Source organism: Lagenorhynchus albirostris, chromosome 19, assembly GCF_949774975.1.
Source record: "Lagenorhynchus albirostris chromosome 19, mLagAlb1.1, whole genome shotgun sequence".
Lineage (NCBI taxonomy): Eukaryota > Metazoa > Chordata > Mammalia > Artiodactyla > Delphinidae > Lagenorhynchus > Lagenorhynchus albirostris.
The window spans coordinates 12626483-12845510 of record NC_083113.1 but is presented as its reverse complement, the minus strand read 5'-3'; the positions used below and the strand labels follow the sequence as shown (position 1 = coordinate 12845510).

The window sequence follows — 219028 nt, the reverse complement described above, 5'->3', positions numbered from 1 at the left end:
ATCACTTAATCCCTCTATGCCTCAATTTCTACATCTGTAATGGATAATTTTTTTTTTAATCCTATGGAATAGGGTTGTTATGAAGATGTAATGAGTTAAGATGTGCAAAGCATTTAGGTCTGTGTCTCTAGCAGGGTAAATCCTCAAAAATGTTAACTATTGCTGTGATTATTATTATTCAGAAGGAGCTTATCACTGCCTGAAGAGTCTATGCTGTCACAACCTTACTGGTAACCTGTCCGTATAGTTTGTATGTGTTGTAGTGGTGCTGGTGGTGGTGCTTTTTGAAAGGATTCCAGGGTTCAGCATATCTGTGGGGCATTTATCAATCCATCAGGAAGCATTATGGTCTACTGCTTGATGTCCCAGCTGTAACAGTTTTTAGCTGTGTAGCCTTGGGCCTGTACCCTCTCTCATTCTCACTCTCCTCATCTGAAAAATGGGGATCATTAGAATATCTATCTCATAAAGTTGAGGTGAGGATGAAATGAGATGCTGAATCTAGGGCCTTGCGTATAGTAAGTGCTCAATAAATGGGAGCGATGATTTTTATATGCCCTATCCTGCACTGGACTCTGGGAAATCCCTGCCATTCAAGAAGTCACCATTTCTTGGCCTTTATTTGGGGCCTAGTGTCGATGATGGGTTACACCACCCTTCAGGGAGTCATACTATCCTAATACGTGTGTGTGTTGAAGGGGAGTTGGGTAACTTTTTATTGGAGAGTTAAGACTTTCCGGGTTGGGGGGGATTAGTATAATTGTATGAAAATTACAAAAGCCCAGAGGGTTTTGTTTTTTTTTTAATGTTAACAGTCTTTCAACTTTAGTGAATTTTTTTATAACTATTATCAGTTAGATTTCATTGCAGACAAAAGTAACAGAAATCCAAACAACAGTGGCTTAAATAAAATAGAGATGTATTTTTCTCTTACCTCTGAAGAGATTGAATCACCTTCTGGTCTTTTCAGTCATACTTAGCTCCTCTGCCTCAGTAGCTGCTGGAGCTCTTGCCACCCACTCCAAGTTCCAAGCAGCGATATGGGATATAAGGGTTTGACACTTTGAATCTTTTACCTTTTGGAAGCTTCTGTGGAAGCCCCACTCAATCCGTACTTCTTACATCTTATTTGCCAGGTGTGTTATTTGGCCACCTCTGTTTGAGCCCAGAGGGTTTAAATGGAACAGGGAATTTCTTCCTGTCTACGGGAAAGGGCTACGTTATCCATGACTTAATAAAACTGACAGTGACATTGGGGTTTATTACACCCATTGGTTGAGTCTACACTATTCACAGAGTGGTCCACCCGGGCAGGTGGCACTGTCCACGCGGGGGCACAATGTCCTGCATGAGGTCATGCTGACTACGGGGCTACATTATTCCCATGAAGGCTCACACTGCTTACTGAGGTAATCCTGTTTATATGCACTATATGTAATCCTGTTCACATGCACTACACTATGCATGTGAGGTTTACCCGGTTGTGGGAATTGACCCTACTGCTAGAGGAATTCACACAACACAACGTTAAACAACTTATGCCGCCTCTGTGGTAGCGCACACTAAGGAGGGGACAAGGGCTTCCCTGGTGGTGCAGTGGTTAAGAATCCGCCTGCCAATGCAGGGGACACAGAGCCCTGGTCTGGGAAGATCCCACATGCTGCGGAGCAACTAAGCCCGTGCACCACCAACTACTGAGCCTGTGCTCTAGAGCCCGTGAGCCACAACTACTGAGCCCGTGAGCCACAACTACTGAAGCCTGCGCGCCTAGAGCCCGTGCTCCGCAACAAGAGAAGCCACCGCAATGAGAAACCCATGCACGGAAACGAAGAGTAGCCCCTGCTTGCCACGACTAGAGAAAGACTGCGTGCAGCAACGAAGACCCAATGCAGCCAAAAATAAAAAAATTTATTTTAAAAAAAGGAGGGGGGGTGCTTCCCTGGTGGCACAATGGTTGAGAGTCCTCCTGCCGATGCAGGGGACTGGTTCGTGTCCCGGTCCGGGAAGATCCCACGTACCGCGGAGTGGCTGGGCCCGTGAGCCATGGCCGCTGAGCCTGCGCGTCCGGAGCCTGTGCTCCGCAACGGGAGAGACCATAGCAGTGAGAGGCCCGCGCACCGCAAAAAAAAAAAAAAAAAAAAAAAGAGGAGACAAGCCATTTGTATGGGGGGGTGCACGTTGTTCATTTGCTTTCTCACCATCTATATGAGGCTCACACTGTTTTTGAGGGTTACACTGCCTATGTGGGGTTTACACCGTTTATGTGGGTTGCCCTGTCATATGGGTCCACACAGTTTATGAAGTACTTTTGGATGAGGCCCAGATCATTTATGAGAGCTAGCCTATCTGGACAAGGTTTATGAGGGTCATGCTGCCTATATTTGGGTTCACACTGTTTTTAAGCATTACACTGTCTATTGGGGGTTTACACTGTCCATGTGAGAGTCACACTGTATATGGCGTTTACATCAGTATGGACACTGTCTCTATGGGATCTGGTTGTGGGGTTATACCAGCTGTATGCAGACTCAGTTCACTTCAGCAAATACATATCACCAGCCTACTCTATGACAGACCCTGGTCTAGGCACTGGTGATAAAGCAATGAAGAATGTGAAGAATACGGATCAAGTCCCTGTCTTTGTGGAGCTGACATTGAGTAGGACAAGTTCACCTTGTATAGAGGTTTCCCTGTTTATGAGATTCACGTCGGGATTCACACTCTTTAGGGGGTTGCACTGGCATCGACTGTCCAGGAGGGTTTCTCTGTGTGTATGGAGCTGCATTTTATTGGTATTACATTGGGCATAAGGGAGTTCACTGTCCAAAGATGAGCTTATCCATTCATTATTGATTGCCATGCTCTGGGGATACTACAGGCAACAAAACAGACACAAATCCGTGCCCTCTTAGAGCTGATATTATGGAGGAGGGATTCAAATGACAAGCAAATACATTATGGAAATATATGTCAGATGATGCTAAGTGCTATGGAGAAAAATAGTGCATAGAAGGGACACAGGGATCTAGGAAGGGGGCTCCAATTTAAAATATAGTGGTCAGAGACTTCCATGGTGGTCCAGTGGTTGAGACTCCACGTTTCCACTGCAGGGGGCAGGGGTTTGATCCCTTGTCAGGGAACTGAGATTCCCGCATGCCACATGGTGTGGCAAAAAAAAAAAAAATATATATATATATATATATATGTATGTATATGTATATATAGTGGTCAGACATAGTCGTATTGGGAAGGAGGTTTGTTTATTTTTTAATTTTTGGCCACACACTGCGTGGCTTGCAGGATCACAGTTCCCCAACGTGTCCTCAGCAGTGAAAGCACGGAGTCCTAACCACTGGATCACTAGGGAATTCCCGGGAAGGTGATTTTTAAGTAAAAACCTGAAAGAGTTGAGGGACAGAGCTATGCAGACCTCTGGGGGAAAAGTCTTCAAGGCAGATGGAATAGCATGGGCAAAATCCCCGAGGGAGGAATATGCCTGGCATATTCTAGAAACAGCAAAGAGGCTGGAGCGTATTTGGAAAAGAAATGAAGGGGAAAGGTGGGAAGTGAGATCAGGAAGGAAGGGCCTTGCAGGCAAGGAGCTGTAAAAGCTGGCTTTTACTCCCAGCGAGCAGAGGGGCTATTGGAGGGTTTGGGGCAGCAAAGGGATGTCATGTAGTTGACTAAAACCAGTCTGGCTGCCGATAGAGCACAGGATGGTGGTGGCAGGGGAGGGTGGCTGATTCTGAAACAGCTGAAGGAAGAGCTAGCCGATGGGAGTTCCCTTCAGATTGGATGTAGGATGAGAGAAAGGAATTAAGGATGATTCCAAGCTATTCAGCCTGAGCAACCAGCAAAATGGAGTTGCATTTTCCTGAGATGGGGAAGACTGGAGGTGGGGGGACAGTTTGGGGGAGATCCAGAAGACCATTATGACTTGGAAAACTCGAGAAATCCAAATGGAAACACCGATGAGGCAGTTCAACATGTGAGATTGGAGCTCAGGGTAGAGTCCTGAGATGGAGATAGAAATTTGGGTGTAATCAGCATAGAGATGGTATATGAAACCGTGGTCCTGGTGGAGATTGTCAAAGGAAGGGGTGTAGATGGAGAAGAGAAGAGGACCTGGGACTGAGCTCTGGGACCCTTCAGCTTTTCAAGTCAGGGAGATGAGGAAGCGTGATACTATAAAGGGGTTACATTTTCTGTTTGGCAATGGTTACACTGCTTAGGTGGCTCTGCTCTCTAAACAGTGTGGGTGGGTCCTACTATTTCTAAGGGAATGACAATAGAGTAGTAGTGGTTCATTATTGCTTATATGGGTAATGTGTGGGTTGCCATTATGATTTTTATCGTCCACACAGTTTCCTTTCTAGGTGTGAAGTCTGTGAAGGGTTGTGACTTCTGTGGGGATAGGTTCTGTCCATGCCTTTGCCTGACAACAATAGGATAAAAGTTATCTGTGTCAGGACGGTAAACTGGAACAAGAACTACTAGGTCCATGGGAGTTGGAGTGTCCTTACTGCGCAGATAGACTTGTTTTCTCCATGGCGTGTTACACTATTCATCCCAGGCACATCCTAGGTCTGTGAGAGGCTGTGCTTTTTACCAGCCCCAGGGGCATTTGTGGAGGCTTTCCATAGTGAACTGAGGAAAGGGGGGGGTGATCCTTGCTCATTGGAGTTCACATGGCCTTGGTTGGATGGTATATCTTCAAGGAATGACCAGTGGTGATGGACAGTTTCCATCACAAGTTCACAACATCTAGGTGTTTCACATAGGAATGGTGGGGTTCACCATCCCTGGGGGTGGTTTTCAGTGTTCACAAGACAACTGAAGTATCCAAGACAGTCCACACTTCTATGGTGGAGTCACACAGACCCCTGAGGGGTTATAATATCTGTGGACACGCCATTTTCACCAGGCACTCCCATTCTCTGTGGATGGCTGAGAGTCTCCCATGAGGTGTACCCACCATCTATGATTGTGTTTCACAGAAACTGTGGGACTGAGTTATCCAGCTGGGTCAGGGTAGGATTATGCTATTAACAGGAAATTTCACTATCAATGCTGTGTGTTTATTGCCAACAGTTGGAGTCTGTAGGGTGAGGGGTGCTTACCTCATCCACAGAGGTAACTCTAATAATTATTACCAGTATTTATTGTGTACTTACCTCAAATCTCTGATTTCTCACAACAACCTAATCATGTAGGGCCTATTAATATCTCCATTTTACAGATGAGGAAGCTGAGGCTCAAAGAGATAAATTCACTTGCTCTATGTCGCGTACAGGAAATAGCAGAGTTTGGGCTGCCACCCCAGTCTCTGTCTTGCTGGTGGGAGTATGGAAGTCACTGAGGCTGTTATAGACCTATTATCTTTTAAACTTTGCATCGTCTTTTTCTGAGGGGGGGGCAGTAAAACAGGTAGTAAAATATAGTGGTTAAGGGTGGTGATTTTGAATTGGATAGGCTGGGTTTGAATCCTGGCTCCAACACTTCCTGAGCCTCATTTTCTTAATCTGTAAATGGGGCGAACAATAGTAATTCCCTTCTTTGGGGTTTTGTGAGGATTGAATGAGAAGATGTCCCGACAATGCTTGGCCCAGTGCCTGGCACATCTTGAGCGTTAGCAATTCGGGAGGGAGCTGTTATAATAACAGTGATGATGATTATCATTGCTGGACCACACTGCTCCCAGAGGGTTACAATATCTGTGGGGGAGCTGCACTGTCCCTAGGCAAGGTTACATTAATTCCCCAGGGGGGTGATGCTTCCCGGGAGGACTTGGTTTCCCTGTGGAAGAGGCCTGAGACTTCTGAGGCACTGGTGAGGATCTGCTCTAACGCCAGTAGGAACCCAGCAACAGAGGCTGGGCTTGAAGCCCTAAGCACCCAGAGCCTGACCCTTCAGGCCTTCCCTCTCTGTGGCCTGTTCGCCTCTGTCTTCTTGATTTCACTCTCTCTGAGCATCTCCCCCCGCCCTCCCCGCTTCGTTTCCTTTGGTACCTCAGAGTCTTTTCTGAGACTCTGTGACTATAGCTTCGATTTGCCCTCTACTGTTGGCCATCGGATCATTGCTGATTTCCTGTTTCCCAAAGCCTCAGGCTTCATCCATTCCTCCCAGCTGCAGAGAACAGACTTAACACTGCCCTACGCGCTGGCCTTCATCCTTAAGCCCTGCCTTCCTCTCTCCTGGCGACCCCCCAGTGCCCCTTGGGAGCACATTTGTTCCGACTTTGCTCACCCCCTCGCATCCTGACCCCATCCCCGGAACCCCCTGCCCTGAAGGTGGAGGTGGGGGTACCTCCGGCGCCAGCAGTGTCCCCAGGACAGCTGCAGTCTGGGGATGGGGGGGCGGGCTCCCGCGTGCATTCTCTCTGGTCACTTCCTCCCCAGTTGGGACTGGGGCTATCTGGAAGGCCAAGACCCCATCCCTGAAGGAATGGAGGGCACAGCCGCCTCCCTATTTCCGATGCTGGGAAATGCTTCCCACCCATTCCACCCCACCCCTGGACAGCTGCCCCCATTCAGGCTCAGGATCGTTGGTGGGGGGACATGGTGAGCCCAGCCTGGGAAATGCTGTGGTCTGGATCATCCTCCAAGGTCCTGACCCGGCCCCCCTGCAGAGAAAATTCTGCCTCCTCCCAAAAGGTCCATACTCCTCCTCACAAAAGTTTCTGACACTCATCAGAAGGTACCCCCCAACGCCTCTTACAGGCTTCCAAAGAAAATCTGGACCCCGCAGTGGGCAGGAGAGGAGGAGGGGCGGCAGGTCGCGAGTCCTGAGGACTTAAGTTATCTTCAGACTTGGAGCCTCAGAGAAGGGTCATGACCCCCCGGACCCCATCCCACCCCAACCCCCTCCTTCCCTCCTCCCCCGTCGCGCGGCCCCTTTAAGCCTAGAGCCGGCCGGTCCTCAGTGGCTGCGCGCCGACGAGTGTGTGTGTGTGTGCGCGTGTGTGTGTGTGTGTGTGTGCGTGCGCGTGCGTGTGTGTGTGAGTGCGCGGGGAGGGGGCGGGCGCAGTGTCTCCATGGCGACGCGGCGGTGACGTCGCCGGCCGGGGGGCGTGGGCGTCCCGGCCCCGGAGTGCGATATTAACCCGGGAGGCGGCGGCGGGGAGGGGAGAGGCTCTGAGAGGCGAGGCCGGGTGAATCGGCGAGGGCGGCCCGACGGGCTCGGGACGGGACGGGGCAGCGCGGGCGCCGGGAGCTGCGGCCCGGAGTCGGGGCGCCTCGCCCCGGGCCCCCCAGCATGAAGACCCCGGCGGACACAGGTGGGGGCGGGGGCAGCACGTGTGGGGGAGACTTGTTGCCCCGGGAAACCAGGCGGAGAAACTTTGGGGGGGCTGAAGGGTTCTGGGGGAGCCCGAGTGATCCCCAGTTCCGGGGGACCCCCAAGCACTCCAGACCTGTTGCTTCTTGCGGCGCGAGCGGGGGTGTGCACCGGACCCCCAATTCCTGGCTGTGGGCGCAGTGGTATGGGTGCTGCGAGTCCTGGTTCTCTCCTTGCTTGGACCCCGAAAGCTCGGCTCTCCCTCACTCCCGGGATCACGGGGGTGGCTGGGTTCCTCCCCGCCGCTCTGTCACGTTGCACTCTGGGGGCCGGGACGTGTGCGGGGTGTGTGTGTGCGGGGGGGCTGTCCACAGGGCCCGCTATCCCAGGTTCCGCGCTGCGCGGTCCGGCCCGTGACCTTCACCGCGATGCGTGCCCCGCACCGGCTTAGAGGGGGATACAGGATGGCCTCTAGGAGGAGGGCGTGAGTGGGGAGCCCGGGACTCGGGGACCGGGCTGCACCGCCCCTCCCCCGCCCGTCTCCGCCGGCTCCTCTCTCTCCCCCGCCCGCGCCGAGTCGCAAAGTTCCAAAGCGCAGCCCGAACGTTCGAAAAAGGAACTTTTTGTTTCCGACCTTAGAACGCGCGGCTTTAAGGTCGCTCGGGAGAGACCTGGGAACCCTCCTCCCTCGCCTCCGGGGACCCGGGGTTGGGGAGGGTGGGGAAGGTGGGGGTGGACGCGGAGGCTCCCCCCCTCGACCCCCTCCCTCATCCAGCTCTTCTCTTTCAACCGGCCGTCTTTTCCTTCCGCCCCCCTCTTCCCCGCCAACTTGCTCCTCCTTAAGGGGCCAAGGTTCCCCTCCCCCCCGGTCGGCGGGCGGGGGGCAGCAGGATTAACCCCCCCCCCGGACTTTCCCCCTTCCCCTCCCCCGCCGCCCCCGGGCTCTCGCTGGCTGGACTTTGCGCCCGAGCGCGCTGGGGGAGGGGTCCCAGCCGCCCCCTGCCCGTCTACCCCGTCGGAATCCGGCCCGGGGCGGGGACGGGGGAGGGGGAAGGGGGCCAGGCGCCGCTGTTCAAACTTGTTTCCTTCCCCCGGCGGCGGCCGCGGCTAGGGCTCCTATGTGAGGGTGTGTGCCCCGACCGGCCCACCCACCCCGCCCCCCCGTCGCTCGGCGGGTGGGGGCGGCTCTTAAAGGGCTCCGAGCCGGGCTCCGGCGCCTGGGGATTGGGACCGAGGAGGGGGCTGGGCGTGGGGCAGGGGTTCGGAGTGCTGTAGGGTCAGTCACGTGCGTCCCACATACTCTCTGGGTCCCAAAGGCTCCAGGGCCGCTGGGCCATGGGGGCAGCAGGAGCCTCCCCTCGCCGGAGGAGGGGGCCGAGGCACCCAGACAACCCCGCCTCGTCTTCCCTCCCTGCTACGGGCCTTCGCCTGGTGGGACCGGCTGGGCAGCTCCCCCAACCCAGTCTTGGGGCCGCGCCGTGTGGGTTCTCTGGCTGGGGGAAGGGGCGGGGGCCCGTACTGGTCTCCCAGTCGGTCCATGGGTCCATCTGCCTCCTGGCTGGCCGCTGCGCGCCCCTCCATCCGATCCTCCATCCCGGCCCCTCTCTCCTCTGCCGCGGCTGTTTCCCACTTCCTGTTTTCTTCCCGGCTCTGGCGCCACCGAAGGCTGCCTGGACTGGGGGAGGTGGCGGGGCCCCCCAGGAGGCCGGCGTGTTCTTCCTCTACCACTACCCCTCCCTTCCGACCCCAGAGTCCTTTTAAAAAAAGTTTGGGCAGTTATGTGAATTTGAGGGGCGCCCAAGAATTCTGCAGACCCCGCTCCCAGGTTTCCACAGTCTGTCTGGGAGATTCCCTACCCCGCCTCCGTGGGACCCAGGTGTGCCTTCTGGGACCCCGCCATCCCAGCCCTTCCTGTCTGCTGCCTCTTCTCCACCCTGTCTGGCAATGTCCTCAGCTCTTCTCTCAGTGTCAGCTGCTCTGTCTCTGCTTCGCTGTCCTCCCATGCTCCAGAGGTCCTGCACCCCCAAGCTTTCTTGGTGCGGGCCGGGTGGTTCCCTGTTTTAAGCACGTGGACCCATACACAACACACACTCACACATGCTCCCCTTGCCCGTGCCTGGCTCCTGGCTCCAAAGCCTGGGGAACAGAGCCCCATTGAGACACCCTGACGTCACCCCTCATCTTCTTTCTCCCCCCAAAGCTGGGAACAGGCCCTCATGTATGCCATGTCCGATGAGGAAAGCTGGCTTTGGGGTGGGCCTGGGAATAGGGAGGGCCCTTGCCACGAGTGGGAGCCAGGGTTCTGGCCCGGGAGAACCCTGTTCAGGGAGGGGGTTAACTAGGGGGCCTGGGTCAGTCCCCGGAATGCAGCTTGAGGCCTTTCCAGAGTCCCCCACCTCCCTTCCCTTTGTGTTGCATGTAGTCTCTCTCACTCCTTCTCTTCTGCAAAGTTTATTTTTAGCCTCCTGCTCCCCCGCTCCCAGGACTGTCGCTGCACACACGTTGCCTGGTTACCGGGACAAGGAGGCTGGGGCGGGTGGGCTGGGAAGGGTGGCTTTAATTTTGGGGGGAGGGTGGAAATCAGTACACACCCCAGCTCTAGACTGATGTCTCAGGGGCTTCGGCCCCCACCCCGAGTCGGAGAGCCAGATTGGGGTTTAGGTGGGGGGGAGCGCGAAGCTTGGTGCCCTGAAGAGAGACAGGAGTTTGGAGGAGGTTGGAGGGTATGTGGAGTGGGCGGACTCTTGGGTTGCCAAGGACCTCTGGGCCCTGAACAAGACCCTCGGACCTGGGTTCTCTAGCAGGGTGAGCGTGAGCAAGGGGTGAACACCTGGATTCCCGAGAGAGGGATGGGTCTGTGGATGCCAGGGTCCATGGAAGGTGTTGTCAGGGGCTGTCACTTCTGAATGGAGCAGGGGCTGCTGGTACATACAGTACCCTGGGTCTGCGACCAGCTGGAGGTCATATGGTCATATCCCTGGAGCCCCGAGGGGCTGGTTTGAGGCTGGAATTTCTGAATGAGGCAGGGACCAGGTGGGGAATGCTGGCCATCCCAGTCTACCCAAGGCCAGGGGTCAGGGAGCTGGGTCCCAGTAGAGGTTAGAGTCGGCTCTGATTTAGAGGGAGTGACCCCTGTGGGAATAGGAGCTGCTGATCCCCTGTGTCCCCATGGGGAAGGATCCCCTGTTGGATTCCAGACTTGGGTGGAGTCTTTGGGGGAGGTTCCATGTTGCCCCGGGCCTGGTTGGTACCTGCTTGAGCTGTGGTGTGAGCCAGGGCCAGGGGAGGGAGGCTGACCCTTGCAGCCTGATTGGGACTTGGGACCCCGCCCATCCTTAGCTCTCCACCTTGGTCTTCTCCCTCTAGTGGCACCAGGGCTTCTGTCTTGCCTCCCCCCTTCTCTTCCTCCCTTTCCCTCCTCCCGCCCCTCCATTACCGGCTGCCTAGTGCTGAATTATTGATGACCCCTGATTACCCGGGGGTTTGGGAAATGACAACAACCGCAGCCCCCCCAACTCTCCCCCCCAGGCTGCCCATCACCTCTAGGGACCAGCCAGCCCACCACCAACCTCTACCCAAGGTTAATGCTGGGGGTGGGTAGGTAGGTGGGCAGGGAAGAAGCTGAGGATGAGAAGGCAGAAGGGGGAGCAGGCTACAGCTAGCGGTGACTGTTCAGTCTTGAGGCCCTCCAGCCAGGTTGGGTCCGTGCGCCCGGGTCTGGGTAGGGCAGTGCAGCACAGAGGGTCCAGGGCTTGATGGGGGGGCGGGGGGGGCGCTCTCTCAGACAGTCTGGGTTTCACTCTCCAGGGAAGACAGAAGCCTCTGTGTGTGCAAGCGCTGACCTCATCGTCAAGCAGCCACCCCACCCCTCCTGGTCCTTTTAAGAAAAAAAAAAAATCCTCCTTTCGGGGCCTAGGGTGGGAGTAAGGGCTCCGGTAGGTCTTGGGAGGGAGACAGTGTACCTTCCTAGGAGGGGAACAGAGACGGTCGTGTGGCGGGGGCGGGGGGCCGGCGTGGTAGTGACTGACCCTGAACGGGAGTGCGGGTGGGCTGGGGGGGGCTCGCCCCAACCCGTCTGGCCACGTGTGCCCCTTCCTGCCCCTCCCCCACTGGCAGCCTTGCCCGCCGGCCTGGCTTGGTGCCTGGCCCCCTGGCACTGGCCCCGGGACCCGCCGCCGACGGTTTCCTGTTTCTCCCGGTGTCGCTGGAGCAGGCTCCAGCTTCCCCTCCCCCCAGCTCCTGTCTAGCCCCCCTCACACACAGACAGACACACACTGTCTCCCTCTAACCAGGTCCTGGCTTGGCAGGGGGAGACGGATTTCCCCACGTTAAGGGCGGGGTAGGGGGTGGACCCTGGGATGGGCCCCAGGGCCCCAGACTTGGCGCCCTGACCCGGGGCCGCACCCCTGCCTCCTGTCCCCAGGGTTTGCCTTCCCGGATTGGGCCTACAAGCCGGAGTCGTCCCCCGGCTCGAGGCAGATCCAGCTGTGGCACTTTATCCTGGAGCTGCTGCGGAAGGAGGAGTACCAGGGTGTCATCGCCTGGCAGGGGGACTACGGGGAATTCGTCATCAAGGACCCCGACGAGGTGGCTCGGCTCTGGGGTGTCCGCAAGTGCAAGCCCCAGATGAACTATGACAAGCTGAGCCGGGCCCTGCGGTGAGGAGGGCAGAGGTCCCTGGGCAGATGTGGACAGCGCCCCACTGGTTGGGAGCCCCTGGCCCATGGGAATAGGCTTTGGGTTTGCCCTCTGGGTCCAAATCACAGCTGCGTGACCTTGGGCAAGTCCCAGCCCCTCTCTGAGACCATTTGTCACACCGAGGTGTCCTGAGGAGAGAATACAACCAGGGACGTGGCCTCTAGTCTGGCCCCAGAACTGAGGGGAGAGCTGGTCTCCACCCTCTGGACCTTGATTTCTCTCAGGTGGCCCGTGTTTCTCGGTCACCCTTTGCGAGCAGCACTCACACGTGTCAAGGTTCGGGGTCTGGACTTGGGTCCCGCGTGACTGACCGTCCGATGGTGTTTCTACATCCACAGCTATTATTACAACAAACGTATTCTGCATAAGACTAAGGGGAAACGGTTCACCTACAAGTTCAACTTCAACAAACTGGTGCTGGTTAATTACCCTTTCATCGATGTGGGGTTGGCTGGTGAGTACAAGGGCTGGTAAGCATGGCCTCAGAGGGATGGCAGGGTCTGTCTGAATGTCCAGGCGAGGCTGGGGGCCTTGACATCGTGTCTCCCCTCTCCCGCCAGGGGGTGCGGTGCCCCAGAGCGCCCCGCCAGTGCCGACAGGCGGCAGCCACTTCCGCTTCCCTCCCTCAACGCCCTCCGAGGTGCTGTCTCCCACCGAGGACCCCCGCTCTCCACCGGCCTGCTCTTCGTCCTCATCCTCCCTCTTCTCGGCTGTGGTGGCCCGACGCCTGGGCCGAGGCTCTGTCAGTGACTGTAGCGATGGCACGTCAGAGCTGGAAGAGCCACTGGGAGAGGACCCCCGGGCCCGACCGCCTGGCCCCCCGGAGCTGGGTGCCTTCCGCGGGCCCCCGCTGGCCCGCCTGCCCCATGACCCTGGTGTCTTCCGTGTCTACCCCCGGCCCCGGGGTGGCCCTGAGCCCCTCAGCCCTTTCCCTGTGTCGCCTCTAGCCGGGCCTGGCTCCCTGCTGCCCCCTCAGCTCTCACCGGCTCTGCCCATGACACCCACGCACCTGGCCTACACTCCCTCACCCACGCTGAGCCCTATGTACCCCAGTGGTGGCGGGGGCCCCAGCGGCTCGGGGGGAGGCTCCCACTTCTCCTTCAGCCCTGAGGACATGAAACGGTACCTGCAGGCCCACACCCAAAGCGTCTACAACTACCACCTCAGCCCCCGCGCCTTCCTGCACTACCCCGGGCTGGTGGTGCCGCAGCCCCAGCGCGCTGACAAGTGCCCGCTGCCGCCCATGGCACCCGAGACCCCACCAGTCCCCTCCTCAGCTTCGTCCTCCTCTTCTTCCTCCTCCTCTCCATTCAAGTTTAAGCTCCAGCCGCCCCCACTGGGACGCCGGCAGCGGGCGGCTGGGGACAAGGCTCTGGTGGGCGCTGACAAGGGCAGTGGCGGTGCCCTCGGTGGTGGTGGCAGCGCAGGCGGGCTGGCCGAGGGGGCCGGGGTGCTGGGCCCCCCCGCCCCCCCGCCCCCCCCACCCCAGATCAAGGTGGAGCCTATCTCGGAAGGCGAGTCAGAGGAGGTGGAGGTGACTGACATCAGCGACGAGGATGAGGAAGACGGGGAAGTGTTCAAGACGCCTCGTGCCCCCCCTGCACCCCCGAAGCCCGACCCCGGCGAGGCACCCGGGGCAGCCCAATGCATGCCCCTCAAGTTGCGCTTTAAACGGCGCTGGAGTGAAGACTGTCGCCTGGAGGGGGGTGGGGGCCCCGCTGGGGGCCTCGAGGATGAGGGAGAGGACAAGAAGGTGCGTGGGGAGGGGCCTGGGGAGGCAGGGGGCCCCCTCACCCCAAGGCGGGTGAGTTCTGACCTCCAGCACGCTACAGCCCAGCTCTCTCTGGAGCATCGAGATTCCTGAGGGCTGTGGGCAGGGGACCCCCGTTCCCTCCACCCCCCCATGCCTCTTTTGCTGCCTTAACCCCCCCCCATTCCCTGGAGGTGAGGGCAGCTTTCTCGTTTCTTCCCTGCCTCCTCCCTTTCCCCTCCCCCACGTTTTGTATAAAACTTTTAATTTCTTTTTTTTTTTTAACTGTGAGGGTGGGTGGGTGCCCAGGGCTGGGGGCTGTCCCCTGTCTCTGTGGGTTTCTAAGCTCCGGGCAGAGTGGTAGGGGGGAGGGGGGAGTTAAGGGGGCCACCTCCATTCTGGGGAATTTATATTTGAACTGAGGCTCTGGCCTCAAAGCCCAGGAACTTTTTTATTACAATCGCTTAGGAAGTAAAGCCTTGTCTCCCTCCCTGTTCTCTGCCTCCTGTACCTCTCTCCCTTTCCACCCCCGGCCATCCTCAGCCCCGATCCTGCCTTCCCTGCCCCTCCAGGGGCCATGAGTGCCTGGGTTTCTCATACCCCCCCACAGGGTTGCAGCAGAGGAGGGAGGAACATTTTATGATGAACCAAAAATTCTGTGGGGGGGGGGTTGGGGGTGGAGGAGGGTGAGGGGTGCCACCCATAGGCCACAAATCTCTACAAGTGCCTGCTATCCCTCTCCTACTCCCCACCCCAGCGCCAGTCCAACCCCTTCACCCCCAGCTGCTCCTAGGACTAGCCCATAGGCAGGCAGGTGGGAAGGGGGTGCCCTGAAACCAAACTGGAAGCCCCCTCTGCCTCCCAGCTGGGGCCCCTGGGCTGGGGGTCTGTGGTCAAGCCTTATTCTGTATTGGGGACGGAGGGTTGGGGGGAGGGAAGTTGGGGGCTGCTGGAGAATGTATTCAAAATAATAAAACTTTGGACCTTTGGATGCAGTGATCTGTCCTGGGTGCTGGGTGCAGCCACTGCAGGGCAACAGCCTTTGCTTGGTTCTTAAGGACAGGGACCTAGACTGGACCCCCAAATGGACCTATGGCCAGAGGGCCTAACCCCATCTGAATGGGGCAAATCCAGGTCTGGGAAATGAACTCCTGACCTGGGGCGGCACTTAACCCCTGGGCCTGATGGTGAAGGTCTCAGGCATGCTCTGGCCCTCTGTCTGCTCCCCTCTTCCATGGGGGATCTGCTCATCCTTGGGAGCCCCTTAGGCTCTTCAACACCACGCCATGGCCCTTGCTCTCCTGCCTACAATGCCTTTCCTCTCTGTGAATTCCTAGTCGTGCCTCCTTGGAGCTCCTTTTGCGCTACGTCTGGTGTTCTCCCACACATCACTCTCCTTAGAGGCGCTTATGAATTAATCTGGGAGTCCTTTGGCAACAGGCTTGCAGGGTCTCTTGAAATGTAGACCTTGCAAGGTACCTTAGTGATCTTCTCATCAAACCATGGAAACACTCTCTGCCAGCAAGTTAAGAAGGGACTGGCTAGGGCTTCCCTGGTGGCGCAGTGGTTAAGAGTCCGCCTGCCGATGCAGGGGACACGTGTCCGTGCCCCGGTCCGGGAAGATCCCACATGCCGCGGAGCGGCTGGGCCTGTGAGCCATGGCCGCTGAGCCTGCGCGTCTGGAGCCTGTGCTCCACAACGGGAGAGGCCACAACGGTGAGAGGCCCGCGTACCGCAAAAAAAAAAAAATAATAAGAAGGGACTGGCTTCATCATAGTTGCTATTGATTGACCTACGGTGTGCCAGGTACCTAGTTGGGAGCTGCAGCGCTTTATCTCCAACATCCAGCAAGGTAGGGGCAAGCGGCTCACTTAAATCACTTGCCCAAGACCTTAAGCCCAGCTAGGAATTTAAATGAAGTCTGTCTCTGAACCCCATGTTCTTTCAACAACTGCGTTCTCCTAAAGCCAGGATCGTTGGATCTAGACCAGGATCTCAAGATCATAGGATCTGAGAGGTGAGCTTATAAGGCTAGAAGCCCAAGTTGGAGAGCTTGAATCAGAGATGAAAGAATCAAGAGGAGGAATCCAAGCTAGAGGTGCCCTTAGAGACAGCGCAACCCGTTCAGTGCAGGTGAGGTGCTGGAAGCCCAGAGAGGGGAAGGAGTTCCCCAAGGCTACACAGCTGCTAAGAGATGGAGTGAGAATTGAGGGCTCAGGGCCTGTCATGGACTGGCTTCACCGTGAAACATCACCCTGTGTAACTCTGAGGGGAAAGGAACTGGAAACTCCTACCCACTCTCCTTTCATCCTCATTTCATGCCAGCCCAGGGTGGGTGGTCCCAAATGATGCCCGTTGGCAGTGAAGAGACGATCCAGGGTTGGGGTACTGGCAGGAAACTGAGGCTCCCGTGGCGGCCTATGGGCAACTGCTCCCTCTCCTGGGTGATGTAAGTCATTCCCTTAGGGTGGGGGCCGCTGGGCTATTTCTGGAAGTTGGGATGAGGCCTGTCTCCTGGCAACATAGATGCAGCTGAGTTGGTGGTGGTGGTGGTGTGATGGAGAAAGAGGGATGTCATCATTGGAGGGAGGAGGGAGGACCCTGACTAGTAGTCTCAGCACCTGATTCTAGTGCCTTCAAAGCACCTCTAAACCGGGTCTATCGTGGATTTAAAAGCACTCAGCTTCAGAACTGCTCTCCAGGTTATTCCACAGCCCCAGCAGACTTCCTGCCCCCAATTCTGGCTGCGTGGGATGTCACAGGTGGCATCCGGTCTTGAAAATTCCAGCGGCTCCTCTAATCTTTAATGACCCACCTAAATTTATTCACGGTTTCTGCAAGACCATACCCCTGCTCCCTTCTACATCCTCCGGGATCTCTGATAACCAAGTATAAAGCCCTTTATAGATCTCAAGACACTTCATCAATTAATTCATCCCATGAGAGACCCTCTTCTTACCGATAATCTCAGTACTCCCACAGTCCCCCAAAGGTCCTTCCTTATGCTTCTCAACCATCCCTCAGAGATCCCCTCAGTCACCAGTAGTTTCTCACAGTTTCCCACAGACCTTTTACAGACACCCCAAGTCCTCTCTGACTTCACTGGTCTCCAGGAAGACCAGTTCACCTCTTCAAAGACTCCCCTGAGCACCTCCAGACACCCATAGGCCCCTCATAACCACTTACAACCCGCTCTAGCACCCCTCAACAAACGTTCTCAGCTCGTACAGACATTCGGGTAAGATTCCCTCAGACTGACGCCCTCTGACTCCGACGGACCCCAATCCCCTCTGGCGGTTGCCCACGCGCGGCCCACTGCGCATGTCCCACGGGTTCTGGCCCTTAAGTAACCGCTGCTATTCCGCCCTGCTCTTCTGCCCTTGCAGACCTTCTTGGTCCAGTTTAGCATTCCCCAGGTTTTGGAGCTTGACTCGGATTTTTGCTTGTGGACTCCGAGCCGCCGCCAGAGGGCAGCAGACACTGTTTGACTGAGAAACTACTACAATTCCCAGAAGCGCCCGCTCTGGGCTGTGCGTGATGCAGCCTCGTTCATTGAGAAGAGAGCGGAAGTGTGACTGCGCTTTGCCTTCTGGTTAATGCAGTTTGAAAAGGCTTTAGCGCTACCGTCTGTCCTACCCCAGTCGTCTGTGTCCGCTGGGAATTGCGGTCAGCTACAGACCGAGTGGACGAGACTTTCTTCAGGCTTCAGAAAGGAGAGGACAATTAGTGTGATCACAGGATCTGATTAAAGTGAAGTCTAGAGACTCCATTTCCCATCATTCCACAAGGCAGGAGGGACGGAGGGTGATTTCATTCTAGTTCCAAGTACTTCCGGGACACACACACACACACACACACACACACACACACACACACACACACACACACACACACACACACACACACACACACACACACACACACACACACACACACACACACACACACACACACACACACACACACACACACACACACACACACACACACACACACACACACGAACTCTCTTTCCCAGCGCGCTTTGGGGCTACTGTCCTTCCGGGTATGAATCGATAAGTGGGGCGATATAATGCGTGCACAAAACCCAAGGCCACTCCTAGCAGCCGGCTTCCTTCTTTTGGGCCTTTCAGGATCCTGTGATTTAGGAAGCGTGAGGATGCAATATGCTTAATGGGGGTTCAAGAAAAATTCTATTTTCATTTCTTTCAAACTTCGGCTCAGCCTGCTGGTGCAACCTACATTGCTAGAAAAAGCTAGACAGTATCCGAAGACTGTATTGTCCTGAGAAACCACCGGAAACTTTGTTTCCTAAATCGTTTGTGGGGAGGGTTTTCCTTCCGGATTTGTGGAAACTTGGAACTTGGAGTGTTTGCACTCCATTTTCCAGCAGCCCCTGATAGACTTCGGCTGTTTCTTGGGACCTGGCGGCGGGGCAGGAGGCGTTGAAACTTTCTTCAGTCTCCCCTGGGCGACTGCTGTCTTTCACCTTTCGCTCACGCTCTCCCGAAGGTACCTATTAGACTACACTTCCCGGCAAGCCTCTGCAGTCTCGTCTCACAAAGGGTCGGGATCCGGTCTGGACTATTCCCCAGCATGCTTCAGGATCATGGTAGATCCCTCCCCTTCAGTCAGTGGGAAGGCTGCCTTGAACTCCATTTCCCAGAAGACACAAAGGCTCGCTGTAGCAACTGCTCTGAAGCCTCGGTGTTGACTACATTTTCCAGCGGGGACTGCGGCCTAGCGAAAGAGGGAGGAGGAATGCTATTCCATTTCCTAGCCTATCTCCGGAACTGCAGTATCCACTTGGGGCTTAGGGAATCACATGGGACTCCATTTCCCGACGTGCTTTGGGAGTAGCTTCACACCTGCAATGCGGTGAGGGCGTGGCGATGACTCCATTTCCCGGCTTGCCTCACGGCCCGATTGCGGCGGGTCCGCGGCCTCCGACTCAATTTCCCAGAGGGCACCTGGCGCTGGTCGGCATACAGCCAATATACTAAGTGAGTGACTGGACTCCGTTTCCCGGATTGCATCACGTCTACACAGCTCATTGATGGAGTACTACATTTCTGAGCCACACCTAGGGACGCGCGGTTGCCGCAATGGAGTGAGTGTGCGACTCTGATCCTACTTCCGAAAGTGCTTCAGGGTCCGCTGTGGGCACAGTCGGCCAACTTATTGACCAGGACTGTGTTTCCCGAGGTGCAGAGCGACCTATCAACCCCGCGGTCCACTCTGAGGTCTTTGCGGACTCCATTTCCCGGCGTGCCGCGCGGCTCTCTGTGAGGGCCGACAGCGGCGACGGCGGCGCGCAGAGCCGGCGGACTGCATCTCCCGGCGTGCCGCGCGGCGGGCGCTGGGCCGGAGCCGGAGCCGGAGCCCGAGCGGCGCGGCCTGGAAGAGGCCGGATCCCGGGGGAGGCGGCAGCAGCGGCAGCGGCGGGGGCAACCCGGGCAGCCCGAGCCCCGCGGCCTGGGCCTGCGCTCGGCGCCATGAGCGGTGGCGCGCCTTCGGGGGGCGGCCCTGGGGGCTCGGGCCGGGCGCGGACCAGCTCATTCGCGGAGCCAGGCGGCGGCGGCGGCGGCGGCGGTGGCGGCCCCGGGGGTTCGGCCTCTGGCCCAGGCGGCAGCGGCGGCGGGAAGACGTCAGTCGGAGCCATGGGCGGGGGCGTGGGGGCCTCGAGCTCCGGGGGTGGTCCCAGCGGCAGCGGCGGAGGAGGCAGCGGCGGCCCCGGCGCGGGCACCAGCTTCCCGCCGCCCGGAGTGAAGCTGGGCCGTGAGTACTAGCGTCGCCCGTGGCGGGTGGATATCGGATCCCTGAAGTCACTTAGACGTCGATCAGGTTTTTCTTTATGCTTAGAGAGGAGCTCGAGGTCACTGTGCCTCCCCAAACTGGGATCTGAGCTCTCCCCCATCCCAAAGAAAGGGATTTGGGGGGGTTACCATCACTTGGAGTTTAGAATTAGATTTAGTAATCCTCTAAGAGACAGGGGTCACAGGTTCCTGTTCTTCCAGTACCGAAGTCTTGGGTCCGTGAGCCTTAAAAACAGGGATCCGATGTTGCCAATCATTCGAGAACGGGATCAGGGGTTATTGTCGCTTGCAAATGGGGCTCAAGGGTTATTGTTTCCTAAGAGAAGAAGAATAATATCATCACCATCCAGAAGGAGCGATCTGAATGTGCTCCCCTTCAGAGCATGGGGATTTGGAGTGAATATCACTTAGAAGCAGCGATTTGGGTTTGCTGTGTCCCCAAAGAACAGGGCCAGGGCTTTCCAAACCTGGTATATAGTCACCTTCTGTTTTAAAAGACGACGTCTACTATCATTATCTGTCCGTAATATGTAGAATTGTACCCCCAATGGTAGAAATTAATGATTGCTGCTTCTTGAGGATAGATTGGAAGTCAGCATACTTTTAAGACCAAGTCCATAGTGTTATTCAAAAAAGATGAGTCAGTGGGTCTCCTTTCACAGAAATGGAATGAGGGCAGGGGAGGGTCCCAGTTCCACCCCATTAGAATAGGGATGTGAAGTTATACCTATTTCATTATTCTGAGAAATGATGTCACTGGCTCTGGAAAAATAGCTATGTAGGATCATCTCCCTCCAAAAGATGGTGTCACTGGCCCCTCAGAATGGATTTGATTCATCATTGACCCCTTTTCTTTGGGGAACCTTTCATCAGTTACCCAAAGAAGAGGGATCACTATCCCCCAAGAATGCCGCCAAATTTTGTTGCCATTTACAGAATGGAGTTGGGAATTATAGCTTTCCTTGAAAGCACTGAGGCTGGGATAGCCCCCTGGTGATAGAGATCAGGTTCACCATTCTCACTATTAAGTGCTTGTTCATTAGGGACCAGTTACACACAGGATGGGGTCTGGGGCTCTGGACCTCACAGATGAGGTCAGACCAGTGCTTTTTTCTAGCCCCAAAGTATTTGGGTAAGAGCTAATTGTCCCCCTATCGTGAGAATTAGGGTACTAGCACTTACTGGAGGAGTCATTCATTTCTGTCACCAGAAACCAGTGGTGAAGTTACCAGTACCACTTAGGGAGGACTTAAGAGATCACTATACCCTGAGCTGTGAGAAAGGTTAGGGCTTTCCTAGAGTAGCATTACCTCAGGGTTACCGCTCTCAAGCAGAAGAGGTTAGGTCAGGCTTTCCCCCAGTGAGGAGTGGCCACAAGGCAGTTAGCTCTTAGTGGATGGATTCAACATCTGGCAGTGCTGGTGCCTCCTCAGATCAGGAGGGACCATTCATTTGCTGCTTACTAGAAGTGGAAATTAGGGGTCACCAACCCTTGAACAGCAAAAGGTTTTATGTGTCAGTATCCTCCCCTATGGGAGGAGTCAGGATTTGGGGTTCCATGAAGGGTAGAGGGGAAAGGGCACTGGGAGGCATCCAGTAGCCATCTTTGAAGATTGGGGAAGGGACAAAGAACCCCCCCAATGAGCTTCCTGTAGTGACTCCCCTCCCTCTCACAGCCCCACGATGGGGTGGTGGCCAGAGGGGAAAGGTCAGTAGATCTTGTGTTCCCTTTGCTCCCCAGGTGACAGTGGGAAGGTGACCACAGTGGTAGCCACTCTAGGCCAAGGCCCAGAGCGCTCCCAGGAGGTGGCTTACACAGACATCAAAGTGATTGGCAGTGGCTCATTTGGGGTCGTGTACCAGGCACGGCTGGCAGACACGAGGGAATTGGTGGCCATCAAGAAGGTTCTCCAGGACAAGAGGTTCAAGGTAGCTTGGGGGGAACGGGGACAAGGAGGTTTGATTGCACATGACTGGTGAGAGAACTCCAGCAAGAGTGCTGGACTTGGGCTTCCGCGGGGGACCTGAGCATGGGCCAGAGGAGAAGGGAGTGAGTTGTGTGGAAGATGGGAATGTGGATTCCAGGAGAGTCCAGAGCTGACTTTATTGGGCTTTTGCTGTAAGTGCTTTATAGGTGAGTTTAACTTATGGAAAGATTCTCTGAGGGTAGGTACTGTTGTTATTCCCATTCTAAGTAAGCAGAAACTGGAAACTGAGACTCAGATGAGAGAATTGCCCAAGGTCAAGATTAGAATCTGATTCCCAAGCCCTTCACCTTAACCACTAAGTTACACCCCTGTCCAGAGAAGAAAGGAAGCTGGTGGGGCTAATGAGTATGTTTGCGAAGGTCAAGCTCTGCCCTAAGGGTTTGACAGGTGCAGGGAGACGTCCTGCCTGTGTTGCACATGCCTTGGTTTGGGGCTCTGTCCTGTCTGAGGAAGGAGTACCCTTTCTTCATTCATACAGAGGTGCCCTGTGAGCTAGAGGCCCCTTGGATCCTAGGCTACTCTGGATGTAGGAGAACTGAGCCTAGACTGAAGGGAACCAGGTCAGAGCCTAGGTCTCGGGCAGTGAGGACTCTCAGGGGAGCTCCAGGGTGCTGCTCAGAATTTGATTATAGTTGAGTCCCAGAAGTGAGAGGGATCTGAGGATAGGGAGCTCTGAGGCCCTGAGGGGAACAGAGAATAGAGAAGAATGCTGAGACTGGGTCTCCTGGGAAGAGGTTGAGGCTGGATCCCCACTGGGAAGATGAGGATTGGAAGCTTGGAGTCTGGGACTCTGGAACCAAGCCGGGGTCCAAGGGCTCAGATGCCTCTAGTGAAAGCAGTGGGGAAGAGTGGGGACCAGGGTGAACTGGATGGCCACTTCCTGTCTGTTGTTGCTTGCGCCAGGCAGGGAGGTGGGCCTCATGTGGCCACATCGTCTGAGTTTTAAAGAGAAGCTAGAAAATTTAGATGATATGTGAAGTCATTTAATTGGTAAATCTCAGCAAAAAATCAAGCATCTTTAAAAAGTAGGCTGCAGAAAGCACATAGAAGTGGTCTGAGTTTAGCCCACAGCTTGTGTGTGAGGGGAGTGGGCTGGGGGTGAGGAATTAGGGGCTGCGCCATGGGGCCTTGGAGCTGGGACACAGGGAGCAGCTGCTTGGCTCTGTTGGCAGGAGTCGGGGAGTAGAGCTGTGGTGAGGGGTGCTAGGGAGGGGAGGCAGGAAGAGCTGGTGGTTTTCTGAGGCTGCCTTCCTTTGCCCCCAAGAACCGAGAGCTGCAGATTATGCGTAAGCTGGACCACTGCAATATCGTGAGGCTGAGATACTTTTTCTACTCCAGTGGGGAGAAGGTGAGACCTCAGTGTGTGGAGGAGTCCTCCACTTTGACTCCACCCGTTTGCCTGCCTGCCTTCCTCATGACTGCTGGTCTCTTCCCCCGTTATTCCCCACAAACCTTCCCTCCCCCCGTTCCTTGCTCTTTTCTCACAATGCCCCACACCTCTTCTTTGCTCTCTGCAGAAAGACGAGCTTTATCTAAATCTGGTGCTGGAATATGTGCCCGAGACGGTGTACCGGGTGGCCCGCCATTTTACCAAGGCCAAGTTGACCATCCCTATCATCTATGTCAAGGTAGGCAGGCAGGCAGGCTGCTGGGGCCCAGGCCCACAAAGCCAGGAGCTCCAGACAGACAATCCTGCCTCTGTGGGTTCCCTCATCTCCAAGTTTACACTGGTCTCTGGAGGCCTCACGTTGTCCCTATACCCCCAGAGATGGAGCGCGCCAAAGGCAGGGCAGCCCCACCCAAGGCCTGACTCAATCAGGGAGGCAGCTGACCAGGCTGGGGAGGCTGCTTGGGTCCATACTGGGAGCCTGTTGGTACCAGTTAGTGTTGGTGGAGTTAGCTCAGAATCGAGGTGGGGAACTAGAATGCAGAGGGGAGACGATGAGCTCAGAGTCTTGGCCTTTGGAGCCTTGGCAGAGGGGTGACGGGAAGGAGGCAGGGTTGCGGAAAGGTTAGTGCCCACAGAGCCAGGAACGCATGAGTCTTAATTCATCACCTGTGCAGGCTTATTCCCCAGTGCTGGGTGCTGTGCCCTGTATGATACTATCCGTAAGGAGGTGTTTGAACGAATGGATGAGTGTATGGGCTAGGGATGCTGTAGAGAACAAGGCTGGAGCAGCCAGCTGCATTGGGAGGCGGAGGTTGGGTGCGAGTTTGTTGGAGGTTGCATGGGGCCCCATTTTTCCTCCCGCTGGCTTTAAGTACCCCAGGCCTAGGTGAGCCCTGGGGCTCTACCAGTGGTGGGAGCTGTGGGACTTCGCTTCCTGGGAGGCAGTGGTGTGGTTTGTTGAATGTGTCCTGTGGCTGCCTGTGTTCCGGGGCCAGCACTGAGCAGTTCTAGAGGCCCAGTTGACTGAGACCCAGGCCTTGCTCCTGCAGAGCTCTCAGTTTAACAGGGTAGAGAGGTGTCATCACAGAGAACTATAAAACTACTAGCAACTGCCGTACTGGAAGGAGCACAGGGGATTCTGGAAACAGAGGCCCTGCTTGCTTTGGGAGTGAGAAGGATCAAGGAAGTCTCCTGGGAGGAGACCAGGCACAGGGCAAGAAAGTGGCATCTCTGGCCGAGGGCACTGGGAACAGAGGAGGAGGGGGCCCAAGAAGCATCCCTGAGCAGATATTATGTGCCAGGCACTGGTCTAGGCCCTGGGGGATGCAGCAGTGATGGAACCACAAAGATCCCTGCTCTTTTGGCACTTAACATCCTCGTCAGTAGGGAAGAGGGTGGCAGGAAAATCCAGCTGGAGAGGGGCTGGCTCGTGGGTGGTTGTGACTGGTGGGCAGAGGAGGCTGAGCCTTTCCTATAGCCGGTGGATTTGGTGAGGCTCCCCGGCCTGCTTTAAAAGAAGGCCTTCCTGATGTATCTGTCTTACTCATCAGGCTTCTGCTGAAGTGTGTGCTTGAAGCAATGGTTTCCAAAGTATGGACCAGCACCAGCACTAGGGGCTTGTTGCAAATGCCTCATCCTGAACGACTGAATCAGAAACTCTGAGAGTGGGGCCCAGCAGTCCGCAGTCCCTGTTTTAACAAGGCCGCCAAGTGATTCTGGTGCTCGCTAAAGTTTGAGAACCAAGGGGCAGCAAACTGTTTTCAAGTCAGGGAGAGTGGGTGGAAGGGCTCTTCAGGCCAAGATGGTGGAGCAGGGGTGTGCTCTGCGGGGAGAGCTGGGCTGGAGTTCTGCTGTCCCCTGCCTGCCCCAGGTGTACATGTACCAGCTCTTCCGGAGCTTGGCCTACATCCACTCCCAGGGTGTGTGTCACCGCGACATCAAGCCCCAGAACCTGCTGGTGGACCCCGACACCGCTGTCCTCAAGCTCTGCGATTTTGGCAGGTGGGCCTGACCCGGGGTGTGCTGGGTGGCTGAAGGGGCGAGGAGGGATCCCGGCCCTTGGCTTGTGTTGACTCCCGCCTACGCATATCTTCCCACAGTGCAAAGCAGCTGGTCCGAGGAGAGCCCAACGTCTCCTACATCTGTTCTCGCTACTACCGGGCCCCAGAGCTGATCTTCGGAGCCACTGATTACACCTCGTCCATCGGTCAGATTTGAGGGAGGGTGGGGGTGGGAATAGCAGTCATGGCAGGTTTTGAGTTCTTTCTGTGTGTCTGCCAGGCTCAGTGATAAAAGCTTAACATCTGTTCTTTTAGCCAGTCCTCAAATTCAGGAAGGTGATGCTGTCATACGTACATTTTACAGTTGAGCAGTCTGAAGCTTAGAGTGGTGAGGCCACCTGCCCGCAGTCACACTGCTGGGACTGGGCAGGGCCGGGCTTTGAAAGCTGACCTGACTCCAGAGTCCATACCAGCTCTGGAACCTCCCAGTCAGTCCTCTCTTCTCAGGCAGGGGGAGGGGCTGACGGTGACCTTGGGGGAATCGGGAGGTAAGGCTTTGCCATCATGAGGGTGTGACCTGCTCACAGGGCCTCCATGTCCTTCCCTGTTGCTCTGGATGACAGCGCCAACTTCCAGGCATTAGGAGAGGGTGTGAAAGTGTTTGGAAGAGAAGTCATCAGCAGTGTGAGGAAACTTCATGGTCCCTAGATGTGAACTTGTGCTGTGGCGGTCAAGGTTCAGACCAGGGAGGGTGACTACCGGCCTATAGCTATTCCCAAGGGCAGGATAGAGGCCAGAAGTGAGTAAGGCAGCCCACTTAATGCTTTACCTTCCTGAGGCCCAAAGAACACAGGTACCTGTTCTTGGCCTTTTGATCTGTCCTCTGAAGCTAGAGGCAGAGAAAAGGCTTATTGGGGTCACAGAGTGGAGAGAGACAATGGAAACATCTAGGTTGGAGAGTACAGTGCAGTCAGGTAGACTTGGAGGTTCAAAGTCAGGCTCCTGTGTTCCTAAGCTGTGTGTGACCTTGAGCAAGGCACTTCCTCTCTGAGCTGAGAAAATGGGGCTCCCGGGCATCTCTCAGGATGACCATGAAGGATAGAAATGTATGCCAGGGGATGGGCATGGTAGCTCTGACCCTGCCCCATTCCTCTTCAGATGTGTGGTCAGCTGGCTGCGTACTGGCCGAGCTCCTCCTGGGCCAGCCCATCTTCCCTGGGGACAGTGGGGTAGACCAGCTGGTGGAGATCATCAAGGTGAGGGCAGGGCCAGGGTGGGCAGGGATTGGGCTAAGCACTAAGGGCCTTGGCTCAGACCCCTCCCTTTCCCTACAGGTGCTGGGAACACCAACCCGGGAACAGATTCGAGAGATGAACCCCAACTACACGGAGTTCAAGTTCCCCCAGATTAAAGCTCACCCCTGGACAAAGGTGGGGCAGGGCTAGGGGCTCAGGCAGCATGGCTGAGGTCCCCATTGGAGGCCAACCGGTCTGGGGACCTGGCTAGAGTCATGGCTCAGTAGTGGGTCAGTAAATTTCATCACATTTCAAAGTTTATGGAATGTCCCATACTCTAAAAGTCGAGGACCCACAGTAAATGCAAGAGTCCTGTTTTTCTGGTGGGGAAACACGCTCACGGCAGGGCCCATACAGTCATGGGACCTGAGTGGGGTGCTCATCTGATACAAACTGACCTCCCCTCAGAGGCCGGGCCTCAGTTGCCTCATGTGGAAAGTGGGCTTCTGGGAGGTGGGCAGGAGTATACCAGGGCCCAGGGCGTCTCACCCTTGTCACCTCTGCCCCCTCCACCCCCCAAGGTGTTCAAATCCCGAACGCCACCTGAGGCCATCGCGCTCTGCTCTAGCCTGCTGGAGTACACACCGTCCTCAAGGCTCTCCCCGCTGGAAGCCTGTGCCCACAGCTTCTTTGATGAACTGCGATGTCCTGGAACCCAGCTCCCCAACAACCGCCCGCTTCCCCCTCTCTTCAATTTCAGTCCTGGCGGTGAGGGCACAGCCTGGGATCTGGGTTGTTGGAGGGGCAGCCAAAGATTGTGAAGAGCTTGGTGTCGAAGACAGGAGTGGGGAGGTGGGCTGCAAGGCAGTCCTGGGGCTCAGGAAATACCCCCGATTCTGGGAGACCCAAACCGACTTCATCTGCACTCTGCAATCCTCCTGTGTTAGGCTCTTGCCAGTTTTTCATTTAAAGTGTTCAGTGGCTACGTGTGTCCCAGGCAACTGGCCTTGCCCAGAGCTGGGCCCCTATTTGGTGCCCCTTTCTAACCCCAACTGGGTCTCCAGGTGCCCTGTCCCCTGACTAGGCATGTCCATTCCTGTCTCTAGAACTCACCATCCAACCATCTCTCAACGCCATTCTCATCCCTCCTCACTTGAGATCCCCGGCGGGCACTGCCTCCCTTACCCCATCCTCACAAGGTAAGTTGGGGGCCATCTTCTGAGCATTAAAGCTGCATTTCTCTGCCAGGGGTGGGGATGGGTCTGTTCTCTGTTCTCACAACCACTGCGTTTCCTGCAAAATTGTAGGCATTCTGACAGAAAGTGTATTTTACATGTGAATGGCCACCTTTGTGAGGCATTATTGCCTGTATTTGTGTTTAAATGCAAACTGGAAAACCAAAGACATAAGTTTAGCCTGAACAAACAAAAAGTTAAATTTGTTGCTCACAGTAAAAAACAGGGGCCATTTTATGTACAAATCCAGATTTCCTGTTTCTCTTGGGGAAGAAAATAAGACTGGGCAGCAGTGGGCCTGCCTCTGCTCAGGGCAGTATTACCAGCTGGAGCTGAGTTCCAGCTGCCCCTGTTCTGTGGGGCCTGGCTTTCTGGTGAGTCACTCAATGACCAACCTGGCCCTTTGGCATTTGAGTTTGCAACCCTAGACCTAAAGTGACAGCTTTCCATTTCTAATGTAGCATCTCACACCAGTTTCCTACTCTTGGGGGGGGTGGGCGGTGGCTAAAAGGCAAAGGCTAACTGTCTGCTCCTTCCTTCCCCCTCAGCTTTAAGTGAGGCTCAGACCGGCCCAGACTGGCAGTCGACCGATGCCACAGCTCCCCTCACTAACTCTTCCTGAGGGCGCCACCAACTACCCTTCCATCTGGGAGCCCCCAGTGGGGCTGGGAAGGGGGGCCATAGCCTGTCAAGCTCCTGCCCTGACTGGGCCCCTAGACTAGAGGGCAGAGGTAAATGAGTCCCTATCCCCACCTCCAGTCCCTCCCTCACCGGCCTCACCCCTGTGGTGGGCTTTTTAAGAGGATTTTAACTGGTTGTGGGGAGGGAAGAGAAGGAAGGACCGGGGATTTGGGGGGGGGTGGCATGAGGACCTCCTACCCCCTCAGCTCCCTCCCCTCCCCCCAGGTCTCCACCTCCTCCAACCCCCCTCCCCTCCTGTATCCCTTGTAAATAGAACCAGACCAGCCCTTCTCCTCCTCTTCCCTTCCCTGGCCCCCGGGTGTAAATAGATTGTTATAATTTTTTTCTTAAAGAAAATGTCGATTCGCACCGTCCAAACTGGCCCTTTCCCCTCCAACAGCTGTGTCCCCCCGTCCTGTCCTCTGCCCCTAAGGCCTCCTCCCTCCTCTCCCCATCCTGGAGGGCAGGGGCAGTGGGGGAGCCCCTGATGTCTTAGTTTCCACAGTAAGGTTTGCCTGTGTACAGACCTCCGTTCAATAAATTATTGGCATGAAAACCTGCTTGCTGTCTGGACACCTGTTTTCACAGAGGTGAGGGAGGTGCCTGGGGGGCTCTCCTGGGACAGGAGTGGGCTGCATCTCAGGCAGGGGAACAGGGTGGGATGAACCCAGGCTGGCCCTGGCTCAGGTGCCCAAGCTTCCTGTGCTCCAGCCCTCCTCTGCACATGTGATAAGCTAGCTCTGGCTTATCCACTGCAGCACAAATCATCTGCTTCCACTGAGGGAGGGAAGCGCTGTCATTCCCAGGTGACTGGTGAGAGAACTGGCCATCAGATAGGTCAAGGCCACAGAGTATAGGTGGCAAAGTCAATGTTTGGACAAAGGGCTCCCTATCTTATAGCCTGAGCTACCTGCCACTTCAGGGGGACACAGGATGATGGGGGGTGGGTCACTCAGGCCAAGACAACCTTGGTATGGACTCTTAGTGGGCATGGATGGGGGCAGAGGAGCTGTCCCCAAACCCTAGCAATTCCCCAAGCCTTCATTTCCGTCTTAAACGAGGCCCCACCTGGCCCACCTCTTTAGGGATGCTGGGAAGTGACAACCCTGGGGAGGCTGTCGCAGAGAGTATGGTTTTTTCTCTTGCTTTGAAAACATGCTGGGGCCAGGTGGTAGGGCCATGGGCAGAGGAAAACGGCATCTCCTCCACATGGTGCCAATGGTAGGCGAGGGCAGGAGGCCCTAGAAGTAAAAGGGAGCCTGGACAGGAGCAACTGACGTGTCCTCCACTGGATTCCATTTGTGAAGAAAAAGGGAGAAGAGTTTTGAACATATCCCAGAGGGTGTTCGGGGACTGTTCTGTAGCATCTGGGCTCCGCTGTCTGCGTAGGCAAGCCCCAGGGGCATCTGTATACTGCCCAGAGCAAACCCTGGCCCGCCCTGCTCAACGCCATCCGGATGTCACCTTGTTTGTAGGATGAACACATAGAGCAAGTGGACTGGGTAAGAGAAGGAGGGCTGGTCTGGACAAGGGGCTAACCTCGGGCTCCTGGGGACCCCTTCCGGCTGCTCACACCCAGTGGGCCATGAGGTCGCTGAGGGTGTCCGACACCCTCCTCCCACCCCCATGGCCTCTGCCCAGGTCTGGCCCCATCCTCTACTCCCTGGACCATCTCCAGTTTCCCCTGCCCGACCCTGATGCCAGGGAGCCCTAACCCCACCTATGACCCTCACCCCATCCCATCCCCCACACTGCCCCAACTTCTTAGCCTGGCTTTCAAGGCCTTCCCAGGTCTAGGCTTCCCTCCTTCCCTGCCTTGTCGCCCCGCCTCTGCCCAGCCTCCTTCCCAGACAGCTCAGCTGCAGCCACGTCCTGCTGCACCTGAGTACCCTGGTCTGCAGAGGCCTGAGACAAGCCTTCCCAATGGACCTGCCATAAATCACCTAATTTCATTTGGAGAGGGAAGGATTGTCAGCCCAGGTAACCTTTGAAAAGGTTGGGGATTCCTTCCTGTTGCCAAGACGTTTTATCTTTTGAGGCCCCTTAAACCCCAATTGCTCTGTGACAATGGCTCACTTTTCCTCCAGTTACCATGACTCCTCCTCTGAGCCCCCGCCCCCTGCAGTGGTTTCAGGTCACAGTTCACAGCTGTATCAGTTACAGATATGGGCTAAAAGGACCCCATGGATTCAAATCTTGGCCAATGTCTCTGCCCAGCTATGAGATCTTGGGTGAGTCTCTGTCCCCGTTTTCTCACTTGGGATAATACTGAGATCACCTCACAGGCCTGCTGAGATCATTATACATGTATAGTGCTAACTGCAGTGCCTGCCACGGCCGGGCAGTCAAATGTTTGCTGTTACTGTAGCTGTCAATAACTGGACGACCTCCAAGTATAGCAAGAACTCACCCTCCTTGCGGTGCTGCCTGCCTGGAATATTTTCTTCGTCTTCCACTAGCAGATTTCTACTTTTTCTTCAAAGATTAACTCCTTTAGGAAGTCTCTGACTCCTGATCTACCATGGAGGTTTGTTCCCTGCTCTGGGATCCTACTGTCCCTGCACATCCCCGCTGCAGCTCTGAGGGTCCTGGGGCTGAGATCCATCTGCCCCCACTTGGGCAGGGCAGAGGCCTGATTCGTCTCTGGCCCCCAGCACACGGGAGGGAGGCCTTAGAACACCCAGGCTGAATAAATCAACAAGACATTCAGAGAGCAAGGCCATCTGTATTTGTGGGTGTTCCTCCTACCACACTGCGTGGCTCCTGGGGCAGAGCCCACGTCTGACTCATTCCTGGGTTTCCAACATCACCCACCTGCAGCTGAATACCGGGGTACCTACAGATTGCCCTCCACGTTGTCAAAAGTGAGATCAAGGAAGCCCAGAGAAGTCAAGTGCCTTCTTCCACCAGGCAGAGCCAAGTCCTGGGAGCCCAGAGTCCAGAGAAGGCTAGGGCTGGGGGGACAAGCAGAGGATGTGAAGAGGTATGTGACGGCCCAGCAGAGCTGGCACATGGTTGGGGCTCAGGAAAGGTTACCTGATGTTGCTGGGCACCAGGGTGATGCAAAGAGCCTTGGAGAACCCCGCTTTGCAACGCAGTGGGGTGACCGGGACACATCATATCGTGTCTCAGAGCTTCAGCGTCCCCTCAGGCAGAGAAAGGTGACGCCTGGTGGGGCCATTCTGAGGAGTGAGTGGGTAAGAGGCCAGGGTGGGTGAATGCTGGCACCCGGTGGGCGCCAGAGTGGCTTGCCAGGGCGTGGCCCCCTTTCTCCCCAGAGGTGCCCACACTTGATTCTGCAACCAAACTCTTTTATTGTTGCTCTTCAGCTGTGTCACACAAAGGCCGTGTCCAATTGTAACAGCCCGCTCGCTTCAGTGGCCCCCAGTGCCGCCTGGCACAGCTGCAGCGTGTCCACAAGTGCCAGTGGCTGGGATGTCTCGATGATGGCAATGGTCTCCCCGAGCTCGGTGCACATGATAGTCTGCTGAGGCTCGGGGGGCGGGGGCGGGGCAGGAGGGGGTGATCTGGGAGGCTGCAGTGTCATCGTCCGAGCTTGGGCGTGGACCCGCTGATGCAGTCGCAGGCCCGCCATGGCACGGAACCAGCGGCCGCAGGTCCCGCAGTAGTAGGGGCTCTTGTTGTAGAGACCGGTGATGGGGAGGCGGGGCGCACGGGCAAAGGCGACTGGCCGCAGGTGCAGCCTCCGGTGCTGCTGCAGGTTAGAGCTCTGTGTGAAGCGCTTGCCACAGTCCAGGCACTGGTAGGGACGCACACCCGTGTGGGTCAGCTGGTGGCGGCTGAGGTTGGCCAGAGAAGCAAAAGTCTTGCCACAGGAATGGCACTGGAAGGGCCTCTCGCCCGTGTGCGTCCGCAGATGGTTGCGCACATGGACCAGCTTCTTGAAGCCCTTGCCGCAGACACCACAGCGGTGTCGCCGCTCAGGGGGCCCATGGACCGCACGCCGGTGCCGGGAGAGCCGGGAGGCGGAGGCAAAGGACTTGGTGCACTGCGGGCAGGGCAGCTGGGCAGGTGGGGCAGGGGGCAGTGCGGGGGGCGTGGGCTCGGCAGGAGCCGGGGAGGCGGCCGCCGCCGCCGCCGCCATGGGAGGTGCCCCACTCTTGCCGGCGTGAGTGCGCCGGTGGTAGAGGAACTTGGTCATGTTGCTGAATGTTTTGCCGCAGCGGCAGCGGTGCAGTGGGTTGGCGGTGTGGGCCCGCCGGTGGGCCACCAACGTGAGTTCTGTGCTGAAGCCACGGCCGCAGTCCACGCAGAGGTAGCGGGCTTCGCCGCGGTGCAGCCGCAGGTGCTGCTCCAGTGAGGCTGCTTTCTTGAAGACCTTAGAGCAGGTCGTACATTCGTGTGTGCCACCAACATGGGCCCGCCCGTGAGCCAGAAGCCGGTTTGCCGAGCTGAAGCTGCGCTGGCACTGGCTGCAGTGGAAGGGGTGAGCCGCTGACGCTGGGCCACGGGACGCCCGCCGGTGGCGCCGGCGTGCCCCTGCTGAGGTGCAGCGTTGAGGACAATCCCCACAGCCCTGGGCCTCGCTGGCTGTGGACTTGTCAGCTCCCTTAGCATCATCACCAACCTCTGCTGCTGCCTCTTCCTCGTCCTCTGTCTCTTCGTCGTCATCTTCTTCATCCTCACCCTCCTCCTCCTCCTCTAGCCCGTTGCGCTCTTCTTTCTCTAGGGAGTCAAAGTGAGTGCCCTGGTGCTCCAAGAACTCCTCAGGGGTGGTACACAGGGCAGAGCACTCAGGACACTCATAGGGCTCCATCTTGACTTCGGGTGGAGCAGGGGGTGGAGGTGGGGAGGGGAGGGGAGGCAGAGGAGGCGGCACCGGAGGTTTAGCTGCTGCAGCAGCAGAAAGGTGCCGGGCCTTCCGATGAGCCACCCACAGCTCAGGCGAGGGAAACAGCTCCTGGCAGTCTCCACACTGGTACTGGATCTGGCTTGCAGACTCCCGCAGGTGGGCATCCTGGTGGGCCAGGAGCTCGCTGGGGGAGAGGATGAGCTGGCTGCACTCACCGCACTGGAAAGGCCCATCCTCAGTGCCTGGCACCAGCTCCGGCTCCAGGCCAGTGTCCTGGGTGGTCAGCGCCTCCTCCTCTGTGACAGTGGGCACATGCTGCTCCTGGTGTGACAGGACTTCTTCCAGTGTGTTGTAGAGGCTGCCACATTCAGAGCACATGAACTGGAAGAAGAGGGATGAGGCAAGGGCCTCCCCAGGTGTCATCTCAGTCACCTCCGTTAACATCTCCATTTTCTCCCCTAACGTCGGTGTTGACATCTCCACTGCCCCTGGTGACATCTGTGTTGGCATCTCAGCCACTTCAGCTGCCTCAGCCACCACCTCTGCCATTGTGCAAAAGGCAGTACCTGGAGAAAGAAGGGAGTGCCTAGTGAGACCAGGAACTCAAGGGGAGGGGGGATGTCTCAGGAGTTCCCTTGCCCATCCCATCACTCACCAGCCTCTAACAATCAGCAAGTCTGGATCCAATATTTATATCTCAGTCTTCAGTGAGCCTGTGACCCTGTAGCTGAACTGCACCCCATGGCAGCCAGGTATCTGCAGAAGAGAGACAGCCCTTCTCAGTCGGCCTCTGATGCCACCCTCCTTACCCAGAGGGCTGGTCACACCCTTTCCAAGAACAGAATGTGTCTTTTGGGGTCTCTTGGCCTTGGCCTGTGCAGTTTCCTCTCTGTGCAGCATCTTTCCTCTATCTACTTGTACACAGAGAGATGCAGCAAGGTGTTTAAGAGTATAGGCTCTGGACAAGACTGCCCTTGGGTTGAATCTGAGCTCCACCACTTACTTCATCTCTCAGAGACTGCATTCTCATCTGTGAAATGGACTAAAAGTAGTACTAACCACAAAGTCCCTGGTACTTTGTAAAGCTTAGATAGAACCATTACTTGTAATTCTCCAGAAATGTTGTTTTTGAACCCTAAGTCTTTGATGCTGCTATTCCTTCTGCCAACGAAGTTCTCTCTTCTTTTCTAGCAGACTCTACATCCACAGGGTGGTGGCCACTCCCTCCTCCTTGGGGTTCTTACAGTATACCGTGCCACCTCCATCACAGCAAATATCATGAACTTGGGATAGAGTCTGTGCTCCTCTCACCAGACTGAGCCTGCCGGCAGGGCAGGTCTGATTTATTGTAGGGGCTGCTGTCACCAACAAAGCCACTGACCAAGGACAGGGATTTTAACTTTTGAACTTCCCTCTACGTGCCCCATCCCTCCCTCTACAGGTGTGGGCTCAACCTAACGCAGGCCCCTTCACACAACAGGGGCTCAGAGTCCCTACAGCAAATGACTGCCGCCCATGCAGGCCTAAGCAGTAATGTTCCAGATATAATCCCCACCACCTCCATCTCTTCTTCAACTCGTCTGTTAGTGCCAGAGGGCAGGTGGCATTCAGCTTCCAGCTCTGCACACAAAAGTTGCTCATGTGTAGCTAGCTCCCAGAGGTCTCACCATAATAAGCACTGAGAAGATCTGGTGAATGAATTATGCTCCCTCCAGGAAGTGTGGCCCCGAGAGTTTAACTGTCCTTGTGCACATTCCACTTTTCCCACCAGACCAGCCCTCCTATTAGACTGTGAATTCCCACAAGAACAAGGCCCAGCACAGGGCCCTGCTATCAGCTGCTTTCCAGTAAATGCTCCTTAAGCAAATGATTCACAGAAAGGCCAAGAGCTAAACTTTCCAACTCCCTCACTAATTTTTGAGTTGCTCAGGCCCTGGCACACAAAAGCCATTCAGTAACGGACCTTCCTGGAAACAGTCAACCAGGGGCCTGACAGTTCAGCTTTGCATCGTTCACAGCACCACTCCCCACAGAGAACTCCCCTCCAGCGAGGCCCCGTGCCTGGCGCAAGGCTTACACAAAACAGGCACCCAGTAAACGTCTAGAAGATGGCCCGAAGGACCTGATATTTGGACTTTCCTAGTCTGCATTCCCCATTTCCCAATCCTGGACTGTGAATTATTGGGGGAACGGATGGGTTTTTGTTATACAGTAAACCAATAAAAGTCCTTCCAGGAAAGAACCCACCAGGGCCCTGGAAGTTCAACTTTCCTGAGACACATCCCTTTTCTCTGACCAGACTTATCAACTACGCAACCTGAGAGTTCCCTGCAAACGGTGGGGGCCGGGCGAGCTCGAGCGTAGGGTCCGGAACACCTCAGGCGCTCTATCAACGGTCCAGGGCACAGAGGAAGCAGCACTCTCTTTCCACGCCGCGTCGCTCCCGCCCTAGCGCAGGCCCCAAAGCTCCTCGACCCCCGGAGTCCCCCTCGTTCTCCCTCCGCCCTCTCCGTAAGCCCAGCGCTCTCTTCCCCGGCCCGCCCCGCGGCGCCCTCACCCGTCTCTCTCGCCTCCTGCAGCCCCGCCGCTCTTGACACAGACCCTCAGCTCCAGGCGTGTGGGACCCCCTCACTATCCACGCCTCCCATTGGACGCTGCCCTTACCCGCGGCGGCCAATCAGAGCCGAAAGCGGAGGGCACGCGCTCCTGCGCCTGCGTATGGACGATTAGGCGGGGCTCGGCGAGTTTCTCCACGCACACAACTGTGCCCTGTGGGCGGGGCTCCGGGCTCGGAGAAGCGCCTGCGCAGTTCTCCCGGGCCGCTCCTCCGCCAAGTCTGAAAGTTAAGTGGAGATAAGTGAACATCACTGGAAAGCAAGGATCATGGAGTGGACTGGGTGGCGGGAGACCTTGACAGAACTGTCATTTCATAGCTAAAGACACAGAGCATCTCTGAGAGCACAGCTTTGGAGTCAAGCATACTTGGGGTACTACCCCTCGCTGGGCCTCACTTTTACTCCTATGTAAAAGGGCTTGAATCACGTCCACCTCAAAGGCTGTTGAGGGGATTGGATGAAATCAAACAGGTAAAAGCAGTCAGCACAGGGCCTGATACACCGTAGATGCTCACTTTAACTTATCTAACATGGACATAGATAGTCCTTCCCTGTTTGTAAAATTGCTTTCCCTTCCCTCACCCTCTTTGGTTGATTTAATGATATTCACTTACTGGGCGCCTACTGTGTGTCCGGCCCAGGATTGGGTTTCAATAGGTGACAACTGCCATCAGGGAGAGGGGACGGGACTCTTCGGAGGTCACTGCCTCAGCCCAAGCAGAGCTAGTGCTGAGCCAGTGCCAGGCACGACCCAGGCCTTCCGCCTCCCAAGGGGTGATAATTCCGGGGGTGGGAAAAGGTTCGGGGAGGGGCCTTGTCTCAAGGCACGAGCGGGCCCTGACCTTGAGTCATGTAAGTGGGGGGCAGGGTGGCGGTGCTCAGACATGCAGCCTTGATGCCAAATCTCCTGATAGAGACCTGCTCTTGCCAGAGTAAAACTGGCAGGTGCAGCTTAAAGAGGGGCTATTGGGAGTCCCCGTGACCTTGGAGGGCAGAGATTGGAAGGGGTTATGGGGGGGCGTTAAGAGTTCCTTGAGGGGGGAGTCTGAGTGTAATGCGGGAGTCCTGATGGACGCCATCAGGAGGTGCACAGTGGAGATGGAGGGGCCTATTGTAATCAGGAAGGAGGTATTGATTCCTAAGACGAGATGAGGGAGTCTTGGTCTTGATTGGGGAAGGAACTTATAGATGGGGGATTTCTGTTGGATGAGGAGGGATTGCAGTCGAGATCATGAGATGGCACAGATGGGATGTAGGTCTCCAAAAGAAGTAAGGGGCAGTCTAACGGAGGGGAGTCCAAGTCCGGATCATAAGGGACCTGGGTGCTACTCGGAGCCAGTACGGTCGTGATTGTGGTCCTTTGCCATGGGTAGCTGGGAGCAGTGGTTAATGTGGGCGTCTAGGTCGTGATAAGGAGGGGGCTGTAGTCCGTGACATAAGTAGTTTCAACAGGTCGTGAAGGCACTAAGGACCCTGTAGCTTATGTCACCGGCAGAAGCTATCCGGCAAAATGGTACCAGATGCAGCCCAGACGCGGAACCGCTCTCGCTCTGCGCAGGCGCAGTACAGGGCGGCCGGACGTTACGGTTGGGGGCGGGCCCGGAAGGAGGGGCTTGGAAGCCTCTCTCTGCGCTTGCGCCTAAGGGGCGTGGCGGTCGCACCTGCGCGAGATGGGGGAAGGAGGAGGAGCGAGGTGACGCAGGCGTAATAATAGAGAAGGTGCCAGAAAGATACAAAACAAGTGGCCGCGGCCGTCGCCCAGGAGTCGTGAGGCGCCGGAATTCGGTGAGGATGTGGAGAGGCCTACAAGCTACTGGTGGCGGGTAGACCGGACCACCTGGGTGCTGAGGAGAGGGCGGTACCACCCTTACAGGGCGAGGGGGTCGGATTCGTACAGCGCCACCTGTGTGGAGCGAAGGGCTGCTTTGGTCGGTCCCATTGTAGGGGGCAGAGGGTCACTTTCGGACTGTACCACTTAGGTGGAGCTGTGGGGCTGATCGGACAGTACCTCTGGACGCAGCCAAGGAACATGTCTGGACAGTAGTACCCATAGTCAAAGGGCAATTGGCGGGGTGCCCCGCGTTGGGCCCCTAGGCTTGTTCGGACCGAGTCACTTAGTCGGGTGGGAGGCTTGTTCGGAACATACCACCTGGGGAGGGGCATTCGGGCTGGGCCTGCCCGACTGGTCGGAGGACAAGAGGGGTCTGGCGTCTGGACCTGTTACTAGGGGACCTCGGGCGATACCATTCTCTTGCGGGAGAAGGGGGAGGCTAAAACGGCTGGGATGTGAGGGTGGCCCTGCCCGGCGGCACTCGGAAGGGGAGACGCACTGGCGGGGGTGAGGTCCGGGCCTCCGCGTCGCTGACCACTGCCCCCTCCCCGCTGTGTGTGTTCTAGGCCCTGGTTCTGAGCTTATTCCGCCCCCCTCCCCCGGGTATGGCGCTGTCCGGGTCGACCCCGGCCCCGAGCTGGGAGGAGGATGAGTGCCTGGACTACTACGGGATGCTGTCGCTTCACCGTATGTTCGAGGTGGTGGGCGGGCAACTGACCGAGTGCGAGTTGGAGCTGCTAACCTTCCTGCTGGACGAGGTTCCCGGCGCCGCCGGCGGCCTGGCCCGCGCCCGCAGCGGCCTGGAGCTGCTGCTGGAGCTGGAGCGCCGCGGGCAGTGCGACGAGAGCAACTTGCGGCTGCTGGGGCAACTCCTGCGCGTGCTGTCCCGTCACGACTTGCTGCCACACCTGGCGCGCAAGAGGCGCTGGCCAGGTATTGTGGAATGGGAGGGTGACAGACTTCCGGTGGGGAGAGGGCCTTGCTTTCGCTGGGCCTCCACGGTGTCTGATATGGAGAGTGCCATCTCAGTACGTGTCCCATCGCACCCATCAATGAGAAACACAAGAGGGGGGAGGCATGACATTGGGAGGGGTGAGCCTGTGGGATTTGGCTACATCAATAGTGATGTTTGTAGCGTCTGTTTACAGAGGGCTTACTTCTTGCCGGGCACAGCAGTAAGCCCTTCTTCATATGTACTATCATCCTATATCCTCCCGGTAATCCTAAGAGGAAGTCCTGTCACCGTCCCCACTGTACAGGGAAAGCAGTAGGTTGGAGAATTTAGGCAGATTGCCCACATATAACAGCTGAATCCTGTGTGCCCGGGGAATAGGGAACAGGAGATACAGCTTGACGGGACTGACAAAGTGTTCCATGAGGAACAAACATTTGGGAGGAGTATCAAGACTGTAAGACAGGTGAACGATTTACTTTTTTTTATTCTGTATATGAAGATGACTTTATTTGAACGATTTACTTTTAGATGTGGTTATGGAAGGACTGAAACAGAGTAATGGAGCAGAGAGAGGAGGTAGGGAGTGGAATGCTTCAGAGTGAAAGGAGGCCCCCTTAAGATTCCATAACCAGGGCTTCCCTGGTGGTGCAGTGGTTGGGAGTGCGCCTGCCGATGCAGGGGATGCGGGTTCGTGCCCCGGTCCGGGAGGGTCCCGCATGCCGCGGGGCGGCTGGGCCTGTGCGTCCGGAAAGATTCCATAACCAGTCAAGACCTTTCTGAGAAGTTGGCGTTTGAACTGAGGCTGCACTGCCACCCTGGTGCATAGATCTCAGAGTAGGAAATTCCAGGCAGAGGGAAAGACAAGCTTTTAAGTCCTGAGGTAGGACCGAGTTTGGCATTATCAGAGGCCAGTGTGGCAGGAGCAGAGATCAAAGTAAGGGCACAGAGGTAGGTAAGAAGCCATGCCACATAGGAGCTTGCAGATAACACAGCTAGAAAGTGGGAGCTAGGATTTAAACCTTGCTGCTTTGTCTCCAGAGTTGGTGCCCTTAATCCTTGTAAGGAGAGTGCTCCTATAGGACAGCAGTCCTGAGAAGGTGAAGAGCCCCTTGTGTGCATTGGCTTTGAGCTTTTGAGCCCTTGGCGGGATTACTAGAGGTGCTGTGGCTAGTTTAGGGAGGGGTTTTGTGAGCTTTCCTGCCCAGGGTAAGCCCATGGGATTTGGGTAACCAGGAAAAAGGCATGCCTTGTGCAGAACTGACAGCATTTTTGGAAAAATATGTCTGGAGGTCAGGCTCTGGAAGAGAAGATTTGGGGACCCTGCAGAGGCCTGCTTACTCTTCGGGGCCTCAGGGAGAGCCAGGGGCAGTTGACGGATGGGGGCAGCCAGCATGGCAGGAATCCTGACCATAACTCAGCTTACAGGATAACTGACAGTTGGAGCTGTGTACACGTGGATTGGGTGGCCCCAGAAGGTGATGAGTCTTTTACCCCGGGAGGCACCGAACAATTACTGGGCTGCAGGTGTTTGAGAGGGAGTGGGTATCTGGGCTTTGAGTTCTGGGGAACTCAGGCACCCTGTGGGGCAGGGTTTCTTCTGGGGTGGGGGTGAGGGGGTGGGAGTTGGAGGCTGGGCCTGGGAGAAGTCGCAGGCTTTGAATACTTCATTCCATTCTTCTCTCCCCACAGTGTCTCCAGAACGCTCCAGCTATGGCACATCCAGCTCTTCTTCAAAGAGGACGGAGGGCGGCTGCCGTCGCAGTCAGCAGTCAAGGAGTTCTTCAAATGTTGAGCAGGGTCAGTGGGAGACAGGTGAGCCCAGCCCTGTGGGCGCGCCAGCAGTCTCTCTCTCTCCCTTCTGAAGCCTGTTGAACCTACCCCATCCTGACCCATCAAGGAAGGAGCCCGTGGGGGTGATTCTGTCTCATTTTTGCTTTGTGTTTGTGTGTGTGTTTGTTGTTGCAAAAGCACATGTCTAGAAACAACTTACGGAATTGTTTCTTGTGGTTTTATATGTCATTTAAATGGCACCACGTCATGGGTATCATTCTTCACATGGCTGTCTTTGTTGGACATGTTTCTGAGATTTATTCATGTTGGGTTTCTAATTGGTTTTGTTTAATTGCCATGGCAATTAATTTATCCACTCTCCTCCCCTCCCCCAAGTTTTTAATCATTCAAACGTATTTCAAATATACCGAGAAGTGGAAAGATGAGTGCAGTGAATGTGTTTGTATCTTCCACGTAGACTCAGTAATTTTAACATTTTGCCAGGTTTGCTTTATGTGCATGTATATGTAATTCTGTTTTTTTTTTTTTTTAATATTTGTTCGTTTGTTTTTGGCTGCGTCGGGTCTTAGTTTCGGCACTTGGGATTTTTCGTTGCAGTGTGCAGGCTTCTCTCTAGTTGAGGCACTTGCGGGCTCAATTGCCCCGTGGCATGTGAGATTTTAGTTCCCCGACCAGGGATCAGACCTGCGTCCCCTGCATTGGAAGGTGGATTCTCAACCACTGGACCACCAAGGAAGTCCCTAATTCTGTTTTCTTTTTGCTGAACTCTTTGAAAGTAAATTATAGGCATCAGGACACTTTACCCCGAAATTGGCAGACATCTCCTGAGAATCAGAAGATTGTCTGAAACCACTTCAAGACTACTGTCATATCTAAGAAAGGACAGAAGTACTTATTCTCTGATATCCTAATGGTCCATTTTCAGATCTTCTCAATATTGTCTGCACTTTCAGGATCCACTCATAGTTGTGTTGCTGTACATTCAGTTATTAGTCTCCTTAATCTCTTACTATGGAACCCCCCCCCCCCCGCTACCCCATACCTTTTTCTTTTTTCCCCCCATGACATTGACCAGGCCACTTGTTTTGTACAATGTCCTGATTGTTTCTGGACATGCCTGATAATTTCCTGATGGTATCATTTAACTTATCCGTCTGTCCCCTGTAGTTTGGGAATCGGGTTTGGAGAGTTGGTTAAATTCAGGTTACGTGTTTTTGGCCGGAATGCTCCTTGGTTGATGCCGTGGTCTTCACATCAGGAGGCCTGGTTTTCCTGTTGTGAGTGAGCAAGTTCGATCACTTGGTTAAGGTGGTGTCTGCTGTATTTGTCCTTTGTACAGAGATATTTTTTCCCCTTGTGGTTAGTAAATCTATGAGATGACACTTTGGCACGTCGTGTTCACCAACAGCATCCCCAGTGGGTTTAGCAGCCATTGGTGATCTCTGCCTGAACCAGTTACTATATTGGTGTTCATGAAATGGTGGTTTTCTAATTCTTTCCTATGTCTATTAGCTGGCATTTTCTCAAGAGGAGTTTTACTTTTTTCTTTCCCTCCATTCCTCCCTCTCTTTACTTAGTGAGGGGTGTCACCATAGACTCATATATTCTTATTTATTTACTGTTATAATCAATTAGTTATTCTTCCTGATGTTCAAATTGGCTACATCCTGTGTCCTTTTGATGTGTCTCCATCATTCTTTGGGTGCTTCCTGCTTTGTAGGACTGCAAGATGGACTGCAAGATGTCCAGGATTCACTTGTATTTTCCCTTCCCCAGCCCTGGAATCAGCTGTTTCCAGAAGCCTGGTTTCTCTCAGAGGCAGCGGTATTTGGAGACCAAGATCTGGGTGCCGAGTATGCGCATTGTTTTTAGGCGCTTACAGTGAACAGAACTAGAAATTGCTTTTCGTAAAAGTTCATATTAGGGGCTTCCCTGGTGGCGCAGTGGTTGAGAGTCCGCCTGCCGATGCAGGGGACACGGGTTCGTGCCCCGGTCCGGGAGGATCCCACATGCCGCGGAGCGGCTGGGCCCGTGAGCCATGGCTGCTGAGCCTGCGCGTCCGTAGCCTGTGCTCCACAACGGGAGAGGCCACAACAGTGAGAGGCCCGCGTACCACACACACACAAAAAAGTTCACATTAGCATTTTCAATTCAAACATAACATTATAAGGATTTTTGTTTTTTTTTTGGCTGCGCTGCTTGCGGGGATGTTAGTTTCCTGACCAGGGATTGAACCTGCGCCCTCAGCAGTGAAACTGTGAGGTTGTAACCACTGTACCACCAGGGAATTCCCTACAAGGACTTTTTTTTAAATTAATTTATTTTTGGCTGCATTGGGTCTTTGTTGCTGCGCGTGGGCTTTCTCTAGTTGTGGCTAGCGGGGGCTATTCTTCGTTGTGGTACGCGGGCTTCTCGTTGCGGCGGCTTCTCTTTGTTGCAGAGCCTGTCTTTAGGGTGCGTGGGCTTCAGTAGTTGCGGCACACGGGCTCAGTAGTCCTACGAGGACCTTTTTGTCTTACACTGAAAATCTTGGTTCTTGGTAACATTAAGACATGGATTTATTTTGCTTTATTTTACAACAATAATGAAATAGCTTCAAATTTATAACGTCAGTACCACTGCTGTGTCTACTGAATGAAACATAAGATATTTTTGTGGTTCTAATTGTTTTCAGAGTATATCCTACTGAGAGTTTACAGTCAGAATGTTCCTCTTAGTTACTTAAGGTCCTTCTTTTTTTCTGCTTCTTGTTACTGATTTTATATATATTAGATTCATTTGTTTCTGTTTAATTTTATGGTTTGTTTCTTTTGTTTCTTGTTAAATTTTTGAGTATGTTGTAAAACAGTTACGTGATTCCAAAGTCAAAACTAAAGTATGTAAAAAAGGTGTTCTTAGAAGTATCATTTTCATTGGTATCTTTCTCCCTCTCAGTAGATAATCAATTTCATTCATTTCTAACATAGCCTTACAGTGTTTCATCTTGCAAAAATAGCAAATAATGTACATATTCTTGTTTCCCCTCCTTTTTTATACAAAACATAGCAAACTGTAGATATTTGTTTTTCACTTGCTTTAGTTCACTAAGCAGTCTATTGTGGAAATTACTCCGTGTACTTTTTGCCAGACATTTACATTGTCTTCAGGTTTATGTGGTTAGGAACTATAAACAGAGCTCCAGCTACTGGCATCCTGCCTGTTTCCTGGGGTGAGTAGGCAGGGTTTCTCTGGGGTCACACCTGAGAATGGGACTGCCAGGTGGTGGGGTGTGCTCGTCTGTCCTTCCAGATGATGCTAACTTGTACTTATTCGCCATCTTATGGCCCAGGAAGCAGAGGGGCTCACCCAGGGTCTGATAGCGTGGAGTCCAGCCTTGAGCGCTTCCTTGGGCACCCACCTTGGTGCTCCACCCATCATCTGGTCTTCAACCTACACCATCTTTCTCTCCTCAGGTTCTCCCCCAACTAAACGGCAGCGGCGGAGTCGGGGCCGTCCCAGTGGTGGCGCCAGACGGCGGCAGAGAGGAGGTCCAGCCACCCCCCAGCAGCAGCAGGAGCCAGCCGGACCTACCTCAGAAGGCAAAGTGACCTGTGGTAGGTGTCTGTGCGTGCCTTGGGAGTGCATGTGCAGTGCCCGTTGCAGCCAGTAGAGCTGAAGGGTGGGAGAATGGGCCCTCATCTGGGGTGTGACACCCAGTGGGTGGGCAGCAGCTCCATGCATCTGTACAGCACAGTGGAATCCCTGTCTTTTCTGTTGCCTACTCGCTTGTCTACATCCTGCCCATAGTTGAAGGATTGTGTTGTGTGCTGCCTCCTCCAGGAAGCCTTTCCTGACAGTCCCCTGCCCTCAATGTCATTTTTTGTTGGAGGAGCCAGGCAGGGGCTGAGCAGCTGGGCCTGGCAGGCCTCAGAGCAGATGGGAGTTAGATTTTATTCTATGAGTCAAGGGCTTTCCAAGGGTTTTTAGCAGGGGAGTGAAGTGATCTGATACCAGTTTTTAAAGGAACTCCGATTTCATCTGGAAAATCAGTTAATAAATGAGTTACAATTTGCAAAGTGCTTAGAACAGTGCTGGACATGTAGCACATGCTCTGTAGGTGCACATGAAATAAATCCAACAAAGTGGAAGCAGGGAAACGAGTGGAGGGGCTTCACAGTCCAACAGGGGTGAGGCAGAGGTCTGGCCTGGGGTAGTGGCGTTGGAGAGGGTGAGAAGGAGGTGGACTTAAGGAAATAAACATTTTGGATATAGGGTTGACTGTACCTGCAGACAGGTGGGTTGGATGGGTTAGGGGACTCTGCTATGCAGACTCATGCAGACCTTGCCCTTAAGAAATTTCTCACTGGTCCTGAGGGGAGGACACAGGCACGGGTAGGGCGCACACTCTCTCACACACTCCCACACGCCCCTCTGGTACCCCCTTCTCTGAGTTGGGCAAGGCTCTGGTCACAGAGGGTATCAGCTGGTGAGAGGCTCAGGCTGGGTGGGTGGGGGTGGAATTACAGGAGGGAAGGTTGAGGGGCAGGTGGCAGCAGCTCTGCATCCCCCAGGAGACCTTGGCCTCAGGGCGCTTCCTCCTGCCATCTGCAGAGCCTCCAGCCCCCAGAGTGCATGAGCCTGCCTCCTCCCGGTGCCCATTGCGGTCCCCCAGACCCTGGTGGTCCTAGCCGCTCCCTAGATGAGGCTGTAGACACCTGTGCTGGCTGCTTTCAGGAGGAACAGGCCAGTGGAGCCAGCCTGAGTCCTCAGACAGCCCGCACTTGAGGGGGTGGCTGTTTGGTCGTGACTCTCCCCAGAGTCAGGAGTTAATTACCAGAGCCACCCGCTGGCTGGGTGGCCTAGAGAGTCACTGCCTCCCTAGGGAGCAGGCCAGGCTGAGGCCGTGAGGGGTCTTGCTGCTGGAGGCCTCCGTCTCTTCTCTGAGGGTGGGGAGGTTGTGACCCTGGGTGTGGCTGTCTCTTGCTGTGGGGCGTGGCTGCGCAGGTCTGACTGCTGACTCACCAGGCAGGGTGGGGCTGGAGTGAGGCTTTCCCCAGTAGGGCCCTGAAAATGGAGATGGCCTAGTCCCAGGGGTGGAAGGAGGTCCCTCCAGACCTGAGTGAGGAACGGGTCTGCCATTCTTGCCTCCTCCTCACCTGTGATAGCTGTGGGGGTTGAGCCACTATCCACTGAGGGATAGAACCAGACTGAACTCCGGAGGCCCCAAGAGTGTGAGGAAGGGGCCATGGGGGATCCTGGGCTCAGACACAGGACCTCTGAGTCTCCACATCCCTCTCAGGGCCGTCCACTGCGCCCTGCGCTGAGCGTGCTCCTCACCTGACCTTGAATTCTCAAGACGGCCCTTGAGGTAGGGATGCCGTCCCCCATTGTGCGGAGGGGCAGGGCTGGGCCGAAGCTCGGGTTTGCTCATTTGGTTGTTCCACGTGTGTTTATAGAGCATTGACTACCTGCTTACATCCCACAGAAGGGACTGGAGGCCCCTGCCCTCATGGAGCTTGTGTTCTGGTGGGAGGAGAAGGCTAAGGGAAGGAAGAGAAACTTCAGATGTCAGCTGTGAAGAGAAACAAGCCAGGGGGAGGGGGTAGAGAATGATGGAAAATGCAGTTCTAGGTGGATTTTCAAGGTAGGGTGGTCTAGGAAGGCCTCTCAGAAGACAGGAGGAGAGGTAGGAGTGTGTGGACGGCTGAGGCAGGGTGTTTCAGATTGAAGGGACAGCAGGAGCAGAGGCCTGTGTGGGGACATGGCAGTGGTGGTGCTGGGACCGAGAGGAAGCTGGCCGGGCTGGAGCAGAGGGAGTGCGGGGAGGCTGCCAGGAGGTGAGGGCAGGAGAGGTGACCAGGGGCCCATCCTGCAGAGCCTGGGAGCCACGGGCCAGGCTTTGCGTTTGTTTAAATGATGGAAAGCAGTGGGAGGACTTGAATGACAGGCTGCGCTTTGCTTTTTTTTCCTTCAGTGTTTCCTATGGAGAAGAAATAGAAGCAGACAGATTAGCATAACGAATCCTGGCTCCCCGGCCCCCAACCTCAGCAGTTGTCAGGTCATGGCTCATCTTGTTTCATTAGCCACGTTGTTTTGGAGTCAGTTCCAGGTGTCCTTTTATTTCACTGGTAGATTTTTCACTGTGTATTTCTAGAAGATAAGAATTGGGGAGTTCCCTGACGGTCCAGTGGTTAGGACTTGGACTTGGCGCTTTCACTGCTGTGGCCTGGGTTCAGTCCCTGGTCGGGAAACTAAGATCCTGCAACCTGTGCAGCCAAAAAAAAAAAAACAAAGAGTAAGAATTCTTAAAAAAAAAATCACACCAAAAAAATAACAATAACTTCTTACTCTCATGTGTTTGCTCAGTGTTTTAATTTCTAATTCTTATAAATATTGGTTCTCTTAAGTCTCTTCTATTTATAGGATTCCTCCATCACCTCTGATTTCTCCCCCACCACCCTTATATCTGTTGAAAGTAGTTGTCCCGTAGTGTTTCCCGAAGACTGGCTTTTGCAGATTGCTCTGTGGTAGGACTGACTGAACATGCTCCCCTGTCGTAGTTCCTGAAAGTTGTCCCGTAGTGTTTCCCGAAGACTGGCTTCTGCAGACTGCTCTGTGGCAGGACTGACTGAACATGCTCCCCTGTCGTAGTTCCTGAAAGTTGGTAGTTGGGCCTGGAGAGCCTTGATCAGATTCTGGTTTGATGGTTTTGTTTTTTTATTATTTTGGCCACGCTGTGCGGCTTGCAGGATCTTAGTTTCCTGACCAGGGATTGAACCCCCGCCCTTGGCAATGAAAGTGCTGCATCCTAACCCCTGGACCGCCAGGAAATGCCCTTTTTCTAAAAAAAAAAAATAATTTTAATTAATTAATTAATTAATTTTGGGGGCTGCATTGGGTCTTCGTTGCTGCGCGTGGGCTTCTCGTTGCGGTGGCTTCTCTTGTTGCAGAGCATGGGTGCTAGGTGCACGGGCTTCAGTAGCTGTGGCACGCGGGCTCAGTAGTTGTAGCTCGAGGGCTCTAGAGCGCAGGCTCAGTAGTTGTGGTGCACAGGCTTAGTTGCTCCGTGGCATGTGGGATCTTCCCGGACCAGGGATCGAACCTGTGTCCCCTGCACTGGCAGGTGGATTCTTAACCACTGTGCCACCAGGGAAGCCCCCCTTCTGTTTTTTTTCAAGCTCACCTCCTAGGTGGTATTGTGCTCTTCCTTTAGGAAGCAGGCAGAGGCTGCTTGTCTCTTAACTGCCCTTGGTGGCAGCACCTGCTCACTGCCTCCATCCATTAGTTCAGGAAAGGTTGAAGAACTTCACAGTGACACCGTGACTCTGGCTGTGCCTTGGGGAAAAGACTGGAGCAGGAGAGGGAGCCGGCTTTTGTCCAGAGGAGGTGCTGGTATTGGTGTGGCATTGGAGGGTGGAGTCTGTCCCTTAGAGCTTACTGGCTGATTCTCTCTCCTGGGCACAGGTCCTCTGTGTCCCCAGCCTTTCCCGGAGGGAAGACCTGAGTGAGAGTCATCCCTGGCCTCCGGCACAGGGTCTGGCACAGAACGCTGCTCACCTGCTCGCCTGGGCCTGTCCCTCATACCTTTCCTGATCTCCCACTGGAAAGCCCCTCCCATTTCCCTCTGCGGCCCATTCTGTCCCAGAAGAGAGACTGATGAGGTGTCGGGTAGAGGAACAAGAGAGTGTTGGGGGGCTTCCCTGGTGGCGCAGTGGTTAAGAATCCGCCCTGGTCCAGGAAGATTCCACATGCTTCGAGTAACTAAGCCTGGGCACCACAACTACTGAGGCTGTGCTCTGGAGCCCACGAGCCACAGCTGCTGAGCCCACATGCCACAACTACTGAAGCCCGCACGTGCCTAGAGCCTGTGCTCTGCAACAAGAGAAGCCACCGCAATGAGAAGCCCGCGCACCACAATGAAGAGTAGCCCCCGCTCTCCACAACTAGAGAAAGCCCGTGTGCAGCAACGAGGACCTAATGCAGCCAAAAATAAATAAATAGATTTATTATTTTTTTTTAAAAAGTGTGGGGGCCCACCTGAGTGCAGGAAGCGGGAGCAGCTCTCCTCTGGAGGAAGACAGGGCCCCACCCTCCGTCCTGGGGGCAGGGAGCATCTCCCTACCATTGGCGAGGGACTGTTGACAAATGCTGTTGACCAAGCATTTGGTGTGTTCCTGGCCGGAGGAAACTATTCAGCCACCTTCAGCCTTCCCTGAGTGCTGCCCTGGCTCCTTTTCTGACCGCCCTGCTGCTTCTGCAGAGCAGCTGGAGTTGTCTTGGTATCCTGAGGCCACTTCCTTCCTGCTGCATCCAGCCTTGTAATCCTCACAGTGGCCCCATGAGAATGCGTACTGGGGTGAGGTTGTCTTATGGAGGAGGCCACCGGGGTGCAGAGAGGTGTGGTCAGCTCAGGAGGCCCCAGACTCCCTGCCCCAGCCTGCCAGGGCGTGGTCAGCCCTGCGCCTCCAGTTGTCCCCTTGTACCCTTTTCTACCATGCTGGCCCCCAGCCTGTGAATGCCCCAAGTTCATTTTTTGCCTCTGGACTTTAACACACACCGATCTCTTCTGGGAAAGTCGCTCTTCTCTTTTCACTGCTTTCCTGCTCGACTTACTTGTCCTCTTTCACATTTTACTTCCAGTGTCATTTCCTGGAGAGGTCCTCTCTGATTGTTTCGATCTAAATCGTTCTCTATAATTTCCTCTCCTGACCCTTGGAATGTCTTTTAATTATGGACTTCTGTGTATGTTTGTATGAGAGGCAGCAAACAGGATAGGGATAGTTAAAAGAGCTTGGGCTCTGGAGCCAGGCATCTCGGTTGGAACTCCAGCTCTGCCATTTCCTGCCTGTGTGGCCTTGGGCAGGTGACTCACCCTCTGTGCCTTAGTTTCCTCATCTACAAAAAGGGGACAATAGCACTGCCTCATAAGGTTGCAGGCATGATCAAAAAGGTCAATAGGGCTTCCCTGGTGGCGCAGTGGTTGAGAGTCCGCCTGCCGATGCAGGGGACACAGGTTTGTGCCCAGGTCCGGGAAGATCCCACATGCCGTGGAGCAGCTGGGCCCATGAGCCATGGCTGCTGAGCCTGCGCGTCCGGAGCCTGTGCTCCGCAACGGGAGAGGCCACAACAGTGAGAGGCCCGTGTACCGCAAAAAAAAAAAAAAAAAAGGCCAATAGATGTGAAATGTGTGACGGTAGTGCAGTAAGTACTATATAAGTGTCACCTACGGTTAAATTATTTTGGCGAGGAATAAAGAGAGAGTGTGCGTGATGCCCATGATTCAGGGCCGGGGTGGAGTGGTGGCTCAGATAATACACATCTCTCCTTTTCTCCAGTGGAGTTTCCCTGTCCTCCCCTTCTGTGTACTGTCCTCTTGTGTTTCAGACCAGAGGTTGGGCCATGTCTTCACCTGTATTTGGGATAATGAAAGTGCTGTGAGGACTCAGGGGTTAAGACAGGGAAAGCACCTGGGTAGGGTCTGGCCTATACAAAGTGCTCCTTGACTGGGGCTTACATGTCTTCCAGTCCCACCTGTGGCTCGTGTCTCCCCACCATCCCTGGCACTTAGTAAATGTCTGTTGAATGGAAGGATGAATGGGACACATGAGGGTCCCCCCTCATCCTGTCCTCCTTCCACCCCCACCATGCCCGGTGGGCTCTGGGTGAATAGACAGTTTCCACCGCAGGTCTAGTAGCAGTCTGTGCTGAGGATAAAGGCCATCTGGGAGGGGATTCACCTGGGCGGGCCACAGGTCCCGTGAGCCGGGCCTTGGTGGGTGATGGGCATTCTGGTCAGAAGAGGTGGACAGGTCATTTTGTGAGTAAGGCTTGTACTGGGACCACTTCCCTTGTGACTGGAGGGCAGGGTATGGGAGGATGTAGCTGGGATTGAAGGAGGAGGGGAGGGGAGGAGGTTGGCTCAGGGGCCCAGGTGAGAGAGGGCGAGGCCTAGGCAGGGGCTGTGGTGGTAGAGAGGTGAGTGTTGAAATTACAGTTCCTGTTTTGGGGTGCCTTCGGCATCTAGGCCCTGGGTCACATGCTTCATGAGTTGCCTAATGTAATCCTCATGACCCCATCGTGCAGCAGGGACCTCTTGTTTGTTTGTTTTTCAGATGGGGAAACTGAGGCTCAGAGAGGTGAGGTCACATGCCCAAGGCCCCACAGCTAGACAGTGGCGGAGCCAGGACTCGCCTCAAGGTCTGTCGTTCTCCGCCACCAGGCTCTGTGCCTCTGCCACTGAGCAGCCCGTGTGGCCTTGGACAGGTGCTGCTCCTCCAGCCCCCTGCCTCCCAGCCCACGCTACGGAGGCGTGGTTAGACACTCGGGAGTCCAGGATGTGGGCCCAGAGGTCTTATCTGATACTTAGCATGGAGGGAGCCAGGTCTGAGTGTTGTGGGAAGTCCTGGGGGCTAAGGCCAGGTAGGTTTTCCTGGGCCTCAAGCAGAGAGGGTGAGCTTCCCCTCAAGGCAGAAAAAGGAAGCATTTGGGGTTTGGGGTGGGAGGAGGAAGTGGGTGGTGCTGAGAAGTCGCCTAGGGAAGCAGGGACTTGCCTTCTACTTTCTGCTCTGTGGTGACACAGTCTTTGAAAGGTGAAAGGAGTCAGGGGTATGACACTTCCCCTCCCAGAGCTTCAGTTACCTCATCTGTCAAATGGGTTCATTGTGGCCCCTGCCCCACAGGGCTGATCAGGCTGAATCTCCAAGGGCAAAGCGTTTGGCACATCAGAGCTGCTGGTGGCTGCCATTTTTTAGCACCCATTGGTGGACCGTCATCTGAACAGGCTTTCCAGTAGGGGTTGTCCCCAGGTTTAGGCAGGAACCTGGGCTCAGAGAGGTGGTGACTTGTCCCAGGTCACATAGCTAGCGCCTGAAGGCTCCTGGATTAGAATCAGCTCCACTGACCTGAGGCTGCTCTGTGGGGTGTGGGAGAGTCAGTGCCCTCTGTCATGCCTTGCTACTCCCTGGCCGTGCGACCTTGGGCAAATCATTTCTCTTTGCCTCCATTTCCTCATCTGTAAGTTGGGGTGACAATAGGGCCTGCCTCACAGGGTCGTTTGTGAATTAAATGAGTTCTTGTGATTCTGCTGCTTGTCATTTCCAGCTTATAGCAGATCCTCAGGATAGCCTGTGTTGTGAGTGCAGAGGAAGTTCTGTTAGTAGCCCGATTCACAGGTGGGAATTCAGTAATCCCACAGGGAGGTGATATGCCTGATATCACATTTACAGGGATAGCCTTGGAAGTTCCGTGTCCTATCCCCTGCACAGAACTGCCACCACATTTGGGTGGATGTAGGCAGGGTTATAAGTGACAAACACAACTCAGACTGGCTTAAGCAAAAAGGAACTTGGTTATTGCTGAAGATCCAGGTGCTCCACGCACACGTGATGAACCTCAGGAGTCTTTTCCTCTCTGTCCTTGGCCTTGTGTAGGTTTCATTCTCTCCCCTTCTGGTGGCAAAACGGCCCCCAGCAGCTATGGGCTTAACAGCCCACCTTCTTGGCAGCCTCTGTGGAAAGAGAGCTCCTGCTTGCAGTAGAGCCAGCCCAGTTCCAGCCTTGAGTCTCCTGGGCCTGGTGCTTGCTTGGTGGTTGTGGGGCTGAGGATATGACTGGCCCCACATGAATGTCCCTGTTCGAGGACGCAAGAGGGGTAAAGCTGCTTACCTAAAAGCAAGTCCATTCATTCGTGCGTTGGTTCTTTCACAAATGTGTATTGAGTACCTACTGTATGTCACGGGGCTACACTAATGAACAAGACAGACAAAAATCCCTTCCTTCAGGGAGCTCACATTGCGGGGGAGACAGGTGATAAGCATGACGGTAAGGGAGAGCTTAGGGTAGGTTAGAAGGTGATAAGTGCCTTGGGAAGAAATGGAGCAAGGAAAGGGGAACTGGGAATCCCGGGGCCGGGTGGTGGTGGTAAACAGGGTGGTCGAGGTAGGCTCACTGGGGAGGTGGCCTCTGAGCAAAGGCCTGTAGGAAGTGAGGGAGTAAGTCCCGTGGGCGCTGGGGAGAGAACACCCCGGGCTGAAGGAGAGGCAGGGCCGGGCGGAACCTGCCTGCTGGTGGGGGGGGTGGGGCAGCGAGGAGGTGGTGAGGCTGGAGTGGGGCACATGAGGGGAAGAGCAAGGCCACCAGGTCAGGAGGTAACAGGTCAGACCACAAGAGAGAAGCCAAGTGAGGATGTCATCCATACTTGGGTGTGGTTACCAGAAGGGGGAAGGTTGTGGGGCTGGTGCAGTGCAGCCCACAGTGAGGGGCAGCAGGAGGAGGCTGGAGGGAGCGAGGGAGGGTGGCGGTTCCCCTCTTCCCCCTGGCCCCGCTGCGCCGTGTGTCGGCCCCTCCCTGACCAGTCCCTCCTTCTCCGCAGACATCCGGCTCAGGGTGCGAGCAGAGTACTGCGAGCATGGGCCGGCCTTGGAGCAGGGCGTGGCATCCCGGAGGCCCCAGGCCCTGGCACGGCAGCTGGACGTGTTTGGGCAGGCCACGGCGGTGCTGCGCTCTCGGGACCTGGGCTCTGTGGTCTGTGACATCAAGTTCTCAGAGCTCTCCTATCTGGACGCCTTCTGGGGTGACTACCTGAGTGGTGCCCTGCTGCAGGCCCTGCGGGGCGTGTTCCTGACTGAGGCTCTGCGTGAAGCCGTGGGCCGGGAGGCTGTCCGCCTGCTGGTCAGTGTGGACGAGGCTGATTACGAGGCTGGCCGGCGCCGCCTGCTGCTGATGGAGGAGGAGGGGGGAAGGCCCGCCTGAGGCCTCCTGATCCTGGATCTGGCAGGACTGACCCCACCTCCTAGCCTCTGGGCCACCTTCTCCCCTGGAGGATGTCGACCATCTCTACTCCTAGAGGACTGTCACTCTACTAGCTCTGAGGACTGTGACAGCCAGGCCCCTTGATAGACCCTCCCACAGGATGTGGGCTTTGAGGCCTAAACCACTTCCAGCTGAGTTTCCTTTCCAACCGCCCCCCACCCCGCGCCCCTTACCACCACCCCCCCCCACCCCGCCCATTAGGTGCGTTCCCTCAGCTTCAGGAGGCCAGGGGCTCAGGCCTGCAGATCCGAAAGGAAGGGAGGCATAGCCACACACCAAAGGCCCCTTGCACATCGTATTCCTGACCCTGGGCTGTGTGCGTGCACACACGCTGCCCCCTCTGAAATCTCTCCTGGGCTCCTGCCCTGGCCTGTTCCACTTACTGCTTTGGCCTAAGGGCTTCTCTCTCAGGATCTCTGATTATACCGCCCCCCAACCCTGAGCTTCAGCCACACCAGTGAGCACTGGAGCTGGGGTGCATCTGGGGCCTGCTCACCTTGCCCGCACATCTCTACAGCCAGCCGGGCTCTGCCCAGCTTCCACACACAGACCTGGCTCTCCCCCTTCTCCTGCTCCCCGAAGCTGGACACAGATTTGCACATGGATCTGCACCGAGTGTCACACATGTGTTGCAGCGGCATCAGACCAACTGTGCTGTTTCCCAGGAGGCCAGGACCAGGAACCAACTTCTTTCTCAGAAAGGGAAGGCAAAGGCTTGGGGCTGATGGGAAAGGCCTTTTACGAGTGACACCAATAAAACTGCCCTGGAGAGGGCATAGGTGGGCATCACGGCTGTACTCTTTCCTTTATGGGCTGGAGGAAGGAGCTGATTAGAGCCTGGGCCCAGTACCAATCCCGGAGTTCCTCGCCTGGTATCTGGCTGGAGGATGTGCAGGATGCTGGACCATCATGTGCCGGCTGCTGCCACGGTCTTGCCCTCCTTTTGGCTTCAGTTTCCTCATCTGTTGAAGGAGGACATACTGCCTTGGAGTCATAGACTCTCTCAACCTCATTCACACATGCTTCGCTCCTGTATGTCCTTGGGAGTGCTGGTATTTTTTAACTAGTTCGGTGAGGTGGGCTAACTGTCTATCTCCAAGGCCGACAGAGCCCAAGGGTTTGGAAACCAAATGGGTCGGCAGCCAGTGCTCTCTGCCTAGAGCCCCTCTCCAGGTGGCTCTTCACCCCTCACAGCTTCTGGACAGTTACTAACCTTAAATCTGGATCTCTGTTGTTTCTCCTCCTGAGGCCAAACACTACTTCCTGCTGCCCCGTGGCTGCAGCTGAGGTTGTGGCCTCTTGCTGTTTCCCTACTCCTTGTTTTAAGAGTGTAGGAACTCAAGTTCCGTACACAATACTGGGAGCTTTCCTTCCTGGGCGAGAAGGGGACCTGGGCTGGGAGTTGGGGAGGGGGAGGGCAGGGATTCCCAACTGCCGGCTTTTCTTGGGGGAAAGGATGCAGCTATCCACGCCTGGGAACCTGTCCTGGACCCCTGACCTGTGTTGATATACAGGGATACAGCGGCAAGTCTAGGAGTTGAATCCTGTCCAGGAGTCAAGACCTGATCCATCTAGTTGCTGTGTGATCCCAGACTGTCTCCATTTACCTTCTCTGGGAGGGAGGTAATGTCTGCTGGGCATCTAGATAAGATCTGTTTAATACTTAGCCAGCTGTGTGAAGTAGGGATTTTGGAAGTGACTTGCCTCAGGAGTAGAGAAGCACTGAGATGGAAAACAGCTCTCCACTGGGGGATGCCGTCAGGTTGGGAAGGCAGGTGGGGGCTTCCAGGTGCTTTCTCCTTCCCTCAACTAGGGGAGTCTCCTTGGCTGGTGTGGGACACAGGCTTTCTTTTCACGACCTGTCAACATTTGGGGTCTTCCTCTACCTGGGGCTTCCCGTGCTTGGGGGGTGGGGGCTGCTGCTTGACCTACCCTGAGCTAAACTTCAGCGTCCGCCTCTCCCTCAGGCCCTGGGGCGTCTCCCCACCAACCTCCAGGTTGCCAGCGTTGGGCCCAGCCTCTTCAGCGGACAAGATTCAGGCCCTGGCCCTTACCCACCTCCACTCCCATCACCAGTTCAGTTCCTTGCTGAAGCCCCCGCCCCCTGCTTCAGCCCCGCCCTATTCCTGAGGCCCTCACTCCTACAAGCCCCGCCCCATGCCTTAGGCCCCGCCCGCTCCACCCTTTTCAGCCGGGGTCGGGGGTGGGGAGCGGGGTGTGCGTCTTTCGTGGCAAATGCATGCCGGAAGTAAGGGAGCCTAGCCTTGAGGCCGCGGGAGCCGGAGGCCGCGGGAGCCTGCGCAGGCGCAGTGTGTGCCAAGAGTCCGCGGTGGCAGGAACCTCGAGGCAGTGTCTTGCGCTTCCAGAACCTGCCTGCGCGCATGCGCTAGGGAGCTCGCCTGGGCGCGCTAGGGAGCTCGCCTGGGCTTGCCAGAGCCCGTGTTGGGTGTTTGACAGAGTCCTGAGGAGGCTTATTAAGTGGGTCAGACCCAGGCTAAGAGGACAACCCAGGGAGGTCAGAGAGCTTCAGAAGTCGAGAAAGATTCTATGGGGCAGGACATGGACAGGCTGCAGCCAAGGGAAATAGGGGCTTGTGGGAGCTCAGAGGAAGGCGGGCCATGGTTTCACAGAGGAGAGGAACCTGGAGCTGGCTCTTGAAGGATGAGTAGGAGTTCAGCAGAATGACAGAGAGGGGCCATTCCAGGCAGAGAACATTCCTCGAGGAGGCCTTAGGGAACATTCCTGAATGGGATGTAGAGAGACAGATGGACTGAGTCAAAGGTAAGTGGCAATGCAGAGTCAGCCACGCCCTCGTTCGGTCAGCAATCATCTCCTGCCACATTGCTAGCAGACACACAGGGGCCCTGACAATGACAACGTCAGGTGGTAGGTGAGGCATGCCCAGTGTACCTGCACAGCAGCACATGTTCCGAGAGGGCTCCTGGTTGCCCAGCCCTGGGCTGGCTGGCCTCTGCTGGGGATCCTGAGAGGACTCTAGCCTGGGTGCTGGCTCTGGACAGCTCCTGTTCTGGTGGGTGAGCCAGACTGGGACACTGGGGGTCACAGCCCAGAGTGGTCAGTGACTGAACAAGCAGCAGAGGCTGGGGGTGCTCAGATGACCCTGGATGGAGGGACCCAGGAAATCTTCATGGATTGGGAAGCTCCCTGTTCATTTTATTAAAAATTATCACCACCACCGCCGCCACCAAGATACTTTTTTTTTTTTTGGCCATGCGGCATGAGGGTTCTTAGTTCCCCGACCAGGGATCGAACCCACGCCACCTGCAGTGGAAGCGCGGAGTCATAACCACTGGACCGCCAGGGAAGTCCCGCCAAGATACTTTTGTGAAATATAACAAATACCACAATATAACATATAATTGTGAAATATAACATTCAGAAAAGTGCATAAAACATAAATTGTACAGTTAATAAGCTGTTGTGAAACACCCATGCCTCCCATGATAAGACATACATTAGCAACACCCCAGAATTCCCCCCACCCCCTTTCTGTCATGTGCACCCTCCTGATCACAACTCCTCTTCCCCTAGCTAGGAACACTATTCTTTCTTTTACAGTAATAATTCCTTGCTTTTCTTTAACTTTCTAGTTTTATGTCACTCAATGAAATAGTTTTATCTCTTTTTGAATTTGATATAAATGGAATCATACAATATGTTTTCTGTTGCGTCTGGTTTCTTTTGTTCAACCTTGTGTCTGTGAGATTCTTCCACGTTCTGTTTATTTGTAGTTGACTCATTTTTATTGCTGCATAGTATTCATTGTATGACCATCCCACAGGTAGTTAGTTCATGCATTGCACTGTTGATGGACATTGGGTTGTTAGCAGTTTGGAGCTGTACTGTATAATGCTGTGAACATTCTTACGTGTGTGTGTGTGTGTGTGTGTGTGTGTGTGTGTGGTGTGTGTGTGTGTGAACAAATGCTTTTTTTTTTTAAATTTATTTTTGGTTGCGTTGGGTCTTTGTGCGTGGGCTTTCTCTAGTTGCGGCGAGCAGGGGCTTCTCTTCATTGCAGTGTGCGGGCTTCTCATTGCGGGGGCTTCTCTTGTTGCGGAGCACGGGCTCTAGGCACGCAGGCTTCAGTAGTTGTGGCTCCTGGGCTCTGGAGCGTAGGCTCAGTAGTTGTGGTGCACGGGCTTAGTTGCTCCATGGCATGTGGGATCTTCCCAGACCAGGGATCGAACATGTGTACCCTGCATTGGCAGGCAGATCCTTGTCCACTGCGCCACCAGGGAAGCCCAATGCTTACATTTCTGTTGGGATATACCTGGAAGGAGAATTGGAGAATTCCTGGACATGGGCAAGAGTATGTTCAGGTTTGGTCAATACTGCCTAATTAGTTTCCTATGAATGCTGTAACAAATTACCACAAACCTAGTGGATTAACACAGCATAAATGTATTCTCTCACAGTTCTGGAGTCCAGAAGTCTAAAATTAGTTTCACTGGGCTGAAGTCAAGGTGTTGGCAGGCCCGTACTCCCCTTGGAGGCTCCACGTGAGAATTTGTTCCTTGCCTACTCTGGCTTCTGGTGGCTGCCAGTATCCCTTGGTCTGTGACTGCATTACTCCAATTTCTGCCTCTGTAGTTACATTGCCTCCTCTCTGTCAGTGTCAAATCTCCCTTTGCCTCTCTTACAAGGATCCTTGTGATTGCACTTAGGGCTCACTCGAATAATCCAGAATAGTCTCCTCATCTCAAAATCTGTAATCACATCTGCAAAGTTCTTTTTGTCACATAAAATAACATTCACAGATTCCAGACGTTAAGCCACGGACTTTTTTTTTTTTTTTTTTGGCTGTGCTGCATGGCTTGCAAGATCTTAGTTCCCTGACCATGGATTGAACCCGTGCCCCCTGCAGTGAAAGGGCAAAGTCCTAACCACTGCCGGGGAATTTCCTTGGGGGACGTTTTTCAGCCTACTACACTGGCAAATTTCTTTTCTAAATCGTTTATACCGATTTACTGTCCCACCAGCACTGAGTGAGAGTTCTCTTTGCCTCACATCCTTGCCAACACCTGGTATTGTCAGACACTTTTAATTTTGTGGTAGGATACCATTGTGGTTTATCTTCCTTCTCCCTCATGATTAATTTCTGCTCACTCTTGAATGAGGAGTAGGAGATCTTCGGGTGGATAGAATGGGCAAGGGTATTCCAGACAGGTGGAATACCATGTATGAAAGGTCTCAGGAAACATTTGTTTAAACTGAGTAAGAGGTTGCTTTTTTTTTTTTAAGCATTACGTTATTAAAAGTAAAGAGTATGCAGAGAGAGAAATGGAACAAAGTCAAGGGTAAATAAGATGGTCCAATATGAGGCTCTGGTTGGGCAGGGAAGGGAGAGGAGCCAGGAAGGGGTCTGGCCAAACTGGCAGAAAACAGAAGGCTGAAGGGAGTGGAGCTCTCTCTATGAGCTGATGCCACAGGTGTGATGGCAGCGGAGGCCTGCCAGCCCTGGAAGTCAGGTTCCGGGGTCAGAGTGCAGGATACTGGATTTTGAACATGGAAGACAGTACTGGGTTGTGGTTTAAACCAGGGATTTTAAAATTTTATTTATTTTTTTAATTGAAGTACAGTTGATTTACAATGTTGTGTTAATTTCTGCTGTACGGCAAAGTGATTCAGTTATACATATACATTCTTTTTTATATTCTTTTCCACTATAGTTTATCACAGGATATTGAATGTAGTTCCGTGTTCCATACAGTAGGGCCTTGTTGTTTATCCATTCTATACATAATACTTTTATCTGCTAACCCCAAACTCCCAATCCTCCCCTCTCCCACCGACCCCCCCTTGGCAACCACAAGTCTGTTCTCTATGTCTATGAGTCTGTTCTGTAAAACCAGGGATTTTTAATTTGGGACCCAGAGAGCCCCGTGTTACAATCCTGGCTCTGCCCCTTTACTGAATGTTACCCATGACTTTTCTCCTTCCCTCACCCCCAAATCATTCAACAATCATTTACCAGGGTATACTTCTAGCTACTAGAGGATGGGTCAGCTCCAATCCCTCTCTTGCCATGCTCTGGCTTTGTGGGGGATGTGATCACTGAGGGATGTGATCACTGTGGGAACTCAGATGAGGCAGACACCAACTCTAATCTGGCTTCACAGAACCCAGGCTTCCTTGAGCCTTAGGTCCCCGGGTTCTATCACCCTCTGTTCCACTTCCTCATTGACATCTGTTGACTCCTTGCCTTCTCCCCCTCATTCCTGAAGACTGTAGCACATCCTCACAGACTTCCTGTCCACCCCAGCCCCCGCCGTTCTGCTGGGATACTTAACCTCCGTGTGGTGACCCATCCTTCTAGTTATCGAGCGTCTTAGTCTCTTTCCACCTCATCCTTGGTGACCTTCCTCCCACACCAGCCGTCCACTCCCATGACCACACTTAGTCATGACCCGGAAGGGCAGTGCACACAGTGAACATTTACTGAGCACTTATACCACATGCCAGGCACTGTGCCAAACTGTTTACATGTTTACCCGTCCCCAAAACCTGTAGGGTTGGTATTTAAAGATGAGGATACATACTCAGGAAGGTGAAGTCACTTCCCTGGGTGACACATTTAGTAAAGTGGCAAAGCCAAGATTGTAACAGAGCACTCTCTGGGTCCCAAATTAAAAATCCCTGGTTTTAACCACAACCCAGTACTATCTTCCATGTTCAAAATCCAGTATCTTCTGCTCTGATCCCAGCACCTTCCTTCCAGGCCTGGTGGGCCTCCGCTGCCATCACACCTGTAGCATCAACTCATAGAGAGAGCTCCACTCCCTTGACCCCTCTGTTTTCTGCCAGTTGACCAGACCCCTCCTGGCTCCTCTCCCTTCCCTGCCCAGCCAGAGCCTCACATTGGACCATCTGATCTCTCTGGCTAGCTCTCTAATAGTCAGGGTCCCAGCGGGAAACAGAGGGCACCACAGCTGGGATTTCAAAGATCATTTAATGAAGGGACTTTTTGCAGAGAGTGTGGGTCAGGTTGAGAGAATCAACAAGGGAGGTGAAGACAGCGGGAAGTTGGGACCACTCTGAGGTCTGCAGGGGTCAGGAGAGGAAATGATATTACTGAACCCCGGTGAGACCGTGGAACATACCTGAGCAGCGTCAGCGTTGTGGAGGGTGCAGCCACTCTCAGAACTACGGTACTCTGACTTCCCTGGCGGTCCAGTGGTTAAGACTCCGCGCGTCCAATGCAGGGAGCGCAGGTTTTGTCCCTGGTCAGGGAACTAAGATCCGCGTGCCACGTGGCTCCCCCCCACCCCCCCGCCAAAAAAGAAAAGGGACAAAAAACCATGGTAGTGGGAATTCCTTGGTGGTCCAGTGGTTAGGATTCCGTGCTTCCACTGCCAGGGGCCCAGGTTTGATCCCTAGTTGGGGAACTAAGATCCTGCAAGCCACGTGGCATGGCCAAGAAACAAACAAACAAACCACGGTACTGATCCAGAGCTGGGAGTAGGAGGTGACATATCCAGAATGACCCAGTTAGAAGTCAGAGGGCAAGGCAGCCTGGATGATGCTGTTCATACGGGCAGAGAAGGGTGGAGGTGGGCCTGGAGGGCAAATGGAAAATGGGCAGCGCGCTCTGGGTTCCTGTACACCCTGGCCTCTGCCTCATCTATCAGCACATCCCTAACCCTGGTTCAGGTGGCTGAGATTGGCTCAGAGAAGAATGGTGGCAAAGTGGTACATATAGGTGCCACTCCGACTTCTTGGTCAACCCCCTGTCAGTCACCACGCTCCCATGAACATCCCCCAACCCTACCCTTTCATTCTCAACAAATAAAACTAAGGCTAATCAGTCATTCATTTCTTTCAGCTTCCTATACACACCTATAGGAATTCACACCCACCTTTACTTCCCTTCTCCAGGCTCTTTTCTAGTCCAGCCTCTCCACCCATGCATCGCCTATCATTATGACTCCCAGAATATTACTCCTTCATTCTTCCCTTCTCTGTTTCAACAGTGCTTCCTTCTCACTCCTTCTTCTTAGCCTATAAATATATGCAAATTTCTACCACTTTAACAACTAACAAGGACTTTGCTGGTGGTCCAGTGGGTAAGGCTCTGGGCTCCCAATACAGGAGCAGTTCCCCTGGTCGGGGGACTAGATCCCACACGCTGCAACTAAAGATCCCGCGTGCTGCAACTAAGACCCGGTGCAGCCTAAATAAAAAAACAAAAACAAGAACAAAAAACCTCTACCTCCCTTTACTCTGTGCCCCCTCTAGTGCCTGCCCTTTGTCTTTCTCCTCATCCCACCCAAAATTTCTTGAAAATAAGTATGAATTAGGGTTCTTTGGCTGCAAGCAACAGAGACTGACTTGCTAACTTAAGCAAGCAAGGAATTTATTAGAAGGAAATAAAGGTGGCACACACAGTGGAAGGAAAGACCGAAGAACCCGGCTTCAGAAAAGACTGGAGCCAGGGCAGGGGCGGGAATCGAGAGAGCAGGAAGGAATGGCGGTTTCCTCAGGGCCCTGACTGCTGCATGAATCAGCTCCAACCAGGTTCAGGCGTCCTGTCACGTAAGCTCACAATTCAAATTCCAGGGAGAGCTTCTGATTGGTGCAGTTTGAGTCATGTGACCTCCCTTTGGCCTGTGGACAGCTGGGCACCCTGGCGGACAGAGTCTCATGGAATCGTACGTATCTGGTAGGCCATGGGTGGTTACTCAGAGAAAAATCAGGGAGCTGTCATAGACGGTGGGGAAATGGCTTCTGGGCAGGCAGAAACAATAGATGTCCGTGCACTCCTGCTCGTCAGTCAGCCCCAGCCTTCATCTCCCATCTGAGTCCTCAACTCACCGAAACCATTTGCACCGAGCTTGTTAATGACCTTCTCTTGCCAAATCCAAGGACATTTTTCAGTCTTTATCTGCAGTTTTTAACTCCATTGACCAGTGCCTCTCTTTTGAAAATCTTTCCTCCCTTGGCTTCTGCATGACAAATCAACCCAAGACTTAACATCTTAAAATAACAAACATTTATTATCTTATAGTTTCTGCAGGTCAGAAATCCATGAGCAGCCTAGCTGAGGGGTTGTGGTCTCTTCTGAAGGCTTGGGTTGTGTGTGTGTGTGGATGGATAGCATGACCTAGTTTCCCCCAGGGTGAGTGATCCAGTAGAGGGGGAGAGAGAGAGAGAGAGAGAGAGAGAGAGAGAGAGAGAGAGACAGAGGGAGGGAGGGAGAGAGAGAGGGAGGAAGGAGAGAGGCAGGAGAGTTGGGGAAAAAGAAAGACATGCACTACACAGGCAAGGAAGCTGTGGTGTTTTTTGTTTTGGTTTTTTTTGGCTTGCAGTATCTTACTTCCCCAACCAGGGATTGAACCCTGGGCCCTCGGCAGTGAGAGCATGGAGTCCTAACCACTGGATTGCCAGGGAATTCCCGGTGTGGTCCTTTTTATAACCTACTCTTGGAAGTGACATCCCATCACTTCTGCCATATTCTATTTATTAGAAGTGAGTCACTAGGTCCAGCCCACAATGGGGAAGGGATCACACAAGCACACGAGTATCAGGAGGCAGGGTCACCGGGGGCCTCGTAGGGGCTGCCTACCTCGGCTTCCATAACACAGCACATTCATGGTTCTCCTTCCTCCCTGGCAGCTTCTCTGGTCCTTGTAGGGGCTCCTCTTACTCTGCCCTGCCTTTGAAATGTGGCTCTTCCCCTGTGCTCCTTCCTTGGCCCATAGCTCTCTCATTCTTCATATTCTTCCTGAGAGATGTCCTCCACCCTCATGATTTTAGCTATCACCTGTATGCTGATGATGCCCAAATCTTCACTGCAGACCTGTCTCCATGATACTGCACGTAAATACGTCCAAATATTGACTGCAGAGCCAATATAAACTCTTGGACCCAGGGCATGTCCCATGAGCACTGCAGACATAAGAAGTTCCATAAAGGGACTTGCCTGGTGGCGCAGTGGTTAAGAATCCGCCTGCCAAAGCAGGGGACACGGGTTTGAGCCCTGGTCTGGGAAGATCCCACACGCCGTGGAGCAACTAAGCCTGCGTGCCACAACTACTGAGCCTGCGCTGTAGAGCCCGTGAGCCACAACTACTGAGCCCGCGTGCCACAACTACTGAAGCCCACGCCCATAGAGCCCGTGCTCTGCAACGAGAAGCCACTGCAATGAGAAGCCTGCGCTCCGCAATGAAGAATAGCCCCTGCTCGCTGCAACTAGAGAAAGCCCACGTGCAGCAACAAAGACCCAACGCAGCCAAAAATAGATAAATAAATTTATATTAAAAAGAAAAGTTCCGTAAAAACTTCACTGGGGAATTCCCTGGCAGTCCAGTGATTAGGACTCTTTGCTTTCACTGCTGAGGGCCCAGGTTCAGTCCCTGGTTGGGGAACTAGGATCCCGCAAGCCTCATAGCGCAGCCAAAAACAAACACAACAACAACAAAAGAACTTCATTGAATAAGTTCTGTGCCGCCTCCTATTTTCTCCCAGCTCAGCAAACGGGACCTCCACCTACTCTGGCATCCAGCTGAGGAGCGTGCCCTTGACACCACTCTCTCCCTTACCCTCATATCCAAATGTAAAGCCTTGCTGACTGGATTTTCCTCAAGGTTTTTCCAGCCTGGGCCCTCCTCTGTGTCCCTGATACCAACATCGTAATACTAGCTTTTAGTACCTCTTGCCTAGGCTATTGCAACAGCTTCCTGATTTCTCTGGCCCCCACTCAAAAATGCAAAACTGCCCTTGATGAAACCCCCATGGCCTCTGAGATCAAAAGATGCTTAATGACTGGGCCCCATCCAGCCTCTCCAGCAGCATCTTCCTCTCACAGCTTGTGCTCTAGCAACCCGCCCGCCTGTCTGCACACACCCTGCTCTTCCTCATGTGTCCGTTTTTTTCTGTTCATACTGTCCTCTCTGAGTTTAATGCCCCCTGCAATTTCGGGAGAATGATTTCCCCTTGAAAATTCAAGAGAATTTGAGCTCTTGACAGCAGGAGTTATATCCTCTCCTGCTTTGATCCCCAGCACCTTCCATGGAAGTCACACTTATATAGGTACCTCAGCTTGTGTATGGAATGGATGAATGTATAAACTGGAGATTTACAGTAGCATAGGGTATGGGAGCTGGTTCTTTTTTTTTTTTTTTCACTCAGTCAAGTTTATTGAGAATCTACCACGTGCTCAGCACTGTCCTTGGCAGTGACGTGAGAAAAATTACAAAACAAGATATCAAGAAGGGAAAAATACACTTTGCACTCTGTTAATTTGCAATCTTTTCCACGTTGCTTTTCAAAAGTGTTCTCGGGTTGTTTTGGGATGTGATCTCCCTGCTTTTTCCATGTCCCCCTAAGGTTTCCAGCACTCTCAAGTTATGTGCCACTATGGCCATCCCCTAAAGAACAGGAGATGGGACAGGAAGAACAGCTTCCTGCTGATGGGGTAGTCAGGGCTGGGGTCCTATAGCGGGGTAGATACTTTCAGCGGGAACCCGTCAACCCCGAGGGCTCAGGGCACTCACAGTGAATCATGAAAAGGCCAGACTTGGGGAAGCCCCAGACAGGGCCCTGGGGCCCTTGCTCACCCCCTCCCCGGAAGACGTGCTTAAAGTGCTAACACTGTAAGAAAAGAAGGCATAGCTACATGCAGGCCTGGACGCACCAGACTTCTCACCTCCCATTCTTCCCCTTTCTTGTGCTAACACCAGGCGCTGGCACCACCAGGGCCCAGGCCAGAGGGGAAGTCTAGTGCCAAGTGGAGAAGGTCCAATGTATAACCTGTGATGCCCAAGGGGGGCTGGGGCAGAGAGGTATGCAGCAAAGGGTACTGGTTTGTGCTTGGCCGGCGCTGCTGGGCCAGAGGTGAGTTCCTGTGCAAAGGGCAGGCTGGTTCTCTACAGCTAGCAGGGTCCTAAATTTTCCCTGAGGGAGCAAAGCTGCATAGCATGGGAAGGAGATCCAGGACGTGCAGGGCCCTCCCAACCAGGCATGCCCCCGGTGCTGAGGAGTACCGGTGTGGGGCACAGAGCTGCCCCAAGCCGACAGGCCATGCCACGCTTAGATGCTGGATGACCGCCAGGCACACCTGGACAGAGCGCCCCATCCGCCTGGGCACAGGCAATCATGCAGGCCCTCAACCAGAGTTGGAACAAGGGCTTAGGTCCAGCTGGCAGCCTTGCCAAGGATACCAGTGACCCAGAGGACAAGCAAAAGTGGCAGTGGCGTGGCCTCTTCCTGTTGGCAATGTGGCCAGGCCTTGGAGGAGGACCGGGAGGGTGCCCAGGGGCCAAGAAGGAACCCTCTGTCTTGGCCTCAGCTCAGAGTCAGATCTCATCACTGCTCACACTGGACACCCGATAAATGTAGCCCAGCATTGGGAGACGGATGAAACCTCGGCTGCTGAGGAGGCCGCCGGGCTCCGGATCCAGAAACTCTGGCTGGCTGTTGTCCTGAGCCATCTGCTGGTCTGCTGGTTTCCCTCTGGAGTCTGGAGTGAGGTCACTGAGCTGCAGGTGGGGTGGGAGGGACATGTTCTCCCGCGGCAGGCGCACGTTGTTGAATTTCAGGTTGTTGGAGTCACTAGGGATCAGGGATGGGCGCCGGGAGGGGCCTGCGGCCGGAAGCGAGGCGCTGGTGACACCCACATCGTTGGTGGCCACCAAGGAGAGATTGTGTGTCAGGCTGCGGAGCTGCAGCTGCACGGTGTGTTTGGTGAGCCACGGGTAGTTCTGGGCAGCCAGCACCAGGAGGTCAGAGGCATTGACAGTCACCGGCCCATCCTGGTCGATCCAGGTCACGTTTGCAGGCGGGTTTGCACGCGCCAGGGCTAAAAGGACGACCAGGAGGCCCGGGCCTTGAGCTTCCTGGTACTTGGCCCCAACCTGGGCAAGCTCCAGCTTAACTGTACACCTTGCAGGCACAGAACTGAGCACTGACTCCACGGGACAAACAGGCACACGCTCGCAGGTACACAGAGCCAGCCAGCAAACGTGCAGCCTGCACCAGGCCCAGACACACACAAACACACACACACACACACGCATAAACACTCGGGTACACATGCCCCTCCCCCAAAGGGACCGTCCTTCTCCCAACCCCGGCTCTCTCCTGCCTGCTTTCCTCACCCCATCTACGCCCCTTTTCCTCTCCTCTGGATTTGGGCTGAAGAGGAGGGGATCAGGGAGGCGGGGGTCACAAAACATGCCCGCCCCTGCCTCTGGGAGCTGGTTCTTGAAGTCTAATAGGTTAGCCAGGGGGAGAAGAGTGGGAAGGACATTCTAGTTATAGGGAACTGCATGTACCAAGGCCAGGAGGTAAGAGGAGGCAGATGCAAGGAAGTAGTGGTGGTCCGGTGTGGTCGGAGGATAAGATGCATGGTGGGCAGGGACTGGAGGGGGAGGGGAGCCAGATATTGCAAAGGGCCTGAAAAGCTGGCTAAGGGGTTTGGCTTTTGTCCTGTTGGCAGCAGGGAGCCCTGAAAGAGTTTGAAGCAGGGACTTCATCAGAGGCATGTTGTGGAGCGATCACCCCAGTGGCCAGACTGGAAACTGGGAGGCGAGGTAGGAAGCAGGTGCATCGGGCCAAGCAGGAGGTGTGGAGGCCTGAACCAGGACACTGGGGGCAGGGAAGAGAAGAGGAGATGCATTTGAGAAATATTAAGTCGAATTCTTTGAAACTGCTCTTTTGTAAAAAAAAAAAAAAAAGCTGATTGACGATTGGTAATTTTCATATGGTTCATCTTTTTAAAAAAATAATTTTATTGTTGTTTTCAGTTGGTTTCTACATTTTATTTATTTACTTTTAAATTTTTATTTTATGTTGGAGTAGAGTTGATTAATAATGTTGTGTTAGTTTCAGGTGTACAGCACAGTGATTCAGCTATACATATACATGTATCTATTCTTTTTCAAATTCTTTTCCCATTCAGGTTATTACAGAATACTGAGCAGGGTTCCCTGTGCTATACAGTAGGTCCTTGTTGGTTATCTATTTTAAATATAGCAGTGTGTACATGTCAGTCTCAAACTCCCAATCTATCCCTCCCCACCGTTTCATCTTAATATTAAGGCGGGAAATGAACTGAATTCGATTGCAAGCCTGATTTGGATATGAACGTGAGGAAGAGGCTGTCAGGCTGGGGGCCATTTTTCTTGACTTCATTGCTAGATCAGATGGAGCTGCTACTATGGGGGGAGGGATCTCAAGTGTGTGTGTGTGTGTGTGTTGGGGGGGTACGATGGGGAAGAGGCATTTCAGGTTAGACTTGTTGATTCTGAGGTGCCTTTGGGACCTCCAGGAAGTGGCTGGATATCTGGTCTGAAGCTTAGGAGAGAGGGATAAGCTGGAGACAAATTTGGGGTTACGAGCAGAGAGAAGACAGTTTGGGGTAGGGATGATTCACTCTGGGAGAGCAGCCGAGACAGCAGGAGAACCAGAGGGGTGAACTTTCTTAGATGTAAAGAGGGTTTTTAAAAGATGGTTGTGACCGTGTGCTGCAGAGAAGGCAAGTCCCATAGGACTGAAAAGTGCCTATTGGATGTAGCAAGGAGGAGGCCATCTGCAAGGGGGAACATTGATGGGGGTGGTCTGGACTGGGCTCTGGTGGGGCAGAGACTAGGCCCTGGCCTTGACAGTGTCCCTTCATCCTCAGTAATGCATGGCTCCAGCCACCAGGGGGCAGTGGCCACATGGAATCCAGGCCGGAGGGATCCACTGGGGCCAGCAAGCTTACAGATAGATGTGGGCAGTGGGCAGGGACTGGGGGGGCGGGGGGATGGCCCACTCAGAGGCTGTTGCCTGGTGGGGAGGGACGTTCCCACGTGAAGGGAGCAGGAATGAAGTTCCGGAAGGACAGGGGAAGGAACCCCTGTCTGTGGGGCGGCCGAGGGCAGATGAGCAATTCCCAGTCCTGTCTTGCTTGCAGTTTCCCTCTTGTGGGCCTTTGCAGGTGCAGGTGGGGTTTATTCAACCCAGTACTCCCAATGGTCATGAGGTTTGTATTTTGGACCTTGATTTTCTCTGCTCTCATTACTTGATAGCCCTACTTTGCATTCTGTGTTTGAGGCATACTGAACTTTTTTCAGTCCTCACCTGCTACCATGTGAGAGTCCTTCTTCCATGGAAACGCCTTGCCCTCCACCTCCATCCTTAAGGTCTTATCTCAGGCATCACCTCCTCCTGGAAGCCCTCCCTCACTGCCCCCTCCACCTCCTCTTGGTTCCTACTGAGCACAGTTTTCCCTATCTTGAGCCTTAACGTTCTGGCGCATAATTTTTTGTTTATTTATGTATTTTTGCTCAGCTTTATTGCAGTATAATTTAAATACAGTCATTCACCAACTGTAAGTGTACAGTGTGATGGGTCTTCACACACACAGGGTCATGTAACTGCCCCCAGTCATAATGCAAAACATCTCCGTTACCCCCCAAAGTTCCCTCCTGTCCCTTTGCTACAGTCCCTCCTCCCAATCCCAGCTCCTTTCCACCACTGAGCTACTTTTCTGTCACTAGAGTTTCGCTCTATCTAGAATTTCGTGTAAATGGAATCCTATCGTATATAGTCTCCTGTGACAAGCCTTGTTCACTTTGCTTTTCGGGTTCATCTGCGTTGCTGAGTGTGTCAGTAACTGCGTATTTCTTGTCTTTTTCCTCCCCACAACAGGATCTCTGTGAGGGTCACCTTTGTGTTTTCAGCTCATAGCACGGTCCTAGCGCAGACTAGCACTCAGTGAATGTTTCTTAAATGGGACTGAATCATATGCTCTGGGAGAGACCACCTAGAAGAGCTTCTTGATCCTTGGAAGTGCATAACGCTAGGCCCATCTGCAAGATGTCCGGTGGCCTTCACGTCGCTCTCCAGCCGCTCTTCCATTTGCCCTGGCCATTTCTAGCCAGCAGGCTCTCGCTCCTCTGCTCCTTTCTAAGCTTCTTCCTCTACCTGGTCCTTGCTTCTCCACTCCTACCCGCCCATCTGGCCTTTGGAAACCTCTGTACCACGGAGCCCTCACCTCCTTGAGTCTGCCAGCTCCTCCTACCACCGCCTCCTGGACCCTCCCCCTGCCGCTGCCTCCACACCTCGGGCTGGCTCTGGGTACCATTCTCTGCCCCAGGAGCCCTTCTCTCTGAGCTCCTTTTGGGATGCTGGAGGCAGCTCTCTGCCCCATCCCGGGATGCTGAGTTATGATTTCTCTTCCCTCCTCTCTTCTGCTTCCTGCCATCCCCCTTCATGCCCCACTCAAACACCTTCCCATGGGAGGACCTTGGGGGAATCTCTAAATTTTGTACTGGCCAGAAAAACCTCTATCTCTCTGATTTCTTTCCGTCTCCTCCTTCCCTCCATCTCTCATCTCTTTTCTCCTCTCCCCAGTCTGGGTTCCTCTTCTTGACACCCTTAGCCCACTCTCTTCTTGCTGGTCTCCTGTCTGCCCCACTTACCTCCTTTCTCCTCCAGTCTCCCCTCCGTTCTCTCCATCCATTTACCTGCTGTCCCTGTGCTCCGCCCTTTCTCATCCACTGTCTCCTGTCTGCCTCTGTCCCCACGGCCTCCTTCCTTCCTTCCCGAGGTCCCATTCCACTTCTACTTCTCTTTTTCCCCCCCTTCTTCTTGTACCACTTCTTTCCTCCTTCTCTCAGTTTCCTTCCCCCACCCCGTGTGCCTCCGTTTCCCATATCTTACCCCCTTTACCCTCAGGGGTGTAAGGGAGACCCAAGACTTGTGAGCCAGACACAAAGACACACACACACACACACACACACACACACACACACGGCCACAGATGCGTGAACAGACACGTTGCATTAGCGAGCATGTGTCTCTATCCAGAGGTGCGTTCAGATATGCAGACACAATTATAAGTATCCATAGCTTACAACATACTGCATTTATAGCACCAGGTACCGTTATTTTTACACAAGTTTCTGAAATGTGAATGGGCCGAACGAGGAAGGGTGAGAGCTAAGCACACAAGTTCACTCACAGGGGAAGAACTGCGTGCATGCATATCTGTACCCAGACACGGATCTCGCTCAGACCCACACACACACACACACACACTCTTCAGATGAATCCACACTTCTGGAATCAGGGCTCTTTCAGAAGCAGGGAGAGCATGCACGTTTTCCCAGCATTGTGTGCCGTGTCCCGCATACATCTTCGAACGTGCCTGGTGGCTGCCTCAACCCTCCCAGGGTTATGACTCAGGGCTGGGTGGAGCCCTCGAGAGCGTTTAGGACAACCTGCCCCCAGGGCTGTCCTCCTGCATCTGCTTCTGGTACATGAGGAATGTCAGCTCCTGCTTGATACAGATATTCTGGATAATTAGGGGATACCTATCACATGTGGGCCACTCAGCATCCTGTCTAGGAAGCGTCTGAAATGGATGGACTTCCCACGTAGCAAATCAATATTTTGGGGTCCTTAACACTGGTACTAGTGTCCTTAGTGTGTATTCATCATACACATAATTATTACATACTTGGTCATTCTTAGAAGGGATGAGCCCTCACCGCATGCCGTCCTTTTAGGTGCTGGGGGGCGAGGCAGAGCACAGCCCATCCTTGTCCTTTGCCCCAGCCCTGGCCTGGAACCTCCCTTCTGGCAGTCATCCTCTGTCTGTTGTGCACACACACACCGGGGTCTGTTGGGTAGTTCATTGCAGGGTCCGCGTTCCTCCTTGCTCCTTCCAGGGTGGGCCATTCCTGTGTTGTCATTACACACACACCTTTTTTGGGGGGTTTCCTTCTTACTAGCGGGACCCATGTGCCTTTGTCTGCAAACGGAGTGGGAGTTTCTTATAGTAACTTGTGTTATACTCATGTTGTGGGTCTCCAGGATCTGCTCATGGGCCTCTCTCACGTTGACACCAGGGAGGCCCATTAGGTCGTGCGCCTGCTTTATGGGCACAGGCCATACAGTACTCCCTGCGTTCATCTGCGCTGTGCATACACAGTGTGGATTCTGGCAAGCTGCTTGGTATGTGGTTCCTCCATCCATGCCCTGTAGTTCTTGTGTGCCTGGTTTGTGCGCAGGTGGGGCAGGCATTTCCTGTATTTATCCGTGTCCTGCACAGTCAGGGTGGGTGGGGCCTGAGGGCCTGTGATGTGTAGGATGTATTAAGTGGTTCCACGTCTCTTGTGCACGGCTGCGAAAGTCCCTGTACCTACTTTGTATGCACATGGGGTGAGTATTTCTTGCATTTATTTGTTTTGTGCACACACTGTGGGTCCCAAGAGGCTGCTGCGCACACGGGGTAGTAGGTACTTCCGTGTCTGTTAAGAACGCTGCACGGTCCCGTGTACTTACTTTGTACGCCCGCGGGGTAGGTGTTTCCTGTATTTATTTCTGTTACGCACTTGCATTGTAGGTCCCGGGAGCCCTCTCGGTACGGTACACGTGGGCAGTTGGTGATTCTCACGTTTCTCTCACGCACCCAACGCGACGATCCTGTGTGCCCATTCAGTCGGCACGGGGCAGCCGGATGACGGGTAACAAAGCGACAGGCAGTTGCTGAGCCCAGACCGAGCGGCGCGCCCGCGCCCTCCTCCCCCAAACCCCTTCCTGGTCTGGGTACCACTCGCAGCCCCATCCTCTGCCCTGCACCGCAGCGCCCCCACCGGCCGGGGCCGGCGGCCATGTGTCCTCCTCAGACTCGGAGCCGACTTTGCCCGGGGCCCAGGGTCCCTTCCCCTTCAGCCTCCCTTTCCTTGCTCTCCCTCCCCAGCCTTACTGTGTCGGGCACAGGGGAGGTGTTCAGTGACCGTGTCCTGCCCTCCTTGCTTCCCTCCCCTCCCTGCTATTTTTGTCTCCCCCAACCTGCCCTCCTGTTCTCTCCCCCTCCGCTCCCCTAGACCCCCTTGTTCCTCTCCTGGTCTCTGCTCTCACCCCAGCCTGCACCTAGCTTTCCCTAGGCTCTGCCTCTTTGTCCCCCACCCTGCCACACACACCTTTTCCAGTCTCATTCTGTATTTCGGACTCTCCATTTATCTCTTGGTGTCTCTGTCTTGTACCTCCCTAAGGATTTCTGTCCACCAGGGCGCCTCTTCCAGTGTCTGTCTGTCTCCATCGACCATATCTCTCTCTGTCTCTTTAGATGTCTCCTCTGTCTCTTGCAGTCTCTGTCCAGGTCTCTGTATCTCTGTGTTTCTCTGCGTCATCACTTTGCCTCTGTAAATCTCTGTCTTTGCTTTCTGTCTCTCACTGTCTGTATTTCTTCTTGTCTCTTTTTCCGTCTTGGCCTCTGTGTCTCTCTTTGCACATTTCTTGCTTTCTGTCTCTTAGGTTCCCTCTCGGAATCCCTATGTTTCTCTATGTTTCTGTCTACATCTCACGAGTCATCTATCTCCTTGCCTCTGCCCCTCTCTCTCTGTGCCTCTCTCTCTTTCTCTATCTCAGTCTCTGTATCTTTTGGTCTCTGTCAGTGTCTTTCTGGCTTTGCCTCTCTTGGGCTCTTTCTTCATATCTCTCTGACTCTGCATGTCTCTCTTATCTCCGTGTCTATCTCTCTGTGCCTGTCTCTGTCTCTGTGTCTTCCTATCTCTCTATCTCTCCAGCTCTGTCTTGCCTCTTCCTCCCTCTTTCTCTGAGTGTGGCTCTTTCTCCTATCTCTGGTTCTTGCATGTCTCTCTCTCTTATCTGTGTCTCTGTCTCTCTCTCTCTGTGACTATTCACATCTGCTGTCTGTCTGCTTCTTTGTGGCTGTTTTTTGGCTCTTCATCTCTCTCTCTGCATGGATCTCTTCTCCTTATCTCTTTGTCTCTGAGTGTCTCTGGTTCTTAGTGCCTCTCTCTGCTTTCATGTCCCCATCTGCTCTCCCCACCTCTCTCCTCACCACCCGCCCATGCCTGTGTCTACATGTTTCTGTGTCTCTGGCATCTCTCTGCCTCTGTTAGTCTCTCCCTGCCTCCGTATCCCCTGTACTCCCACCCTCTCCTCTCTCCCTTTCCTTCCTATATTCTGTGTCTCTGGTGTCTCTTTGAGTCTCTGGGTCTTAGGACATCTCCCTGCCTTTGAGTCCCCCTCTGTTCCCCACCCCTCTCGCTCTGTCTCTGTGTTCATATGTTTCTGTGTGTCTCTGTGTCTCTCTGACTCTATGTCTCTGTCTCTGGGCATCTCTTTGTCTCTATGAGTCTTTCCCTGCCTCTGAGTCCTCTGTGCTCCCTGCCTATTCCCTCTCCCTTTTTCCCCTTGTCTCTGTCTCTGGATGTCTCTGTGTCTCTGTGAGTCTCCTGGCCTCAGGGCACCTCCCTGCTTTTGAGTCCCCCTCTGCTTCCTGCCCCTCCCTTTCCCCTCTGTCTCCTTCTGTGTGTCTCTGTGTATCTCTGTGTGTCTCTGTAGGTCTCTGTGCTTTTCCTTGTCTCTGTGTCCCCCTCTATTCCCCACCCCTCTCCCCTCTCTCTGTTACTGCATCTCTATCTGTTTCAGCCTCTGTCTGTTTCAGCCTATCTCTGCGTGTCTCTGCGTGTCTCTGTCTCTGTGAATCTCTGTGTCTCTGTGAGTCTGGGGCCTCTCCCTGCCTCCGTGTCCCCTGCGCTCCCCGCCCTCTCCCTCTCCCTCTCTCCCCCCTCGCTCTCTCGCTCGCGCTCTCTCTCTGAGCATCCTTGGGCCCGGGGTTGCCATGGGGACAAGGTGGGAGCCGGGGATGGCGCGCGCCTGGGCTCGCGCCGGCAGCTCAGGCGAGGAGCAGCGGCCAGAGCAGCGCCAGCAGCAGGCAGCGAGCGGGCGCGGGAGCGGGAGCGGGAGCGGGGGTAGCGTTGGCGGCGGCGGCTCCTCCTCGGCCATCCCCTCGGAGCTGTGCAGCTGACGCGCATGGCGAAGACAGCGGCGCCTACCGATGGGAGCAGCGGTAAGGCAAGGCGGCGCGGCGCAGCCGGGCGGGCGGGCGGGCGGGCGGCGGGCAGCCTCCTCCTCTCCCCAGCTCGCCTGCGCGCCGCCCGCCCGCCCTCCCTTCCTCCCTCTCCCCTCGCAGCCCCTGCCTGCCCGCCCGCGCCGCGCTCGCCCTTCCATTTAAAAATCTTTAAAACTTTGCATATTAATATCTGCGCTTTGCATAATCTGACCCGCGCTTTATTGATTGCAAGAAGCTTAATGCAGCCGGCTCGGCCTATTGCAGAGAGCTCTCCGGGCGGGAGCCGGGCGGGCGCCGCTCGCTCCGCACCGCGCTCGGGCTGCCCGCCGCCGCTGCGGCCCCGGCCCTCTCGCCTCCCTCCCGGCGCCCGGCGTCGGGGCTTTGCCCCCTGGCTGGGTATTTTTATTATTTGGGGGCGAGGTGTGTGTGGGGGGTCGGCTTACTGTTGGTGGCAGCGAGGGAACCAAAGGAGAGATGTGCGTGGTTGTGGGGGGGAGGGATGGGAAGAAATGGGGACGCAGAGGAGGTGAAGAGGGAGAGAAAAAGGGGAGAAGGGGCAAGAAGGAAGGGGAAAGGAGAGGCGTAGAGGAGGAGGCAGTAGAGAGAGGAGAGAGCAGAGAGCAGTCGACTGGGGACGGAACTGAAAGGACGGAGGAGCAGAGCGGAGACAGAGAAGAGAAAGGAGGGAGGCCCAGGAGCGCAGACTAGAGAAAGAGCGGCCGGCCGGGAGCTGGCGGAGGAGGCGGGCGGTGGGCGCTTTCATCGCTGCCGCCCCCAGGCCAAAAAAAATAAAGGAAAAGAGGAAAAAAATAACACCAGTAAAAAGACGAAAATAAACCACATCGCGGCTGGGGCCATCATATACAAAAAGGAGCGAGCGCAGAGAGGAGAGACAAGGTGGCATCTGCGCCCGACTGGCTTCGTTCGGCGCTTTGGAGAGGCTCCCCGGGCTGGGCGGGATCCCCATTTTGGACCCTGTATTTGGGGAGCGGGCGACTGTGGAGAAAATGAGGCGAGAGGGGGTCAGGGCCGGTGGCGGTGCCGCCTGTTGTTTGTTTGTTTGTTTCCTCCCTTTCCTGGGGGTGTGGGGGCCGGTGTAGTGTGATGATGGTGAGGTTATTGGTTGGTGATGCTGTCTGAAGCTCGGAAGCAAGCAGGGTGCATGGGGGGGGAGAGGTAAGAGGGCACGGGCAATGAGCAAGGGCTGGGGGTGGGAATGAGGGGCAAGAGAAAGAAACGGGGTGCCTCGGACTGCCAGAAGGGTGGAAGCCGGGATCGGGGCTCCAAGAGGCATCGGTATCTCTGGCCGGAGAGGTGGGCAGCAGAGCTCCAGGGCCCCGGAGCGATGTTGGGGAGCCAGGGTGCGCCCCTCAGTTCTCTGGGCAAAGTCTGTAACTTGGGGAACCCCCTTGGCCGCCTCCTCCTGCCTCTTGTCTCCCTTCTCTTTTCTTCCTCTCATGTCCTACCTCGGGCTCCTTTTTCTCCATCTCCTTTGCTGGTGTCTCTTTCTCTCTGTTTTCCAGTTTCTCTGTCTCTTCCTCCTCTCCACAAAAACTACCCCCCACCCCCTCAGGTTTTCTTTTTTTGCCATCTTCCTTTTCTCCACCCTCCCTTTCTTTTTCTCTCTTTTCCCCCTTCCCCCTGTCTCCCTCCCTGCCACTCGTTTTCCCTGTCGCCCCGTCCTTTCTACCCCCTCCCTCAGCTTCATTTATTCATCACTTTTGTAGCATTCGGCTTGAACAGCGTGCCGGGGAGAGGGGCTCTGTGCAAAGACAGGACTGCCCCAAGTTCCCACCAGAGCCTAAGCCTTATTCCGCAGACCCATGTGTTTCCACTCTCTTTCATCCCTGCTGGGGGCGTGGGTCTGCCCCGGGTGGGGGGGCTCTAGCGCCATCCCCCGCTTTCCTCTGGCCTCCTGGAGAAGTCCTACTGGATGCTTACTGGGGCCATGGCAGGGGGAGGGGAGGACTTTCAGTGAGGGCTCATGGTTCTGGACTCAGCCCCGCCGAGAGAGAAGGGTGTGGACGGAAAAGAAAATGACACGGATGGCTAGTGGGAAGTGAAAAGGGGAGGCCGTGTGTGCGGGGGTCCATCTGAGAGGGTCCTCAGAGCTTTTATGCCCCAGGTAAAAAATCCAAAGAGAAAGCCTCTGGCCTGCTGACCACTCCCCGCTCTCTCCCTCCATCCTGAGGCCTGCAGAGTTAGGGAGCAGGTCCTGGATTTAGGGAAAGACCCAATGAGACTCTTAACTCAGTAGTTTTTAGCCTCTTACCATCCTGCCAGGTGAATTTGCCCCCTCCCCCAGGGCGGGAAGGGAGAGTATGGTGTCAGTGAGCAGTGAAGGGCTGGAGAGCACAGTCAGACCATGGCGGCCGTGTGCATGTGTACATGGCCTGCGGGCATTGAGAGAGGCGTGCAGGACGGACTGACTGTGTGCAGGGCTTGGGAGCCTTGGCAGAGTGAAGAGAAAAGGTGTAGAATCATGACATGTGTGTCCAGCGGGGGTGGGGCCGGTACTCGGGGTTTCCATTGTGGGTGATGCGCGTGCAGGGGGGAGTTGGCGCGAGTATTTATCCTGGGAGTTCCTTTCCTCGCCTCGATGTCCGTGGAGCCCTCGCTGCGTGTGCACTCGGGAGGCACTCTGGCTCTGCGCGTGGCGGCCGTTGGCGCGTGTGCAGGTTTGTGTGCCAAGTCTGGCATCGGCGGTGAGTACGTCAGTCTGTACGTGCAGCGTGGTTGGCCTACAGGCTCTGCGTGCAAGCACTAGGTCTGACTGTGGTGTGTGCCCCAGGAGTACACGTGAAATAAAGTCACCTGTGTGAACGCATAATACCATTTCGACATGCAGCTATTATTACTGTTGTTGTTGTTATTCTTGTTAGGTGTCTCTGGGTCTCTGTGCGTCCTGGGTCAGAGGGAGGGTGGGTTTGTGAAGCAGGGTCCCGGTTTAGTGATTAGAAATGTGAACAGAGGTCGTGGGCGTAGGGGTGGGCTTAATAGCATGCTTGCACAGCAACCTTGAAGCTGGGTTCAAGAAGACACAACAAGCAAAGATCCCCCCTCCCCGAAGTCTGCCAGCCCACAGAAACCTTCCCTGGCTCCTCCGTAGTAACAAAGCGTCCTGTGGCAGGGGGTGGCAGGCAGGCCAGGAGGGAATCGCACCAAGGCCACCGGCAGCATCTCCAGTTGCTGGTAATGGGATTCCGCATCTACTTCCTGATTTCTGGTTAAGGCTGGACAGAGGCCCATCCAGGTCCATTGGAAAGGTCCAGGTCCCCATTTCCCGTAGGCCGCTGGCCAGCCCTCCGGCCGGTCGCAGTGCCGTCCTTGGGGGCCTTGGTTGCCCTCACTTCCCTCTGTCAGTCTTTGCAGGGAAAATGGAGGGTGTCTGTCTCACGGACCGTGGTATGGAAAGAACTCAGCCACGGTGTGTGTGTCTGTGTGTGTGTGTGCGCCCACACCCATGCTGTGTGTGTGATGGAGGTCAGCCCGTACATCCTAAACAGCATGCTAGCCAGATTTTTTTCCAGTAGACCCATCAGTGGTCACCCCAGGCCCCCTGCATTCTGCTTCATACACATTCGCTCCTTGCATGCAGGGGCCATAGGCCAGAATCCTTTCCCCCACCGATGTGACAGCCAAGCTAGGGCCCCCAACCTCAGCACCCCCCTGGGTAGAGCTTGTCAGAGCTCTGATGTGTGTTCGTAGTGTGTTGGGGCATGACCCTGGATGGGGGGACAGATGGCTATGCCAGTGGGTACTTGGACTTAGATGGGGGCAAGGAAGCAGTTTCCCTGTCTGGCATGTGGTGGTTAATTTCCAGTATTTTTTTCAGGATTGAAATGGTTGAGAAACCTGAGTGTGGGGAATTGTTGGAGGAGAGAGTGGACGTGGGGGTCTCCTCAGACCGGGGTCTGTTCTTTCTTCTAAATATATATCACTCATTGTTTTTCCCTTGGGCCTAACAACTCCTAATCTAATAATAATAATAATAATAACGATGACGACGCCTCTTACAACCGCCTACCTCTTACGGCAGCCCTGATGGTGCCCCTTTCACAGATGAGGGCTTGATTCTGTCAGCCTATGAGCACCCAAGCGGTGCTAGGACTGAGGTCTTGGACTCCTGGTATCACGCCTGGCCTATCTTTGGAGGTCTGCCCCTCTCCTCTTATCTCTCCCAGCACCATTTCCTTTCCCTGGCTCGGCACCTTCCCCCACTTCCTCCCTGCCCGCTGAGACGTCCATCCACAGGCCGTCTCCCGGGACCTGTCAGGTGGATGGATGCCTTACGTGCCTCAACAAGGGCTTTGAGGACCTGGGTTTCGCTTTGTATCTTGAAGGGAAAGCCAGCAAAGGAGTGAGGTTGAGAGCCTACTCTGTGGGTGACAGTTTGGGGCTGGCCCTCTTCAATGACAGGGTTACCGATGAGCTTAGGTTCCCCCCCTCTCCAGCCCCTGCTGGCGAGCCCCGTGCTGCACAGCCACCTTCCCAGATGCAGGTGGTGGCCTTGAGAGGCAGGTGCCCCTTCCCTCACTCATCCACAGCCCCACCTTCTTTAGATCCTCGGGGCAGGCAGCTTTCCCAGCTCTGACACACTCGGAAGGAGGCTGGAGGTGGTGACCCCACTTCCTAGGTCCCCGAATTCAATAGGTATCTACTGAGTGGTGTGAGTCACCCAGCTAATGAAGTACAGTTAGTTCCCTGAGGTAGTCAGGCCATGGCAGCATGATCACTCCTTACCTGAAAACGATTGTTAGGGACCAACCATGGGCTCTGAAGTGGACCCAGCCTTAGACGAGATTCTGGGTGCCTGGAGCACAAAGGGAGCTCCTGGGTCATCGGGAATCTGGAGGAGGGAGGTGTGTGTTTGAACAGGGAAGTGGGTCTTGAGAACGCTCAGGCACTGAGGAAGGGGGCAAGCGGGGAGGGCGGAAAGATGACTGAGGGAAGTGGGGAGCAGGGAGGAAGCGGCCCAGGTTGGGGGCATGGCCCTAAGAGCTGAGGCTGGCATGTTGTCGCAGGGCCTATCTCTGGAGGTTCTGAGAAGTTTGGACTTGATATCTCTGGCCCTGGGGAGCTATCACGTGTGTGATCTTGAGCGCACATGTGCATCTTACGACAGCGTGCCTTGGACAACACGGACTAGTGTGTGAGCGTGAGTGAGCGCCTGTGCACACACACACACAGCCCTTCACCCCGGCGTCCATTCGGACGCGCTCTCCTTCAGAGAAACTGGCAAGGGGGTACTTCAGCCGTCATCCCCAAGACCCTATACCGTTCAGGGCTGTGGCCCGCACACGTGAGTGTAAGAGCAGGCTGGGGACCCTCCCCCACCGGGGTTCGGACTCATGTGGCATTCACAGACTTAATCCCCCGCAGTGAGGCCAGGGAGGCAGCATCTGTCACTTTCACAAACACAGGCAGCAGAGTCTGGGAGAGACACACTCCGCTTGCTCACAACTGCTTGAAAAGCAGACGCCTGTACCGCGCTAATCCCCATGCCCGAGGCAGAAACAGCCCCTCACAGCCCCCGGCACCAAGGCCAGACCCGTACACCTAGTCACTCCCTGCATTCCAGCACGCACACACGTGCACATGCACGCACACACGTGTGAAGCACGCCCCGACATCCTAACTCCCCATATGCACAACCACACGCTCAGATACTCCTTGACTTTAAGCACACCTGGTGGTATCCTAAGCCTTATTCACACACACACACACAGACACACTCACGCACGCACATACACACTCAAACACACAGCCTCGAGATCCACCAGAACCACCGTGGGCAGCGGTCATTGAAGAATGACCGCCTGAGCGGTGCGCCGAGGGGAGGGGGTCGCCCTGAGGCCTGGGCTGAGGGTCATACGACAGGGGACCTCAGAATCCCTTGGGGAAGGGGTCAGGCAGACCCTGAAAGGGCTCCGTTGGTCTGGACGGTTCTGCCAGGTAAGGGAGACTCAACAAACACGGGCCAGAGGCGGGAGCCGACTAATGGCCAGGCCGCTGACGGCCGAGATGGCCGGTCAGCGAGGAGGGAGGCTCGACAGTGATGTGACTCGGGGCTGGACAAACGATGGCGCCTTTGGCTGGAGCCGGCTGGGGGGCCACAGACCAGAGAACCGGTGGCCCTTCTCGCCTCAGTGGATGGCGCCTTTGGCTGGAGCCGGCTGTGTTGCGACGGGGTGGGTTTCCCAGCCTGGTCCTGCCGGCATCCTGCCTGGTGTGCGTGTCTTGGGGTCTTTGTATGGGTGGGTGTGCATGTGTGCGTGTGTGTGTGTACGTACATCAGCGTGCACCTGCCTCCGTAGAACTTTGTGTCCTGGGCGCTCTGGTGGTGGGGCATCCGTGTGCATCTTTGTGTGTGCATTTGTGTGTGTGTGTACATACCCACCCACAAGGTGTTCAGGGACCCTTCTGGAAGCACCTCGTGTACCTTTGTGCTCCTACGTGCATGTGTGCAGTGAGTGTGCAAGGACCTTTCTTTTCATGAGATGCTGTGCACTCTTGTGCGCTTGTATTTTTTTCGGTGTTGGGTGAAGGTTGGGGTGAGGGAGAAGGAGTGGCCCGGACTCCAGCTGTCCATGCACCTGGTGGCCCACAAGGCCGCCTTTGTGCGTCCGTCAGAGCCTCTGTCTGGGCATCAGCGGGTGTGGGCTTGTGTGCTTGCCTGCTCCAGCGTCTGAATATCTGTGTGTCCACACAGCATCTCCCTCTGAGCATAGCTGTGGGTGGGGTGGGCTAGACCAGACGAGGGGGACATCTTCCTGAATCTATGCATCATCCCTCTGGAGGGGGTCACACAACCCAGGCTGGGCCTGGCTGGGACCCAGCAGCACCGCACAGTGCAGACCGCCCCTCCTCCTTCTTTTCCCCGCGTGACCTTTGAGCACAGCAGCCCCAAATACATATTTATCAGAGGGGCTGTGGGGACCAGCCCCTCCCCACCCCTCCCCTCAGGGCCCAGCCTGCCTGGCTGCGGAGAAATTAACCTTGTGACACAGGAGCTCGCTGACACCCCGGCCCCCTCCCCATCTGCGCGGCACATATGAGCATGGGTGGGTGTGCGTGAGAGAGAGGCAGAGAAGAGGTACTCATCCAGGCTGGAAAGGGGAAGAGGGACACACAACTGTACCCACGTCCGTGTCATTCTTGACACACACACATACACACACACAGAGACACACGCACACACACCCTCCAAACTACAAAGTATAGTCAGAGACTTTGAAATTTTGAAATGGATACACATGCAGACACATGCAGTGGTTCTAAAATAGACACACGCACACACATTCTCGAATACATGACAGATCTGTGCACCCGTGGGTCCTGAGACCCAGGTACCTGTACCCTTGGCCAGAGATTTTCTTTAGAAAACACGTAGATAGAAAAGCCTACAAATCCACACGGATGCTTGTGCACACGTCTCCAGAGATGTTGAAACGGACATACCAGATATAAAAACAAGGATAAGCACGCACTCACACACAGGTATGAAAGCCCAGACATCTATGCGTGCTCGTAGGTACCGAAACATCACACGGCAAGACAGATACTAAAACACCAGGGTGCTCCTCACGTGGAGAGTCTTTTCAACAGGAAAGGTACAAACACAGATACTAAATATGGCGGCATCTCAGCCCACATGCCCATGGGTGCACACAGGCCACGTTCAGAAGTCCCACAGGGAAGCCACTCACAGTGACCCGAAGGGACGTGTTCTGAGTTATAGCACACAGACACTCCCCACTTTAGACTTGTTCCCTTAGAGCAAAATGAAAATGGGTAGATGCTCAGGTCTAAAAACGTTCACGGAAGGAATTCATTCATCACACATTCACGGAATGAATTCATTCATCACACAGGAACTGGGCCCTACGTGAGCCAGGCCCTATCTTAGAAGCTGGGGAACAGTGATTTACAAGACAGACCCGGGCCTTGCTCTCCAAGAGCTTGGAGCCAACAGGATGGGTACTGATTGGACCTCAGTGTGTAGTTGGTTATGAACAGCGATAACATCTGGGAAGGAAAGGAACAAGGGGCCGGGGGAAGGGATCGTGGGAGAACTTGGTTGAGATCGGTGGGTCAGGTGTAACACCTCTGTGGACATGACATTTAAGCTGAGCGTTAGACACAACATACTGATTCTAAACGTGCACACACATCCCTCCCAAAACTTACTGAGGCCGCACAGGCATAAATAATGCAGGACGCAGATGCCCCCACCCCCAGTCCTCTGTACCTCAGTGACCCTTTAGAAAACTCCTCTGGTGGAACATGGGGTCCCCCTGGCTGGGGTCCAGCTGTCTGGGCTCTGACAGAGATGCACAGAGTGTGCCAGGGCTGTGCTGCCTGGGAGGGTCCAGGGGGCTTCACTGAGGAGGTGACATGGAGAATTGTGGGCAAGGTCCAGAGGAAAAGGGGAGGCAGAGGGCTGTCCAAATAGAGGCACTCCCGGGAATTCCCTGGCGGTCCAGTGGTTAGCACATCGCAATTCCACTGCAGGGGCTGTGGCTTCGATCCCTGGTCGGGAACTAAGATCCCGCAAGCCTCGCCGTGCAGCCCAAAATAAAAAATAATAAAAAGAAATAGAGGCAGTCCCTGTGCACAGGCACGGAGGTGTGAGCAAATGTACACGTCACTGGACTTGCAGGTGTGTTCAGGTAGGGGCGAGAAATGAAGCTTGACATCACTGGGAAGGGCTGTGAGGCTCGGATTTCTTTCAGGCGCACCGCGTAGACAGAAGGGCTTTGAGGAGGGGCTTGACAGGATGTGAGCCACGTACTGAGTCAGGGATCTCAGAGTCTGGTGAGGAGGAGGGACGGGAGGAGGCCTCCTGCCCTGCCCATCCACCCTGGGAACCCTGGACAAGGCCTGGCCAGGGCGGTGACACAGCTGCCTTCCCCCTGCTCCAGCCCCTTCTCTCTGCCACTGGGCAGAGTTGAACAAGCTACAACTTGCTCCCACAGGGAGATTTGCTGGGAGGTGGAGGTCAAGGGTTACAATCCCTTTTAGTGACCATTGACACTCTGCTGTTTTCTGAGGCCTCCTGTGGCCAGGCCTTAGCTGGGTGCCAAGGTGCACGGATGAGCCAGTCCCTTCCCTGCCCCAGTGGAGTCCCCAGGATGGGAGGGTCGACCCTGAAGGAGCCTTGTCTGGGACTCCAAGGGTTTATTGAAGGCGTCTGGAGCTTGTTCTTAGAGAATGAATGGGTCAGAAAGCCCCACGTGGTATATGGGGAAGCAGTGAGGATGGAGCTTGGTTTTTGAAGGTGAGACCAACTTTCATCTGCCATCGTGAGTCCCCCAACACGCTTAGAACATCTTCTTTAGCCCGGAAGCCCTGCATGAACTGGTACCCGCTTGCCTGTTCACCTTCCGCACCTTTCCTCCTGCCTCCAGAAGCTCAGGCCACTCTGGCCTTCTTGCTCTTCTGCAAACACATCAACCTTGGTCCTGCTTCAGGGCCTTTGCACCTGCTGTTCCTTTGGCCAGGAAAGCTCTTACCCCCAGCACTACTCAAAGCCCACCTTCCCCAACAGGCCTTTCCTGACCTCTCAGTCTAAAGTAACATCATCTTGTAACCTACCCCCTCACCTGCTTTATTTTCCTTCTTAGCTCTTAGGTGTATATTCTTATCTGCTGTATCTCCTCCTCCACTAGAACGTCAGCACTGTGAGGGCAGGGACTTTGTCTTGTTCACGGCTGTATCCCCACTGCCTAGAACGATGCTCAGCACACAGTGAGCGCACAGTGGACGTTTGTCAGATGAACAGGAGCTGGGTCCCTTGCCATCCAGCTGTCCAGTAGAACAGTAGAGCTGGGCGTTGGCGGTGCTGAACACGAGTGGAGGGAGCTCACCTCCCGGGGCAGAAGGGGGCCTGCACCTGCCAGTGTGGTAGGGGCATCGGCCAGTCAGGCCACCTCCTGCCTGAGGAAGGAAGCCAGCTGGCCGAAGCAGCTAGATTCCACACCCATCCTCCCGGGCCTGTGCACTCCACTCCATCTTCCTGACAATGCTCCCCTCACCCCAGCCGACGCACCCTTGCCCCCGCATCATCACGTCCGCTTACCCCCCAACTGTTGCCCTTCCCCCGCTCCCTGACCCTGACAACCCACCCCACGACAGGAAAAGGCAGACCCCAGACTGCAGGGTCGCACACACCCTGCTTTGAGTCCCAGCCACGGCTGTGGGCAAATCACATCACTCCTTTTAAAACCTCAATTTTTCTCGTCGGCAAAATAAGGTTTTTGTAGGGATCAAGAGTGATCTGGTGTGTGATGATGATGCTAATAATAGCTGCTATTTATTGAGGCCCTGCCAGGTGTTGGGCATTGTGCTAGGCACTTTGAACATTTTTTTTTTCATTAAAAAAAAAAAAAAAACACAGAGGAAAAAAAAAATCGAGCACGGCGTGTCCCCAGAGTGTCAGGCCTGGTGTGCGGGGCTGTGAATCACAAAGGTGAACACAGCCCGTCTGCACAGACCTTACTATTCCTACGTGTGCTCGCACACCCACCTGAAGTACCACACCAGGCAGGCGGTGGGGGCTTGCGCTCCTGCTAGGCCCCTTTCAGCAGAAGCCTCAAAGGGTGGTTTGGAGGCCACTGAGGCAAGCAACTCTCACAGATGAGAGAGCAGCCCAGCCATCCCCAATCCCTCTTTACTAACTCAGCGGGAACTCCCATTGTTCATATGTGGATTGCAGGGCTTGACACAGGGTCTGACCTAGAATTGGCCTCAGGAAGTGCTTATTGGATGAATGAATGGATGAATGAATGAACAAGTGAACAAAGGAACATATAAATATATATTTTTGGCTGTGCCACGCGGCATGTGGGATCTTTAGTTCCCTGACCAGGGATCGAACCTGTGCCCCCTGCAGTGGAAACTCAGAGTCTTAACCACTGGGCCGCCACGGAAGTCCCTAAAGGAACATATTGAGCCTGGTGTCTTCATTGCATTTGTTCACCCCAAGACAGAGTACCAGCACACGCCTTCCTCCTGCCCCCTCGCACTGCATTCCCTTCTGCACCCTGCACATCCTACTCACATACATCATTTGTGGGCTGATCATCCTAATATCATTTCCACCACTTACTTGCCCCTTTCTGTGTCAGTCCCTCTCCTAAGTTGGTTGTAAGCATGGTCTTGTTGACTTCTCACACCACCACTGTGAGGCAGGTGTTATCCCCGTTTTATGTTTCAGCAAACTGAGGCTCAGAGAGATGAAGTGACTTGCCCAGGGTCACACAGCTTTTTGACCACCATGCTCTTCTGCTCCATAGAATCTCACGCCCTCTCACTAGTCCTCTGGCCCACGTGCATACTTGATCTTTCAGGTTTTTCTCCTCTCGGCAGTGGGATGGCACAACCCAGGAGCCGGCTTTGGTCCCAGCTCTGTTACAACCAGCTGTGTGATGCTGGGAAAATCCATTCCTTCCCTCTGGGCCTCGGCTTCCCCTCCAGCTGTCCCTCCTGCCCATAAGCCCTCAGCCAGTTTCCTGAAGCGGGGACAGGGCACAGAATTCGGCTAGGTCCTACCCTGTCCTCTCTAATAGAGGAGAAACCAGAGGAGCTTCTCCACTCAGCAGATTTCAGATTCATTCACGTTCTTGGGGGCTCTGGGCTCGGCTGGGCTTGGAGGCAGGGGGAACATGAGACGAGCCTGTCTGGGAAAGGGAAAGGGGTCAGAGAAACGCCGCTCATCGTGTGTCTGCCGAGCGCCTTGCCGCAGTCCTGCCGATGGAGGACTCATGAGCCCCGCCTTTTGCAATTACAAACAGGTGTTAACTCATGTGACACATGTTCATTGTAGAAAAAGTAGAAAATGCAGATATGCAATGGGATAAAAAATCCCACCATGATCATCTAATTAAATGAAAAAAAAAAAAATTAACTTCTTGGGCTTCCCTGGTGGTGCAGTGGTTGAGAGTCCGCCTGCCGATGCAGGGGACGTGGGTTCGTGCCCCGGTCCGGGAAGATCCCACATGCCGCGGAGTGGCTGGGCCCGTGAGCCATGGCCGCTGGGCCTGCGCGTCTGGAGCCTGTGCTCCGTGACGGGAGAGACCGCAGCAGTGAGAGGCCCGCGTACCGCAAAAAAAAAAAAAAAAAAAAAAAAAATTAATTTCTTGATGCCTATCTTTCTAGATAGCTTTTTCTCAAATGGGAGTATGCCTACGAGTTTACCCAAAGAATGTATTAAAAGTCAGATGCCTGGGACCAAACTCTGAATTCTGACTTCTGGGACTTCCCTGGCGGTCCAGTGGTTAGAACTCTGCTTTCACTGCTGGGGCCCAGGGATTGGGCACGGGTTCAATCCCTGGTCGGGGAACTAAGATCCCCCAAGCTGCGCGGTGCAGCCAAAAAAAAAAAAAAAAAACTTAAAAAAAAAAAGGAGTTCTGATTTCTGCTCTAAACCTTTCTCTTCAGGAAAACAAAAAAAAAGTGTGTGTGTATGTGCGTGCGTTTCATAAAGATGGAACCATAAACTACATACCAGTTTATAACCTGCCTTTTTTTCCTTCCTAACAATGGATTACGAATGTAGCTTCCTTGTCAATGAATTTATTTCAAGCATATTTTCTACAACTCTGCAGCCCTCCATTATGCGGCTGCCGCACCATCATGAACTGTACCAGTCCCCAGTCACAGGGCATCTAGGTTGTTTCCTGACATTTCCTATTGTAATTATCCCCAGTTTACAGAAAAGGACATTGAGGCACAGAGAAGTCCCTCATATGTGTGAGAAGCTAAGGCACGATCCAAGGAGAGCTGGGAATGGCTTGGGTGCTGGGGACGGTTCCCAGCCTCACTCAGGGTGGGGCTGAGGGGCCCTGACCAGCGGGAGAGGCTTGGGTAGAAGCCCCACGCAGAAGACACATGACCATGGGGTTTCCCTGGTGGTCCACTCCCAATGCAGGGGACGCGGGTTCGATCCCTGGTCGGGGAACTAAGATCCCACATGCTGTGCGCACGGGCAAAAAAAAAAAAAAAGAAGAAGACACATGACCTATCAGAGGGGAGGTGGGTGGGGGCACTTGAGGAGGAAACTGCCCATCCTCTCCCAGGCCCCCAGACCCAGGCACACTGTGGGCCTGAGCACTGCCCATCAGGCTGCCCCCCAGCCCTCTCGCTGCCGTCCTTCCTGAGCCCTCGCCGCCTGCTCCATCCTTGCCAGCTTATCAATAGGTTAAGTGGTCAGGTCAGCGATATTGACCATTTGATTAGGACCTTGTCAGATCAATCCCTGGCTCATCTCACGGACCTCCTCCCCTGCCCGCACATGCTCCCTGCCTCCGCGCCAGGGAGCAGGTGGCTGGGGAAGCCTCCACCCTCCCCACGCAGCACCCCAGGACCCTTCGGGGCTCTTCGGAGCCCTCCAGCAATTTCAGAGAAGGTGAGAGCCAGCCTCGGCCTCACCATCTCCCATCCTCGTCCTGCCAGGTCAGGAGCTTCGAGGGCTGTCTCCAGTTTTGCCCCGCCCCTTGCTTGCCCCACCCCTGCCTCAGGGGCCTCTGTGGGCCCCTCCTGGACCTCTGCCTAGGTGCCGGGTTCCTGCACCCCCTCCTTGCATCCACTCTCTTGCTTGCGGTCATTAGACCTTGTTCACTGTGTCCCGTTTCCCTCGGAGTCTGGTCAGACTGAGCTGCCCCCTCTTGGATGTGTGACCTTGGGCAAGTGACTTCACCTCTCTGAGCCTCCATTTCCTCATCTGTACCGTGAGAATGATCCTCACCAAAGGGTTGTAAGGATTCTTCAAGATCATGCCCGCAGAGCAACGAACCACACCTGGCACGCAGCTAGCACCCCGGAAACCCCGGCTGCTGTCACTATGGGCTACTCTGCTGAATTTAGCTGAGCTGATGTGTCTGTGGGAGATGGTTGCTCTGTCCGTCTGCTCCTCAGTGGAAGTGTATGTGGGCAGTGTGTGTGGGGGGCCGATGGGCGCTGTCATCCTCATGCCTGTCCCAAGCTCCAGCTCAGGGCTATACCCTGTACTGGGTGGTGTAGGGACCCCCAGTGGAGCCAGGCTCCAGCCTATACTCCAGAAGCAGTTCTAGTGGCTTCAAGGAGAGCTGAGGGGCCAGGACCTTCTTTCCTTCCCCAGAAAACATTGGAATCTTCCCCTTCTGTGTGGCGCAGCTGCGGGGAACAGGGACTCCGGAGTCAGAGAAGTCAGGGTTCCAGTTCTGCTTCCGTGCCAGGTCACCACGGGCCATCTGCTTTTGCCCTCTGTTCCCCAGAGTTCCCATCTGTGAAATGCGGAGAAGGCACCTTCTAAATAGCTCCCATTCCCATCTTCCAGTCTCAAGGTCCTGCTGGGAATACGGCTCCCAGCTCCCACAGGGCTTGCCTGTCCCGTGGGGAGATGTTAGCTACTTGGGAGAGGGATTTGTCAGGGGAATACGGGGGTTCTGGGACCTGGGAGATGGCACGAGGAGGAGAATTGGAGGCCGACGGGCCAGGGGTGGTCCTGCCTGTGGGCATCGCAGATGAGGGTGGCAGAGGGCAGAGACCAGGGCAGGAGGGGGGCGCTGTCTGCAGGGAGGACCCCAGCCTGAAGGCACTGTCTGACTCCGGGCCCCTAAGAGGCCCGGGGATTCCCCTGCCCGCCCCGCCATCACTTACACCAATATTGACGGTTAATGCCGTGTCGCCACCGTGTTCAACACTCAGCGCGGCTAATTGTTTTGACTGGGAATCGGCAAGGCGATTAAACGCCATCGATTTTGCCCTGCGCGCTGCATCGATTTTTAAATTTCCTATTGATCCGAGCCCTAAATCTCCTTAACCAAGACCTCACCGTGGAGATGACAGCCGCTGATTAGCTCCGGGGGCGGGGGGGCGGGTGGCGGGCAGCCTTCGAGTGGGGAAGAAACCCCAGCTCCTCCCTCCCCACGGGCACCAGGGGTCCGGGTCCCCTTGACCCCTGAAGATGGAGGCCCAGGTAGAGAGAGGGGGAGGGGGCGGGGGGAGGGGGAGGAGTTGGGCGGACCCCTTGTTACTTTTACACCCCTTCTTTACTTTCCCATTTGGGCTTCTCTCTGGTCTCTGCTTGCGCTCCCTCCACTCCTCCTGTCTGTCTGTCTGTGTCTCCCCATCTCTCTTCTCTTTCCTTTCTTCCTATCTATCTATCTATCTGTCTATCTGTCTATCATCACTCTCCCCACTGTCTCAGTCCATCTCTTTCTCTTTCTCTTTTCTCTTCCTGGACTCCAGTCCCGCCTCCACCAATTCCTTGTGTCCTTGGCTGGTCCCGGGCCTCAGTTTCCCCATCTGTGCCGGCACATTTGCCGTGAGATAGAAAAGTAGCCTGCCAAACGTTAAGGTCCACGCCGTCCTGCCCACCCCCCTGAGGTCTCCCGTCTGGGGAGTGCACCCACAGGGACACACAGATGTCAGGCAGCTGTGAGCTTCCTGGCTTGGTGAGCCCACCCACAGGGCTCTCCCTCTCTGAGCCACTGCTTCTGATGTCGCCCACCGTCCACTCATCAGGACCCGCCTGGTGGGAAGTGTCTCCCTCTCCTCCAGTCCCTGCTCCTTCTCTGAATGCCCACAGCAAGGGTGGTCTTTGTGTGGCTTCAAGCAGCTTTTCCAAGAAGACCACGTTCCCAGAGGGCAGGAAACAGGGTTTCAGTAGGAGGCACGAAGGCCTGAGCTTTCTAACCAGCTCCACCCCTCACCGAGCTGTACGGGATTCTGGGGAAGTCAGTCTCCTCATAGCCTCGCCTGCTGCATCTGTAAAGTGGGGATGACACCAGCCGTCACTCTGCCTTCCTGCAGGGCTGCAGAGAGGCTCAGCAAACACTCTTGGGAGAGGGTCTCCCCACTTCCTGTAGACCTCTCCGTCCTCCCCATCTTCTACATAGCATGCAGTGGGACCTTTCTGAAGACAAACTGCATCATCTCCCTCCTCCGCAGCTGCTTGGACCAGGCCCTGCTGGGTGCAGCCCCTGCCATCTCCGCAACCTCATCTTTCCCATGTCTCTCGCTGAGCCCTGCGTGACCAAAGGCCTGACATTCTCTTTCCTCCCATGCGGCCCCTCCACCTGGCTAAAGTGGATTCGTCCGCCAGGCTTGGCTCGGGGGTTGCATCCTCCCTGGGTCTCCCCTGACCTCCCCTGGGGTTCCCACTGCATCCTCTGCTTACCCCAGTGTGTGGACATCAGTTCTTTATTCAGTCGCCCCAGCTTGCCTTCGAGCTCCCGGTAGACAGGGCAGAGACCTTGTCTAATCCATCTCCGTACCTCCCACGCTTGGTCCGGAGCCCAGCTCAGATGAGCCTCAGTATTTGCTGGTTAACCAAATGAATAAATGAGTGAACAAATATACCAGTTAGAAACATCATCATGACTTTTGTGTCCGTCTCCCCACAGCACACAGGCACCTAATAATGAAGAACCCTTTCACACTTCTTTCTCATTTGACCCTCCCTGCAGTCCTTTGAGATACATAGTTTGTCAATTCATTAATCCCTCCATCCATCCATCCATTCACTCAATCATCCATCATGTACTTAATGGGCGCCCCACGTTTGCCAGGCCCTCTGTCAAAGGCTAAAGGTGTAAGACGCAGTCCCTGCCCTTTAAGGAGCTTCCAGTCTGCTGGGAAAAACAGATGTTCTACAAGAGAAGGCATCCGTTATCCCCATTCATAAGATGGCGACACTGAGACTTAGAGCCCAGAAATGAAGGTAACCAGTGGCTGTCAGGACCTGAGTTTACCTTCACCAACCTGTGGATCCTGGTGGTGTGCAGGGTCCCTTGGCCCCAGGAGTGCCTCGTTCTGCCCGAGGTGGAGACGTTTCACGATTTCCTCAGGATGCTCAATCGCTTCTCCTCTCTCTCCAGGTTCTCTACTGGACCGGGTTGGTGGCTTGAATGTATTAGCTTCGCTGCTTCTGCCCAAGAGGTAAGGGCCACGGTCCCAGAGCTCTGCTTATTGCTGTGCTCCGGCTCCAGTCTCCTCTCGGAAGCCCCTGCTTTCCCATCCTCACCTCCGGCCCCACCCCGGGGATGCTGCCCTTCCTCGTTCTGCCTCTGTCCTCCACGAGGTTACTCTGACTGATCTGTGTTTTCATCCTCTGTGTGTCCTGCGGCTTTCTGGCCAAACCCGTGGTTCTGGTTGTTGGTGACCGTGGGGATTTCTGCCAATGAGTGGTAGGTAGGCTCAGTAGGAGAGAGATGGGGGTAACTTGATGGCTCAGATCACAGCTTGGGGTCAGGCCCTCCCGTGTCAGGATCTCTTTTCTGTCCCTTCCTAACTGCGAGTGACTTGGGACAGTCAGAGCCTCCATTTCCTCGTCTATAAAAGGGCATAATAACAGAACCCACTTTACTCGCTGTCCCGAGGACGGAAGCCTAGCGAGGCTCTTCAGGTTCCAGCTCGGGAGCCAGGCAGCACCCGCTCTGCCTGCTGCCAGCTGTGCGATCCTCAGTTTCCCCATCTGTCAAAGGAGGGTAATAACAGCACCCCTGCACGCACGCACACACACACACACACACACACACACACACACACAGGATGTGAGGATGAACGAAGTTACTCCATGAAAGCATGTAGCCTCGGAAGTCAGGAGCCTGAAATGCAGCTGGAAGCTCCCCTGAGCAAGTGAGGATTTGTGAGGCCCCTCCCTGGAGCCCGCTGAGCCTCTCAGACAGAAGCAGGAGTCCTCTAGCCGCTCAGCTCTGCAGGAAGCAGAGGCTCTGGGCATCTGCTCCGGGGTTGGCTCCACTCAGCTTGGTGAGGCCCTGGCAGTGAGCATCTGGGGAGGGGTAGGGACAGGGCCTCTGGGGTGGGACCCTGCCTCGTGCTGCCCCAACCAGAGCGGTTTAACCCACAGGCCTCAGGACCCCAGGGAGGCCTCTGCTTGCCCTCATAGCCTCGTGGCTCTGGGGTTGGGGGTGGGCGGGGCGTGTCACAGCCTTACTTTAAGAAGCAGATGAAAGCTGTAGGCTAGGGTTTGCGATCTGGTGTGGTAGGGACTGCGGTGGACTGGAAAATGCATTGGCAGGGGTGGGGGAGCTGCCCTTCAGCTCCACTGACTGTCCCCAAGCAGAGACGTACCTGCCACTTGCCAGATTTTCCGATTTTTCAAGAGAAGCCAGGAGTCCAGACTTTAATGTGAAATCTCTCGGTTTTTCAATATTGGCAACTACCCCCACATTTCATAAAGCCCCTTGTGGTCCAAACCACATGTTTCAGGCAAACTTTGGCCCATGGATTTCCAGTTTTACAATATTTAGTGTAGACTTTCTCCCAGGAAAACGCATCCCTATGTCTACCCAATTGTGCTCCAACCTCAGGATGTTCACAGACCCCCCGAAGCTCATCCATGGGCCCTATTCTAGCCGGTAAGGAACGTAGGCGTCTGAACTACACGACGTGTGCTTTCTCCAGGGAACCAGAAGTGTAGCTTTCCCAGGAACCATCATATCCGCTGATGCTCTTGACGTTGAAAAGAAGGTCAAGGAGCTTCCAGGCTGCAGAATTCATTTGGGGGCTAGAGGCTGGCCTTTGAGAAATGCCTGAAAGTTGGGCTAAAGTGACAGAGGTGTTTAAAAGGAATTATGTGTCCGAGTTGGTGGAGGTTGCAGTCAGGGCTGTGATTTTAGCTCTTTGGGTTCAGATAGATGTTTGTTAAGTATCCAAGTTTTCACGGACATACGCACGACAGATTGGGTAACACGTGCCAGAGAGCTGTTCTATCCTAATAAGGAAACTGAGGTTTGGTAGGGGCCACCTCTGTGCCAGGGCCTGTTCCGGGCACTCCCTCCCACCCTGTGAAGTAGCTGTGAGTCACTGTTGCAAGAGAAGGAAACTGAGCCACAGAGAAGGAAGGCGCAGCTGGCCTAAGGTTACCTAAGGTTACCATGGTAACCTTAATGCTAGAGTCAGAATTTGGACTCAGGTCTGTCTGAACTTCAAGCTCTCATTCTTCCATTTCACCAAAATCCACTCCAGGTTTGGAATCTCCTCCGTGTGGCCAATCTTTGTGCTTTGGGAATGATTTTGATTTGTGGGGTGGGGTGGAGAAGGGAACACCTGAAGTCTTATTTGGAGCCAACCCTGATACATTTAGCAGCGCTAATATTAATCACAGATCATACTGGGGCTACTCGTTGGTGTTTTGATAGAAACTAGAGACAATTATACAATAGAGATGTTTTGTTGATGGAGTCCGTAAACTAAAACTGGCCTTGAAAGCTGTGGCCAAAACATCTGAGTGCTTCCAGGGAAAGTTCAGCCTCCCAGGGACACATGTTTGAAGGGAGCCACACCCTTTTAGGTATTTAATTTTGTTGCAAAACAATTACAACGAACATTGCCCCCACCCCCCATTGTCTTTGCTTTATAACCATACTGGGAAGGTGAGTGCTTCCCCAAAACGTGTCCAGAGGCCTCCTCAATGCCCTGGAGGGAGCTGGAGCATGGAGCCCGGGGTGAGCGAGACCCCCTCCAGCCCTGGAGGCGCTGGTCTGCCTCTGGCGCCCAAGCGGCTCCCCTCCTTCACTCCCTCTGGCCCTTCCTCTGGCTTTCTTCCCACCCCTGCCAGGGCCTTCTCTCCACTCCTGGTTGGGCTCACCCTTCCACCTCTCTCAGATCTCCATCTAGGGCTCCCCAACCCCCCTGGCCTGCACTGGCCCCCCTACCCTGTCCTTCCGTCTTGCCATTGTCGCGGTATCTGATCGTATATTCTCCGGGTAGTGTTTCCGTGCCCTAAGCTTCATGGCTGAGGCAGGGAGAGACGTCTCTATTTGTCTAACACGTCGACACCCAGTCCCTGGCACAGTGTAAATGCTCAATTAAGTATTTGCTGAATGGGGACTTCCCTGGCAGCCCAGTGGTTAGGACTCCGAGCTTCCACTGCAGGGGTCACGGGTTCGATCCCAGTCGGGGAGCTAAGATCCCGCATGCCACATGGCATGGCCAAAAAAAAAAAAGTGTTTGTTGAATGAATAAGTAAGTGAACACATAGACACATAAACCCACATCTATCCATTTATTCCTTCAGCCACCATTTCCGGGGGGTTCTTTTGTGCTGAGCCTTGTGCCGCTAGATCCCGAGAGAAGGATGTAATTCACCTGCCTGGGGGGCCTCAGGGAGTCTTTGGGAGGAGGGGTGGGAAGGCGTCTCCTGAGGGTTAGGAGAAGCCAAGGAGGAAGTTCTGGCTCGGGCTGGGGGGTTCACTCCTGGGGGCCATGGATGCTGGCCTGGTCTGAGTCCCCATGGCCACCTGAGGCAGGAGCAGGGCTGTGTCCCTACCTTGTCTCCCTCCCTTCTGTCCTTTCATCCTTCCACAAAAAGACACAGTGGCCTTCGGTGTGGACCAGGCCCTGGGGTCCCAGGGGTGACTGTGGCATGAGTGCCGGGGCCTGCCTGGAGTGCCCGCACACCCCGAGGGGGCCTGGAATACCTCGGAAGCAGGAGCTTGGCTGTGGGTGAGACCCGGCTTCCATTGCCGGGTCTGGGGAGGTGACTTGCACAGCACCCAGGGCTGTGTAAGAAAGAAGACGTTGAGCTGCAAGGTGGGCACGTCCTCTCTGGAGGGTGCAGGTGTGGCCCTGGGATGCTCCGGGAAGTGCAGGCCTGCGTGGCAGCACAGGCGTTCTGCAGACAAGAACCAAGAAGCCAGCAGGTCCCCCTAGGGTCCTGGGGTTTTCTCTGATCCCCCAGGCCCATTTAGCCACCTCTCTGTTGTGCCCGGGGTGAGGGCTTTGGCTCCAGGAATAGGATGTGTGCGGTTGCAGGCGTGGCCTTGGGGTGTGGGGCAGCTGCAGCCTCGGTGCGGCGTGGGGCGGCCCCTTGAGGCTGCTGCTGGGCAGGCCCCAGGGCTTGGTCCATGCGCCACGGCTGTGTGAGGCTGAGGGCCGGGCTGTGCTGCTGCAGCAGGCTGGCCGGGCGCAGGCAGGCGGTGGCGCTCCTCGCTGGGTGTGGAGTTGGGATGGGAGGGGCTGTTTGTCGTTGTGGGGTGCCGGGAAGCCGCTGGAGATCCCTTTGGTTGCCTTTGCTGTCCCTGGCTGGGTGGAGCCAGCTGCCACCCACCCAGGACTGGGAGTGGCTGTCAGCCATGGGGTGGGGCATTACAGATGCAGAGGGGGTGAAAGTGGCTGGCAACTCTTACAGCTTCTGGGACCCATGAGTCCCTGGCATCCCAGACAGTCCTAGAGCAAACGAAGGCCAGAGCGCCTACCGTCCCGGCTAGCATGGAGCCCCAGGGGCTGAGGGCAGGCACTTGACCCCGACTTCACACAGAGGACACTGGTGAGGGCTTGGTGGCAGCGGACAGGTCACAGAGTCTGACCCTAGATGTTCAGCAGTGAGCGCGCGACCCCCGCCCCTGGCATTGTCCAGCTCACGTTGCCCGCGGTCTCTGCAGGTCTCTGGTTTCTCTCTTCTCGTCTTCCTCTCCCTGGGGCTCCACCTCCATCGCCCTCTTCTTTTTTCCTTGTCTTGGTCTTCGTCCATGTCTGGCCTCTTCCTCCCATCCTGATTGCCTCCTCTTCCTCTGAGCCTGGATCTGTTTGCAGTCTTGCGTGCAGGGTGTATATGGGTCCGTGTCTAGCTTTCTGTCTCCAGAGAGAGCCATGGGGAGATGTGGACCTGCCGCGGGTGGGGAGAGGGGGCGAGGAAGAGAGAAGGAAAAAAGGCACTTGAAGGAAAAGCAAGAAAGGAGGTGCCCCACCCCCCGACTCCAGGACAGCTTCTGAGGCCCCTGCACAGCCATCGGCCGTCCTCCTCTTGGGGCGCGAGGGGACAGGAGGGCCAGAGGGGTCATCTGAGAAAGGGGGGATCCAGGAATACGCCAGAGAGGAGTAGAGTGGGAGAGAGAGACTCGGGGAGACCCAGAGTGCGTCCCACGACAGAGAAATGCCTGGACAGAGGATGCAACGGAGAAAAGCAGGTAAAGAGCCACGGAGACAGCACGAAAGTCAGCCGGGGAGCAGAGTCAGGCTCCGGGAAAGGGAAGCCGAGAGCAGAGCGTGCGAGCGTGCGCGCGTGAGAGCCCGCGTGCTGTTGAGACCACCGGGCTTGGGGGATGGGGCTATAAGAGAGCCGGGGCTGAGGGCAGCCGGGAAGGTGCGCAGGGCTGTGGGCCAGGAGGGGCTGGCTTCGTGCCTGCTCTCTGGGGGCCCCAGCCCCTGGCCAGCCTGCTGTGCCTGGCGGAGTGTAAGGAACGGCCAAGGCCCTTGGTATGCGTGTCCGTGTGTGTGGCAGGGGGAGACGGTGACAGGGAGTCTCCCTCCTGCCCTTGTGATCCTGAGCCCAGTCCGCTCTGTCCCCTCCCTGCTGCTGCCCTGACCCTCCCTGTCCATCCTTCCTGTCCCCTCCTGCGCGGTTCCATCCCTGGGTTTTCGGTTCTGTTTTGCTGTGGCTCACAGGAGCCCAGAGGGCCGTGGGGAGCACTTGGGCAGCCCTGACTACTGGCCTGGGGGAGGGGGGAAGCCGTGTGTGTGTGTGTGTGTGTGTGTGTGTGTGTGTGTGTGTGTGAGAGAGAGAGAGAGAGAGAGAGAGAGAGAGAGAGAGAGAGAGAGAGGGAGAAAGAGAGAGAGAGAAAGCGCTCGAGGTCACTCTGGACTTGGTCTCCCTTCAGCCCCGCTCCAGCTTTGCTGTCTGTCTCTCCTGCATTATCAACTCCCCTCTAGCTGCCTGTCTCTCTGGGTCCCTCTCACCAGCTGTCTCTCACTTTCTCTGTCTCCTCTGCCTGTCCCTCTCTGTCTTTTATCTCTCTATCTCTCAACCTCATCTCGTTCTCTCACTGTCTTTCTGTTCCTCTGTGTATCGCTCCCATTCTCTCTCTCTCTCTCCCCCCCTCTGTTTTCTAGCTCTCCCTGTCTCTGGCCCCGTCCTCTCTTTATCTGCACCTCTTGTCCATGCAGCTCCATCCCTGGGTTTTTGGTTCTGCTGTGTTCTGGCGCTCTCTGTTTCTCTCTCTCCGGTCTCTGTTTCTGTGTGTCTCTCCATCGGGTCCTCCCGTTTGCCCTTTCTCTGCTCTTTTTCTCTGCCTTTGCCTCCTGTGTCTGTCTATGTCTCTTCTGGTCTCTTTCATCTTCTGTCTCTCCCCGTCTGTTCTCTCACACTCTCTGTGTGTCTCTCTTGTCCCTTGTCTCTGCGGGTCTCTGGCTGTCCATCCCTGCCTCTGTGTGTGTGTGTGTGTGTGTGTGTGTGTGTGTGTGTGTGTGTGTGTGTGTCGCTCCCCCCTCCCTTCCCCCCTTTTTTTTCTGTTTCTAACACCCACACTCACATCCTACCTCAGGAGTAATTGCTTTTGTCTGGGTTGGACTGGACTTGTGGTGGGGGGAGGGTGGGGGGAGCCGGTGGTGCTGGGGGGGTTGGGAGGGACGGAGGTCGCTTGGTGGAGTTGAGGTGGCCTCCTCCAGCGCAGGGGGTGCTGAGGAGCAGAGGTCCGGCCACCCAAGGTGGTTGGGGAAGGGGGCCCTGGGCCCAGCCTGGCAGGGGTCTGGGGCCTCTGGCAGGGAAGGAAGGAAGGCAGACAGGCCCTCACGTTCGGATTTGGAGACGATGTAGTGATAAAACGGGCTAGCCAGCATCGCAGTGGCGGTCTCGGCCTTGAACCTTCCCCCATTCAGATACCCCCCCCCCAAACCCGAAACCCCATCATATGCACCAAGTCACCATGACACACACGGGGACACGGCCAGAGCCTCCGACCCACTCACGGAAACACACTCGGGTATCGGCACACAGGGACGCCGGAAGCCACACAGATGCATGGGGTGCACACGAGATCTCTGACACTCTCGGAAAGAAAGAGCCTCCAATACACCAGAGACAAGCACACCTACAGCCACCCACCGACACAGGCACAGAATCCATACACACGGACACCTGGGGACTCGTGTCATGGTTCCCAGACACTCACAGAGCCATCCATGCTCGGATACACGCGGATGGGGGCTCGCGCACACACAGCAGAGGTCCTGGGACACAGGAACACGTAGCCGCCACACTGCCTGGGCACCGGGGTCACTGAGATGCTCCCGGGGACACACCCACACTCCCTCGAGGGACAGGCAGATCTGCCTACACATATTTAGACATCATTTGGGGACGTCCAGGTACAGGAGACACTCATGGAAGGACACACACACACACACAGAGCCCCCGAGTCCCCTGGGACACACCCACAGACTCCTGATCACACAGAGGTGACTCAGTAGCTGAGACACTCGGGGACATACAGTCCCGGAGTCCCACACAGAGCTGAAGGACTCAAAGTCATGGCCACCCAGGCACACCGGGGACACACCCTACACATATGGCAACTCAGACACCACAGCCCTCCCCTGGAATCTCCTGTCCGATGCCTCACAAGCCCTCCCCGCCTGCCCCCCCGACAGTGCAGTCCAGGCCCTGGGGCGAGGCCAACTTGGAGCTGCCCACAGAGACCCAAGGAGGGGGAGCCAGGGTTCTGGGGGTGGGCAACAGGCTGCCTGGGGGTTGCCCCACTGTTCTTGGCATCCACTCACCCAAGCTTAATCCAGCACCCCAGGCCTTCCCCCACCCCCATGGGCTCAGGACAATGTCTCCCCAGCCCCCAGGTACCCCCTGCCCACCTCCCAGAGGTCCATCTGTCTCATACCTTCAAAGGGCCCCATCTCCCTGCGCTGCTTCCAACTGAGGGGATGCCTGCTTTCTCCCAGGGCGTGTGTCCCTCAGTTTCTCCCAGCCCCTTTACCTGCCAGCATGACCCCCATCCCCATCTGCTTCCCTCCCCACTCTCATACTCACCCCCTCTCCTGGCTGTTCAACCTCTCAGCCTCCCTAAGCTCTCCTGCTGTAGGGGGGTGGTGCTGGGGGGCCCTGGCCCCTCAGAGGCATGGGTAAGGGGTACACGGGGGTGGGGGGGTGGGGCCTGGGTGCGGCTCCGGGAAAGGGAAGCAAGGCAAGCGGGGGAGAGAGAGAGAGAGAGAGAGGCAGAGGCAGGCAGCCAGCCAGCCGGCTTTATATCCCTGCCGTATTGATCTACCATGTCACAGACCCGGTCGATAGCCAGCCCAGAAAGAGAGGGAGAGAAGGGAGGGGAGGTTTGGGGGAGAGCAGTGGGACCCCCTATAGTCCTTGGCCCATCTGGGGCCCTCTTGGCAGGCCATGGGGGCCTGTTCCAGCCGCCCCCCCCCAAAAGAGGCCCGTTGTATCTTCCTCCTCTTCCTCTTGGCTGTGGCCCTCTCCCTGAGAGCCACCTTGGCAGAAGAATCTAAGTGCAGAAGCTGTGCACATTTCTTTCTCTCTCTAGAGGCTCTTCATCTGTCCCGTGGGCATGGGGAGTGGGGGGCTCACAGCTATCCACTGCCTCAGCTCCCCTTGGCCCTCAGTCGGGGTGGGCAGGTGGGAGGCCCAGAGGCAGTGTCCGGTTAGGTCAAGGACGGACGGGCGCACATCTTCCTTCTTTGCTGTGTGACCTTGGGCGTGCCAGAGAACCTCTCTGAACGCCCTCTTCCAAAGCCATCGCTAGCGCTGGAGGGCTCTGTCCACGTTGGTTTTCTGCCCTTTTTGACTTGAAGTTTCACCTCGAAACTGCACCAGGCCAGTGCTAGAGACAGACCACATTTAGAATTTCTTTCTCCTGGTCCGCCCACCCCAGCGGCCTCTCCCTCTCCTCAGCCTCCTCTGCCGTCTCTGAAGAACATTCTACCCCTGCCTACCCCCCACCCCACCCCACCATCTAGGGCTCCTCTGACTGGGCAGGAAGGGAGGGGTGTCTCCCTAGGCAGGAAGGGGAAACGAAGGTGAGGTTCCTCCGGGACAGTGCTGAGAACCCTGGGGCTGTGCCTCTATCCTGGATCCAACCCTGCCTCTGTCTCCTCTCTGGGCCTCAGTTTCCCTCCCACCCCCAAGCTCCAACCCTCCCCAAGCTTCGGTATGGCTCTGGGATCCACAGGGATTGGTACGGAGGGGAGGCAAGGCCAGCCGGAGGGTGAGACCAAGGCCAGAGGGGTGTCTGCTGCCCCTCCCTCAGCCAGGACTGCCTGGGTCCCAGGTGCGTCCCCCGCAGCATCCAACTCCCCAGGGCCCCGGCTCTTTGTCTGTCCAGGTCCTCCTCCCCTGCCAGCCCAGCCTCCGAGAGAGGTTGAGGAATCACCTTAGCCTTGACCCGAGGGGGAGGGCAGAGGAGGGGCAGGCAGGCCCCAGCCCCGCCTCCTGCCCACGGCCATCCCCACAACCTCTTTCCTCCCGGCTTCCCCCAGTACCAGGCCACCCCCCACCCCCCCCCCCCAGTGTCAGGCCGCTGCTCCCTTTGTTAGGAAGGGGGAGGGGAAAGAGCTGAGCTGAGGGGACGTGGCCTGACCCTCGACCTCTCCCCTTCCCTCCTCCCATCTGGGTCCCCAGGGGCTCAGAGCCCCCTTGACGGACAGTTCTGACCATCAGTCAAATGGCTCTGGGAGTGTGCGGGGGGGCCAGGTAGGGGGAGGGGAGGAAGGCCTAGCCAGGGCCCTGAGCCCACCAGAGGGGGGTGTCATTTCATGGGTGGGCGAAGGCCCTTAGGATGAGGGGCAGGGGAAGATAGGCACCCGTATCCTGGGGGGAGCCTGATTGGACGGGGGCGGGGGGTGGGTGTGTGGAAGCAAAGTGGGGCTCGGCCCCGGAGCCGGCAGCTCTGGACGCCCTATGGGTTGGGGCCCGGCCTCGGTAGAGGCCTCCACCCTACCCCCACCCGGCCTGCGGCGTTGGGAGTGCAGCGAGTTTTTTAAAAAATTAAAAGAAAAAAAAAAATAACAGGAGCAGGAGAAGCTGGGGGAAAAAATATATAAGAAAAAATATAATAAGAACTAAGCGGTGGCTGCAGGAGAGAGAAAGGGCAGGAGGCAAGGAGGGGGGCGCAGGGGGGAGGGCGGCTCGGGCCCTGGTCGCTGCGGAGGCCCGGCCGCCGGTCTCTGCGCTGAGCCCTCCGCGTCCCCCCTGCCGGCCCCCTCCAGCCCCGATCGATCCAGTTTCTTGGCAATAAAGCATTTTTATTGTCAGCTGCCCTGAATGCCAAATGTGAGCCTGGTCCTGCGCCCCCCCTCAACCCGCGTCTTCACCACCCCTCCCCCAGCCCTCCTCCACCCCGTCTCCTGCCGGCCCCCCCCACCACACCGCAGAATCAGCCTCGTCCATCACCACGACCCCCTCCTCTCCCGCCTGGTCCACGTCAGCCGCAGTCCTGTACATCCTCGATAATCCACCAGCCCCCTCCCTAGCTAGGCCGCTGGGCACCCTTCCCTAACCCCAAACCCGCAGGCGAGCAGAGAGGTGGTCTCTGGATGCGTGGTGTGGGGGGCGCAGGGGTGGACAGGAGGGTGTCAGGGTGGGCAGGCAGGGAGGTGACGGCCACAGGTTGAGGGAGGCGTGGGCGGAAGTCAGGGGAGCAGAAGGCAGGGGACAAGAACGGGTGGGGGACCCCCGGGGCGCCCCATCGAGGTCCTCCAGGGTCTGCCCTACCCCTTGCACACGGAACTTGGGCCCCTGCCTCGGTGAGGCAGCTGGGGGCAGGGGAAAGAGATAGGCTGGGGTTGGACACCGCTCCCACGTACCCGCCTCAGCCCCTTCAGGTCTGGGGACCGCGCCACACACCCCGCAGGAGTGCGGGTGTGAGGGCCAGATGAGAGGGTGTCGGGGAAACAATTTACAGAAGGTCCTGGTGGCCCCACCCCGCCAGTTCTTCCTCCTCCCACTTTCTGTTCTCTCTTTTTCTCTTTGTCTCTCTTTCCACTTTACCCGTCTCTGTTTCTCTTTCTTTGCATCTTTCCGTCTCTGTCTCTCCCTGTGTGACTCTCCTGTATTGCTGCCTCTCCCTCCAGGGATTTAAGCATCTCCACATCCCTCTCTGTTCTACCTGCACAGTCCTGGTCATTCCTCCCCTGCACCCCTCTTTCTCTGCCTGGCTGCATGCTTTTCCCTCGAACTTTCTTGTCCTGCCTGTCCCCCCACGTGCCCCTCTCACTGCAGTCTCTCTTGGGCTACCTCCCCTCCCAGAGCTGGGGAAATAAACAGAGGCCCAGGTCCTGGGAGAGGCAGCAGAAGGCACAGAGAACAGAGCTCAGCGACTCTTCTCTCTTTCTCTTGGGGGTGCCAGTGTCGGGAGGAGGGCGGCCGGGTCTACACCTGCAGAGATGCAGCTGGAGAACTGGGGCTGGGTCCTGTCTGTCTGCCACAGACTTGCTGTGTGGCTCTGCTCCAGTCACGTGCCTGCTCTGAACGTTGGTTTGCCCCTGAAAAGTGCGCTGCTCAGAGGGCATTTCTGGCCCCTCCTGCGGAAAACCTGTGCCTTGAAGGCCCAGAGTTCTCTGGGGAGGGAGTGGGGGACAGGATCCTTCTGCCGGGGAGCATGGTCACCCCTCCACCCGGGTGCCCCTACCAAGGCATCTCAAGGCTGCAAGCCTGCCCTCTCCCCTTCTCCTGGCAGCTGGGGAAGGTGAAGCCGGAGAGAGCCTAGGGTGCCAAGCTTTTCCCTCTCTGGGTAGGGGAGTGGCCCCACCAGAGTGGTGCTTTAGGGAGCGGCGCAGGGCATGGACTCAAGACCCCAGGGCCACCTCCACTGTCAGCTCTGGAAGGCAGGGCCTGCTTCACTTGTCCCCAGCTCAGTGTCTGCCACGTGGATGGTGTTCAGGAGATATGTGTGGAACCAGTGAGGAAGTGAGGAAGGACCCGGGCAACATACAGGTTGGAGAGGAGACAGAGAGAGAGAGAGGGAGATGGCCGGGAGATGGGGCAGAGTTGGGGACAGGGGTGCAGAGATGGGGCAGAGCGGGTGGCGGGGGAAAGAGCAGAGGGATTCAGACACCTGTGGGTTGAATCCATGGGAAGTTGGGGGACACTGCAGAGGAGGAGGATTCTGAGATGACCCCAGGTCTCCTTGCCAAGCCGCCACCCTTCCCCGAGGACTCAGCGACCCACCCGTCAACGAATCCCTGCATTCGCGCTGCACCCGCGTCCCCCCACCCCTCGGGTCTCACAGCAGCCCCTTTGCCAAGGGGGTAAAGAGCTCGGTGTTGGATCCCGCTGGGACGTGGGAAGGGGCAGTTTGTTTAAAAGATGATGTATGTACACATGTACCTACTCACATGTCACGTGCTTGCTTATGCCTAAAACAGTTCTCACTTTTCACCTTTATGAGTTATTTGGTATTATCTTCAGATTATCGTTTTCCAACTAACAGAAGAGAGAAGGGTCCCTGTGGGCTGTGTAGGGAAGACCGGGCCCCGCTGAGCTGGAGCCAGCCTGGGCCCTGGGACGGAGACGAGGTTAGCCGGTGACTGAGGTGTAAGGGATTCTGGCCAAGGCCTAGGAAACCTGGAAGGAAGGAAGGGTTCTGGTAGAGTAGAGAGGGGAAGGAGACCAGGAGACCCCTCCACAGCTTCCCTCTTCCCTCCTCAACAGCCAGGTGCAGACTTGGGAGGCCCTTTCTGTCTGGTTCCAGACGCCCCTCATTTGAGAGGTCCTTTCTGGTGACCCTCTCTCCACCAGCTTCTCATCATCTCCCTGATGTGCCCCGAACCTTTGCTCACGCTGTTCCCGCACATGGAAGATTAACAAGGTCGCAGCTGCTCACGGACCGCTCACTGCACGCTAAGCGCTCGACCTTTGGGCTCTTGCCGAATCCCCCGGCCACCCTAAGGGGTAGGCGTGATCATTATTTCCATTTCGCAGACGGGGACACTGAGGCTTGGGGAAGGGAAGTGGCTCACCCAAGATCACCAGGCAGTGACTGGCAGAGCCAGGACTGCCATTCAGGCCCTCTTCGTTGGTCCAACCCACAAATGGTTGTCAAGAACCAAGAGAACTTCCCTGGTGGTCCAGCGGTTAGGACTCCACGCTTCCGCTGCAGGGGCACGGGTTCGATCCCTGGTTGGGGAACTAAGATCTCGCATGCCACTAGGCATGGAAAAAAAAAACAAAACAAAACACTGCAAGGGGTCAAGTTTTGTTGGAGGTGAATGGGAAATGTGACTGCCTCGCTGTGAGGGGTTCAAATCCCAGCTCTGCCACGGACTTGCTGTGACACTGTGGGAAGGTGGTTCTCCTCTCTGAACTTTGATTTCCTCCTCTGGGTCAGTGCCGCCATCTCATAGGAGACAGTGAACAAGGAGATGTAAAATGTCTGGCAGATAAAGTTACTTGAAAAATGGCCATGCCCTCCTCTCTTGTTCTTCTCTGATTCTGGCCCATCCTTGAGGTTCCAGCTCTTGCGAGCTTTTATATTTGAAGAGCATTTTCCCCAAAGCACCGTCAATATTCATCGTCTCTTGGGATCCTCACCACCTCACTACCTGTAAAGAAGGCATTATTATCTTTTTTTCTTTAATATTTATTTATTTACTTATTTGGTTGCACTGGGTGTCAGTTGCAGCAGGCGGGCTCCTTAGTTGTGGCACATGGGCTCCTTAGCCGTGGCATGCGAACTCTTAGTTGCGGCATGCATGTGGGATCTAGGTCCCTGACCAGGGATCGAACCCAGGCCCCCCGCACTGGGAGCGCGGAGTCTTATCCACTGCGCCACCAGGGAAGTCCTGAGGCATTATTATCTTGATTTGACAGAAGTGGAAACTGAGGCCCAGAAGACTCAAGTCCTCTGCCTCGGGTCCTTGTCCCCATAAACAATTCATTTGTCTGAGCACTTGCTGTGTGCCGGCCCCTGTATTGGGCACTGGAGATAAAGAAGTGAACAAAACTGGCGCAGCTGTTGTCCACGGAGCCGACAAACTAAGAGGAGATGCAGATCTTTAAGTGTAAATATCGATTAAATGCAAAATGAGAAATTGCGATCAAGTCCCCTAAAGGAGAGACAAGAATAGGGAGCCAACACAGAGATGGAAAGACATTTAAGCTGAGCCTTGAAAGATGAGTAGGATTTAACCAGGCAGGGAGCATTCGAGGCAGAGGGACCGGCACCTGCAAAGGGCCTAGGGTAGGAAAGAACTTGGTCTGAGGAGGCGGCGAGGCTCAGAGCAGGGTAGGTGAAGGGGTGGGGGGGGAGAGAGGAGACCTGTCAGCAGAGGCCAGATCACACAGGGCTCTGTAGGCTGGATTAAGGGGTTTGTTTTTGTTTTTTTGGCTGCTGTGCAGCTTGCGGGATCCTAGTTCCCTTACCAGGGATTGAACCCGAGCCCTCGGCAGTGAAAGCGCGGAGTCCTAACCACTGGACCGCCAGGGAGTTCCCGGACTAAGGGGTTTGGGTTTTATTCCCCAAAGCAGGGAGGCCCCTGAAAAGTCTGAAGCAAGGGAGCGACACGGCCTGATTGTTTCAGAAAGACCCTCTCTGGGTGTGGGGAGCAGACGAGACTATCAGGGTCAGGTGTGGAAGCACAAAGACCTGCAGGGAGGAGGCTGCTGATGTCACTGGGGCCAGAGATGGTGGTGGCCTGGGGAGTGGAGGAATCGGGGAGAACCTTTGGAATTGTGCCGACATCAAGGCTCAGAGAAGTGAGGTTGCCAATCCAAGGTCGTGCAGCTGGTCAGGCAGAGGGAGGGTCTGACCCTGCACACACCTGGGGTTTCCCCTCACCGGACAGGTGCTGCTTTGCCTCTGGGGAAATCTCTGGGAGGCAGAGCCCTGGGTTCTATCTATTTGGTGTTCTCCACACAAACCTCAAAGTGCCTGGTGTTTTTGGCACTGAGAAGAAGTCCATTGTCAGAAAGAGGTCATGCGTGAAGGTAAGGGAGAGGCCTTTCCTGGAGAGGCTCCACGAAGGAGGTGAGCAGGGAATGAGCGGGTCTGAAGGTATGTGAGCTTGGAGAAGTGACCAGGGCCCCGGGGACACCGTTCAGCGTGCAGCCCAGACTTGCTGTGACTCAGGGTGGGCCAGCAATGTGAAAGCTTTTAGGGAACGGCTCACGTTGGCAGGAGGCCGTTATGGGTCAGGGATGGGAGGCACATGGATGTCTCAGGCGGCAAGCCCAGGTCCAAGTCCCGTGTTTCCTGCTGAGCCAAAGGGAAGAGGCCCACAGGGGTCTGGGGTTGAAGTGGAGTCCACTTGCCTGGATGCTAATCCTGGTTCCATCTGTGGGGTCCCAGGCAAATGATTCAACCTTGCAGCGCATCAGTTCTTTCATCTGTAAAATGGGCATGGTGACAATCGTTCTCTTGTCGAGTGTGGAAGACATTCAATGAAAAGATGCATGCAAAGTGTTTCTAACCGTAGTTCAGGGTTTCTCTTTTAACTGTCTAAAGCAGCACTAGATTCCCTGTCCCTGAGCTCTTCCAGGAGCTTGTCGCCATCTCAGTAAATGTTTATCACACCAAAAACCTACCCTTCTCCCGAGAGCCCTCACTTTCTTTCAAGTGTCCAGAGCTCAGAGTTTGCTTCCATGATGGCAGGGACTATGTCTCATATGGTCTGAGTCAACCTGATTCCGTCAAGTTAAACTCCTCTGAATAAATGTTTGGGGGAACAGGGCCCTCTGGGGATGTTGCCCAGAGACCGCGCAATTCCGGAAGAGGCACAGAGAGGTTGAGTGGCTTGCTTGAGGTCACACAGCAAGGGCTCGGCAGGCTCCACAGAGGCTGAGAGGGGCCAGGCCACTTCTCATGTGTGAGCCTCCCAGTATGCTCAGAATGAAAGAAGGCCAAAATGGAGTTACAGGCTGTGCTCTAAGCAACGACAACAAAATGCCGCACTGACTAATATTTACAAGGTCATTGCAGGATTCATTAAAACAAAATTCAGAGCGTCCTACAGGTGATATGGTCTGGCAGTGGCACCCAACTGTGAAATCAAAAATGCACATCTCATTTAACGAGGCCCTTCATGAATAGAATACCTGGGCCACATGACACCCCTGCCCACCCACTCCCATGCCTCCCTGAGCCCTGCAGCTGGGACCTAACCACCTGTTATGTGACTTCAAAGGTGACACCTTTTCCATCATCCTCAGTTGCTTTTGCAGAGATGCAGGCGGCCCAGGACCGCTCCTATTTTCGAGGGGACGCCTACGATCAGTGTAACACGGGCAGTGTGCCTGGTGGTAAGGAGAGCTGGGCTCTGCAATTGGCCTGCTGGCTCTGACCCACCTCAGGGTGCTCCTCTGAAAAGCTAGGAGATAATAACAGCACCTGCTTAATTGGATCGTTGGGAAGATGCCAAGACATGATGCACGGAGCACGTGGCTACACAGAGCAGGTGCCGGCTAGCTGCTCTTATAACTTATGATAATCGTGGGACCATCAAGGAGCCGGGGAGCGGGGAAGGAGGAGTGCATAGAGGTTTGAGAATCCTCGAGGGCGTGGCCAAGGCTGATGTGCCCGGCGTCCCCACGTCTTGGCACAGGGTTCGGCACAGCGGGCCATCTGTGCAGGTGTAGGATTGAATCATCTTGAAGAGGCTCTGGCCAGGCTGAGCAGGGGGTGGGAACACCGGGGAGGACAGGGGAGCTCAGCGGAGGGCCTGGCCTTTGATTTCTTCTCCACCTGCTTGTGAGGCCAGGTGGGCGCTCCCGTGATCTTTCTTTTGCATGGTGCCCCTTAACTTCTCCTTTAGCAAACAGATCCTCCTAGGTGTCGAGTACAGGGGACACAGCGGTGCACACGTCAGGCACGAATCAGTGTGACTATTGTCACAGTTCTAATCTGAATGTCGAGTGGTGGCTTCACATGAACACATTATTAAAAATAAATAAAATAAATAAGCAAATAAATAATGGAAGAGGGCTCTTCCCAGGCCAGTGATGGGAGTATGACGGGAACCGGGGATTATGATTAATGCAATTTTGTGCACCTGCGGCCCTTTTAAAAAGGAGGATAAAACCGAACAGGACAGACACGCTCTCTGTCCTCCCAGCGTGAACATTCAAGTGGGGGAAGATGGATGATAAACAAGCACATTAACACATGGAAACGCGAATGTTAGTGACAGGTGCTGGAAGAAAATTCTACCTGGTAAAAGGATGAAGAGCGATGAGGAGGGGAAAGACCGTGTGAGGTGGGATGATCAAAAGACTCCTGTGTGGAGAGGACGTGTCAGCGGGCGTCTGGAATAAGTGAGGGCACGCACCACGGGCATATCTGGGGAAAGATGGTACCAGGCCAGCGGCAAGAGCAAAGGTCCTGAGTCACATCAGAGCTTGGGCTGCAGGAACAGAAAGCCAGTCTGGAGGAAGTGAGGGAGCGGTGAGGAGTGTTGGGAGGTGACACGTTAGAGGCGGGCAGTGGCCGATTAGGATAAGGCGCCTTGAAGCTGTCCTATTTGGCTGGTCTCCCTGAGGCTTCCCAGGCTTTGGCCGTTAGTACCCTGGACAGCGGCCTCGGCCCCCTCAGAGCTCTTGCAACCGGGGCGCACCCTAACATCGGCTTCTGGGCGTGAATTGGGGGTGGGGAGCAGATGATACTGCAACGCGTGCGAATTGGCCTCTGCCTGCAGGAAGCACAGTTGTAAAGGAAAGAGTCATAAATGTACATTTTAATCAGTCTTTACCAAGTGAACATCCGTGCGAGCCAGAGCCCAGGAACCCCCCACCCCTGTGACCCTTTTCAAACCTTCCCTATCCCCACCCCCCTGCTGGAGGTAACCTCTGTCCTCACTTTGGGGGATAATCGTTCCTTTTCTTTTCTTTGTAGTTAGCTACCTGTAACTCACTTAATATATTCTAATTTTATTTAAAAACGGAATATAGGGAACTTCCCTGGTGGCGCAGTGGTGAAGAATCCGCCTGCCAATGCAGGGGACGCGGGTTCGATCCCTGGTCCGGGAAGATCCCATATGCCGCGGAGCAACTAAGCCCGTGTGCCACAACTACTGAGCCCGTGTGCCACAACTACTGAGCCCGTGCGCCACAACTACTGAAGCTCACGCACTCTAGGGCCCGCGTGCTGCAACTACTGAAGCCTGCGCGCCTAAAGCCCAGCTCTGCGACAAGACAAGCCACCGCAATGAGAAGCCCGCGCACCGCAACGAAGAGTAGCCCCCGCTCTCCGCAACTAGAGAAAGCCCATGTGCAGCACCGAAGACCCAACGTAGACCAAAAAAAACAAACAAAAAAACCTGAATACAATCTCATCCTGAAAACCAAAAGCGTAACAGAAAATGTTAAAATCCCATTTGAGTCCCTTCTGCTTTCCCAGTCCTGGTCCCCTCACCAAAGGTAGCTGTCATTAATTAGTTACCCCCCGGACCTTTTCCTCTGCATTTGTCAATACCTGGGCACCCATAGAAAATACATAGTGGTTTTGGTATGTGTTTTACATAAGTGATATTAAGTTGTATGAATCATTCTACAACTTGCCTTTTCATGCAGCAGTGTCTTGGAGAACTTTCCATGTCCTTTATCCACAGATCAGTTCCATTATCTTTCATGATCCCATCCCATTCCTGAGTATGACTATGCTACAGTTTATCTAGCCACTGTCCTATTGGTGGCATCTGATTTTCTCTACCTCAAACCCTGATGTGATAAACACTTTGTGAACTTTTTGAACTTGTGCAGGGTGGTCAGTATTATATTTAAGATTAATGAAAATAAGGTCCTACAGTATAGCACAGGGAACTATTTTTTTAAAAAGATGAATGAAGTTCCTATCAGCCCATGTTACTGCCCCCATTTCACAGATGAGGAGCATGAGGCTCAGAGAGGTGAAGTCACTTGCCCAGGGTCACACAGCAAGTGAATGGACGAACCAGTTTCCAAACTCTCAGATGTTTGACTCCCAGATCAGTGCTTATATACACCCATACAGATATCACTGTCTGCGGGGGCAGATGTCCTCATTCAAGTGGGCCTATATGCAGACCAGTGCTGTGCTCCACTCCACAAAAATGAATCAAACCCCACCTTGCCCTCCAGCCCTGCCCTGTGGGGGCAGCCTCACTGGGAAGGAATTTCAATGCAGTATGATTAGTGCTAATCCCAGGATGCTGCCTGAGCTGTGGGAAGACTGAGGCCATTACTGTTAATTGGGCCTCCGGTGGAGCCAGAAAAGGCTTCCAGAGAGGGGAGATTTGAGCAGAGGCAGTAGTGGTGAGTACAGTAGAGGTGGCAAACACAGGAAGCATGGAGGATGGGCACGTAGGGGAACCCAAGTTGTTGAACAGAGGAAGAAGGTGAGCTCTGGGGACAATATGCCTGTGGAGGTTGGCAGAGGCCCACATCCACTTGAGCCTGGAAAGCCAGCCTTGGATTTCATTCTGTGGGCTGTGGGAGCCTGGAAGGATCTATTCATTCAACAAATAGGATTTGGAAATTCCCTGGTGGTCCAGTGGTTAGGGCTTTGCGCTTCCACTGCAGGGGGCCTGGGTTCAATCCCTGGCCAGGGAACTGAGATCCTGCATGCTGTGAAGCCAAAAGTAAATCAATAAATACACAGTTTTTAAAAACACACAAATAGGATTCAAGCACCTAGTCTGTGCCAGGCATTATTTCAGAAGGGAATACCACAGGAAACAAGACAAGAAAGGACTGCTTTCAGAGGGCTTGCAGTTCAGAGTGGGACACAGACAGTAAAGCAAGTCGACAGTAGCCGAGTTCCAGAGAGAGCGACGAAGAAAGTAAAACTGGCTGTTGGCGTGGAGAGTGGCTCAGGGAGGGCCTCTCAGAGGACGCAGCCTTTGAACTAAGTCCTGACGGATCGGAGGAAAGGGACGAGCTAGGGAACAGTGTTCTAGGGCAGGAGTCAGCAAGGTCAAGGGCCCGGGGATGGGGGCAGCCTTGGCCTTCTCCAGTGTGGCTGGCGCGCAGTGCTCTGGTAGGGAGAGGTGACGTCCTGCAGGGGCCTGGAGGCCGTGGTGAGGGGGCTGGGCTTTCCTGGAGGCTGCAGGGAAGTTACCGGAGGGCTTCTGGACCACGGTGAGGGCTCTTGAATTTCAGCCTTTGGACAGCTCCTTGCGCTGGGAGGACAGAAGTGGCTGTGAGCCTGCAGAGGCGGTGCTGGGCGAGTGGAAGATCTGGGCTGGAGTCGAGGGTGCAGCCTGGGGGTGGGTGGCGGCTCCTGCGCCGAGGGGCAGAGCCTCATCAGGGGAGTCCCAGGGCCAGCCACCTTCTTCTTTGGCTTCTTCGGATGCCCTGGTGGGTTTGTGGTGATGAGGCCAAAGACCCTGTTCTCCGACAGCCTGCGGTCTGAGACGCGTCCAGGCCAAGGTGGGGAGCACAGGCTTTGGGGTCAGGGAGACGCTGGGTCTGCCTCCGTCTAGCTGTGTGGCCGTGGCCTTTAGTGGATCCAGCAGTCTGTCCTGTGTTCGTTTCTTTCAAGCCCCAGAATGTTAGCGCTGGAGGAGTCTTCAAGTTCTCCTCCAAGCCCACCTCCCACTTTCAGATACGGAAACTGAGACCCAGACAGTGCAGAGGGCTGGCCCTAGGTCACCAAGTGGCCTGTTTCTGTGTGGGGACTGGTTGGTCTTCTCACTTTTACCTTCTTTGAGCCGTACCGTGCTGCTTCTTGATTTCTTCTCGCTTGAGGTGAATTCCTGCGATCGCTGGTGGGTCTGGGAAACTGGTGGTGGGCAGGAGATGCGTGAGGAGTGTTTCTGTCAATGTGAATTTATTCAGATCTGCTAGCTTCCTGGTCCACAGACCCTGCTGATCTCCGCCCCACCCCCACCCCGGCACTGACCTAACTATCTTCCCTTACTCTGCTCCTGTGTTCCTGCTGTCCAACAGTGATGGCCTGAGCGCCCACCAAGACACCTCACTCAGCTGCCCACCTGCAGATTCACTAAAGTCCTCTAGACTCTCCCTTGAATTTGTACGCTCATCTGCATCCTCATGGCCCCATTCTCTCTTGTTTTCTGGACCACTGTCCCAGCCTCCCCTCTGGCCCTCCTGCCTCCAACTTCTTCCCACCAGCCTGGTCTCACACCAGTCCCCGGTGGATCTCCCTTACACGGACTGTCTGCTGAAAATCCTTCCACCTACAACATCAAATCCAGCCTCAAGTCGGATGGATAGCACCCTTCCTGGATCTTTCTCACCCAAGCTTGAGCCCTCCCAATCTGTCTATGGCAGGAAAGGCCCTTCTGTGTCTTGGGCTTCACCTTTGACTAGAGTTTTTCGGATGTTTACTGAGCCAGTGATGGAATCTCAGAAAACTTTCATCAACTCCAGTCTTCCCCTCGGACTGTAAGCTCCTTGAGGGCAGGTGTGTGTCAGATCCAGCTCATCTCTAGGTCCTCAGCCCCCAGCCCACGGCTTGGCAATAAGGGACACGTAGGAAATGTTTGAATTGAAAGAAATAGGGAAGCGTTGGCCCACCTTCAGCCAGGAGCTGGTGGATCAGGGGTCCAGCACATTGCTGAATACGAAGAACAGGCTGAAGGGCTGTGGGGGTTGGGCTGTGGGCAGATTCCAGAGTCCCCGAGTGAGCAGGGAGTGGCTGCCAGCTGACCACTGGAGGATGCGGCGCACGCAAAGCTCTAAGCAGGCCCGTGGCAGCGTGGAGAACGAGCGAGCTGTGGGGAGGACAGGGCGGGGTTTGAATCCTGACTGCACCACTCACGTGGGGCAAGTGACTTCAACTCTTTGAGCTCTAATTTTTTTTTTTTTTTTTGCGGTACGCGGGCCTCTCACTGTTGTGGCCTCTCCTGTTGCGGAGCACAGGCTCCGGACGCGCAGGCTCAGCGGCCATGGCTCACGGGCCCAGCCGCTCCGCGGCATGTGGGATCCTCCCGGACCGGGGCACGAACCCGTGTCCCCCGCATTGGCAGGTGGACTCTCAACCACTGCGCCACCAGGGAGGCCCTGAGCTCTAATTTGTCAGTGGAAGGGGAATAATAACAGCCCGTACTTCCTCGGGTCGTCGTGAGGATTAGATATAATGTAGTGGCCCAACTAGCACAGAATAGATAGTTATGCTGCTGCTTTTGATGATGACGGTGACGATGGAGAAGAAGAAACATTTTAAGTCCCTGGATGCTGGGTGCTCCTAAGCAGAACATCGGGTGGTTATAGCTTGGTCTTGACTTAGGGCCACTGGAGAAGCAGTTCTGAGGGCAGGGCTGAGGATGAAGCAGGGGTGTAAACAGGAAATGAAGGCTCAAGCCCAGAAATGAGGAAGAGGCGGACAGGCAGTGCCAGGGCAGGCCAGGCCGGGTTTGATTCCATAGTATCAGAGGCCTGTTGGAGGGTTGCATGGCCCTGCTGTAGGGCCAACCAGATATATTTTCATCTGTGTGTCTGTCTGCCACCCCTCATCCTGCTTTCCTATGTGTTTGGGTCCCTAAGCCTTTCCCCGACCCCCCTACTCCCTAGAGGCTGCCCTCACCTGAGCTCTGCCGAAGGCCGAATGCTAAGATGCAAAGGGAGGTTGATGTCGATGAATTTTAGGTTCAAGTTCATCTTCTGGCCCAGTTGGCGACTCACAGGCAACCCAGTCTCCTTACCTCCTGCCAAGCTGGGGGTCTGAGGGGCCTCTCTGAGCTCCCACGTGTTACAGCCCTGCAGATGAGGCAGCACTTTGGGGAAACGCTTCTTGTGTCCCCACGCAGAGTGAGGATGCAGCCGGGGGCTGAGTGGAGAGGCCGCCAGACACCGCCGGATGCAGAAAGAGGCTGGGGAACCAAGCCACAGAGAGGGTCCCCAGGGGCGGCCGAGAGGAAGAGGCCATGGCTGGGGGCCCTGAGGGGTGAAGAATCCAACTCTGCTGTCCCCGGTGGGCTGGCTGCTCCCCCCCCCCAACTCCCCGCCGGGCCCCCAGGGGACCTCGCTCTAATAATGTATTTGATCGACTCGCTGGCCGCGTACAAGCGATTATTGTCTTGTCGGGAGTCAAACGTATCGATCCGGTGAGAAATATGAGCGGAGCAATGGGGCCCGTGTGTCAGTTACCAGCCCCGCTGGCCCTGGGGAGCCCCCTGCGTCTCCTTTAATTACCGCCCAGCCCTGAGCCCAGCCTGGCCTCCCCTATGCTGCCTCCCTCCCAGGCTCCCTGCACCCCTAGTGGCCCCCGCTACTCCCCAGCTCCCAGGCCCTACCTGCCTTGCTCAGCATGGCCTGAGGCTTCTTCTCCAGCTGAGAGGCCACCATCTCTCCTGCCCAGGCCTCCCCGTTCCTGGCTGCCAGGCCCTGCCCACCCAGTGTGGCCCAGACTCTGCCCCTCTGTCCTCTCTTGGGCAGGTGGAAGTCTCAGGCCCATCCTTCTTCAAGATGCCCTGACTCCAGCTCAGGGACTCAGTTCTGGTCTGCCACAGGCGATAATAGTGGAGCCAGCATGGGAGGCAAGAGGGGTGGGGTGATTTCACCCCACGGGGAAGCGTGTAAGGCTCTCGCCAGCTCGGCCACTCAGCTGCAGACCTGGGAGGACGGCACTGGAAATGGGTGGTGCTTCTCTCCCTGCTTTGGGTTATGTCCCAGAGCTCGCTCCTGATGAGGATGATGTTGACCATGTCTAGGGTGGAGCATGGGGGTGTTTTGGTGGGGTTTTGTTCCACCCACACCCCGCTATAATGTCCTTATTACCCTCATTTCCAAGTCCCCCAAAACATAAATCCTAAGTCAAAACTGAGCTTACTGGGCAATGCAACTTCAAGACAAGGCCCCCAGTACCACTGCCACCAGACTACTTCCAAGGAGACCCTCCGGTATAAAAACCCTGCATCTGAGAGAGAGAGAGAGAGAGAGTGGGAAAGAGGTGGACCAGGAGGCAGGAGGTCTGAGTTGCAGCCCAGCTGATGCTGTATGGTCTCTGGATCTCCTCAGTGAAATGGCCTTTACAGTATGGAATCTTGTGGAGTGTAGCTAGAGGGGGAACTGCCCCCTCTGTGTGCAGATGTGAGGACCGCAGTCATTCCCCCCGTGGAGTGGGTCTGCCTGCCTGGGCATCTCTGGGTGCACAGGGCCCGTGTACAGGCAGAAAGGCACTCACGAAGGTCTGCCTGTGTGTTATATCGTGCGTGAGTGTGCGTGGGTGTGAATGTGGGCACACATGGCCAGGAGGTATGCCTGGGCATACTTGGGAAGATGTGTCCTTGTGCCCGTGTGTCCGCGTGACGGAGCACAGGAGGGGGATCTGTACACGGGAGCGTTGGTGTTAGGGCCTGTGCGCAGAGGAGTGTTTCCGTGTGTGTGGATGTGCACACGTGTGTGTGAAGTGCAGGGGTCCATGTGTAGAAATACTTGAGCGTGTGTATGAGAGTCCAGGCGTCCGTGCGCGCGCGCGTGGTTTGGGGGGTCCCTCAGCGTGGGGCGCAGCGAGTCCTGCAGGGCCCGCAGCGGGCAGGTGGGTTGTTTGGAGGCTCCAGGCGGCCCTGCAGCCTCGGACCGGGCGCGGGGAGGAGGAAGAGGGCAGCGGGCTCGGCCGCGCCTTTGTCTGCGCCGTCGTGGGCCGGGAGTCCGGCGCCTTTGTGTGACCCTCGCAGGTGTGCGCGCGGGGGCGGGGAAGGGGACTGGGAGCGGCAGGAGGGGCTCCCTCCTCCGCAACCGGCCCCGCCCTCTGGCCCATTGGCTGGGCGCTGCCGCCCTCTGGCGGGCGCGGAGGGAACAGCTGGTCCGGGAGCGCCGCAGCGCGAAGGGCCAGCCAGCAGCCCCGGGACCGCGTACTTCCCTCCGCCCCAGCCACCTACGGCGCCCGCATTTGCCCCCTGGCAAACCTCTTGCTGCTCCAGGGCAAGGCCAGGACCTGCCGCCGGTCCTACCACTGTCCACGGGTACCGATTCTCCCAGTGGTGGCCCCGGACGCCTCACCTGCGGGCAGATGCACGGTTGGGTTCCCGACTCCCCACAGCCTGCGGAAACCTATCGCGAACGCCTCCTGCTGCCCTGCTTCTTGGCTTCAGCGTTTCTTGGCTCTGGGCCCTTGGGGAGGCCACCTCACTTCTCTGGTCCTCAGTCTTTTTGTCTGTAAAATGGGGCAAATAGCGCCTCCAGAGATGATGCTTGTTAAATGCGAGGTGCAGGGGGCCTAGCATTGGGAAAGCCCCCCTCCCCCCACCCAAAACTCCTAGCCAGTGTTTTAGTGGTGTTGTTATGGATCCATCTTCTCTCCCAGACCCACATGCCCTGTTCCAGATGTGCTGGCAAGGTGGAGGCGGCAAAGGGCTAGGGGCACCTTCTGGGGGCACCGCTGTAGGAGTCAGCTCTTCCAGCCTGCTTGCACTCTACGCCACTACCCGCACTTCCCCAACACACACGCATGATTTGGGGTCCGCTGCCTGCTGGGGTGGGCCTTCGGGCACGGGTATTTTCCCTTCCGAAGGGGGCGGGCCCTGTGGTTTCCTCCCTGGGTGACTTCCGGCGGAGAGGGCTTGGCCCCCAGAGAGGGCGGGGAGATGGCACAGTCGTACCCCCAGCCCTGCGGGGCAGGCAGCATGGTTCACTCCAGCATGGGGGCTCCAGGTAAGGGGCCCCAGCACTGGCAGCACCGTGGGGCTCGTCCTGCCGGCCGGTTGCGGGCCCGCCCTGCCCCTCCTCTTCAGCTGTCTCCTTTGCCCTTTGACTCTGTACCTCAGCAGCTGCCCCCTCTTCCCATCCTGGGTTCCCACCTCCAGCTTCTCTTTCCCCTCCCCTTTCACATCAGCACGGGGCGGGGCGGGTGGGGGGGCGCCGGGGGGCTTCCGACCTCTTCTCGCCTTCTCTGCTGCCCTGTTCTGAGGGGTCTGGGGGAGGGGATGGAGCCAGGTGTTGGTAGCAAGCTCCTATACAGAGGGCCGGTGGGTGGGCGACATGAGTGATCCTGGGGAGGGGACTGCACAGGGGCTGGAAGGCTGAGTTGCTGGACCTTTGAGTGTGTGCGTCTGTATCTGTGCGTGTGCGCGGTAGTTCCGAGTCTTCTGTGTGCGACTGTCAGGTGTCCCGTGTGTGAGGGGCTCTTGTGTGTGGCATTATGGGGGTAGCCTTGGCAATGCTCCCTTGGTTCACTTCCTCACTTCGTTCGCCTGAGATGTCCCCTCCTCGGGGTGGCCTTCCCTGCCTGCCCCGTCTAAACTGGCAACCAATCCCGCCATTCTGAGTCCCTGCACCCTGCTTTATCTTTTCTTCATGGCACTCATCACTGCCTGAAAATTTATTACATGTTTGTGCGCTCATGAACTGCTTCATCCACCAAACGTCAGTCGACTGAGTGAACACCGTGCGCCGAGCACCATACAAAGCGATTTGTATTTGTTGGCTCATTTGACATAATGTGTCCATCTCTGTGTGATGATAGTTATTTCTCCGCGGTGCTGATGAGAGAGTTAAGTGAGGTAATAGGTAAATGCTTACCACGGGGCCTGGGACTGGGCAAGCGTCCATACTTCAGGGTGGTTTTGTGTGCGGCCCTCTAGGTCTGACTGTGGGGATGTGTGGGATGTGTCCCATTTGTGGGTGTCTGTGGGGATGCTTGGTTCGGTGCTTGTCTGTGTGCGTCCGTGTATGCGGGCATCCCTGTGATCTGTCATCGACATGTACTTATTGAGCAGTTCTGTGCTGGATGTTGAAAATAGAGCTGAAAAAAGCAGCTTCAGGTGTGTCCTCCTGGAGTCCCCAGTCCAGGGGAGGGAGACAGACCTGTCACCAGACAGGGAAGGAGGCACGGCTGGGACAGGGGAGGCACAGGGGACTGGGGGAGCCCAGGAGACTTGCCCAGTTCAGCCGATAGGCTATCAGGGAGGGCTTCCTGGGAGAGGGCATGTGTGGTCTGAGATTTGAAGGATGAGTGGGTATGAGTGAGGCAAGGGAGGCAAGGAGGGCTGTGAGATGGAAGGAAGGCCACTTGCCAGATGCTGTGTGATTATTTACTGAGGTGATATGTGTAGCTGTGGATGTGTGTGTGTGTGTGTGCGTGCGTGTGCATGTACAGTGTAGACACAGGGACCCAGGGCGTCTGTACACGCATGCCGTCTCTTCCCTGTCTGGGGTTGAATGGGGGCTTTGTACGTGTTGGGCGCTGGGTTAAACCCTTTACTTGGGATTTCTCACAGAATTGCCCTGCCTGTGAGGCCTGCCCTGGGTTCCCTGGCATGGACATGAATGAATACATGTGTGACCTTGAGCAGATCACTGCTTGGTCTTGGGCTCTACATCTGTGACCTGAGTTCAGGGGTCCACCTTGGCCATCTCCCAGGAGGAGGTGACTCTGGGAGTGTGAGTACATGCATGTCTGTGTGTGTGTCTATCTGAGTTACCTGTGTGTGTGTGTGTGTGTGTGCGCGCGCGTGCGTGTGTATGCACATCTCTATCTGTCTCTATGTCTGAGTGACTCTGTGTGTGTGTGTGTGTGTGTGTGTGTATGTGCACGTGCGTACACATCTGTGTCTATCTGTATGTCTGGGTATGTGTGTGTGTGTGTGTGTGTGTGTGTGAGAGTGTGCGTGTACATCTTGCGTGTGTCTATCTGAGTGACCTGGGTGTCTGTGTGTGTATGCACATCTGTGTCTATCTGTGTGTCTGGGGGTGACTTGGTGTGTGAGTGTGTGTAAGTGCAGGTGTGCCCACACACGTCTGGGTGTGTGTTTTGCATATCTGCCTGTGTCGTTGTGTCTGGGCTTGTGTCTTCATCTGCAAACATTCCTGTCTGGGATCTGCGCACACCTGTCCCCGTGTGCGTTCGCGTGGTCTCCGTCCGTGTCCGGGGCCCTGCCTGGCTGTGGCTTCAGTGTCTGTGGCGGCTTTTGTCAGCGCAGCTGTAGGGCCACCTCTCTTGTTGTGTCTGCTGCCTGTATCTCCATCCGTCCCCCTTGACACTCAGAAGTGTTCAATCCCTGGAGGCCCCCCGGGGACAGCTGCGGGGTGTGGGGGTGTGAAATGCGACTCCTGGGGAGGCTGGGCTGGGCCAGTGGGCGAGCAGAGGTTCCCAGCAGTGCAGACCCTGCCCACAGGGGCTCCCAGGCCACAGCCTTGATTAAAGCAGTCTTTGTAGACAGGGGACCCAGGGGACAGGCCAAGCAGGGCCAGGAGGGGTGAGGGGAAGCCCTTGGGCCCTCTATATTTAGCCCCATTTTCGGTAAGTGCTAACGAGAAGCTGGCCCAAGTCTGCTAAAACCGGCTGGGGGAAATGCAGAGGAGAAGTGAAAGTCCGGGGAGGGAGGGGCGAGGAAGGGCGGAGGGGACCCAGCGTCCCAGGCCTGGGGCAGTCGGGCAAGTGAGTGTGAGCCCGGGGCGTGGCCGCCCCTGGTGGGTCTGACCCAAGGATGGTGGGTTTTGAGGGGCCCGGTCGGGCTCTGCATTGCTTTTGCTTGCCTGTTCCTCCAAAAAGTGGCACGCTGCCTGCGATGGGAGAAGGGAGGGGTGACCCGAAGCAACCAGCCAAACTTTCCTTGCGAGTGAACGAGGCTTTGAGGGGGGTCTTCCGAAGGCGCCAGGGGGCTGTAGCAAATTAGAATCACCTGGAAGGGGGCTTAAAAGTTTCTGACGCCTACGTCTCTGTCCCAATGAAATCAGAGTGTCGGGGGAGGGATTAGGCATCAGTGTTTCTCTAGAGTCAAAAGAGAGAGAGAGAGATTGAGAGAGAGAGAGGGAGAGAACCCTGCCTGGGCCAAGGCTGAGACAGCCTCAGCAGGCCCCTTGCCAGGGTCGCCGTGCCCTCGAGAGTCCCCATTAAGACCTCACTTAGCTTTGGGTCGCGGTGGAAATGGAGTTCCCTCTTCATTGCTGGTGGGGATGATTTTATGAGACCCTTTTCTTGGGTTGGGCTCTGATGGAGGAGGAGAGGGCAGCAAAAGAGGCCTGGGCGAAGGACAGCTCTCGCCATGCTGTTGGCCCAGCTGAGCGCTGCAGGGGTGCGCGGGCTGTGTGGGAGCTGGGACTAGTGTGGGGCAGGATCCATGAGAATAAGGGAAATGGAGTGGTGGAAATTTCCCCTCAAACCACTTTTTCCTCTGCAGCCAGTATCCCTGCAGAGGGGATGTTACCTTAAAAGTTTAGGTTGGAACTGCTTGGGTACGAGGCTGAGGGTCGAAGTGTCAGGTGACAGCAAGGAGAGGAGACTCTTTCATGCTTTTGTTCGTTCCAAAGACACAGTCCCAGACTGTGCAGCCTGGGCCCTAAGGAGACCACAGTCTGGGGTGGGGGTCACTGTCCAGGCTGTCAGTGTGTGTTAGGGGACAGGGTGACCCCAGACGAGAGAGGCACTGACCGCCTGGGCAGTCAGGGAGGACATCACAGAGGAGGTGACGTGGAGCTGGCGCCTTAAAGAGGAGCAGGAATTTGCTAATCGAGAAGGAGAGGGTTGCCCCAGGTGGAAGAAGAGCAGAGGCGAAGGCTTGGAGGAGGGAGAGCAGGGCCACCCTTGTTCATTCAACCCACATGTCCCGTTGGGGACCCCAGATGAGTCAGAGCTGCCCCTGAGGGGTTTCTAGCCTGAAGGAGGAGACATTCTGGGGCCCAGGGATGCAGGTGACCACAGCCCTGCGGGCTCGGGGCTAGGACGGCGAGAAGGCACGACCAAGGGAGGCTGCATTAGTTTGCTAGGGCTGCCATAACAAAGTACCCCAGACTGGATGGCTTAAACAACAGAAATTTATTTTCTCAAAATTCTGGAAGCTAGAAGTCCAAGGTCAAGGCGTCAGCAGGGTTGGTTTCTTCTGAGACCTCTCTCCTTGGCTTGAGATGGCCGTCAGCTCCCTGTGTCTTCACACGGTCTTCCCTTTGGGCATGTCCCTGTCTCAATCTCGTCTCAATCTCCTCTTCTTATAAGGACCCCAGTCATATTGGATCAGAGCCCACCCTAAGGGCCCTAAGGGTCTCATTTTAAGTTCATTACCTCTTTAAAGATCCTATCTCCAAAGACAGTCACATTCTGAGGTACTGAGGGTTAGGACTTCAACATAGGAATGTTGGGGGACACAGCTCAGCACATAAGAGAGGCTGAGAATGAGCATGGACTCTCTGGGGTGGAGGTGAGGTCAGAGGCCACCCTGGTCTGTGATCAGGAGGGACATTCGCTAGCTAGGTGGGGAGTAAAGAACCTGAAGGTCTGGACTCCCCGTCAAGCAGAGGGAGATACCTGGCATGGCTGAAGAGAAAGTTGCGTAAGTGGCAAGAGATGGGCAGCAGAGGGTGACAAGGGTCACACCCTAAAGGCCAGGATGAGGAGCCTGGGCTTTTCTTAGGAGATGGGGAGCCATGATAGGGTTCAGGGCCAGGTGGGGAGCTCCCGTGGCAATGTGGACACTGGCTGGAGAGGGGGGCCGGGGAGGGGGCTGGGGCCCGGCTTTCAGGGATGCTGGGAGGGGTGGGATTTAGGGCCACGTCAGGATTTGTGGTTGCCTGGAGCAGGGCCAAGGTCTGGGAGATGTAGAACCAGGATCAGGCAGGACTCCCACGTCTGATGCACCAGAGTCAGGAGGGGGCCTCATCCCCTGGCTCTCTCAGCATCCTTAGCCACTTGCTGCCCCCTTCCCAGTGCCCAGAAACAGGGCCTGAGCTCCTGTAGCATCTGGGCACCTGCACCCCAACCCTCATAAGCTCATGCCTTAATAGGACTATATGCTGGCTTACTATTTTTATTGTTATTAGCTTAAAATTGTATTTATTTATTTGGTTGCACCGGGTCTTAGTTGCGGCAGGCAGGCTCCTTAGTTGAGGCTGGCTGGCTCCTTAGTTGTAGCATGTGGGCTCCTTTAGTTGCAGCTCAAGGGCTCCTTAGCTGCGGCTTGCCGGCTCCTTAGTTGAAGCACATGGGTTCCTTTAGTTGCAGCTCAAGGGCTCCATAGTTGTGGCTCGCAGGCTCCTTAGTTGTGGTTCACAGGCTCCTTAGTTGTGGCATGAGTGTGGGATCTAGTACCCTGGCCAGGGATCGAACTCGGGCCCCCTGCATTGGGAACGTGGAGTCTTAACCACTGCGCCACCAGGGAAGTCCGAACTCAAACTTTTTTTCTTTTTTTGTGAAAACATACCATACATAAAGTGCTCAAATTTTAAGCGTACAGCTTGATGAATTTTTACATATGGGCAGACCCACATAACCACCAAACAGAACATTTCCAACCCCTTGCAGGCTTTCTCACACCCTCTCCCAGTTAGCACCCCCCAAAAGGTGCCCACTAATCTGACCTTAATCATCTGATGTCATCCTGCCTGTTTCTGAGTTTCACATAATTGGAGTCCTCCTGTCTGTCCACTTTTGTGTCTCATGTCTTTACCCCGGCATCATGTTTGCGAGATTCAGTGTGTGTGATGCAGGAGCTGGTTCTTTTCCCCGGCTGTGGAGTACTTCGTTGTATGGATGTACCGGTGTTGTTGACCCATTCCCGTTAATGGGCCCTTGAGCTATTTCCGGGGCGGTGGGGAGCGGTTATGAAAGCGCTGCTGGGAACACGTGTGCCGGGGGTGGTGATGGTGGGCAGGACGCTCCTTTCTCTTGGATGGGTGCCCGGGAGTGGATGCGCCGGGCCACAGGGATGGGGCACCGCTCGGCTTTCCTGAATCGTGCTGGTATTGATTTACGCTCCCACCAGCAGTGTGTGACCTGGCTTTTTAATCAGGAATTTTAAATCCGAGTGGCGTTCCGTGTCGAGTAATTGCAAAATTTCTGGACTTTTTTTTTTCAGTTGGTGACGCTGTCCCAGCTCTCTCTCTAGCTGGCCTTCTTTGAATATCTTGGATGTAGAGCACACTGGAGTTGGATAGCTCCTTTGATGGGGTGGGGTCTTGGTGGGGATTTGGAGAGAGCTGTAGGGGAGACTTCAGGGTCAGAGTCAGGGTCAGGAGTAAGGTCTGAGGCCGAGTTGGGAGTTGAGGTCAGATGAAGGACTCGGGTCGTCTGGACAGGAGTTGGGAATCAGGGTGGGCAAAGAGGATTCAGAACGGGTCGGGCAGAAACCCAGATTTGTGCGGGGGTCTAAGACCAGGAAGGGCTGGGTTCAAGTCGGAGTCAGGGTAAGCTTGGGTTGGGGTGACCGTGAGAGATGAGGTGGTGAACGTCATGACGGGCCCATCAGAGACCGCAGCGATACTGATCAGAAGTGGGAGCCCCGGGGCCTCCCCGGTGGCGCAGTGGTTGAGAGTCCATCTGCCGATGCAGGGGACGTGGGTTCGTGTCCCGGTCCGGGAGGATCCCACATGCCGCGGAGCGGCTGGGCCCGTGAGCCATGGCCGCTGAGCCTGCGCGTCCGGAGCCTGTGCTCCGCAACAGGAGAGGCCACAACAGTGAGAGGCCCGCGTACCGCAAAAAAAAAAAAAAAAAGAAGTGGGAGCCCTGGAGTCACAAAGACCCAGGTCCGATCAGGGTGCCTCTGCTGCCTCACTGTGTTCTTGGGGAGGTGCCATTCCCCCTGGAGCGTCAGTTTCCTCCTCTGTAAAATGGGGGTAATCTTAGCACCAACTGCCGGCACGAGCTCTGAATCATACTTGGCGCTGTGCTTGGCCCTGGTAACACTCACCTTCCCGTGACCAGCATCAGGGAGCTGTGAGGACGGGGGTTTGTCTCCATTGCTTTGTGTCCCCTGCTTGCCACTCCCCTCGGCCACCTTCTTTCATTTCCTCTGCCCGCGGAACTATAAGGTGGGATTGCGTCTGTAGGGGAAGGGACTGTAGGTTGGATTGGGGTGTGCAGCTGCAATTCAAGACTGAAGTCCCAGGTAAGGTCTAAGATTAGGTTTGAGGACAAGGTCGGGGCAGAAGCGGATGGGGTCGGGGTCACAAAGATCAGAGTGGGGCCGCCTGTGTGCTGAGTACCTGAAGGGGAGGCCGGTGGGAGTGGGATATGGACAGGAAAGTGGTGGGCCAGGGAGGGGGCCAGAGGGCGGCTGAATCACAGCCGGAGATCTGACAACTCGTTCCTTTGGGGATGCTGCAGTCCCCTCACACCTCCCAGGCCCTACTCAGAGTGGAAAACATGCCTCACCGAAACCTGGTGAGGCAGGATGGGCGCCTGGGCGGCAGCCTGAGAGGAAGCCTAGGGCTGACTCGCTGCTCTGGAGCGTACCAGCCTCCCCCTGGGCGGCCAGAGCCTCGTCAGGACCAACGCCAACCTCTACCCTCCCACCCTGCCCCAGGGTCTCACGGGGGCTCGGGGGCTGACCCTCCCTGTGCCACCTCCTGGAGGGGTGAAGGGGATCCCCAGGGCCCGAAGGTCCCTCACCTGTCCTACTGGAGGAGAGCAGAGGCTCAGAGCAGAGGGCATGTCTCCCGGAAAGAGACACTTGCAAGGCAGCAGGGGGTGTGGGAGTATTTGGGGAGAGGCTGGGGTGGTGCCGGAGGAGGGGCCCCAGAGCTCTTCAGGCTTCTGCACCCTCACCCCACTTGCATCCCTCCTCTGTCCCCAGAAATAAGAATGTCTAAGCCCCTGGAGGCCGAGAAGCAAGGTCTGGACTCCCCGTCAGAGCACACAGGTGAGTGGGGAAGGGGGCAGGGAGGGCAGAGGTCACCACGGGCGGAGGGCAGGTGCGCCGGGGGAGTTTTGGGGGTGGCTCGTGACAACTCACTCTGTCCCTCTCCTTGCAGACACGGAAAGAAATGGACCAGACACTAACCATCAGGTCAGGAGGGATGGATGTGCAGGAGGGTGGGGAGGGGGAGGGGGAGGGGGAGGGGGGGAGAAGGGAGCAGAGGGGTGCTCTGTGGGGGAGGGCAGGGTGTCAGAAGCTGCTTCATCTCACTGTTCCCATCTCCCACCCCAACTCACTCTTTGCAGAACCCCCAGAATAAGACCTCCCCGTTCTCTGTGTCCCCGACTGGCCCCAGCACCAAGGTAAGCACCTGTCAGGGCAGCCAGGGCAGGGGGAGAGGTGTCCTGTGATGGGCCGGGTTTGGCATTTGGGAGAGGGTCCCAGATGCCTGCCGAGGGCCCAGGGCCTGGTACCTCGGTGACGGGACTCCTCCCGCCGCCCCTTCTCACCCTCGGGCTCCCGCCCCAGGCCTGTGACTCACCAGGGCTCCTTCCCCTTCCCTGGGGGAGTGGGGGTGGCCAGGGAAATCCCCCCCAGAGCCCCAGGGCGATGAACAACAGGAAGCTGAGGGCCCCGCCCCCATCCCAACGTCCCTGACCGAACAGGGGCCGGCCCCGCCCCCCATCCCCCCCAGTACACACTCAGCGGCCAGGCCAGCGGAGGACTGGGGAGTGGGGAGGGGAGGGCAGGCCCAGTGAGGATGCTGGAGGAGAGGACGATGGGGAGGCCGGAAGTGACCACGTAGAGCAAATGCCAGATCCAGATGGGGCCCTGCTCCTGGGCACTGCTGGGCTGCCTGGGGTGTCTGGGGCCCAGGTCTCCACCCTCCAGTCTGGCGGGGGCAGCCGGCAGGTCCAGAGGCCTGAAGATGGCGCAGAGGGCAGGGACAGAGGAGGGGGCATGGGCAGGACTCCTGACCCTGACCAAAGGTGGCAGAAGGATGGGGCGGGGGCACCAGGAACTGCTCTGTGACCATGGGAGAATCACTCCCCCACTCTGGGCTTCTCGGTTTCCTCTTCTCTAACATGGGAAATGGGGGTGGGGGTGGAGAGGGGAGTCTCTGAGGTCCCTTCCGTGGCTGGTGTGCCTTGATCTACTTGGTGGGCAGGTGTCTTGTTCTGAGGGCGCTGGACGGGACCCGGGGAGAAGGGCTCTGACGCTGACCGTCTTCCCTCTGATCTCAGGCTGGGCTCTGGCCATAGCCCTTGGCGCCAAGGGCATCCATCACCCACACCCCCAGCACCAGCCCTCCCTCAGCTGAATCTTTGCAGCCTCTCCTTGCTCCACAGCAGCCCTGCTTCTCCCCTAGGAGACTAGTGGGGCCCAAGGAAGAAAGGGTTCTCGCTCCCCTTCCCCAGCCTGGGCCTGCTTCCCGGGGAAAGCCTGAGGCAGAGAGCGCGGCAGCGGCCTCTGACTCTGGGTCTCCATCCACAGCTGGTCACCACTCTTGGCCTTTGCTGTTCCACCTCACTGCATCTCTTCTGTGTCAGTCTTTCCCTAATTGCAGTGATTCATGTGCTTCCATCATGATTTCAGACAAATGCACACACCACCGTGTTCAATTATTTACATCATAGTTTTGTTAAATTGGCTCAATTAAAAAAAAACATTTTATTATAGAAAGTGTGAAGCAGATACAAAAGTAGAAGGAAGACCATAGCGAAAACAAACCTCCAGGTACCTGTCAATCGGCCTCAACAATTATCAACTCATGAGCTGTCTTGCTTTTTCAGCAGCTGAAATAAAACGTTTTTTTAAATGGAAATTTCATGAATGGAAAACCAGAATCACTTGCCATGGAAATAAATACAATGATTATTAAAATGTACCCAGAGACTCTTGCCTACTGTCGGGTATAAGCCTGAGACCGGTTCTCTGTTTGTTAAAAGGGGTGATTAGCCAGGGCTGGAAGGTGTTAGAGACGTCCTAGAACCTAATGGAGGCTTAAAAGAGAGAGAAGGAAAGAGCCATGAGAGGGATAGTGTTCTCACCATGGCACGCAATGTTGTTTTTTTTGTTTTGTTTTGTTTTTTGCGGTACGCGGGCCTCTCACTGTTGTGGCCTCTCCCGTTGCGGAGCACAGGCTCCGGATGCGCAGGCTCAGCGGCCATGGCTCACGGGCCCAGCCGCTCCGCGGCATGTGGGATCCTCCCGGACCGGGGCACGAACCCGCGTCCCCTGCATTGGCAGGCGGACTCTCAACCACTGCGCCACCAGGGAAGCCCACAATGTTGGTTTTTTAAAAACTTTTAATTAAAATATGACATACACTTAGATCCTCAGTGTCCAGCTCTGTGGATTTTCACAAATTGGACACCTGTGTCACCAGCACCAGATCAAGAAACATAACACGATCAGACTTCCAGAAAGCCCTTCATTTCCCCTCCAGGGCAGCCACTGCTCTGACTTCTAGTATCTACTGTTGTTTCACGCTGCATCCCTGTACGCCTTAGACTTTCTGACACTTGTATCCCGTCCCTTGGGGCATGCCACTCACCCTCTGTTATTTGGCCCTTTCCCAGGCCTCTGTCTGTCTGTCTCAGTCTGTATGGCAAACGCCACGCTCGCTTCTGCCAAGTCACTGTGTTGCCTTACACAAGATGCTTTCCCTCTCTGGATCTCCTTTTGCAAAACACTGTTGGGACACTGGGCTGAAGGATGATCCCTCATGTCCCCTCTGGGCCTGAGAGTGTGCGACTCATCAAGCCACACCTCCCACCCCATGTGTCTTTCACCAGCAGACCTCTCAGGCATAGGCCACCATTGTCTGGCATTTTCAGGTAGGAGAGGAAGAAGGCTGGGACCCCTCTAAGCTGGTCTGTCCTACGTGGTGGACGCGAGATGCATCTGTATCCTCCACAGAGAGAGGAGGAGGGGCTCAGCGGACTCTGGGGTGGAGGCTGAGAGCTGGCAGCACCTGGGCCACATCTGGCCTGCAGACATCCTTTGCTGTCCTGCAGCATTTTTGCTTTGGTTTTTTTGCCGGCAGAAGCAGGGTGGGGCTGGGCAGGCCTCCCCTTCCGGCAGGCGGGCGTACTCTTTTCAGCCCACTCCGTCCACACTTGCCCAAATCACCCATTCGTGCTGTCTGCCTGCTCCTTAGGCTTTGAATTCATGACCCATATTCTAAGGCGGTGATTTTTATTTCATACCCTAATCCTCTTTCTTCCAATAAAGTCTTACTCCACGGGACAGATAAGAGGTGCACCTCTGGCTGAAGCAGATGAGGGGTGTGGCACACAGGACCCCCTTCTTTGATGTCCTGGGACCCCTACTGGCATCCTTTCCCATTTTAAAAGATGGCGAACTGACCCCCAGGAGGGTACAAGCGCTCTCCAAGGGTGACCCCCTCCTGTCGGGAGTTCGGGTGCAGAGGGTGTGTTAGCCTTTTCTGACTGGTGCGGAAACTGAGGCCAGAAAGGTGGCCCGAGGTCCCCGCGGGCCACTGCAGGCCCGGCCTCCGCACCCCAGTCTTCTCCCTTGGCGGCGCGGGGCTGCCGTTGCCACACACGTGCCCTCTCTTTGGTTCACAGGTGGGCATTCTCTCTGGCCTCCACTTAACATTCTGGGGTCCCGGACCCTGCCTCTCTCCCCCCCAGATCAAGGCTGAAGACCCCAGCAGTGACTCAGCCCCAGCGGCACCCCTGCCCCCCCAGCCGGTTCAGCCGCATCTGCCCCAGGCCCAACTCATGTTGACGGGCAGCCAGCTAGCCGGGGTAAGTACCTGGGGTGCACGGGGGCAGGGACAGGCCAGCCCCCTCCCGTCTGTTACAGGACTGGTGGCCACGGCCACGGCCACTCTCTCAACGCCTGCCTCTCGCCCTCCTCTGTCCTCCTGGAAGACCTGCCCCCTAACCCGCTTGGCTCAGGCGCTAACCCCTGTCTGCTTTCTCTGCTCCCCCCACGCCCCTCCTCCGGCCCCTGCCGCCCCGCCCCCGCCCCGCCCCGCCCACAGCTCACGGCGCTGATGCCAGCCCAGCAGCAGCTCCTCCTGCAGCAAGCGCAGGCCCAGCTCCTGGCCGCCGCGGCCGCCGCCGCCTCCTCCTCCTCCTCCTCCTCTTCCTCCTCCTCCTCGACCTCGCAGCCCCCAGCCTCCTCCGGGGGAGGCGACCTGCCGCCACCACAGCCTGCCAGCCAGCCCCCCGGGACCCCACAGCTCACCCTGTCCCAACCCATCCAGCTCACAGCACAGGTAAGGGCAGCCCCGGGGAGCACACGCCCTCCAGCGGAGGCCCCGCGGAAGCCGAGCCGGTGCAGGGGGCTGGCCGGTCCACGCGGACCGTTCTGACCACAGCGCTGGGCCAGGCGGTCCCCAGCAACCCCGGGAAGCCTCGGGAGATGCTGCCACCCATCTCTCAGAGGGGTAAAGCGAGGCTCAGGGGGAGGACACCCTCCACGCGATGGGCGCGCCTGACTCTCTGCTTTCTGTGCATCTCGCTGAGGGTCCGCAGCCACCTGGGAGGCTGACACATTATCCTCAGTTTACAGCAGAGGAAACCAGGGGTCACCTCCATGCACAGGACCTGTGTGGCTACAAAAGAAAGGCTGAGAATCAGAATCGGTGCCCCACATCGAGTGCCCTGGCTCATCCAGTGAGACGCTCTTTCAGAAAGGGGCCTGTGGTCTGTGAGTTAGGAAACACTGCATTCTCTCTCCCCATTCTGGAGACTTCTGGTCTACGTGGAATCATGCATGAGTGGCTGTATTAACTTCCAGGGCTGCCATAACAAAGTATCACAAACTGGGTGGCTTCAAACAACACAAATGTATCATCTCAGACCAGAAGTCCAAAATCAAGGTGTCAGCAGAGCTGGGGTCTCTCTCAAGGCTCTACGGGAGAATCTCTCTTTGCCTCTTCTCGCTTCTGGTGGTGCAGGAAACCGTTGGCTTTCTCGTAGATGGATGACTCCCGTCTCTGCCTCTGCTGTCATGTGGCCATCTTTTCTCTGAGTGTGTCTGTCTCTGTGTCCAAATTTCCCCTTCTTATCAGGACACCAGTCATTGGATTAGGGTCCACCCTAATGACCTCCTTTTAACTTGATTACATCTGCAAAGACCTCGTTTCCAAACAAGGTCATATTTATAGGCACCAGGGGTTAGAACTCCTACCATTTCTTTCTTTCTTTTTTTTTTTTTAATGGCCGCACCTTGCGGCATGTGGGATCTTAGCTCCCCGACAAGAGATCGAACCCGTGCCCCCTGCAGTGGAAGCATGGAGTCTTAGCCGCTGGACCACCAGGGAAGTCCCCTACCATATCTTTTTAGGGGACACAATTCAACCATGATATTGGCCAACAGACTTCCCATAAGGATGGTTGGCGGGAGCAGAGCAGAGGCTGGGCAGGCCTCCTCTTCCGACAGGCCGCTTTTTCCAGCCCACCCCTTCCTTCCACCCCTGCCATGTCACCCATTTGTGCTGTTAACCTGATTTCCATAGAGCGTTTGAGTCTGTGGCCGTGTTCCAGCGCAGTGAAGGGCCTGGCAAGTCCTAGAGCGAGGGATTGGCCTATGCCGTCTACACCAGGGAGCTGTCCAGCACCCGCGAGGCTCTTCCCTTGGCGGCGGTCGGCCTTCGATGGGCCCGTTCCACTGCTGACCAGCACTCCCATTTGGGGCTGTCCTTAACACTGAGTGCGTCTCTGTCTCCTTAGAGCTTCCTGCCGCTGGGCCTGGCTCTGCAGAAACGCAGAGCAATCTGGCCTCGCTGCTTTGCAGCGACTCTTCCAAACAGATCCTCCCAATGCCTGGCTTGCCACCGTTGCCATAGGTAGTCTGTCGGGTGCTGCCTTTGTACCACGCACTATGCTAACGTGACCTCCCTGAATCCACAAATCCTCGTCCTGGCCAGGGCGCCGGTGGGGGGTGGGGGGAGGAGCGGGCGTGCCGGGGAGGCAAAGTGACTTGCCTGCCCCAGGTCACACCGTGAGCTCAAGTGGCAGAGCCAGCCTGGAAGCCAGGCCTGGGAGTCCAGGGCTCTAACCACGTGATCTGGGGCTGCTGCCTCTAACTGGCACCCCTCCCACCCCGGCCACCAGAGACCCCAGCAGCCGGTGATCTGTTTGCTTTGTAGCACACACGGCGCTTCACTGAGCAAGGTGGAGGCTCAGGGCTCCTCCAGTCTTGGTGTTCCTGCGCCTGTTCTCCTTTCTACCTGGAAGTCAGCCCCCTCCCTTTACCTGGAGAGCTCCTCTCCATCCTTTAAGCACCAGCTTGGGAGCCTGCACCTACAGGAAGTCTTCCATGACTTCCCTCCCTCCAGCTGCTTTGATTTCCTGCCTCCTGTCTCCTCTGGGGGCCCCCAGCCCATTGCCTCTCCTTCTGCCACAGCCCTGATCACCCAGGGAGGGAGGAGGGACGGGGCAGCCTAGCGCAGACCCAGCCAGGCCCTCAGCCCCTGTGACCAGCAGGCACTCCTGTTCATACACCCCCCAGAACCACCTCTTCCGGACCCCCTACGGCCACCAGCAGCAGCAGGCCGACCCTCTGCCACCTGTAACCTGCCCACGCCCTGATTCTCAAGGTCCCCTCGAATCCCTCCTGCCCAGCCCTTTCCTCTCTCTCCTCCTGCCCCAGCTTCCCTCAGCTCTGATCTCCATCTGTCTCCTGCAAGTGCAAAGCTGGGCTGAAGTTGTTTTCTGGGAGTTCTGTCACCCTGTGATCTCACTTCCCCAACAGACCAATGTTTATCCCGTACAGCCCATGAGCCGGGCACCATACCGTGCCCAAGCCGGGGTGGGGACCACCGTCCTTCTGCCCTCGCTGCCCGCTGCAGACACAGCCGGCCTCGGCCCTGGGCTTGACCCTCTCCCCAGCCTGTGTCGCGTGCCTGCCAGTGCAACTGCCTGTGCCTGCCCAGCTCTGTCCTGCCCTCGTTTCGCAGACACTTCCCGCCTCCTGGGTCAGGCCCTGGTGGGAAGCAGGCATGACTCAGACCCAGCCTTGTCCCCAGAGGGGCTCCCTGTCTTGTAGGGAAACAGACACACCAGTGAGCCACTAAGAAATGCTTTACTTGAAAAATAATACGAAAGTCAAAAAGCATCCATAACCCTATCACTTTAAAATTATATAAAGTACGAAGGGAAAGTCCCCCTTCTGTCCTTCTATTGCCAACTTCCAAAGGAATGCCGGTCAGTTTGGCAGGAACCTTCCCTGCATTTCCCTAGCCTGTACAGAAGGGACAGTTATAATACAATTTTACCACTGACTTTTTTTTTTTTTTTTTGGCTGCGCCTCTTGCCTTGTGGGATCGTAGTTCCCTGACCAGGGATCGAACCCGGGCCCTCGGCAGTGAAAGCACAGAGTCCTAACCACTGGACCACCAGGGAAGTCCCTATAATACAGGTTTACAATTTGTGTGTCCAGCACTCAACTCAGCATGATGCTTTCTACCGAGGGGGCCACACAGACGTTTACTGAAGCAATGAGGGATGTTTTGCTGCAGCTTTTCAATCAAGGGTAGGGAAGACATCTCTCCAGGGGAGTAAATTCAGAATGCCTGGGGTAGGGTAGGCATTGACTGAACATTTACATTAACTGTTAAAACATCATTTTGTATTTGGAGAGCGGCGGCGGTGGGGGCGGGGAGGAACGTCCCTATTTTCGTAATAAGACCACGGCAAATAAAGCTTGAGAAGAGCTTTCAGGGGGTAGGACCTAGTGAAGAAGGGTTTCGCAGAGAAACCTGCTGGATGTAGTGGGGGATGCGGGAAAAGAAAGGGGTCTGTGTCTGAGGGAGTCAGGGAAGGCTTCCTGGAGGAGGTGGTATCTGAACCGAGGCGGGAAACAAGTAGGAGTTTACCAGGTGGATGAGCTGGGGAAAGGGTTCCAGGCGTGGGACTGGTGAAGGCAAAGCGAGAGAGCAGGGCAGGCTTGGGGAGGTGAGGGGTGGGAGGCAGCAAAGGATGAGCCAGGAGCGGGTGTCAGTGGGGCCACAGCCACACTCTAGGCAGCTGAAGAGGAAAAGGGACTGTTTGGCTCAAATCACAGAAAAGGCCCAGCCTGGAACATCAGGCCTGGCCCCAGGGATCTGTCTCCCTTTTCATTCTGGGTCGGGCATAATGGGTACCAGCACTTCAAGACTTGCAGCCACCCCACCCAGAGAGAAGAAACACACCCAGTGGCCAGGTTTGAGTCGTTGCTCCCAGCTCCCGGGAGGGTGGGGTCAGCCCCACCTGGACTGCGTGACTTGAGAGTGGGGGAGGGCAGGTCCCCAAGAGGACGAGATGGGTCCTGCTGCTGGAGCAGGGGCGGGGGATGCCAGGTCAGCTCAGCCGCCCACCTGGCACCACAGGCCCCAGAGTCCAGGAGCTGGGCCGGTCCAGAGGCATGCCAGTCACTCCAGGACTCCTGGGTTGGGATCTGCTGTTGCTCATCTGTCCTGGAATTTTAGCATGAGGTAGCATGGAATGTAATGTGCAATTGGCAGGTAGGTGTTTTCTTCTCCCTGTTGAATGGTTCTCTGCTCCACGGTGTTCTGCCCTAGTCGCCAGGACCTCGTGGGCTCCATGTGGCAGGGCCAACCGCTGGGGGACGGGGGTACGTAGCAGACCCGACGCTAGAGACAGGCTACCTCTGTCCACCCCCCACCTCCAACCTTTAGAGCTTCCCCTGGTGGAGGGACTGGAATAATCATAGTCATTTATTCATTCAACTAATACTTATCGAGCACCTTGTGTATGCCAGGTGCTCATTCATGGCCCTGAGGGGACAGCTGTGAATGAGGCAGAGGTGGCTGTCCTTGAGGACATTATGTTCTAGTGGCGAGACAGTAAACAAGTAAACATATCAGCAAAACAAGACGGTTTTAGCATAAGGGTAATGAAGAAAATGACACAGGGCGCTGTCCTAGACCGAGGAAGCCACATTTTTTTTTTTTCTTGCCTTGCTGCACGGCATAAGGGATGGAACCTGTGCCCCCTGCAGTGGAAGTGCAGTGCCTTAACCACTGGACTGCCAGGGAAGTCCCAAGGGAGGAAGCCACTTTTAATGGGGTGGTCAGGAAAAGTTTCACTGAGAAGGTGGCCTTTGAGAACCGAGACCTGAATGAGTCAGGCATGAAGAAGGCAGCGGGAGAGATTAGGAAAGGGCAACAGCAGGTGCAAAGGTCCTGAGGTGGAAACCAGCTTGACTTGTTCGGGGTACAGGGGAAAGTGGAATGGCTGGGACAGAGTGAGCGGGAGACAAATAACTGGTGAGGTGGGGAGGCAGGCAGGACTGGCTTTTGCAGGGCCTCACGGGCAAGATCAAGGAGTTTGGAATGTGTGCTGGGTATGATGGGAGGTTGTTGGCGGTTCTAAGCTGGCGAGGGTCCCAACTGACCCTTTACGAAGCTCCCTCCGGCTGCTGTGGGGAGAATGGGCTAGAAGTAAGGAGTGGGAAGTCCTTGCAGGCATCGAGGTGGCGATGAGGGTGAAGGTGGGGTCCGGGATGCTATTTCGTGTGGATCCGATAGGTCAAGGGTGATTCCTGGGATTTGGGCTTCAGAGATTGGTGGCGGTGAGGTGGTTTCCTGCGCTGGGGGAGGCAGGGGAGGAACAGGGTGTTTTGGAGGGTGGGGCTGGGGAACCAGGAGTTTCACTTCGGACGTGGTAGTGTTCAAAGAGTCTATTAATCACCCAAGTGGGAGACATCAAATAGGCAGATGGATATTTGGGGCTGAAGCTCAGTGGAGGGTCTGGGCGGGAGCTGGAAGTTGTAAGTTTTCAGGAAGAGGATGGACTGGTGGGGCTGCCGCCCTCGAGAGCTCATGGGGTGACATGAGGCGGCTGATGTGAGGGTGCAGTGCTAGCAAATGCTGGAGTTGGAGGAGTAGGTTGTGATTTCCAAAATGCTTTGAGAATAATCATATTCCTCAGGCCTCAAAACAACCCAGTGAAGAGTTAGACATTATTACTCCCATTTTATAGATGATAAAACTGAGCCCTGAGAGAAATGACTCGGTTAAAAAGGACTGCCATTTACGGAGGACCACTTCAGTGAACCAGGGATCAGACTAAACGTTCTACACCTGTTGTCTCATTTAATCCTTTAACAGCTCCATGAGGTAAGAATTATTGAGGTGTCACCTGAGGAGGTTGAGGCTTAAAGAGGGTAAGGAACGGCCCATGGTCTCACGGTGTGTAAGGGACAGAGTCAGATGTCTGGCCATCTCCAGAGCCCAGGGGGTTCCAGGACACCGTGCATTGTCACCCTATATAGTAAGGCCCAGAGAGACAGCTGGCTTCCTCCAAGTCACACAGCAAGAAGCAGGCACGGGAATTCCCTGGCGGTCCAGTCGTTAAGGCTACGCACTTTCACTGCCAAGGGCCCGGGTTCAATCCCTGGTGGGGAAGTAAGATCCCCAAAGATCCCACAAAACAAAAACAAACAAAGAAAAAAAAAAAGCAGGCACGATGGCCAGGACTCTAGCCCTCACGGTTCTCAGCTGGAAGGGATCCTTGCACACCGAGGTGGCTTCCCACCCAGTGTGGGAACTCCCTCTGCACCATTCTGGGGGTGCAGTTTCACCCAGCTGACCCCCAGGACGGTGCTCACTGCCTTCCTCCCTAGGCGGTCCCTTCTACAATCAATTGCAAGTAACTTACAGGGTCCCCAGACCCCATCCCTTCCCCACTCTGGACGTCACTCTAGGCTGTCCACGTCTTCGCAGCACACAGTGTCCAGAACTGGTCAAAATTTGCCATATCAGAGACGGCAAGTGAGTGTCGACGTGCATGTCAACACCGTCCCCACTGGGGCTGCGGGAGTGTAGCATGTGAGGCCAGTCATGGGGGAGAGGGGAGTCGGCCCTGCGCGCTGGAGTGAGGCAGCGCACCTGCACGGCTCTGGGGCCCCAGCGGCCTCTAGTTCCTGCTCAAGACTGCGTTCTCCCCACCAGGTGGAACCAAGCCCAGTGGGTGATTACACTGCAGTTCACCCATATGAACCCATATGTGTCATATGAACCGTGTGTCTCAGTCTTTCTGCCCCCAGTCCGTGGCCAAGATCCCACCTGTGGCAAAGCACAGCCAGTCTGCCCCCAAACACCACCAGTCCTAAGGGTTACCTTATTCATTCACTGAAAATTCATGGATTGCCCGTTCTATGCCTGCACTGGGGCAGGGGAGTGGAGAGAATATAGCGATGAGCAAGAATTTCTCTCCCTGCTTCTCGGTTTTAATGGGCTGTGCTAGCTCTTCTCACGGGTTAGGGACAGAGCAGACGATCCACTACGGGGCGGGGTGGGGAGGGGTGGGCCTGCGGAGCGCTGGCATCCCTCCGCCTACTCCAATTTCTCCACCCTGTCTCCGTCCTAACACGCCCCCAAGTGGCTTCAGCTGGTGTGCCGATTCAGATGGCTCTAGGTTGTGGAGAAATGGCGCCTTCTACTGGCTAACCCCAGTCTTTTTTTTTTTTTTGGCTGCTTTGGGTCTTCGTTGCTGCGCGCGGGCTTTCTCTAGTTGTGGCGATAGGGGACTACTCTTTGTTGCGGTGCGCGGGCTTCTCATTGCGGTGGCTTCTTTTGTTGCGGAGCTCGGGCTGTAGGCGCGCGGGCTTCAGTAGTTGCGGCATGCGGGCTCAGTACTTCTGACTCATGGGCTTAGTTGCTCCGCGGCATGTGGGATCTTCCCCGACCAGGGCTCGAACCCGTTTTCCTGCATTGGCAGGCAGAGTCTTATCCACTGCGCCACCAGGGAAGTCCCTAACCCCAGTCTTGAGTCAGCTCACTGTTCACCCAGAATCTTCTCTCTTTCTCTCCTTCTTGAATTCCTTTGGTCAACCAGCGTTTGGGGATCATCCACCACACCCAGGCACCTTTCTGCATGAGGGTTACAGTGAGGAATTAGGCAAACAAATCTGTGCCCTCGTGGAGCTGGCACCAACCCTTCTTGAGGAGACAGACAGGAAGCTGATATTGCTATGAGGGAAGGAAAAGAACATATTGTAAGAGAGCGACTAGGGGGGAAAATCTCCGTGTCAGAGCAGGTGGCCAGAGGAAGCCTCTCTGAGGAAGGAGCATTTGATAACGGCTTAAATGATGATGAGGGGCCAGTCATGTGCAGATCAAGAGCGGCGGCGGTGGGGGGGGGAATAGCACGTGCAAAGGCCCTGAGGTGGGGATTTTTTCTGGGTTCAGTGGCGGGAGGGAGACCAGTGTGGCTGGATGAGTTAGGGGGTGAGAGAGTCGTGGGAGGTGAGGAAGGCCAGGTCATGCAGGGCCATGGCAAGGAGCTGGGTGTACAATCGATATTACAAATTTGATGAAAAGGGACTTCCCTGGCGGTCCAGTGGTTAGGACTCCACGCTTTCACTGCCAGGGGCCAGGTTCAATCCCTGGTTGGGGAGCTGAGATCCTGCAAGCCACCTCACAGCCAGAAAAAGAAGAAGAAGAAGACAAAATTATAAAACAAGATTAGGTAGGGGGGTCTTGGAAGGGTCCACCGTAAATGGCAGGCCTTAAAGCCCCGGCTTCACTCACCGCCCAGGGTCAATCCAAGTGTGGAAGAGAAATAGCCAGGGAGGCCTTCTTGGGTGGGTGGGGAGGGTCTCAAAAGGGAAGGCAGAGTGGATACAGTTTCAAAGGATATAGAGTAGGATGTCAAACTCCTTAAACTGTATTCTTAGATGATTGGCAGCTAGAGTGAGAAAGCTGAGAGATCAGGGAGCATCTGGGGACTCTGTCCACTTGCTAAAGCACATGGAGAAAGCAGAGGCCTTTGCAGGTGGACAGGGAACAGCCTGGAACTCTTGCAAGACGAGTGGTTGGAAAAGTAGGGATGCTGGGCATAAGTGACTGCTCAACCGGGCGAGTGGGGGTGGGACACCTGGGTATTTATTCCTTTATTTGGACAAGGTAAATGTTCAAAATTCAAGAGGTACAGAAGGGTTTATAGCGTTGCCAGTTTCTGGTATCGTTTTTTAAGTATAATCTATGCATACCCAAGCAGGTACCAGGGTATAATTTTTTTTTTTAACACAAACAGTAGCACATCATACCCACTGTTTTTCCTCTTGAGCTCTCCATTCCACAGGACATCTTGAAGATTGTTCCATATCAGGACAAAGAGTGTCCTCGATCTTTTTGATGAACACATAATATTCTGTCATGAAGATCTACCCTAATTCATTCACCCATCCCCCGCTGCTACACATTCAGCTTGTTTCCACTCTTTTGCTAAAACACTGCTTGCTACTGGGAGTATCCTTCTAGTGAGGACATTCTGCACAAGTGCAAGTATATCCCTAAGATAAATTCCTAGAAGTGGAGTGGCTGAGTCAAAGGATATGTGTACTGGTAATTTAATAGACGTTGCCGGATTACCCTCTCACCAGCGATGTGCAAGAATTTTTGTTTCCCCTCACGCCCCAACATAGTGTGTCATGCACTGTCATGAGGTAAAAATAGTATCTCAGTGCAGCTGTAGTGCGTCTGTCTCCAAATTTCCCCGTATTATATGGACACTAGTCGTACCGGATTAGGTTCCACCCCAATATGACCTCATTTTAACGTGATCATATGCAAAGACTCTATCACCAAATGACGTCACACTCTGGGGTTCTGGGGGATGGTTATGATTCCAACATATCTTTTTTTTTTGGTGGTGGGTGGGGCGGAACACAATTCAACTCATAGGAGTGCCAGAGAGTTTTCCAAAGTCTCTGTACCGATTTAATCAGCCGCTAGGGGCTGGAGTATTTTAGAGCTATTCCCAGACATGATGTAATTTGCCTTGGGAGTGTTTTAAAAGGAAGACTTGGTCTGATTTACATTTTTAAACGATCCTATTTGTTCTGTGGGAATATAGGACAAGGCAAATATTTCATCAAGAAAGAAAAGGTAAATAAAGAGCGAGCCCTCCTGTGATGACCCATGTAGGGTGCTCCGGCCTCCCGGATGCCCTTAGCTCAGGGCTGCACCCAGTGACCCATGCTCCATCCCTCTATGCCTTATGCCAGCCTGCCCTGCGGCGCACCCCTCGGGGCTCGGGCGATGCAGAGGGAAGAGCGGGGCCAGGACTCAGGCTGTCGTTCTGTCCACCCCCCTCCCTGTCAGGACATCCAGCAGCTCCTCCAGCTGCAGCAGCTGGTGCTTGTGCCGGGTCACCACCTCCAGCCACCTGCTCAGTTCCTGCTGCCGCAGGCCCAGCAGAGTCAGCCAGGTAAGACCCTCACCCCGGATGGCCTCCCCAACGCCTCCACAGATCTCTCTCTGCCCCCCTCACCCTGTGCGATCCCTCTTGTCCCCCCAGGCCTGCTACCGACGCCAAATCTATTCCAGCTACCTCAGCAAACCCAGGGAGCTCTTCTGACCTCCCAGCCCCGGACAGGGCTGCCCACACAGGTGAGTGGTCCACTGAGTGCGTCAGGCTGTGGCCAGATGGCGTGGAGTGGTGGTCAGTGAGGGTCTCCTCTCCATTTGCTCCCCCCCCCCACCAGCCACAGGGGCCAAGATAGGAGTCAGGAGCCTTGGGGCCCAGCGCTGCTCTGCTACTAATTTGCTGTGGGACCCCAGGCAAGCCACTTTCCCTGTCTGAGTCAGCTTCCTCCTCCACGGAATGAGGGGAGTCAGCCAGACCAGTGGCTCTTAACCCTTGCAGGCACATGGACTCCTTTGAGAATCTGATGGATTATTTGAATCCGACCCCCACTGCCCCCAAATGCACGTGTGCACAAACACAAAACTTCAGGGGGTTCACAGGCCTTTAGGGCATGAATGCCTCAGATCTCTTCCAGCACTCCAAATGGGGGGCGTTCCCTGAGGCTCTGTTGGGTACTAGTTCGTGTCCCTTTCCCAGACCAGAGACTGCAAACAAGGGCCCACACTCATTTAAAAATCGAGTTAGTTGTCAACAAAATTCCCGGAAAACACCAGATTCCCAGCTTCTTTTGACAAGCCAGAAGCTCTGGGAAGGCTGGATCTGCGTACACATGGCGTGAGCTCAGGCCCCCTCCTGGAAGGCGTGAGTTCTTCAGGCTGCCTTGGTGTCCTCCTGCCTGGTCCCCATGGCCTTTCTTGAAGTTTGCTGCCTGGGTTCTAAACTTTTTTTTTTTTTCTTTTTTCCTGGCCGCGCCTTGGGGCTTGAGGGATCTTAGTTCCCCAACCAGGGATCAAACTCACGCCCCCTGCAGTAGAAGTGTGGAGTCCTAACCCCGGACCACCAGGGAATTCCCACTGGGTCCTAAACTTTAATAATAATTTTTCATGATTATGGATTTTAAAGTTCCCTCCTACCTATTTTTTAAAACAGCCCTTTTAAAAAATATATGGGGGGCTTCCCTGGTGGCGCAGTGGTTGAGAGTCCGCCTGCCGAGGCAGGGGACACGGGTTCGTGCCCCGGTCCGGGAAGATCCCACATGCCGCGGAGCGGCTGGGCCCGTGAGCCATGGCCGCTGAGCCTGCGCGTCTGGAGCCTGTGCTCCACAACGGGAGAGGCCACAACAGTGAGAGGCCCGCGTACCGCAAAAAAATAAAATAAAATTTAAAAAATATATGAACTGTTTCAAAAAAACCAAAAAGTTAATTAATTAATTAATTTATTTATTTTTGGCTGCATTGGGTCTTCCAAGGCTACTCTTAGTTGAGGTGCGCGGGCTTCTCATTGCGGTGGCTTCTCTTGTTGCGGAGCATGGGCTCTAGGCGCGCGGGCTTCAGTAGTCGTGGCACGCGGGCTCAGTAGTTGTGACTCACGGGCTTAGTTGCTCCACGGCGTGTGGGATCTTCCCGGACCAGGGCTCGAACCCAAGTCCCCTGCATTGGCAGGCGGATTCTTAACCACTGTGCCACTAGGGAAGTCTGCAAAACCTGTCTTGGCCTGATGCCAGGCGGCGTGTGACTTTTCTTTATCCCTCTTGTGTGGTACTTGTGCTTTGCTGACAGCTGTTGATATGTCCGAATATGGGGTGATGCCTTGACCCTAATGGTGGAGGTTCACATTATCTATGATACATGCCCCATGTAGGCTTTCTAAAATCTGAAAAAATTCTGAATTCCAAAACACATCTGGTCCCAGGGTTTTGGATAACGGATCAAGGACTTGTGCGTCCAACATCCCTGTACCCACCACCTACTTAGATGTTTTATTTTTAGGGAAATGAAGCATTCCAGAGAGAACTGTTGCTTCCTTGTAAATTCCCCAGTCACCCTCCTTGTCTATTTTTAAAAATACTTTTACTTTATTTGCAGCCTACTAACTTTTAACCCGATTCTCCCAACAACCCCATGGAGTAGGTAGAGTAGCCATGATTGTTCCCATTCTGCAGAGGGGGAAACTGAGGCCCAGGGAGATTAAGAAACTTGCCTGAGTTACCCAGCAATTCGGTAGCAGAGCTGATCCTCGATTCCCTGCCTGAGAGGAGGCTAAAACCACCAGCCCCTCCCCCAGCTTCAGGGAAAGAGCCTTTGGTGAAAGGAGATGGCTGCTCCTTATGAAGCCTGCAGACTGGGAGGAATGTGCAGAGTTTCAGGCAGTGAGCGGGCCCTTGTGGGGCAGCAGAATGTCACCTTGATTGGCAATGAGTGTGGAGGGGCCACCTGGGGGTGGGTGGAGGGGAGTCTGCAGGAAGAGGCTGGACGGCAGGGCGGGAGGGAGGGGGGACTGCGCAGCCAATGCTGAGCCCCGTCCTGGTCCTCGGTCCTGCATCCCACCCACCTGCCCACCCCACCAGGCCGTGACCCGCCCCACGCTGCCCGACCCGCACCTCTCGCACCCGCAGCCCCCCAAATGCTTGGAGCCACCATCCCATCCCGAGGAGCCCAGTGACCTGGAGGAGCTGGAGCAGTTCGCTCGCACCTTCAAGCAACGCCGCATCAAGCTGGGCTTCACGCAGGTCTGGGGCCACCCGGCAGGACAGGCGGTGGGCGTGGGGTGACAGGGCGGTGTGACCAGCTGGTGGCCGAGGTGTTGGGCCCTAGTCATCTAGTGGGCGGGGTAGAGAGCGTAGCCATATGGTAGGCGGGGTGAGGGGCGTGACCGGCAGGTGGGCAGGGGGAGGGAGCGTAGCTGCCTAGTGGGCGGGGTGAAGGGGGGCATAGTCACCTGGTGGGCGGGGTGGGGTGTGGCCAGATGGTGGGCGGGGCTGAGCCCTTTGCCCGGCTCTGAACGCAGCCCCATCCCTGCCCCACTGGCCCAGGGTGACGTGGGTCTGGCCATGGGCAAGCTCTACGGCAACGACTTCAGCCAGACGACCATCTCCCGCTTCGAGGCCCTCAACCTGAGCTTCAAGAACATGTGCAAACTCAAGCCTCTCCTGGAGAAGTGGCTCAACGACGCAGGTGGGACTTGGGCTGGGGGCTCCCGGGCGGGCTGCGAGCGGCGGGCCGGGGGAAGCGCCCTCTCATCACCCCGTCTCCTCCCGGACACAGAGACTATGTCTGTGGACTCAAGCCTGCCCAGTCCCAACCAGCTGAGCAGTCCCAGCCTGGGTTTCGACGGGCTCCCCGGCCGGAGACGCAAGAAGAGGACCAGCATCGAGACAAACGTCCGCTTCGCCTTAGAGAAGAGTTTTCTAGCGGTGAGGCCCCACCCTCCCGGGCGGCCCTGAGGGCTGGCGGGAGGAGGGGCCCCGGGCTAACGAGCCCTCTGCCCGCAGAACCAGAAGCCTACCTCAGAGGAGATCCTGCTGATCGCAGAGCAGCTGCACATGGAGAAGGAGGTGATCCGCGTCTGGTTCTGCAACCGGCGCCAGAAGGAAAAACGCATCAACCCCTGCAGCGCGGCCCCCATGCTGCCCAGCCCGGGCAAGCCAGCCAGCTACAGCCCCCATCTGGTACCAAGAGCCCCTCGAGGGGTGGGGCCACAAAGCTCTCGCCCCCTGGCAGGCGCCTCGTGTGAAGCACAACCTACCCGGTTGGCCACAGTTCCTAGAACAGAGGCAGGGAGAGTCACCCTTGGGAACAGGCTGTCACAGCGGTGGGGCACAGTCACACAGAGAAACACCGTTTCCAGGGAACTGTGGTCTTACATGGGGGATACAAGCACCCACCGACACACACGTAGCCAAACACAGAGTTATCACAGGATGTAGCCACACGGGGATGGATACTAGGTAAAGGATACAGGCATCCCCCCTCACACAGGTTCACGACCACACAGACGCTGGCAGGGAGATCATTACACCCCTGGGTATGCACTCAGGTCCACAGCCTGCTCGAGATCAGACACACTGGGACATCCCTTTATCCCATCTAGTGTGGAAAGGGTTGTGACACTACAGAGAGCAGCAAGGGGCCCAGAGGAGCCTCCTTCCCCAATGACGTAAAGGGAGGGATCATCTAAGCTGAGTCATAAGGACAAGAGTTAGTCACGTGAAGGACAGGCAAAGGGATCTACGTGCATGAAGATCTAGAAGCCAGAGTGCCGAGCCCAATTTGAGGAACTCCAGTGCGGTTTAGAGCTGGAATGATTATTTATGAATGAGTATGGGGGTAGGGTGGGGGATGGGCAGGGGCCAGACACCAAGTCAAATGCTGAAGGAGCTTGAACTTGAACCGTAGGCAGTGAGGCGCTAAGGATGAGTTTTGAACCCGGGAGGGACTGGGTCACACTTAGAGTGAGGCTTCTGGGGTTGATGGAGGATGAGACTGGAGGCAGGGAGGCTAAGAAGGAGGCTGGTGGGTGGTCCCAGAAAATCAAGCAGTATAACATATCAACACTGTGATGCAGAGACACACCTTATCCTCATAACCCACCCCACCCCCTAGCCTCACGAGCACGTGTGCTTGCGCGCTCTCACATATACACACACACATACTTCAGACCTGCAACTGGACAGTGTCAGAGGAGAGGCAGGGAACGACTGCCTCCTGTCTGTGCCCCGGGATCACCTAGGGTAAACGTGACGAAAGCTGATGGAAAGCGCTTGGCGTGATACAAACAGCCTTGCAGCCAGAGCCCCCTTTCTCCGTCTTGGAGGCAGAGGTGCGGGGGTTGTAACCACAGCGAGCACCATGGGAGCTGCTGGAAGACAGTGGCCTAACCATGCCTTCTTTCCTCTCTCCCCAGGTCACGCCCCAAGGGGGCGCCGGGACCCTGCCGTTGTCCCAAGCTTCCAGCAGTCTGAGCACAACAGGTCAGGGAGGGCAGAGGATGGTGAGGGGGATTGGGAGAACACAGCGCGGGCCCGAGCGCAAGGTTCTCAAGAGGTTCAGGGCACCCCTAGGCCTCAAGGCTGAGCCTGGAGGTCGGGGGGCGGGGCAGGAAAGGGGAGAGGGCAGCCTCACCCCTCCCTGCCAGAGCAGCTCAGGCTTCATCTGCTCCACGATTTCATGTGAGAAAAGCACGGGGTTGATAAAGGTGATGTATTTGGGTTCTCTTTCTGGCATTTATGAACTGTGTGAACTCCAGAAGTGACCTTACTTCTCTGAGCCTCAGTTATAAAATTATTGTGAATATAACATACATACAGAAGCTATATCCATGAATATATACACAGAAGAGTGTGTACGTGTGTGTGTGTGTGTACAAACACACACACACACACACACACACTTTTGTACCCAAAGCCCTCCTTTGCCCCTTCCTGGGGTAGGGCATGTATAACACCATATGTAAGAATAATATAAAAACAGACGCCATATTTCCCCTCCCCAGGTTAAGAACTAATAAGTGGAAGTTTATAAAGTAATAAGGGTGTGCCTGGCACTGGTCTAAACTCTTTATAAAGAATATTGACCCACTTAATCTTCACACCCATTTTATAAGATAGGTTCCATTATCTGCCCCATTTTCCAGATGAGGGAACTGAAGGTCAGAGAGATGAAGGTGCTCACCTGAAGGCACAGCTGGGACGTCCCAGGGCCGGGAATTGCTGTCCTGGGTGTCTGGTCTCAGTCTGGGCTCAGAGCCCTCTCAGCCTCAGTGTGCGCGGCCACACGCCCGTGCCTGGCCTCTAGAGGGAGCCATAGGGCTCTGTCTTCTGGGAACCCTTGGTTCTTTGTACAGAGGGGCCCAGAGGTGAGATTCCGGGCTGGATAAGCAGGGTGTGAGCACGCTCCTGGCATAGGGCACAGGCTCGGTGGGAGGCAGCTGCTCTACTGCGATTACTGTCACCGTGGCAGAGGCACAAAGAAATGGCTGTGAGAAGAACGGGCAGGAGGCCTAAGTGTGTTCTGACTGAGGAGATGCCGCGGGACGGGGCAGGGAAGACAGCAGGCGTCGACCTCAGTGGAGGACGAGTGGAAGCTGAAGTCTCCATCTCTCTGTCTCTCTCTGGCAGTTACTACCTTATCCTCAGCTGTGGGGACCCTCCACCCCAGCCGGACAGCTGGAGGGGGTGGGGCCGGGGGCGGGGCCGCGCCCCCCCTCAATTCCATCCCCTCTGTCACTCCCCCACCCCCGGCCACCACCAACAGCACAAATCCCAGCCCTCAAGGCAGCCACTCGGCTATCGGCTTGTCGGGCCTGAACCCCAGCACGGGGTAAGTGGGCAGCTGCAGGTAGGAGGCTGTGGGGAGAAGCAGGGCCGCTGCTGCTTTCGGGGTGGGGAGCTGCGCCCCCAGTTCTGTGGGAGGGTCTCTGCCCGCGCTAATGCCTCTGCTTTGCCTCTTGCAGAAGCACAATGGTGGGGTTGAGCTCCGGGCTGAGTCCAGCCCTCATGAGCAACAACCCTTTGGCCACTATCCAAGGTGCGTGCTCCCGCATGTCACTCCCCTCGCCGCCAGCCCTGTTCCCCAGGGCCTCGATCCCCCATCCCATTCCTGCTCCAGCCATGCCATCCTGCCCCTGCACACTGCATCGCTCGCCTCTTCATACCCATCTCACCTTTGGGGAAGGTGTGAGGGGTGCTGATGGGGGTCCGTGGGTCAGACGGGAAGACGGGGCACTGCGGGTGGGACGCCGGAAGGTGCCCCCAGCCCAGCCTCTCTCTCTCCCCGCCAGCCCTGGCCTCTGGTGGAACCCTGCCCCTTACCAGCCTTGACAGCAGCGGGAACCTGGTGCTGGGGGCGGCTGGCGCGGCCCCAGGGAGTCCGGGCCTGGTGACCTCGTCACTCTTCTTGAACCACGCCGGGCTGCCCCTGCTCAGCGCCCCGCCTGGTGTGGGCCTGGTCTCGGCAGCCGCGGCGGCCGTGGCGGCCTCCATCTCCAGCAAGTCTCCTGGCCTCTCCTCGTCCTCGTCCTCGTCCTCGTCGTCCTCCTCCACTTGCAGTGAGGCGGCAGCACAGACCCCTGGAGGCCCAGGGGGGCCCGAGGTAGGGTCCAAGCCTGAGTGAGGGCCCGCCACGCCTCCCCTCCTCCTCCTCTGACCCCCGCCTCCGTCCCCCACCTGGGAAGAGGGCGAGGAGGCCATTGGTGGGGATGCAGAGGGTCCTCAGAGCAGGAGTGACGAGGGAGGAAAGACCAAAAAACAAGAAACAAAAAAACAACCAACCAAAAAGAAAGAAAGAAAGAAAGAAAGAAAGAAAAGAAACCAACAGAAAAAAGAAAACCAAAAATAATCACAAAGAAACCAGCTGCCCCAAAGGAACAAGAGGTGAAAAACAAACATTAAAAAAAAAAAAAAGAAAACCAAAAACAAACAAAAAATCCCTCACCAAACCGAACAAACCAAAAACCAGTCTCGAGCCAGACCTTAGTGTGCTCACCCTCACTGCTACGACACCAAATAAGAACCCCAGCCAGGGGCGGAGAAGCCTCGGCAGGGCGGACACGCGGGCCCCTGGCTGCGGGGCGAAGCCTCCCGCTGCGTGTGGCGTGGGCAGAGAAGGAAAAAGAGAATGTACCAGCCTCCCAGCCGCAGCCCTCAGTCCTGGGCCAGCCAAGGCAGGGAGGGCACAGCCTGGGGCTGATGGGGTGGGCTCAGAACCACCCGCCAAATATTCCTTTCCAGAAGGTGAAAGAGAAAGGGCCTGAACAACTTTACACCAAATATTCAGTAGCTTCATCCAAAGGATGTACAGAATTTTTAGCGTTGTGCTCAACAGAATGTGTCCCTGTCATGTGTCCCCCCTCTCGCCTGGCCCCCAGCTCTCCCTGCCCGGGCAGGGGGGTCTCGCTTTAACCTCCTCCCTCCCCCAGCCAGGGGAGAGTTCAGGGGAAGGCCTGGGCTGACTTTTCACCCCTTGTACCTCCCCCTTTTTCCCTTTGAAGGGTGGGCTAGGCCGTTTTGCCAAGTTCTAGCTCTCACATGTCCCCCCTCAACCCTGTCACCCTCCTCTGCTCTGGAATCTCCCCCCCATCCCTAGTCCGAGGGAAGGTGGAAGCTTCAGGCAAGAGAGGATGAGGTGAGGGCTTTCAAGCTGTCTTTTTTTCCATCCTCGTCTGTCAGTTTCCCTGAAAAAAAAAAAAATTCATATTCCAGTGCCTATCCGTGGGATCCTTCACGTTCTTTGACATTGACCAGAAACCAAAAAGAGAACTCACCTCGCTCTTCCCACCCTGTGCCCCTCCGATGCTGGCAGATGCCTCTTCCTCTCCCCTCACACACATGCACACACGCACGCACCCCAGTGGTGGGGTTCCTCGAGATGGCGTCCCCATCAGGGTCCGTGTGGCAGGGACAGTGCCGTGACCTGTGGCCCCCATCCGAGAGGGCGCTGTGGTGGCCACCACTCCCACAAGACCTCCCTCAAGTCTTGGCTGGACCCTGTGTTTGCCCAGCCCTGGACACATCTCGACGGACAGAGGAGAGACGCTGCTGGGAGCCACGTTGCCCTCCTGCTGTTGTGGAGGCCAACAAAGTTCTGAACCAAAAAAACAAAAACAAAAAACCAAACAATAAATTAAAACTAGAAAAAAAAAGAATTTATAGATATATATATATTTAAGGGAAAGAAGACGAGGACTCTTCAAAGGATACGAAGGAGCCGCGAGGGGGAGCCAAGCCCCTGCACCAGTGGTCCAGGCCCTTGGTCCCCGAGGCGGATGGAAGGACGGATGCTTCTTTCTCTTCACAAATACCTCATGGACGTCGTCTTCGGGAAAGCCGGACGGGGGCGGCTGGGGCAGGGCCTGTCCCTCAGCCAGGGCGGATGGAAGCGGGTGGGCAGGGCTGAGAGAGGGTGTCAGGGACAGGGGTGAAGAGCCCCGAGCTCCCCGCCCCCCCAATCAACTGAAAAAGCTTTAAAAAAAAAACAGGAAAAAAAGGAATAAGAAAGCAAAAAAGAATGGACGAAGGAAAACTAACAAACTTTCGGGTGGTTTGATTCCTCCTTTGAGTTCTTCTTCTGTTCTCTGCAGTCTGTCCTCTTCCCTCTGTCTCCTTTCTCTTGGTCTGTCTCTCCCTCTTCCTTCTCTCCGCTTTCACCTCTCTTAATCTCCTTCTTTCTGTGTCTCTCCTCAAACCAAAGTGTTGCTGTGAAGGACGCGAGCCATTGAAATCAGAGTGGCCCCCGCCCCTCGCCGGGCAGGAGCAGAGGGAGGGGAGAGCCCTGGGAGATGGGCAGTGCCGCCGGACACTTCCGAGGAGAGGCAGACAGAGCCTCAGACACCACCCCGGGCCCCGAGGCCTCAGCGTTCTCTCTCTTTCTTGCCTCCCTTCTCCCACTCGGGAAATGAAACTGTTGAGCTGGGACATGGAGGCAGCAGAGGCTCAGCTGTTTCAGGGGTCTCGGGGTGCCTTGTCTGGGCAGTGGTGGAGTGGCTGCCCCTCCCACCCTGGCACCCATGGGGCCTGGCCTGCCGTCGACCCATCCTCGCCAGAATGTAAGCATCTCCGCTGAACCGACTCCCTGCCCTTACCCTACCTCTGAGTTTGTCCATTTTTATTTCCTGAAGAGAAGGGACTGGCTAGAGGGCCTGGGCCCCAGCCCAAGGGTGGAGAGGGGGCCAAGGGCTCCTGAACAGATAGGAAGGACATTTGAGCAGAGCCAAGTGAAAGGAATTACAACCAAAAACCCCTCTGAGAAGACAGGCAGCATGGAAGGCATGGTGGAGATGACTCAAACAGAAACTATGATTCTAGACCAAAAAAAAGGAAAAAAAGAAAAAAAAAAAAAAAGCAAGAAAAAAAGAAAAAAAAAAAAAGAAAAAAGAAAAAAAAAAAAAAGGAAAGAAAATCCAGGACTCACCACCACCCACTTCATCCTGCTTCCTCTCCATCAAGTCCTGCCACCTGGGACCTTCCTCCACCCCAGTGTGGGAGGAGCGGGGCAGAGGGGAGAGGAGGAAGCAGGGGGCAGGGATGGGGCTGATGCCCTGACATTGGTGGAGGGACCCCTGTGCAGCCGGGGTGGTGGGGACCCTCCCCGTCCGACCCCCATAACTGGGAAAAGAAAAACAAGAAAAAAAGAAAATTCCTGGAAGGGGGAAAAATAACCAAATCCCAAGCTTTAACTACAGCTGTGAAACCAAATATTGGGAAGGGGGTGGGAGGGAGGGAGGGGCAAGTGCGCCCCAGGTCTCCCCCCTGGGCCCCCTCCCCCGAGGACTCGAGATAAGGCACCAAATACCTCATAGAACTTTAATGTTAAAAAATGGAAACCAAATATCGTTGGCTGGGGGCCAGCCAGGGCAAGGGGCCGGGGGCCTGGGGAGCCAGGGTTGGGAAGGTGATGGGGGAGTTCATGCCCCCCAACCCCCTCTGCCCCTTTCACTCCAGTCCCCCACCCCGTCTCGACTCCGGGAAACAAAACTATCTCATCGTTTTTATTTTGTGGTCTGTACAGAGCCTGTGTCCGTGTGTCTGTGTGCGAGCGAGAGAGTTGGGGGGCTGGGGAACTTTACGTGGGGTTGGGGAAGGAGACCCCAGGCTGGGTTCTGGGCTAGGTGAGATGTCTGAGGTGGGGGGCCAGGGGCCTGGGCTAGAAAGGATGATGAATGGGTTGGAGAAAGTGGAAGCCCTCTGAGTTTCTCCTCCCCAACCCTGACCTCCTACTGGAGGGAGGGACAGAGACTGGGTCTACCTAATGGTGGGCCTTTTAATTGTGCCAAAAAAAAAAAAAAAATGCCAGTAACTAAAACACCTCTCTCTGTTCTCTTCTGGGAGGGTGGGGGTGGAAGTGGGAGGGAGGGCTGGGGGAGGGTAAGTAGGGGTCAGTGGAGATGAGGAACCCAAGCCTCTGTATGGATTGGGGCTAAGATCAGAAGGGGTAGTAAGGCTGTGAGTTTCCCGCACATCTCCTCCCTGGGGAAGGCCAAGAGAGGGTCTCCAAGCCCTGCACCCTGGGAAGATGGGGTAAGGGACTAGCCACGTAGTGGGGGACCTCTTGAACTGGCTAGATTTCCCCCCCTACCCAAATCCCAGGGTGCCTCTCTCTCCCTTTAGCCCAGGGTAGGGGGAACTGAGTGAGAGAGAGAGTGAGACAGACTGAGCAAGATTGAGACACGCGGGCCCCCACTGGCCTCTGAGTGGGAAAGGCAAGTGCGAGAGATAAAGGCCTCCAAGAGAAAAAAGAAACAAACCAAAGATTTAACCATTAAAAAAAAAAAAAAACCCACAGACAACTCCGCTACCTTTTTATATGTTGGAAAAAAAAGTGAAAAAAATTTAAAAATAAAAATTTAAAAAAATACACAAAAACTCCAAGCCGCAGTTCCTTCATGCGGTTTGAACTTTGACCTCAGCAGTCTCCAAAGCAAGATGACGATGAGAAAGGTGAACAAAAAAAAGAAAAAATAATGTATATTTTTAAGTATTTGTCCTTGAGATGTTAACTCCTTGTTAAACAAACACAAAAAAGGAGAGAAAAATCCAGAGAGAATTGTTGCTGGGACGGAGACAACTATTTACTATGTCTGTGACCCCTCCCCTCTGCCTCACCCTCCTTTCCTCTTCCCTTTCCTCTATCCCTGCTGCCCCTCCCCCAGCCTGTCCCCCAAGCCCAGGGGCTCAGTATTTATTTATTTATATAATTGCAGGGTGACTGGGGTCCTCTCTCGACAACTTGTAGAGAGGTCCTTTGAATCATGGTAGGGTGGGGAAGGGGCAAGGAGTCTTTGGGGAAAAGCAGGGGCCTGATCTTTGGTCAGTTCCTCTCTGCTAGCTCCTTTCTGGCTTCTTATCCCACTGCTGCCACCATCTCCTCCCAAATCCAAGGCTCCACTGGGGCAAGGTGACGATCCCACCTTGTAAAGATCCGATTGGCTTGGCCCTTTTTGGGGTGGGTGTCTCTCACCTACTCATTTGAAAGACCAAGTTGGAATGGGGATGGGAAGAGGTGGCAAGTGGTGAGTAAGGGAGACCAAGAAGTGGCATCTGGAAATTGAGTAGGCCCTGGAGGAGACCTGCCTCTCCTCCATTCTCAACAAGTTAGCCCCCCTTTCAGTTCTGTTTGACCCCTGTGTTGGTAGCCCCTCCCTTCCCATCCTGTACCCCCTCCCTGTCTCTTCTCGTGGTAGCGGGTTAGCGTTTCAGTGTTCTTAACTCCAATCTGCTTGTTCATTGTACAATGTGCTTCTTTTAAGGCCCCATTTTTGTAACTTGAGTGTGTCATTCATCTGAACAACATCAAAAAATAAAAAATTAAAAACTGTACAGAGAGAAATACAGCCTCTTCTCCCTTGGTCTCCTCTCTGTCTTGGGAAAGGTGGCGGGGAAATCAGGGTATGGGGTGTGTGTGTGCGTGCTGTGGAGGGGAAGGCTTTACTTCTGTTCAGGGAATGTTCAGAAGTAAGACCTGAGCAATTTTGTTTTCACCAATTAAAAAAACAAGCCTCGGGGCTTCCCTGGTGGTGCAGTGGTTAAGAATCCGCCTGCCAATGCAGGGGACACAGGTTCGAGCCCTGGTCTGGGAAGACCCCACATGCCGCGGAGAAACTAAGCCCATGCGCCACAACTACTGAGCCTCCGCTCTAGAGCCCGTGAGCCACAACTACTGAGCCTGTGCTCTAGAGCCCATGCTCTGCAACAAGAGAAGCCACCACAATGAGAAGCCTGCGCACCACAACGAAGAGTAGCCCCTGCTCTCCGCAACTAGAGAAAGCCTGCACACAGCAATGAAGACCCAATGCAGCCAAAAAAAAGAAAGAAAGAAAAGAAAAAAACAAGCCTTGGAACTTAGAATGAATTCAAATTCCTGAATTTAAATCTCAGTTCTGCCATTTTATATGACCTTCAACATGTGAACTTGTGTCCACATCTGTAACACAGAGACAATATGTAGCCTGTGGGGTTGTAAGAATTAAATGAGATGGCGTAGGTGCTTAGGACAGATCTCCAGCACGCTGGCTTCGATAAATGAGAACTATGAGAAATGCAGGAAACAAGTGAGTAGTTCCCTACCTCCATCCACAGAGGACTAACAAGACCCTTTACAAAGAGTTGACTTTGAAGTTGTCTGGTGGTACAAGATACACACCTGACTTCTTTTTCAGAACGACATTAGGTCTCTCATTCACTCAAATTTTTGTGTTCATCTCGACTAAGTCATTTGGCAGGAACAACCGTTCCACAGGCCAGACCACGGGCTGATCCCCAGGACCTCACTGCTGAAAATCTGAAATGGTGTCAATAACTGTGTTTCCTCACTGCCGTCAGGTCTTCTTGCCACTGTTCCATGCTCTAACGTATGCCTGGCACACAGGTGCTGGGATTCTGCAAATTCAATAGTGAGGGATAGGGGAACAGGAGAAAGGAAACGAGTAGGAGAGGGTTTGATCATTTCGAAAGAGAAAATATATTAGTACTGCACTGTTTTGGCAAGAGAGAAAAAGTACTTCTCCAACTCTCAAGCCAAGTCAGTAGGGATGGGGCAGTGGGATGTTGGGCTGGAGGTTCAGAGTAGTACCCGGAGGAAGGTCATTTGTTCCAGCCCCCTGACTGTAGGGGGTGCAGTCAGAACTATACAGACCCAAAAGGTCTTTGGCACCCAGGCCAGCCTGTGACAAGCACAGATGCCACACCTGAGAGCACTCTGGGGCTGAACTAGGCATCCACCTGTAGCCTCATAAACGTGCTCAGCTGCTCTACAGGGTCTCCCCTGTACAGTCATACTTGGGCCTCATATCATCAAGAACATATTGTCACTAGAGGACCACTGTTCTGTCCCCCTGACAGTTCTGCTTAAGCAGCTTCCACATCCAACTAAAACCAAGCAATGCAAGGTTCTTTTTAGTGGGGTCTGCAAGTCACCTGCATCCGAATTGGTGTGTTCAAAACACAGATGCCTAGGTCTCACCAAGACGTGCTTGCTGGATCCAAATCTCTGGGGAAATTGCCTAACACACATGAAAGTTCAAGAACCTTTGCCTGTCCAATGCAAATCCCAGCATCCAAGAAGGGTCTGATTAGTGCGATCTTTTTTAGGAGAGTGGTCCAACTGAGGACCACGGAAGTTTCAGTAGGGTGACGGTGAACAATGGCTTGTTCATAAACATGTTTGCACACATAAACTTTTCTCAGGGTGGGAGTCTAAAGTTTTCATTAGAGGCTCTAAAAAGGAACCACAATAGAGGAAGGGTGATCCCCTCCACTGTCACCCAGCTGCTTCTCTGCTGAAAGCATCTTTATCTTGGGGTCAACCAGGGTTGACCCTCAGGGTTTTTTCCTCCATTCCTGTCCCTTGATTCAGCCTGATTTTTATCTGGTTTTGCAAAGATAAATCCTCCAATTGTTCTAAGCATTTATTTGATATGACTTTCTGGATGTTACAGCTCTTCCTGAAAGGAGGCAGTCTGAGAATGAATCTTCACCTGTGGATTAAGGGGCTCTGGCATGCTGGGCTAAGATGGCTCGAGTCCTTTCTGCAGGGTATGAGGTTACTGAAAGATGGTGCCCACGATCAAAACACTCTGGTCGAAAACAACTGCTTAACATATTAAGCGCTCTACTTCATTAGGAGCTGTCGAGATATCAAAAGGCTGAGTGGTTTACCTTTTAAAAATGAAGAGAAGCATAAGCTCCAGTGCCCACAGAGGGCTACAGGATTGCTGAAGGGAGTCGAGAGTAATGGAGAGGCTGAGTGGGCTGCTCTCAGGCCTCCCTTTCCCCTCGTTTCAATGCAAACAGCTTCCCTTTACCTCTCATTTACTAGGGTTCCGATAAGAATTCTAACAAAAAGACTACAGTAACCTTGGGCGGGGGGTTATTTTTCTTGGAGTGTGGCTCTTAAGAGAAAAGACTAGCATAGGAGCCGAGCATTTCCACCAGTCACACATTCACCATATCCTCTCTCCACTGCCCTCCCCCAAGTATGGAGAAGGCAGAAGAGTGTAGAGGAATGCGTCCAGGTGATTAAACCAAATCAAACTACACTGAAATTCAAGCTCTGCCCTATCTGGTTTGAATGACCTTGGGCAAGTCACTTCACTGCTTTTGACTTCAGACTCCTTTCCTACAAAACATTCTCTTCACGGGATCAGTGTGAAGATCATTCCCAAAAATGTAGGAAAATACTTGAGACAAATTGGGCATTCAAACATCAGTCAGCTACCCCAACCACCCCTCTCCCCACAACCAACATCCGTGGGCTGAGCCAGAGGCCAACTCCAGGTGGGTGTCAGAGCACCTCCCCTTGTGAGGCTTCCTACCCCCAGAGACTGTTACTCAGAATCTTTTCCAATCCCACAGCTGGATCGTGTCCCAGAAGCCACCTCCTCTACTGCCCCGGAGATTGTGCCCTTCCGAGACCTGCGTTCGCCTTCAGGGATGCATAGTGAGAAAATCAGATGGCCTTGGAGGAGAAGGCTCACGTCAGGCCAGAGAGAAGGGGACAGGGGTGGTGAGAACCTGAAGATTTTCCTAAATGTTCCTGCCACCAGCAGAAACAGCTTCAGGCTTTTCTATGGGGCGGTGGGGACCTCTAGTGGCAAGAGAACCATGCTGGCCCCATCTACTACCACAGTGAAGTCCCGGCTCCCTGAAAGCCATGCCCATGGACTCTAGGTCCTCCTTAGTTTCCGTTTACTGAGCTCCACTACTTGCCAGGCCCTGTTCTAGGCACTGGGAATGCAGCCATGAAAAGTCAGACCCAAGAACCTGGGGCTCACAGCTCCCAAATTCCACCACCCCACACGGCCAGGCCAGACAAAAGCACATAAATGTCCAACTCAGTCTTTATTGACCATTTCACCTTGGGGCCAACAGGTGTGTGTGTGGGCGGGGGCACCTTTATGCACGTCAAGGACCCTAGAGCACCCCCCTCAGAAGAAAGAATAAATCCAGTTACAGAACTTACATGGCAGTTGAGAGGGGTGGAAAAGGGGCACAGTATGTACAGAGACTTAAGGGGATGGTAGAGAAAGCTCTTCACCAAGAGGGCATGGTGGTGCTGAAGAGGGACACGAGGCAGGGTCAGCCACTGATCTGGACGCCCTCAGCCTCAGCCAGAGGGTAGATCTCAATGGCCTCCACCAGGGGCAGGGCTTCCACTGCAGTCTCCATCACAGCCAGGCCGACGGCAGCCTCTGCCTCTGCCAGCTGCTGCCGCACAGCTGCCTGATGCTGCTGCTGGTGGGTCTTGCGGTGCTTCCATAGGTTGGAGAAGGAGCGGTAGCTCTTGCCACAATCGGGGCAGGAGTAGGGCCGCTCGCCCGTGTGAATGCGGCGATGTTCTGCCAGGCGCATGGAGATGGCAAAGGCTTTACCACACACTTCACAGGCGAACGGCCGCTCCCCTGTGTGCAGGCGGCGGTGGTCCTTCAGGTGGGTACTCTGACGGAAGGCCTTGCCACAGTCTGGACACGGGTATGGCCGCTCGCCTGTGTGGATGCGCCGGTGTACCTGCAGTGACGTCTCCGTGCTGAACAGCTTCTTGCACTCGCTGCACTCCAGGCCACGGCGTCGGGCAGGGGCCGCAGGGGCCGCAGGTGCCATGCCTCCAAGGGTCGTTGGGGAGGCCACTGGTGTGCGAGCAGCCCGTGGGGCCCGAGGGGCCGGAGGCTCCTTAGCCAGGACCTCCCCAGGCCCAGCAGCTGCGTGGGCTGCCTCGTGGGCCTGCAGCCGAGCAGCTGAGCCCACTTTCTTGCCACAGGTGCCACACTCGAAGCGCCGCGGGGCCTGGGCAGCGGCAGCTGCACAGCGGTGCTCATGCAGCCGCAGCGAGGAAGGGAAGGCAGCACCACAGGACGAGCAGCGGTGGGGCTGGCGCCCGGCATGGGCCACAAGCTGGTGAACCTCCAGCAGCCGTCGCAACAAGAAGGAGCGGGGGCACTCGCGACACTTGTAGGGGTACTCGCCCGTGTGGTGGTAGCGGTGCATGAGCAGGCGGTAGGGGCGGTGAAAACGCACTCCGCACTCCTGGCAGCGGTAGGGGAAGTGCTGGGCATGCACCAGGCGGTGCTGTCTCAGGGTGGAGCTCTGTGTGAAAGCCTTGCCGCAGTCCCCACACCGGTAGGGTCGCTCCCCTGTGTGTGTGAGCCGGTGGCGGGCCAGGTTGGCGGGTGAGTTGAAAGGCTTGGAGCAGTCTGGGCAGGGGAAGGGCCGTTCACCTGTGTGTGTGCGCAGGTGGTTACGCACGTGAGACTTCTTCTTGAACATCTTGCCGCAGATGCTACACTTATGGCGCCGTTCCAGCCGGTGCACAAAACGCTGGTGCCGTGTCAGTTGCAATGCCTTGCCAAATTCACGGCTGCACAGGAGGCAGCGGTAGGTGCCTGGGGCAGCAGGCCCTGCTGGGCTCTCCTCAGCAGCTGGGGGCTCCGGGGCCTCTGGCTCTCCAGTCTCTGCTGGGGCTGGCTCAGGGAAGCCAATGACAGGCTCCTCCGGTGGGACTGGTGTTGTGGGCAGAGGGACACCCCCAACCCCATGGGTACGCCGGTGATAAAGGAACTTGGTGAGGTTGACAAAGGTCTTTCCACATGGACACGAATGCAGAGGATTTGGGGTGTGGGCTCGCCGGTGGGCCAGGAGGAGGGCCTCTGTGCCAAAGGCCAGGCCACAGTCCACACACAGGAAATGAGACTCGCTGCTGTGGTCTCCGAGGTGCTGGTCCAGACTGGAAGGGCTGGGGAAGACACGACTGCACAGGGGGCACTTAAAGACACCCTCCCGGTGACTCCGCAGGTGCTGCTGCAGCTGGTGAGGTGAGAGAAAGAGCTGGTCACAGGCTGAGCAGAAGAGCTCCTGGGTGGCTGCCCCGCCTGGCTCTCCACTGTTGTTCCTCCGTGCCCTGCGCCCCCGGCGATCGCGTCCAATGGCTTCACCGTTGCGCAGCTCATAACTGTGGTCAGAGGATGGCAGGGGGTCAGGCTGAGACACAGGCACCTCTGCAGGTGATGGGGTCAGAGTCTCCTGCTGCAAGGCAGGCTCCTCAGACTCTGGGGCGGGAGCCGGGAAGTGGGTGGCCTGATGCTCCAGGAAGTCGCCTGGCAGCTGGAAGAGCTGCGAGCACTCAGAACACTTGTAGAGGAGCAGCTCCACCTCAGTCACCACCTCGGTGGTGGCAGCGGCAGAGGGGACAGCTGCCCCTTCCCCACCCTCTTCTGCCTTGCGGTATGAGTGCTCCACAGCCACGCGGGCCTGGCCCACGGGGGACCCCAGGACAACTGGGGACCCCAGGACAACTGGAGCCGGAGGCTTGGTGGGAGTGGCCCTGAGGTGCGTCTGCCGGTGGTTCAGCCAGAGCTCCTGGCTGGCGAAGAGAGCCTTGCAATCCACACACTCATAGTGGATGGTACTGGCGCTCAGGGGGGGCGCCTTGGGTGGTGGCTCAGCTGGCGCTGCCTCCTGGGGCGCCATCATCTTCAGGTGCAGCTCCTGGTGTTCCAGGAGCTGGCTGGGTGACATCAGCAGCTGCCCACACTCCAGGCACTGGTACTGGCTCTCCTGCACTAGGGTCTGATAGAGGCCCGTGCCAGAAGCTGCCTCTGTGGCCACAGTGACTCCAGGGTCAGCCACACCCACCAGCTCAAAGTGCTGCTGGGGCACGTGGGAGTTCTGATGCATGAGCACCTCCTCCAGGGATCCATACAGCTGGTTGCACTCAGAGCAGACATAGCGGTGCTCAATGTATAGGACTGTCTCCTCTGACTCCTCAGTCATGACGGCGGCAAGACCCTGGGCTGGGAGAAGTGGGGACAAATTGTATCTAAGCCACTGCTTCCTCAGTCCTTCCCAGGGAAAATTCTTTCCCTTTATCATTTCCCTACCAAAATCCTACATCAATTTCCCCATCTAACTTCTTGCTTCCATATTTCCACTCCCTAACAATCCTTCCTCTCTTGAACACACAAGAGCACCAAGCACAAAACCTTCCCCGCAGTCCGTTCCCAGTGAATCTGCCCAAATCTCACCTCTGCATCAACTAGCATTAAACTCCACCTACCAGATCCTTGCAACCTGTCCAATCTCTCATTCTCATGCCTCACAGCTGGCCCAAAGCCCCAACCCATCACACAGGACCCTCTTCCTTCCACTGACTCTTCTTACCAACATACTACCCCATCCCTACCCCCAACTGCCGGGGAGAGTCCTCACACAGGCCCAAACCACCCACTGTTCAGAGCTTCACTCCTCCTCTGCTCCCACCCCCAGGTTCTCTATCTGTTTTTACACCCTGACCACTCAAACTGCCCCAGGGCCCTGCCACTTTCGGCACCCTCTCATGGTGCAACCCTCCTCCTTTGTACACAGCTTGTCACCCGCTAACTTTCTCCCTTTGATGCCCAGGTTCCTCACATCAATAAACTTTTCTCACATTGGCCTAACCCATCTCCACACGCAGACCTTTTCCAAACCTTAACCACTTCCCCGTGATCCCCAGATCCCCCTCTTCAAATTATTTAACTCCCTCTACAAATCAAGGCCCTCTCCCACAACCCTAAGGGCCTATCCAGGACACCCAAACCCATCTTCACAAAAGCCTAATCCTTTCTTCACATTCAGACCCTTCCCACCACCCTAACTCATGTTTCCAGGGCACCCAGACACCCTTCACATTAATCACCTACCTCTTCTGTCCACTGAGACATCATCTACAATTCTCTCTGGGGTACCCAGACCCCCTCTTCATACTGATTTAAACCCTCCTTCTTTATGGACAACCACCCTAGACCATTCAGGGATTCCCAGAACCTCTCTTCACATATTCTTCTTTGCAAAAAAGACCCCTCCCACCCTAACCCATTCTTGGGATACCCAGACCCCTCTTCTTTACAAAAAGACCCACCCTCACCCTAACCCATTCTAGGGACAGACTCCCGCCACCTCACATTATTAGCCTAACCTTTTCTTCTTTGCAAAAAGACCCCCTTCCTCCCCACCCCAACCCATTCTAGGGATGCCCAGACAACATTCTTCGTATCAACCTAAACCCCTCTTATTTGCAAAAAGACCCAACCCCACCCTAACCCATTCCAGGGATGCTCAGACCCCCTCTTCATATCAAAATTCCTCTTTTCCACAAAAAGATCCCACACATACTCTATTACAATCCAAGGATATACGGACTATACTTCATAATGGCTTAAACTCCTTTCCCACATACCCCTCCCACTGTCCAAATCTCATTAAGAATACCGTGAAACCCCCTCTTAGGCAAAACCCCTCCTACCACCACCCTAACCCTGATAGATAGCCAGATCCCTCTTCCTCACACCCAGGGCCCTCTGACCATCCTACTACCCTGCGGCTACCCAGACCTCCCCAGCTTAACACACAGATCTCTCTCACCACCCTAACCCCCTCCAGGGATCCCCAATTCCTACTCTTCACCTTGACCTAATTCCTAGTACTTTTCAGAAAGACCATTTCTCCTCAAGTTATTCTAGGGATACCCAGACGCCAGTTTCACTTAACATAAAACATAACCCTTCTTTGCACAGAGACCCCTCTCAACCCATTCCAAGGGTACCCAACGCGCCCCCCCCCACTGTGGTTTAACTCTTCACATTAATGTAACCCCATTCTTCACACCGGGACCTCTCCCTCAGCTCTAACTCTCCCCTCTAGGCACATCCATTTCCTGATATCTTTTCACACCAAGACCCCTCTCATTGGCCTAACTCTCCAGGAATAACTAGAGTTTCTCTTTACGGTAACTTAACCACCTCTGTTCTCACGGCCTAAACCCCTCCCTGGGCACCCTACTGCCCTCTAACCATCCACCCTCCTTCGGTCCTGGACTGTCCCAGCGCCCAGCCCTTTGCCGCGTACTCCCAGGAGCCTTGGAGACCCTCCCGGGGGCAGCTCTAACGCCTCCCTTACCACCCAGGTCCCTGCCAGCCCCCAGCCCAAGCCCCGTCCCTCCTCGCCCTTCCCAGGACTCTGGCCCCTTTCCCACCCGCCACCCCGGCCCGGGCCCCGCCCAGCTTCCCGCGCGCCCCGCGGGCCGTTGGTACCGCTCCGCCCTCATCTCCCGGCGCGCGCCCCCCTCCGGCCCTCAGTGCGCAGGCGACGTGACGAGTGGAGACCGCGGGGGGAGGGTGGGGAGCCCGGCCGGCCTTCACACGCCCGCCCGCACTTACCCGCCTCAGCCGTCTCGCACCCCCCGGGCCCCGGCCCGGGCCGCAGCTCCCCTCGCGCGGCCACCCTAGCGCTACGCCCTCTCTAGCTCCCGCCGTCTCCTCTCGCCTGCTCCGCAGCCTCGCTCTCGCCCCCAATCACCCTCAGGAACGCCCCTCCCACCTTCCTCGTCGGCCGCCGCGCCGATGGCGAATGAGCCCAATCATCGCCCGTCTGGCCCCTGCCGTTCTGCCAATCGACGCTCACGTCTCCGAGCCCTGGGCCAATAATATGTGACGTTTGGATCCCCCGCAGCGCCCAACCAATCCTCCAGCGACGTTCTCTCACCGGCCGGCCCCCGGGTTGATAGTGCCCGCCCCCTTACGCCCCCTGAAGGATGTTCCTCCTCCACCTCCTCAGCGATTCCGTTTGAAGGCTCTAGAGGGGAGGACAGCGCGGTGACGTCAGACGGCGGAGCGCTGCTTCGGGCGCCATGTTGGGGTTGCCGGTCGGGAGGTGACTCGGGGTCGAGGGGTAAAGTGGGGGAAATTGAGGTACCCGACACTCGGAGGGCGGAGGCGGGGGACTCGAGGCGCAGGAATCCCAGAGGAAAGAAAGGAGAGAGTGAAGCACAGTCAGCGCGAAGGGGAGACGGGAAACTATAGCACCAGTTGCAGGGAGAGAAAAAGGGGAAATCAAGGCTCCAGACTCACTTCATTAGAAAGAAGGGAATAGGGACTTCCCTGGTGGCGCAGTGGTTAAGAATCTGCCGGCCAATGCAGGGGACACAGGTACGAGCCCTGGACGGGGAACGTCCCACGTTGCCGCCGAGCAACTAAACCCATGCGCCACAACTACCGAGCCTGCGCTCTAGAGCCCGTGAGCCACAACTACTGAAGCCCGGGCGCCTAGAGCCTGTGCTCTACAACAAGGGAAGCCACTGCAATGAGAAGCCCGGGCACCGCAACGAAGAGTAGACCCCGCTCTCTGCAACTAGAGAAAGCCCGGGAGCGGCAACAACAACAAAAAAAACCAACATAGCCAAAAATAAGTTAATTAATTTTTTAAAAAAGAGGAATAAAGGCAGCAAGAAGGAAGGGAAGAAAAACCGAGGGACTCTTGAGGGAGGGGGAGAAGAAATGTCGGAGGAAAAACAAGGAGAGAAGGAATCTGAGGGAACAATGAAAACCTGAAGCATAAGGGAGGAAATGTGAAATGGAGGAGAAAACATAAAATCGGGGACGGGCAGTTTCATTTGTTTTGTTTTCTATTCGTGATTATTTAATAACCGGCTACGATATGCCAGGTCAAGGTTAATCTTTGTAGGGATAGAGAAGGAACAAGAAAAGTCTGTGCCCTCGTGGAGTTTACATTTTAGTGAGGGTAGAAAATACCAGGTACAAAAATAAATGGAGACAGCCAGTGACAGTGTTGTAAAGAAAATACAGCAGGTAGGCAGAGGGTGTGGAATGAACTTGGGTGGGCCTCTCTCGGAGGTCACTGAGGAATGACAGGAAGGAGCTAGCCAGTAAACTACTGATGGAAAGTATCCAGATGGATCATCATTTTTCCCCAAGCTCCCCTCAACCCAGGCCCTGGTCCAAGAGAATCTCAAAGGAAACCAAGTCCAGGACAGTGTCTCTTTATTATCAAGGCTTTCAGAGCCAGGACAGACAGGACAGAGGAAGTTGCAATGGGGATCTCGAGGGACCCTTCTTTCCCTGCCATGGTACCCACAGGCTTCCTCTAGCCAAGGGCAGAGGTCTGAATCCCTGCCTATTGGGAAACCTAGTCCCTGACCCACCTCCCTTACTCAAGTGTCACTAAGGTCTCAGGCCAATCCCGACCCCAGGGCTGAGCCAGTGGGTGTGACAGTGCCCAGTCCTCAGACAGCTCAGGCAGTTTCATTTGAAGAAACAGGAAATGTAGGGGGTAGATGACCTGAAGGACAACCAGGGTGAGAACCTGAAGAAAGTGACCCTGTAATGTCTGGATTATATTCTCCTTTCTTCTAGGGTGCCCCCCTTCCAGGCTGATGCCCCCAAAGCTCAGGGAAGCTGGAGTACCTATATGTTCAAGGAGCTCTGGCCATTCCTACTCAACGTCCCCTTCTGGCCCTCAGAGCCTTGGGAGCAAGTTGCCCCAGCACTGTTATGTATCCAGTGCTACTTCCCAAGGACAGGAGCTGCAAGAGATTCACTTGTTCTAACCGCCCCCCCGCATTTCTCAGATGAGTAAACTGAGTCTAGAGGAATTGGTCATTTACTTTCCTAAGGCCAAAAAGCTCCTAGGGGACCCCAAACACTGAGTCAGACCTAGGTCTGACTCTTCAGCCACTCTTGCTATGTCCTTCGATTGGATTCTAACTGGGTATCCTAACTTTCTATTAGATTAAACTCTAACTCCAGATCCATGTAATCAAACCAGGCTGCCTGGATTGGAATCCTGGCCCTGCCACTTCTTAGCTGTTGTCTTGGGCAAGTCAGCTCCTCTGTGCCTCAGTTTCCTCACTTGCAGGATAATAGCTCCTGTCTTGTGTGGTTGTGAGGCACAGAGTAAAAGCTATGTAAGAGTTAAGTGCTGGAGGGGTTGCGGAGAAAAGGGAACCCTCCTACACTGTTGGTGGGAATGTAAATTGGTGTAGCCACTATGGAAAACAGTATGGAGGTTCCTCAAAAAACTAAAAATAGAGTTGCTTTATGATCCAGCAATCCCACTCCTGGGCATATATCCAGACAGAACTATAATTTGGAAATATACACGCACCCCTATGTTCATAGCAACACTATGTACAGTAGCCAAGACATGGGAGCAACCTAAATGTCCATCAACAGATGAATGAATAAAGAAGATGTGGTATATATACAATAGAATAGTACTCAGCCACGAAGAAGAATTAAATAATGCCATGTGCAGCAACACGGATGGACCTTGAGATTATCGTACTACGTGAAGTAAGTCAGAAAGAGAAAGCCAAATACCATAATGATATCACTTATATGTGGAATCTAAACTACAACACAAATGAAGATACCTACGAAACAAACAGACTCACTGGTATAGACAACAGACTTGTGGTTGCCAAGGAGGTGAGGTGGGGGAGGGAAGGATTGAGAGTTTGGGATTAGCAGATGAAAACTATTATATGTATGATGGATTAAACAACAAAGTGCAAAACAACAACAAAGTGCTACCATATAGCACAGGGAACTATACTCAATATCCCGTGATAAACCATAATGAAAAAGAATATATATGTATAACTGAATCACTTTGCTGTACAACAGAAATTAACACGTAAATCAACTATACTAAAGTAAGATTTTTTTAATTAAAAAAACTTTTAAATCTATGTAAGAGGTTTTTTGGGTTTTTTTTTGTGGCCTCTCACGTTGCAGAGCACAGTCTTCGGACGCACAGGCTCAGCGGCCGTGGCTCACGGGCCCAGCCGCTCCGCGGCATGTGGGATCTTCCCGGATCGGGGCACGAACCCGTGTCCCCTGCATCGGCGGGCGGACTCTCAACCACTGTGCCACCAGGGAAACCCAAGAGTTATTTTTATTAGGATCTCAAGGAGCCTAGTAATAATAGCTAATGTGTCTTGAGTGTGTTATGACTTGCTAAGTATTATGCTCAGTGCTTTCCATGCATCATACAGTTTAATCCTCTCAATAACCCTCGGAGGGAGGAACTATTGCTCTCACTTTGCAAAGAAACTGAGGCTCAGAGAAATTAAATAACTTGCCCATCATTAGGAAGAGACAGAGCCAGGATTGTAACCCAGGAGTTGACTCCAAGGTCTATACTCTTGGCTCCCAGGCTCTACTGCCTGACAGGTGGGACGTCCAGAGTGGCATGCTAAATGGATGAATGCAAGAAGTAAAGGAAAGAAGTTGGTGGTAACCAGTGAGCTCTAAGGCTAGTAATCTGGATTTGCCCTCACGATGAAATCACCAGGGGCAGGAACCAGATAACCTGGAAGCTAGACTCAGCCTTTGACAGGCTCCATGCCCTGGGGCAGAGTCTCACTCCTGTCCACTTGAAAATGGAAGGGTCAGGCTTGATTTATCAGGCCCCTTTCTGCTGCGACCTTCTGCTTGTATTTCCCAATTTATCTGGATTGACTAGGTCCCTTCACTTCAGATGATACAGGAGTAACCTGAGGCCTGCGTCAGTTTTTCTGGAGATGGTGGCACAGGACTAGGACTTCTGGGACAGGTTCAATCCAGGATAGGCATTCTACGCTGGGGTCCCTGCATAAGCAAAGGCCTAGAGGCCAGGGCGAGTCTGCGCTTTCAGAGCGAGCTGGAGCTGAGGGTGGGTGTTGGGGGCCCCTTAAGTAGGGCGAGGAGGTATATGTAAAGTCGGTGGGCCTTCAGGGTCAGATGTATATGTCAGAAGCATGTGGGGGATGCAGGGGGCCTCCCATGCCAGGCCGATGTGAGAGTTGCCACGTGCAGAGTGTATGCGCGCGAGGCATGCGGTCACGTGTGCTGGGGGCTGCACGTGAGTGTCTCAGTGTCTCCTCCCCATCACGAGCATTGGGGGTGGTGGTGAGTCATGGACTCAGCCTTCAGCGCCAACTGTCATGTTCCTTCCCCCAAAATTTCACCCCCCACCCAGCCATGCACCACCCACCCCCACTCCAAGATCTGTATCTCTGCTTCTCTCTTCCATCCCCCTGCCCTGCTCAGCTCTCTCCAAGAGGGAGGGAGTCTTCCACTTCTGCTGGCTCTGCCCTCCAGCTCCCTGCCCTTTCCCACTGACTATGCTTGGGTGAATCTTCTCCCACCCACTCAGGTCCCCAGGATTTCTTTCTGCATGATGGAGAATTCTCATACTCACCACCCATCCCTTCACCTCCATGGGGACTATTTCTATTTCTGGGGGCTTCTCCCTTTTCTCCATGGGCCGGCTGCTCCTGCCTCAGTGGGCCTTTTGTGTCCACATTCTGCCTTTGTGGGTTTTCTGGTGTCTGTGGGCCTCCCTCCATTTCCGTGACCCTCTCCCACTTTTCTTGGCCCTCCTCCTTGTCTCTGTAATATGCATCCTTGTTCCAGTGTCTGTGGTCCTCTCCTCCTGTCCATGGTCTTCTCCTGTCACTATGGACCACTCTCCATGCCTGAGGAGTGCTTTCTGTTCCTGTGGGCCTCTCTCCATCTTCCTGGGGGCTCTCTGAGTCCATGAGCTGCCCCCTGTCCCCATCTTCATGGGGGGCTCTCTGAGTCCACGAGCTGCCCTTGTCTCTGAGGTCCTTAGCTTGTCTCTGTGGTCTGCTCCCTGGTCTAGATGACCCTTTCTTTGCTCTGGGCTTTTCCCTGTCCTTGTCCTTGTGGGGTTTGCGGACCTTGGTCCACCTCTGTGGCTCTTGATGGCTGTCTTGCTGTTTCTCTGCATTTTTCTTCATCTCTGTAGCCCTCTCCCCCAGCTCCATGGCCTTCTCCCCAGGTCTCCCTGCCTCTCAGCTGTGTCTCTGTGGACTCCTGTGCCCAAGGGCTGCCTGGGCAGGGCGGTGGCATGGTGTGGTGGAGGAGGTGGCGACGGGTGGGCCCTCTGTCCAATGCAGCGCCTTCCCCTCATCAGCATTCTCCTCTCCGGGGGCCCCCCAGCTCGGACCAATACGGGCTCCCCCTCCCCTGACTCCCATCGCTCCATCTCTCTCTCTCTCTCTCTCTCTCTCTGACTGCCTGCCTCCCTCCTGCCCACCCTCCTCCCCGTCTCCCTCCCTCCCTCTTTCCTTCCCTCCCTCCCTCATCTCTCTCCCCCCCGCCCCCCTGCGCTCCAGGACCCAGCGCGGGCGGCAGGCGGGCAGGCAGGCGGCAGCCTCGGAGGGGAGAAGGAGAAGTGGTGGTGGTGGCCGCGGCTGCGGTGGCAACCAGCAGCAGGAAGGCAGGCCCAGCTGGGGACCCGGAGCCGGCGGCTGCTTCTCACAGGGAACCAGGGGTCCATGGCCAGGCCCTCCTGCTGAGGCCCTGCGCTGGGTGCCCCCGGGACACCCCCCCCTCCTCCTTCTCCCTCTCCCACCTGCTTCTCTCCATCCTCCCCTCCCTCCTCCTCTCCCTCCTCCCTATCTCTCCACCTCTCCAGCCCTCTCATCACTCTTTGGGTCTCCCAGCACCCCATCCTCCCCAGGCCCTCCACTCCTCTGCCTCTCCCCGCCCCCAGCATGCTTTCCCGTGGGGGCTGAGGGCTTGAGGTCCACAGGCCCTAGCCTCTTCCAGGGCAGGGCCGGGGCTCCAGGGGGGAGGGGGGAAGGGGTGGCCCCCTCCCCCCCACCAAGCCCTCCCCTCCCCCACTTCTCCCGATGGCCAGCTTCCTTGTCTCCACCCAGTCCTCGCCCCCCGTGGCCCCCCCAGGCCGGCCTGGCTAGGGGAGGGGGCGGGGGCCCTTGCCTGGGCCGGCTTCCCCCTCCCCCGGCTCTGCCTGTGCCCCCTCCCTTTCGTTTTCACCTTCCTCCCTCCTTCCCCTCCATTTGCTCCTTCCCCCTCTCCTCTCTCCCCTTCCCTCCTCCATTTTCTCCTTTCCCCTTCCTCCCCTCCCCGGCCCGCCCTCTCCTCTTCCACCTGTCCTTCCTCCCTGCGCCCCGGGAGCACCCCCATTTTGGGTTAGTTGGGGGCCACTGCCGGAGGTGGGGGAGGGGGCCCTCTGGACTGCCCTCTCCCCCCGCCCCAGCCACACCGCCCAGCGTCAGAGCATCTCCTCCTTGTCGTTCCTCGGGCCTCGAGGGAGCCCAGCCCTCCGTCCCACCAGGATCCGTGAGTGTCTGCAGGATGGGGGTTGGGCTGGGGCCGGGCCTGGGTCCTGGAAGGCTGGGCTCACTGCGGCCTGGTGGGGGGCCCCGCATTCCCCTGCTCCCCGGAACGGCAGATACCCTCCCCCACCAAGGGCCTGCCCTGCGCCCTCCATCTCCCAGCCTTCCTTCCCCTTGGCCTTTCCTCACCCCTTCTTCTGGGTACAGAGCTCATCTTGCCTCCCAGCCCCCAGCTGCTGGGCTCCTGAGGGGCTGGCTGGCTCTTACTTGCGGTCTCACTCCCTCTCCGGGACTCCTGGCTGGTCTCCGCCCCTGCTTGCTCCAGCCTCGGCCCCGCGGTGACCGGCTCTGCTCTCTCACACTGTTTCAGTCTCTCTTCTTTCCTCTGAGCCTCATCCTCTCTGCCTGCCATGCGTCCCATCCCAGCCGGTCTGTATCTCCTGGAAATGTCTTTCCGTTTTGGAATCTCCATTTCATGTGTCTCTTGGGCCTCGCTCTAGCTCTGTCCAACTTGTTTCTCCTTACTGCTAGCCCAGCCCTTTCTTGGTGTGTCTCTGCTGATCTCTGTCTCCGTCTCCCTCTCCTCCCTCTGTCTCTCGAAACTCCCCTGTCTCTCCTCTCTCTCTTTTGGGAGGATCCCATGCCCCGTCTAGCCCTCTCTGCACTGCCCTCTGTCCCCTGTTTGCTTTGCCTTTGCCTCTGCTCCCCTGTCTGCCTCTCTAACTCTGGGCTCGGAGGCTGTCTTCCTCCTCTTACTTTTCTGCTTTCTTCCCCAGATCCACTCCTCGTCCTGTCTCCTCCATCCCTCACTCCTTTAGCAACTGCCCCCCTCCATGGTCCACTTTGTTTTTTCTATGGTGATCTCCCCCCCACCCCCATTCTCTCTTCCCACTTCTCCATTCCTTTGGTTCCCATTCCTTCCCTCCCTTTGGGGCTTGCAGGCTCTGGGAATGACCGCCCCTTCCAAGGTGCTCTGAGTGATGCACCTCTGTGTGGACCTGCCCCCCTTAGGTGGGTGCTTGTCCTGTCTCCTGCCTGTGCCCCTCCAGGTCACTCACTCTTCCTCCCTCAGTTTCCCTCCCTGACTCTCACTTCTCATCTCTCCTTGTTTGGGACTCTGTCTATCTTGTGTCTGTCCCACTTGCCCCTTCCTCTTCTCGAGAGAAACTGTGTGGCTCACATACCTTTTCTCTCTGTCTCTTTCCGACTAGCCCTCCTTCTTTTCAGAGTTTTGCAATTTCTCTTCTCCCCACGGTTCCTGTACCTGTTAGTTGTTTTGCCTCACCTCATTTGCCCTCTCCCCTTTGTGATATCTCTCACTTGCCCACTTGTCTGTCTTCCTACCCTGGCAGGGCCCTTTCCGCTCACTCAGCTGCTGTGTTTCCATCTTTATCTGGCTTTGCCTAAGTACCTGGGCCTATGAGACTCGGGCCTGATTCCCTGCCCCTCCTCTCTCACGCTCTCTGTCTTGTCTCTGTCCCCTTTGGTGTCTCACTTGTAGGTGATGTGTGTGTGTCCTTCTCTCTCATTTAGCCCCAGTTACTTACTTTTGGTCTGTCTGTTTTTCTGTCTGTGCCTTCCTGTACCTCTGTGTCCATCTGCTGCCCCCAGCCCTGTCCCTGGACTGTGTCTTTCGGCTTCCACCCGTGTCTGCCACCTGTGGGTCCCTGCCCTTCTGGCTCCTGTCTCATTCTCGGTCTTTCTATCTATCCTCTAGTCTCTGCTCCCTGATTTGCCCCCAGAAGCCCCTGGTGTCTCAGGATGACCCCTTCACTCCAGCCTCTCTCCTAGCCCCGCCCTCCACATCCCTCCCCCTGTGAATTCTCCTTCCAGCTTCTCCCTGCTTCCCTTGCTCCTCCACCCTTGACAGGCCTTCACCTTAGATGCCGATTACAGTCCACAGGCCCCAGGCTGTGCAGCAGGCCCTCCCATCCCCAGCCTGTCTTTCCCAGAGGTCCCGAGAGAGAGGGGGATCTGCTTGAGGTCACCTGGGAGTCGGTGGCAGAGCAGGGGCTGAGGGCGGGGTCTCTTGTGGCCCTGGCCTAGGTTTTCTGGCTTCAAGGGATGATCTGAACTTTGCATTGTGCCTCTGTCTCCATTAGCAAGTTTCATTCTACCATCTTACCAGCTTGAGCCCTCCTTCTGTGGGCATGAGTGGGGTGCGGGGAGCCCCCCCAGGCTCACCTCACAGCATTCTAGGCCTCTCAGTAACCCCCTCCCATGGAAACCCAAGTGTCCCTTCCCTTGGGGGCATGGCCGTTGGCCAGGGGGCACCATGCATCTGGCCAAACTCATCCCTGCCCAGTGGTCACCCTGCGGAAGCCCAGGGCACCTGGAGCAGTTGTGGGGAGCAGAGACTCACTGTCTGCCCCTAGTCTTCAGCTCCCTGGTGCTGGGTGCGGGGGCACAGTTTGGGACCCGCTTCTGCAGACAGTGCACCCCTTGCCTTACTCAGTCTTCCCATCCGGGTCTCTGGTGGCATCTCTGGTGGGTTTGTGTCCTCTCCATTCTGTCTTCCTGTTCTATTCTGTGTCCCTCCTGTGTCTTGACTTCCCTCTCTTCTGCCTGCCTGCTCTCTTCCTCTCCCTGCCCTGCCCTTTCTCTCTCCATCTCCGTGTCTCACTGTCTTCCTATCTCTTCCCTCTTTCTCTTTCCTAGTCCTGTCCTCATCTTCCTGTAACTCTCCTCTGTTTCTCTCCATTGCTATCCCCATTCTCTTGTCTTCATATCAGCTTTCTGTTCCCTTATATTTTGGCCTATTTTCCCTTTCTCCTTTCCTGAGTCTCTTGGTATCCCTCCCACCTCTGGCCTCTCTTCCTCTTTCTGTCTCTCGGCTTCCCCCCCTTCCCTCTCTTTACCCTTCTTTTTTCCTTTTTTCTTTTTTAGTCCCTTAGGTGCCTCGGGTCTGACCATCTGACTCCATCTGTGTGCCTCCATGTGTCTTTCTCTTCCCAAGTTTCCTAACTCCTGGATACTCTCCCCTCCAGACCCCGGATGTCCAGGCCTCTCTCCCTGTGGGATTGTGGGAACCAGGGACGTCAGGAAGGTGGCAAGTGAGGCCTGGGATGGGGTTGCCTAGCAACCACTGCATCCTCTCCAGCCGGTTTCTGTTGCCTAGTAACAGCTGCCTGCCCAGAGACAGGGGCGGAATTGGGTGGGGGGGTGGCACTTCCTGGTCTCCTCCTGGGGTGGAGATGGTTCCTGGAATTCGCTCTTACCTGAGATCCTTTTCATGCCTGCCTCCCATTTTGGTGGCTCTAGCAGTGTTTCTCCCACTCAGTGCCTGCGTGCTGTGGGCTTCTCCCTGCTAGCGCTCCTCTGATTCTCAGCTCCCCCTACAGCGATGCCTTCAGTCTCGTCAGCTCTAATGAGGGCAGGGCCCTTCAGAGCTCAGCAACAGTGTCCCAGGCTCTGTGGTCACCACCCCATCCAGCAGTCCCCAGAGGGGCTCAGAGGCCCCCATATCAGCAATCTCCCCGTGGGCTGGGGGTCTCCCTGCAGGTGGCGAGTGGGGGCCGCGGCAGCTGCGTCCCCATGAGGAAGGAGGAAGATGCCGGCTGAGCTGCTGCTGCTGCTGATTGTCGCCTTTGCCAGCCCCAGCTGCCAGGTGCTCTCATCACTGCGCATGGGTGAGGCCCTACAGCGCCCCCGCTGGCCCCTGCCTCCTCACAGACCCTCCCGGAGCCCTCCCTGGGGTTCTTTTCTGGGCCTGCCAGCCCCTCAGGACCCAGGGATCTGGGCCTCGGCCCAGCAGCCCCCGGCTCCTTCCTCCCCTGGACCTAGGAGTCCAGATCCCGACTCTCTCCAGCCTCAGATCAGGGAGTCTGGAGCCCTGACCCCACCTCCAGCCTCCCTCAGAGCCAAGGAATCCAGGAGCCCAGCCCTTCCTCCCTCAGGACCCAGGAGTATGGTCCCCAACTCCTGTGTCCCCTCAGCTGCCATCCTGGACGACCAGACAGTGTGTGGCCGCGGTGAACGTCTGGCCCTGGCCCTGGCCCGGGAGCAGATCAACGGGATCATCGAGGTCCCAGCCAAGGCCCGCGTGGAAGTAGACATCTTTGAGCTGCAGCGGGACAGCCAGTACGAGACCACGGACACCAGTGAGCAGGGCCACAGGGGCCGTGGGGTGAGGCAGGGCAGGCTGGTGGCCCTCCGTCTGTTCCTCGGCCCTGGCCACCTCAGCTTGCCGTGTTCTCTTCTAGTTCCATCTGCCCCTTCCTTCCTGTCTGCACTGCCCTCTCCTTCCCAGAGATGGTGCTGCTGGGCCTGGGGCGGTGGGGAGAGCATCAGCCCCCGTGCTGCCCTGGAGGAGCTGAGGGCCTCGTTTGAAAGAGAAGCTTCACAGCTGGCTGGGGACACTTAGCCCCCAGAGCTAAGTAATGAGGGGCCCAGGCAGCGAGGCCAGGGTGCCTCAGGGGCAGGGACAGCGAAGGTGTTCTGGAGAAGACTAAACTGAAGCTGAGCTCTGAAAGATGAGCAGGGTATAGAGGGAGAGGTGTTGCTCAAGGTATGCCCCGTGGAACACAACCAGCCCTATAGCAGGGGTGCATGAGTCTGTTGAATACTCACAGACTGAGCAAATGTCCCTTGAACAGACGTGCTGGGGACATTAGACCTTCGGGAGATGCTGCCTTCAAAGGTGTTTTAGACAGGTTCTTTCCTGCAGGCCTTTATCGGAGCCTTTGTTATGTTCATGTGTGTTTCAGATCACTGAGAGGGAGAATGGGATCCAATGTTTCCTGGACTTTTTTGACTGGTATAGCACAGAACACAATGAGAGACCGGGTTGGAGGGTATGGAGGGAGATGGTATTCCAGGCATGTGCCTGTAGTCTGGAGCTGGGGCAGAGGGGAGGGCTGAGTATTTGGAGCCAAGCAACTCGATGTGGGGTTGCGCCCATCCTGAACACCTGGACTCAGGACGTGTTTGGGGGGATGGTGAGAGACTTCTGGACTGGAGTGGGACTCGGCAGTGGGAGGTGAGGCTGGGCAGATTGACAGGCCAGCTCGAGGAGGTCTACAGGTCAGGTTGAAAGACGCTACCTTCACCTACAGGCAGTGGGGAGTCGTTGATGGGTTTGGAACAGGGAGCTGGTGAAAGTGGAGTCTGGAAGCTAGATTTGGGTAGCTGGCGAGGAGACTGGTGCGTGCCTGAGTTGACAGCCCTAAAGTAGGACAGGGGAGGAGGGGTCGAAGAGAAGCAGACAGATATAAGAAAATTTGGGGACAAAAAAGAGACAGGATTTGGTGACTAATTGGCCATTAGGAGGAAGATTGAAGGCAAGGACCATTTCCAGGTATTTGGTGTGTGTAAATGGTGGGACCCTCACCAACATGGAAGACACAGAAGGAATAAGTTTGGAGGAAGATGAGACGTTTAGTTACGGTGCTCTTAGTTGGATGGCAGAAACCCAACTCAGGCTGCCTTAAGGGAAAAAGAACTTATCAGCTCATGTCACTAAAAGGCCTAAAGATTAATTTCAGGCTTGGTTGAATCCAGGTACCCAAATGATATCCCAGGATTGTTTCAGGCAAGGCTTAATACAGGCACTCAAATGATGTTCCAGGAACCTCTGTGTCTTCATCTCTGGGTCCTACTTTCCTCTAAATTGGCTTCATTTTCAGGAAGGCCCTCCCCAGCTGGTGGCAAGATGGCCTCAACTGCTCAAAACTTTGCATCTCACCAGTTTAGCAAACCCAGTGATAATTTTAGCAGAGGACCTGGGGAAGGCTCTCAGTGGCCTAGTTTGAGCCTGTCCCCATCTCTGAACCGATCCCTGTGGCCAGCACAATGTGGTTCTTTGATCCTGGGTCAGGTACCAATCAATTCTGGGAACCATGTGATTCCCTCAGGAAAAGTTAGGGTTCTGCCATGGGGATGGGCACTGGACAGGTAAAAACCAAGGCTTCCGTCCACCTCCCAGTCTTGAGATGCACACATGTTTAAGGAGAAAGAAAATGGAAGAAAGAGGAGCGAGGAAATGCAGCAGAGGAATGGTGTTTGGGGTGTAGAGTGTAGAGGGGACCTTGGCTGTGGGTTCAGGGTAGAGGGGGTGTTGGGTGCACCTTAGGTTGTGCGTGGTTCAAAAGCTTAAGAGAGACAAAGGCTGAGAAACCAGGCACTGGATTTGCAGCCAGAAGGAGGTCCTTGGTGTATCCTCTTCATTTCTTCCTTTGTCTCTCTCTTGGTCTGAGCCGGCCCTCTGTTGCCATGTCTCCCTGCCTCCCTCTGTCTCGTGCCCCCTCCTTTTGTCTCCTGTGGTGGGCTGGGTCAGGGACTGGGCTTCTGGGTCCCCAGGTGGTGGAGGAGGGTCAGGCAGCTCCATGTGGAGTGTCGGGTTCTCTCCTGGGCCAAGGCAGTTCCCTGAGGGCGGGGACAGAGAGGAGGAAGAGGGTCCCTGAATCTGCGGTCTCTTCCCACCCCTCACAGTGTGTCAGATCCTGCCCAAGGGGGTCGTGTCTGTCCTGGGGCCCTCCTCCAGCCCTGCGTCGGCCTCCACCGTGAGCCATATCTGTGGGGAGAAGGAGGTGAGGTGGGAACGCGGGGTTGGCGGGGGGGCGGTCCCTGGAGGCGAGGGCTGGGGAGGGGGGAGCAGGATGGAAGCAAAGGTCCTTCTCTGTTCAGATCCCCCACGTCAAGGTGGGTCCCGAGGAGATGCCCCGCCTTCAGTACCTTCGCTTCGCGTCTGTCAGCCTGTACCCCAGTAACGAGGACGTCAGCCTGGCGGTCTCCCGGATCCTCAAGTCCTTCAACTACCCTTCGGCCAGCCTCATCTGCGCCAAGGCCGAGTGTGAGGGAGGAGAACTGTTTTTTATTTTATTTTATTTTTTTGGACGCGCCGCCCGGCCTGTGGGATCCTAGTTTCCCCGACCGGGGATTGAACCCAGGCCCTTGGCAGTGAGAGTGCAGAGTCCTAACCACCGGACTGCCAGGGAAGTCTCACGAGGGAGGAGAACTGGATGCCTTGTTTTCTATTTCCCCAAACTCCCCTTCCCAAGACATCTAGTCTCCCACAGTCATGAATGCCCCCTGATTTTAAGGCCCGGGGGATCCAGACACAGGCTCTCCTAGTCTCCACCATCCCTTCCCCTTTAGGAACCCAGACCTCTGGTTCCACAGGCCACCCCCTCCCCACCCACTCCTGCCCCTAAAGAGACTCTTTAGTCCGCAGATAGTGACTGAGCACGTGCTCGGAGCAGGGCCCCTGCTAGGTCCCAGTGATTTAGCAGTGAACAACGCTAGGCGTGGTCCCCGGCTTCCCGGAGCTCCGGGGCCACTGGGGGACGCCGTGGTCGAGCAGTTGTGATGCGGAGTGTTGCGAGCTCTCAGGAGTTAAGCGGGGGTGATCCAACCCTAGTCTAGGAGGTTCAGAGCCTGCCTCCCAGAGAAAGGGACCTCTAAGATGGACCTGAAAGGTAGGGAGGAGGTGAGGTGGGAGAGAAGAGAGGGAGTATGTACAAAGCAGAGGGCAGGGCAGGGCAGAGGCGAGGCCCTGGGAGGCTCAGAGATGCTCCCAGCATGGGAGCAATGAAGTAGGACCCGGGAACGGGGCATGATCACTGAGGGCCTTTTGTTTTTTCCTGAAGACGATGGGGGCCATGGAAAGTACCCATACCAGGCAGGGACGAGTGTGTTGCAGGAAGAGCTCTTTGGGCTCTTTGGCTGCAACACAGAGAGCAGACTTGGAGATTCCATGACACGAGATGTGGCATGGAGAGCAGCTAGAGGCGGGGAGGGATGGTCCTGGTTAGGGCTCAGGTGGTGGCATGGGGACGGAGGGGCCAGAATGGATTTGAGGAGAGTTGTGAGGGAAGGGAGATTGTGGGGTCACGGACGGTGACCAGGTCCTGCCCGAGGAGGAGGGGATAGTCAGTTCAGGGGCACACACTGTGTTTGAGGTGTCTTTGAGACATTCAAGTGGAGACGTCTGGGAGGCTGACGGGCTTGTGGGTGCCGCTGGAGAGAGAGAGGACTGTGCTCAGTCACCTCCAGGAGGGATTCCTCTTTCAAAAGGTATTCACTGCACACCTGCCGTGGTCCAGACATTATTTTTATTTTTTACTTTTTACTTATTTATTTAATTTATTTATTTTTGGCTGTGTTGGGTGTTCGTTGCTGCACGCAGGCTTTCTCTAGTTGCGGCCAACGGGGGTCACTCGTTGCAGTGTGCAGGCTTCTCACTGCAGTGACTTCTCTTGTTGTGGAGCACGGGCTCTAGGCGCGCGGGCTTCGGTAGTTGTGGCTCGCAGGCTGTAGAGCGCAGGCTCAGTAGTTGTGGCGCACGGGCTTAGTTGCTCTGAGACGTGTGAGATCTTCCTGGACCAGGGCTCGAACCCCTGTCCCCTGCATTGGCAGGTGGATTCTTAACCACTGATCCACCAGCGAAGTCCCCAGACATTGTTCTTGGTATTAGGGATGTGGCAGTGCATGAACCAGGCCCTTGTCAAACCTAATGAGAAGAGCCAGGCAGTGGACATAGAGAAGACGTGGTCTGGTCAGGAGTAGTGAGTCCTGTGGACAAATAGAGGAGGATGATGGGAATTGGGAGAGCTGGAGTAAGGGGGTGCAATTTGAAATAGAATGGTTGGCGTGGACCTCACTGAGGAGGTGATATCTGAGTAAAGATCTGGAGTGTGGGGGTCTGGAGAGGAGCGTTCCAGGCAGAGGGAACAGCCAGCGCAGAGGCCATGGGGCACGTGTGTGTGTGTGTGTGTGTGACAACAAGGAGGCCGGCGTGGCTGGAGCCAAGCGAGTGGGAGAGGAGGAGATGAGGTCAGGGACATAATGAAGTGAGTCGGCAGATGGAGTAGGGCCTTGCAGACTGTGAGGACTTTGGCCTTCACTCTGAATCAGCGAGAAGCCGTTGGAGGGTTTGGAACAGAGGAGGACACATCTGCGTTACAGCAGCAGTTCTGGCTGCTGTGTAGGGAACAGACTCTCCGGGGGCAGGCGTGGCCGATGTCACAGGCGGGAGATGGCAGTGGCTCGGGCCAGGGCCGTGACGGGGATGCGGTGCCATGGGGTGTGTTTTGAAAGTAGAGCCTGGGTGGATTGGCCGTGGGTGTGAGAGACAGACAGGGGCCAGGCTGCCGTCAAAGGTTCTGGCCTGAGCGCCTGGCCGGCTGGAGTCTGTTCACCACTGTGGTGGTTTGGCGAGGAGAGCAGATTGCGACTATGCACACGTGAAGCGTGCGACGTTTGTCATGCAGCCCGGTGGGGGCAGAAAGGTGGCAGGAGACAGCGATCTGGAGGTCGGGGGAGGTCTCGGTTGAGACTTCAATTTGAGAGGACCTGAGCATCAGGCACCTGGGCCCAGCACCCCAAGAGAGCCAGCTGCACTCCAAACAGCCACCCCACATCCTGGGTGAGCCCTGGTCCTCTCCCAGCTACCCCGTGCCAGAGAGGAGGGAGCGGCTGCCCCAACTCCAGGCACACGGAGGGGCTCTAACCCAGGGCCCCACCCCTCCCTCAGGCCTGCTGCGATTGGAGGAACTGGTGCGCGGCTTCCTCATCTCCAAGGAGACGCTGTCAGTGAGAATGCTGGACGACAGCCGGGACCCCACGCCGCTGCTCAAGGAGATCCGAGATGACAAAGTGTCCACCATCATCATCGACGCCAACGCATCCATTTCCCACCTCATTCTCCGTAAGGTGGGTCCCCACCTGATTTCCCCTCTCTGGTGGGTCCCGTCTCTGATTTCCCTACAGGATCAGGAGCAGAAACATGGGGTGACAGAACAAGTCAACCAAGGCACATGGGCCTCAGTTATCACGTGGTGGTCCGGAGCCCCGCTTCCTACGTGCAAACGCTAAATAGGAAGTTTTGTCTCTCAGCTCAGCTGCTTGCCGGCTGCACCCTTGGTTGGACCCTGGACAGTCGCCTTCCCTCTCTGTGCATACCTGCTACCTCAGTGGGGTGCCGTGAGGGTTAATGAGTGAAAGGTGGGGAAGCACTGGGACAGGCCCTGGCCCAGAATAAACGCGGGCGTAGTGGGAGCGCCCTGTCATCTTTACTGAGTGCCTCTCCTACTCTGTGTCGAGGTGTTTGCGTGCCTTCTTTAATTTGGCTCTCGGGACTTCCCTGGTGGTCCAGTGGTTAGGGCTCTGCGCTTCCACTGCAGGGGGCCCTGGTCCTCTCCCTGGTCGGAGAACTAGGAGCCCACAATTCGTTCAGTGTGGCCCCCAAAAAACAAAAAAAAACAAGGTAATTTGGCTTTCACTCCAACCTGCAGGGCAGGGCAGGTATGATACCATTTTTTGGATGAAGAAGCAGGGGTTCTGGCGGGGGCGGGGAATGGACTCTCTCAAGGGCACCACCCAGGAAGGGCCAGCACAGGACATTTCCCCATGGGCCCTCCGCATGCCATCCAATGGTGACCCACATTCATTAATCATTCATTGTTCCCTGCTCTTAATTTTTCCTCATAATCGAATGTGTATTATTTATTTTTCTCCAGTTTTTAAAAAATTAAAACCATATATCGTTGCCTATCGTAGCTAACAGGAAGAAGTGTGGACAGAATCCACAGGGCTCTTGAGGCTTAGAGAAAAGATTTTGGGTTCTGGAGGCAGACAATGCAGGCCTGGGCCGGGGTCCCAGCCCCTCCTGTGCAAGCCAAGTGACCGGTGGTCACTTTCCTCTCAAGCCTGCATTTTTCTGTCCTGGAATGGGCTGTAACCCATGTGATAACAGCTCCTGCCACACAGGCAATGCAGTCTGGTGCCATTTCATGTTCTAATGATGGTAGCAGGACAGAACTGGGCACTCCTAGCATGGAGACGTCTTCTAACTTTGTTTTCCTTGAGGACTGTGAGAAAGGGGGCTCACAACATGAATCTTGAGATTTATTTATTTTTATTTATTTTTTATTTTTTTTATTTTTTTGGCTGTGCTGCACGGCTTGCGGGATCTTAGTTCCCTGACCAGGGATCAAACCTGTGCCCCCTGCAGTGGAAGCGTGGAGTCCCAACCACTGGACCGCCAGGGAATTCCCGAATCTTGAGATTTAAATTGGCTGCCTTTCATTGCAAAGTGCTTTTTTTTTTTTTTTTTTTTTTTTTTTGCGGTATGCGGGCGTTTCACTGTTGTGGCCTCTCCCAGGCTCCGGATGCGCAGGCTCAGCGGCCATGGCTCACGGGCCCAGCTGCTCCGCGGCATGTGGGATCTTCCCAGACTGGGGCACGAACCCGCGTCCCCTGCATCGGCAGGTGGACTCTCAACCACCGCGCCACCAGGGAAGCCCTGCAAAGTGCTTTTAAAGATTGCAGGGGGTAGTTTTTCTGACCTGTGACCAGGCTGAGCCTTACAAATTAGCAGCCCAAATTTGGCTTTGGGGCAACCTGGGGGTTAAGGTTAAGGTTAAGGTTGCCCTCCCTCACCCTGTTTCTGAGGTGTCCCTTTGCCTGTCTCCAGAAGGCAGTCTTCTATGTGACCTAAAGAGGGAGGCGGGCACTTGAGGGTGTCATTCTCTCCTCCAACAAAATCTTCTTCCCACCTGGGCCCTAGTCACCCTGCGGGACATGAGCAACCAAGGTCTCCCTCTGCCCCCACTTGTCTCCTTTCCCCTGTCTCTCTCTGTCTCTGGGTGTCTCTTACTGTTCCTTATGGGGTGTCTCCTTACAAGGCCTGTCTCTAAATCTCTCTTGCTCTCTCGACTTCTCCCCATGCCTGCCTCCTGTGTTCTCCAGGCCTCGGAGCTGGGAATGACCTCAGCGTTTTACAAGTACATCCTCACCACCATGGTGCGTACCCTCTGCAGCCCCCGAAGCCCCCATCTCCCCGTGCAGCATCTGCCCTGACGTGGGCCCAGCCCCTCCCTCACCCCCTCTTCTCGGTCCCAGGACTTCCCCATCCTGCACCTGGACGGGATCGTGGAGGACTCCTCCAACATCCTGGGCTTCTCCATGTTCAACACCTCTCACCCCTTCTATCCTGAGTTTGTGCGCAGCCTCAACATGTCCTGGAGGGAGAACTGTGAAGCCAGCACCTACCCCGGCCCCGCGGTGAGCTCACACCCTTGCCCCCGGCACATGGGCATCCTGCACACAGACACTTCCGGGGCCCCTTCAGGCCTTGGCCGGTTGTGCTCAGAACCCTCCGGTGCCCCACTCGCTTTCTGAGAACATCCACGAGGCCTCACAGCGTGGCCCTGAGCTAAGTCTGAGCCCTTTCTTCCTTTCCACCTCCCAAGCCGCTCCAGCCACATGGGTCTCCTCCAGGTGCCTCTGCTGCCCCAGCACATGCGCACCTCAGGGCCTTTGCACTTGCTCTTCCTGCTGCTTTGCGTGCACTTCCCCAGGGAACTAGCAATTTGCTCCCTCCTCTCCAAGTTACTGCTCAAATGTCCCCCTGTTTACAAAATGGCAAACTACCCACTATTTAGCCACCTTCCCTGCCAGATTTTTCTCCATAGCATCTATCTTTGCTTATCTAATCACCATGTGGCTTGCTCTATGTTTTGCTTAGAGGTATGTACAGATATTTAGCTTGTAAGTTCCATGAGGGCGGGCATTTCTGTTTTGTTCACTATGGTATAACCAGCATCTAAAACCACCTGCTCAGAGTAGTATCTGATAATATATGTTGAATAAATGCAAACATACAAAAGATGCATATTTATGTGTATTTGTTCACAAACATCTAGCCATACACCAAGGTACCAAGACACTCCTACGTGCACAAAAACTCACACAGACACTGAGCCTTGCAGTCAGACATGTGCATGCAGGGCCATCGCACACATACACGGACAGGGGAGCGTCCATCCGCACCCCACACCTACCTACCCAACAGGGATATTCAGACCTTTACCCCACCCAGCCAAGACATGCTCTCCCAGACACACATCCCATGTTGGCCGTCACTGCTCAGTGGCCAGTTTGTGTCGAGCCCTCACTGTGTGCCAGGCGCTATTTTGAGCACTTTGCATGCATTGTCTCGCTTGAGCCCCACATAAGCACTTGGAGGCAGAGATAACTATCACCCTTCCTTTACAAGGGAGGAAACTGAGATTCTGAGAGAGGTGTGGACTTGGTTCTCTACAGGAAGTAGTAGGGCCGGGCCTCCAGCTCAGAGCCTCCCAAGCCCTGGACTCATAACCGTTACGTTCTCCTGCTTCCTGCACATCAGGCCCACCCTGTATATAGACAAATAAGCATGTTTTTCCAGCCCCACCCACATAAATGTGTCCCCAGACACACTCAGACAGGGGCTGTGGCTGTCTCCCCCCACCCTCCATGACCCTACATCAGCCACAAAGACACACAGATTCCTGCACCCACCAACATCCCCCTTGAGGGTGACAGCTGGCCGTCTAGGCAAACCCTGTCAGACGTGCCCTTCCCCAAACAGACACAGGCCGCACGCAGTCAGGAAGAGCTGCCCCCATGGCGGCGTGGACAGCATGCACGTCTTTCCCACTGTCATCTCCGCTCCCCTAGAAGACCGTCCTCGCTCCTGACCTGCGTGGTTTTATGTTCCTGGAGAGAGGAGAGTTGTCTCAGGGCTTGGGGGTGGTACACGGGGCTTTGGGGCTCCCCTGGCTGAACTGCATCTTTCCCATCCCTCCCCATCTCTGCCCCCCCCACACCCCACACCCCAGCTGTCAGCTGCCCTGATGTTCGACGCCGTGCACGTGGTGGTGAGTGCCGTCCGGGAGCTGAACCGCAGCCAGGAGATCGGTGTGAAGCCGCTGGCCTGTACGTCGGCCAACATTTGGCCCCATGGGACCAGCCTCATGAACTACCTGCGCATGGTGAGCCGGGAGTGGGGAGGGCCGAGGTGGCGTGGCAGCCTGCCTCCTGGGGCGGTGCTCACTGTGTCCACCCCGCGGCACCCCCTCTGCCCTGTCCCCCCACCTCCGACCCCGGCCCCACCTCCTGCTCTCCCTGGGCCTCACTCTCCCGTCTGTCTCTCCTCTCCCGGCCTTCCTCTGCCTGTCTGCGCTGCCCTTGCCCTGCTTCTTTGTTCCATCTCCTCTCGTTTGCTGACATGTTGTCTTACTCGTTTAACTGTGGTCCTTCCTGGTCCCTCTCCCTCTCTCTCGTCTCCTCCATCTCTGTCTCTTCCCCTCTGGGCCCCTGCCACCCTTCCCTCTGCCCTCCTCCCCTCTGCCCTCCTCCCGCCCTGCTAGGTAGAGTATGACGGGCTGACTGGGCGTGTCGAGTTCAACAGCAAAGGTCAGAGGACCAACTACACCCTGCGCATCCTGGAGAAGTCTCGGCAGGGCCACCGTGAGGTGAGCATCCCCAGGACAATGCCAGAGCCTGGATGGAGCTGGGGGCTGGGGCAGGGCGGGGCGGGGCCCAGAGGGCTGAGGCATCCTCAGGCAGGGCCTGTGCTGACAGTGCCCTCTCTGCCTCAGATCGGGGTGTGGTACTCCAACCGGACCCTGGCGATGAACGCCACCACCCTGGACATCAACCTGTCGCAGACACTGGCCAATAAGACGCTGGTGGTTACGACCATCCTGGTGAGTGGCCCTTGTGGGGACAGGCGGTAGATGAAGGTGCCTTTCCTGAGCGGTGCCCCAGGCCAGTCCTAGTGAGGAGGAGGGATGCCTGGGCTGGCACGGCACACGGACCAGTGGGGACGTGACCCAGGCACCCAACAACTCCTGACTGTGGCCGTGACGTCACCAGCCTAATTGCTGCTGGAGCAGCGGTGGGCACAGACTCTGCCATCAGAGCCAGGTCCAGCCCTGGGTGCTGCCAGCCTGCCGATGCACGGCAGAGATGGGAACGACTGGCATCATGAGGATTCCACGAGGCGGTACAGGCGGGGCGCCTCTCGCAGCGCCTGGCCCAGGGTAGGCCCCTGTAAATCGCCATTGCTAGAGCAGTCATTTTGTCACATTTGCCCACCGAGTGTGTTGACACATGCCAACTTATTTAATATCCATCTTGAAGAGGCTCAGAGAGGTAAAGCGACTTGCCCAGGTCACACAGCAAGTATAAGGCATAGCCAGGACGAATGCCATGTCTCTTATAAGGCATAGCCAGGATGGATGCCGCGTCTCTGAGTCTCCAGAGCCCGAGTCTTAACCACTGTGCTCTGAATGTCCAGTCCTCTCCTTCCTGAGCACCAGCCGTGGAGATGGTCCTGTAGCCCCTGGAGTGTCACTCCTGCATTTTACCAGACCAGAGACCGAGGTGCCTTTGTGGGTCCGTGAGGATATATGGAGCACCTGTTCTGCAGCAGGCACGGTGCTAGGCCCTTGCAGGTGTCACTCATTAAACCTCTCAGCTAGTCGGTGAGGTTTGTCCTATCTTCCTCCTTTTGAAGGTAAGGAAACAGGTCACAGGGCGAGTCCCTGCTGGAGCTGAGTGACATGCCCGGAGCCCCTGCCCTCTGCCCTGCACCCTGCTGTTTCCTGCCAGGAGGCCAGGGAGGGGAGACGCACAGGACCTGGGGAGCAGGAAGCTGCCTCGAGCAGCTGGGTCCCTGGCCCGCTGGCATCCGTTGTCTGAGCGAAGCCCCTCGGTCACCGTGAGGCGGGCCGGCTGATAGCTGTGGATGCTGAGGTTGAGAGGATTACACAGGCTCCACAGGACGTCGGAGGCCCCCTAAAGCAGCGCGTCACAGAGCTATTTCCTCTGTCCCTAGGGAGCTCCTGACCTAATGTGGACCTCCTCCGGGGGAGGGCCAGATGGCTTACAGACGGGAAACCAAACACTTCGTAACAGCCTCACTCAGGGGCCCTGAGGACCAGGCCAGGCTGGCTGGGAGACGGAGCGCCTCTGCACGTGTGGGAGTGGAGCCAACCCCAGAGGCTTCCTGGGGTTCTCGGTGGGGAGCAGGGGCGGAGGTCAGGGAGGGGGTATCAGGAGAGCAGGGCTGTGACCCCGGGGGGCTTCCAGTCTTTTCCCACACTTGTCTCCAGTTCTCCCCAGGGCCCCTGAGCCAGTGTTGCCCTCTTCCTGACCTTCATTTTTCTCTTGATGGAGTCATTCATTTTCTCATTCATTCCACAAATATTTACTGAAGCTGCCCTGCGCCAGACCTCACACATATTCTGGAGGTGGAGGAATGAGTCCCAGGTGGTCCCGTGGTCTCCCTATCCTTGAGTGACCCTGCAGGGGGAATCCCAGTCTGATGGAGACAGACCTGGACACAATCATTTCCACACAGGGTAATAAGGGACCCCCACAGAAAGGAGGGGCTGCCTCAGCCTTCAAAGGCTTGAAGAAGGCTTCACAGAGGAGGTGGTGCTAGACAGGGCTTTAGAAGCTGTGTAGGAGTTGGGTGCACAGAGAAGGAGGGACCTGGCCTTCCAGGCAGCGGGAACCACAGGAGCAGGGGCCTCAGGAGGTGTTTGCCAGATCGGATGTGGAGGCAGTGGCCTCAGTGTGCACAGCCGGACCTGCCCATTCGTTCACTAACATTTTCAGACTTGTGTTTCTGGGCTGGGCCTGCTCCAGGCACTTGGGGATTCAGACGTGAGTCAACCTGGGCGCTGGGGACAGGAAGCTTTCAGGGCTTGTCTTATTCCCTGCTCTGTCCCTTGGGCCTGGGGTGGTGCCTGGCACCTAACAAACATGGAGGGGTGGTGAGTGCTATGACAGAGGTGGGGAAGGATCTCTGGAGAACTTAGTTATGCTTATCCTGGTCGTTAGAGACCGTTAAGCAGGAAGGGGCAGGGCCAGATCTGGGTGTCAGAAAAGCGGGGCCCTGAGGGAGGCTGCAGGAGAGAGAGACGCCCCAGGTTGGGGAGGATGAGGCCTGAGCTGTCTAGGGCTGTGGGGAGGGAGGGGATCTGATGTGGGATGTTGATGGGCTGGGCAGGGGGAGGGAGCAGGTGGGATGGAGGCTGGGGCTGTCCCTGGGTGGTGCCCACACATCTGGAGTTGAGCGAGGGCGGGCTGGTGCCAAGACCGAGAGAGGTCCCTCAGGGAAGCTGGGGGTGCAGGAGAGGTGCCCCAGGGGATGAGGCTTTGCAGGGCCCTTCCCCAAGCCCCAGGCCCTGCCCCCTCCCAGAGAGGTTCTCCCTTCATCAGACTGGGACATGTCGTCCTGCTCTTTGGTGCCTCTGGGGTCAGACAGACCTCACTTGCATTCCTGGCTTTGCCTGGACCTCAGATCATCCAACTCTCGAGGCTCCATATGTTCATCCGTAAAATGGGTCTAATAGTCCCACCTTGAAGGGCTGTGGGAGGATGGCATGAGATCAGCAGGCCCCCCTGGCAGTGTCCTGCCAGGAAGATGTGCTGAGCACATGTGAATCCCTTTTCTCTCCCCATCTGGCATCATCAGTAAGAATAGCAGTCGGGAATTCCCTGGCTGTCCAGTGGTTAGGACTCTGCGCTTTCACTGCTGAGGGCCGGGGTTCAATCCCCAGTCGGGGAACTAGGATCCCACAAGCCGAGTAGTTGGGCCAAAAAAAGTAAAGAATAGCCACCATCGTGGCCAGAGTCTTTGAGCTGTATGCTGAGCTCTTCGCTGGAGTTACTTGGCGTTCATGGCAGCCCTGAGGCAGGTACCGTTGTGAGCGCCGATTTTCAGACAAAACTAAGGTGCAGGAGGGTTAGGTGACGCGAATCGCGCAACTAGAGGATGGCAGAGCCCACGTGCTTCTACGTTGCGCCACACCACGTCGATTTCTGCTTCTTTCCAAGCCCTCGCTTCTGCGTTCTAGGCCTGGCCCTGCCGTCCGTACACTTTGTGACCTGGGTGGGTCTCTTCTCTCTGTCCTCAGCTTCCTCCTATAAAATGAGGGAACTAAAATATTCATAATAAACTGAAGGGGGTAAACTAGATCGGGGTCCTTTAAACTGCCCTCCAGGAAGTCTTGGATATGGAATTGGGTCCTGGCTTCACAAAAAAGGTCCAGGCAAGCAGCTTGTGAGGAATGTTCTAGACCCACCCTACTTTAACATTTCTTAGTTTCAAGGGATTTTTATAGAAGTGTAACATGCATACAGAAATTTGCACAAATCGTTAAGTGTACCACTCACTGAATTTGCAATTACTGAACACACCTGTGGGACCAGTTCTCCCACCCCCAGCTCTCCATATGCCCCTTCTGGTCTCTAACCGCCCCCCAGGTTAGCTTTGCCTGCTTTGAACTTCACATAAATGGCATCGTATTCTATGTTCTCTCTCTGGTCTGCCTTCTTGTGCACAACACGTGTTTGTGAGATTCACCCACGTTGCTGCAAATAGTTTAGTCTCGTTATATGTCCTGTTATATGAACGAACCGCGATTTACTTACCCACCAAATTGATGCGCATTGAAGTTGTTTCTAGTTCTTTTGCTATTGTGAATAGTCCTGCTGTGAACACCCTACCACACGCCTTTCGGTGAACATGCATAGGCATTTCTGTCGAATGTATTTGCAGGAGTGGAATTGCTGGAGTTTTCCAGCCTCGGTAGATACTGCCAAAGCATTTTCCAAAGTGGCGGTACCATTCCCCATTCCCACTGGCAGTGTGTGAAGGAGAATTCCAGTCGCTCCTCAGTTTAGCCGGTGCTGAGTATAGGAAGGTGCCAACCCTATTGTAGTTTTAACTTACATTTCCTTAACGACCGTGGAAGGTGACCACTTTTTCATTTATTGCCTGTTCGGAACCTTCTTTTGGGAAGTCCCTGCTCAGATCTTTCTCTATTTTTAGAAAATTGGAATATCTGACCTTTTTATTGATTTGTAATCTATTTATATGTTCTGGATATAAGTTCTTTGTTGGAATATACATTGCAGAGAACTTCTCCCACTCTGAGGCTTGCCTTTTCACTCTTGGTGGTATTTTTTTTGGCTGTGCCGTGCAGCTTGTGGGATCTTAGTTCCCCGACCAGGGATTGAACCTGGGCCCTTGGCAGTGAAAGTGAGGAGTCTTAACCAGTGGACAGCCAGAGAATTCCCCTCAATGGTATCTTTTTTTTTTTTCAATATTTATTTATTTATTTGGCCGTGCCAGGTCTTAGCTGCGGCATGCGGGATCTTCGTTGCTGAGTGCAGGATCTTTGTTGCGGCGTGCGGGATCTTTAGTTGCAGCTTATGAACTCTTGTTTGCAGCATGCGGGATCTAGTTCCCTGACCAGGGATTGAATCCGGGCCCCCTGCATTGGGAGCACAGAGTCTTAGTCACTGGACCACCAGGGAAGTCCTCCCAGTGGTATCTTTTGATGAAAAGATTTTTAATTTTCCTAAAGTCCATTTTATCCTTTTCTCCCTGCTTTACGGTTAATGCTTTTATTTATTTATTTATTTACGTACGTACTTATTTATTTATTTTTGGCTGCATTGGGTCTTCGTTGCTGCGCGCGGGCTTCCTCTAGTTGTGGCGAGCGGGGGCTACTCTTCATTGCGGTGCGCGGGCATCTCATTGTGGTGGCTTCTCTTGTTGCAGAGCACGAGCCCTAGAGCGTGTGGGCTTCAGTAGTTGTGGTGAGTAGGCTCAGTAGTTGTGGTGCACGGGCTTAGCTGCTCCACAACATATGGGATCTTCCCAGACCAGGGCTGGAACCCGTGTCCCCTGCATTGGCAGGTGGATTCTTAACCACTGCACCACCAGGGGAGTCCAGTTAATGCTTTTAGAATTTAAGAATTCTTGGGATTTCCCTGGCAGTCCTGTGGTTAAGACCCCGCGTTTCCATGGCAGAGGGCATGGGTTTGATCTGTGGTCGGGGAACTAAGATCCAACATGCCACACAGCACGGCCAAAAAAAAAAGAGTTCTCTGCCTACCCCAGGTTCATAAAGCTAGTCTCCTATATGTTTCTTGAAAATGTAATAATTTTGCCTTTTACATTTAGATCTACAATCCACCTAGAATTGGTTTTTGTGTGTTATGTGAGGTAGGGGGGTCAGAGAACATTTTTTCCATATAGATGTTCTATTGAATGGCACCATTTATTAAAATGTTCATTCTTTCCCCCTTCAGCACAGTCTTACCCTTGTCATAAATCAAGTATCCATTTATGTGTGGGTTTCCAAACTCTCCATTCACTTGTCTGTTTGTCTGTCTTTGCTCTAATACCACATTGTCTTAAATACCATAGTTTTATTTTATTTATTTTATTTATTTATTTATTTTTAACATCTTTACTGTAGTATAATTGCTTTACAATTGTGTGTTAGTTTCTGCTTTATAACAAAGTGAATCAGTTATACATATGTTCCCATATCTCTTCCCTCTTGTGTCTCCCTCCCTCCCACCCTCCCTATCCCACCCCTCTAGGTGGTCACAAAGCACCAAGCTATCTCCCTGTGCTATGCGGCTGCTTCCCACCAGCTAGCTATTTTACGTTTGGTAGTGTATATATGTCCATGCCGCTCTCTCACTTTGTCACAGCTTACCCTTCCCCCTCCCCATATCCTCAAGTCCATTCTCTAGTAGGTCTGTGTCTTTATTCCCGTCTTACCCCTAGGTTCTTCATGACCTTTTTTTTTCTCTTAGATTCCATATATATGTGTTAGCATATGGTATTTTTCTCTTTCTGACTTAACTTCACTCTGTATGACAGACTCTAGGTCCATCCACCTCACTACAAATAACTCAATTTCGTTTCTTTTTATGGCTGAGTAATATTCCATTGTATATATGTGCCACATCTTCTTTATCCATTCATCTGTTGATGGACACTTAGGTTGCCTCCATGACCTGGCTATTGTAAATAGAGCTGCAATGAACATTTTGGTACATGACTCTTTTTGAATTATGGTTTTCTCAGGGTATATGTCCAGTAGTGGGATTGCTGGGTCGTATGGTAATTCCATTTTTAGTTTTTTAAGGAACCTCCATACTGTTCTCCATAGTGGCTGTATCAATTTGCATTCCCACCAACAGTGCAAGAGGGTTCCCTTTTCTCCACACCCTCTCCAGCATTTATTGTTTCTAGATTTTTTGATGATGGCCATTCTGACCGGTGTGAGATGATACCTCATTGTAGTTTTGATTTGCATTTCTCTAATAATTAATGATGTTGAGCATTCTTTAATAACACCACAGTTTTAAATTGTCTTAATACCCAGTAGGGTGAATCCTCCAGTTTTCGTGTCCTTCTTTAGGATTGCTTTGGTTCTTTTGATCTTTTACATTTCCATATGCATTTAAATATCATCTCTAAAATTTAAAAAATATTTTAATATTAATATTTTAAACTGGGGGCAGGACAGAAGTTAATTAAATAGAATTAAGTAGCATTCAGTTTAATTCTACACTAAATAGAATTCAAAGCGTGTGGGGAGGGGGGGAGTGAAAAAATCCATCCCCTTCCCTCTCCAGTCCCCCATTTTTTTCCCCATCCTCCCAGATATGTCTGAGCATGTACGAGCCCATACCCACTTTTTCCTTCACAAAGGATAGCATATTGTACACGTTGTTCTGTAGCTTGTTTTTTTCCTGTGAATATATCTTATAGAACTTATTTTAGTAGTTGCCTGGGATTCTTTGATGACATCAATAATCTTTTTAACCTGTTCCAAATTAGGCTGTTTCAGTCTTTGTTCCTGATACAAGAAATGCTGCCATGATTCTCCCGGACCTACATTTTTGTGTACAGGTGCATAGCCATTCGTAGGATGAGTTCTTAGAATCAGACTTAGCAACATCCCACTGTCCGTCTGCAATGCTGGGCTTCTGCAGAAGATTCTTTTTGAAGAAATCTGAAAACCTTGGATTAGAGGCTTCTTAAAACCCTTGGATCTGATGGTCTGGGGCTGCGGGTTGAGTGATAGATCATTGTTTTCTGACCTAGCGTTCTGTCCACAGGCCTCAGTCCCTGTTTTTGGCTCTGTCAGCTCCCACCTGATCCTGAGGCCTCAAACCCCAATCCAGAACCCAGGTGCCTCAGTCTTGAAATTGAAGATCAGCTTGGCCTGGTGGAAGGAACAAGGGCTTTGGAGAGCACAGCAACTGGATCTTGAATCCCAGCTCTGCCCAATCTCCCCTTCCTACTGCCCTGCTTCAGCTGTGTGACCTTGGGCAAAACACCTGACCTCTCTGAACTTCGGTTTCCTCCTATGTACATCAAGAGGGCTGTATGAGCACTTTCCAGCTCTAACACTGGGTGTTTGTCTAGAGAATTCTTGATTTCTGATTCTCTAGCTTTGATACCCGGCCAGGCCCCCCCGTCTCTGTGTCTAGCTTCTCCCAGCTCCGATCTTGTTTAGTCTGGCATAGGGCTTAAGAGCAGAGCTTTGGACTCAGCCTGACTTGTCCATCTCAGCCACTCACTACTTCACTTCTCGGGACCTGTGTCCTCATCTCTCAAATAGAGGTAATAATACTGACCTCCTACGCTGACAGAATAGCTGTCACACAGCAAGCCCACAAGAAATGCTAGCTGCTGCTGCTATTATTAGTATTATCTCATTCCTATTCCTGGTTCCACAGTTTTGGATTTGAAAATGTGGTTTGGGAGAGAGAGAAAAGCACTGACTTCCCTCCATCCCATCTCCCCTCAGCTCTGAGACTTTGTTGGGGTCCTGGAATCTAGTCTATAGGTACCTTATAGTACCCATCACTGTATAACAAACCGCCCCAAAACCTGGAGGCTTCCAACAATAACGATTATTATTTCTCACAGTTCTGTGGGCCAACTAAGCAGTTCTGCTGAGCTCACCGTGGTTGCATTCAGCTGGTGTCTAGGCTGGGCTGTTGGCCGGCACATCTTGGTTCACTCATTCTCCCTCATCCTTCAGCAGGCTGGCCTGGGCTTCCTTTTTTTTAAAAAAAATATTTATTTATTTGGCTGCGTCGGGTCTTAGTTGTAGCACGCGGGATCTTTTGTTGTAGCGCATGGGCTCCAGAGTGCGCAGGCTCAGTAGTTGCAGTGTGTGGGCTTAGTTGCCCTGCGGCATGTGGGATCTTAGTCCCCTGACCAGGGATCAAACCCACATCTCCTGCATTGGAAGGTGGATTCTTAACCACTGGACTACCGGGGAAGTCCTTGGCCCGGGCTTCCTTACACTGGGATCCCAAGAGATCTCTCTGAGGGCCCAGGCTCTGAAAGTCAGACAGCACTACTTCCAATGCATTCTGTTGTCCAAAGCAAGTCTTGAGGGCCGCTCAGACCCAAGGAGTGGAGAAATCCGCGCTCTTTTTTTTTTTTTTTTTTTTTTGTGGTAAGCGGGCCTCTCACTGTTGTGGCCTCTCCTGTTGCGGAGCACAGGCTCCAGATGCGCAGGCTCCAGATGCGCAGGCTCAGCGGCCATGGCTCACGGGCCCAGCCGCTCGGTGGCATGTGGGATCCTCCCAGACCGGGGCACGAACCCGTGTCCCCTGCATCGGCAGGCGGACTCTCAACCACTGCGCCACCAGGGAAGCCCCGCTCTATCTCTTGACGGGAGGAGCTGCAAAATACTGGGCATCTACCTCGGAGCTCAGTAATTTTGTGCTGAATGAATGAGAGGTGGCAGAGGTCACTTGACCTCTGTGAGCCTCAGTTTCCACATGTGTAAAGTGAGTCTAAGGATACCTCCCGTGGAAGGTCACCGTGAGGAATTGTTTTCCTATTTTTATTGCGGTACATGAGCCTCTCACTGTTGTAGCCTCTCCCATTGCGGAGCGCAGTCTCCGGATGCGCAGGCTCAGCGGCCATGGCTCTTGGGCCCAGCCGCTCCGCGGCATGTGGGATCTTCCCAGACCGGGGCACGAACCCGTGTCCCCTGCATCGGCAGGCGGACTGTCAACCGCTGCGCCACCAGGGAAGCCCTTTTTTTTTTTTTTTAATGGCCACGCCACACAGCTTGCAGGATCTTAGTTCCCCCACCAGGGATTGAACCTGCGCTCTCGGCAGTGAAAGCGTGGAGTCCTAACCCCTGGACCGCCAGGGAATTCCCACTGTGAGGAATTAAATTGATAAAATCCAGAGAACAGCACAGGGGCTGGTACTTCGCAGGTGTTCAGTCCACATGGTAACCATATGGGTATTATTGCCAAAGGTCTTCTTGCTGATTCCTAAGTCCTAACTCGTTTTATTCCTAAGTCCAAAGTGACACTGTACAAACGACCATTTAGACAATAGCTATGTAAGATAAGTATCCCTTTTGTTACCATCATCTTCATATGCCTCGTCTTACTAGCACTTGGCATATTCTCTCTGATTTTGTCCTTATTTGGCACAAAAAGGGTCGGTAAAGTTTGCTCAAAAATAAGCATCAACATAGCAAAACAGCTGTAGGCCAGAGATTGCAAACTGTCAGGTGTTTGGTTAGCCTGCAAAGCATTTAAAAAAAAAAATTGGTATTAGAATTTGAACTGTTGCTAACCTTTAAAATCAGGAGATTTTACAAAACATCCTGGGTTTCCAAATTCTCTTGACATTGGACCATCTGGCATCTCAGGCCTGCTTCCCTTGTGGCAGCATTGGGCTGGAGCTAAATCCTGGTGGGGCAGATCCTCTTTGATCCCTTGGTGGCTCATGAAGTCAGTTTAATGGGTTGTTATTGGTTGTGTAGAAAAATGAAGTAGAGCAGGATGGAAAATAGCAGGGTATTCTGCCATAGCCTTAAGGGAAAGGACTGCTTTGTGGAACTAAGTCTAGTTACATGTGTGCAACTGTGAGCACACAGACATATGTGTATGACTTGGATTACAAGTAAAATATATATATCTTACTGCGGGTTTTAGCCAAAAGTTTGAAAGTTTGGCAAAATCTCCATCCAGTCTGATTCATTCAAATTACCTGCCTCCCTTGTAGCCATTTGAGCTTGAGATGAGGTTGTCTGGTGGAGATCAAACCAGTTTCCTGCGATCTGCTAGGGCCTGGCAGGGTCCCTGTGCTTTTTCCCTGGTTCTGAGTATTTGTTTTTGTTTTGATAGTTATTTTTAGTTTTAGTTTTTAAATTGAAGTATAGTTGACTTACAGTGTTGTTAGTTTCAGGTTATACATATATATGTATGTATATATACATATATTCTTTTTCAGATTCTTTTCCCTTATAGCTTATTACAAAATGTGAGTAGAGTTCCCTGCGCCATAGAGTAGGCCCTTGTTGGTTATCTATTTTATATACAGCAGTGTGTATATGTTAATCCCAGCCTCCTAATTTACATGGCCCTGCCACCGACTGAGCATTTGTAAGCAGGGGATGAGGGCAAGGACTCCGTCATCTCCACTCTGCGGGCAGGTTCCTGATCTGGCTGCAGCCTGGGCCCTGGGACCCACGACCCAGCCCCCAGATGCCCCAGTCTCTGATCCCCCCACCCCTTCTCTCCTGCTTCCCCAGGAGAACCCGTACGTCATGCGCCGGCCCAACTTCCAGGCCCTGTCGGGGAACGAACGCTTTGAGGGCTTCTGCGTGGACATGCTGCGGGAGCTGGCCGAGCTGCTGCGCTTCCGCTACCGCCTGCGGTTGGTGGAGGACGGGCTATACGGGGCGCCCGAGCCCAACGGCTCCTGGACGGGCATGGTCGGCGAGCTCATCAACCGGGTACGGCGGGGCCGGGGCTGAGGAAGGGGCCGTGGGTCGGGTGAGCAAGGGTGGGCAGGCGGGCAGGCGGGCAGCCAATGGTGCCTCAGAACCAGCCTGGTGCATACAAGGGGCGGGAGCCGACGGTGCGCTGTGTGCCTGCGGCTGGTGAGCACCACGGGGTGGGCACAGTGGGGAAGAAGGGCGATGCATCCCTTCCCGTGTTCCGCTTTCAAATGCTTCCCTCACGTCACCTTGGCTTAAGTCGGTGCTCAAAGATGTGTTGAGTGAATGCAAGAGATGTGGAGCGGGAATTGGACAGACGTGGAGGAGATGGAGAAGGCTTCCTGTGAGAGGCAGGGAGAGGGCTAGGCGGCCGGGACGTGCGCTGTGCCCAGCACCTGCCAGGAGGTGGACGTGGAGGCTGCCTGTTGCGCTCACAAGGCCACGCATTCAGTAGGTGTTTATTGAGCACCTAGTGTGTGCCTTGCACCACGCTGGCGCGGGATATAGTGGTGAGCACAGGGGACCTGGGCCCTGCTCCCAGCAACTTAGGGCTCCATTGAGATGCAGAAAAGCAAATGACCGCAAGACAGAGCCATTGGCTGATGGGGAAAACTCAGAGGAGGGACCCAGAGGCTCCTGACCCAGCCAGGCATCCAGGGAGGGCTTCCCAGAAGAGGTGATGCCCAAGCAGATTCCCAAAGAGTGTGAAGGAGTCAGCAGGGTGAAGGGGGGGTATGGGAGACGGGCAATGTGTTTGATGGCATTTACAAACAGCGGGGGGTGGGTTGGGAACATGAGTAAGAGCGAGTTGGGTGTGGGGCGTATTAGAAGAGCAGCCGGGCCCTGAATGTGGGCAGGATTTGAATGTAGGTGAGGAGGGCAAGAGGCAGTGGGGTGGGGGGTGGTAGGCAGGGGTGCAGCGGAAAAAATATTTTGGAGTCAGACCAACCTGGCTTTGAGTGCTGGGGTGAGTCATTTCTTTCCTCGGAACCTCAGTTTCCTCTCCCTAGGATGGGGATAATGATACCTGACAGGTCTGTAGTAAGGTTACAGACACGCTGCGCACGTTGCTTGTCATAGGTGGTTCTTCTTTTTATTCCAGTCATGAGAAGCCATGTGGGCGAATGCCCAAAAAAGACAAACAGGCCCCCAGCTTAGGGGCACGTCCAGGGCAGGTGTGTGGAGCCGGGACCTGTGGCCACAAACGGTCAGGGTGGCCTTGACATTGGACTTGGCTGACAGCGTCAGAGACTCTCACCCTCCTGAGCCCCTGAATGTCACCAGGGGAGACTCAAAAAGGCCACTTTGCTTGACAAGGATGTTTATCCCCGTAAGGCACTGATTTTCGAAAGTTGTTTTGACTGCAGAGCCTTTCTTCCGTTTGAAAGCGCCCTCAGGGCCCTGGACAAAGCAGAGCTGCTCTGGGGGTGACAGAGGTCGGGGGTGTCCCCCGGGTTCTGGTGGCTCGGTCTCTCTCACCCCACCCAGCTGGCAGGCCCGAGGCACTGCCCTACAGGCAGCCAGCTGGTTGAAAGCTTCTGCCCTGGGTGGGTTCAAGAGTCTGAAGCCAGGGCCTGAGGAGACAGGAGGCAGGAGCTGGTGGCCGGACGCCCACCTCACTGGCAGGCTTCCCTGTGACCTCATTACCATAGCCTGGTCCCCAGTCTCGTAAGCTCAGAACTTTTGTTCATCAGGGCCCCCAGAAATAAGACTCCAGGAGAGCAGCCCTCCCCAGCCAAAGTCACCGTCAACTGGACATCTGTTTATTCATCAACAAAGAAGTCCTATTTACAGCTGTATGACCTTGGGCAAGAGTCTTAACTCCCTGTGCCTCGAACCTTCCCTTAGGACTTAGTGTGAAGGTGCCTGGGGTAAGCATAGCAGGGCTGGGAGCTTTTCTCATTGGTTACTGCTCTTGTGGTCCTGCGTCCTGTTTGAGTCTCTGCTGAGCATTTGTTGTGTGACCTTGGGTGAGTTACATAACCTCCCTGTAAAACTGGGGAAATAACAAATGCTAGCACATAGGGCTGTTGTGAGCATGAAATGCGTTAATCCATGTACGGGCTTGGAACAAGGCCGGGCAGGTAGTGGGTGCTGTGTGCCTGTGCTATCGTTAGTGTTATTCCTGCCAGCACATACATACATTCATGCGTTCGTCCGTCCTCCAGCCAGCTAGTATTTATTGAGTGCCTACTGTATACCAGGCCCTGTGATACACCCTGGGGATTCAGTGGCCTGGCCTGGCCTTGCTCTTACGGTTAAAGACTTTGGCCCGCAGCCAGAGGTCCATGGGATGCACCCCCTGCACACAAAGGGCTGAGCTGGCTCAAATGAGGAAACAGAATCATCGGGGCTGCTCGATGGCCTGCGGGGAGGTCAGGGGAGGCTGGAGAGGGCCAGGACTTGGTGACCGCCTGTGGCGGGGGCGGAGGAGAGAGGACGTGAGCGTTCCTTCTGTTTCTGGCTTGGGCAGCTGGGCGATGGCGATGACATTTAGGGAGAGAACACTGGAGGAGGAGCAGGCTGAGAGTGCAAAGGATGGGCGGAGTTTGGCCTCTGCAAGGCTCAGCTGCCTGCTGTGGGATGGCCAAGTACACTGAGCTTCGCACAGATACTCAGCACTGTCCTCACAGCAGCAGCAGCTGACGTTTATGGACTTCACGCCACGCGCCAGGAACTTTGCAAGTGTTACTTAATTCTTCTAATAATCCTTCCTGGCCCAGAGGATCACTGCCCTCCTACCGATGTGAGATCAGGGGCTCGGTAGTGAACGGACTTGCCCCCAACACGCAGGGCTGCAGCCAGGTGTGACTGACCCAAGGCCTGTGTCCTTTCCAGACACCCAGCAGGTACTTGGGAAGCCTAGAGTGGTCAAGGTGGTGCTCACACCGTGCCAGGCCCTTGTCCGAACCGTATGAACTTGTGTTAACTCCTTGACTCCTCACAGGCACCCCCTGAGGAAGGCCTGGTGTTTGCCCAGTTTTCTCTAATGGACAGAGTAAGGCACCAAGATACTGTCCAGGCCACATGGCTAGTGACAGGCAGAGCCAGGGCTGGCACCCCAGCAGGCTGGCCCAGAGCTGACAAGTGACTTCCAGATGGAAGACAGCCCAGGGCACCAGCATCCCCCCAGCCACCGCCCCCCGACCCACCCCCCACCCCCGGCCAGGCTCAGGGCTTGTAGGCCAGTCTCGAATTATGGTCCATTTATTCCACCCAGTGGCCACTGCTGGAATTACCTTTCTCCCTGCCATCACCACTGTGCTGTGAATTCAGGCCCCGCCCCTCTCACCAGCCTCCTCCTGGGCCTCCTGGCCTCCCGTCTCTCTCCACTCCAGTTTGTCCTCCAGTAGGATCTCTGTACGAGGCAAGTCTGACCTATCACTCACAGGCTTTAGCTGTCACCCCCCGGGGCCCTCCGGTCTGGCCCTAAAGGACTAGGCAGATATCTTAGGTCGGGTTTCCAGGGAGCAGATTCCGAGGTGCAGATTAGCAGGCAGGTGTGTGCGGTGCCCTTGGAAAGCAGCGAGTGGAGGAGGAGGCCTGGGCAGAGGGAGGAGTTGAGCTGTGTTGCAGTCATGACTGGACCTCAGCCGTCCCACGGGCAGCTCTGGCGCTGGGATGGCCATCAAAGACATCCCCCTGGGCTTCCCTGGTGACGCAGTGGTTGAGAGTCCGCCTGCTGATGCAGGGGACACGGGTTCGTGCCCTGGTCCGGGAAGATCCCACATGCCGCGGAGCGGCTGGGCCCGTGAGCCATGGCCGCTGAGCCTGCGCGTCCGGAGCCTGTGCTCCGCAACGGGAGAGGCCACAGCAGTGAGAGGCCCGCGTACCGCAAAAAAAAAAAAGACATCCCCCTGAGGTAAGGGGGAAGGCTTTTATGCCCCCCACCGACACGTCATTGGATGAGGGCTGTCCTCGGGGAGGGTCAGGACCTGGGGCAAAGGGGTTCTTCCACCTACAGAGCAATCAGCCACCAACACCTGGTACCATGAGTGCCTGATCCGGAAGGAGGGTCTGGGCGGCCACCACGGTGTCCACTACAGCTGTGGGCTGGTTAGATGCCAGACAGAGCCAGCTTCAGGTTGCCCGCTTTCCCGTGTGGTCCCTGGTGAGCCATTTCATCTCTCTGAACTAGCTTCCCCTCTTGAAGTGGGAATGATGTTCCCTCCCTCACAGAGTTTTGTGGGGAGTGGGTGAGGGGTAAGCTGGAGGTCCCACAACAGAGCCTGAGTTACCGGGGCCTTGCAGGTAAGGAGTTTGCGTGTTCTTGTTGTTTTCTTTTTGGCCGAGCCAAGTGGCTTGCAGGATCCTAGTTCCCCGACCTGGAATTGAAGCCGGGCCCCAGAATTGAAAGCACCGCATCCCAACCACTGGATGGCCAGGGAATCAACCCCCCCTTTTTTCCTCCTTTTTAAATTAATTAATTTATTTATTTTTGGCTGCGTTGGGTCTTCATTGTTGCGCGCAGGCTTTCTCTAGTTGCAGAGAGTGGGGGCTACTCTTCGCTGCGGTGCCTGGGCTTCTTACTGTGATGGCTTCTCTTGTTGCGGAGCATGGGCTCTAGGCGCGCGTGCTTCAGGAGTTGTGGCTCACGGGCTCTAGAGCGCAGGCTCAGTAGTTGTGGCACACGGGCTTAGTTGCTCCGCAGCATGTGGGATCTTCCCGGACCAGGGCTTGAACCTGTGTCCCCTGCATGGGCAGGCAGATTCTTAACCACTGTGCCACCAGGGAAGTCCCTTTTCTCCTTTTTGGATGTTGTTTTTATTGTGTTATGAAGTCACTGGAAGGTGCCATGATCTAATTTATTTATTCTTTTTTTTTTTTTTTTTTTTGCGGTACACGGGCCTCTCATTGTTGTGGCCTCTCCTGTTGTGGAGCACAGTCTCCAGACGCGCAGGCTCAGCGGCCATGGTTCACGGGGCCAGCCGCTCCGCGGCATGTGGGATCTTCCCGGACCGGGGCACGAACCCGCGTCCCCTGCATCGGCAGGCGGACTCTCAACCACTGCGCCACCAGGGAAGCCCTATTCTTTTTTTTTTATTGAGGTGAAATTCATATAACATAAAATTAACCAAATTCAGTGGCATTTAGTATATTCACAGTATTGTGCAACCATCACCTCTATCTAGTTCCAAGACATTTTCATGACCCCCAAAGAAAACCCGAACCCATTAAGCAGTCACTCCCAATTCCCCCCTTCCCCAGCTCCCGGCAACCACCACTCTGCTCTCTGTCTCCATGGATTTACTTATTCTAGACGTTTCATATAAATGGAATCAGCCAATATGTGGCCTTTTGTGTCTGGCTTCTCACATGGCATGATGTGCTTGAGGTCCATCCACGCTGTAAAATGATGAGTACTGCCTTTTAGGGCTGACTAATATTCCATTGTATGGATAGAGGACCTTGATTTAATTTCAAAATCATTTAAAAATGATTACTCTGGCTGCTGAGAAATAACCGTAGTGGACCAAGAGTAGAGACAAGGGGGTCCATTGGAAGGTGTGGAAGAGAGAAGATGCTGGCTTGTGCTCGAGTGGTAGCTGTGTCAGGTGTACCACCAGCTGGGATGTGTGCCAGAGGGTGAGAGGAATCAAGAGTGACTCAGGGTTTGGCTAAGCAGCTGGGCCAATGGCAAGGCCAGTTTCCACCGTGGGGAGGACATAGGAGGAGAAGCTTGGTGGGGTCGGGGGTCGGGGGGATAAGAATTATCTCCGGGCGTGGGTTGTTTGAGATGCCTATTTGAAATTCAAGGGGGAGACAAAAGAATTTCCTTGTGTGACTGAGCATGAATTATTTAACTTGTCCACTATTGATGGATATTTGGGTGGTCTCCAGTTTTTGCAGGCATAGACAATGCTACCATCGATTGGATTGGTGGGGGTATTCCTGAGGGATAAGTTCCAAGTGGTGGAGGCACTGGTTCAAAGGGTATGAATGTTTTTTAAGTATATACTGCCAAATGGTCCTTCAAAAAGGTTCCCCCAATTTATATTCCCACCAAAAGTTCACGAGAATGTCAAGTTTTCCACACTCTTGCCAACAATGGGTATTATCAATCTTTTAAAAAAACCTTTGCCAATCTGAGAGGCTAAAAATATCTCATTGTTTTAAGCTAAACAGAATGTCACATGGCTGCATATTAACTCCCATGTGGATGTACTGTAATTTATTGAAGCATCTTTTATATTTAGTTGTTTCCAGGTATTTTTAGATGTTTGTTTGTGCTGTTAAAAACAACCATAAGCAAACATCTTTATGCACGAAAGCTTGGCTTGCATTGTAGCTGATTAGGATTGAATCTCAATAGAATTACCAGGTGAAAGAGGAAAACCCTTCGTATGGCTTTTGTTATATACTGTTGAACTGCTTTCCAGAAAGACTACATCAGTTTCTTTTTTTTTTTTTTTTCTTTTTTAACACCAGTTTCTATACAGGCTCCTTCTTGGCACTGAGGCTTTTGATGGATTTTTAGATATTCAGACAACCTCCTGTCATTTTCATAGATGGCAAGTCATTTTGATTTTTCCTGCTTTGTCTGGTGGACCACAGTAGGGTTTATGTGGCCAAGTGATAAATGGAGTCTGAGCCCAAGTTCCACTCAGAGTGGGCCTGATAGGCCCTTGGACTCACTTTGTGTTTTTCCAGGTCCTGGTTGTATAACTGGAATACGCTTTCTGACCTGTGGAGTCAGGGTCATTACGGTAGAAAGAGCCAGTGGAAGCCCCTAGAACTCCCCCTGTTTCCCAGGATAGTAATCCAAAAGCAATTCTACATCCTTTGGAGGAATTGCAGAGGTTAGTGCCGCCATTAACGGCTTGAAAGAAGCAGGGGTAGTGATCTCATCCCTGTTCAACTAGCCTGTTTGGCCTGTGCAGAAGGCAGCTGGATCTTGGAGAATGACTGTGGATTCTTGTAAATGCAATCAGGTGGTGACTCCAATCGCAGATGCTGGCCCAAATGAAGTATCTTTACTGGAGCAAGTCAACACAGCCGTTGGCAGCTGGTGTGAGCTACTGACCTAGCAAATGCTTTTTCCTCCATACCACTTTCCAAGGACCACCAGAAGCCAGGAGTATAAACCTTCAGTCTTGCCTCAGGCTGACATCAACTCTCTTGCTTTCTGCCATCATATAGACCAGCAGTTCCCAACCTTTTTGGCACCAGGGACTGGTTTCGTGGAAGACAATTTTTCCACAGACTGGCGGGGGGATGGTTCAGGCGATAATGCGAGCGATGGGGAGCCATGGGCAGCGACAGATGAAGCTTCACTCGCCCGCCGCTCACCTCCTGCTGTGCGGCCTGGTTCCTAACAGGCTGCGGACCGGTGCCGGTCCACGGTCCAGGGGTTGGGGACCCCGATATAGAACACCGAGAACTTGGTCTCTTGACGCTGGTCCATCACATTGGCAACATTTTGCTGATCAGCTCTTATGAGTCTGAAATAACATTTAGTGAGGAGGTTGGCAATAAACCCACGGCTGATACCAGTCAGTCAGTGTCCAGTCTGGAGACAAAACAGTGCCAGTTACTTGAACAGAATCATATCAGCTATATTTGTTTGTTTCTTTGTTTTGTTTTGTTGTTGTTGTTTTTTTTGGCTGCACCTCGAGGCATGTGGGATCTTAGTTCCCTGACCAGAGATCGGACCCGTGCCCCCTGCAGTGGAAGTTCGGAGTCTTAACCACTGGACCACCAGGGAATTCCCCTCTTATCAGCTATTTGAACAGAGAGAATTTAATACAAAGAATTGTTAACTAGGGGTTCCCTGGCGGTCCAGTGGTTAGGACTCCATGCTTTCACTGCTGAGGTCCCAGATTCAGCCCCTGATCAGGGAACTAAGATTCTGCAAGCCACACAGTGCAGCCAAAAAAAAAAAAAAAAAATTGTTAACTAGGTGTAAAGTTGTTAACCCACTAACTGAAAGAGTAAAAAGAAATCTAATGGATCCTGAAGGTAGCAGCTGGAGGAAGCAGCCATCACCCCGAGGGCTAAGGGGAAAGGGGAAGAAGTTGGAAAGATTAAACCTTAGAAACTCAGACGAGGGTCCCCATAGAGCTGAAACTCAGACCTTTGCTGTTTGTCTGGTATTGCGGATATCTGGTGGGGTTTTTGGATTTGAGCAACAACTTATACCTGGGTATAACTTGGAAAGGGGGCAGGGGTTCCCAAGACTCTGAGAGGGGTCTAGAAGAACTTGCAGCATTTAAGGATCTGTCTGTCCTCCATTCGGAATTCATCTCAAATCGGACCACCTCCTCTCCACCTCTACTTAGCCCCACCCCCAGCACCTCTGTGGGCATCTTTAGTCAGCTTCCACTCTTGCCCCTGTGGTCTGTTCTCAGGGCGGCCAGATTATGTTACCCTCCGCTGCACACACCCTCTGATGTGATGTCCTCTGTTGCCCTTGGGGTAGAATCCGGCCCCCTTCCCCTGGCCTGCAAGGCCCTGCAGGGCTCTGGTCCCCACTCTGCTGCATTTCCCACCCCACCCACCTTTCTGCTCCAGCCACCCTTAGGTGCAGTGGAAAAGCCACCCAAGGGTTTTTAAACAGGTGACTATCATTTTGGATGGGGGGCGTGTTATGAGCAGAGGCAGGGGTCCAGTGAGGAGGCTGATGGGTTATCGTGGGGGGCCTTTGCCAGGACAGACCTCCTGTGGGTGCATAAAAATAAAGATTCCTGTATTAGCTAACATTGTTCACAACGATTCACATATTAGTCACGAGAGTGGCAAGTGCACAAGAAAGGAGAAAACCGGGAATTCCCTGGTGGTCCAGTGGTTGGGACTCTGCTCTTTCACTGCCGAGGGCGCGGGTTCGATCCCTGGTTGGGGAACTAAGATCCCACAAGCCGTGGGGTGTGGCCAAAAAAAAAGGGGGGGGGAACCACTCCTTACTCTCAACACCCAGGAATTCCCAGGGGTATGCTCTGAATCCAGTGCGTTCTGGGCCCCTGCCACACATGGCCGCCTCTGGATTCTGCCTTGGGGACGTGCCATCTCTCTCTCACCCTGCCGTAGTTGCTTCATCTATGCTGTCTCTCTCTACTCTTGGTTAATCTTCTGGGTCTGTCCTCTTTCCCTGACATCGAATTGCCTTTCAGATCTCTTCTCTCCTAGACCCTGGATTTCATTTTGGGTCCACGTGATCTCTCCCTGACCTTGGTTTTCTTTTCAGCCTGTGCCACGTCTCTTTGCAGTATCTTTGGGGCCTGTGCCCTCTCTCCCCACCCCAGTTCTGTCCTAGTCTGTATTACCTCATGTGGTCTCAGTCTCAGCCCCTTGGGGGGTGAGTGTGTCCCTCCTCCCAGGCCAGTGATCCAGGACCTTGACTCTTATTTCAGCCCCAGGGGGAGGACTCTACTTGAATTTGGAGTCAGTGCTGGGGCCCGGTTGAGCCCTGGGCGATGGAATCAGTATGCCTGGAAGGAGCGTCCTGGGAGCCGGGTTCCAAATCCAGGAGACAACTCGCTCCCCTCCCGCCCAGTTTTACAGAGGACCAAACTGAGGCCCAGAGACATGGAAGCAAGCGCCTGCCCCTGGTCACCCAGTGAGCTTGGGGCAGAGCCAGGGCTCTCTACTCCCACCCGCGGCCCTTCCCAGCACCCTGCCCCCTCTGTCATGTATGTGCACACGTGAGCCCACGTGTTTGGGTGTGTGCACTGTGCCTCTAGGGAATGCCCCCCACGATGTCATCACTCCTCCCTACACTCGCGTGCAGGGCACGGGTTTGTCTGCCTGAGTCCACGTGGACAGTATGTCACTGGGTCAGCCTGTGTCTGGGCACGCATGTGTGGATATGGCATGGTGTGCACATGGTGGTGTAGACCTGACCGGGTACAGTGCTCACGTGTGCAGTGTGTGTGTGTGTGTGTGTGTGTGTGTGAGAAGTGCCAGGTTTTTTCCCAGCCTGTGTCCTGCCCACAGCTAACGACTGGCTGATGTGCACTTGGCCAAGAGCGAGACGGCCTCTTTGGATCAGGCATTCCAGTGTGTCAGCGAGACCCCAACACACACCCTTTTCTCCGCCATACCCCACCCACTGCCCACCCTTCACCACTTCAGACCTGGACCCCAGCCACCCCTCCCCGACTCAAGACCACGTGCAGCTTCTCCTGAGGTCGTTACCTCAACTGAGCCGGGCGTGGTCCTGTGTGTCAGGGGTGGCTTCATGCACACATCTAGGTCCCTGGTGTCTGCCAGGGGCAGGAGAGTGGAGGTCATGTCTCTGCTTTATGGTCCCCAGCCCCTGCCTTTCCTCCCTAGTGCCTTTGCCTCTCTGAGCCTCAGTTTCCCCTTCTATAAAATGGGCCTAGTAGTGGCCCTCAGGGAGCTGTTAAGAGGATTATACAAGATAATCTATATAAAGTGAAATCTAGCATGGAGCCTGGCACACAGTAAGCGCTTGATAAATATTCCCTGTTAATTGTTCATACAGAAGAGAAAACCAAAGCTCCAAGAGGGTCCTGAGTGGGTCAGCGTCCAGGCATCTCAGCTCCAATCTCAGGCTCTCTCTTCAAGACCCCGGCATGGTGGGAGTGGTGGGGGTCAGCGGTAGGTTTTATAAAGCAGGGTCTTAATGATGAACTTGACTGGGGAGTGGGAGAGATTGGATGAGGCAGGGCAGCCGGGCAGGAAGGAGGCCACAGGAGCCGCTTACAGCAGATGTGAGATGACAAGGGTCCAGCTGGAGGCCCGAGGTGCACTCTTGGAGCCAGTCCCCTGGCTCCTTCTGCTGTCCTCTCTCTTTGCCTCTCTCTCACCTTCTGATATTCTAAGTCGCTCCCTCAGTGCGTTCTCTCTAACTGCCCATCTGTCTCCCTGGCCCGCCCATCTACCCCCGCCCCGCTTCCCCTCCAGCAGAAGGCAGACCTGGCTGTGGCTGCGTTCACCATCACAGCTGAGCGGGAGAAGGTCATCGACTTTTCCAAACCCTTCATGACCCTGGGAATCAGCATCCTCTACCGTGTGCACATGGTACGGTTCCCCTGGAGGTGGGGGTGGGGGCTGGTGCTGGGGCCGGACACCCAAGGGAGGCAGAGGCTGTGGGCTGGACCTCGGATGGGCCGGTGGGGCTCATGGGCCCTGGGGCTGGGCGAGGGGCTCAGGTCTGTGTGGCTCCGGCTCTCATTCCGTCTCCCACCAGGGCCGCAAGCCTGGCTACTTTTCCTTCCTGGACCCCTTCTCCCCTGCTGTGTGGCTCTTCATGCTTCTGGCCTACCTGGCTGTCAGCTGCGTCCTGTTCCTGGCCGCCAGGTGAGTCCACTACCTGCTGCCTGGGAAGGAGAGGGCGGGGAGGAAGCACGAGCTGGGGTCTCCATGCCTGACCTTTCTGTTGTCTGTCTGGACCATCCTCGGCCTCCACTTGGGGCCTTGGATTCCCTGCACCCTCCCTTCTCCCTTTCTGGCCCTGTCTCTGTATTTCCTTCTTGTGGTTCTGACTTTTGCTCCGTGGTTCTCTCTGGGTCTCTCCCCTTCCCATTCTTTCTGTCCCCCTCCCCTTTTGCCTGCACTGTCTCTGTTTCTCTGTGTGTGTGTGTGTGTCTCTCTCTGTCCATCTCTGTCTATCTTCCCCTCCGTTTTTGTCCCCCCATCTCTTCTGATCACGGTGGCTCTCTCTTTCCTCTGTTCCTCTCCTTTTTCTCCCCATTCCCCGTGTCTCTCCACAGGCTGAGCCCCTACGAGTGGTATAACCCGCACCCGTGCCTGCGGGCACGTCCCCACATCCTGGAGAATCAGTACACGCTGGGCAACAGCCTCTGGTTCCCCGTGGGGGGCTTCATGCAGCAGGGCTCGGAGATCATGCCCCGGGCGCTGTCCACACGCTGCGTCAGCGGAGTCTGGTGAGAGGCTGCCTGTCTGCCCCAGCCGGGGCTGACGGAGGTGGGGAGGAGGGCGGGGGGGTTCTGAGGCCTGGGCCCATTCCTGTGTCCCACACAAGCTGTGTGACAGGGAATGGGGTGGGGGCAGCTGAGCCCCAGCTCTGCCACTCACTGGCTGTGTGACCTTGGGTCTCCATGCCTCAGTCTCCTCATCTGATAAATGGGGATAAAAATGCCCATGTCTCAGGTTGTAAGGATTCGGTGTGGCTAAGGGATGGGAAAGTGCTTCTGCTGACCTGAGGGGTTATAATCAGGACAGTATTGGCATTGTTACTGCTGTCTCGGACATTGCCCGGGCAATCACAGAGACACTGGAATCCTTGAGCCAGGACAGCCTTCACTGTCCAGACGTTGAGGCTGAGGCCCCGGACAGGGATACCTGCTCCCTCAAAGTCCCACGTGGATCCCGTAACTTTTGTTTTTGGCCACACCTCGCATGGCTTGTGGGATGTTAGTTCCTTGACCAGGGATTGAACTCGGACCCTCAGCAGTGAACGCACCAAGTCCCAACCACTGGACTGCCGGGGAATTACCCAGACCCAGTAACTTATTTTGAACGGAACTTATTTTGCCCCCAAGACAAGCTCCAAGAACCTATGTGTCAGAGAGCAGACACTGACAACTGGTGGTGTCTGGCCCATAGTTTAAAAGATTTTGAATTAGTTGGCATTTAAAAATTGGGTAAATTCACTTACAAATTCAGATTCCTCTTTTTGTTTTGTTTTGGCCACGCTGCGCGGCTTGTGGGATCTTTGTTCCGGGGCACAGCAGTGAAAGCCCGGAATCCTAACCACTAGGCCACCAGGAAACTCCCCAAATTCAGATTTCTCACTTTTCTCAAAGATTTGGGAGATCTGGTAGTGCTCGGCTGGCGTTCCCACCTGGCGTCGATGCCTGTTCCACTGGCCTCAGTCCTCTCTCCCTCCTTCAGTCACTTTTTTTTTTTAATTTTTTTTTTTTTGACTGCATTGGGTCTTTGTTGCTGCATGTGGGCTTTCTCTAGTTGCAGCGAGCGGGGGCTACTCTTCACTGCGGTGCGCGGGCTTCTCATCGCGGTGGCTTCTCTTGTTGCGGAGCACAGGCTCTAGGCGCGCAGGCTTCAGTAGTTGTGGTGCACGGACTCAGTAGTTGTGGCTCGAGGGCTCTAGAGTGCAGGCTCAGTAGTTGTGACACATGGGCTTAGTTGCTCCGCGGCCTGTGGGATCTTCCCCGACCGGGGCTCGAACCCGTGTCCCCTGCATTGGCAGGCAGATTCTTAACCACTGCGCCACCAGGAAAGTCCTCCTTCAGTCACTTTCTGGCCTGGCTTCCATAAGCACTCACATTTGCCACCCTATCTTTGAAATAGCATCTGGGCTTAGTTGCAGTTCATATAACTCTTCTCAGCTCCTTTTCCTCATTAGAACCACAGAAAGCCGAGGAGCATGCTTAGGATAAGGAATATTCTCTGGTTTTATGGATTAGAAGATCGAGACCCAGAGAGAGGAAGTGGTTTGCTAAAGAGCATGCATTTGGCTAGAGGCAGGGCTGGGCTGAGCCAGCCTCCCGCCCCAGTGCCACCCACCCCGTAGGCCCTGGGTGCCTCTCCAGGGCAAACTGAGGCATGGGGCCTCCTCCCCATCAGTCAGGATCTATGCTCAGTGGTCATTCAGCAAGAGGTGCTTCTCAGGCCCTTCCATGTGCCAGGCACTCAGGCAGGTGGAAAATCAGTCCTCAAGAGGCAAAGGAACTGAGAATAAACAGATAAATAAACACAAGGACATCATATTTTATGCCAAGAATATGTCCCGAAGATATTGTTTGATTCAAAACTTGTTCGTTCAGGACTAGCCATAACGGTGGCAGGTTTTTCTCTTTCCCAGCTAAGCGAGGCTAACTACCATCTGGCAGTTGTTTGCAATTTGCTTGGTCCATTGGCTTTGAAACTTTTTGTTTGTTTGTTTTGGTTGCACCAGGTCTTAGATGTACCTGGCGGACTCCTTAGTTGCGGCTCCAGAGCTCCTTAGTTGCAGCATGTGGGCTCCTAAGTTGCAGCACGTGGGCTCCTTAGTTGCAGCGGGGCTTTGAAACGTTCTTTTTCTTTTCTTTTTTTTTTTTTGGTGGTATGTGGGCCTCTTACTGTCGTGGCCTCTCCCGTTGCGGAGCACAGACTCCAGACGCGCAGCCTCAGCGGCCATGGCTCATGGAACCAGCTGCTCTGCGGCACGTGGGATCCTCCTGGACCGGGGCACGAACCCGCGTCCCCTGCATCGGCAGGCGGACTCTCAACCACTGTGCCACCAGGGAAGCCCCTACGTTTTTTTTTCTTTAATTTTTAAAATTTTCTGGATGTGCCGCATGGCATGTAGGATCTTAGTTCCCCCACCAGGGATCGAAACCGTGCCCCCTGCAGTAGAAGCTCGGAGTCCTAACCACTGGACCGCCAGGGAGATCCCTAAACTTTTGAATCTTGATGATTTTTTTTTTTTAACATTTTGAAATTGGCATCATGTCAGGAGTTATACCCTGTATTCATTTCCTGTTGCTGCTGCAACAAATTACCACAAACTTCGTGGCTTAAAAACAACATAAATTTATTCTCTTATAGTTCTGGAGGTCAGAAGTGCAAAATAGATATGACTGTGCTAAAATCAGGCTGTTGGCAGGGCCAGTTCTTCTGGAGGCTTTGGGGGAGAATCCATTTCCTTGCCTTTTCCAGCTTTTAGAAGCTGCCTGCGTTCCTGGGCTTGTGACCCCTTCCTCCATCTTCAAAGCCAACAGCATAACGTCTTCAAATCTCTCTCTCTGACTCTGACCTCCTTCTTCCGCATAAGGACCCTTGTGATTCCATGGGCCCAACAAGATAATCCAGGCTAATCTCCCCATCTCAAGACTCTTAACTTAATCATATCTGCAAAGACCCTTTTACCCTGTGAGGGAACATATTCACAAGTTCCAGGGATGAGCATGTAGACATCTTTGGGGGGCAAGCCTTTCTTCTGCCTACCACACACCCCGACTAAACTTTATTAACATTTTTAATATAATGATGTATCAGATGTATGTAAACTGCGCTATTGAAGAACCAAACAGGGTGCAGTGAAAGAGAACAGTAGAGAATGAGGGTGCTCGGGAAGGGCCCCTCTGAGGAGGTACCATCTAGGCTGTTTCATCTGAAGGTGCAAACAGAGGCATGCCTGCCAAAGAGAGGGAGGCGCATTCCAGCCGGGCACGAGAGGGAGGCATGTGTGAGGAGGTGGCTGAGAGGGCGTGAAGGGACCTGCTGTGAAAAATCTGGCCGAGTCCCCCAGTCAGGTGGGGGACCAGTGACCAACTCTCTACAGCCCATCCCTTCTGCTCCTCAGTCAGGGACCCTCTTCCCCAGCTGGGCGTTCTCTGCCCCTTCCCATCGCTGTCACCCAGGAAGCCCACAGTCATGTCCCCTCTCTCACCTTTGACCCCTTTGACCTCAGGCTCACTCTTGTCTCCACCCCGAGTCTTCCCCCACATTCAGTCATTCAACAGATGTTTCTTAATCTCCAGATGTGACCTCGGCCTGGTGATTCAGCAAGCCAGGGCTGGTGGTAGGGCGGTGGGGGTGGGTGCCAGTGCTCTAGGGACTTGGCTGCCCCCTGAATAGCAGCAGCTCGGCCAGAACTCCCCTCCTGGGCCCCTCATCTCATGTCCACACAGGCCATAGCCTCCTGCCGCCACACCCAAGGGCTTGCCATGGTTCAGGACAGCTCTGCCTTGGAAATCAACGTTTCTTTTCTTTTAATTTATTTATTTATTTATTTTTGGCTGCGCTGGGTCTTCGTTGCTGCGCGCGGGTTTTCCCTAGTTGCGGCGAGCGGGGGCTACTCTTCGTTGCGGTGCATGGGCTTCTCATCGCGGTGGCTTCTCTTGTTGCGGAGCACGGGCTCTAGGCACGTGGGCTTCAGTAGTTGTGGCACGCGGGCTCAGGAGTTGTGGCTCGCGGGGTCTAGAGCACAGGCTCAGTAGTTGTGACGCACGGGAATTAGTTGCTCCATGGCATGTGGAATCTTCCCGGGCCAGGGCTCGAACCCGTGTCCCCTGCATTGGCAGGCGGATTCTTAACCACTGAGCCACCAGGGAAGCCCTCTGAAAGCAATTTTAAACCCAAGGAATCTGGCTCCAGATTCCATGCTCCCAGCCCCTCCACTAGTCAGCAGTCAGCCTTCTAGATGCTGGGGTCACTGAGGGGGCACCACCAGTGGGGCGCATGGCCACAGGGGCAGGGGGGCAGTGGCGGCTCCAGCCTGTAGCTCACCCCTCCCCCCCCCCAGGTGGGCCTTCACCTTGATCATCATCTCCTCCTACACGGCCAACCTGGCTGCCTTCCTCACCGTGCAGCGCATGGAGGTGCCTGTGGAGTCGGCCGACGACCTGGCGGACCAGACCAACATTGAGTATGGTACCATCCACGCTGGCTCCACCATGACCTTCTTTCAGGTGGGGCCCCCGGAGCCACCCAGGCTTGGTTTCGGGATCCCCGCTGTGCACAGCAGCGCAGGGTAGGGCAGTGCATTCCTCAGAAGGTTCCCGCGGGGCCGTAGGAAGTAAGCTGTCCTGTTTGGCTTGGACGCAGGTCTCCCTGAAGCAGGCTGGGCGCTGGGTGTATATGGTTGAGCACCTGCTCCCAGCTTCTCTGAATAAGGCCTGGGAACACTGGAAGACAGGGCTGGTGTCAAGCCGAGCTGAGGCCCAGGGGTGGAAGAGAGAAAAAGGGTTGAAGAGCAGGCTGTGGCTGCGTCTTCCCAAGCCTTCGGTCCTCAGGGTCCTCGCTGGGCTGGTGGGTGTGGGGTTGGCTTGGATCTGGCCCTGAGCAGTCTGTCTGTCTTGTGCATCTCCTCTGTCTTTGGCTCTTCCTGTCCTCCTCTGGTCTCCCCGCTCTCTCGGGTTGAGGGAGACTTTCTAGAGGGCAGGGGACAGGGCTCAGGGGAAAGGCAGGAGTGGAAAGACCCTCACCCGTCTTCCCCTCATGCGCCCTCTGTCCAGAATTCACGGTACCAGACGTACCAGCGTATGTGGAACTACATGCAGTCGAAGCAGCCCAGTGTGTTTGTCAAGAGCACAGAGGAGGGCATCGCCCGCGTCCTCAACTCCCGCTATGCCTTCCTGCTCGAGTCCACCATGAATGAGTACCACCGGCGTCTCAACTGCAACCTCACCCAGATCGGGGGTCTCCTCGACACCAAGGGCTACGGCATCGGCATGCCGCTGGGTATGGCGTCAGTGGGGTGGGGTGGGAGGCCGTGGGTCCCCAGGCAGCTGAAACCAAGCTGTGTGAGCAGGCCAGGGAGTAGGCCAGGCCCTTCCCGAGCAGGCTGGGTGTGCTGTGTGTGGCCTCCTAGCTGTGTGGCCTTGGGAAGGTGATGCCACCTTCCTGAGCCTCTGCACCCTCCACCTGCATATGAACAGGCCTAGGAACGATCAGCTCCAGCCCTGGAGGGCTGTTGGGAGAACCCGGTGATACTGTGCACAAGTCAGTGCGCGTGAGCCGTGAGGCGCATTCCCTGCCTTCCCCCATTGGTCCGAGGGCCCCTCGAGGGTGAGGACCTGGGTTTATTTACTTCATATTCTCTGCACCAAACCCACAGCCTGGCTCAGAGCAGGTGGTCCAGCAACATAATGGATGTTGCTGGATCGGTGGAAGGGAGGGAGAGAGGGAAGGAGGGAGGGAGGAAGAATGATGGATGGATCTGCTAGGGAGACTTGGACATGCTTTTCCAGGGCTTGGTGCTGGAAACTCACCACCAATTTTGCCACCAAATTTTGGCATTTCGGCTTTTAAACCCACCTATATTCTGATGACCACTGCATTTCTTAGCTATGACTACATAACAAATTACCCCAAATCTTAGCAGCTTTGTGGTAGGGTCGGTGCTGTATCAGGGAAGCAGTATAGCCTGGTGCTTTGAGGGACAGGCTCTGGAGTCCCAACAACCTGGATTCAAATCCCAGCTTCCTCCCTGACTCAGGCAAGAGTGTCACCTGCTTCATGCAGATAATGAGGGTGGTAACACGTGCCTCACAGCATTATTGTGAGACTTAAATACGCTTCTGTGGACCAAGGGTCTGGCACATAGTAGGTGCCTGGTAAATACCAAGCACCCCACTTGCCTGCATCCCTAGTTCCTGGCACCTGGTAGATGCTCAAGAACTATAGTAGTAAATGAAGAAATGAGTAGAGGGTAGGATATGGGTGGGGTGTGTGGGGCCCAAGGATGGTTTAAGGGGAGGATCTGAGGGTAGAGAGGAGAGAGGTGATCCAGGGTTGGGGCCACGCAGAGGAGAGGTGTGGCTGGGGGTTCGTTCACTTGGCAGATCTGATGTCCTACTGTGTGCCGGGACTGCTCTGGGTGCTGGGATGCCACAGCGGGGAGCTAGCTGCTCAGCCCTCACCTCCAGCCGTCTACTAGGGGTGCAGACAGACAGTAAACACATAGCTTTATAATGTGATGTCAAGCAGTGTCAACTGCTCTGAAGTAAATAAGGGGAAGAGATGGACAGGGAGTGGGGTGCTTGCTGTCATTTTAAATAGAGTTAGAGAAGAGCCCCTGAGGCACCCTGTGAGCAGAGTCCTGAGGAAGTGAGGGAAGGAATATTCCAGGCAGAGGCAAAGGTCCTAAGGGAGCCCCAGGTGGTGGGACCAGTGAATGCAGAATGTTGTTGAACATTTGAAGATTTTTTTTTCTAGCTGCAGACAGAGCTGTTGGAGAGTTTTAAGCACCAGAGAGGCGTGATCTCTGGCTGTGTTTCTGAAACTGTCCCTCTGGCTGCTGTGTTGAGAAGAGCCTGGCGGGGAGAGAGTGGGGGGGGCACAGGGAGAGGGGACTGGTGACAAATGTGACAAGTGGAGGCTTGGCCCAGGGGTGGTTGCAGGGGAGGTGGCGAGCAGTAGTCAGATTTGAAGGTGGACAGGGAAGATGCTGGGGATGCTGCAGAGGTGGGAGGAGAGCAGCTGCAGAGGGGAGGGAACATCTGGGGCTTGGGCCGGCAGGGCTCCAGGGTCCCGATGACCGTCCACCCCCCGTGTGCCCGGTCCAGGCTCCCCGTTCCGGGATGAGATCACACTGGCCATTCTGCAGCTTCAGGAGAACAACCGGCTGGAGATCCTGAAGCGCAAGTGGTGGGAGGGGAGCCGGTGCCCCAAGGAAGAGGACCATCGAGCTAAAGGTCAGCCACCCCTGCACGCCGTGCCCTTCCCAAAGGCCCCTTGCCACCCCTGGCCCACGCAGCCCGACCCCTGGCTCTCCCCCTCCACCCCCAGGCTTGGGCATGGAGAACATCGGCGGCATTTTTGTCGTGCTCATCTGTGGCCTCATCATTGCTGTCTTCGTGGCAGTCATGGAATTCATATGGTCCACGCGGAGATCGGCAGAGTCAGAAGAGGTGAGGGGGCTGGCGAAGGGTGTGTGGGAAGAAGTGGGACCCCAGGGGCAGGGGGTGTGAACACTATGGCATTGGGAGCCGTTACTGGAAGAATGCGAGGGTTGGGGGGCTGGGAGCTGGGGACGTGAGAGGATCGGAGCGACTCCAGGGGTCCAGGAGGTCCATAAAGAGGTGAGAGCAGGGAGCTCCCTGATGGTCCAGCGGTTAGGACTCTGCGCTGTCACTGCAGAGGGCCTAGGTTTGATCGCTGATGGGGGAAAAAACTAAGATCCCACAAGCCGCGGTGCGGCCAGAAAAAAAAAAAAAAGAGGTGAGAGCAGACGGAAGGCGGTAGAGAGGGTCCACGAACATGAGGAAGGACAGAGGGGGAAGAGGGCGCAGGCAGAGATGAGGATGCAGGGGAAGGAGTGTGGAGGGGCAGAGAGAGAAGGATATGGGGAAAGAATGAGGTGGTAAAGCAAGAAGAAATAGGAGGAGAGACAGGGGCAAGGAGAATGCAGCTGAATGCGACAGCAGGAATACAGACTTGCTGGCCGGTCTCAGCCCACACGCGGGCATGGTGGTCCCCAGCCATACTCCAGTGCTAACCCCGCGGGCCCCCGTGCTCCTCCGCGATTCCAACCTTTCCCTCTCTCTGCCAGCCTCCAGCCAACCCCCTCTCCTCCTTGCTTTGAACCCATGACCTTGCTTCTCCTGGCCTGAGAAAAGCAGAGGAGTCGGAAAGCGTGCCAAGCCCCACCTCTACATCCACCTACCCTCATGCTTTCTCCACTCGCCCCGTTAGTGACTCTAGATGAACATCCACGCTCCTCGCTAAGGCTTCTCCGCATGCGCCCTGTCTCCTCCTCTCTCGCCTTCCCAAGGACATTCCTCAGCTGTTCTCTCCTTCCCTCCGGCATCATCAGCTTTTCTCCTTCTACTGGATCAAGCCCGGCAGCATACAGATGTGCTGTCATTTCTCCCATCTTCAAGGAACCCTCTCTGGACCCCGTTTCCCCTCCTAGTCACCACCCCATTTCTCCCCTTCTGTTGTAGCCTTGACAGGGTGTGTCCCTCTGCTGTTTCCAGTTTCTGTCCTCCCATTCCTTCTTGGACACACTCCCATCCAGCTCCTGTCCCCACCTCTCTTCTGAAGCCAATCTTGCCACCAGCGACCTCCGCATCTGAAATCCAGCGCCTGAGTCTCTGGCCTCATCATCATGGGGCAGCCATGGGCTTCAGCACAGCCGATCACTCTCTCCTCACAACGCTCTCTTCCCTGCTCCTGCCTCATTTTCCTCCTACCTCTCGGGCACTGTTCTGTTGGGGCGCCCTAGGGCTCGATCCTTGGACTTCTTCTCTTCTCTTTCTCCCTTCTCTTGGTGATCCCATCCAGCCAAATGGTTTGTAAGACCATCTGTATGCTGATGACTCCTGTATTATTTATCTTTTGCCATGTAGCAAATTATCCCCCAATTTAGCAACTTAAAACAGCAAACTTCTATCAGTTCACAGTGTCCATAGGTCAGGAATCTGGGAGCAGCTTAGCTGGGTGGTTCTGGCTGCCCAGTGTCTCTGGTAAGGTCATGGTCATGATGTTGGCTGGGGCTGCTGTTGTCTGGAGGCTCGACTGGGGCTGGAGGATCCACTTCCAGGATGGCTCACTGTCTCAAAATGTACCTGTGGGGTTTTAATTTATGGAAGTGACTGAGCAGAAGAGGCCAATGCCAGTGAAAGAAGAAATTATTACTTACATTACCTGACAGGAGGGGGCCTACCACGCCACATAGGGCCACAAGGAAAGCACCAGATTTGGTCAGGAGGCAGAAGAAGGGAGAGAGAAACCTAGGGCAGAGCCTTTATTGGGGTTTCCATGAGAAGGGCAAGGCAGCTAAGGAAACGGCTTAGGACTGGGCAGTGTGCGTACTGTCAGCAGGCTCTGGACTAGAGGGGTGGTCTCTAATTGTCTGGTACCCGGCCCTGGGTTGATTTAGGGCAGGGGAAATATTGGCTTGATGTGTGAGAGTCAGATAAAGGGGGTGTATAGACTCAGGATTGGTTGGTTTTCATGTGAAAGGCAGGTTCCCAGCCCTTTGCTATCCCTAACAATTGGCTAGCTCTGGGAGGGCAGTCTCTCCCTGGCTAGCAAGATGTTTCAGATGTCAAAACATCCTAAGATAGAGAGAATAAAAATACACTCATTCACATAGCAGTTGGCAGGAGGCCTCGGTTCCTCACACAGGGACTTCTCCATAGGGCCGCTTGAGTGTCCTCACGCCGTGGCAACTGAGTTTCCCCAGAGCGAGTGATGCAAGAGAGAGTCAGGAAGAAGCCAAAATGTCAGCTGACCTAGCCTTATTCTGTTGGTCACAGAGTGAACCTCATACAAAGGCAAAGGGGACTACACAAGGGTGTGAACACCCCAGGGGCAGGATCTTGGAGGCTGCCTGCCATAACCCTCAAATGTGTATCCCTTATAGGGGCCTCTCCCTGAACCCACGGTTTGTAAATTCAGCTCCACACTTGACATCTCCACGTGGATGTCCACCAGGTAGTGTGTGACGTCATGTGGCCAACACAGAGCTCCTGCCCACCCATCAGGCAATGCCATCATTCCAGTTGCTCAGGCCAAAATATGTGGAGTCACCCTTCACTCCTCCCTCTTTCTCACGCCCTCTATCTGATCTCTGGTGACCGTAGCAGCTTCCTAGTGGGCCCCCTGCTCTTGCCCTTGGCCTCCCTACAGTCTGTTCTCTGCACAGCTCCAGAGGGATCCTGTGAAAGCACAGCAGTCCTATGCTTAAAACTCTCCAGTGGCTCCCGTCTGGCTCAGAGTAAAAGCCAAACCCTTACCGTGGCCTCTGGGCCTTACACAAGCCGGCCCCCGTTGCTCCCCTGACCTCACCTCCTCCCTCTCCCCTTTGCCTACCGCACCTTGGCCACCCTGACCTGCTCCACATTCCTCCAGCACCTCACACCTGTAACCAGCTGAACGGTCTGCCTTCCCTCCTGCCAGGCCCCACGCAGCTCATCCTGCACTGCGTTTGTCTACTTGCAGATCCTCTTCTCAATGAGTCTCCCCTAAGGACCCATCTCAAAATTCAGCATCACTCCCCACCCACACCCCCACCTATTTTCCCAATTTAATTTTTCTCCAAAGCACTCATCACCATCTAACATAAAACTTATATTTACATATTTATGTTTTGTCTCTGCACACTGGAATATAACCTCCATGAGGGCAGGGACTTCTGTCTGTTTTGTTCTCTGCTGTATCTCCAGTGCCTGAAACAGTGCCTGGAACACAGTAGGCGGTCAGCAAATACGTCTGGCAATAGTGCGTGCATGAATCAGTGGCCGAGGATGGAGAACGAGTACGAGGGAAGGACTAGAAGCAGTTATAAACTTTCGAGTGAAAAGGCAAGAGGAAGGAATAGGAAGAGAGGAGCGTGGATCGGAGGTGAAGGGCAGATTTAAGAACAAATCCAAAGAAGAATGGAGACGGGAGCGAGAAGTGGAGGAGAGACAGGAGTTGAGAGGTGGAGAGACGAGACAGGAAGAGCACGGGGAAATAAGGGAACTGTGAGGGAAGAGAATGGGAAATGAGGAAAGGGTGGAAGAGAGGAGGTGAAAGGGCTTGCAGGAAAGAGAAAGAGAGGTGAACACAGAGGTGGGGCGGGGAGAGCAGGAGGGTGTGGAGGTTTCCGAGAGGACCAGAGGGGAAAGGAGCGGCGAGGGGCGGCGGCAAGGAGGTCGCAGGCAGTGACCACCGCGCCCCGCGCCGCCCCCAGGTGTCGGTGTGCCAGGAGATGCTGCAGGAGCTGCGGCACGCGGTGTCCTGCCGCAAGACGTCGCGTTCTCGCCGGCGCCGGCGCCCGGGAGGCCCAAGCCGGGCCCTGCTGTCGCTACGCGCCGTCCGCGAGATGCGCCTCAGCAACGGCAAGCTCTACTCCGCCGGCGCGGGCGGGGATGCTGGCAGCGCGCACGGGGGCCCCCAGCGCCTCCTGGACGATCCGGGACCGCCCGGCGGGGCCCGGCCCCCCGCCCCCAACCCTTGCACCCACGTGCGTGTCTGTCAGGAGTGCCGGCGCATCCAGGCGCTGCGGGCCTCCGGAGCCGGCGGGCCCCCGCGTGGCCTGGGCGCCCCCGCTGAAGCCACCAGCCCGCCCCGGTCCCGGCCCGGCCCCGCCGGCCCCCGTGAGCTGGCCGAGCACGAGTGATCATGGGCGGGGCCGGGCGGGCGCCCGGACTGACCGCAGGGACTGGGCTCGCCCCAGGCCCCGGCCGCCCTCGCTTCCCTGGTGGGCGAGGGACGGGACTTGTGCCCCCGCGCGCCGGACGCCGCGATTTTGCCTTTGGTTCCCGGTGAAGTCTGAGGCTCGGCTCCGGAACCTGCCTGCGCCCCCTAGTGGACTCGCCAGAGGGTGCCGCGGACGCCCGCACTCCGTCCCCCACTGCGAACAAGAGGAGCGCAGGAACCGAGGACTCCAGGGGCCGAGGACTGCAGGGGCTGTTCCCGGAAGCGGAAAGCAGTTCGCGGGGAGAACCCCATCCTGGGACTGCTCGGGCTCCCCAAGACTTAACGCAGCCCTCCCCACTTCTGGAGAAGTGGGAGGCCTCTGGGCAGATGGGTGTCCCCTGGTGCCCCTCGACTCTTCTCTTTCTCTCTTTTTTTTGGGGAGAAACCTCGGAATTTCTATGAGACCCCCACAGGGAGGGGGTCAGTTGGGCCCCCATCCCTCCCCCTGCCACACCCCAGTCCCCGTTGGAATAAAAAAAGAACAAAACCCCAAAACTGGGGATACCCGGGTCTCATTTCCTAGGGGTGCGAGGGCACTGAAGGCTTGGGCTCCCCCCTCCAGGCAGTCTGCTGAGAACCACAGACTGGATAGTCACTCCTGCACTCTCTCGATTCTCCGCCCTGCCCACAGACAGCGGGTCAGCCCAGGTCCGGGCAGCTGGCCCTTCTCCACTGACCCTCTCTCAGGACAGAAGGAGGCTGTGACAGAGACCCTGAGACAGATGGAGAGAGATACAGGGGTCTGGAGAGGCGGGGACACCAGGAAAAGGAGACATAGACAGAAACCAGATGGGGCTGGGGGAGGGGAGGGTGAGTGAACAGTTCAGTGTGGTGGTGCCTGGGTGGCCCGTATGGTGGCAAGTGTGTGCCTGGGCCAGGGTAATTTGTCATGACTTTGTAGTCATGTGCATGTGTGTATGTGTGTACATCCGTGAACCCACCTTCAGCTGTGTGACTGTGACCCTGTGTTTCTGCTGAGAACGTACCTCCTCAGCCCCAAGAGAGGAAGTGAGAAATCCCAGTCGGGGGGGAGGGAGGAGGTGGGGCGGGGTAGGCTGACGGCTGGTTGAGCGGGGAGAAGGGTGGGTCTGCTTTCTGTCCACGCCCTCCCCCGCCCCACTGGAGGTTTCTGTGGAAACTGCAGCTGAGAAAGGACAAGTGAAGGTCACACAGCCAGAACCAAAACGAGGCCAAATGGAAGGGGGAGAGATGGAGAGGTGGAGAGAAAGAAAGAGATGGGGAGAGGATGGCGGAGAGACAGAAAGGGAAGAGACAGAGATGGGGTAGAGATGGGGAGAGACTATGGGGGGGCTCAGAGAGAGATGGAGAAATAGGGCAAAGGGGGAGACACAGGGAGACATACCATGATGAGGTGGGAGAAGGGTGAGACAGAATGGAGAAGGGGACGAGGTGGAGACAGAGGAAACAGGGATATTAATAAGAGACCCGGGGAGTTGGGGCTGAGAGAAGCAGAGACTGAGGTGGAACAGAGACAGGTGAGACAAGAAGCTGTAGAAAACTAGATGAGGACGGTAGGGGGCCCGAGCAGTGAGGAACGCTAGACCGAGAGAGGGAGCAAGCGAGGGAAAGGAGCGAGGCTGGGCCCCGCCCCTCGGGCAGGGGGCCCAGAGCTCGGGAGCTGTCCGTTCAGCACCGGCCTGCTGGGCTTGGCGGTCCTGGAGCGCAGCATTGCCCTGTCTCCCTTGCAGGACCTGCCTGCCTTCTCAGTGTTTGGGCAGGCCACACTTCGGGGGACCCCGCCTGGCACACAGCGCCCCCAGTCTCCATCTGACCTCTTCTGTGTCTCAGACCCTTGCCGTGTGTGTGCCCAGACAGGTGTGGGGATGAGCTTGTGTCTCAAGGTCTCTCGTTTCCACATCTCTCACAGACTAATCAATGTCTCTGCCCTTGGGCGGGACTGTCAGTCTGTCAAGGTGACTAGAATATGATTGCAGACATTTCTGGCCTGTCTCCCTCTCTGTTCCAGTACCAAGCAGATCTCCTCTGGGGTCTTCCCCATTTCTGAGTCTCCCCCACCCGCATTTCTGCTCTGTCTCCCCAGTCTTTATCTCTAAGTCTCCCCAGTGTGCCAAACGTGTCTGCCTGGCTTTCTATGTCCCTGCGTGTCTCTGTCATCTTCACTAAGTAATTCTGTTTATCTGCCTCTTACGCCTGTTTTCTCATTTCTGTCTTTGCCCATCTCTCTGTCTTTGTTGGTGTTTCTGTTTTATTGTTCCTATTTGCCTCTCTCTGGTTCTGAACTCTGTGTGTCCATTTCTTCTCTTAGTCTCTCCCTCCATCTCTCTTGCCGAGTTCTCTTGTCCCCATCCATCCCTGTGACCTTCGTAAATCTTCCCTCCCCCCCTCACCCAACTTCCGCAAAGCCTCGCGCTGGGAACACGGTGCACAGTCATCAGTCTCACCAGGCTGAGGAGTGCATGAGGGCGGGACATGAGCCTGTGTCTGGGATGTGGTGTGGGGGACCGGGGTCTCCCCCAGTCCAGCTGGAAAGCAAGAGGAGAGAAAGTCGAGAATCTCCTGGGATCCTGACATCCCCAGGCTTCTCTGTCACCCCAATCTCCCTCCCATGGTCCAAGCCCATCCCTGTAGGACTAGGTGGAGGGGGAAAAGATAATATGTTGACAGGTTCTCCCTCCTTCCCTCCCTCCCTCTGGAAGGGGGCAGAGTTGTCGGGGGGCAACTACCAGGGCTAGAAGATGTGGCTTCCCCCCTTCCCCAGTCTCCATGGAGACAAGCCAGGTCTGCAAGCCCGGCCTCCTTTGCTGCAAATGCGGCCTCCCTATTACCATGGCAACAAGGGACAGCGGGGAGGGATGGGGATGGTTCAGAGTACAGGATTGGGCTGAGGCTCTGGGTGCCGGGGGAAGCCAAGGAACCCACCTCCCTGCCCCCTTTTACTCTCTGGCCCGGTTTCCCTGTCCATGCCCATCTTTCTGTGGCTTTGAATCTCTGACTCTTGTCTTTCTCAGTTTGTGTGTCTCCCTCTGGCCTTCACCCTTTCACACATTTCGGTGACCAGGTCCTTAACCTTCCCCTCTCACCTGCTATACACCAGGCTTACTCTGTGCCCCTTGCCTGTCCCCCACATCCCCACTCCCATAGGTGGGAAGGATACCCACATTCTGAGAAAGCTACAGAGACAGGCTCTTGCCTGCTCTCTGCCCCTTCTGCCCTTCTCAGGGAGAGTCTGGGAGTGTTCCTCGTAGAGCAGAGAGGTGGGGGTAGGAGGCTGTAACTCCTCAGGCTCCAGTGGGTGGCTGACGGGGTGTTGTGTGTATGTGACAGGCCTGGGGTGTGGGTGCTGGCTGTGCATCTGTGTGTGTATATACATACCAAGATGGGATGTGCGGTGTGTGGGTGTGGGCATGGGGGGTGTGTTTGGAGCTACAACAGAGGTGTATGAGATAGCACTGCGATACATGATGTGTGTAGTGTGTGAGGTGTGTGGGATGGTGTTGTGTGATCTGTGTCAGTGAATTATTGTGCTGTGTGTGAGTCTGTGTGCACCTTTTGTCTGTCATTCACAATTAGCAACACTTTGGCAATTTTGCACTGTGGGCCTTTGCTTATGCCCGGATATATTGGGGAGGAGTGTGTGTGATGTTGCGTGAAACAGTGTTCACAAAGCCTCAAGTGGTGTCTGGGGCAGTGTGAGGCCTGTGCTATGGTGCTGAGTGTAGATGTGTACTGGTTTGTGGGTCCGTGGATTTTGTGGTTATGGCTCTCTATGTGAGGTGGTTTAAGGCCAGCTCTGATGGAGTGCGTGATGTGCATATCTGTGAGATTGTGTTTTGAGGGTGTGTGTTAATCTACATGGCATTTTATGACTCTGATTCTATGGTGTGATGGGGTGCGCAAGGTGTGTGTGCTATGTGTGTTTCATTTCTGCATGTTTGTGAGTCCCTGGGGTTGTTTGATGGGGTAGTGTAGGGTGTGTGGGAGGGTATTAGCTGGTGTGTGATGGAATGTGATTGTGAAACTGGTGGTGAGTGGTGGGGTGGTGTCCGTGTGTGTCCACAGCATCTGTGCTGTCTGGGTGATGGTCATGTGTGAGTATGATGCTTGGTGGAATCCTCTGGCTGTGATGTGTCTCTTGTGTACCTGTGCAGCTGTGTCTCGTTGGATAACTGCCATACCATAGTGTGTGTGTTGGGGGGAGGTCACACAGTGAG

At 55.2% G+C, this 219028-nt stretch overlaps 7 protein-coding genes across 22 annotated transcripts; 4 read left to right on the top strand and 3 right to left on the bottom strand.

Moving 5' to 3' along the window:
* Nucleotides 1-7132: 7132 nt before the first annotated feature.
* On the top strand, nt 7133-14706 carry ERF (ETS2 repressor factor). Its single transcript, XM_060131465.1, has 4 exons — nt 7133-7276; nt 11699-11933; nt 12312-12427; nt 12534-14706. Exons 1-4 carry the CDS (start codon nt 7255-7257, stop codon nt 13835-13837), a joined length of 1677 nt encoding a protein of 558 aa, XP_059987448.1. The 5' UTR covers nt 7133-7254; the 3' UTR covers nt 13838-14706.
* A 4387-nt stretch (nt 14707-19093) lies between these two features.
* On the top strand, nt 19094-28628 carry GSK3A (glycogen synthase kinase 3 alpha). Of its 2 annotated transcripts, XM_060129875.1 has the most exons (12): nt 19094-19501; nt 21281-21468; nt 22792-22875; nt 23045-23155; nt 24788-24918; nt 25017-25123; nt 26076-26173; nt 26252-26347; nt 26734-26920; nt 27259-27351; nt 27638-27761; nt 27936-28628. In XM_060129875.1, the coding sequence occupies exons 1-11, from the start codon at nt 19219-19221 to the stop codon at nt 27721-27723; spliced, it is 1464 nt and encodes a 487-aa protein (XP_059985858.1). In that variant the 5' UTR covers nt 19094-19218; the 3' UTR covers nt 27724-27761; nt 27936-28628. The 2 variants fall into 2 exon arrangements, with proteins under 2 accessions (XP_059985858.1, XP_059985859.1); XM_060129876.1 differs by lacking the exon at nt 27638-27761 and having other exon boundaries at nt 19099-19501.
* A 2163-nt stretch (nt 28629-30791) lies between these two features.
* On the bottom strand, nt 30792-36132 carry ZNF526 (zinc finger protein 526). Of its 2 annotated transcripts, XM_060129874.1 has the most exons (4): nt 36111-36132; nt 35546-35717; nt 33537-33637; nt 30792-33447 (listed from the first exon to the last, which is right to left on the bottom strand). In XM_060129874.1, the coding sequence occupies exon 4, from the start codon at nt 33428-33430 to the stop codon at nt 31403-31405; it is 2028 nt and encodes a 675-aa protein (XP_059985857.1). In that variant the 5' UTR covers nt 33431-33447; nt 33537-33637; nt 35546-35717; nt 36111-36132; the 3' UTR covers nt 30792-31402. The 2 variants fall into 2 exon arrangements, with proteins under 2 accessions (XP_059985857.1, XP_059985856.1); XM_060129873.1 differs by lacking the exons at nt 35546-35717; nt 36111-36132 and adding an exon at nt 35439-35521.
* Nucleotides 36133-37147: 1015 nt separating this feature from the next.
* LOC132509196 (POU domain, class 2, transcription factor 2) lies at nt 37148-147838 on the top strand. 10 transcript variants are annotated; one of them, XM_060129856.1, is made up of 19 exons: nt 37148-37281; nt 37894-38260; nt 39972-40094; nt 43526-43666; nt 123813-123878; nt 123991-124025; nt 124181-124237; nt 127535-127651; nt 127891-128127; nt 137968-138073; nt 138164-138255; nt 140628-140741; nt 141045-141186; nt 141277-141425; nt 141504-141680; nt 142916-142982; nt 144129-144330; nt 144464-144537; nt 144791-147838. In XM_060129856.1, exons 2-19 carry the CDS (start codon nt 37933-37935, stop codon nt 145120-145122), a joined length of 2559 nt encoding a protein of 852 aa, XP_059985839.1. In that variant the 5' UTR covers nt 37148-37281; nt 37894-37932; the 3' UTR covers nt 145123-147838. The 10 variants fall into 10 exon arrangements, with proteins under 10 accessions (XP_059985839.1, XP_059985838.1, XP_059985841.1 ...); XM_060129855.1 differs by having other exon boundaries at nt 140580-140741; XM_060129858.1 differs by lacking the exon at nt 127891-128127.
* LOC132510147 (transmembrane protein 25-like) lies at nt 65176-65981 on the bottom strand. Its single transcript, XM_060131936.1, has 2 exons — nt 65977-65981; nt 65176-65761 (listed from the first exon to the last, which is right to left on the bottom strand). Exons 1-2 carry the CDS (start codon nt 65979-65981, stop codon nt 65176-65178), a joined length of 591 nt encoding a protein of 196 aa, XP_059987919.1.
* A 5985-nt stretch (nt 147839-153823) lies between the features above and the next one.
* ZNF574 (zinc finger protein 574) lies at nt 153824-166345 on the bottom strand. 3 transcript variants are annotated; one of them, XM_060130446.1, is made up of 2 exons: nt 166186-166345; nt 153824-156787 (listed from the first exon to the last, which is right to left on the bottom strand). In XM_060130446.1, the coding sequence occupies exons 1-2, from the start codon at nt 166337-166339 to the stop codon at nt 154080-154082; spliced, it is 2862 nt and encodes a 953-aa protein (XP_059986429.1). In that variant the 5' UTR covers nt 166340-166345; the 3' UTR covers nt 153824-154079. The 3 variants fall into 3 exon arrangements, with proteins under 3 accessions (XP_059986429.1, XP_059986430.1, XP_059986431.1); XM_060130447.1 differs by lacking the exon at nt 166186-166345 and adding an exon at nt 159191-159357; XM_060130448.1 differs by lacking the exon at nt 166186-166345 and adding an exon at nt 157676-157792.
* Nucleotides 163490-215317, top strand: GRIK5 (glutamate ionotropic receptor kainate type subunit 5). Of its 3 annotated transcripts, none has more exons than XM_060130444.1 (20): nt 163490-163673; nt 169420-169547; nt 169854-170018; nt 172348-172445; nt 172543-172708; nt 175391-175569; nt 177607-177660; nt 177760-177921; nt 179520-179672; nt 180051-180155; nt 180282-180389; nt 191088-191291; nt 202140-202256; nt 202426-202535; nt 202949-203122; nt 207448-207613; nt 208160-208385; nt 210212-210340; nt 210435-210556; nt 214327-215317. In XM_060130444.1, the coding sequence occupies exons 2-20, from the start codon at nt 169469-169471 to the stop codon at nt 214753-214755; spliced, it is 2946 nt and encodes a 981-aa protein (XP_059986427.1). In that variant the 5' UTR covers nt 163490-163673; nt 169420-169468; the 3' UTR covers nt 214756-215317. The 3 variants fall into 3 exon arrangements, with proteins under 3 accessions (XP_059986427.1, XP_059986426.1, XP_059986428.1); XM_060130443.1 differs by lacking the exon at nt 163490-163673 and adding an exon at nt 165491-165922; XM_060130445.1 differs by lacking the exon at nt 163490-163673 and adding an exon at nt 165492-165922 and having other exon boundaries at nt 202143-202256.
* The last annotated feature ends 3711 nt before the right edge of the window (nt 215318-219028 follow it).

What these genes read in the sequence shown, in the direction of transcription:
- ERF (XM_060131465.1), top strand. Translation starts at nt 7,255, where the DNA reads ATGAAGACCCCGGCGGACACAG. An exon ending in GAAGACCCCGGCGGACACAG is followed by an intron (nt 7,277 to 11,698) that starts GTGGGGGCGGGG and finishes TCCTGTCCCCAG; the next exon opens with GGTTTGCCTTCCCGGATTGG. An exon ending in AAGCTGAGCCGGGCCCTGCG is followed by an intron (nt 11,934 to 12,311) that starts GTGAGGAGGGCA and finishes CTACATCCACAG; the next exon opens with CTATTATTACAACAAACGTA.
- GSK3A (XM_060129875.1), top strand. Translation starts at nt 19,219, where the DNA reads ATGAGCGGTGGCGCGCCTTCGGGGGGCGGCCCTGGGGGCTCGGGCCGG. An exon ending in AGCTGGTGGAGATCATCAAG is followed by an intron (nt 26,174 to 26,251) that starts GTGAGGGCAGGG and finishes CTTTCCCTACAG; the next exon opens with GTGCTGGGAACACCAACCCG. An exon ending in CCTTACCCCATCCTCACAAG is followed by an intron (nt 27,352 to 27,637) that starts GTAAGTTGGGGG and finishes GTACAAATCCAG; the next exon opens with ATTTCCTGTTTCTCTTGGGG.
- ZNF526 (XM_060129874.1), bottom strand. Translation starts at nt 33,430, where the DNA reads ATGGCAGAGGTGGTGGCTGAGGCAGCTGAAGTGGCTGAGATGCCAACA.
- LOC132509196 (XM_060129855.1), top strand. Translation starts at nt 37,933, where the DNA reads ATGGCGCTGTCCGGGTCGACCCCGGCCCCGAGCTGGGAGGAGGATGAG. An exon ending in GACCAGACACTAACCATCAG is followed by an intron (nt 124,026 to 124,180) that starts GTCAGGAGGGAT and finishes CACTCTTTGCAG; the next exon opens with AACCCCCAGAATAAGACCTC. An exon ending in GGACAGGGCTGCCCACACAG is followed by an intron (nt 138,256 to 140,579) that starts GTGAGTGGTCCA and finishes CCACCCCACCAG; the next exon opens with GCCGTGACCCGCCCCACGCT.
- ZNF574 (XM_060130446.1), bottom strand. Translation starts at nt 166,339, where the DNA reads ATGGGACGCATGGCAGGCAGAGAGGATGAGGCTCAGAGGAAAGAAGAG. An exon ending in GAGAGGGAGTGAGACCGCAA is followed by an intron (nt 156,788 to 166,185) that starts GTAAGAGCCAGC and finishes CACTTCTCCCAG; the next exon opens with CCCAGGGTCTTGCCGCCGTC.
- GRIK5 (XM_060130444.1), top strand. Translation starts at nt 169,469, where the DNA reads ATGCCGGCTGAGCTGCTGCTGCTGCTGATTGTCGCCTTTGCCAGCCCC. An exon ending in ATATCTGTGGGGAGAAGGAG is followed by an intron (nt 172,446 to 172,542) that starts GTGAGGTGGGAA and finishes TTCTCTGTTCAG; the next exon opens with ATCCCCCACGTCAAGGTGGG. An exon ending in TCCTCTACCGTGTGCACATG is followed by an intron (nt 202,257 to 202,425) that starts GTACGGTTCCCC and finishes GTCTCCCACCAG; the next exon opens with GGCCGCAAGCCTGGCTACTT.